Genomic DNA, 288358 nt, shown 5'->3' with positions numbered 1-288358 from the left:
GCGCCCCATCCCACCCCACCACACCCCAGGAAGCTGACGATGACCTGCTGGAGAGACAGGCGCTCTGGGAAAGCTCCAGTCATGCTGTGGAACACAGAGGAGGGAGGAACACAGAGGAGAGAGGACCACAGAGGAGGGAGGACGCTGAGTCCAAGGCTGTGCCGGGAAGGCGAGGTGAGCTCTCCTGCTCACGGTTAGGGGACACCAAAGAGTTGAGTTGTGTGACCCTCAACTTGTAGATTAGAGGGTGTGCGGGACGAGGCCGCAGGTGGGCAGAGCCGCCTTGTGTGCAGCCACAGAACCTGGCTCTGAACTGGGCCTGCAGGCTCCAGAGCTCGTGTTCTTACTGCAGTGTGGGTAGGGCCCCCAGCCTACTCAAATCGCACTTCCCTCTGGCGTGCAACCTCAGGAGGTCAAGGAGAATTTAAAGGCCCATGAAAGTTGATGATGATGAACTTCTAAAAGAGATCGATTCGATCTCAGATTTTTTTCTCAGTATCCTTTTCCAAAATTTACCAATCAAGCTCTTAATTGTATTCACATGAAGGCTATAGAAGTGCTCTGGTGATTTTCCAGAATATTTTCTTAGATAAATGGAATGACAGAGGAAATGCAAACCATTGTTCCTTGACTTTTTAGAGAAAAAGAAAGATCACTCAGCTTCATCATTTAAACGTATTTTTGAATGGGAGGAACTAAATTTATTTTATTGTGTTGCTTAGCTGTGTCTTTAATAAGAACTAGCTTCTTATATCAGTGAGCATAATTTACATGAAGTAGTGGAAAACTAACCTAATTTTATGTATATTTGGACTATGTGACTGTAAAACTTGTTTAAAGTTAACTTAGTCATTAAAAATATCATTGAACAAAATGTGTTTTCTCTCTAAACTCCACTGTGCCAAGATGTTCAGCCAGTGTTGCTGAGTAAACAGAGTTTACTCATGCCACTGGTCACCTCAGAGGCGTGGATTTGCTCTTCACAGATTCCATTTTTCCTTAGAATGCATTGTCCCACGAAGCTTCCCCCTTCAAATCCAGATTTTCTATTTGATCTGTGTAAACATTGTTTGTTGTGTGTAAATGGGCATAAATATTCAGGAAATATATACCCTGAATTAAGTTCCTGAAGAAAAATTGGTTTACAAAGTGTAATTACATTTCCCTGTTGTCTTAAATTCTTTATTCAGAATTAGAAATCAGAAAAGGAAGAATAAATAAATAAATAAATATGAGATGATATTCATCCATTTAGCCATTCAGCCAACAATCAGTATCTAACATTTGAGAGGTTCTGGGGATAGAAAGATAGATACATCATAATTTCTGCCCTCAGAAGGTCTGCAGTCTAAGGAAGTGAGAGTGTAAACAGGCAATTATAAGAGTGTGTGCAATTGCAACAATGGGGGTGATCAATACAGAGTCTGCTCCATGGGAAATGATCATGTCAACAGAGCTTGGAAACAGAAAAGTAGGTAAGGCACTAGGAAAGGCCCCCAAAATGGCACCTTACCAACATGGAGGGATTTGGGAAGTCTGCTTTGGAGAGGTTACGCCAAGCTCAGTTTGTAAGGGTGAATCACAATTAGCCAGGGCAAAAAGGTAAAGAATGAACCACCTACTGGTAGAGAAAAACAGATTAAACAACATTTGGGGGAATTTCAAGCAGCTGGGTATAGAGTTGAAAATAGGCGAAAGGCACCCCCATGGCATAGGCCGCGTGCGATGTTTTCAGCAGAAAGTATGGGAAGGTCCCAGGGTAGTGTGAGGCAGTGAGGAGGACAGACCGAGGGCACCATCTGAACAGTCGGAGTTCATGTTTGCAGCTGTTACTTTGGACTCAGGAGAAGTGACACAAGTGAAAAGAGGCAGCAAACTAGAGATACAAGTGACAGACAGATTGAAGAGCTTTGGAAAGATGTAGAATTTCCTCTAGGTGTGTGTCGAATGTAGACATTAAAGTATTAATGTAGCTTTTCAGACTTCTGGATGCCAAATAATGAATAGACCCATTCTCCTTGCTCCTGCCACCAAGAACAACTGTGAACCCAGCATGGCACTTGAGGTGACTCCAGGAGGACCCTAGGAGGAGGGGAAAGCAAGTGTGTCCAAGACCCAAGAGGAGTAGCACAGTGCCAGGTCTCAGTCCCCACCCAGCAGGGAAGGCCACCAGTCATGGTTTCTACCCCAACCCAGTACCAGCAGCTCCTCAAATGGTCCTCAGATGGCTCATCCTCTAGATGGAGCAGAGTTCCTCCAACAGCACCAGGGGAGCCACTAGCAGGGGCACATCAGAGCCCCACTAGAAATCCATACCCAGGGGTCTACTAACCACTAAGCCCGAGATGCCCTTTCCCTGCTGAGACACACAGGAGTGAGAGGTGGAACCAGAAAAGGGGCCTGCCATAGCAAGCAGCTGCTCAGAGAGACTCTGTTGCCAAGGTCTGGGATTCTCCTGCCCTGACCAGAGACACTTGGGCAGCCCAGGACACAGGCACACGGATCCCACCACATCCTTCTCCCACCAACAGCCTCCTGGCGGCTGGCTTGGGGAAGCCTTTCCCACTTCCCAGGCCACACCAGCAGCCATGAATGAGAGCCCCCAGGGAACCAGAAAAACCAAGCAGACCAAACAACACAACAAAGACTCTAAAAATTAAGCTGCCATTGGAACCACAGTCCACAAAAATATCCAAGACTTGTATACTGAACCTAAACTGGGTGACTTCCTGCTAAAATATAAGATTTAAATAGGGCTCAGCATACAACTGAAAATCACCTGTCATACCAAGAACTAGGAGATTCACAAACTGAATTAAAAAAGCCAGTAAACTGATGTCAGCAGTGATATTAATCCAATGTTGAAATTATCCAACAAGGTTTAAAAGCAGCATTATAAAAATGCTTCAATAGTCACCTACACATCCTCTTGAAACACATGAAAATATATGAGATCTCAGCAAAGAAACAGAAGCTATAAAAATAATCAGATGGAAATTATAAAGTGAAAAATACAATAAAAAATTAAAAGTTGCTAGACAGCTTAAACAACAGAGTAGGAATCATAGAGTACATAATCAATGAACTTAAGGAAATAACAAAGAATTCACCCAATTTGAACAAAAGACCAAATAAAAGAATACAGTCTTTCATATCTGAGTGACAATAAGAAAAATCTGACACTTTATATTACCAGATTATCAGAAAGAGAATAAGAAAACTGTAGCTGAAAGAGTATATGAATAAATAATAGCTGAAAACTTCACAAATGGGTGAAAGACACAAACCTACATATCCAAGAAGCTGAACAAGTCCCAAACAGTATAAACCCAATGAAATGCATACCAAAACACATCATAATTAAACTTTTGGAAACTAAAATCAAAAATCAAATCTTGGAAGAAGCTAGAGAAAAATGACACATTCCTGTAGGAGAACACGAAGTAAAATGACAGCAGATTTCTCTTTGAAACCATGACAGTCAATAGGAGGTGACAGTATTTTTGTGCTCAAGAAAAGAGTTGTTAAATTCTAATTCTATACATGAGAAAACGATCTTTTAGGAATTAAAGGAAAATAAAAGCATTCTCAGATAGATAAAACAAAAATTTGTTGTTACTAGACCTAGCCTTAATGAATGGCTAAAGGAAGCTATTCAAAGACAGAGGAAATGACGACAGAAACAATCTTGGAGAATGAGAAAGGAAGAAGGAACAATGGAAAGATAAAAAATATGGGTACATAACATGAGATATCCTTTTTCTTGTGAGTTTTATAAATCATAAATTATGACTAGAACAAAACGTATAGCAGCATCTGATATTCGAAGCAGTGGTATGTAAAAGTGGGGATGGTAAAGGGTCTAATACGAAAGTGAAGTTTCCACACTTCACTTGGAATAGTAAGATGCTGACACCAGTAAACTGTTATAAGTCACATATGTATATAGTAACCACCACAGAAACCAATATTAAAACCAGAGATGCAGTTTTATAAACAAGCAGTATAAACAAATCAAGATAGACTCCTGGAAAAAATTTAGCTCACAGGAAGGCAATACAAAATAAGCAGGGGAAGAGAAACCAGCAGAAATAAAGAGAAAATAAAAAATGGAATGATGAATTTAACTACCAGCAAATAAATAATTACCTTAAATATAAATGATCTAATATACCAATGAAAAGACAAAGATTATCAGAGTAGATACAAATACAAGTCCCAATTATATACTACTTAAAAGAAAATATAATCCAATAATATACGTAGGTTAAAAGCAAAGGATGGAAAGATATGTGCCATGTAAACATTAACTTTTAAAAATCAGGAGTTACTATATTAATATCTAATAAAGTAGATTTCAGAGCAAAGAAAACTAGAGGCAAAGAGAGACATTCATAAGGATGAAAGGATCAATTCATCAGGAAGACTTAACAATTATAAATATGGACAAACACAAAATAAAAACTTTAAGACTTGTAAAGCAAAAGCTGTGGAGCTGACAGGAGAAATTAATAAATCCACAATTCTAGTTGGAGACTTCAAAACCTCACTTAGCAACTGATAAACTACTAGGTAGAAAGTCAACATAATCCATAACAAAAAAATTTGATAAGTAGGACCACATCAAAATGTAAAGCTTTTGTTTATAGAAATCCTTGTGAAAGGAATAAAATGGTAAGCTACAGACTGGGAGAAAATATTTGCACATAGCCAACAAAGAAAAATTATCTAGAATATGTAACAAATTCTTAAAACTCAATGGTAAAAAGTCAAACAATCCAGTTAGACAATGGGTAAAAGACATGAACACACATATCCCTAAAGCAGATTTATAGGTAGTTAAAAAAAGCATATCTAAAAAGATGTAGCCTCATTAGCTCTCAGGGAAATGAAAATGAAAATCATAGTGATGTGTCACCTATCAGAATGGCTAAAATCTGTAATTATTTCACTAAAGTTTTCAGTTAAAATAAAAACAGTTTCAGTCTATAATACCGAAATGAAATTTATAGTTGAACACCTTGTCAGGGTTATTCCAGAAAGAACCAAGGATAGAAAAATACACAATATACTAAAGGAAGAAGTTGAGGGAGGAGCAGTCATTTTGCCTTTTGGTGGACAGCTCTGGACGGCAGGGTTTAAGTGCTCAGCTGAATGGGACTGTTCTCAGCAATCTCCTTTTTTGGATGAGAACTAGCTAAGGTTCCCAAACAGTATTGAGCCTGGTGAAGAGGTAGAGAGGTCCCTATTTGAGTTGAGTTTATGCCAAGTTATTAAAGGTCATTTTCTGGAAGCCTTCTATGTATTGCTTTTCAGAGAAACAGCCAGAGTCACTCGGGTCTTTGAAACGTTGTCAAGGGTCCTACTTTGGACAACATGAGGTTCTGAGCACCAGGTGAGGATGCTGGTCAGGAGAGAGGCTGCAAAGGCCTATTCTACAAAGAATGAGTAAGAACTGGAACTGGAAGTGGAGTCCCCTTGGAGACTTTTTGGCTTTCCCATTTCTGTAATCTGATGGTTAATAAAACAGGTTGGGGAATAGATAACAAGAAGACAGTGAGCTCACAAGCATTCACACGCTTGCCTTCCTGGAGTGCTTTGGTCTCCAAACCCAGATCCTCATAAGAACCAAAAAAGAAGACCAAGATATAATTAAATTGGACATAGAGATTTTCTAACATCTTATGAAGAATATCGAGGAAATATTTCAAGCACCAAAAAAACTCGCAAGGTAAATAAGAGTATTTCCTTTCAACCCCCATTTTTCTTTTCCTATTATTAGTCACAGTGCACAAAGATACTTCCAAAACTTTATTTGTATAATGTAGTTGGTTTACCCAAATGTGAGGGTGTCTCATTCAGCATATTTTATCAACCAAAATATGTAAAAGTCTACAATATTTGCACAGAACAGAACCACAGTCTGTGGGAGATATTTCTTCAGTTTTGGGCCTGGCTGTTAAATTTTCTCCCCAATTTTTTCTCATCAATTTTCTGTTTATTGTACCAAGCTCTATCAATTAATTTCCCATAGATGTAGGTAATGGAGACATTTGTCATAACTTAGTGTCTTCATTATTAAGGAAAATGACAGTGATTGAATTGAATAGATCTCTCATTCAAATCAGGGGCAATGTCTTCATTTGCAGCAATTCTGATTGCTCTATTCGCCTGTCCCAAAAAGGACAACACATCGGAAGGGAACTTAAAAGCAGCCCCAGGAGCTACCTGTGTCAAGATCTAAAATGATGCCACCTTGCTGTGGGAGCTAAACTCTAAAGCAGCCTTTACTCCAGATGCACCCTGCTTCCAGGCCCAGGACAGGTTTTTAGACAGCTGAACTAGAAAGTAAGCAGCTTGCTCTATAAGACCAGCAGTCCCATTTGCAGCCCTAAGCCTGCCTCCACTTCGCCTCCGACCACACTGAGTGCTGCCTCTCCTCCCAGTGTCTAATCACTGCCTGCATGCAGTCCTGTCTCCTTTGGTTGGAACCCAAATTCCTTTACTGAGAGAAATTACACCATGTTTCACAGTGTCTTCCCAATATCACCCCAAAACTTTTAGCAATGGGAATTTTAAATAAATATCTGCACTCAGAATTTTATATTTTATCCAATTAATTTAGCATGCACTTAACTGAGTCTCTTAGAAAAATATTCCTGTGTTATTGCACTTTAAATCGCAATTCCAATGTTTAAATCAAAGCCCCTTTTAAAGAATTTCCGGTGTGCACGTGTGTGTCAGGAACTCCTTCCCTATGTCTTTGCTGTCCCGTCAGGCTCACAGGTACCAACAAAATCCTAATAATGTGTCAGTGTTCTTCACAGTCAAAGGAAGGAGAAGGACCAGTGTCATTATCATAAGATCCACAGAGTTGCAAGCCTACTCCATTTCGTGTTTAGGGACACCAGATTTTTTCAACTTTGAACAAAAATGGAGCAATGGAAATGGAATCATACAAGAAGTGAATTTTGTTGCAGAATGAGCTAATGACAATGCTTCTCCTTTGTACCTTGAGATACGCATGATTTTTTTCCTTCTAGGGATTTTAAGCAGTTCTGCCTGTTTCTTTTCCTCTGGAGCTTGGTGCTGCTGTCCATGATCACGGTACTTCTGCATACCCTCCCTTCCTGTACAGTCCCTGCCACCTGTGACAAATGCTGTTCAACTTCTTTACAACTGTAAGCTAACAAATAAAAATATTAAGTCACCTCAACTCTTTTTCAAACCAACAAGAACAAAGACACAATGTACTAGAATCTCTGGGACACACTCAAAGCAGTGTGTAGAGGGAAATTTATAGCACTAAATGCCCACAAGAGAAAGCAGGAAAGATCCAAAATTGACACCCTAACATCACAATTAAAAGAACTAGAAAAGCAAGAGCAAACACATTCAAAAGCTAGCAGAAGGCAATAAATAACTAAAATCAGAGCAGAACTGAAGGAAATGGAGACAAAAAAAAAAACCCTTCAAAAAATTAATGAATCCAGGAGCTGGTTTTTTGAAAGGATCAACAAAATTGATAGACCGCTAGCAAGACTAATAAAGAAGAAAAGAGAGAAGAATCAAATAGACGCAATAAAAAATGATAAAAGGGATATCACCACCAATCCCACAGAAATACAGACTACCATCAGAGAATACTACAAACACCTCTACGCAAATAAACTAGAAAATCTAGAAGAAATGGATAAATTCCTCGACATATACACTCTCCCAAGACTAAACCAGGAAGAAGTTGAATCTCTGAATAGACCAATAACAGGAGCTGAAATTGTGGCAATAATCAATAGCTTACCAACCAAAAAGAGTCCAGGACCAGATGGATTCACAGCCGAATTCTACCAGAGGTACAAGGAGGAACTGGTACCATTCCTTCTGAAACTACTCCAATCAATAGAAAAAGAGGGAATCCTCCCTAACTCATTTTATGAGGCTAGCATCATCCTGATACCAAAGCCTGGCAGAGACACAACCAAAAAAGAGAATTTTAGACCAATATCCTTGATGAACATTGATGCAAAAATCCTCAATAAAATACTGGCAAACCAAATCCAGCAGCACATCAAAAAGTTTATCCACCATGATCAAGTGCTTCATCCCTGGGATGCAAGGCTGGTTCAATATACACAAATCAATAAATGTAATCCAGCATATAAACAGAACCAAAGACAAAAACCACATGATTATCTCAATAGATGCAGAAAAGGCCTTTGACAAAATTCAACAACGCTTCATGCTAAAAACTCTCAATAAATTAGATATTGATGGGACATATCTCAAAATAATAAGAGCTATCTATGACAAACCCACAGCCAATATCATACTGAATGGGCAAAAACTGGAAGCATTCCCTTTGAAAACTGGCACAAGACAGGGATGCCCTCTCTCACCACTCCTATTCAACATAGTGTTGGAAGTTCCGGCCAGGGCAATTAGGCAGGAGAAGGAAATAATGGGTATTCGATTAGGAAAAGAGGAAGTCAAATTGTCCCTGTTCGCAGACAACATGATTGCATACCTAGAAAACCCCATTGTCTCAGCCCAAAATCTCCTTAAGCTGATAAGCAACTTCAGCAAAGTCTCAGGATACAAAATCGATGTACAAAAATCACAAGCATTCTTATACACCAACAACACACAAACAGAGAGCCAAATCGTGAGTGAACTCCCATTCACAATTGTTTCAAATAGAATAAAATACCTAGGAATCCAACTTACAAGGGACGTGAAGGACCTCTTCAAGGAGAACTACAAACCACTGCTCAAGGAAATAAAAGAGGATACAAACAAATGGAAGAACATTCCATGCTCATGGGTAGGAAGAATCAACATCGTGAAAATGGCCATACTGCCCAAGGTAATTTACAGATTCAATGCCATCCCCATCAAGCTACCAATGACTTTCTTCACAGAATTGGAAAAAACTACTTTAAAGTTCATATGGAACCAAAAAAGAGCCCGCATCGCCAAGTCAATCCTAAGCCAAAAGAACAAAGCTGGAGGCATCACACTACCTGACTTCAAACTATACTACAAGGCTACAGTAACCAAAAGAGCATGGTACTGGTACCAAAACAGAGATATAGATCAATGGAACAGAATAGAGCCCTCAGAAATGACGCCGCATATCTACAACTATCTGATCTTTGACAAACCTGAGAAAAACAAGCAATGGGGAAAGGATTCCCTATTTAATAAATGGTGCTGGGAAAACTGGCTAGCCATATGGAGAAAGCTGAAACTGGATCCCTTCCTTACACCTTATACAAAAATTAATTCAAGATGGATTAAAGACTTACATGTTAGACCTAAAACCATAAAAACCCTAGAAGAAAAACCCAGGCATTACCATTCAGGACATAGGCATGGGCAAGGACTTCATGTCTAAAACACCAAAAGCAATGGCAACAAAAGCCAAAATTGACAAATGGGATCTAATTAAACTAAAGAGCTTCTGCACAGCAAAAGAGACTACCATCAGAGTGAACAGGCAACCTACAAAATGGGAGAACATTTTTGCAACCTACTCATCTGACAAAGGGTTAATATCCAGAATCTACAATGAACTCAAACAAATTTACAAGAAAAAAACAAACAACCCCATCAAAAAGTGGGTGAAGGATATGAACAGACACTTCTCAAAAGAAGACACTTATGCAGCCAAAAGACACATGAAAAAATGCTCATCATCACTGGCCATCAGAGAAATGCAAATCAAAACCACAATGAGATACCATCTCACACCAGTTAGAATGGCAATCATTAAAAAGTCAGGAAACAACAGGTGCTGGAGAGGATGTGGAGAAACAGGAACACTTTTACATTGCTGATGGGACTGTAAACTAGTTCAACCATTGTGGAAGTCAGTGTGGCGATTCCTCAGGGATCTAGAACTAGAAATACCATTTGACCCAGCCATCCCATTACTGGGTATATACTCAAAGGACTATAAATCATGCCGCTATAGAGACACATGCACATGTATGTTTATTGTGGCACTATTCACAATAGCAAAGACTTGGAACCAACCCAAATGTCCAACAATGATAGACTGGATTAAGAAAATGTGGCACATATACACCATGGAATACTATACAGCTATAAAAAATGATGAGTTCATGTCCTTTGTAGGGACATGGATGAAATTGGAAATCATCATTCTCAGTAAACTATCGCAAGGACAAAAAACCAAACACCGCATGTTCTCACTCATAGATGGGAATTGAACAATGAGAACACATGGACACAGGAAGGGGAACATCACACTCTGGGGACTGTTGTGGGGTGGGGGGAGGGGAGAAGGATAGCATTAGGAGATATACCTAATGCTAAATGGCGAGTTAATGGGTGCAGCACACCAGCATGGCACATGTATACATATGTAACTAACCTGCACATTGTGCACATGTACCCTAAAACTTAAAGTATAATAATAATAATAATAATAATTTTAAAAAAGGAGAGAGAGGTGGGGGAGGAAGAGATCCATAAATCTTGGAACAATCATCTTCCTATTTCTTGGAAATCTGGGATTTGTTCATGAAATACGGAGATCCACGTGAAGTCTCCTGAAGTCTTCCCTGTCACCCACTGTATCCTCTGACATCCTTCTCTTCTGTCTTTGAATTGCATTGACTATGATTCAGACTATACCCACATTTGCAACTGATTTGGAAGTTTTAACTAAACAGAATCTCTGTTCTCAGTTTACAGAAAAATTATTATTGTATGATATCAAGCAGTGTAGTTAGAATTCTTAAGAGAGACAAAAGATTCATAAAATCCTAAAAAATAAAAAAAGAAATAAATGTTAACACCCTTCCACTGCCAAACTGGTATTCATCATTGTGTTAGTCCTACAAACTCAGATTCTCTCAAAATTGAAATAAGTTCCCATCACTTTGTTTCTCTTGATGCTGGAGAGAAATTGTCTAATATTTCTGGACATGGGAGGAGGGAACAGATGTCTGAAGCCCAGAGGGACATGTAATGCTGAGCTTCTCTTTTTAAGTTAACAGGAAAATTACACCACTGGAAAATGACTTCAGCAGCATGCAAGATAGCATCACAGAGATCCAACTTGCTTTAGGAGAAACCAAGGTAAAAACGTTTCCAGAACAGTTTCCTTCATTTTGGATGGGGGTAGGACTGCTATGCCTGCAGTGAAGCAGAAAATAAAGTTAATAATGAGAAAGTTAAAACAAAGATTAAAATGACCCAACAAGGGCATATGGTCCCAAATGTATGTGAATATTTTGCAGATGTGGAGACTCAGATGAGCTGTTCAGGTGACTCAGGCCAATATGGGCTTCCATCCAATGGCATTTGGACATTAACAGTCAGCAGTCACTCTCATGTATCCATGTTGTGCCCACCAATGGGCTAGGCCTTGGATTCCAGTATTGCTCCAGAAATGAAACACTGCAGGCATCATGCCACATAAACCATACTGCAGAAGTGAAAGTGAGTTCAACAGCCTAGCTGCCCATCACATGCCAAACACATTCCTGGGCACCAGGGCACAAAGGTAAACAATGCTGGCTTCCTACTTTAGGAGAACTCACAATAGGATTGAGTCCAAAGTAAGCCTGGAGGGTTATGATTGGGTCCCTAGGAAAGAATCAGTGTGGGGACTTCCACAGATACCCTCAGAGCTGAAGATCACCTTCTTTTTCTTGCACTTTCCAGAGTAGAAACTAAAAGGAACATGAAACTTCAAAACACAGATACACACTTTTTTTCTCTGATAGATCTGAGGGCATCTTTCCACTGCCTTGGAAGTGGACATGGACATAGCATTTGTACAGGGACCAATCTTAGGGCAGAATAAAGAGCAGGCCTGGGAAGCTCAGCCCAGCCAGTCTGGGGACCACTGACACCCAAGTGTTCACAGTACCAGGAAAGCCTGTCAAGAGGTGGGTGCACCTCATCTCTGGTTAGTGGTCAGGCTGTCCGATGCACGGGAGGATGTTTAGCAGCATCCCACAATGTTTTCCATGATCAGTTGTGACAACCCAAATGTCTCCCAGCAAGGCCAAGTGTGCCCAGGGGTCAGACTCATCCCGACTGAGAGCCGGCCTGGAGAGGACACCATGGGGACTCGCCTCTCCCTCCCACCCCACTCTGAAGTGAAGAAAAGACTGTGTCTTGACTGCTGCCAGAAGCCATCTGCCCCTGCAAAATGACCAGCTCCACCTGCCAGGTAGCAACACTGAGGCAGCAGATTGGGCAACAGGAAATGACCTGTGGGCACCCGGGAATGCTGTCCAGTCTCTCCAGTTCCCATTATGTGAGGTGAGGGCATTTCTTGGTCAAGCCAGTTTGTGTAAGCAACTCCTGTCACTTGCTGGTGAAGCCATATTAAATGAAGAGTGGTAAATCCAAGGAGGGCCATGGCACATGGCATGCATGGGTCAGTATCGGCTGGATGGGTCTGCAAAGGCTGGATTCACCCAAGGCCAAGGCTCTCCATCTGTGTGCAGCTTCTGCCAGACTCAATGTTTAGCAGGCAGCGCATCCCAAACCTCCCCCAACCCCCAACCTGAGTGCCTGGCACCCCTTACAAACCTGCTCCGCTTGGTCTTCCCCATCTCTGTAAATGGCAGCTCCATTCTGCTAGGTGCTCAGGCCACACACACACTTAACTCCTCTCTCTCCCCAGTGCTGCTGCCTCATCTTCAAAATGTATCCAGAATCCTTGGCCCAAGCTCCCACTTTGGGCCAAACCAACATTGTCTTTGGTTAAGTCTATTCCTAAAGCCCATAAATGTCTCCCTCCACCCATAGAGCAGCTTCAGTGACCCTGCTGAAAACACATGGCACTGAATACAATGTGATATTTCAAATAGACAAGAGAACAAAAAAGAGACACTAGTGAAATAACTAGTGAAATCTCAATAACATTGTAGTTGAGTCAGTCATAACCAACGTTAATTTCTTAGTTTTGAAAAATGTACTGTGCTTATGTAAAATATGCACATTAGAGGAAGCCAGGTGAAGGGTTTATAGTAACTCTCCATACTTTGTGTTGTAACTTTTCTGTAAATCTGAAATTAATCCAAAAGAAAAATTTTAAAAATTAAAAAGAATGTTACATAACCACACTTCTCTGTAGAGAGTTCTCCAGCGCCACCTCATTCATGCAGAATCAAGACCCAGTCTCTTACAGTCATGTCCAAGGCCTCCTGCAGTGTGGCCTCCATGTCCATTCTGACCATATCACCCACTGAGGCATGCTGCTCCAGGCACAGTGGCCACTCCTGTACTTCAGTAGCCAGGCTTGCACTTGCACGTGATGGTGTCTCTAGCAGCTGCGGGAAAGGAGCTGCAGATGGAGAATAGAGAAGGCAAGAGAAGGGAGAGGATGGCTGAGATGTGCGAGATGTGTGAGTGAAGTTGGCTCCCTGTGGAAGCAGGCCTCCCTGTTACAACTGTATACACTCTGGTAGAGGACGGAATCTGATCTGATTCCACTCCTCCTTTCCCCCTGTTGACAGCAGGAGCTTGCATGCCTGGGTCTTGCATTCAATGACTGTCGAACTGTGTGAACTTTAGCAAACCTCGGCAATTCTAGACCTCCCTTTATTCTCTGTAAATGGTGTGATATCTCATAGGCTGAGGAAGCCAGTGTTGAAAAGTGTGAAGATGTGAAGAATGGTGTTTCCACTGTTCCTGTCTCTTGTCCCTGTCTTTCTCTGTGTGTGTTGTTTTGTCCTCTCTTAGTGGAACGCTCTCTTTCTTTTCCAGTTCCTCCTCTCCCACATGCAGTTAAGCCAAGCATGACTTCTCATGTAATTATGCTTTGCTATTCCTAGATATTAGTGGAAGCAAAAGGACAAGAGGAGGAAGAGATAGCAGAAACAGTATTTAAGAAGTATTGTGTCTCACCTGCATTTAAATTTTGGAAATAAAACCATATTTTAACAAGTTTGTCATTAAGAAATCATGGAACCGGAGACAGAAAGCAACAGTCTGGGCTATGTTAGCATTATGGTGGAATCCACAAAACGAGATCCCATCCTCACCATTTTGACAGTGGCTCTGGTGTTCTGTCTTTTCCTAAAGAGAAAGGAGATTAGGAGATAAGACAAAGACATGTCTGCAGGCCTCAAGGGAACAGAATTAGAACTCAGAGTCTCCAGGTCACACGTCTTAGTGTAACAAGCTCCCATCACTTCTAGCATGTCTTGTTGGAGATGTAGATGCATGACAAGCAACCCTATGATATCCGGGTTCTGTTCAGAGCTGAATCTTTAGTAAAAGTCACCCCTTATATTCTCTTTTCCCAGAATAAGCTTTACCTGGGGCTCCTCTCCAGCCTGCTCATGTGTTTGTCTTGATGCTGTGGGTCACAGTCAACATTTCCCTTCACATTGGTGCATCCTCTTTTGACCCCTAGCTTCCATCTTCTCATCTTCCTCAAGGATTCCCTCACAGCCTTGCAATGCGTGCATGTACCTGCCTGACCCTGGTTCAGCATGCGGCATTGTCTCCTCTTGACTTTGGGTGCCTCGAGCCTCAGATAGACCTGAGATCACTCTAAATAGGAAGCATCTTTCAAAGCAGGGTGTTAGCAACATCTTTGCTTCTATTCCTCACTCATACAAGAGCGCCCGACTCAGCCAGTGGCTCAGAAAGGGGATGTGGAGTCCTGCACCTGAGAAGGTGTCATTCTGCCAGAAGCCACCATGGAAGCACCTCCCAGGATGACTTTTTATTCCCCAGGCAGGTGCCCTGGATTGCCAAGCCACATGTGGGCAGAAGCAGCCTTTTCTCTGAGCTGTGAGGAGAGTCTGTGTGCATCCACTGCAGGAGGAGGACTTCCCTGTCTGGTTCACCAGAGGGTGGGTGAGGCGGATGCAGTGGGACCGCCCGACGTGTCTTGTCTCAGCCTCAGGCAAGAGGATATAGTCACTTTTCGAGACCACAGACATCTCAGTAACAACCCTTTTTCTTTTCTTAAGAATCCTCAAGTAGGCTTGTTTTCCTTTGTCACGATATCTTTCACAGGCATTTTTATACAAAATATACCTAACACTTTCATGTGAAATGATTGAAGAACACCAGCTATATAAGCTTGCTTACTTTCAAGGCTAAATGTGCGCAGCCAATGAAAAAAAAGTCTAGGAGGCACCAAAATCTGTTCTCACTGCTTTTCACTTGTTTTCAAGTCTTATTCTCAAATTACAAGTCTTCCAGGCCTACTTATTTTTAACATTTCTGAAATCAAGATTGACCTGGGAAATCACGTTATCACTGCTCAAGAGAAAATTAGGAGCTGTTTCCCCGGCTCTTCTGTGATGAGTGATGGGCCGAGGGGTTTCTCTGAGGACACGTGTCTTTCACCTGGGCACCATCTCCCCGCTGTGGGATGAGGCTCAGCCTCCTGTGGTGCATCCTCAGGTCCAGCAGCCAGCTCTGGCATCAGGAAGCCTGTCCAGCTTTAGAGCAGGCTGAGAATGCTTAGCCTCCAGCTCCAATCTGAAGTTCAAATCAGAGGCTGCTGGTGATCTTTGGTCTTGACTCCCAGGGTGCTCCGGAAGTGGCAGCCCTGGTCACATCATGCTTACTGGGTGTTGTTCTGTCTTCACATTTTTGTTTCGTTTTTGAAAATGGAGCTTGATCACCTTCTCTGAGCTGCTCTTCAGACTGGCCCCCAGGGCATGTCTGCCTGCAGAATAAACAGCCCAGGCAGCTGCAGTCCTGGACCCACCCTGACAGTTGCCCGTGGGCATCATCTGAGACCACATCACCTTCTAGAATGTGCAGCACCACCTCAAACCCTTCACGCAGGTGACCAGGGGTCCTGGCCTCCTGGGTGCACATTCCTTCATCCATGAAGAAGCAGGTCCAGATTTTCAGGTGGGTCTATCCCTGTTCTCCATGCCCTAGCTTGCTCCTAGCCAAGCATCTAGAGAGCAGCGTCTTTTACAAGCACCTCAGGTCATTGTGGTACCTGGGGATGAGCTCACCTTGGCGTTACAGGTGGGGGCCTCTTCCATCTGGGCCTTCATTTTCTTTAAAAAATATTTTTAATTTTTTTTTCCTTGAAGAGTTAACACTCTTTACAATCAAGCTTCTGAAAAAAATACATAAAACATTAAAAGTAGGATTTTCCCCACAACAATCGTTACTTAATATACCTTTTCAACTTTTAAGATTTACTCTCTTATAATTAAAGATGGACATGGAGATGATGGTAGAAACAAATGAGATGGTTGACTAAGTCTTCCCCCCTCCCCCACCCTTGTGCAAGTTTGAACAGATGGCCTGGAAGGGCTCAAGCGAATCTCTCAGCCCAGACAGCTCCCGTTTGCACCAGGACAAAACCTTAAGACCTTTCCTCCTCTGTCATGCTGCAATTGCCATGATCTCTCATAGGGTAGGTTTCTAGGTGTCCCTTCTAATAATCGCCTCCCATTTTTACTGGCATCTTTTTCTTTGAATTGTCTCTTGAATATTCTGCCACTGTGCTTTGTAAGACCCAGAAAACAAAGATACATTGTTGAGAAATGCAGGGCTCTGAAGACCCAGACGAGGAGACAGGGAGAAGCAGACTTTAGGAAAGGAAATCTACCTGGACCAGAAGCGACAGAAGAGGGTGGGGACCTTCAAAACACAAACTAAGATACATTCCATCAAACCCCCTTCCATGAACTTATTGACAAGGAGTCCTAAGTTGAAAAACTGCTTTTCAAACATTAATGATCATGGTAGAACACATAATAAACAACCAGGTGACTGGCCAGGAGCCACAGGGGAAAAAAGAAACCATTTTCATGACACTTTCAGTGTGGCTCAGTGACAAAAGTGACACCTTGAGGTCCAGACCACAGTGCAGAGTGCAACTCAAGACTCCACATCTATCAGGGAGCAAAGCTTTTCAAAGGCTGCGCTCTCCTCTTCCCGCTGTCTTTCTCTCGCCTTCTTTAATATTCCACAAAACTAATTATAATAATGACTTGGATCAAGTCATGCAAAACTCCGTGATTCAAGTTCTACTTCCTGAATATAAACCCCTGCCTTGTGCAAGAAAAGAAGGAAATGGATACTCCTTCCCTTTGTTTAACTAATTCACCACCAATAAGTCAAGCAAAACAAAAACAGATTCAGTGTACAGAATATACTAAAAGGATACTGCCTCAAAAGTACAATCATCTTTAAGAGTATATTTTGAAGGAGATTGCCTCCGTTTTCATTTAAAATGCAAACTTGAATTTGAGAGAAAGGCCTAAGATAGAGAAGCACTGCCTAGAGTCCTGGAGAAGAGGTCATCCAAGGACTGGCACTAACCCGTTAGTACTCCTCCCTGCCAGGCCCCTGTGCTGCTCTCCACCTTGGCTGAGCCCTGGGGCTGTGTCCTCATGCCACGCCCTGCAGTGCCTGCATGTCCTCTGTGCCTGTGCTCAGAGCTCCCTGGATGTCTCTGGTTGCTAGTTGCTGTTTCTGACATCCCCAACTCCAGCCTCTGCTATTCACCAAGGTCTGAGAGTTCCTCTGAAAACTGCCTACCTTCTGCTCTGGCCTGGAGTTTCCTCCAGTCCTTTCAGCAGCGAGGCCTGATGTTGGAGTCCAGCTCTGCCCAACTGCGTGACAGGCCTCGGTTTCCGCACGTGTGAAACTGGACTAACACAAACTCACTGGACCTTGTGGGATTAAATATGTTGTACAGAAAACACCAAGAACAGAGACTTTTGGTAAATGTTCATTCCCTTTTTTCCTATGCCCCTTTCTGGCCCTTTCTTCTCCCAGAGTCCAGGGCCAGCTTTCCTGCCTTCCTAGCTCCATAGCTCCTCCTTCCAGGGTACAAGGCCCTCCAGTCACAATCAGGCTAGTGGAGGGGCTGAGGAAGCCCCTGAGGGCCAGCGCACTAACGCACAGGTGACAAGTGGGGTCTGGACCAAGAGCCTGGCCTGACCTGGGCCCAGCCTCCCAGCTGCCAGCCTTTGTTGCCTCCCTCTGTGCAGAAGATTCTGCACCTGGAAAGTGCCTCCGCTAACAGCAGTGCCTCCTCTCTCCCGGAGTTAGCATCGAGATGGAAGAAGAATACAAATTGGGACGCACACTGCAGGTAGCAGGCACTGTTCAAATGCAGGAATATTCCTTAGACTGGCTCTTCCCCACACAGTAAGAAAAGTGGCTCTTATGCTGAGGCAGAAAGCACCACTCAGGACTGGGTGGCTCCGGGGCCCGGGCCCAGCCCTCCCCGAGTGAGCAAAGTACATACTGCACCCCTGCAGACATCCCAGCGGCAGGCTGCCTGGACAGATTTGGGAACCAAACAGGGGGTGGTGACTGCCCAGCTCAGCAGCAGGTCCCCAGAGCTTGGATCACCTCCAGGAATCTGGCTCTGACCAGGTGATCTTTCCACCTTATCATAGCGTGTTTAACTCTGCCACTGTAATCTCGTTAAATGCTAAATGAAGCATTTCATTCCACTTAGAACGCCTCAGTAAGGGAAGCTGAACTTCATTGTCTCCCTAACAACTGGGCTGCTATAATTCTTTGGAATAATTTAGTCCTCTTTGGTTCCCTTTGGCACTTTGAGATCACACAAGGAAAGAGTCCAAAGCTGTTCATTTAAAAGTGAATATTGTTCCAGCCATCCCAAGCCATTTCCTTTAAAAACAGATCAATAACCTGAAAGAACAGGTTGCACCTTGGCACCTCTGGCCTCTGTGTGCTCCAAACAGCACGTGCAGCCACAGGGGGTCAGAAGGGCTCCCGCCTGCCCATCCCCCACCCCGTATCCCCTGGCTGGTGTCCTGCCCACCTGCCCCGTGTCCCCTCAACCCTCCACCCCTTTTGGTGCCCTGCTCCCTGCCCCACAGCCACCCACCCCAACCTGCACCCCCCAAACCCAGGTGGGTGCCCCCCACTATCACACGTCCCTTCATCTCCTCCATCTGCCCTGTCACCTGCTGGGTCTGTGACCCCTTCCTGTTGCACAGCCCACCTGTCGGTTCCTGACTGCCCCTTCTGTTCTCTCCTCTCCCACTAGGTCATGGCCGGGATCGCTTTCAGGGCTGACTCATCCGCCTCACTGTCTGGCAGTCTCCCCCTGGCCAGGCTCCACTGGGAAGCAGCTTCCGCCCACACTCTCTGGACGTCCTGGCAGGTCCTGCTCTGTGGCCCACTCCTGAGCTGCCCTGGCTGGGCCGCCTGACAGGGTGATTTGGTGCTGCTAAGAGAATCCGCCACCTGCTTCAGGCTTGAGCTTCTCGGTCAGCTGTTCACTCCATCTGCTTAGAAACCCAGAGTCTGTTCCCCCTACAATTCTCTCCCTTTGTCACAGTGTCTAATCTCCAACGTCAGAGCCATGGCTCAGGCCCAAGTGCAAAACTGCTGGATATTTGATGTCCTGTGAAAATAAGAGTATGTAAATGTTGTAGAGTGTTGGGCACCAACCTGCCTGTGCCCACCGTGGTCCTCAGAGCTCCCAGAGTGGGGTCTAGGCCTTCCTGTGTTCACTGAGAAGCTGCCCACGAGAAACTCAGATGGTGAGGCTGGTGAGGAAGAAGAAGCTGGCTTGATGCTCTACAAAGAAAGAAAAAGAAGGGGGAAAAGAAGAAAGAAGCCCTGCTGGGCAGAGGTGTAAGGAGCAAGGATGAGTGAGGAGAGAGACAGTTAGGAAAAGGATTAAATACAGGGGCTAGGATTATTTTAAAATAAAATACATACATTTCAGGGGATTGCCCCCGTTTCCAATTTAGAGCAAAAAAATGTATGAAAACATTGAATTTACTGACATAATACTAAGCACTATTTCTATACTCTAATTTTTTAAAAACCATGCAATCAGAGGCTATACTCTTTGGCATCTTTGATAAAGAGTAAACACATGGCTTTATCTTTTTTTTTTTTTTTTTTGAGACGGAGTCTCGCTCTGTCACCCAGGCTGGAGTGCAGTGGCTCCAACTCAGCTCAGGCTCACTGCAAGCTCCGCCTCCCGGGTTCACGCCATTCTCCTGCCTCATTCTCCCAAGAAGCTGGGACTACAGGCACCAGCCACCATGCCCGGCTAATTTTTTGTGTTTTTAGTAGAGATGGTGTTTCACCATGTTAGCCAGGATGGTCTCGATCTCCTGACCTCGTGATCCACCTGCCTTGGCCTCCCAAAGTGCTGGGATTATAGGCGTGAGCCTCCATGCCCTGCCCTTTTTTGAGACGGAGTCTCGCTCTGATGCCCAGGCTGGAGTGCAGTGGCATGATCTCGGCTCACTGCAACCTCTGCCTCTCAGGTTCAAGGGATTCTCCTGCCTCAGGCTCCTGAGTAGCTGGGATTACAGGTGCCCACCACCACACCCAGCTCATTTTTGTATTTTTAGTAGAGACAGGGTTTCACCATGTTAGCCAGGCTGGTCTCAAACTCCTAACCTCAGGTGATCCGCCCACCTCGGCCTCCTAAAGTGGTGGGATTACAGCATGAGCCACCACTCCCCGCCATGGCTTTATCTTAAAGGCAAGCTTCCCCATGGCTCACATGCAAGACACAGAAGATTTGCTGTGGTCCCCAAATGTGTGTCTGGGCGCTTCCAGGTGCCCCCAGCAGTAGTGACAGACACAGGGCTGTTACAGTGCAGGCACAGCTGAGGAAAGCATGACTTCTCCCTTACATGCTGAGTGGACAAATGCTTCTCCAGAATCACAGCACCTGCCAACAACAGTGGTCACATTAGCACCAAGACCAGAGTCACCCCTTGACTTACTTTTTATGGGCTTGCAGAAGCCCAGGGTAATCAATCTCAAGAATAGAGAGAACATGACTGGTTTTCCTCACACCCAGGCAGCAGGCCCGACCCTCGCCCGGCGTGTGAATGTGTCACTGTGTGCAGGCCGCACGCCCCAAACAGCCGGCGGTGGTTGTGTTGCTGCTGCTGTGAGTGAGCAGTCGGCTTTCAGCTGGAGGAGAGAAGGCTCTGGAATGTGTGCAATAGCACAACAGCTGGAAAAGTCATTGAAATATAATACCAGTCCCCAAATAGTCATATTTTATTGTTTGAGACTTATAAACAGTTAAAGAAATGAAATCCACCTTTGGGAAATGATGTTTCTTTAGGTCTCATCATATCCCGTTTTCCCCTAAAGGTTAAAACAAATAGTGCTGTGCTGGTAAATCGTGCTAGTCAGGGCTGAGCAGCCCTGAAGCTCTCCTCTCCAGGCTGTCGGAGCCCACAAGCTCTCCCAGCTCTTGGAAGGGCTCTCTGTAACTTGTCTTTGGAAAGGAAGCAACAGCAGAGAAAGGGGAAGCAACGCAGCTCATGAGAACGCAGTGGCCGCCCGTGTTGTGACCATCGCACCTCCTCTCCTGCTGGCCAGAGCCATGCTGTCTGGACACACCTAGGTGGCCGCCTCTTGGGGAGGTCACTGCCCTGTTGGAGAACAGACTGAGAACTCTGAAGCCTTCATGAATCATGGTGGTCTCCCAGCTCTTAGTCTACCCCATAATCCTCCGTCATTGCAGAAGTATATAACTGATCTTATTACAAATAAATTATTCCATTCCTTCTTTTGTGTATTCATTCAACAAATATTTGTCACATTCCTATCACATGCCATGCACTTTGCCAGGTATGCGCACAAACCCAGTGAACAAAAAGACAGGGGCCTGGTCTCTTGTAATCAAGCAGAAGGGAAAACATCACTTTTTTTTTTTTTTTTTTTTTGAGACAAATTCTTGCTCTGACGCCCAGGCTGGAGTGCAGTGGCGCAATCTCGGCTCACTGCAACCTCCACCTCCCGGGTTCAAGCAATTCTCCTGCCTCAGCCTCCTGAGTAGCTGGGATTACAGGCACGTGCCACCACACCCAGCTGATTTTTGTATTTTTAGTAGAGACAGGGTTTCACCATGTTGGTCAGGCTGGTCTCTAACTCCTGACCTCAAGTGATCCATCCACCTCAGCCTCCCAAAGTGCTGGGATTACGGGCATGAGCCACTGTACCCGGCAACATAACTTTTTTAATGACCCAGAGATTTATTTATTTACACCTGTGATGAGTGTTTTGAGGAAAATAAGGATGTCGTGAAAGTGTAAACCACAGGTTCGTCATTTGGCTTGGAGGTCTGGGGATGGCTTCCCTGAACAATCACATTTAAACTGAGACTAGAAGGGGAGGAGGAGGTGTTGACCAGGCCAGGAGTGGGTGGGGTGGGAAGTAAGAAAGCATTCCAGAAAGCATTGTGAAGACTTAGACTCTGTCTTCATGTGAAGACAGAGACAAGCACAAAAAAAGACCAGCATCATTGTCAAGGCCACCAGGCACCACTGGGCAGGGTCCCTGCACAGATCACATCATCTACACTGGGAACAGAGTCCTGCACAGCCTCACCCTGCAGAATGGAGTGCAGGAAGAGTGAAATGAACATGAAGGCAAGGACTACTGTGCAGGGCCTCTGTGCCCATTCAGAGTGTGTTTGGCTGCAAGGCAGAGAATACCAAGGAAGGGTGGCTTAATCCAATATGCATTTCTTTCTCACACAAAATCATCTAGGTTTGGGCTGCTTCAACAATGCCATCAAAATATCACTCTTTCTGTTTTCTCTTCCCTGCTATCACAAATACATTGACCTTTTTTTCTATGGTATGAAGAGGATTTCTGCACCCCCAGGCACTTCCTCATTCCAGCAAGTAAAAGGGCAAAGGGAACTGGGGAGAGGGTTATGGGCCATGCAGCCAAATCTGCTCTTTTTTTCCTCAGGAAACCACAGGTTTTCTGGAAGCAGTATCTAGGGACAGTGTCTAAGGAGAAGGACTTCCAGATGGGCTGAGTTGGCCAATCAACAGTGCCTGCCACAACACCGTTCCATGTTAGAAATCTAGGGTTACAAAATGTGAAGATCTCAAACCATTGCTCACTAATTCAACTCTCAGGCAAATTGTATTAGCATCACATTTCTCATAAATGTATAAGGTTCTTGGAGATGATCAGCATGACTGCAGCCCCTGTATTCTACCTCCACTCTGGTTAGTTGTATTTTCCTTAAGTCACACAAGAAGGGACCAACTTTCCTTCACCTTTGTACCCCCAGCTTCAAACACTCAGTACATAAGCATCATTCACAGAACAAATATGCATCAGCTGCCAATAAGTGCCAGGTTCTAGGTGTAGGGTGTTTACTTTGACTCACTCATTGAGGAACTGTCTCAGGGAGGCACATTACTCTCCATAAACATGTCAAACTTACTCAACTCTTTCAAACTAGCAGCTGACTGGTTGCAATTCCTCTATGGAAATGGTATACTGCATTCTTCATCATTCCCTTAGACTGGGGTTAAAGGAAAAAATAAACCCACATTTCTGCCAAAGCTCACAATCTCATTTTTGTTAGTCTTATGGACTTGTCATAGTTATTTTTCTTTTACACAAATAGCAAAATTGAAATTGGTTCAAGATGGACATGTATCATTAGGCATCATAAGAAACCACATTCCCTAATAAAAACAGGGGATATCAGATCCTCACCTCCCCCACTTGCTCCTGACCCCTTGATGGATCTGATGAATTTCTCCCAAATGCAGACAAATCTCAATTTCCACCTGCAAACATTCACAAAAAGTGATGGACAGCTTGACATGGCTGCAAGCCATAGCCTACACAAGAGTGAGTGAAATTGGCTGTGTGGGAAGCATATTTTCTCTTTTTAGTAATCTATAAAATGGAAGTATTTTATGTCTTGAGAAAATATGAAATTATACCAGAGTAATGCAGTAGGAAGTTAGTCTCTGAACTGTTTGACCAATACACTTTACCATTCCCCAGCTGATTTTTCTGTTTCCAATAAGATAGCAATTAAATACACAGTTACGCTGAAAAGGTCAAGAATATGCAAGCTATACCTAAAATGAAAATTACAAATCTAAAAGCTAGAATAAAATCAGGTAAAAGCACCGATGAATTAGGTCAAAATGCTGAAACATCAAGGTCAGTAATATCAACAAAGGAAACATATGAAATAAGATTTTTTACTGACATTAGTTGCTATGGTACAAATAGGTAAAAAACAAACTGATTTTAAATCTCACAGTGGTAGCAATAGTAATAACAATCATGACTGTTATGTGTCCCCTTCCATCATCATGGCAAGCCTACTACGCATTCCAGCAGCCACTGTTTGAAACTCACAGAGTCAGATGACTTGCATTAAGTTACACAGTTGGTTGATGGGGAGGCAGTTCTTGAAAACGGTTCTTTCCATTACAAAACTCATGCTAGACTACATTTCATAAGAAGAAATATTTTCTTCAACTTTGCTTCTCCTCATATTTCAGTAATTGATAATACAATAATAAATGGAAATATTATAACAAGCCTACAATAATAAAATTTGATTGTTTTTAATGAAAATTAGAATGTCCTTGTCATTGTACAGCACATCATATTTATGAAACCATCCTGATTCAACCTTACCATGAAGAGACAATCTGTTGCAGGAATCCAATCCATTGTAGCTGATACAAATTAATAATTACAAAGTCTAGAAAGATGAGTTATTTGATAAGAAACCTTAAGGAACATAAACATTTGTTAGAAGAACAAATTGTGTGTGTGTGTGTGTGTGTGTGTGTGTGTGTGTGTTGCTAGATGAGTTTGTAGGGGATGAGCTGATTTAACTTCACATAAATATGACCTAAATAGGTCTTTTTCTAGCCAGACTCTGTAAGTACACTAGTTCTGCAATCTCTTTCCATTTACCCCTCACCTAATAATACTATTCCACATGATTTGAGTAAAGGGGAATATCTGTCTTTTGAAGTTCCTCTTTTTAAAAGCCAATCTTTCCACTGTCAGAGCCAGCAGTCCATTTTGCCCAGGTAATACAGACCTGGTGTGGTCTCAACCCTGAATCCTAGTTGCAAACTATGGAACTCAAAGGAGTCTCCACTTGTGTGCATGTGTGTGTATGCAAACACACACACACGATTTCAACAGGACTGAAGTAGAAGTATCTTATGTAAATATTTGGAACTGAAGAAATGCTAGTCTGAAAACACTTTCTAAAGATGTAAAATTAGAGCTAAAAATTATATCTGAAACATACTAAATATATAAAGATAATTGGGAGGCCAGGTGCAGCAGCTCACACCGGTAATCCCAGCACCTCGGGAGGCTGAGATGGACAGATCACTTGAGCCCAAGAGTTCAAGACCAGCCTGGCAAACATGGAGAAACCCTGTCTCTATAGAAAAAAAAAATAGTAAATAAATAAATAAAATCAAAAGAAAATAAATAAAACAAAAATAAAGATAATTGGGACAAATGTCATATCTAATTCTCTAGCCATATATAGAAGAAAATAATGGTTTCAGTTCTCTTCAACAAGAAAAAACACTGTGTAACCTTCAGCAATATAGAGGTGAAATTGAAAACAAATGGCAAAATGTATTTCATTACTTGTATTCAATATTCAACATTGTCTCTATCTAATGATCAGAACAACAATGTAAACTGCTGAACAATTTACAAAGCACGTTCTCATGTACATCCCATTTGATAACATCTGCACAACACAAAGCCTGGGCACAGATGGACAACTGTTGCCATCCCCATTCCACACTGGACAATCTGAGGCTCAGGGAAGTGAAGTGACTCACCCTAAGAACTGCAGAGCTGCATATTCAGTCCCCTTTCTGTTATATCACACAACGTTAAACCAGAAATATACCGTTCTATGAAATTAAAAATCTTCAGCCGTTACATTTCCTGCTTCTCTAACATAGAAAGGAGAATGTATTCCATCTGATACGATCAAAGACAATGGAAGAGTTGAAATAATATGGCCCAATTAAGCTCCAGACATTTGCCTTAAGGAATCATGTTTTGAAAGATTTTACTACTGATGAGAATAAGGAATGTGAAAATGTTTAAAGCAAAGACAGACCCATTCACTAACCAAAAGCTCAAACCAAATTGATTCTATCCAACAGTTCAGCTTCATTATATTCCAACTGACAAATGCCTTTCACTTGCATGATGCTCCATAGCCTGAATTAAAGCTATAATTTTTATTTTAGGTCTCTTCAACTTTAGCTGATGTCTGGATTTTATCCCAAATTGAATGCACTCTCTCTAAGGTTTTAAATACACATTTGCCTCCAATTTCTTTCTCTTTTGCCTCCATTTCTTCCTCCACCTTCTTCTTTTCTCTTCTCTTTTCCACATACCACATTAACTTCAGGCCAGTAAAATGTTTAAAAGTCAGGTTCCCAGGGAATACCTTACGGAGGAATCTACTCCAGCACAGTAACCCAAAAGTGCACCCAGGCATCTCGTTAATCCACAAAGCCCCAAAACACTGGACAGATTCCTCGGGCCATAGCTACACCTAGGATCTGAAACGTTTTCCTTCTACCACCAAACAACATCTATTGGAATCACAGGCTTTCCCATCCTATTAAGGAATGAACTCATGTAGACAGATTCATTAGACTCACTGACAAACACCAGAGTAACTCTTGAGAAATACCAACTAAGTGTATTTAATAAAAAGTAGTTATGATGATAATGATGATGAATTCTCAGCACTGTGGCCAGATACTCTGCCAAGCACTTTTCACGTATTTGTATATTTAATTTTGGCAACAACCTCATGAGATTAGTACTATCATTACCCAGTTTAACAGATGAAAAAAACTGAAGTTCTGAAAAATAAGTGACTTGCCCAAGCTTATCTTCAAAGTAGTAATGCTGGGATTCACATTCAGTAGACAGAAGAATCTTTAGAGAGGCTGGGCGCAGTAGCTCATACCTGTAATCCCAGCACTTTGGGAGGCTGAGGTGGGCAGATCACCTGAGGTCAGGAGTTTGAGACCAGCCTGACCAACATGGTGAAACCCAGTTTCTACTAAAAATAAAAAAATTAGCCAGCCGGGCTTAGTGGTGTGTGCCTGTAATCTCAACTACTCGGGAGGCTGAGAAAGGAGAATCACTTAAACCTGGGAGGCAGAGGTTGCAGTGAGCCGAGATCGCACTATTGCACTCCAGCCTGGGCAACAAGAGTGAAACTCTGTCTCAAAAAATGAAGAAGCAGCAGAAGAAGTAGAAAAAGCAGAAGCAGCAGAAGTGGGAGCGGGAGCGGGAGCAGAAGCGGAAGAAGGAGAAGGAGAAGGAGAAGGAGAAGGAAATGGAAGAGATTTAGAGAAAGGAGAGCAATGAGAAGTGGGAAGAAAAAACAACCCATAGTGGAGGGAAGGTGGTTGCTAGTCATAACAATTCGGAGGTTATAAATTCAAACCCTTATTCTACAAAATATTAGCAAATCCTCTGAGATTCCAATTCTTTATCTTTCAAGTGAACGGAATAATATTATCTCAAGGGTACTGGTCTTTAGTTTTCTTTGTTGGTACCGCCTGTGTCTGTTTTTGGTATTAGGGTCATTTGTACTAGCTTCATAAAGTGAACTTGGAAGTGTTCATTCCTTCTCTAAGGTATTCCCTTGGAACCTGTCATTAATTCTTTTTTTTTTTTTGGTAGAATTTTGGTAGAATTCTCAAGCTATCTAGATGTGCCGGGAGATTTCTTTTTTGAGAGATATTATATCTGCAAATTAAATTTCCTGAATAGTCACAGGACTAGTCAAGTATCTATTTCATGTCTGCTGAGTTGTGGTAGTTCGTGCTCTTCAAGGAATTGTTACATGTTATTGAAATTGTCAAATGTATGTGTATTGAGTTGTTTGGCGTATTCCTTTTTTATCCTTTTGATGACTACAGGGTCTGAAGTAATAGTCTCTATTTTATTCTCAGGAATTTATGTCTTCTTTTTTCTTTGTCAGTCTTGCTAGGGATTTATCAATTTTACTGATATTTTCAAAGAACCAGCTTTTTGTGTACTGGGTTTTTTTGTTTGTTTTTCTGTTTTAATTTTATTAATTTCTGCTGTTATCTCTCTTATATTCCTCCTTCTTGCTTTGAGTTTATTTTGATCTTCTTTTTCTAGGTCATTGAGATGGGCTCTTAGGTTGTTAATTTAACACCTTTCTATATCTAATGTAAGCATCTAGTGGTATGAATTTTCCTCTCACCACTGCTTTAGCTGTGTTCAAAAATGTTTGATACGTTGTACTTTCATTTTTCCTCAGTTCAATGTATTTTTTACTTTCTCTTAGACTTTTTTGGTCTATGAATTATTAAAAAGCATGTTGTTTAGTTTTCTAGTGTCTAGCTATTTTCCATTATCATTCTGTTGTTTGTTTCTATTTTGATTCCATTGTGGTTATAAAATGTTCTGTATCATTTCAGCATTTTTCTAATTATTTAGACTCTTCCTCCTCCACCAAAATATTTTGACAAATGCTCCATGGGTGCTTGAGAAAAAAAAAACAAGTGTTCTGCTGTTGCTCCATAAATGTTGATTAGAGCCTGTTTTTCTTGTTGTTGTTGTTTGTTTGTTTGTTTTTCTGAGATGGAGTTTTGCTCTTGTTGCCCAGAGTGCAATGGCACAATCTCAGCTCACTGCAACCTTTGCCTCCCAGGTTCAAGTGATTTTCCTGCCTTAGCCTCCCCAGTAGCTGGGATTATAGGTGCGTGCCACCAGGACAGGCTAATTATTCTTAGTAGTAGTAGTAGTAGTAGTAGTATTGTATTTTTAATAGAGATGGGGTTTCGCCATGTTGGCCAGGCTGGTCTCGAACTCCTGACCTCAGGTGATCCACGCTGCCTCGGCCTCTCAAAGTGCTAGGATTACAGGCGTGAGCCACCGTGCCCAGCATATGAGAGCCTATTTTGAATTGATCTATATCATTGCTGATTTTCTATCTAGTTGAGAAAGGGACGTTGAAATCTCCAACTGTAACTGTGGATTTGCCTGTTTCTCCCTTTGGTTCTATCAATTTTTACGTCACAGTTTTTATGTCTCTGTTGTTTGGTGCATACACAATTAAGACTGACAGATATTCATGGAAGATTGACAGATATTCATGGCAGATTGACTTTTTGTCATATTATAATAACCTTCTCTGCCTCTGATAATTTTCTTGCTTTGAAGTCTGCTTTATCTAATAATAATATAACTTTTTCATTTCTTTTGATTGATATTTTCATGATGTATCCTTCCTATCATTTTACTTTTAACCTGCCTATATTGTTATATTTGAAGTGAGTTTTTGGTATACAATATATATTTAGGTCACATTTTATAATTTACTGGCCAATTTCTGCTTTTTAATTGATATGTTTAGACCAATTACCTATAACGCAATTATTGTATGTTAAAACCTAAAGCTGACATTTAATTTTTTTTTCTGTGTGTTCTCATCTTTTGCTTGTCTATTTTGTTTTTTCTGCCTTACTGGGGGTGACTTGAACATTTTTTAGAAATCAATTTTGATTTATCTATAGTGGTTTTGAGTATGTCTCTTTACATAGCTTTTTTAGTGGTTCTTTTTTGCATTACATTGTATGATATTACAACTTACTGCTGTCATCATATTACCGGTTTATTGACAAATAGAAACATTATTTCACTGTACTTCTATTTACTGTTCCTTATTACTGCCTTACATATTTCCTCCACATTAATTTAGAATTACATCAGACGATATTACATATTTTGCTTCAAACATCAAACTAATTTAGAAAACTCAAGATAAGAGGAAAGTACATTGTATTTGTTAATGTTTTTCCCCTCACTGCTCTGTCTTCCTTTCTCGTATCCCAAGATTTCTTCTTGTATCATTCCCTTTCTACTTAGACAACTTTCTAGAGCCATTCTTTTAGGATAGGTCTGTTGGTAACATATTCTCCCAGTTTTACTTCCTCTGAATATGTCTTGATTTCCCCATCATTCTTGAAGGAAAGTTTTGGTGGATATAGAATTTGTGGGCAACATTTATTTTTTGTGATGTGCCAAATACAATCACAATCAAACCTCAGTGAGTTATTTTGTGGATATCAACAAACTGATTCTATAGTTTATATGGAGAGGCAAAAGACCCTGAATAGCCAACTCAATGTTGAAGGAGAAGAACAAATTTAGAGGACTACCACAATTCGACTTCAAGACTTCAATCAAGCTACAGTCATCAAGACGGTGTGGTATTAGTGAAGGAATAGACAAATGGATAAATGGAACAGAAGAGAAAGCCCAGAAATAGACTCACATAAATAGTCATCTGATCTTAGGCAAAGGAGCAAAGGCAATACAGTGGAGCAAAGATAGTCCTTTAACAAGTTGTGCTGACTAACTGGACAATCACACACACAAAAAATAATAATAAATCTAGACACAGGCCTTATACTCATCACAAAAATTAGCTCAAAATACAGCATAGGCCCAAATGTAAAACATAAAACTATGAGATTTCTAGAAGATAACAGAAAAAAAGATAGGTAATTTTCACTCTGGCAATGACTTTTTAGATATGACACCAAAGGTATGATCTACAAAAGAGACAATGATAAGCTGTACTTCATTAAATTTAAAACTTCTGCTCTATAAAAGACTGTCAAGAGAATGAGAACACAGTCCACACACTTCGAGAAAATATTTGCAAACACACATCTAATAAAGAACTGTTATCCAAAATATACAAAGAAACTTAAAATTCAACAATAATAAGATGAATAACCTGATTTTTAAATGGGCAAAAGACTGATATGACACCTCACCAAAGAAGATATAGAGATTACAAGTAAGCATATGAAAAGATGTTCAACAGTATATATCATTAGGAAACTGCAATTCAAAACAGTGAGATACTGCTACTCACCTATTAGAATGCCCAAAGTCAGAACACTGGCAGCACCAAACGCTGGTGAGGATGTGGAGCAACACGAACTCTCATTCATTTCTGGCAGGAATTCAAAATGGTATGGCCACTGTGGAAGACAGAGTGGCGGTTTCCGACAAAACTAAACATATTCTTACCACATAAACCAGGAATAGGCCAGGTGTGGTGGCTCATGCCTGTAATCCCAGCATTTTTGGAGGCTGAAGTGGGTGGATCACCTGAGGTTGGGAGTTCGAGATCAGCCTAGCCAACACAGCAAAACCCTGTCTCTACTAAAAATACAAAAATTAGCCAGGCATAGTGGTGGGCGCATGTAATCTCAGCTACTCAGGAGGCTGAGTCAGGAGAATCACTTAAACCTGGGAGGTGGAGGCTGCAGTGAGCCAAGATCATGCCACTGCACTCCAGCCTGGGTGACAGAGTGAGACTCTGTCTCAAAAAAAAAAAAAAACAATAAATGAGGACTAACCCCTTGATATTCACCCAAAGGAGTTAAAAATTATGTTAACACAAAAATCCTCACATGGATGTTTATAACAGTTTATTCATAATTGCCAAACCTGGAAGCAACCAAGATGTCCTTCAGTAGGTGAATGGAGGTATAGGCTGTGGTACAAACAATAAAATACCATTCCATGTTAAAAAGAAATGAGCTATCAAGCCATGAAAAGATGTGGAGGAAACTTAAATGCAGAACACTAAGTGAAATAAGACAATCTTGAAAGGCTACATACTGTATGATTCCAGCTATACGACATTCTGCAAAAGTTAAAACTGGAGCTAGCAAAAAAATCAGCAGTTGCCAGGAGTTAGGGGGAAGGAAGGAATAAACAGGTGAAGCATAGGGGATTTTAAAACAAAACTACTCTATGTGACACTGTAATGACGGATCTATATCATTATACATTTGTCCAATATACAACACCGAGAGGGAACCCTAATGTAAACAATGGACTCCGGGTGACGATGATGTGTCATTGGAGGTCCCTCAATTGTAACAGATGCTCCACTCTGGTGGGTGAGGCTGATAGTGGAGGAGGCTGTGCATGCCAGGAGACAGGGCATATATGGGAACTCTGTGCCTTCATCTCAATTTTCCTGTGAACCTGAAACTGCTGTGAAAAATCAAGACCATTAGAAACTCAGTTCAATGTATTTGTGTGGGTCTGCTGGTGCCTCTTGATTAGGGGAGGCGAGTCTCGGTTTGTGAGACACAGAGCCTGCTGGCTGTGGCCAGGACCCTCGGGTTGGTCATGCCAGCCCACTCCACTGTGCCCTCATGGGGCAGGGAGTCTCAGGCTTGCCGGGATGAAGAGACTTTCCTGGCCCGGGGCTTGTTGTAATGAGATCCTCCTACCAGTATTTCTGGGTGGAGAGGGAATGAAGGAGCTGCACCCCCTGGCCCGACAAGGAAACCCTTGTTAGTGGTGCTGTGAGAGAGCCCTTCCCATTCCAGGGAGGAATGGGCCCATGTGGGCTGCCGTTTGCTGTAAAGCCCAGGGTCTGGGCTGCCTTCTGCTGATAAAGGAGCTGTAGACATCCTGCTGCCACTTTTTTCCCAAGCCGATCCACCTTTCTTTTACTACCTTCCACTGTTTTCCTTTGGTTACTTCCGCAGTTTACAGGTGAACTTAGTGGGGGAGAACAAAGATAAATGTGTTCACTGCATCCTGTCAGGACCGGAAGTGTATTTCTCCAAGCTTTGAGCGCATAGGTGTACTATACACGCAAAAGAAATTTGTTTTGCTGGATGGCTGGTATATTCTTTACAATGTGCTATTTGAAAAATATTCACACTCATTTCCTTCGTTATTGTAGACATGCATTGGGTTCTACGGGATTTTATTCACCTATGAAATTAAGTCCAAAGATGAGAGGAATGGAAAAAAAAGTCACAGGTTTAAAGCAGTGCATTGGATTATTTTTCTTGTCCACAATTGCGTCTGACCCACCACTGCTTTACTAGACTGAGAGGCTGCCTTGTAGGGGAGGGTGGAGGGCTGGAGCTGCCTGAGGTGGAGTGGAGAAGACACACAAGACAGCGGTGGGGGCACAGGAGTTTCCCCAGCATAGCATCTACGAAGCCTCCAGGAATACACCCCAACCTGACCCCGGGGCACACCTGCGTTGAAACCAGACAGGAATTGCCAGCTTGAAGACGGAAGTCACAAGAGAAGCCCTCAGCTTCAATGATAAAGGTTACTTCAAGGCAGAGCAGATACTCATCATTTGTTTGGTCCTTCTTACTTTAAAATAACAGTAAAATCTAATCGAGCTTAATGAGCATATGCTTATTCCTCCCATCTTCACACATTATATATATTTAAATTAGCTTTATGTAACCCTTTCTAAAGCAAATTATTTTGAAGCACAGGACGCATAAACAAACATCCATACAATATGGATAGATGGCATACTGAGTCACCATAACATCATCACAGCATGTTCACTGCCTGGGTCTAACCACTCCCAGGCCCCTGTAACCTGCCAGGCCTCCACCCTCCCTCTCCTCTGAAGGACCTTACTTGTGAGTGGTGAGGGTCACTCACCTGCTGGTATGAATAATTCTCATACATAAGTGTGCATCTAAATATTCCACTTCATTTTGCTTGCTTATGGACATTCTATAAATGAAATCCCACAAATGTGTTATTTTGTATCTGACTTTTTTTTAACTAAACACTATGCTATGTATTCATGTTGTCTTAATTGATCCTTTGCATTTAAGGAAAAGCATGCTCACAAATGGAAAGATGACATGTGAGCAAGGATCCATACAACAGAGTGACAGAGCATGAAATATTCATGTTAAAGATGTGAAAACACCAAGGGAACAAAACTTGGAAACTTAAACAAATACCTGAATAAAAAACAGCTTATGAATTGGCACTTAGAGAGTGCCTATAAGAGACAGAGTTCTAATTTCTTTTAATTTATATAGTGACTTGATGGGATAGCATCATAAGCCACATTTTTTAGGGCAGAAGATAGAAACCTGGAAAAGCCTGGTCCCCCGCTCCAGGGCAGCGGTCGTCTAGTCCAGGTGCACACTTCAAAGCCATGTTCTTACCCACTTAAACTATCATACGCTGTCCTCAAAGAATCAAAGGGAACTGAAAAGATAGATCTCCTGCCAGAGGTCAGTGAGGGAAAGGCTGATGAATGATAAACAGAAACCAAAACTCAATTTTTATGTTAATTCAGTCTTCCCCATCAAACTAAATCATTTTGGACAGAAAGGGCAAAACAAATATTGTTAAGAGGAAATCTAAGCCCAACAAGACCCTAAGAAAAATGTGATTTGCTTCTAACTTTTCTCAATAGTAGTTTGAGCCTCTTGGCCAAAACAAATTATATACCCAAGTAGAGAAACTGTCTACACTTGTTGAACGCATGGGTGGCCAGGACCACTGCTCCACTGTGGGTCATCATGACTGCCTGTAGACAGGGGAAGAGACTAGAAAGCTGACACCAAGAGCAGGAATGTGGGAAGTGAGTGTCCATTTTGACTACAGACATGAAATCCTGCTGCAGAACTTAGGCAAGAGTCCAAGGATGCTGTGCAAGTGCTTAGAAAGAAGACAGTGATCACTCAAGTCAACAGAGGTTTACAAAGAATAAGCAGCTATGCCAACAAGCCTGATTTCCTTTGTTGTCCAGCTGGCAAATCAGGGATACATGGCAAACAGGATTCCAAGAAGGCATCTATCAGGGTCTCCTTCTGTCCTTTGGCATGTGGGTTGAAGAATGCGGGAGACAAAGAGTGATAAATGTGATCAAGGGTACTGTGGAGGGCAGCTTCCAGTGTGAGTTCAGGCCTGTTTTCAGCTCAGGCTTGGCCACTCTTTTCCTTAACCACCTGGAGGAAGGAGTGGAAAGAAAACATATTAAATTGCTCGGTGACCAGAAGCTGGGTAGGGAATGTAGCAGGCTGGATAGCAAGATGAGGACACCAAAACACCCCAAGTGTCTAGACTGGTGGGCTTCATTAAATCATTAAAGCTTAATAGAGATTTAAAATACTTTACATTTGGTTAAAAGTTAAAAGAAAAAACAGAAAACAATGTCACTAATATGTACATAGGGACACAAGACCCAGCTTCAGCTCCTGGTAAAATATGTTAATGGTTGAATGGAAATTAAATATCAATCAATTTAGCCATGTACCTCCTCGTTGGATATTTCCAAGTCATATCCATCCATCAGGATTGATTCAAAAAGCCTTTTACATCATAAAACTTTTTGTGTCTTCCTGGCCAATGTGAGCCTTCTGTCCTTTGTGTTATTAGGACATTTGTTACCATTTTATTCCTAATACATTGTGGAAAACACCTTATGGGATCCCTAAAACCTCTGCCTGATTTGAGGCCTTGACTCCCATTTTGAACATCTCTCAGTAAAGTAGCTGCTCAATAAATAGTTATTAAACGAACGCTATTGTATGAGTGTAACAAAACAGTAGTGTGGTCTGGGGTCAAGTTGATATAAATACAGTGTCTGGATGTGGGCCAAGAGGGTGAATTGGGATTAGGGCACTGGGAAATGGAGGTAATTGGGGTTTGATATCAGATGGGGGGAGAACTTGAAATCACTTCATAAGAGGAACAGTAGAAAGAACCAGAAGATAAGTTTGTTGGTGTTTTGGGTGTTTCATTTTAGCTGGAAAATAGAAGACTTGGAAACAGAGAGAAGTGAGATAGAACATGATCTTTATCTAAGCCATTTAAAGGACTTTTATGGGAAGGAGGGGTATTCTTTGCTCTGTTTTGATTAAGTGGGCAAACCAAAAGGAAACCATATACACATAGAAACTTTCTAAAACTTAAGAATGGGTAAGGATAGAATACGGTGTCTCAGTAAGTCATGAGTCCCATTTACTGGATGTTTTCTGAGTTGAAATACCATCTACAGATGGCATTATCTAGGCAATTGACTAGGATTTATTGTAGAACAAGAGCATATAACAGCCTCTCACACAATCACCATCCTCCAACAGAGTGGCACATTTGTTACAAATCATGAACCTACAATGACACATCAGTATCCCCGAAGTCCATAGTTAGCCTTAAGGTTCACTCTTGAAGTTGCATTCTATAGATGTTGACAGATGTCAAAAAAGTCTGTGTCTGGATTTATTGATTGCTTGATTGCCAGTAAATATCCAATTGTTTCAGCACCGTTTGTTGAAAAGATTATCATTGATTCATTGTGTTGCCTTTGCTCCTGTGTCAAAGATGCGCTGACTATATTTATGTGGGTCTCTTTCTGGGTTTTTCTATTCTGTTTCATTAATTTGTCTATTCTTTCCAATAATACCACGATATCTTGATATCTTGATTACTGAAGCTTTAAAGTAAGTCTCGAGGTCAGGTAGTGCCAGTCTTTCAATTTTGTTCTTCTTCAATATTGTGTTGGCTATTCTGGATCTTTTGCCTCTCCATATCAACTTAGAATCAGTTTGTCAATATCCACAAAATACTGGGATTTTGATTGTAGGATTTGAAAAGAAGTGACATCTTGCCAATATTGAGCCTTCCTATCCATGAACATAAAAGATTTCTCTATTTATTTATTTTTTTATTTCTTTTACCAGATTTTTCTAATTTTCCTCATAAGATGCTGTACATATTTTGTGAGATTTATACATAACTATTTAATTTGTTGAGGTCCTAATATAAATGATATTGAGTTTTTAATTTCAAATTCCAATCATTCATTCCCAGTATATAGAGAAACAATTAACATTTGGATCTTAACCTTGTATCCTGAAAACTTTCTATAATCAACTTATTAGTTCTAAAAGGGTTTTTGGTTGTCGATTCTTTGGGATTTTCTACATAAATGATCATGTCATCTGTAAACAAAGATGGCTTTATTTCTTCTTTCTCCATCTATACATCTTTTATTTCCTTTTCTTGTCTTACTGCACTAGCTAGGACTTCTACTATGATGTTGAAAGGGAGTGGTGCCTGACAAACACTACTTCAACAGGTGGCCAAGGTCAACATCTTTTTTTTTTTTTTTTGAGATGGAGTCTTGCTCTGTTGCCCAAGTTGGAGTGCAGTGGTGTGATCTCAGCTCACTGCAACCTCCGTCTCCCAGGTTCAAGTGATTCTCATGCCTCAGCCACCTGAATAGCTGGGATTACAGGCACAGGCGACCATACCCAGCTAATTTTTTGTATTTTTAGTAGAGACAGGGTTTCACCATGTTGGCCAGGCTGGTCTAGAACTCCTGACCTCAGGTGATCCACCTGCTTCAGCCTCCCAGAGTGCTGGGATTACAGGTGTGAGCCACCGTGCCCAGCTCAAGGCCAACATTTAAAGTGATATATCTTGTTGATAGTATGTACCCTTGATACGATGTGATGAAAATGGCATTTTACCTCTGTGATCTTCGTCCCAAAACCCATAATGTCAGGCTAATCATGAGAAAAACATCAGACAGCATCTGCCAAAACAACTGACCATTATTTCTCAAACCTGTAAATGTCACTAGAGAGAAGGGAGTTTGAGAAACAGTCAATCAAAAGCAGCCCAAGAAGACATGCTCACTAAATGTAGAGTATACCTAGTGTACCCATGTAGACAGGATCCTGGAACAGAAAAGGGGCAGTAGGTAAAAGCCCAAGAAACCTGGATATAGTATGGATTTGTGTTACATAATTTATCAATATTGTGATAAATCATAATTTATCATTAATTTGTGACAAATAAACCATACCTACATAAGATGCTAACAGTAAAAGAAATTCTATATGGGAGTGGGAGAGGCATATGGGAAGTCTCTGTGCCATCTGCTTAATTTCTTCATTAATCCAAAGGTATTGTAAAAAATAAAGTGAATTAATAAGAAAGGTGGGATCCCTGAAGTAATAGAACTGCTCAGTATCTTAACTGTGGTAGTGAAGACACAAACCTATTCATAGAATAGAATTGCCCAGAGCTAAATACTTGCATGCACACACACACAAATAAGAATAAGTAAAACTAGGCAAATCTGAAGAATAGTGGGTTATATTAATGTCAATATCCTGGTTGTAACGCTGCAAGCCTATAGTTTTACAAGATGTTCCAATGAGGAAAACTGGGTAAAGGATACAACTAAATGTGGATCTGTCATCATCTCAACAAAAATTTCAATTAAAAAGTAAACAGTTCCAAAAAGAACAGCTTCAAGGGCAGCAAAGAAGGCAGGAATTTGATCAGCTTTATGCCTCTGAAGTCAGTTTTTATGTGAATAAAGAAATATGCAAAATAGAAAGGATGGAGCAAATTCTAGAGAAAGCAATAACAATAATAGTAATAGTAAGAAGAAAAGGAAGGATACAGGGAAGAAGAAGAAAAAGGAGTTGCAGAAGGAGGCATATTAGTGTCCCCGTGGATAACCAGATGTCAACGTTTGCCATTTGAACACATGGCACACTAACAGAAGATGTCAATAAATAATGTTTGGAAAAACAACAATAATCAGGAAATTTTGGAACTCTGATCTCAAGAACTATTTAGTAAGGTTGACACTGGCCATTTTCAAGGTTCAGTGTACAATGTTAAAACTCTTGTGTGACACAACCTTGGGCTTCCTTAATAAACAAAGTGAAGTTTCCTGTGTCAGTAGGAGAGGTCAGGAGTAAGGAGTTCACCAGCCCTGCCTAACAGAGGCAGTCTCCCCTTAGCACCCTTCCAAGGACACCCAGCAGCACGAAGACAGTCCTATCATCAAGGATGGATGTGGCAGCCACAAATGATGGGAGACTCTTCTGGTCCATCTCACAAAGAGAGGAGTAGAAAGACTGGTATTTGTATAATGGCCTTCAGTTTCCAGATGTCAAAGATTCCCTCAGGCTTCCTCTGCCAGAAAGCTTCAACAAGGTATAGCACAGACAAGATCTATGACACATAGAAGTTTGGATCAATAATGTGGAAAAGTGAGCCTCCCTAGAGGCTCTGGGCTTTCACAGCACTTTGCCTCAGTGTCTGGGCTTTCCTCCTTTTTTTTTTTTCTGCACCTGCACCCGTATTGAGTCAGCATCTGCTCCCATCACATGAGCCAGGTAAAGATGCATTTGGCCGAGCAGATTGCATCTCCTCATCTGGCCTGACATTTGTCTGTCATGCTGTGGCTGGAATGTGATACCTAGTCGACAAAACACAGCCCTCACACATGTCGGGAGGCCCTTTGTTCCACCAGCGAGCCCCTGCTGCTTGGGGTCCTCTGATGGCTCAGGGATTCAGGCCTGTCTCTTCTTGGTTCTTTCAAGACAAATGGCCAGATCACAAGAAAGGAGGTGCTGCTCAGTTCAACATCCGTACCTCCCCATACAAACACACCTCTGCCTGCATGCTTCAGAGTCAATCCTGGAGGCTTCGGAATCCTGTGCACACTCACGTGTGTGCTTGTGTGTGAGAGTGTGCTTAGCTCTGATCTTTTGTTTTTATCTTGAGCCTTGTCCTGAGAGTTCTTGGCATCTTGGATGAGGTGGCAAAATAACAGCAGGGGGCAATGGCTCAAAGGAAGGACTCTGCAAACAGTCACAGATGCAAAGCATCTGCATCTAGGAGAGATAAAACAGGAACTCCATAGTCCAAAAGTGCATCACAACAACCTCCCTGCTCTCTCTGAAGGAATTATAAACAGTGCTCAAGAATCTTAGGACAAGAAGTGTGGAAAATGTCTCATTTAAATTCTCTGAAAACTCCATTCATAGCACATATCCCATGTATATAACAGAGGATGTTATGTTTTTGAAAAAGACATCCTTATCATTATCATTTCCTGATGCACTGGATATATCTGATGGATGCATCCATCTCCTAAGGCCAGCAGACAGAGTTATGATGAGCTGGCTTCCCCCTCTCAGTGAAGTTCTTTCTTCAACCCTCCTCTGAGCGAGAAACCCCTCAGTCAGCTCTGAAATTATCATGAATGAATTACTTACATCCTAAATGTCCTTGCATTTGTACTAACCCCTACTCATGCATGACAGCTTATGCTAAACTCCAGTCAGACTGAAAAGTATTAATCCTAGGCTCCTTACAAGCAGATTGGAAGATCTAACAATATGTGAGATTTTTAAGAGCGATTACAGAAATTTATCACTAAGATGGCTTTTTTTTTTTTTTTGGTCTTTTTTGAGTCTGAATGGAGTGCTGTCAGCATCTCACTCCTTCCTTAAGAGGAGGCGTGCTGACTGGCACAGGGACAGTGGTACAGTGTCTCTACCAAGTTGCTGGACTCTTTTCAAGCCTTTTGTAAGATTTCCTCTATATATGGTCCCTTAACATTCTCTGCAAGGCCCCATGTTTGAGGGCCAGGCTGGTGAGGGGAAAGGGGCCTGATGTGTATGAGCCCTTCCTGGAAGGGGCATGACTCCAAATACCACAGTGCATGCTGCTGAAAGATGCATGGACCCGATGAAGAGACCTTAGTATTGGTTGGGAATTCGAACAAGGTCATCTCCTCAGCACCTTCCAGTTCTAAGATTCTGCCATTCTAAAATTAAGTCAATGCTGGATAAGAGGAATGGTATTCCTGGGCCCAGGCAGGAGGTCTCAAAGCAGGGCTCTCTGCAACATTTGGTTCCCTGAACACAATCTGGATGATGGCTGTGGCTTCTACATTTTCTGCAAAGCAATACAGGGCAGTCCTGATCCCCGAATCCTTCTATTTCTTTGACAGCAGGCCCTCATCAAGCAGGCAGGTGCTGTGCAGCCACACACCACTTCTGAACCTGTTAGTGCCCTGAAGTTCATTTGTGTCTGAGCGGCTCGTTCAACAATTAAAATCTGTCTTTTTTTATAGGCTCAGTTTCTTGTTAAACTGGATCCTGAACCAACAACTCCAACCTAGCCACTGCGTTCAGTGCAACAGAGTGTCCAAAGACAAGCACATCAGGGACCTGGCCATCAAATAACTCTGATGGTGGGCCAGGCAGAAGACGTTATAATCATGACAATACCAGGTGCCAGGGAAGAATAAATAAATGCAAGACTCATATTGTCTTAATGGATTGGGGGCAGTTTTGTGGAGTAGATCAATAGCCTTTGAAAAATGGTTAGAATTTCAACAATTAGAAGGAGGGGGCATGGACATAACTAGAAAGCAAGTTATAGGCTAAGAGAGCAAAGTCAGCAAAGGAAAAGAGACACAGAGGTAGAGCTGTGACGGGCTATGCAGAAGGTAGGCTGGGGCCCAGGCACACGGGGGCCAAGGGAGCAAGAGGAGCAGGCAGATAGATGGGCTCCCTGGACACCAGACTGATGAGTTTGGACGCTGTTTCTCCAGCAGCGGATGATGACTGAAGGAGTCTGAGCAAGGGGTGCTGTGCTCAGGATACTACTGGGTGTGTGACAGTCAGAGCTAGGGTGGGGCTGGGAGGCAAAGGGTCAGGAACTAGGAGTGCTTTGCCCCCGGGAGCTTGTTTCTCCTTGGGGCCTGGCGCCTACCCCTTATTCCGCCATCCACTCTACCCACAGCATCCGTCTTGAAGCAAGGTAGGAATCTTTTTCTAAAGAAACTCGTTTTAAATTGAAGACTCTTGAAAAATACCTGAAAATCCAAAAGGCATGCCTCCGCCGCTGGAAGGGAGCCCTCCAGGAGGGAATGGAAGAGGCCTGGAGGAGAAGGCGAAGGCAAAGCCGCGCACAAAGCCTGCTTCTCAGAGTTGGCGCCTCCCTGGGAATCCCCCAACCCTGGACCTGGCCTGAAAGCAAGGCACCAGCTTTTAGATCCCCTGATGAGTCCTATCTTTTTCTCAGGCTTGAGATTCCATTTTGCTGCTCCGAATAAGGCGTCAGGTCTGGAAGGCCGCCGGGCGGGGTCACAGAGCCCTGACATCACCCCATTCAGAGCACGCAGCCCAGCGCGAGGGAGCAGGGGCCCGGCCACCTCACCTCCGCCACACCCGCGGCTTCTTCCTTCCTGCCAGAGAATCGCAAAGGCTCTTTGTGCCCAGGGTCCGTCACCCACATTCATGTCTTTAATTGCCTTGTATAAGGAGTCATTTAATTTTTGACCTGTTTCTATAGGTTGATAAACGAAACAGAGAACAAAAGAAAGTTGCAAACAACAAAACAACAACTTAAAGCCAAATTCTTGGTAAGTATAGACTTTTCAAAACCATGAGAAAATGGAAAACGTTTTCAAAAATTCCACTGGTCAAATCCAGTGACAGTGATTTAGATACATCTTCCTTTTCTGGTGACAAAGCACAAAGCGACCAGCTAAGGACCCAGGGGGCAGGCACAGAGCTGGTCAAATCTCTCCTCTCACAAAAGCTCCATGGGCAAGCTTATGATTTTTTAAAGTCAAGAGAAAACACACACAGAAAAGGAACTTTCCTACATTTCTCTACTAGCAAACGGCCTGGCCCCGCCTCTCACTTTCCAGGTTCAGGGTTTGCCTCCAGGTAGTAGAAGGCTCTGGGGCTGGCCACCCCGCTCCTGGAGGGGCCACCTTACAAGGGGACCAGGCATTCTCCTGCAGATTCTGCCCAGCAGGGAAAGGGCTGCACTCTCAGGAGCTTCCTTGCTGACCTGCTCTCAGCAGAAGGAAATGGCCTCCCTCCCATCTTGGCAGCAGAGCCGGCAAGCAGAAAGGGCTGAAAAGGAGGGTGGAGCATGATTCATTCTTAGCTGAAAAGTGACTCAAAAAGGAAATTGCCTGGTGTGCCGGATGACACAGTGCATGGTAACCTGCTGTGACCAAGCCTGTCTGTCATGCAACTGTCTACCTTTCCCTTGGAAGCCAGTCAAGTGGACACCGGCACACTCCAACCTCCAGCCAGCACACGGTGACTAACAGGTCTCTCCTTGGCTGAACCTCTCACTCTGACCACTCCCAGCTCTGCACCATGGGCGCCATGCAGTCACATTAAGGCTGGAAGAAAAGTAGAAACCATTTCCACACAAAGGAGGGACGTGCTGGGGTGCCCAGGAGGAGAAAAAGAGAGAGCCACACTTAGAATTCTCAGAAATGATGTTTTAACTTCCCCACCATAAATGTTTCCTGTCTCATGCTCATAACTGTCCCTAAATCACCTGCAAAAAAAGGGGAAAATGGTACTTTTGATTTTACAATTTCTTTATTTTTATTTATTTTCTCTTTCTCTTTATTTCATTTCTCTGTATTTCTTTCTCTTTATTTCTTTCTGGGACGTATGCACCTTAAACTTTAAACACAGCAGGTACTAAAAAATAAAGATTAGATTGAAGTATATGAAATTGATATTTTGGTAAGTCAAAAATGGACAAATATCCTCAATTTATATCGTTCAATCTAACAGACGACATGAAAAGGTAGTCAAAGTTTCTCAAGCTGCTAAATTGTCTTTCCCTGGGCTTCACTGGCACTGGTGAGTCGCTGGCCTAGTTTGCAGCCAGGTGCACACTAACCTCCTTACTTGATCAGTCCCCACCAGCTGCTCCCTGAGGTGCCCAGAAGCTGGCCCATGGTCATCACTGCCTCTCTCCCCACCAAGGAGATGCCAGGCCCTTTCCACAGCTACACATGAAGTCGGTATTGCATTGAATTCTGGGCAAAGTTCACACCAAACCAGCCTCATGGGTTTGCCATAGAGTCTGCCACTGTCACTGTGGTCAGAGGAGCCCTGGAGCTCCTCCCACACCTCATGAGAATGGCCAGTGACATGCCAGAGCTCCTGGTGCTTCAGGTGAAGAAGACCCTCTTGCTAAATCCTTCTCAGTCCACTCCCATGTTCCCTGAACTGGGCTGGGACGGAGCCAGCTCCACCGGGACAGGGACTCCCTGCTGTCCTCCCAGGTCACAGTGATTGTGTGTTGGCAAATACCATCCTCCCAAGATGTCAAAGTGGATGCAGAAGAGGAACATGACACACACACACACAGACACACACAGAGACACACACACACACCCCTTTTTACACCCGGGACAAAACACCACAGCTTTTCTGAAAGTTTTGTTGTCCTCTGGTGAGTACTGTTTTCCTTCCTTCCTTCCTTCCTTCCTTCTTTCCTTCATTGAAGATTTTGTTGCATGTTTACTGTATACCAGGCATTGCACTTTTCCAGCAAAAACAATCAAGACTCAGACGCCTCTCGGAAAGCTTAGGTTCTACAAAGAGGGAATGAGTACACACACAAGCAACCCACTAACGCCTCTGCTGTATGAATATAAAGGGAGGAGCCGTTTATGCTGCCTGAGGAAGTCAGTGGGTATGCATGGTGTGCAGTGATACTGCTCAGCCCACCAGTAGTGAATACATAATACAGACTGATTGATGATTGATTGATTGAAAATGAGGGGCGGAGCTGCTCACCCTCTACGTGCCAGTCATTGTTCCAGGTGCTGGGAGCAAAGTTGTGAGTAAAACGCAAATCTGTTCCTTCAAATGAAGTGGGTTTGACAAACATGATATTTAGAATTGCATTTGGGGGAAAAAAAGAATTTTTAAAAGAGAAAGCAGAATAAGGAATTCTGAGCAGAAGGAACACCGTGAGGTCATGAAAGTTCATGGGATGTACGGAGTCCGGATAGAAAAACTCCAGAGTCAGAAAGGTTCAGAATCTAATGAATTTTAGAGAAAAAAAAAATATGAAAAATTGTAGTGTATCCTGGTCTCTGCTTTTGTCTCTATTAAAATTGTTATCAACATTTCCAGACCTCTCCCTAGTCACCAAAATAGGAAGGAGAAAATAAAGGAAATCAATCTGGCATTTTAATTTGCCTCTATTTCTGGCAATTTACCTCTAACCCAAATAGAATGGACAGTTGAAATGGGTCCTTAGGGGCAGGTGGGAGTGAACTGGGCTAGAAACAGCCTGTCATCAGGAGAGAATCCTTCCTCGTGCCACACCCACTCGGCCCTTGGGGTTTGTTTCCTTGGTCGGTTTCCTGTCCTGAAGCCTAAACCTCTTCGCTCTCTCCAATTCCTAATAAAGTAAACACCAAAGAACAACTCAGCAAACTTAGACTTCTAAGATTGCATTTTTATTGTATTGTGGTGAAATGTACAGACAGGGAAATGCACAGACTATAAGAATACAATCATGTCTCTTTCTAGACAATGCCACCCGTGCAGAGACAACCACCCTTCTCCCTGTTACCATCATAGATTAATTTTGCCTGTTCTCAAACTTAATACAAATGGAATCATGAAGTATATGCTTTTTAGGGTCTGACTTCTCTCCCTCTGTGTAATGTTCTTGAGATTCATGCACAATGTTTTATTTATCAATAGTTTGTTTCCTTTTATTTTTAAGTAGTAGTCCATTTTATGGCTACCAAACTGTTTATCCATTCTCTTTTGATAGACATTTGGTTTTTTCCATGTTTTTGCTTTTATAGACAAAGCTGCTATGAATATTCTTATTTTAGTCTTTTTCTGTTTTTATTTCTCTTGTAAATACCTGGAAATGGAATGGCTGGGCTCTGAAGCAACTGTATGTTTAACTTTATAAGAAGCTGCCAAATTGTTTTCCAAGATGGTTGTACCATTTTACATTCCCACCAGCAGCATTTGAGAGTTTCAGTTACTGGATAGCCTTGCCAGCATTTGGTGCTGTCAGTCTTTCCAATTTTAAGTATGCTAATGGGTATAAAATTGTATGTCGTGGTTTTCATTTGCATTTTTGTAGGATCTTGATCACTTTTTCATGTACTTGTTGACCATTCCTCTCTTCTTTAAAGAAGTGTCTTTTTGCACATTTAAATGAATTATATATGTAATGTATTTATTTTTATAGAAGTCCTTTGTCACAAATATGTATTATAAATATTTTTATTTACATCTGTAGCTTGCATTTTCATTTTCTTAATGGTTTCTTTTGATGAGCAGTTTTAGTTTTGATGAAGTCCAATTTATCAGTCTTTGTTTCCTTTTTGTTTTTAACTTTCTGTGTCCTCCCTCAGAAATCTTTGCCTACTTCAAAGGTTGCAAAGATATTGTTCAGTGTTATCTTACAGAGGCCTTAGACTCTTAGTTTTTGTGGTTAACTTTATGATACATCTTAAATTAATTTTGTGTGTTTGTGAATGATAAAGATCGAGTCATTTTTTCACACTTTTATGTAGCTGAACAGGTGTTTAGCACATTCCGATGACAAGAATGGCCTTGAACGTCTGTCAAAAAAATCACTTGACCATGTATGCGTAGGTCTGTTTCTGAACTCTCCATTCTCTTCCATTGATCTACTTGTCTATTCTTAAAGCAATAACCCACTATTATAATTAATACAGGTCAATAGCAATAGAAAAAAAACTGATGTCAGATAATGAGTCCTCCAATGTGTTTCTCTTTCTCCACACAACCCCCACCACCCAGCATTGTATCGGTTTTCTTAGGTGCTTTGCTTTCCCAAATATCTTTTAGAATCAGCTGGCCTTTTCTTTTACAAAGTGCCATTGAAATTTTGGTTGAGACTGTGTTGAGTCAATAGATCAATTTGAGAAGAAACAACACATGAATGACAGTGTGTCCTCCAGCCATGAGCATGGTTATTACTCTCCATTTATTTAGGCCTTCTGTAATTTCTCTCAGCAGTGCCTTATAGTTTTCAATGTAGTAATCTTGCATGTCTTTTCTTGAACTTACTATTTTATTTTGTATGTGTGCTATTATAGATGGATTATTTTTGTTTAATTTTTCAAGTCTTTGCTGCAAGTATATAGAAATACAATTCATTTTTGTATATAGTTCATGTATTTTACAACTTTGCTGAATTCACTATGGTTTCTAGCAGTTGCTTTGAAGATTCCTTAGATAGCTGTGTAAACCACAATATCATCTGCAAATAAAATAATTTTACTTCTTCTCTCGCAATTATTATGCCCTTTATTTGTATTTCTTACCTTACTACAGTGGCTGGAGCCTTCAGTAATATGTTGAATTCAAGTAATGAGAATGGATACCTTCACTTTGGTCTCAATCTCTGGGGGAAGATGTTCAATATTTCACCATTAAACATGATATCAGCTGTAGGGGTATTTTAGATCAAGATCCTTCATCGATTAAGAAAATGCCTTTTTATTCCTAGTATACTGCAAGTTTTTATCATGAATGAATATTAAACTTTAATGAATGCTTTTTCTGTATCTACAGACATGATCAGATAATTTTTCTCATTTATGCTCTTAACAAAGTAATCTACATTGATTTATATTTAAATATTAAACCAACTTTGCCTTTCTAGTATAAACCCTGCTTGGTCATAATGTACTGTCCTTTTTGTAGATTGCTGGATTCAGTTTTCTAATGTTTTATTTAGGATTCTTGCATTTATGTTCCTTAGAAACATTGGTCTATAATTTTCTTTTTGCAGTCATTAGCAGAAATAGAACTCTTAATTGTAAACTATATTCATGAGATTTCTGATAGCATTTACAAAATTTTAGCAAAAATTACTCTAGTTGAATAACTTGGAAATTCAATGTGTTAACATCTTTTCTTATGCAAGATAAATTTCATATTCCTAAATGCTTAGATTACCAAAAAGTGAGACCATTCGATTACCTTTTATGAAATAAGTCAAGAAACATGCCCATGATTCCAGGTCAAAAGAACAAGTTTCCAAAAGATAGGTTGTGAGTGTTCATTTCTATACAGTCTTTAAAAGTGAAGCAAGTCAGGTCGCTCCGTAAGCCACTGTTTTTCCTCTAGGATAAGTCAACCTTGTAAATAAGTCTAAGTATCCCCTCCTACCCAAATGATGCCTTGCTGACTTCATCCCAACACAGAATGGTGGAGATTGGCTAGGATGGAGAAAAATCTTCCGAAATACTCCCCTTCCAGGGTCCCCAGGGTTTTCCCCTCCAGGCTGTCCTAGTGTGCACTGGTCTGCAGGGTGAGACAGTAGAGCTGCTGGCAGCCACGCTCAGGCAGCAGCTTACACTGGCTAGAGAGGAGGTCCTGAATGTGAAGACCAGACTGTGTTTTCCATGTTTGTATAACGTTGCTCTGGTACTGTGTATATACCTATGCCGTGTATAATCAGTACCATGGCACAAAGAGGCATACAGCCTAACCAAACAAAGAACTCGCAGAACGTAGCTTTTCCCTCATGCAATGAATTATGTTTCCTAGCTTGACTTAGGAAATGAAGAATGTTTAAGGTGGTCATATGAATAAAGTAGAAAAGAAAGCACAGAGCTCAAATAGGATTTGGGGGGATTTGGAGTATAAGCTGCATACATTTTCTCAAGCAGTTAATTAAAGAAAGGAAGACTGATCACTGACCTTGCCATGGAGTGTCAAGAGCCAACTCTGCTCCAAGTGCTTTCCTTTGCAGCAGGCTGAATCCTCACAATAGCTAAGCACAGTGGTGATTAACATTTACCACTTAGTAAGAAACGCAGGCCAATAGGTGCTTAGTAGCACTTACAAGGTGTCAATGCTGCAGGGAGGGAGTCAGGATTCTAGCAGATACAATTCTAACTTTGATGTCTTTCTCCTTCATCACATTTCTTTTTACAATGAGCTCTCAAGACTAAGCCAAAAATACTTAACCATTCACAGACACAGGCACCACATTGATGGCATTCCCCGTACAGTGAATAAGGAGCTCTGCAGAGTTTCCTCAGCCTGGGCTTGGCTTCAGCTGCACTATTCAATAGTCGTTGGAGGATGCAAAAGGAATAGAGTTCACATGAAAAACTGTGGTGGAACTTTTCTACCTTAGTGCTGCCCCAAGTGCTGAAGCTGGGCCCACCCAAGGATTTAGCATATAAATTAGTCACTTATGGGATGGTTTGCAGAGCAGGTCCAAACTGGGGGTGGTCCCTCTGGGGGTGCAGTAACATACTTTGACATCAATATGGGATATTTTGTCATTGTCGAAGAAGGATATTTTGACCATTATTACTTTGTCCTAAGAATGGAGAAATAAAAGGCAATGAGGATTACTGTGGGATTGGGTTGATGTCTCAGCAGTGGAGAAGTTGTTTGCAAGTAGCCTTTGTTCAATGGGCACAAGCAGGTTGTAGGCTGCGTACTGGGTGCAGAGACGGGACCCTTTCGAGTATCTGCAGCCTCAGGAATATCAGTAACGGTCATTACTTGACACCATTCTTGCCTTTTCACCATGAGCACCGCCAGTGGTGAAGGGCTGAGAGAACATCTGCCAAGGGTGACACTTTAACCACAAGGGGAGCATTTCAGACCCACAGAGGCAGTCCTTACAGTGGACAGAACCGGGAGTGGAGCGTTTCAGACCCACAGAGGCAGTCCTTACAGCTGACGGAGCTCTATAAGGGGTCTGTCTGAGTTGGTGACGGTCAGAACCACAGTAATTTGGCCATTACTGTTACAATGATCTTATTCATTCATTTTGAAATCTGTATTTAGCACACTCCACAGGTCTTAGCACTGTTTTAAATGCTAGAGATACAATAGTGACCAAATCTCCACTGCCTTCATGGAACTAACACTCCATTAAAATGGCATTATTCAAATAAAAATCAGTGTATAATTGCAAAATATGACCATTACTATGAGAAACAGCAGTGTGTCTATGAAGGCATAATAGGAGCTCCTGACCAAGGCCAGGTGATCAGAGGAGAGGAAGATGCTGGAGGAATTTAAAAGGCAATGAGGGAGCAGAGGCCTCCATGATGCCTCCTTGGTCTAGGGTGTGCTGCGGATGGACAGCATGCCACCTGTTAAGACGCCATGGCCTGGCATGGCAAGTCACAGAGTTTGCCAACTGCATGGAAGTGCAGCAAGCACTGTGACTGGTCCTTCATTCGTTCCACACACTTAATTCATGCTCAGAAGGCACTAAGCACTTTGCCAGATATGCCTTCAATGTCAGACTTCTTTTTACTCACATTTTGCATTTCTTTTTATGCAAAATCTTTAGATTCCAATAAAAGTAGCCCATTTGTAAAAATTACACCAGGCAGGCAGCTAAATTGCCTCTTTCTAATTTTTTGTCACATGTAGCCAAATCTCAGTGGAAGTGCTCTGAAGTGCATGCACAGAAATAGGCTCTAAAGAAATAGATCCGTTTTTTGTTTGCTTGGTTTTCAGCTTTCTTCTGTTGGAAGGGCTTTGTGCTTTTCATTTTGTTTTGTTTTAACATCAAAAAGAAGCTGTTCAGCAAATGTATAACTTAGAGATTGTGGGGCTTATTCCTTGAGTAATAGATAGTTTCTGTGTTTTTTTTTTTTATCCTGTGAGAGATTCTGTAAAATTCCAGACCTTTGAAAATCATTTTAATAAGTAGAATGTTGTTTTCTTTCTTCAAATATACCCCTTAGATGTTTATTTTAACATGAAGGCTTTTCTAAGTTATCAAGTAAACACCATAGAATAATTTCAATTGAGAACAGAAATGCTTATGCTTAGTCGCATCCCCACTGATTGTATTTATTCGTTCAATAAATACTTTTTAAGTGGCCTTTATACTGTGAGCCAGTCACTCTTAGGTAACTGAGCTAAATGCCGTTGTTTTATGGCCTTCAATTTATAAATGTGATTAGAAAGTTTTTCTTCTTTGTAATTACATATGTACATATAATAATGGTATAATGCATACATATGCATATAAATACACATATAACTGTATAGTTAGGAATGCATCAGCTGTAGATATTAAAAAGTTAACTATCTTACAGCATAGGATTTTCCATGGAAATCTAAATAAGAGATGCAAGAGTTTTAACAAGAAAAAGAATATAATATCTATTTGACTTATTGTATCATAAATTACTTCATGAGACTTTAAACAAGCTTGCCCTGAATTAAAACCACAGTGTTAAAAGAGAAGAAAAACCATTGAGGAAAAAAGTAAAATAAATATCTGACTCCTCTCTTCTCTCAGCCTGGATTCAGTGGCCCTGTGGATGGGAAACTGGCAGGCCCAAAAGTCACCTGGGAGTTCCATCTCTAGTGTGGATAGGGACAAATGCCAGAGGTGGGTCAGCTTCTCAGTCGTCACCACTGGCTTCATTCTGTTTGTGTCTGTTTTGTGACTTCAACCAAATGTCCAGTCCTGCAAAAGCCAATGTAACTGAGCATAGGCAATCAGCTTCCTAGGGTCCTCTGTGCCTTTGTTATGTCCTCTCAAACACTTGCTGGAACCTGTGATACTATCAAACAAACAAAATGGTGCAAGCACATGGGTGATAGGTAGACAAAGTGACCGCACAGGATACATTGGGCTTCTCTGCTAGATTCCACCATGTAACCAGAGCACAAGTAAATCCTTTAGTGGTGCTCTCTAAATCAGAGTCCTGTGCATGAGTTTCACACCATAGCTGTAAGAGATTATTTCTTTCCTGGAGAAGATATGAGGAACTTTGAACAAAGTTTGCCTTGGTGACCTAAAGAAATGGATCTCTCAATAAGGTAAAAAGGGTTTTGAGGGACTCTTCACTGAAGCATTTTTACTGAGCAAACTTACTTAAATGTTTCCTAGCCTATTTTATTCTGATCTATAGATTTTCAGATTTTTCTGTCTGGAGGAGAAACAGAAAATGTTCCAATGGGTAAGAGCTTCATTTTGAGTGGGAACGGCACACAGTAACATCAGATGAGATTCATTTGCATGAATGCTTTTTTCCCGTAAAAGTATTCACCTGTGAAATGCTAGGACTATCAGAGAAACAACAGAGTAGGACTTCAAATAATTCATCAGATTTGAATTAAGGAAAAGATTATAATGCATTGCATTTTAAAATGAGTTTCATTGCACACAGGGCCCCTGAGCTGGGGGCAGACGGCACAGTATGTAGGTCGTACAAACACCAGGGCAGGACTTACTCGGAAGTCACCCTTGAAAGGAACAAAAGCCCCTGGAAGTGAGATGCCACTAAGGAAGAAATATGATTCATTTTTTTTCTCTTACAACACCATAAAGCCAATGAGTGACTGAACTTCTGTGATGTTAGTAGATTACTCTTAATAATTTTATGACAAAAAATCATTTTAGTTTCTCAGGTCATAAAAAGGCCAGAATAACCTTTCAGTTCCATTTATTTTTAGCTTTGTTGATTCTACCAGACCCTAGTTCCAAAAGTCACTTGTTGGCAGTACCTTTCTGTGACAAAGAGGGAAATTTTGCCTCTTTTTTAAAATTCTCCATCAAGAAGAAAACCCATTTGAGTGCATCCACAAATGAGAAAAATACTCTTACATCTATCTCTTGAAAGACAGAATAATATACTGGCAATACTGAACTTGGACATGGTGCCCTTGGTCTATTGGCCCAGAGTCTAAATTCTGTTGGATTTTTAACTGTTAGGCTCAGAATATGCCATTTACATTTTTAATCCAGAGCACACAGTCTTTGACCATGCCACAGTTTCGACACTGGATGCTTTCATCAAAGAAGTATGCTGTTTTACTTAGGCCAGTCCCTGCCAGCTGCGTTCAACTTTGCATATTTTCTTTGCCTTTTAAATTTTCAAGTGCACATTTTCAAGAATGATGTTGCTTTAAAACTAGAAGAGTAATTATGAAACAAGATGGATGTTCAAAAGCGACAGTGACTTGGAAAAGAGCTGTAAAAAGTGACACAGGGTTTATGCAGGCTTAAGACATCAAATTGCTTCCAAGAGAGTAAGCCTTTGAATACTGCTAAGCCCTAAATTTGTTGTCTGTATCTTGTAAATAAGTAAAAACTCATTAATTTCTCTTGCATCTTCCTAAACACCATTGGGATTTGATTAAGGCAGAGAACGTAGTATTTCAGAAAGTACCTGGCTTTTTTAGCAAAAGAAAAGCCTTTTTGTAAGTGGGGGAAGTTTGTCTAATGAGAACTCTGGAGCTCAATGCGTAAGTCTCCATGTAATATCATGTGCAATTTCACTCCAGGCCCTGATATACTAAGAAAATATTACTACAATTACATCATATCTTTGTGAAAGAAATCTACGCACAGTCAAATGAGGAATCATGAGCATGAAGTAAATGTTTCCCCACTCCAGCAGAACTCAATGGGCAAATCTTTAACTGTACATTTCCCATTTAGCTAAACTGTTTCTCCCCCTCATGTGGGCAAATCCTTTAGATTCCAAGTCTCCACAGAGCAGTGATGCATTCTGTTCATGCCACAGGTTCTCTTTGCTATTTAGCCTTTGAAGGACAAACACCATGGCTTAGGAAAGGATTAAGTTCAATTCCATCCACAACAGTAAACGTTTATTGAGCTCTTACCATATCACATGAATTTTATCTGTAGGTGGGTGGAGCCTAGGGTGGTGGATGGACTTGGAGATCAAGCACATACCCTGAGAATTGTCACCACCAAGACCTAGAGGAAAATCCCTCGGCTGTCTATCTTCAGTGGCATCTCACTGGACTTGCTACCCTCTTTCCCCAGGCCTCAGAGAGCTGACACCTTCCTTGCATCGCCAGGCAGTTAGAGTCCAGCCTTTGTGGCCATCAATGCTGGGACTGTCCCTTCCCGAGCTGCCCAGGCACTGCAGCTCCCATATCTCCTCCTCAACCAACCCTTGAAAATCAAAATTCTCTATTGATCTAATCCCAGCAAGAGAGCTGATTACATTATTTGATATTCCAAAGGGGCATTTACCATTTGCTTAAAAAAAAATAAGAGATGCATAGGCCAAGTAACTAACCAATAACTCTGGCTGCTCAGATGGCCTCCAGGATGTCCCCTGCCTCACTGTGTGCTGGACATCATGTCTGCAGCTTCACAAGACAGACCACACTCTAACAAAGTCTTCCACCTCAGATGGCTTGTCCACAGGGCAGTGAGACAGTCCAGCCAGCTGCTTGGTGGAGGGCAGTCACTGGCAGCATGGGCAGCTGAGCTCTGATGAGAGCTGGGGGAGTGAGATGTTCATGTCGGATTTCAGAGGTGGCAGCACCAGACTGACGGTGAACCAGTAACTGTGATGACAGCACATTCACAAACCCCCATGAATTTACTACGGGGTTGAGAAAATGCAAAGAATCCCCCTCCCTAGTGCAGGAGCAACTGTTCTGTGGGTAGCGATGGAGATTGCAGGGAACAGGGCATTCCTACTCCTGCACCAAGTGTCCAGAGCCCTTCCTTGCCCTTGGGGGACAGTTATAGAATAATCACCCACAGTAAGATTGCACGAATGCATGAGTAAATTAAGAAAAGTCTGTGTGACATAGGAGAGCCTTTCAACAAAGCCATGAAACACATCGCCAAACTCTTCCAGTGTATAAAACCACCAGCTGGCTAGTAAACGGCCCCTGAAGTCAAGACTTGGGGTGGTAGTAAATAGTGGTCACATTTTATTAAACAGTTCAAAATTTTTGTTGAACTGATTGCCTTATATAAAAATAAACACATCAAATCTATGATTATGCATTATGGCTTTTATTTTACGTTTCCCTTAAAAGAGACTGAATTCTGGACCCAACAAACAGATCATTTTGAAATAATGTTCCATACCCTTTGTGGTTGAATAAGAGAAACGGTTATACACAATTTCCATTTCATAGTCCCCCCAAAACTAAATGTGCATTTTCCAATATTCCTTCTGCTGCAGAGCAGAAAATGTATATCTGAGTGCACAGGCATTTCAGCAGCACCAAAGTATTCCATGCCTGATGGCAATTACATAACTGTTACCAAAAAAAAATCCCATGGTATTTTAAAGATAAACTATGATGATTTCCTCTAGCAATCTCCCATAATCACATGTGCCACCAAAAGGAACTATATTTTTTAGAAACAATCTATTAATTAAAATTATACTAATTCAACAATATTAAGTGACTATATCAAAAGACAAAGTTTTTTTCTTTTTGAAACAGAGTCTTGCTCTGTCGCCCAGGCTGGAGTGCAGTGGCATGATCTCGGCTCACTGCAACCTCCACCTCCCGGGTTCAAACAATTCTCCTGTCTCAGCCTCACGAGTAGCTGGGATTACAGGCACACACCACCACACCGGGATAATTTTTGTATTTTTAGTAGAGACAGGGTTTCACCATGTTGGCCAGGCTGGTCTCGAACTCCTGACCTCAAGTGATCCACCTGCCTCGGCTTCCCAAAGTGCTGAGATTACAGGCATGAGCCACTGTGCCCAGCCAAGACAAACTTTTGAGATAACAAGAGAATGGGGTAGATTATGTTTTGAGATGCTGGTTTGCTTGTTTGTGTTTAAATAAAAGATAGCAAAATAACTCATCTGGACTCTTTCTGATACTTAGTGTAATCTTGTTACCAAGTCCAGGAAACAAAGGTCAATAGAGAAAGAAGTGTAAGAGGTTCTCAGTAGTGGGAACTTGTTGAATTGGAGAAGAAGGACATAAGATTAAAAGTATCTAACATGGAGCTTGGGAAAAGAGGGAGAATGGAAGAAGCGGAAGGGAACAAAAAGTCTCCCATCAGTGTGGGCCTGGGAGGTCTGAGCGAGGTCTTCTCATGCCAGCATTTTCTGCGCTGATCTATCCACTCATGTCTGTGACCCTGGCTCTGCCCACAGAGGACACAGCTTCCCGAGAAAGAGAAAACACGATAAAACACGATAAAGAAGATGATTTTTAGGATATCTAAAAGAGAGGCCTCATATTTTAGCTGCTGTTTAAAAGCTATTCTCTCAAGTGCTGATGTCTTCTAGAGTGTCAGTTCTTTGAAGAAGTCTCCTTATTGCTCAATCCCCTTTTCACGTTTTAGACTCAAGATTTAAAATGGAAAGGAAATAACCCACAAAATATCAACAACTTAAATGCTGGTTTTAAGACAATGTATCTACAAAAAGCAATTCTGTTTAGAGATTTTACATTATTCATAAAATAAAAAGCTCTGTTTACTAATAATAAACCACTCCAACTTTATGTATTTTTTTAATGGTCAGCCTTTATTTGACATTCTAAACCCTATAAATTTGGGATGGGCTGGTAAATTCAATCCACAAATTTAAAATTGCATTATAATACTATAAGCATTATATCCTACTTAGAAGTGAAGGAGCCAGGATTTGAACCCTTGCTTATCTCAATGGAACCAGGTGCCTATCTCAGTTTATATGTTCTAATAAATTGATCTATTCAAGTAAAGTGATAATTTTCAACCTGCGTATTTTTTTCTCTGGTGGAAAACTGCACAGTACAAAATAGTTCTCTTTAAAACTAGTAGTAAATTTCTGGTTAAAAACAAGATGTTTAATAGAAGCTTTAATAATGAATATAATGCTATCAATTGGCTTTATATGAAATTAACCATATTGCATGAGCTAATTCATCACCTGCTGTCCACTGTGTGACAAGATGCAAATGACACAGTAGATGGTGACCTTCAAACCAAGTCAGTGACAAGAAAGGATGGCAAAATATATCCAACTATGGGATGGAAAACACCCAAGACCTCAAAGCAACCTCTACAATAAACATTTGCAGAATAGTTCTGGGGTCTCTGCTGGGGCATCTTGAAATAAGACATATTGAGGACAAGAAAATATTTTTTAACTTTTTTGTGCACACAAGGAGTGAATGACTTAGTATTATTGAAAATATATGCAAAATTCAAACCTTTTTAAAGTGAGTTGGGAGGTTGTTCAAAGCAATTTGCTGCGTAGCCTTCAAGGAAGAAATGCATCAGTTTATTAAAAAATTATTACAGCCTCTATTTAGACATTGTAATAAGTATGGTAGTTGGTAGAGGGCTATATAGTCATTTTCTGATAATAAAATGAATACTCCAAAAAAATTATAATACCTATTGAGTTAGTTTGATATTTAAGATTATGTGATATCATCAAAGTTCAAAAGAGCACCAATATACAGATCTCTTTTTTCTGACATTTTTAGACAAATGCAGACAAACATGAATATATCCTATTTTGCTAACCTTTTGACATGGATACAACAGAAGAAATAATTTTAAGAATTTATGCTAATTTTTAAAACATAATCAATAAGTTGGCAAAAATGTTATATGCTGATGGTCTGAAAGCTATAGCAGGAAGAAACACAAAGGCTACCGGTCCCATAAAAATCTTCAGAGTAATCGACTTCTCTGTATATAGAAAGATATTTTAAAATACCAACTGTAAAAATGATGGCATCTTTTAAGACACTATTGAATAATACTACACAAATTGTCCTTTTCATCATAGCTGTGGTCTTTGAATGTCATACTTTATATTTTCTAATGATCTTGTTTGTCAGTAATAGATCCTGTTGCTAAGAAGTTTGAAAACATTGAGAATGTAAAGTTTTATGATGTCTATGATGAAACATCACTTACTGAAAGCATTTCTTCAGGAAGACAATCAAATGAGATCACTAGATTAGCTATAATAATAGAGCTAGCGTATATCAGCTATTCACTCTGTGCCAGGCACCATGCTAAATGCTTTAAGCTGGTCATTTCATTGCATAATCACAAAAGTCTAATGAGGTTGGGGGTCATGTATTCCCACTTTACAGATGAGGAAACAGAGGCTTTGATGGCTTCAGTCACCTTCCTGGCCAGCTGAAGCAGGAGGAAGAAGGGAGGGCTCACCTAGGGCTTTTTCTAACCGCCGCCCTCTACCCCTTGAACTCTGCCTTCCCGCAGCTGCAGCGGCTCTGGTTTCGTGTTTGCCACAGTGCAGGCAGAGCAATCAGGGGTCACTACATGTCACCTGTCTGTTAGGTGTGCCAAAAGTTATTTGTTAACTTTGTTAAGTAGTAGAGAATCACCAAGGTCTGTAAATCAGAAAGTATGCAGTTCTCCCTGTGGTAAACTCGCTCTCCTCTCCAGTGTGTTCCCACGCGCTTCTGAGCAGAAGGAGCGGAGCTGCAGCTGGCTGGATCGCACCTGCTGTGCTGCAGGAGTGATCCACACGTATAAATCATACGTCCATGCGTGTCACCACAGAAAACCAGGTCACGCAAACACTGCTGGAAACCAGCAGGCAGGGTCCCAGGACAAACACTTCGGTGCCACAGAGAACATGCAGGTAAGCTCCCCTGGGGTGAGTTGTCAAAGGTCTGTCACCTGGACTTTGACAGGCTCTGAAGCACAGGTCACTCAGGTGTGAAAGTCTACATGGATTCGGGCCGGGCGCGGTGGCTCATGCCTGTAATCCCAGCACTTTGGGAGGCCGAGGCAGGCGGATCATGAGGTCAGGAGATGGAGACTACCCTGGATAACACAGTGAATCCCGTCTCTACTAAAAATACAAAAAAAATTAGCCGGGCGCGGTGGCGGGCGCCTGTAGTCCCAGCTACTTGGGAGGTTGAGGCAAGAGAATGGCGTGAACCCGGGAGGCGGAGCTTGCAGTGAGCCTGAGCCGAGTTGGCGCCACTGCACTCCAGCCTGGGCGACAGACCGAGACTCCATCTCAAAAACAAAAAAATAAAATAAAATAAAAATAAAAAAAGAAAGTCTGCATGGATTCAATATGGGCCTTTTTATTAAATGCCAGTACAGCAGAACAAAATAACAATCTGCTATTGTACACAGCAGGTGGCAAACATAAGGAAATCATGATGCTAGGAGATGGAACCCATGAAGAGGTTCAAAAAGGGTAGGTACACTTCATGTGCGAGTTTATTTAACCTATGTTATAGCACACTTTTCTTATTGTAAAATTGAACTATTATCATTTTTCTTTCTTTTTTTTTTCTTTTCTTTCTTTTTTTTTTTTTTTTTTTTTGAGACAGAGTTTCCCTCTTGTTGCCCAGGCTAGAGTGTAATGGCATGATCTCGGCTCACTGCAACCTCTGCCTCCCGGGTTCAAGTGAGTCTCCTGCCTCTGCCTCCCGAGTAGCTGGGATTACAGACACCTGCCACCACGCCTGGCTAATTTTTTTTTTTTTTTTTTTTTTTTTTCAGTACAGACGGGGTTTCACCATGTTGACCAGGCTGGTGTCGAACTCCTGACCTCAGGTGATCCACCCACCTTGGCCTCCCAAAGTGCTGGGATTACAGGCCTGAGCCACCATGCCCAGCCATCATTTTCTAGATTCACTAAAAGTTATTTTTCAAATCTTTAAAGACATTCACAAATGTAATATATGGATTCTACAAGCATCTTTTAAAATAATGTGTGTGTGTGTGTGTGTGTGTGTGTGTATAAAATAAGGATATGGATTTTCTCATGTCTCCTATGCCTTCAATTCTTTTTCTCTGATATATACATATATATATCTTCTGCCCCCTTCCCCAACTTCTGTCACTCTCCCTGCTGTTCAAATTACTTTCTCTGTTATTTGAATAGAAAGGTTTCTTTGTATAAAATTCTGAAGCATTTATTTTGTCTTTCCTTGTGTATCTATGCCTTAACAATTTTCCTCTAACAAGTCCCTTCCTGATAACACTGCTGAGTATCATTTACATAATTAGGGTATTGATTAGAACTAATAGAGCAAAGGATGAAAGACAGCCATTTGTTACTTAAGGAGGAGGGGTGAAGAGTAAGGAAGATGATAGTATCGATAATGTTGCCCGATTGGTATATTTCAGACAAGAAATAAGTTTTGACAGAAGAGCCATCCAATGAGAGTGAAAATATACTCAATGTCCATCAACTACATATACATTTCACAGAGTTCATAATTTATTGAAAATATTCTCCTACCATAAAATAAACTTCAGAGAAACACAGTGAGCTTTCTTATGAATTAATCCTAATGCCTGAAGTCCTAGGAGCTGTGAAATAAAAAAATAAATAAATAAAATTATGTAAACACATAATATAGCTGAGCAACATGGCTTAGCCCTTAAACAACTTTTTCTTGTTTGAAAGATTTCAAAAAGAAACCACTGTGAAATTTATGTAGGTATTCACCCTATGGGTAGCCCTATGATATTTTAATGAACAGTTACACAGAATGGTGACTGAAGCCAATCACAGACAGTCTTCAGGGCCATCCCTTCCTCCACTTCCTCATGGACAGGAACAGGGACGTGCACACATACACACACACACACACGTGTGTGAATGCTGACTTAGCTAAGGTGGATCCTTGATAAATATTCTATTTATTTTTAAAAATTTAAATGTATTTATGCATTGATGAGAATTTAAAAGTCTCTCTCTTGCTTCTCTTGGTTTGTAAAATCCAGTGCATGTTTTCAATATACAATCGGCACTATTTAGTTTAGATTGGTGGAGATACCCATAGGGACTGGAGGCACTACAAACCTAAGATGGGGAATCATTACAGATAAAATATGACTGGATCCAAACCCCTTCCCTAAAGGATGCTGAAGCCAAACCAAAACTGCTTTGAAGAGCATAATAAGGAAAAACTGGGTTAACTTTGGGTTTTGCTGCTTTTAAATCATCATTAATCTGCAGTATCTGCCCTTCTGAATCCTTATAATAGCTAGGTGCTGTAAGAGAAATGCCAGACCCACCAAAAGTTGACCAGCAAACACTTATTCAGTGCCTACCACACACCATGTACAAACCAACCAACTAGCAACTCCTTGGGGGTCTCTGAAACAGGTAATGCTTGGAATCCTTGTTGCAACAACATGGAATATTCTGCTTAATTACAAATGCTGGTGTCAGGAAACGGTTTTTTCCACTTCTCCTATTCCTACAAGTTTCCTTTTTCTCTTACAGAAAGGAGTCTTGTAGCTTGGCACACTGCTTTGAGAAATCTGTGATCACACTTGTAAATAATTACCTATTTGCCCATCAAGGAACTCTTGTGTAGGAATCCACGGATGGTCAGTTCACCCATCTGTAAACATTAAAGACAGGGATCACCAAAAGACAGAACTGAAAACCACACGTGGCTGGTACCCAGAAGAGAAATAGAAAGTCAGCGTGGCATATGCTCAAATGGGTAACATCAGCCGGGGCGTGATGCTCATTTCAAGACACCCTCTGTGTTTGCATTAATTCTACCTGAACTATTCACAAGTTCATTCACAAAGATGAGCTCAAATGTGAAAGTGGCTGAGCCAGGAGTCACATTGGCTGAAAAGTTTGCTTTTTGTATAAAAATAATTAATAAGCAAACAAGTTAACACAATAAAAAAGGTATCTAGACAGTACAAACCCACAAAATAACCACTGTCGAGAATGAGGGGTTTACTGAGAGTGAAGGCAGTTCTGTTTTCAAAGTCTCCTCCTCTGGCAGCCCTGTCCCCTGGGGTGTAGTGACATGTATGCCTCAACCACCATGAATGACACTCCCCTTTGTGTGCTGGACCCTCCACTACTTAGTGTGTAAAGTTGTTGCAGAACCAAATGTAATGCACCTAACACATAGCTGGTGCACAGCAGGGTACAATGTGCCATGCGGCTACCTTAGCAGGAACACTTCCCCTGTCTTCCTCACAGGACACACTGCAGACATCCACCCATCTAGGCAGAGGTGGTCTAGTCAGGAATGGGCATGTCACCCAATTCTGGGCAATGGGAAGATGAGGCACCCTCTGCTAGGGCCAGCCTCCAGATACAGGAGAGAGACAAGGCAAGATGCATGCTCCCTCACCTGCCTGGGGAGTTGTGCCTGGAGTTGACAACTGGGGATGAATGTTATCACCTGAATACTAAGAATGGCAGTGCAGACAGAAGGAAAGGACCTGCATGTTGATAATGCATCTGCACTGTCTATGTGCCTTACCTCCAAAATTCTTGTTATGTGAGGATTCAAGCAAGGTTTCTACTATCTTTGCCAGAAAAAGCACCTTAAATGATTCAATAAGCACTTAAATGTGAGTGTGGGGAGGAGACGTCAAGGGGAGTGGTCACAACTGTTCCAAGAACTATAAAAACTTCATTCAACAGCATGGAATCTACTCCGAGAGCACCAGACGCACAGTTCATTCAGGTATGTATAGAACTGTTCCTCATTCCCTCGCAACCCCAGGCTCCAAAACTGTCAAAACAAAGAGCCCCCAATTCAGACCTTTTGTTGTTAAAGACATGGAGCACTATTATGAGGTCACAGTCACATCAAGCAGGAGTCTCCATCCCCAGCACCAAGAGACAGCTGTCATCAGTGAAGGACCCCGCAGCACCTGGCATGTGAGTTCCAGGCATTCCCCATAAAGCAGGACTTGAAGGATTTGCACCTGGTCAGAAAATCATTTTTTAAATTAAATGAAGATATTTATTTTGAAGTAAGTGTAAATTCAGATGCGGTTACAAGAAATAATACAGGCAAATCTCACACACACTTGTCCAGTTTCTCCAGCATTCATGTCTTGCAAAGCTATGGTACAATACCACCAGGATGTGGATGTTGATACAGTCAAGATTCTGAGGATTTCCATCACCACAACCATGCCTCCTATTTCATTTTTTAATAGGATCCATGTCCCTCCCCACTGCTCCCATCCTTAACCCCTGGCAAGCACTAAGATGCTCTCCATCAATATAATTTTGTCAGTTCAATAACATTGAATAAATGGAATCACGCAGTGTGTAACCTTTTGGGATTGACTTTTTCTTTGTTTTATGTATTTCTCTGGATATTCATGTAAGTTGTTGCTTGCATGAATAATTCATTCCTTTTTACTGCTGAGTACAATTCCATGGTGTAGATGTACCATGGTTTGTTTAACCATTCACTTACTGAAGAATATTTGGGCTGTTTCCAGTTTGGGGTTATTACAAATAAATCTGCCATGAACATTTGGATACAGGTTTTTGGGTGAAATGAAAATAAATTTTCACTTCTCTGAGATAAATGCCCAGGATTGTAATTTCTTGTTGGTATGATAGTTGAGTGTTTAGTTTTTTAAGAAACTGCCCAGCTATTTGCAAAAGTAGATGTGCCATTTTACATTCCTACCTGTCATATATGCGACCCAGTTTCTCTGCATCCTCATCAGCATTTGATGTTGCTGGTATTTTTTATTTTAACCATTCCTATATACATAGAATGATCTCTCTCCTGTGGTTTTAATTTATGTTCCCTCATTGGCCAATAGTGTTCAGAACAGCTTCTCATGTGCTGATTTGTCATCTACATATTCTATCCAGTGAAATTTCTATTCATGACTTTTGCCATTTCTAATAATTTTGGAGGGTTTTCATTGCTTTTGAGTTTTGAGAGTTATAACATTGTTTCAGCTATTATATTTATTTTATTTCTCTACATACATTTTAGAATAATATTGTCTATATCTACAAAAAATCTTACTAAGATTTTGATAGGAATTGTGTATGTGTATATCAGTTTGGGTAGAGTTGGCACCTTTACTTTGTTGAGTCTTTCAATTCATAAACATGGTATGTCTCTCAACTTATTTAGATCTTTGATTTCTTGCATCAGTGTTTTGTAGGTTTCTCTATACAGTGCATGTTTTGTGTGTATTTTTGTAGTTTTGTATCTTTAATTTTGTAGTCCACGTGGTAGTACAAAGAAATATTAGTATGATGAGATATTATTAGTATAGAGAAATATAATTGAGTTTTGTATGTTGATCTTGCATCCCGTGAACTTGAATTCACTTAGTTCTAAGAGTTTTTTGTAGATTCCTTGATTTTTTTAAGGAGACAATCCTGCCATCTGTAAAGAAGAAGAATTGTGAATTTTTTCCTTTCTGATATACATGCCTTGGATTTTCTTTTCCTGCCTTATTTCAGTGACTATACCTTCCACTGCTATGCAGGATTAGAGCAGTGAGAGCAGACATGCCAGGCTTCTTCCCAGTCCCAAGGGAAAGCAAGCTGTCTTTCACCACTAGTATGTCAACTGTAGCATTTTTGTAGATGATCTTTATGTGAAATTTTAAAAGTGTTCCTGTATTCCTATTTTTCTGAGAGTTTTTATCGTGAATGAGTGTTAAGTTTTATCAAATGTTTTTTCTGAATCTATGCACATGATCATGTGATTTTTCTTCTTAGCCTGTTAATAGGGCATATAACCTTGGTCAGTTTTTGAATATTGAACAGCCTAGCCTCCACACTAGGTTATGGTATATAATTCATTTTATACATTTCTTATTTTGATTTGCTGATATTTTGTTAGGATTTTTGAGTCAATACTTAAGGAGGATAGTGGTCTACAATTGCTGTTGTTTTGTTTCATCTGGTTGTGATTTCAGTATGATGAATTGGGTAGGGTCTTTTCCTCTCCTGTTTTCTGGAATAGGTAGTTTAAAATTTATACTAATTCTTCTTTAAAGGTTGGGTAGCATTCTCCATGGAAACCTTCTGCCTCAAGATTTCTGGAAAGGAGTAGAGGTTTAATTACAAATTAAATTTTCTTAATATTTATAGGGCTATTCCAATTACATATCTTATAATAGGTGAATTGTAGTGATTTTTTTTCCAAGAAACTGGTCCTTTACATCTACGTTGTAAAATGTGTATGTGTGTGTGTGCGTGTGTGTGTGTAAAATTGTTCATTTTATACCTTTATTATCATTTTGATACTGCAGAGTCTATAGTAGGTGTTTTCTAACATGAACCTCAAAACTCTTATAGCTGTTACCCATTACTCAGTTCCAAAACCACCTCCACATTTTTGGGTACTTGTTTTAGCAGCAGCCCACTCCTTGGTACCAAGTTTTGTCTTAGTCCATTCGGACTGCTGTAACAAAAAAACATATAGTGAGTGGCTTATGAACACCAGACTTTTAACTGATCACAGTTCTGGAGGCCGGGGAGTCCAAGATCAAGGCACTGGCCAACTCGGAGTCTGGCGAGGACCTGCTTCCTGGCTCACAGATGGCACCTTCTCACCCCATCCTCACATGATGGAAGGGACTCTCGGGGGCGTCTTTCATAAGGGCACTAATCTTATTTATGAGGACTCCAACTCTCCTGATCTAATCACCTCCCAAAGGCCCCATCTCCTAATACCATCACTTTGGGAGTTAGGTTTCAACACAAGAACTTCGGAAGGACATAGACATTCAGACCACAACATCAAGGAACTTGCCACAGCTCCCACAGGTCCTGAGGCCCCTAGCCCGTCACCTTCTTCTCTCCACCTTTGAGTCTTCTTTTGTTTGTTTGATGTATAATGTCCATTGCATCTAGTTGCTCTTGGTGAGAGGAATAGGGAAAGCACATCTAATTCACCTTCCAGGAAGCACAAGTGCCACTCTAATATCTCAACCTCTCTGCAGCCACATCAGGTCTGAACAAAGAAGATGGCCTCTTTCCAGACACCTCAAGCTAAAGAAGGGTTCTGAAGCCACCTGCACAGCTCACTGCTGTGGCCTCTCTCAACCGTGTCCTCAGTTCTCTAACTGTCTTGATGGGACACCATTTCTGGTTTGATTTTAGATTGATTATTTGGTTTGTTTTGTTGTTTTTTTCAGAGAGGATCATGTCGTTTCTCAGAAGTAAGGATTTAATATTTCCCAAGTCTCAGAATGAATTCCCAGTATTTTTAGTAACACAGAGGCATTAAATAAATAAGTTAATTCAACTAAGCTATCCTAAATAAATAATTAATTAATAACAATTCAGTCTAGTTACCCTAAACAAATAAGTTACCTAATTCATAAATAAAAGGAATGAATAATAAGCACACAAATAAATACTCAGCTAAGCTACCCTAGATCTCAGGCCACCCATGATATTGATCAATGCATATTAGTGAACATTAAAGTGTTAATGTGGCAGCACCAGTCTACCTCTTTTTACTTCTGTGTAAGCATTCCAGGTGCTTGTATAAAGGTATTTTAGTTTCCACTAAAATATCACCAATGAACAGCTTATATGATTGTCCCAATGGAAACGACCTCTCAATAGCATAAAGCTCACCTCCTAAGATGCAGGGTTATCGCTGATGTGCAGGAGAGAGAAATGTTCCAGCATATTTCCAAGTATTTCCTCAGAGAGTCAGTGGCCCCATCCCAAAGTGTATGTGAACAAGCTTAGAAAAAGAATGCAATTTGACAAAGAGGTTTTTGATTCTCAAGGTGTTAGGCTCTACAGAAGAGAATTTTAAAAATAAAACAATTGGTGCATACCTGAGGTTACCAAGATAAAGTCTCCTAGGGACTAACCATTTGCTGAGTGCATTTGAATGTGCCTGGCTCCACTGTGCTGAGGGAAATACAAGTGCATTGCAGAAAAAAGCCTTTCTGCCCATGTTCCATGGCACTCCCAGTCGTTCACCAAAAATAGAAGGAGGTGGTTAGACATAGTGGCTCACACCTGTAATCCCCAGCACTTTGGGAGGCAGAGGCAGGAGGATTGCTTGAGGTCAGGAGCTTGAGAACAGCCTGGGCAACATGGGGAGACCCCATCTCTACAGAAAATATACATATATTTTAATAGCCAGGCATGATGGCATGTGCCTGTAGCATGTGCCCAGTTACTCAGGAGGCTGAGGTGGGAGGATCACTCAAGCCCAGGAGGTTGAGGCTACAGTGAGCCACAATTACTGCACTCCAGCCTGGGCGACAGAGCAAGACCTTGTCTCAAAGAAAAAATAGAAGGAGTCATGGGGACTTGGGCTGGACTCAGAAGGATTCCTCTTCTGAATCATTCCTTCCCAGGCAACTGCTTTTCAGAGAACATTAGAATTCACCAGAATAAATGGTTCCCAAATCTTGCTGAAGTTAGAATCACATCTGGAGCGTTTAAGAAATACACTTTCAGGGGACACTTCCTAAACACGCTTATGAATCACACTGTCCTACACCAGGATTTAGGAGTCTTTATTTCTCAAAAGTGTCCACGGCATTTCTAATGAGCCAGGGAAAGTGTGGAGGCCACAGGCATCACCTGATTCCTTTATCTTTACGATAGTTACCAGCAAAACCCACAAGCAAAAACTGGCTCCAGACTCCAGGGTTACTTTTTCCTTCTCTCACCCCACGACTCAAGACACAGCGACAAGGGTTCACTATCAGAGCCCAGAGAGTTCTCTTGAGAAGAGGGGTGGAGGGGCTCACTGATTGGCCGTGGAGGGTTAAAGAGATAATAATGCAGCTCTGCCCAAAGGCCACTGCTTCATAAAGCAGCGTATACTTTGTGACGCTAGCACACAGCTCTGGAAACAAGAAGTTTCTGGGTGAGTCCATTTAAATCTGACATGAAGCAGTCCTTGGAGACAGAGCCTTGGTCAGCTTCATAGGGCAGAATAACTCACTGGCCACTCAGATAAGACCCTGGGGAAAGGGAAAGGAGAAAGGTGTGGGTGGGAGCAGCACCCCCCGGGGCTATGGACAAGGAGTAGGAATTATGGTTTCCACAGTTGGCTCAGCCTCCAGAAAGCAGGGTCTGGCATGTATGTGGCTTTTTATCTGCATTCTACTGCCCAGTAGAAATGTCCAGGGGAAAGTCTGCTTTACAAAGAGCAAGTTGAATTTTCCAGCCACGGATGTGAGTGAAAGCTTTTCTCTCTTTCTCTCTCTTTTTTTTTCTTTCTGGGTTCCATGGAAGAGTCTCCAGAGCACAGATTCTTATCCAAGCAAGAAAAAGAGAGTGTGTGAGAGGCCTTCACGAGCAAGGCCTGTGGGTTTGGGCCAGGAACAGGAATTCCCCGCACAGACACTGAGTCGGCGGCCTGAGACAGGAGCGGCGGCTCCACAGAAAGCCACTCTGTTCACTGCCACCAAGGACTGCTTGCAGGGCACACACACAGAGCTGCGGAAAGAAGGGATATTTTAAAAGAGTGTTTTTTTTCCCTAGAATACACAGTGCTCTTATTTCCTTAGGGGTGCAGTAAAAACTAGCCATGAATAGATGGCCAAACGCAGCTAAGAGTCAGCAAGGATGTTTATCTCTACAGGCTGGGGCTGCTGGGATGGGTCGCTGGGACAAACTTTGAATACATCAATAAATCATAATGAAAGATTAAAATAAGAAAGAATTTGCTAAACATGTCTGGAAGGAGGCTTTTATGCTGCTATTTTTTCCCTACCAACTGCTGCTCAGAGACTTCACTAGGCTTTTTGAATCCAACAGAAAATGTGTATGTGTTGGAGGTAGGAGGCAAAAAAAGGGGTGGGGAGGCATTTCATACTTGGAGCTTTGGTTTACACGGATTTTTGAGGTCAAAGAAAATCCAATTGCTAAATCTAAGTGCAGATGTTATATTAAAATTAAACAAACAAAAAAACAAGAACCTATCCTCAGACTATGTGAATTCTTAGCAAGAGCATCTATTGCAATACATCATTTGTTTTCTATTTCATTAAAATTTAAGAATCAGTTTTCTTTTAAAAAGCAGAAAAAAAACCATAAATCGTTTCAAAAGTTATGAAATATCCTTATGAGTACAGGAACTGTTGGATAACCGTGGGCTCTAAGAAGCCAGCAGCTATCCCAGTGCACAGGAACACATGCCCCAAGCCCTCTGTCTCCTTTATTGTGAGAGAAAAATACCTTATTTGCTTCAAGCAGGAGGCTGAGCAGAACAAGAGTGAGAGAACTTCTCTCAATTAGGAGCCATCTTTTCCTGAAAGCTGGCCTAATCTCCCTTGAACACCCAGCATAACGTATACCTCAGGCAGCCAGCCTCCATGGGCAAGCTGGGCCTGGCTGACATCTGAATCCAGGGGCAGCAGACAGGTAGGTGTGGTGCTGTGTCCTCCGTTGAAATGGGCTGTCTCAGAATCCTAAGTTATGAGCCGAACCCGAATTGTGTCCCCTAAAAACGCACACGTTGAAGCCCTAACGCCCAGATCCTCATGCTGTGACTGTATTTGGCAGAGCCTTAAAAGAGATAGTTCAGGTAAAATAAGGTCATTAAGGTGGGTCCTAATTCAATATAACTGGTGGGTTTGGTTTTTGTTTTTTGTTTTTTTTGAGACAGAGTCTCACCCCATTGCTCAGGCTGGAGTGCAATCGTGCGATCTCTGCTCACCGCAACCTCCACCTCCCAGGTTCAAGCGATTCTCATGCCTCAGCCTCCCGAGTAGCTGGGATTACAGGCACGCACCACCACACCTGGCTAATTTTTTTTGTATTTTTATTAGAGACAGGGTTTCACCATGTTGGCCAGAGTGGTCTCGAACTCCTGACTTCAGGTGATCCACTCACCTCGGCCTCCCAAAGTGCCGGGATTACAGGCATGAGCCACTGCACCTGGCCAGCTGGTGTTTTTATAAGAAGCGATGAGAAGATAGGTATACACAGAGGGAAGACCACGTGAAGACACAGGATAAGACGGCCGTCTGCAAGCCACAGTGAGAGGCCTCGGGAGAAACCAATCCTGCTGACACCTTACCCTTCAACTTCCGGCCTCCAGAACTGTGAGGAAATGCATTTCTGTTGTTTGAGCCCCTCAGTGTGTGGCACTTTGTTATGGCAGCCCTTGTAAACTAATACAGCTTCTTATGCCTCAATGACACATACATTCACGCCTTGAGCAAAAGAGGAGCTTAAAGCCTGTTTGTTGGTATATCAGTTTCAATTAACCCATGGGAAGCCAGGAAAAAAGACATACCCCCCAAAAAAAATGAAGAACCAGAAAGAAAAATAAAATAGCAGGCTTAAGTTTAACAGTTCAATGATTACATTAAATTTAGTTTAAGTAGTCTAAATATATGATTTAAAAAGACAGGCAGGGCACAGCAGTCACACCTGTAATCCCAGCACTTTGAGAGGCTGAGGCAGAAAGATCACATGAGGCCATGAGTTTGAACCAGCCTGGGCAATATAGCAAGACCCCATATCTATAAAAAATTGTTAAAATTAGCCAGATGTGATGATATGCACCCACTGTTCCAGCTACTGACAAGGTTGAGGCAGGAGGATTGCTTGAGCCCAGGAGTTTGAAACTGTAATGAGCTATAGTCACTGTACTCCAGCCAAGGCTACAGAGGAAGACCCTGTCTGAAAGAGTTAATTAATTAATTAAAATATATTGGCAGTGTGGATTACAAAAACATAACCCAAGTATGTACTGCCTACAAGAAACTCACTTCAAATACGATGGTATAAGTAAATAGAAATAATAGGATGGAAAGGATATGGCACACAATCATTAATTAAAATAAAGGAGGAATAGCTATATTAATGTCAGTTAAAGTTGACTTCAGAGCAAAGAAAATGACCAGTTACAGAGAAGAACATGACATAATGACCGAAGTGTCAAGCTACCAGGAGGCATAAAAGTTCTGAATGTGTGTATCAAACAATAGAGATGCATGTTACATGAAGCAAAATCTGACAGAACCAAAAAAAGAAATGGCAAATCCACAATTGCAGTGGGAGATTTCAACACATACCCTGCCTCAATATTTGATAGAACAACTAGACAGAAAACCACCATGAATATGGAAGAACTCAATACCATCAACCAACAAAATCTAGTCACCACACCAAGTGAGACCATATCTTCCATCAGAAAACAAATTTAAAAGAATTGATATCAGACAGCATGTCACTCACAACACAATCAAAGTAGAAATCAATAATGGAAAATTATCTCCAAACTCTTGAAACTAATGACTACACTTTTAAATAATCCGTGGATCAAAGAGGAAATCTCAGGAAAAGTAAAAAATACATCAAACTAAATGCAAATGAAACAACAACACATCATAGACATAGAGTGTGTATCATGGGTCATTGAAGACTCAGAAGGATGGGTGGGTGCAAGGGGTGACAGGTGAGAAATTACCTCCCGGGTACAATGTACACTATTCAGGTGCTGGTTACACTAAAAGCCCAGACTTCACCACTACAAAATATATTCATGTAACAAAACTGCACTTGTACCTCTTATATTTATACAAATTTTTTAAAAGAAGAAAAAAAGAAAAAAAATGTGAGACATAGCTAAAACAGTGCTGGGAAGGAAATTTATAGCACTAAATGCTTATATTAGAAAAGAGGGAAAATTTCAACTCAATAAGCTCCCCATCTCAAGACCCTAGAAACCTAAACACAGAGAAAGCAGAGGGAAGGAAAATAGTGGAAAGGAACAGAAATCAATGAAATTAAAAACAGAACAAAAACAGAGAAAATCAATAAAACAGAAAAAAGCTTTTCTTTTGAAAATATCAACAAAATGGACAAACCTTTAGCAAGATTTACAGAGAAAAAAAGAAAGGACACAAATTATCAAGTATCAGGAATGAAATAGAGAATATAACTGTAGACCCTGCAGATAATAAAATGATAATACAGGAGTAAAACGAACAACTCTGCACACAAAAATTTGACAACTTATATGAGATGGACAAATTCCTTGGCACAAACTACCACAACTCAACCATATGAAATATCTAATTTGAATAGCCCTACAACTAGTAAAAAAATTCTATTTGTAACCAAAAGTATCCTAAAAAGGTAATCATAGACACAGTTTCCATGGAGAATGCTACCAAACACTCAAGAATCAACAGCAGTTTCATATAATCTCCTCCAGAAAAAAGAAGGTACCAAGTCATTCCCAGGCAGAGAGAACCACTAAGTTTGAGCAAATGCCAGGATCCAAGAAGACACAGGTCCCCTGAGCCTCTCAGTTTCAGAACACACTGAGCTGAGCCACTGCTAACTGAAAGTAATCAGTGTGTGTTCAGAAAGACCAATAATAAATGTATACAATTACTATTTGTCAATTAAAAATAAAATTTTTAAAAAGGCAGATGAAGAACAAAATACAGATCATCTCCAACTCATGATGATTTGATTTTTTGACCTTACAACAGGCTTATTGGGGTGGAGAATGCATTTTGACTTACAATATTTTCAACTAACAATGAGTTTATGAGACATAACCCCATCAAAATTAAAATAGGGCCTGGTAAGCATTTCAAAGTGAGTATATGGATAAAAATAATAAGAAAACAGAGTAGTCAGTGATAGGGTCTAAATAATAAATATTTTGGATTATAATACTTTTTTAAATTTTATTATTATTATACTTAAAGTTTTAGGGTATATGTGCACAATGTGCAGGTTTGTTACATATGTATACATGTGCCATGTCGGTGTGCTGCACCCATTAACTTGTCATTTGGCATTAGGTATATCTCCTAATGCTATCCCTCCCCCCTCCCCCCAACCCCACAACAGTCCCCAGAGCGTGATGTTCCCCTTCCTGTGTCCATGTGTTCTCATTGTTCAATTCCCACCTGAGAAGATGCAGTGTTTGGTTTTTTGTCCTTGGGATAGTTTGCTGAGAATGATGGTTTCCAGTTTCATCCATGTCCCTACAAAGGACATGAACTCATCATTTTTTATGGCTGCATAGTATTCCATGGTGTATATGTGCCACATTTTCTTAATCCAGTCTGTCATTGTTGGACATTTGGGTTGGTTCCAAGTCTTTGCTATTGTGAATAGTGCCGCAATAAACATACGTGTGCATGTGTCTTTATAGCAGCATGATTTTGGATTATAATACATTTTAACCAAATTTTGTGGCAATTCTTTCAAGTAATTGCACATCTAGTAGTTTGAACTGTTAGTTCACAAGAAGCTAAGGAGTAATTAATTCTCCTGTACTTAATGACATTGATTTGAATATAAGGCATATATGGAAGAACACAAAAATGCTATCTTTAATATGCTCTATGTCAGCTTCAAACCCTGCTTGTATTACGAATTCAAAGCAAGTAAGTTTTCAGGTATATTACAAATTTAAATTGTAGCCAAGCTAAGCTATGTGATAAGATGGAGTATAACAATGCATTGCAGCTATAAACACAAATAAAATTTTTATTTGTTTTAAAAAGATAATTCCTTGCTACCAAGGAAGGTCAAGTCTAAACATAATAATAAATGTGATAAAGTATACAAAGGAAACAAATACGCTCATACACCAATATATGGTTATTTTTCAGACACTGGGTTTCTACTGTTCACCTTTAACTTCTCCTTGCAGAAAGAAGCCTGCTTTATAATGCATATAATATAAATTAAATCTGCACCTAAGCTAAAAAAAAAAAGGCAGTCTACAAACCAGACTCAGAGCAGAACCTGGTGCTCAGATCACAGCACATACACATCTGCTAAAGACACCCTGCAGTGGGGCGTGTGGAAACAGAACATACGCTTTCCCCAAAAAACCCTGTCCACATCCATCTTCCCAGGGAAATAGCTTTCCAGGGACTGTGGGCTGATAAGAAATGGCAAGTGATAAATGGAGCACTAGCATCAAAGGACAAATGGCCCCCTGAGGATGGGAAAGCCAGTACAATGTTGATGGAAGTTATGCAGGCAAATGCATGCCTGCCAAAAACATCACACACACACACACACACACACGTGCATACATGAAAGTATACATGTGTACACACATGCATGCACACACACAACATAAAAACCATCATCAGTACATTTGGGCAGGATACCACAGCCCCTCTGAAATTAAAGATAGCCTTTTCTAGCTTGTAACAGTGAGCACCTTACTAATCTCTCTGAGCTTCACTTTCCTCAAATGCAGAACAGAGAAAATAATAGTACCTACTTCTTAGAGTCCTCATGAGGATTAAATGCTTTAGTACATATAAAATGCTGAGAACAGTGTCTAGCATATAGTAAGCACTTGCTAAAAGTTAGCTTGTTCTTAGAACAAACTGTTCATTGTTCCTTGTCACCTTACTGATGTCTACCCTTTACCTCCAACTTTTTACCTGTTAAAACAAGAATCCGTGATTACAAATGCTGCTAAATTCCAATTAGGCAAGCTCAAAGTTTGTTCTTAGGACAAATCCTTAGCCTTAGCCAACTTGTCCAGTTTCTCAGCTGTGTTTTCAGATGCCTGCTCCACACTAACAATTCCAACTTTAGGAAAGGAAGAGGGGAAGCCCCTCCTGCTGGTCTCCAGGTCCCCTTTACCCCGGGCATGACAATCCCGGCCGCAGCAGGAACAAGGAAGCCGGTGCTGGCATTCCCAGCGGCCACCCTCCTCCTGCAGCAGCCCCTGAGTGTTGGCCTGGTGCAGATGCTGACAGCGCCAAGGTTCCTCTGGGAAAAGCCCCAGCTGTTTTCGCAACAAAGTCCTTCCTGGTGGTGAAGGAAGTCCATATTAGTAGAAGCATGGGAGGGCCGCCTCTTGGCTCTTCCTTTAGAATCTCTCCCCGTTATTTTTAGGAGTTCTTCCTCCCCGTGGATAGTATTCCCAGGGTGAGACCTCTGACTTCATGCCTTCTGGACGTTCTGGATCATGTGGGAACTCAATGGCCACAGAGGGTCTCTTGGACTGCTCAAGCTCTCTGGACACATGGGTGGAGTGGAAGTCCCAGCCCTGCCACACAGGCCTTCTTGGAATGCCCCTACGCCCCTCCTTACCTACAGTGCTGCCCAGAATTAAGTGCAGTAATGGGTAGAAGTCTTTCCCAGAGCCGGCAGAGTGAGCCATACAGGTCATCTGTTTAGTAGTAGTATTCTGCCTGCCACTAGTCAGAGTTCCTTGTCACATAGTGTTCATTCAGTCAATCTATTCCCAGTAATTTTTGGGGATTCTGTAAAATAGTTGGCCAAAACCTGAAGAAGGTATCTTGACTAGAATTCACAGAACCACATGGTTGGGTCCTGGTTCATTCTAACCTTGTCAGCCTCCTTTACTCTTGCAGTAGAAAGGCTGTCAAGAGGGCCACAGTGGTTCCCCCAACCCCTCCAAAGTGGCCACTCCTACCAACCAGAGGTGCAACTTCTGTACTCCTTGAGTCTGGGCTGGCCTTGTGACTAGTTTCAACAATTAGAATGTGAGGTCTTCAGAAGCATGCCTTCAAGGGGCCAGTAGAATCCACTCAGGGTCGTTCTGCTGTTGCAATGCCCATGGACAGAAGCCCGAGCTGACTTCCTGGAAGATGAGGGTGATACCTGGTGAGAGAGACCAAGGCCAACCAGCACGTGTCCTGATGGAGCCATCTTGGGCCATCTGGCACCTGTGGAGCCTCTGTTCACTTGAGACCAGGAGAAGGACTGCCTGGATGAGCCGAGCCCAGATTGCCAACCCACAGAGTTGAGAGCTAATAACTGACTGTGGTTTTAAACCACAGTGTAGGTGATTTGTTTTGTAGAAATAGATAACCAATAAAACTGCACCTCAGGCACAAGGAGGCCTTCCCTGACCTCATCTGAAACTGCAATCATTTTCCCTAACATTTTCATTTTCCTTCCTTAAGGCTGCTCCTTGACCCCACAGCCCTCACCACTATCTCACATTGTACATGTTTCAACTCTGGTTGTTTATGTCTGTCTCAGGCAGGAGAATTCCATGAGGGAAGTTTTCATCGGCTAGGTCCTGGAATACTACCCGCACTGTAAACTGTATTCGCTGGGGAGAGATCCACCGACAACTTAGTGGCTTAAAACAGGTAGACAGGGCAACGGTTTGGATACTCAACCCTTCCAAATCTCATTTTGAAATGTAACCCTATTGTGGGGGTGGCGGGAGGTGAGGCCTCATGGGAGGCATTTGGGTTATGGGGCGGACCCCTTGTGCATCCCCTGCATGGTTGAGGCTGAGTGACAGGAGACACCCTCGTCTCAGTTTGTGGGGGAGTGAATCCGCTTCAGTGTTTCACATCACAGGCCCTGGGGTGCACAGATCCATTTGTTCCTATAGCCATCTGTATGCATAATACAGGCTGAGCCAGGGCCTGTCAGGGCATTTGTGTACCCAGCTATAAGCCTATGACTGGTGAGAGAAGAGACTTTGAATATCAGCAACAGACTTGGCCCCAGTTCCATCAGAAATTAATAGCTTTCCCAGGAATTATGCTTGTGGAACTTGCACCAAAATAATTAACATTGAAATTTAAAATTAAAAAAGGAGAAATCGATGATATACATGCACCCCTCTTTCTAGGGCTCCTTAGGTTTAACTAAGAGACATGATGGATTAGCTGGTGGGGTCTACCAACAGCCAGTAGATAGAGGTCTAGCCAAACATCAGAAAAGAGAAAACATGCATCCAATCTCAATTAGACAGGAAAGCAGGAAGAGAGAGACAGCCCTGGGGCTGGGGTGAGCAACAGGGCCCTTCCCGGTTCAAGCCCAACCTTGCCACTGGCTGGCTGGTTTGTGGACTAATCAATTCACCATTCTGATCATTGGCTTCTTTCCCTAGAAAAGCTGGAAGTAGCTTCAGAGGGTATTGTTGAGGATGAAATTAAGTAATGACCAGTGAAAGCAGACTGGAACCCAGAAGGTGGCATAAACATTGGAAAGGACCTGGACCAATGTGGGGAGGCACACAGCAACCAGCTAAGGGCGAATTTGGTCCTGGGGAAATACACATTTCTCTGAATTAGCAAATTTTCCTTAAGATGGCAGTCATCCTTATTACTACTCGGTGATAAGAAGAAAAATAAATGTAGGGCATTTCATGACCGCCATAGAGGTAACACTTGGATGATTTTACAGTTTATTTTCTTTTTAATGCAGCTATAAATGTAAACACAGGTACTACATTTATTTGAAGTACTCACACACACAGACCTGGCATGCTTAAAGGTCCATAAGCCCAAGAGGAAAAAGAAAAGGGAATACCTCCAAATAATTATATCCAAAAGATGGCCCAAGAAATCAAAGGTGGCATGGGAAGGAGGAGTACTGACCATGCCCAACCCATTGTCTACACTGAAGAAACCATACAGCCCTGTTTATGAAAAGGAAATGGTAACAGCCACTACAGAGCCAAATGCAGTGAAGACACTCATCACGGAGACACTGTGGCTTAGTTTAAGTAACAATTGTTCAACAACTGTTAGAAGAATAACCCCCAAAGTGCTGTAAAGTATATTTGTTTACACAAAACTCACAATTCTACTATTAAGGCTGGCATTATTTTGAAAGCAAAGCCTTACAGAATATCTTATGTGAAGACCCAAGCAAGGAAGGGGAGTACATTAACTGTGTTCTGTTGCTCCTGGCATCATAAAGTGCTTTTATAAGTCAGTTACCCTTTGTGCTGTGTTGCTCCATTATCCAGAGCTTTCCTAGTAAAAAGGGAACACTAAAATGAACCAATTTTTAATCTAAATAAGGTATGACTTGATTAACTGTTAACTGGTTATATCGATATATACACAGAGTGGTAAAATAAGTTTAAGTTTTATTATGTGTATTGTAGACATCAACAATTCAAACAAAAGACTGAAACAAAGACTTTTAAAAACTTGAAATCCAGAACAAGAAACACTGTAGGATTCTGTCAACATAAAAGGCTTATACAACACTGGCTCATTTTTGTTTAAATGCATGGCTCTCTTACCACTAAAAGACGACAATATTTAAGTTCATAGATTGAATTTGAAATTGCAGGATTCCTCAATTAGCTTACTGCAGCACAGCCCAATCACAGACAACCTTTTTAATGATGAGCCATTGGTTGCTCCCAACCAGACATTAAATTGAATCACTCTTTATACAGAGATTCACTAGTCTCCCCTAATTTCTCAAGTCCCTGCTAGTCCCATAACGATTCCTAAACTTAACAACACCCACACTTCCCAGTCTGAAACCCAGCTTCTCAAATGCATCATCGCTATCTACAGAAAATCAGCTGATGTCATAGTGACTATAAAACAACACTGCATAGGTAGGGAGTTTGCTTTTCTCCCCGAAATCACCTATAGCAGTTGCCTTGTTAACTATGCCCTCTAAAATCAGAATTAGTCACACGTTGTTTCATAGAACCACGGGTCTAAATTGAATGGCACTGCTTCAGGGGAATTCAAAAGACACATCCATTGTGAGCTTTCATTGACACAGGGTCAGTTGATACACATTTTCCACATGCTGGATACTTTGGGGGAAAGAAGCAGAAACAACATCAGCCTTTGTGCCGTGACCCCTTGCCTACTGTGACTCTTGAACAGTCATGTGTATGCCATCAGGGTTTTAATAAGAGACTCTTAGATTTGCCAAACTAAAAACTTGACCTCAATGAGGAACTGATTTCACCAGGGATAAATGAAGAAAAAGAAAAATGTATTTGATTCCTCCTAAGCTCTCCCTAAACAAATCAAGGTCATTGTGTGGCCCCTATAAAAGTCAATATTTTATTAAAGTAAAGAATCTCTTGGCTCTAAACTCTTCAAGTGTAGCTAAACTGTGTGTATAGCTAAAAGGAAGTGGAAGACAAGAAATTCTATTTCTTTTTTTTTTTTTTTTTTGAGACAGAGTCGCATTCTGTCACTGAGGCTGGAGTTCAGTGGTGCAATCTTGGCTCAATGCAACCTCCACCTCCGGGTTCAAGTGATTCTCGTGCCTCAGCCTCCCAAGTAGCTGAGATTACAGGTGTGCACCACCATGCCCAGCAAATTTTTGCATTTGTAGTAGTGATGGGGTTTCGCCATGTTGGCCAGGCTTGTCTCAAATTTCTGACCTGCCTCAGCCTCCCAAAATGCTGTGATTACAGGCGTGAGCTACAGTGCCAGGACAAGTAACTCTATTTCTATTCATGTTGCATTCAGTGTGGAATGTGAAAGAGAAAGTGAAGGCCTCGCTGATCTTGAGGCTGGCTCAATACTGAGGCTTCAACAGCAGGATGATGTACAACCAAATAATGACAGGAAACTAATTATCTGCAAATTCAAAACCCACTTTGACATGTCAAATGATGTCATTATAACTAAAGCTGTAGTTGGAACTTTTTATTGTTTAATATGATATATCTTTAGTACAGGACATGATATCACCTTACAGAATACAATACGGTTCAAGGTAGGCAGATGCTCAAAAACAATAGAAATAAAAAAATAGAAAACTGATTTTCAAAGCATCGAGGACGTCATTCAAAAGTACACTTGAAAATAAGCTAAAACACTGAAGAGAATTTTATGTGCTTTTTGGAAACATTAAGATTACTCTTTTTGTCAGGGCGATAATACTCTTCCCATGAGTCAGGAAGGAAGGGTAAATGTGATTGCTCAGGGAGGAGGAAAAGAGGGAAGAGTTTCAGGACTCTGTAGGATGACCTCTACTTCCTGTTTGAAGCATGGGGCAAGGCTATGTGCGAAGGATGTGACACCTACGGAGTGCCACGAGGAACGCACAAAATGCAATGACACATCTCACAAACTACTGAGAGGAGAATTTCTCCAACATTGGTTATTAAGTTAGAACGAGCCAAGGTTTTCATTTTGTTTTGTTTTTGAGTTATGGGGTGTATTTGAAGGCAGGCTCTCAAAATAACATGCTCTTATACATATAGAGAATAGTCATACCTGCCCTAAACAGTTAAGGCTGCTATAATGAACTACCATGGACTGGGTGGCTCAAACAACAATGATTTATCATTCACAGTAGGCTGGGGAACCCAAGATCAAGGCTCCTGCAGATTCAGTCTCTGGTGAGGGTCCATTTTCTGCTTCCTAAGGGGCCATCTCACTGTGTCTTCACATGGCAGAGAGGGTGAGTTAGCCCTCTGGAGTCACTTTTATAAGGGCACAAGTCCCATTCATGAAGGCGAAACCATCATGACCTAATCACCTTCTAAAAGCCCCACCTTCTAACAGTGTCACATTTCTGATGAGGATTTCAACAGATGCATTTTAGGGAAGCACATTCAGTCCACAACAGTATCCTTAAGACAAGTATTCTGAGAACATGGAGGAAGTAATGGTGGCATCTTCATTTGTTTATTTGCTTTCGAAATATCATAGGTATTGCCTGGCTAAGTAAATTTATGGATTAAATTACCTGGTTTTAACTAAACTAACCCTGACAAAAAAGGACAAGTTTGTTAAAATCATTTCTTCACAGAAACCCTGAGTTGAGGGTGATACTGACACTCAAAGCACTAGCCAACAACAAGAGTGGCAGAGCCATTCTCTCTCCCTCTCCCAGCACAAGCTCACTGTCACCAACATGAGGTCATATCAGTGATGATCTAGCCAGATCTATAAGATGCTGACCAAAAGAAATACAAATTTATTAGAAAGATCATTTGATTTATGGGATTCAAGTGAATCAATAAAGAGAAACCTGAACTAATTGTGCACTGTGATTTAAAATATAAACTAATGATAGAATGGTTAGTAAGATAATTAAAAATAGCCATCTAGAATATGGAGAAAAATCTTTAAAATTTTTGAAAGATATATAAAGCCAAGAATACTCAATATTGCACTTTACAAATTTTTATTAACTTAATGAGAAATATTTGTAAGTCTTGCTGATGGCATCTCACTAGATAATAAAAGAGGCCAAGAAAAGCCAAATACCTTTGAGAAAACATTTGTTCTTCCTGCACTGAAAAATTATTGAAATAATACATGGAAATGAATATGTCAATGTCAACAATGTTTAAATCATTCATTTGTCTTAGTCTGTTTTGTGTTGCTATAACGGATTACCACAGACAGATAAATTTATAAGGAAAATACATTTATTTGGTTCACAGTTCTGGGGGCTGGAAAGTCCAAGGCATGGTGCCAGCATCTGCTTGGCATCTGGTGAGGGGCTTCTTGCTACATCATCCCATGGCAGAAGGCAGGGTCAAGAGACCACAAGGGAGAGCAAGAGTTTTAACTGGCAGCCTCAAGCCCTTTATAATTGGCATCAATTAATCCATGAAAATGGAGCCCTCATGAACTACATTCCCCCTATTAAGCACAACTTCCCAACACTGTTGCATTGGGGATTAAGTTTCCAACACATGCTTTCTGGGGGACACATCCAAACCATGGAATTCTGTCCTTAGCCCCCAGTTTTTATGTTCTTCTCACATACAAGACTAATTCCATCCATTAGGCCCAAAAGTCTTTGCTCATTCCAGCATCAACTCAAAATTCCAAATTTCAGAGTCTCATCTAAATCAGATATTGATGAGACTCAAGTCAAGATTCATCATAGGACAAACTCCCCTCTATCTTTGAGGCTGTTAAATCTACAAGTTATCTACTTCCAAAATAGAATGGTGGGACAGGCATAGGTCAGACATTCGCATTCTATAAAAAGGAAATTGGAAATAAGAAAGGGTAACTGGTCCTAAGTAAGCCTAAGATCCAACAGGGCAGACACTGAATCTTAAAATTCCGGAATATTCATTCACTGGGGCAGGGTTTGGGCCTCCAAGGTCTCAGAAACCTCCATCCTCATGGCTTTGCTGAGTTCAGTCCATGCTTCAGGTCTCATGAGTTGGAATCTTTTTCCTGCAACTCTCCCAAGCTAAAGTTGAACACCAGTTCTGGGATCTCAGAGGTAGTCTTGCTTCCATGAAACACTAGTCATTGCCCTGGTGGGGACTCAGATCTGCCTCTGCCTGGATCTCCAGACTGTCACCTTCTGAAATCTAGGTGGAATTCACCATGGCCCACAGCTCTTGCATTCTGCATGCCTGCAGAATTAGCACCATGTGGACACCACCAAGGTTTACAGCTTGTACCTTCCAAAGCGGTGGAATGAGCCACATGTGGACCCACTTGAGCCAAGGCTAGGGTGACCGAGGAGCACTGCACCAGAATGCAAGGAACAGAGTTCTGAGGAGACACATGTGAAGGTCCTGTAGGTGCCCCTCTGGCAATCTTGCCCTCAAGATCCTAGCTTGCCTCAAAGATCTCTGATGTGCTTTAAGGGTCATTTCCCATTGTCTTGATGAACAGCATCTGGCTCCCCTCTATCTATACTAATCTCTTCAGCAAAAGATAACTTGGGAAGCCCAGGCCCAATGGCTCATGTCTGTAATCCCGGCACTTTGGGAGGCCAAGGCGGGTGGATCACGGGGTCAAGAGATCAAGACCATCCTGGCCAACATGGTGAAGCCCCATCTCTACTAAAAAAAAAAAAAAATATATATATATATATAAAAATTAGCTGGATGTGGTGGCACATGCCTGTAGTCCCAGCTACTCAGGAGACTAAGGCAGGAGACTCGCTTGAACCCAGGAGGCAGAGGTTTCAGTGAGCTGAGATCATGCCACTGCACTCCAGCCTGGTGACAGAGTAAGACTCCATCTCAAAAAAAAAAAAAAAAGAAAAAGTGACTTGGGCAGACCTTTTGTTTGCTCTCTCAAAGATGCCTTTTCACTCTTTTACATGGCCAGAATTTGGAAAATTCTCCAAATTTTTATGTTATCTTTCTATTTGGATTATAAATTTCATCTTTAAATCATTTCCCTCTTCTCACATCTTATATGTGATTTAAAAGTAGCATGCAACTCTTTTAATATTTTGCTTAGAAATTCAATCTGTCACATATCCTGGTTCATCACTCCTAAATTCTGCCTTCCATAAAGCCCTCAAGCATGGACACAATTAAGCCAAGTTATTTGCTACTGTATAACAAAAATGGCCCTTACTCTAGTTTTCAATACCTTGTTCTTCAGTTCCACCTAAGGCTTCATATAAATGACCCTTGCTGTCCATATTTCTACCAAAATTCTGATTGCAACCACTTAAGTAATCAAAAGTACCAAACTTTTCCAACATTCTTGTCTTCTTCTGATCCCTCACCAGAATTTCCCTTAACATTCTATTTGCAGCAATTTGGCTTTGTCCCCCAAATTCTTCTAGCCTCTACCCATTACCTAGTTCCAACGCTGCTTCTACATTTTCAGGTATTTGTTTTAGCAACAGACCCACTTCTCAGTATTAATTTTCTGTCTTAGCCTGTTTCATGTTACTATAGCAGAATACCACAGACTGGGCAATTTATAAAAGAAGAAGCTTATTTGGCTCACAGTTCTGAAAGTGGGAAAGTCCAAGGGCATAATGTCAGCATCTGCTCGGCATCTGTTGAGGGCCTTCTTGCTGCATCATCCCAGGAAGGAAGACAGAAGAGCAAGAGATCATGAGAGGGAAAAAGAGATTAAACTCATAACCCCAAGCCCTTCCATAATCAGCATTAAATTTATTCATAATGGGGGAGCCCTCATTACCTAAATGCCTCCCAACACTTTTGCACTCAGGATTATGTTTCCAACACATGCTTCTTTTGGGGGACACATTCAAATGTCCCAGCCAATTGGATGGTGCCTGCCACATTGAGGGCAGGGCGGATCTTTACTCACGTGTCAATCTCCTCTGGAAACACCCTCACAGACACACTCAGAAGTCATGCTTTACCAGTCCTGTAAGTATTCCTTAATCTAGTCAAGCTGACACCTAAAATTAAACATCACAATTTGCTTGTAATTACTACTAGAAGATGCATATAAAATATTTATTTAAAGCATTCAAAGAAGGAGTAAATTTTGTTACCTGGTTGGAAGATTAGCTACACTAATTTTATATATATACACACACACACATATGTATATATTATGTATATATGTATATATGTATATATTATGTATGTATGTATATGTATATATGCATGTATATATGTATGTATACTATATATACATATACATATACACATGCATATGTATACATATGTATATGAACTATATATACACAGATGTATTGTGTGTGTGTATATATATGTATGTGTATATATATGTATGTGTATATATATGTATGTATTAGTCAGGATAGGTTATTGTAACACACAACCACCAAATCCCAGTGTTGTAAAGCAATGAAGATATATGAGTATTTCTTACTTATCCAGTGTCCACTGGGGACCCTTGACTGTGAAGCTATCCTGAATGGCTGCCCTCCAAGGGTTAACCAAACGGGCCCAAGCTCCTACTGTCATGTGCCCGCACCATGCAGCATCCTTTGCTTCTGGCAGCACAGAAAGGGGGAGCTAAGCAGAAGATCAAGAGACATTGTGTGGCCAGGCCTAGATGGAACTGCTCTTGTTTCTGCTCATATTCCACTGGCCAGAACCCAGATATGTTGTCTCATCTTGACGCAAAGGGGCTGAGAAGAGTAATCTTCCCATATGACTCAGAGGAAAAATAAAGGTGTGTTTCAAACTGTCCACATATATTTCTAATATGTATAAGCTTATAGTAGGCGATCAATTCATTTCAGGAAGGAAATTTTGTGAGCCTCTAAGGGACAGATATGCTAAAGAAAGCATATCTAACACAAAAGGAAGTAGTCAATAAAAACAATATTTTACCAAAAAATTATGAATTTTTAACCAGAATGAAAACAAAAACAACTAGGTAGGGCTATCAAGTGACTCTATTCCATAAGTCATGGGCAAAGTACTTTAGTAAGGAAATTAAATCCAAAGTGAACAAAGCCAATGATATACTCAATTTTATAAAAACAAGAGCTTTAAAAAAATTGTGAAATCTTGACAATTCATAACAAGAGGGGGAGAGATTATGTGTCTTTTTTGTGCCACAAGCATGTTTGCTGATCATAGTGTGGCACAGTTTCAAAAATCTGTCAAATTTAAGAATAAGTTATGCATCTCTTTTTTACTAGAAGAGAAGAATTTGAGATTTGTTAACGCTTTCTCTAACATATAGCTATCACCTAATAGATACTTGTGCTTCTTCCAGCAAATAGGGGTGAGCAATAAGAAATTCAGTACGCATTGATAAGAACTCCCAGGAAGCTTGGAATAGAACACAAATTTCTCAATCTGCTATAGGACATCCATGAACAATCCTCAGCTAACATATTTAGTGGTGGAGGGAACAAAGCAAGGATGTCTACTTTTACCGCTTATCGACATTGTACTGGATGACCTAACCAGTTCAATAAAGCCAGAAAAAAAATCAAGTTTGGAAAGAAATAAGTAAAATTGTCAACATATATGAACAACATGATTGCTTCTCTAAAAATCCTGAGGAACTTACTAAATAGCTACCAAAACTAATAAGTGAAGGATATTTAGCATGTTTGAAAAATACGAGGTCAACAGAAATCAATTTTCTTCTATATACTAGCAACAAACAATCGGAAACAAACTTTTTGAAAAAAAGAATTACATATATGGCAGCAGCAAAAACATAAACGTTTAGGAATATGCTTTTTAGAACTATCAAATGTTGCTGAGAAAATTAAAGAAGACTAAAATAAAAAGGATATCCCACACATATGCACGGGAAGATTTAATACAGTTATGGTCTCAGTCCTCTGAGAATTAGTCAATAGACTTGACGGTATCCCAATCATAACCCCGGCAGGATTTTTACGTAAAAACAAAATTGATCTTGAAATGCAAAGCACATTTGATCACATTTCTCACTAGGCAATAACTTTTATCAGACAAAAAAAAGATTTTAAAATGTATATGCTTTTATACATTTTATAAATGTATATAGATGTAGATTTTATAGATGTATATGCTTTATAATTCATAAATGCATTAATATAAAATACATGTATATGAATGTACATAATATATAAGTATGTAAAAATATATGTTTGAAAATATGTGCATTTTTTTTCTCAAAAGGATATTGTGAAACCATACAAGTTTAGAGATCTAGAACAGTTTTAAATGCTGGAAAGTATATCAAGGCTGCTTTTCATGAGGTTATTATATATTAAGGGATTACTGGCTGGGTGCGCTGGCTCACGCTTGTAATCCCAGCACTTTGGGAGGCCTAGGCGGGCAGATCATGAGGTCAGGAGATCGAGACCATCCTGGCTAACACGGCAAAACCCGTCTCTACTAAAAAAATACAAAAAAATTAGCCAGGCGCGGTGGCGGGTGCCTGTAGTCCCAGATACTCGGGAGGCTGAGGCAGGAGAATGGCGTGAACCCGGGAGGCGGAGCTTGCAGTGAGCCGAGATCGTGCCACTGCACTCCAGCCTGGACGACAGAGAGAGACTCCGTCTCAAAAAAAAAAAAAGAAAAAGAAAAAGAAAAAAAAATACAGTGGGACTTTCTCTTCTGGCCCAGATAAGGAACAGGGATCCAATTTATTCTCCTAACTTAAACAACTAGAAAAGCAGGCAAAATACATTAAACATGGCTTGAGCTTTGGAGAGAAGGTAGCAGAGGATCATGGCCCCAGGAAAAAGGTAAGCAAAGGGTTGGGAGCCTACAGTGATAACAGCTCACCCCTTGGAGACAGTGCCCAGGCCAAAATGCATGAACAGGCTGAGCTTCTCACTGGGTTGAGACTCAGATGGAAGTTCATGAAGAGTGAGACGGCTGGATGTTGGGAACAGCATCACAGAGGGGTCACCTTGATTTTTGGCTGAGTACTGATCTGTAAAAAATGACAGGAAATTAACCCTGACTGGCCAAACAAATAACCAAATCATCCCTAGAGGTCATACAAAGCTGGGAATAGTCCATAGTCTCACAAGTCTGATTGAAAGAACTTTAACTGGAGCATCAGGTGGAATGCTCAGAGCAGTCTCACCCTTGTAGTAGGACTGTATTAGCACTAGAAAATAACTGCTCTAGAGTCAAAAGCCTCAAAGAATCCCACTGATTCCAAGTAGCATAACTGGGTGGTAGAACAAAATTCAGCTTCACTTAAAGCAACACAGCAAAAGCCAGCAACAAAAAATATAAGATTCACAATGTTCAGTGTCTATTCCAATTTACCAGGAATGAAAATAAAAGCACAACATGTCAGTTTTGAAGGATGCGAATTTAATTTCGTATTTAAACAGAAATGTAGAACATTAGATGCTTCTATATAGTAATATTTAGGTTTCCATCAAGAAAACTAGAATAAGAAGAGAAGAATAGGGCCGGGCACAGTGGCTCATGCCTGTAATCCCAATACATTGGGAAGCCGAGGCGGACAGATCACTTGAAGTCAGGAGCTTGAGACCAGCCTGACCAACACGGTGAAACTTCATCTCTACTAAAAATACAAAAAAAATAATAATAATAATTATCCAGGCATGGCGGTGTGTGCCTTTAAGTTACTCGGGAGGCTGAGGAACAAGAATTGCTTGAACCCGGGAGGCGGAGGTTGCAGTGAGCCGAGATCGCACCATTGCACTCCAGCCTGGGTGACAGAGCAAGACTCCATCTCAAAATAAATAAATAAATAAATAAATAGAAAAGAAAAAGAAGAGAAGAATAAATCTTGATTAAGGAGAAGAAAGAAAATAAAAGATGAGAACAGAAATTAAAAAAACAGAAAATAGAAAGATGATAGAGGACATCAATAAAACCAAAAGCTAGTTCTTTGAAAATGTTAATAAAATTGATTAACTTCTATCCAGACCGACCATGTAAAAAGAAAGAAGATACAGGTTACCAATAATAAAAATTAAAAAGCGGACACCACTATAGATCCTATGTTCATTGAAAGGAAAATAAGGGAATGTTATGAACAACTTTATGCCAATAAACTACATTTTATATAAAATGGACAAATTTCTTAAAAGACTCAAACTATCAAAGCTCACTTAATAAAAATTAGATAACTCAAATTATCCTATATCTATTAGTTAAAATTTAAAATGTTAATTAAAAACCTTCCCTAGAAGAAAACTTCAGGAACATAATTTTACTTACAAATTTTACTAGCCATTTAAGGAAGAAATTACACCAATGCTACACAAACTTGCAATAAATAAAAGAAGAGGCAACACTTCCAAATTTACTTAATGAAGTTACCACTTCCCTGAAACCCAAACCAGCTATATTACAAGGAAACAGAATTACAGACCAATATTCCTGAAGGTCAATGTGACAATCATTACTGGAAATACAGCAAATTGAATCCAAGAATATATAAACAGGATAAGACATCATTACCAAGAGTTTAGGAATGCAAGGTTGGTTTAACATTCCAAACTTAATCAACGTAATATATCACATTAGCAGACTAAAAGAGAAAAACCTATGATACAGAACCTCAATAGATACAGAAAAAGCATTTGAAAAAACTCATCATTCATTCAGGATAGAAAGTATCAACAAAGTAATAATAGATGGACTTTTCTTCACCTTTTGAAGGGCATTGGGAAAAACCTACAGCTAGCATCAAACTTAATGGAAAAAAGCAAATGCTTTCCTTCCCCTGAAGGTGGGAACAAGCCAGGATGACAGTTCTCACCACTGCTATTCAACGTTGTACCACAGGGTCTAGCCAGGCTAATAAAGGAAGATAAATTTTAAAAGACATACGGATGGGAAAGAAAGAAGTAAAACTGCCTTTATTTGTAGGAAATCTTAAGTAATCTACTATAAAAAATCTAATAGAGGTAATGTGTGAGTTTGGCACAGTTCCAACATACATAGCCAATATAAAAATATCAATTATATTTCTATATATTGTCAAAGAACAATAGAGTTATATTAAGCATTGCATTCATATTAGCATCAAAAATGCGATGAATATAAAAGATGTACATAACAAAAGATGTGCAGACCTGTACACTTTAAACCTGAGAATAATGCTAAGAGAAACTAATGAAGACTTAAATAAATGAAGAGATACTCCATGTCCATAGATGAGAAAAGCCAGTGTTTTTAAGATGTAATTTCTACCCAAATTACTATATGGGTATAATGCAATCCAAATAAAAATCTCAGCAGTATTTTTGTAGAAATGAACAAGCAGATTCTAAAATACATATAAAATAAAAGAATATTGACTAGGCAAAACAATTTTGAAAAAGAACTATCTTAAAGAACTTGCACTATCTGATTTAAAAATTAACAGTAAAACTACAAAAATCAACACAGTACAATACTGTAATAAGGACAGACACAGTGATCAATGGAACAGAATAGAAAGTCCAAAATTAAATCCACACTTATTAGGTTATTTGACCAAAAAAAAATGCTAAGGTAATTCAATGGAATATGGATTGTCTTATTTTCTGATTTTCTGATATTGGATAGCCACATGAAAAATAATGAACATCAACACTTACCTCACACATATACAAAAATTAACTGAATGCACCAGGGATCTAAATGTAAGAGATAAAACTACAAACCATGTAGAAAACAAAAAAAAAGAAAATCTTTGTGGTTTTGGGTTAGGGAGAGATTTTTTAGATCAGACACAAAAAGCATGAACCATAAAATTAAAATTCTATAAATTGGACTTCATCAAAATTCAAAACTTTCATTTTTTTTTTCTTTTCTTCTTTTTTGAGAAAAGGTCTCGCTCTGTCATCCAGGCTGGAGTGCAGTGATGTGATCTCAGTTCACTGCAGTCTCTGACTCCCGGGTTCAAGTGATTCTCATGCCTCAGCCTCGCAAGCAGCTAGGATTACCGGTGCCCGCCATGACACCCAGCTAATTTTTGTGTTTTTATTAGGGATAGGGTTTCACCATGTTGGTCAGGCTGGTTTTGAACTCCTGACCTCAAGTGATCAGCCCACCTCGGCCTCCCAAAGTGCTGGAATCACAGGCATGAGCCATCGCACCCAGCCAAAACTTTCACTTCTTAAATGCCACTAACGAGAGAACAAAAGATGTCACAGACTAATATCTGATAAAGATATTTCATCCATAAGAAAACATACAGCCCATTATTAAGAAGAGAAACAGGACAGGTGCAGTGACCTATGCCTGTGATCCCAGCACTTTGGAAGGCTGAGGTGGGCAGATCACCTGAGGTCAAGAGTTCGACACCAGCCTGGCCAACATGGCGAAACCCTGTCTCTACTAAAAATACAAAAATTAGCAGGCGTGGTGGTAGGTGCCTGTAGTCCCAGCTACTCGGGAGGCTGAGGCAGGAGAATTGTTTGAACCTGGGAGGTGGAAGTTGCAGTGAGCCTAGATCATGCCACTGCACTCCAGCCTGGGTGACAAGAGTGAGACTCCATCTCAAAAAAAAAAAAAAAAGAAGATGAACAATCTATTAATCATTAGGGAAATGCAAATTAAAACACAATGAAATGCCACTGCACACCCACCAGAATGACTAAAAGACTGGCAAGTCTAAGTGCTGCTGAGAAATAAAATAGACCATGACACATGCAACAGCATGAGTGAATCTCAAAAGCATGCTAAGTGAAAACAGCCAGGTATGAAACCATAGGATGCTATTAATATGACACAAAAAAAAACCAAAAGGACAACATGTACAGCAGTTGCCAGGGCCCTGCTCCCCCCAGAGATTCCAAAATTTTATCATAATGCACAATCACATCTTATCTCATTATAACATTTAAGTAAGTGAACAAATTGAGCCCTCCCACACTCTAGAGTTTAGAAAGTGTTCCCTGGGCTAGCATGTCCCAAGGACTGAATTCCTTTGTGGAACCATACTGTGCAGAGTTTGATCTTCCCAGCCTCATATATATAGACCACGTTACCCATGTTCCAGCAAAAAGGGTCAGTGCCCAGCAAGTGGAAAGCAGGGGTAATTTGTCAGGCCCTAACATGACACACCTGGCTCAGAGCAGGCACCCAAAACTACTGTGTAGATGGATGTGTGGATTCAGCAGGTGCACCACGTGACACTTGATTCTAGGATTTGGATCATATGAAAAACGGCTACCCTGAAACAGACCGAACACATATTTACAAACATAAAGACAACAATGAGAACCAAATACTTCCTACAATTATGGATGTGAAATCGCTTTTTCTAATTTTCCAGTTTCTAGTACTAAAAAAAAAAAATGCCCCTTTGAATCCCCCTGAATGTAATCTCATGTTAAAGATTACATCAGAGCAGGAAAATGATTTTTTTTAAACAGACTTGCATTTCTTAAGTGCTAGACAAAGTGTGCTCTAAGTGGTTTGGTTGGCAACATTCATTTTAATGAAAGGATATATATATATATATATATATATATATATATATATATATATATATATATGGCACTTGCTCCAGATACAGCCATTTGGTATTCCCCACCAACACAGCAGACAAGCAGAAAAAACAAATCCAAAATTCCTTCCTATAGCACGACATACATCTAGAGTGGAAATCACAGGGAATTTGAATGACTGATAATAACACAGCTACTTTAAATTTGCAGATGAATCTTGGCTTTGCTTAGATCATCTGAAATATTGAGTAAACATAAAAAGATACAGTCATGCATTAGGTTGATATGAAATTGCAGTTTTTTTGTAATCAAAATGGTCAACTGCTGACATTTTCATAAGGTCGACCTCGTGAAAGGACAGTGAGAGTATATGGATATCAACTTTAGTTTTGTTTTCAAGAATCATAAAGCTCAAAGGACTCTTAATAAATGAAGTCCAATGTTCTCATTTTAAGTTTGCATTTGCAGGTTTGGGTGTAAATGAAAGTTTTTGAAAAACCCCAAATATCAGTGGGATAAATGAGACAAGCTAATTTCACATGCCCGTTGAGGAGTGCCCACAGTATGAGAGACACAGCCTCTTCTAGTTAATGCAACACTCTGAGGGACCCCAAGTCCCAGTGAACCTCATAGTCTAACAGGGCTGCTAGGGCTCCAGCCTTTAAAAACAGGGACTGGTCAGAGAAGAGGCATTCAAGCCTGGCAGACGCCACATATTGGACAACCATGGAAACCATGCTACTGGGTCTGGACTCCATCTTGCTGGCACTGGGAAGTCCTTTCAATATTAAGCAGGAGGAAGAAATGGTTGGATCACTTTGGCAACCCAGCAGGCAGTTTTGAGGAGCACAAGATGGAAGACAGCAGGCAAATTCAGGAAACAGGCAGGAGCATAAAGGATGAACAAAGCAAGAGATGCAGCAGTGGAGGGGGGAGCAGCACTTGCACTTTCTAAGAAGTGTAGAGAAGAATGGATAGAGCTCATAAGATCATTGAAAGTTGATGACGGTGCAGATGATTTTGACTTTCTTGTGGCTATAAGTGAGTAGATTTGAGGAAATGGGTAGTTTTTTCTGGAGAATATCTACAGGACAAGCAATATTTTCAGGGGAGTAGCAGGTTTAGAGAAGAAAGGTGGAGAGTTGGCTTTGTGCAAAGATGGATCTGGTAAGGTAAACATTCACAGTTCAAATGAGTTTTGTTGGATATGCGGGAAAGGAGTTAGAGAGTGCAGGCTAATAAACAGAGTCTACTAAAGGGGTAAGATGATTCAGGGTAGGCGATCTTGGGTGCTTCCTTTTCATTTAGGGAGCAAGAACTATGGAGTTGGGGGAAGTGGTTTAAACAATGGTAGCAAGTATTAGAAGTGATACCAGTTATTTTCTGGTTGACATTGGCTAAGAGGACCAGGCATTGCCTGTTGGGGTCTGTGGGTAGGTCAGGTCCTGTTCTGTGCTTAGTGATGCTGATGAATTCCCTGGTTAGGGCTCAAATGTTGCAAGATGCCCTGGGCTCGGTAAGAAAAAGGTGTGGGTATCTTCTGTCTCTGAGGCAGCTTTGCAGGTAGTACAGTTGCCATGACTCTGGCTACAGTGGCTCATGACCCAGTGCTGAGGGGATCAAGCCCAGCACATTCAGCAGGATTTCTTGGTCAGCTCTGCCAGGTCTCAAAGAGCCAGATTCTTTACTGAAAGCTTCAAACCTGCTGACATTATGGCTATCATAATCATTAACTGTCACAGGCCACATTTAATTTACAACTTTGTAAATTACATGTTAAGATACAAGAATTCTATCCTTAATAAACCTTAGGCATTTGTCTTACTGGCTGGTCACTTGATTACAGTAAAAAAAAAAAAAAAAAAGTCTAGAAATACGTCAACACCAGTGAATATCAAGTGTGAATTTTGGAGAAAGGTCAGTTTAAATGAAAGCTCTTCTGTATTGCCCAGCTCCCTTTAAAGGCTCCATTGTGGTTACTGTACCAGGGACTCAGCCTCAGGGTGCTGCAGGGAAACCTGGGGTTCATTCCTGCTGGAGTGTTTCTCTTACCACTTTCCATCAATACAGACCACACAACATGGACCATGTGGTCAAATTTCAGAAGTACAGACAGATGATAAACACACAAATGCGGAGATACAGCAAGTGAAATAGACTTAAATATATGGAGAGAGAGAGAGAGAGAGAGAGATCATGTGATTTAGCCTAGTGGGGAGGAGGGGTTAGAAAAAACAATTGTTTCACACAGTAGCAAGTGCTAAAAAAATAGTACCAAGGAAGAGAATGGCTGGGTGGGGAAGGGTTCACTTCACATAGGGGATCAGAAAGAGCTCTTTGAAGAGCTGCCACTGGGAGTGGTTGGGGTGAAAAATATGCAGAAATAGTGCATGAGACAGTGTTCTGTGGGTCTGAATACTGAGACTCTAGCTTGTCACCACAACCCTACAGCAAAGGGGAGAGTGACAAGCGGTGGAGATTTGGAGATTCGACCACCCAAACAACTGGTCACACATATAACTCTGAATTTTGTATCACTGTCTCCACAAAATAAAATTAGTAAAGTTGAATTTCTATTATGCAGGTAACTAACCTATTTCCCTTTTATTCAAGCAATTTTATAATAGATTTGTGATATACTTGGAGATCAATTCTATGTCATTTCCTCAACAGTTTCCAAAGGCCTTCATCATAAAAGGTCCACATTAAGGAAAACAATTTCATCAAGTCAAGGTCCAAGCTGTTTATCATGGCAACAATCCAGTGAATGCTGAGTCAAAGGGAAGATTGTTTTGCACACAAAACTAAAGGAAACATAGCATTAATAGTCACTTTAATGTACTTCTGTGTTTACAAAGTTATTCATCTTGAGGTTGCTTGGATTTTTGGAAAGTTCTATGATCATTTCATGCACAGTAAAATTTATGTCCAATATGAATTAAACACAATACTTTATTATTCCATTATTGATTGATTTAATATGAAGTAGCCTCTTAGGCTTAATTGCCTTACTCTGAGAAAGCCCTTGGGGGAAAGCAGTCCTGTGTCTACTCAACGTAAGTAACTAAAACTACAAATAGAAACTTCAACTTGCTTTGAAATGTTATTCACTGACTCAATCAGGCCTGCAACTTGTTTCTAAAGTCTAAAAATATTAAGTTCCAAAATTTCACAAGAATGTAATGAAAGCTCTGAAGTTTACCTGTATGTTGACAAAACATACTCCAAATAAACACTGTGCTTTCCCTGAAAAAGATGGTAAGACCTTATTGTAAGGTCAACTCTGCAAACCACTCTCTTAGATAAGTGAGATTCACAAAACAATGCATTTGCATAGATGGATAGATAGATAGATAGATAGATAGATAGATAGATAGATAGATAGACAGATAGATTTTTTGGCTAAAAGAACAGCATGGAAGAAAGAACTGGAGGAGAAAAGAAGTGGAAGAGGAAGAGGTGACTTACAAACTTTGCTCAACAGGTTAAGGAGTTTTGGCCTGGCATATTTTAATTTCAACCATCTGTGATATTGCCCCTACATCTTTTTATTATTTTTTTAACTTTAAGGGAATATGGCTGATGGGCTCTAGGCTTGAAACTCGTGAAGGAATAACTAATTGGCTCACCTATAGCAAGCACCCGGTGTATGCGATCTCCCCAGGCCACCAGAAATAACCACCAATGTGCTCACCACCAGCGCAGGCCTGCTCCCCAACACAGGCCTAGTACATCAGATAGGGAGCCCACAGTGTCTCTTAGTAATTACTGACAACCACTCTTTCGGTTCCTTGTCTCTTGAAGTGAGCAGTGCAGCAATCTCTAGGAATTAAGTATTTGCTACAGCTCTGTGATCTAACAGAAATCAATAAGGTGTCACAGGTAAGTATAATTCAAATATGTCCAGTCTTTCCCTTTTGTTCTCTATGGTCTCAGGAATTTCACTTTTCTAGATAACGGGATATGTAGAAACACTATTTAAAAAGACTGCTGTTACAAACTCATAATCACCATCAATCCGTATCAGGTAACTGTTGTTAGGACATTTGCTTTAGGATAATACAGTCCAGTCCGTGCCTTTACCAAGCACCCTTTGCTCTAGTTTCAAACAGCATCCCAATCCTTCATTCCATAAACAAATGAAACAGTAAAGAAAAACCAGAGGCCTTGACATTGGAATTACTTCATTTGGGATGATTACTCATGGTTAGTAGAATTTTTCTGCCTTCAGTCTAAAAATGCCAGTATGTGTACAATAACATAGTTTGTCATTTTCCCCTCTGAAGTTAAACAAGCAGGCACTCAGGAGAATACTGTAGATTTGGTGATCCTGGCTGAGCCACCCCTTTTTATTGCTGCCTTAGCTGAAAGAGGATATCCCCTCTGTGATCAGGAAAAGCAGAAAGTCCTCCCACCCTGAAGATGTAAGGAATATCCTTTGTCTGCAGGCACAGAACCTGTCTTTCAAATAAATAAAGGACCAAGGTTGCTGAGATATTTTCCTGAAAAGCAAGATTGGGCTGTACCCTACACCCAAGTGGTGTGGTCAGCCCGTTTTCATTGGGGGGAATGCCTATTTAAGCAGTATAAAAATTCCTGGTGGCTTTCCTCAGATTCCACAGACAACCTCCATCTCTTGAGAGTGAGATGAGGGCAGTGGGAAAAGAAAAAAACTACAGTCACAAGCCACATAGTGCCATTTAAGTCAACGTCAGACAACATTAGGACAGTGGTCCCATAAGATGTAACACTGTACTAGAACACTGCACCTTCCCCAGAGTGCTTAGCACTCTGTTCTAGCTGCCTGCAGCATTCCGCGTGGTGACCTGCTGTGCAGGAGTGCAGCCCAGAAGCAATGGGCTGTACCATACAGCCTGGCGTGCAGTAGGCAAGGCCATCTAGGTTTGTGTCGGTGCACCGTGATGTGCACACAGTGATGAAATCTCCTAGTGACCTCGGAACGCATCCCCCTCCTTAGGCAACCCGTGGCTGTATTCCAATTTCCCCTTGCTCTCAGAAACACAACTAAAAGCTTGAAGACCTCAGGTGACAGACTGCCTAAGCAGTGGCTCCGCCCAAAGAGCAAGCTTCTCGCCCTCCGACAGGAGGCCAGGCAAGATCGTCCTCTGGACAGCACCTTGCTATTTTGTGACGCTGCTCCAGCCCCCAAGATGTCCAAGATCTTGGGCCTCCCCTTGAGGCGTGACGCTCACCACCTGAAACACCTCTCATACAGCGTGCACACCACATTTCAGATTTTAATGATTTACACTACAATCAAGCAAAGAGGCTGTGAACTCAAAAGCCAGCAACAACTGAACATTTAAACTCCAACGTCAACAATCAGAATACAGCCCTCAAGGCGGCCAGCTGGGACCCTGCTGGCGGCACCGCGCACCCAGGACCGAGCGCTCGCAGTCGCTGAGCAGATGGGCGGGGCCCAGCTGTTGCCTTGGCCAAGCCGCGGGCAGCCTGGGAGCCAATCCGCGGCAGGCCGAGCTGTTGCCTTGGCTACACCGTCTGTTAGGGAAGCGCACGCGATCAGTAACTGAGACCTCACCGCGTTGCCCCAGCACCAGGACTCGCGGGGTTCCCGCGAGGGTCTCGGCAGCCGCGCGCCCCGAGACCCCCGCCGCGGCCCGATTCTCTGAGCGCCAGGCATGAACCGCAAGAAGCTGCAGAAGCTGACGGACACCTTAACTAAAAATTGCAAGCATTGTAAGTAAGAATGTAGTGCTGGACAGGCCGAGGCTCCTGGACCGAGCCTGGGTCCCACCCGGTGCTAAGGTCCGCTGTTGTGCCTGCTTCCCGCCTCCTGGGCCTCTGTGGGCTACCTACCGCCCCTCCGCCCCGGCCCCTTAAGCAGAAGTCAGAGAGGGAATCCCGGGGTGCTAGCTCCTTGGGTTTGATCTTAGGAACCCAGGTCTCCGCCTTTAGTGCTACCTACACTCCCACACATGCATTTACTTGCTTCTCCAAGCCTCTTCTTTTACCTGATAGAAACAGCTGAAGTTAGCCTCAATGAGGTGTAAAATAAATGCTTTTAAACCCACTGGTCTCAAGAAAAGTAGCACCACCAAGGTAGACCGTGCACTCACCCTGCTTTCTAGCTCGCACATACACCCGCAGGTGCAAGTTCTGGAAGCTTACCAAGAGACCCATAGGAGAAAACGGTGCTCAACTTCTCAACATCTTTAGGAGAGATGAGTTGTGTCATCTCATCTGTGCCTCAGAACAATATTTGTTTGGAAACCAGAGTTCAGCACAACTAAACACGTGGTAAAGAATGGGTTCCCAACTTTAGACTCCCACTTTCCGGTGGCCCCTGGTGTTGAAAGATAAAGGAGACTTTGCAGGTGACAAGATGAGCCCTATTTGAAGGCACCTGCTCTAATCTCGCATTTGAAAGGGTGGTCCTAGAATTTCATAGGAAACTTTGAGTTTATATTCAGACTGAAAAACATAATTGCACTTTAGCAAGGAAGCCGTGGGTATGGTTTAGATGAGGAAGATAATTGCCTGTCGAGCAAATTTAGAAGTTGTGTGTGCTAATTGCAAAACTACTGGCCACTTGAAGAAACAGAAGCAATAATCCCCCAAATAACCGAGTCGCTCAAAAAAGAAGGAATAAACATGTTGATGTAGTTTTAGAGATTATAAGATCTAGTGCATTCTAATTATCATTAGTATCTGATTTAATACCTGGTAAGAAATGCTCTCTTAGTGGATGGTGACATAAATGAATGTTATGGTGTGTGTACGCATCTTAAAATGTTTAGGAAAACCTGTAATTTAAGGTATTATTATGATTACTATACTCTGATGAGAGTTTTGTTCTGTTATTGTTTTTCTTAAAACACTTTCATTTCTGGGAGAATAGGTATTCTTCTAGTAAACATCTAGTAAACATTTTTTATAAGTATTCAAAAACAATGCAATAGCTGCTATACACAATACTGATTTTGTCCGTTTCCGTAAGTTTGAATTTGATTTAGTCTCTGTTCAGTAAGTTTGAATGCATTGCAAACAATCATTCTGTGAACAATCAAAAGGCGAGTGTATATTTTTAAAGGTAAGTAAAAATATGGCAGGAAAAATTCTGCTCTTGATTTTTTTCTTTACTAAAAAATTTTTAATGAGTCTTACAAACTTAGATGATTATTAGTTAAAGTCTATAGAAATAGTTTTAAGTCATGGACATTATAATAATTTTAAATTTTATTTAACGGAAGAACTTTCCCCTAAAGTTAAATTTTGTTTTAGTTGCAAGACAATAAAGCTATCAAGATTCAATGGATAAATTTTGTAGAATCAAAGAAGAGTGAAAGATCTTAAGAGAGCATCTAGTTCATGCACCGTTCTACAGATATGTTCTGCAGGACACATTTACAGCATTCCAAGAAGATGAAAACCTATTCTTGAATTTTCTTCAGTTTAATTTAATATTGTATTCTAGAATTTAAGAAATGTTTAGCAATAAAAGTTTTCTTATGGCTAACCTTTGATCCTTTGGGTAATAAATTAAACTAATGTTTAAAAATTTTTATTTCAGCTGAGATGGAAAAATGGCTAACCAACATCCCCTCTGCTACCATTTTATACACATGAACAGAGTACATCATTCTTCATGCAGGCTTTTCTTCCCCAACCACTAACAGCTCTTGCTTTTTAGGAGGTTTGTGTGTGTGTGTATGTGGTTACATATAACATGAAATTTACTATTTTAACCATTTTAAGTGCTTAATTCCATGGCATTAAGTACATTCACACTGTTCTGCTTCCAACACCACCATCCACCTCCGTAACTTTTTCATTGTCCCCAGTGGAAACTCTACCCGTTAAATGTTAACTCACCATTCCCTCCTCATCCTAGTCCCTGGCAACTACCATTCTACTTTGTCTCTATAAATCTGACTAAGTACCTTATATAAGAGGAATCATACAGTATGTGTCCTTTCGTGTCTAGCTTATTTGACTTAGTGCAATGTCCATAAATGTTCATCTATGTGTCAGAATTTTCTTCCTTTTTAAGGCTGAATGATATTTCATTGTATGAATACACCACATTTTGTCTATCCATTCCTCCATTGATGGACTCTTGCATCTGTCTTTTGACTGTTGTGAATGATGACACTATGAACATTGTTGTACAGGTTCCTGCTTTTAGTTCTTCTGAGTATGTAAATAGAAGTAGAATTCCTGGATCATACAATAATTGTGTTTAATTTTTATGAGGAGCTATCATACTGTTTTCCACAGTGACTAACAGCTGTTTTTGAAATCATAACCATTATATTTTTTCCTACTATTTATTTGCTGAATCTTTTTTCCCAGAGTTTTTAGTGTTTCTCTTTAAATGTGGTTCTCCAAACCAGAAATCCCACAAAAGCCTGTACTGACCTGTAGGATGAGGTGTGATTTTTCCATTCCTAGATGCTGTCTTCTGTTATACACACACAGGTTTTGTCCTTGTTTGTTAAAATGCTCAATCACAGTTTTGACTGGTTTCAAAATAAATTTTCCCCAACTTCCGCCCATATTTGGTATTTGAGCTTTTATATTATCAAGACCAGGCAATAACCCTTCCACCTACATTCTCAAATGAGGATTGGAACACAAATAATTAACTTGGTATTTATAACCATGGTCCTTTATACAATAATGTGTATGAGCAAGTATCTGTGTGTGCATATATCCTTTAAATAAAAATTTCCTTCCTCCAAACTATTACTGAATAGTTGCATGTTAATTTTTACATAATCCTCAAGAAGAGCCATATTGGGTGCTAAAATCTGCTTTAAAGCTTTTTTATTGGAAAACTGGTGTCTCTAGTTTCCAAAATCTGGCTTATGAATTCATGAAGCCTAAAGTGAAATGAAAATTGTTACCTAATTCTCATGAACCTGACATCTATTTCCAGGCAAAAGAAGTTGTAAATCTCGTGAATGCCATAATAAAAATACCGAGAAAAAGTTACCATTCTTTAGCCTTACCATTCTTATTTTGAGTCATATTTCTACCAGCCTTGTAGAGTTTAGAATCTGACACCACCATCATTATTCTAGTAACTTGGCTAATAGTATCGTATTTTTTCCCGAAACATGGGAATTCCTGTTTGGAGGGTATGCTGCTTTTTTTATTTCTGTTAAGTTAAGGGTCATGAATCTCAAAACAGGAGAGTCTTCTATTGACAATTACCTGTTTGATGTATTTGATGTTGTTTGTCTGTAAACTTATTGCAAAATTTAAGTTAGAACTTAAAGATTAAGGGTTCATTTTTGTTATATCTATTTCATTCTTTCAGTTAATAAATTTGAAGTGAACTGTCTTATAAAGCTTTTTTATGACTTGGTGGGAGGAGTAGAGAGGCAAGGTCTGGTTATTGGACTGGATCGTAATGCATTTCGAAACATCCTGCATGTGACATTTGGAATGACAGATGACATGATTATGGACAGAGGTAAGAGACACACAAGATTCAAATTAGCCAAATCCAGCCATAACTGAAAAAAAAAGGGTTTGGTGCTTGGACATCCTCTTGGTAGGAAGATTAGTGTTTTGTATTCCCAGTGTCATTGGAATATACAAATTTAATTTTGAAAAGATCATAGAAAAGGAGGTAATATCGGCTTTATTTTGTGTATTTAAGAAGAAGACAAAGTCATGTTGACTATCGGCTTTATTTTGTGTATTTAAGAAGAAGACAAAGTCATGTTGACTACCTTTCTCTTACCTTATATCACAAAACCTAAAACATTTCAATTTCCACTTAATAAACATAATAAATAGAATAGTTTTAAAAGGACATTTACATTCTTTACATCATAGAAGATATTTCAGTGACAAGATATAATTCTATGCATCAAGCAATGACTTGAACAAAAATATTAAGTATTTTATTTATATTAGTATATTTAACATCTAATTAATATGATCAACATTTTATAGCAACATACTTATTATTAAATAATTATTAATATACTTAGACATTGAGAATTGTATTTGTTCCCACAAAAACATTTTAAAAATTGAATGTTTAATAAAAGAGTTTCATGATATTATGATGTCTTAGTTTCCTCTTTTGTCAAATGAGAATATTGGACTGTACAAGCTGAAGTGTTCCCTTAATTTTAAAAGTGAGTGATGCCAATGTAGATACTTTACTGAGAGTTATCATGCAGGACAGGTGTTCCATTTAACCTCTCTCCCTTTAGTATTCCGAGGTTTTGATAAAGATAATGATGGCTGTGTAAATGTATTGGAGTGGATTCATGGATTATCACTATTTCTTCGAGGATCTTTGGAAGAAAAAATGAAATGTAAGATTGCAGGTTGTCCTATTGGTTCATATATTATGAATAACATATCTAAAGCACTTAAATCAGTGTCCTTCAACCCAGACAGTAAAGTGGGTTTGTTGGTTGGCTGGTTAGTTGGTTTGAATCCCACTAGCCTATTTTATGGAATGAATTCAAGTCAGTAAAATATGAAAGAAAGTTAATAAAAAGAAAACTCAAGTGATTCTGAGGAGTAATTTATGCCCAGGAAGACTCCATAGGCATTACTACACATGCTAATCATGTACATATACATTTATGTATTAAGCATTTGACAGATTTCATTACTTGAATTGTAACCATAAAACTAGAGAATATTGATTCAAGTGTTCTTATGCTTAATTAACTCTCAATTAATTCTGATGAACTCTCCTTATGAGCCATATTTCAATCAGTTTTCCAAGAGTTTCAAGGTGAAGATATTCAAGTTACTGTTCCTTGGTATGCTTTTTCATAATTGAGAGTCAGGAAATATTTTCTAAGGATTATTGTATATATCCTAGTATACATTGACACTTACAATGCAAATCAGGCTGCACTAAGACCTGTGGGTACAGCATCAAGATAGAACTTGGCCCTGAAAAGTTTATCAGAGAAAATATTACCTTACTGATAGCATCAAATTCATAATTTGTTATTTTCTTAAAAAGATTGCTTTGAAGTGTTTGATTTGAATGGTGACGGATTCATTTCAAAGGAGGAAATGTTTCACATGTTGAAGAACAGCCTTCTCAAACAGCCATCTGAGGAAGACCCTGATGAAGGAATTAAAGATTTGGTTGAAATAACACTTAAGAAAATGGTAAATATGGGTATTGTCAAGTTTTTTATTAAAATTTTTGGGCCAGATATGGGCTAGAAATAAGAATTCAAATTATTATAATTTTCAGTTCCCTGCTTGCTTAAGTAAAACACATAAATTATGCTCCTCAGTATAATATTAATAGTTCTTCTCAGTTTCACCACCTAACCTCTTATTTTTCTAGCACTTTTTTTTTTTTTTTTTTTTTTTTGAGACAGGGTCTCTCTCTGTCACCCAGACTAGAGTGCAGTGGCATGATCACAGCTCACTGCATCATCAAACTCTTGGGCTCAAGCAATTCTCCTGCCTCAGCCTCCCAAGTATCTGGGACTACAGGCACACACCACCATGCCCAGCTAATTTTTTTTTAATAGAGATGAGGTCTCACTATGTTGCCCAGGATGGTCTCAAACTTCTGGCCTCAAGGAATCACCCCGCCTTAGCCTCCCAAAGTGCTATGATTACAGGCCTGAGCCACCATCCCCAGCCTAGCACATTTTTTTAAATTAACACTTGACTATGAAAAGAGCATGTATTTGCAGTAATCATTTTACTTGTTGCCTAACATGTTTCTCATTCCCCTAGGATCATGACCATGATGGGAAGCTGTCTTTTGCAGACTATGAACTGGCTGTGAGAGAAGAGACTCTTCTATTGGAGGCCTTTGGGCCATGTCTTCCTGATCCAAAGGTACTGATATGACTTTCCCTGAACGGTAACCAAAGTAGAATGTAGAACAACCCAGGACTTCTTGATTTAATGGGTGGTGGATCAGACAAATCCTGTCCACCCAGAAAGAATACCTTTTAAATACAGAAAGCCCACTGAATAACCTGCTGATTCATTTCATGGTACTATTGTGGCCCGGTGCTGTGTTTCATTCATTAACTTATTCATGTCAGAAACAATTAATGAGGTTTAATGTGTGCCAGAAGCACAGATGAAAGGCTCAGTGATTTTACTCAAGGGCTCATATTTTCCAGTGAAAATAATTACACAAGAGTAGGATACATATTATTATAATGATACTTAATTACTTGTATGTTCTTCATCAATGCCAGGCAACGTTGTAAACACTAAGCCTCATATTGCCTCATTTAATCCCCATAACAACCCTGTGAAGTAGGTAGTAATATTAGCCTCATTTTCCAGATGAGGAAACCAAGGCTTGGAGAGTTTAGGCACCTTGTCCACATTTACTCACTTATTAGTGGAATACCCTGGGTACCCTGTGCCAGAGTCATAGAGATATGTGTAGAGTGTTGTGGAAATTGAGAAGAGGTCATCTAAACAGCTGTATGGGAGGACTGGTAAATGGCTGGTAGGGCAGGAAGCTTATCAGAGTAACTGGTTTTCAAAGGACAAAATAGCCAGGTCAGATGGGGAAAAATAATCTGAGCAATGGGTGATATATGCACAAAAGAGAGACACAGAGAGATAGAGAGAGAGAAAGAAAGAGAGATGGAGCAAGAGATGCAAATGCATCTGCACTGGACGAGGTTTTGGTGTGCTCTGAGGCTGGTGATGAGGCTGCAGAAGCACAGCTTGTGGAGCTTGGAGCTCAGATTTAGTCTTGAAGGTGATGAAGCATCCCTGGAAAATTGAGGCAGGCGGTGTGATGTGATATAGAAACAGTATCACTCTTCCCAGCCCTAGCATGTGTCTCCTGCCGCCTACTCAACATGTCCACTTAGATCTCAACACATTTTTGACTTTTCCCCAAAACTCACCCATCCCCCGTCTTCCCTATCTCAATAAGTGGCAACCACATACGCCCAGTTGTTCAGTCAAAACCTAGGGGCCATCTTTAATTTCTCTCTTTTAACACTGTTAGCTACACCTCCAAAATATGTCCTTGAATATAGCCTCTTCTCCTCACATCTGTTTGCCACCACTCTAAGTTAAGCCACTGTCATATGTTACCTAGCCTAGATTGTTAGCTTTCTGGCTTCCACTGTCATCCCCTACTGACTTTTCTCTACAATATCCAGTATGTTTAAAATGCAAATTCTGTCAGGCCCCTCCCATGCTCAAAACCCCCCAGAGGGTTCTGAAGTGGACCCAGTGGGCCATTTCCCTCTCTCCATCCACATGTCCTATCATCTCCCTTCTCTCTTGCTGCTGGAGCCACAGCCTCTGTCTCATGTGCCTCCTCCATGCCTGTGCGCTTGCTGCTGCCTCTGTCCAGAAGCCCTTTCCCCAGACCCTCCTGGGCCTCATTTTCTCACTTCATCCAGTCTCTGCTGCAATGCCATTTCCTCACAGAGCCCTGTCTTGACCATCTTAACAATCTTCCCTCTTCATCCCCTAGCCCTGCTTTCTTTCTTTTTCTTAGTAGCTCTTTTTATTACCTAGGTATATCTGTCTCACCATGTAGATGTCAGCTCACTGAGGCCAGAAACTTAGTCTTTGTTTCACTGTGTTTCCCCATACCCTGTGTGTAGCACATGGTGTGTGTCTAGTAATGAGAGATGGATGGATGGATGGATGGATGGATGGATGGATGGATGAGTGGATAAATGGATGGGTGAGGTGGATGGGTGGGTGAGTGGATGGATGGATGGATGGATGGATGGATGGATGGATGGGTGATGTGGGTGTGTGGGTGGGTAGGTGGATGGGTGAATGGGTGAATGGATGAATGGATGGTTGAGCTAAGTGGGTAGATGGATGGATGGGTGTGTGGATGGATGGATGGACGGATGGATGGATGGATGAATGGATAGATGAATGGATGGATGAGTGGATGGATGAGGAGGGTGGATAGGTGAAGTGGGTGATTGGTTATATGGATGGTTGGATGGGTGGGTGGGTGAATGGATGGGTGGGTGAGTAAATAGATAGATAGATAGATAGATAGATAGATAGATAGATAGATAGATAGATAGATAAATGCATGGATAGATGGGTGGATGCATGGATGGACGATGGATGGATGGATGGATGGATGGATGATGAACTGGGTTGATGGGTGAGGTGGGTGGGTAAGTGGGTAGATGGATGGGTGGATGGATGGATGGATGCATGGATGGATGAGATGGGTGGATGGGTGAGGTGGGTGGGTGGGTAGATGGATGGGTAGATAAAAAGATGAGTGGGTGGGTGGATGGATGGATGGATGGTGAGGTGAATGTGTGGGTAGGTAGATGGATGGATAGATGGGTGGATGGATGGATTGGATGGATGGATGGATGGATGGATGAATGGATGGATGAGATGGATTGATGGGTGAGGTAGGTGGGTGGGTAGATGGATGAGTGGATGGATGGGTGAGGTGAGCAGATGGATGGGTGAGGTGGGTGAATAGATGGATGGGCAGATGAAATCATGAGTGGGTGGATGGATGGATGGATGAGCTGAATGGCTGTGTAGGTACATGGGTGGATAGATGGGTGGATGGATGGATGGATGGATGGATGGATGGATGGATGGATGAAGTGAATGGGAGGGTAGGTAGATGGATGGATGAGTGGATGGATGGGTGGATGGGGTGGGTGGGTGGATGGATGGATGGATGAATGGATGGATGGATGGAGTGGGTGGGTAGATGGATGGGTGGATGGATGGATGGATGGGTAAGATGGGTGGATGGGCGAGGTAGGTGGGTGGGTAGATGGATGGGTGGATGGATGAATGGATGAGGTGGATGGATGGTGAGGTGGGTGGGTGGGTCTCAGAAGTGCCTGATGGGGAGCTCTGGATCTCTCCATCTCCTCAGGAGCTATTTCATCATTTACCTTTATCTTTATACCACATCTTCAATCTCTTCCCTCTCTAGTGAAACCTTCCCATTAGAATTTTATTATTTATTTATTTATTTATTTATTTATTTATTTATTTATTTATTTTGAGATGGAGTTTCACTCTTGTTGCCCAGGCTGGAGTGCAATGGTGCAATCTCAGCTTACTGCAACCTCCGCCTCCCAGGTTCAAGTGATTCTCCTGCCTCAGCCTCCTGACTAGCTGGGGTTAGAGGCATGCTCCACCATGCCCGGCTGATTTTATATTTTTTAGTAGAGATGGGGTTTCTCCATGTTGGTCAGGCTGGTCTCGAACTCCCGACCTCAAGTGTTCTGCTCGCCTCGGCCTCCCAAAGTGCTGGGATTACAGGCGTGAGCCACCATGCCCGGGTCCCATTAGAATTTTAAAAGATTCAAAACTGTCCCATCTGAAAAGCAAAATGAAAGAACGAGAGAAAGAAGGAAAGAAAAGGAGAGAACTTACCTTAATTTCACACTTATTACTTCTGTTTCTTATATAATGGCTTTCCTTCTCAAAGCCTAGCTTCTTGAAAGAATTGTCCAGATTTAATACCTAACTACTATCACTTCTTCCCATCTACCCCTGAACCTGCTATTGCAAGGTCACCCTCCCACCTTGTGAATAAATCCCTTGAATGCTCTTGGCTTCTTACCTTACTGAACCACATCCCCCTCACCCTTGGCTCTCAGTACAGTCTTCCTGTTCCAGAGAGTGCCTCGTTTCCAACGAAGGCCTGACTGTGCCTTGATTGTTCCTCCTGGACTCCCATACTCCACCACGTGCCTTTCCCTACCACAGCCCATGCAGCCCTGACTGATTCTTGCCAGTTTCTGGCCAGTCTCTGCCACCATGCTGGAGACTTTTGAAGAGTTGGATCAATTGTTCTTGCTCATCTTTGTGGCCACATAACCAAGCACTGTGTTTTGGTCATGAGATCTCTGAGTGAAACACATGAACACCAGTCATGAGATCTGTGAGTGAAACGTATGAACACCAGAAGTTCTCGATGCCCACTCACCCTCAGTTATCCTGACTCTACACTAAGGAGACATACAGAATATTTTGTGGTGTTCTACCTTTTTTGGAAATTTGTACTAAATTGAGTACCTTTTTTTACAGAGCCAGATGGAATTTGAAGCTCAAGTATTCAAAGATCCAAATGAATTCAATGATATGTGAATACCTAAATGTGTATATTGTCTCAAGTGAGTAAAAAAGGAGGCACATACGTATTGCTTATTTTTTCTATTTAGTTCAGAAAAATGATGTTGAATTGTGTGTTTCAGGGTGAAGATGAGGTTCACTTACATATATCATTTAACATCAGTTTAAGATGCAATTAAAATAGATGGAAGACAAGAAGTCCCTTATTAGATGATGGGTTTGGCAACACAGTTAACTTTTCTAGAGATATTTTATCACATAGACTATCTGTCGAAGCACATAACTGGCATAAAACCTTTGGGTTCATTAAATGAATAGAGAGATTATGTAATTATGAATTGTTAATACAAATATTCTGCATGTCAGAAAGAAGCTGGGTGTACACTGAAAAATCGTTGAAACTACTGGATTTCCTTTGAAACAATAAATAATGAAGATGGCATCAAAAGAATAAGAGTATTCTCTTATTGAGCATTGAAACGCCCTTCTGGTAGGCATTGAGGGAGATCTAGAGAGATGAAAGATACATGGAAATCATATTATATTGAAATATAATATGATTTGCATTATTGTTTGAGGCTTTGGCTAAATAACGTTACTGATTGTAAGCACCTGAAGGCAAGGGTTTTATATACCATATCTTTGTCTGCCATAGCATTTAGTCCTCTGCATACGATGGGCTGTCCATAATTACTGTAGATTGGACTGAAAACCAAAAAGTACCACAAGATAAATGCAAACTCTTGGTGAGCAGAGGGAGAACGTGTACTGAGTTTCTTAGGTTTCATGGCTAATGCATTGGCACAGCTTTCAGTGTATCCCTGCAGTCCTTCCAGATAGTCCCTGCCCCATGCATTGCAGATGGTTGCCAAAGCCCCCCTCTGTCCTGGCACCCAGTGTTCCTCCATCCTGACTCCACGTATTGCCCTCTTGCCACTGCCTGAGTGCACGATAGTGTCCCCATCCCCCCACTGCCTGGAGTTCCCCTTGTGTACCCCCTTATCAGGGCACGACCTAACTGTGCCCTGCTGGCTGTGACCTGAAGAAGACCTGGCTTCTCCCTGCATCCGGCTCCCCAGCACGTGCTGTGGGCATCCTGAGAAGCCTGAGAAAGACAGGGCCAGGTTAGGCTTGGGTGAGCTGCTTTCTGCCTTCTTGGTACACACAGTAAGCAGTAGAGAGGCGTGTTACACCGTATCTGTTCTATCCTCATCTAAATACCGAGAGGCTAGTTGGGATAGTAAATCTTTCTTACTACATATGCATTAAGTTAACTAAAAGAGAATATTGTGTGAAAAAATGCACTGTTACTAATAAATGAAATAAACAGATCCATGAAATAAAAGAAAACATATTTTACTGTCCAAGTTTTTTTATATTTTAGATTCTTATATAGATGGACTTTGACACAATTTTTCTATTTGCAGTAAATATAAATAATGCAACACACAATGCTTTTCTATCTTTATTGAGGGATAATTGATAATTTAAAACTGTATATATTTAAGATATACAACTTGATGTTTTTATATTTGTATGCATTGTGAAGTAATCACCACAATCAAGTTAATTAACACATACACCACCTCACACAGTTACCATTTTCTTTTTGTGTGTGTTAGCCACTCTTAGAGCAAATTTCAAATATATAATACTGTTAACTATAGTCACATTTCTGTTTATTACATCTTCAGAACTTATTCATCTTTCATAACTGAAATTTTGTAGCCTTTTACCAACATCCCCCCATTTCGCCCCACCCTACTATCCCCAGCCCTTGGAAACCACCATGCTACTCTTTCCTGCTATGAGTTTTGCCCTTTTTGGTCCCTCTTATAAGTGAGAAAATGCAGTATTTGTTTTTTTCTGTGTCTGGCTTATTTCAATTAGCATAATGTCCTCCAGGTTCATCCATGTTGTTGGAAATGACATAATTTCCTTCTTTTTAAAGGCAGAATGATATTTCATTGTGTGTGTGTGTGTGTGTGTGTGTAATGGGGAGACAGGGACACTATGATGCACTTAGGCAGTGGCATGGGGCGAAATGTGGAGTTAGGGTGGAGGGATACTGGCTGCCAGGACAGAGGGGGGCTTTGGCAACCAACTGCAATGCACAGGGCACTGGTTGCCTGGAAGGACTCTAGGGATACACTGAAAACTGTGCCATGTGTATATACACACACACATATACGTATATGTTATTTGGGTAGTTTCCATATCATGGCTACTGTGACTACACTGAAATAAACATAAGGACACAGATTTCTCTTCATGAGACTGATTTTATTTTCTTTGGTTGTATACCTAGAAGTGGTATTTCTGGATCAAATGGTAGTCCCACTTTTAATTTTGTGAAGAGTCTCTATACTGCTTTCTATACTAGCCGTACCAATTTGCATTCCCACCAGTAATTTACAGGATTCTCCTTTCTCCATATCCTTGTCAGCCCTTGTTATCATTTATCTTAGTGATAATAGCCTCTGTAAGAGGGGATATCTGATTCTGGTTTTGATCTGCATTTACCTGATCACTTTTTCATAGATCTGTTGATCATTGCTATTATCTTTGAAAAATGTGTAGTCAGGTTCTTTGCCCATTTCTAAATCAGGTTTTGGGGGGTTTTATGTTTGTTTGGTTTTTGTTGTTGCTATTGAGTTGTAGGTGTTCCTTATATATTTTAGACATTAACCACTTAGCAAATATATGATTTGCAAATATTTTCTCCAGTGGTTGCCTTTTCACCGTTGATTATTTCCTTTTCTGTGCAGATTTGTTTTTAAGTTTAATTCAATCCCACTTATTTTTGCTGCCTGTGTTTTTGTCATCATATCCAAAAATCATTGCCCAGACTAATGTCATGAAGCTTTTCTTCTGTGTTGTCTTCTAATAGGTTTACAGCTGCAAGTCAACATTTAAGTCTTTTAATCCACTTTGAGTTGATTTTTGTATATGTTATGAGATGGGGTCCAATTTCATTCTTTTGATGTGCAAATCCAATTGTCCCAACACCATTTTGTGAAGAGACTCTCCTTTCCCTGTTGTGTATTCTTGGCACCTTTGTGGAAGATCAGTTTACTGTAGATGCTTGGATTTATTTTAGGCCCGTCTTGTGTTCCATTGGTCTATATGTTTGTTTTTATGCCAGTACCAAGCTGTTTTGATTACTAAAGGACTGTATTTTGAAATCAGGAAGTATGACGTCTTCAGCTTTGCTCCTCTTGCTCAGGATTGCTTTGGCTATTTAGGGTCTTTTCTGGTTCCATATGAATTTTAGGATTGTTTTTTCTATTTCTGTGAAGAATGCCATTGGGATTTTGATAAGGATTGTATTGAGTCTGTACATCACTTTAGGTAGCATGAACATTTTAATAATATAAATTCTTCCAATTCATGAATATGAGATGCCCTTTTATTTGTCTGTATTTTCCTTAATTTCCTTCATCATTGCCTTTATAATTTTCAGTGTATAAGACTTTCACCTCTTTGGTTAAGTTTATTACTATTTTTTATTTTTTGCTGCTATTAGGAATGAGTTTTTTATTAATTTTTTTCAGATAGCTCATTTGTGGGTAGAAACATGACTGATTTTTGTAAGTTGATTTCGTGTCCTGCAGCTTTATGAAATTCACTTATTTGTTCTAATAGTGTGTTGTTGTTGCTGTTGTTGTTGTTGTCATTGTTGTGCTTGTAGGGTTTTCTACATATACGATGATGATGTTTCAGAATGGAGGTAATTTTACTCCTTCCTCTCTAACTTGGATGCTTTATTGGGGGAACCTGCCCCCAGTATTTCAATGTAGGTTCTTTCTATTTTCCATAAGTGTCAGCTGGCTGAGAAATAAAGAGAGACAGTACAAAGAGAGAAATTTTACAGCTGGGCCACCGGGGGTGACATCACATATCAGTAGGACCATGATGCCCACCTGAGTCTCAGACCAGCAAGTTTTATTAAGGGTTTCAAAAAGGGAGGGGCTGTAAGAATAGGGAGTAGGTACAAAATCACATGCTTCAAAGGGCAAAAAGCAGAACTACTAATAAGGGTCTAACAAAGATCACCTGCTTCTGAGGTAATAGGACAAAGGGAAAAAGCAGAACCACTAATAAGGGTCTATGTTCAGCAGTGCACGTATTGTCTTGATAAACATCTTAAACAACAGAAAACGGGGTTCGAGAGCAGAGAACCCATCTGACCACAAATTAACCAGGGCGGAGTTTTTCCCTACCCTAGTAAGCCTGAGGAGTACTGCAGGAGACCAGGGCGTATCTCAGTCCTTATCTCAACTGCACAAGACAGACATTCCCAGAGCGGCCATTTATAGACCTTCCCCCAGGAATGCATTCCTTCCCCAGGGTATTAATATTCCTTGCTAGGAAAAGCACTTAGTGATACCTTCCCTACTTGCATGTCCATTTATAGGCTGTCTGCAAGAAGAAAAATACGGCTCTTTTTGCCTGACCCCGCAGGCAGTCAGACCTTATGGTTGTCTTCCCTTGTTCCCTAAAAATCGCTGTTATTCTGTTCTTTTTCAAGGTGCACTGAAATCATATTGTTCAAATACACGTTTTACAATTAATTTGTACAGTTAACACAACTATCACAGTGGTCCTGAGGTGACGTACATCTTCAGCTTACAAAGATAACAGGATTAAGAGATTAAAGTAAAGACAGGCATAAGAAATTATAAAAGTATTATTTGGGAACTGATAAATGTCCATGAAATCTTCACAATTTATGTTCCTCTGCCGAGGCTTCAGCCGGTCCCTCCATTCGGGATCCCTGACTTCCTGCAACAATGCTTTAACTTCTTTTACTTGTCTAATTGCTTTGGCTAGAACTTCCAGTACTATGTTAAATAGAAATGGCAAGAATGAGCACCATTTCTATCAGATATTTGACAGAAAGTTTCTTTATTTTAACGATGATGTTAGCTGTGGGCTTTTCATACATGGCCTTTCTTGTGTTGAGGTAAGTTCCTAGTGTACCTATTTTATTGAGAGATTTCATCATGAATGGTTGTTGAACTTTGTTAAATGCTTTATTTCTGCATCTGTTGAGATGACAGTGAGGTTGCGTTCCTTTTTGTTATTGTGTTGTATCACATTAATTGATTTGCATATGCTGAAGCATCTTTGCATCCCAGGGATGAATTCCACCTGGTCATGGCATTATGATCTTTTTAATGCACTGTTGAATTAAGTTCACTAGTATTCTATTGAAGATTTTTGTTCCAATGTTCATCAGGGATATTGGCCTGTAGTTTTCTTTTCTTGTGCTATTATTGTCTGATTTGGAATCAAGTTGATACTGGCCTCAAGAAAGGAGTTTTTGAAAGTGTGCCCTTTTTTTCTATTTTTTTAGAGGAGTTTAAAAAATAAAAGAATTGGTATTCATTCTTCTTAGTATGTTGGGTACAATTCACCTAGAAAGCCACCTGGTCTGGACCTTTCTTTGTTAGGAACTTTCTGATTACTGATTCAGTCTCCTTATTTGTTATTGGCCTGTTCAGGCTTTCTGTTTCTTCCTAATTCAGTTTGGTAGGTTATATATTTCTAGGAATTTATCCATTTCTTCTGTTATCCAATTTGGGCATAGTAATTTTTCATTGTCTTTTATGATCATTTTTATTTCTGAAGCATCCATTGTAATGGCTCCTCTTTCATTTATGATTTTGAGTCTTTTTTTTTCTTAGTCTGCCTGGGTGTTTGTCAATTTTGTTTATCTTTTCAAAAAACCAAGTCTTAGTTTTGTTAATTTTTTTCTGTTCCTTATTTGTTTTATTTCTGCTTTTATCTTTACTATTTCTTTCCTTCTGCTAACTTTGGGCTGTTTGTTCTTTTCTTCTGGTTTTTTGAGGTGTATAGTTAGGATTTTTTACCCGAGATCTCTATTCTTTTTTAATGTAGACATTTATCATTGTAAAGTTTCCTCAATACTACTTTTGCTGCATTGTATAAGTTTCGTCTTGTGTTTTTGTTTTTGTTTGTCTTGAGATAATTTTTAAATTCCCTTTGATTTCCTCTTTGAACAACTAGCTGTTCAAAAATGTGTTGTTTAGTTTCTATATATTTGTGAATTTGCCCATTTTCTTACTGTTATTGATTTCTAGTTTCATTCTGTTACTGTTGGAAAAGATACTTGTAATGATTTCAGTCTTCTTAAATTTGTTAAGATTTGTTTTGTTACCTAACATGTGATCTAACCTTACATGTTTGCTTAAGAAGACTGTATTATTTGTTGTTGGATAGAAAGTTCTGTACATGTCTGTTAGGTCTTTTCATCCATAGTGTTGCACAAGTCATCTGTTTACTGATTTTCTGTCTGGATATTTTATCCATTATTGTAAGTGGGATATTAAAGTACCTTACTATTACTGTATTGCTATACATTTATTCCTTGAGATCTGTCAATATTTGCTTTATATACTTTAGGTGCTCTGATATTGGTTGCATATATATTTAAAACTATTATATGTGCCTGTTGAATTGACCATTTCTCAGTCCTTTGTCTTAAGATAATTTTTTACTTAATACTTCATTTATCTGATATAAGCATAATCACCTCTGCTTTCTTTTGGTTACCATTTGCATGGAATATCTTTTTCCATCCTTTAACTTTCCTCCTATATGTGCCTTTAAATTTAAAGCAAGTCTCTTGTAGACAGCATATTGATGGACCTTTTTAAAATCTGTTCAACCACTCTATGTCTTTTGGTTGGGCAGCTTAATCTATAATCATTTAAAGCAACCATTAATAGCTATGTACCTATTATTGCCATTTTGTTTATTGTTTTCTGTTTGGCAGTTGTTTTCTCTTTGATTTGATGATGTTTTGTAATGATTGGTTTTGGGTTTTTTTGTGTATGTATCAATTATAGGGGTTTTGGTAGTTATTTCAAGGCTTGCATAAAATATCTGTCTACTTTAAGCTGATAACAATTTACCTTTGATCACACACAAAAACTATACTTTTAATCCTCCCACACATTTTGTGTTCTTGTAATTAGTTTGCTTCTTTGTACATTGTGAGTCTCTTACTAAATGTTTATCTTTTAACTTTTATGTTAGGGTTAACAGTAATTTACACACTACAGTGTTGCATTATTCTGTATTTGTCTACATATTTATCTTTACCAATGAGATTTATGCTTTCATTTGTTTTCATGTTGCTGCTTACCATGTTTTTATTTCAAATTGAAGAACTCTCTTTACCATTTTTGTAAGTGAGGTTTAGTTGTAACAAACTTCCTCAGTTTTTATTTGGGAAAGACTTTATCTCTCCCTTTTTAAAGTATAATTTTGCAGGTATAGTATTCTTGATTGGCAGGGGTTTTTTATTTTCTTTCAGTGCTTTGAATTTGTTATCTCACTCTTCCCTGGTCTACAGGGTTTTTGCTGAGAAATCCACTGATAGTCTTATCCACATTGCCTTATATATAATGTCACTTTTCTCTTGCTGCTTTCAAGATGCTCTTTGTTCTTGACTTGTGACAGTTTGATTATAATGTATCTCATTGTACCCTTCTTTGGGCTGACCCTATTTTAGGCCCTTTGTGTTTCTTTTTTTTTTTAGACATAGTTTCACTCTTGTTCCCCAGGCTGGAGTGCAATGGTGCAATCTCGGCTCACTGCAACCTCTGCCTCCCGGATTCAAGTGATTCTCCTGCCTCAGCCTCCCAAGTAGCTGGGATTACAGGCACGTGCCACCATGCCTGGCTGATTTTGTATTTTTAGTAGAGATGGGGTTTCTCCATGTTGGTCAGGCTGGTCCTTTGCATTTCTTTAACCTGGGTGTTCATTTCTCCCCCAAGATTTGGGAAGTTTTCAGCCATTAATTATTTAAGTAAAATTCTTGACTCTTTCTCTTCTCCTTCTGATATTTTCACAATGCATATATTGGTTCACTTGATTATGGCCCATAAATCCTGTAGGATTTCGTCATTCTTTTTTATTGTTTTTTTTTTCCTTTTTCTCCCCTGACTGGATAATCTCAAATGACCTGTCTTCAGATTCACAGATTCCTCCTTCTGCTTCATTGAATCTGTTCTTAAGGCTGTCTGTTGCATTTTCTGTTTCATTCATTGTACTTATCAGCTCCAGAAATTCTGGGTTTTTTAATGACTTTTATCTCCTTGTTGAACTTCTAGTTTTGTTCATGTGTTGTTTTCCTGATTGAGTTGTCTGACCATGTTCTCTTGAAAGGTGACAACGTGCTATCAGCCCTCGCTCGGTCTTGGCGCCTCCTTGGCCTCGAAGTCCACTCTGTCCACGCTTGAGGAGCCCTTCGGCCTGCCACTGCACTGTGGGATCCCCTCTCTGGGCAGGCCGAGGCCAGAGCCGGCTCCCTCTGCTTGTGGGGAGGTGTGGAGGAAGAGGCACAGGCTGGAACCGGGGCTGTGCGTGACGCTTATGGGCCAGCACGAGTTCTGGGTGGGCACCGGCTCGGCTGGCCCTGTACTTGGAGCCGCCGGCCAGCCGGCACCAACCCCGGGCAGTGAGGGGCTTAGCACCCGGGCCAACAGCTGCGTAGGGTGCGCCACGTCCCCCAGCACTGCTGGCCTGCCTGAGCAGCACTCGAATTCTTGCCAGGCCTCAGCTGCCTCCCCCCGAGGCAGGGCTCGGGACCTGCAGCCTGCCATGCCCGAGCCCTGCCCGACCTGCCCGGGTGGGCTCCCGCTCCGCTGGAACCTCCCCGACGGGCGCCACCCCCTGCTCCGCAGTACCTGGTCCCATCGACTGCCCAAGGGCTGAGGAGTGCGGGCATGCAGCTTACAGCTTACTAAGCTTCTCTAAACCAATCATTTTGAATTATTTGTCAGGAAATTCAAGGATTTCCATTTCTTTGGGGTTGGTTACTGAAAAATCAGTCATGTTTCATTGGTTTTATATGTTTCTTGTAGCTTTGCATTTATATCTACACACGAAGGAGCAGTCACCTCTTCCACACTTTTATGGGCTGGCTTTGGTGGGGAAAGACCTTCACCTATTGGTGGGTATGAAGGCACCAGCTGGGGTGTGACAGCTCTGGCTCCAGGTGGATAAATCTTGGACTCTGGGCAGCTTAATCAGCTGGGGTCAGCATCAGTGAAGACTGTGGGCACCGTCAGTCATTAAAAACTGTGGGTGTCCATGATGGTGACAAAAGCTGCTGGGGTCCTTGGTGGTGAAGCCTGCTGGACTTCTCTGCTCTCCTTTTTCCCCACAGAGAGAGGTCACAGCCAAAATGATCCCCTTTGTTGCCAAGCTGTGCCAGGGTAGAAGATGAGGTGATGCAGATAAAATGCTTCCAACACTTTTATATACAGCTGTCCTTGGTTTGGAGGTGCTTTAATGGGTTCCTGCAGCTTCTTCACTGTACTCTGGAGTATTCCCAGAGCTATTTTTGTTGGCAAGTAGCTGTTAAATTCTTGCTTTTGTTGGGGAGACAAGAGCTGGGATCTCCTAGTGTATCATCTTGATATTACTTGTCTGCTTTTAATTTTTTAACTAATTTTTCTGATTACAAAGTAATTGAGGTTCTCTGAAGGATATTTCAGATATTTAGGAAATTTTAAAATAAGATGAAAATATTGATTAATATTCTGGTGTAAATCCTTCCAGACTTTTACAATGCATTTATAAGTACACCTACATTTTTGCAAAGAGAATACTGTATTTTTCAGATGATCATATTGAAAATGCACTTTTGTCTTGGTGTACTACTATTTTGTGAACATTTTTTGAGGTCATTATTTGTCTGTAGCTTGCCTTGTAATGGCTGCCTGGTATTCCATCATGACTGACTTTATTAAACCACTTTCCTGCCATTGACATGTCAGATGTTTCCACATTTTTGCTATTATAAATAATTCTAATACTGAACACCCCTGTAGATAAACCTTTTCACATAACACAGTGCTTACTTCCTTGGAGTAAGTTTGTAAAAGTAGAATTGTTGGGTTACAGTCTCTGCATAATTCTAAGATTTCTAGCACATGTTGCCAGATCATTCATCAGGAAAGGCTTCTAACTGAACTGCCATCCCCAATGTATGAGACTCCCTTTCCCTGCAATATACATTCTTTTAATTTCCTTACCAGTATCACGGACCATCATGAGCATGATTTTAACTTATCATTTAAAGTACTAATCTTAGACATCTGTACCTAAACTTTTTACTGTATGTTGAGTATATACTGACCTCCATATGAATAACCCTCTTTTATTACTTGACATTATTTAAACTTAAAAGATGTTAACAACAAAAAAAATCCTAAATAATTTTAATCCAGCTAAAGATGATCATGGCACTTGACTGTAAGAATTCATAAGCTCTGTTCAAGAGCCTCTCAATATATCTAGAACATGTCTCCTCTGCTGTTCATCATAAACTGCCCAAATCACTTCCTTGTGCTGCAATATCTAGATTGATGGATTCTCTTAATTTCACTACCGTACCAACTCAGAAATGATTGTAACACTGAAAATTCACTCACCACATAGTAAGGGTATCTGAGTACCCTTGGGGTAGCTTAAAGGAAGAGCTGTCTCTCCCCTCTTGCCCATTCTATGCCCTCACCTCCCGACTGCTAGGCTTGGCCTGACTTTTCTCCCCGCTAAGTACAGCCAACCTGACTGACCTTGGTCTTTGCCTGGGTTTGCGGGGGGCTGGGTTAAGACAGTGGATGAGCAGTTATAATTTGGAGGATTAGCGATAGCCTTCCTCTAACTGGCTCCTCTCATTGACTTCCCCTTCTCCTCCCAGCACTCTGTGTGGAGTACCAGAAAGCCAGGCTAGGCCTGTTCAGGAGAGGTAGACATCACCTCGCAAGCAGCATGGAGAAATTCTATTTGGGAAACAATTAAGTGTTTTTTTGTTTTTTTTTTTAACTACAGGATTTTAAAACCACCACTGAAAACTGGTAGTCCTGCATTCTTAACCTGCAAATATCTCTGTGTACAAGACTGCACTTGTAAGAAACCAGGCCTGCAATTGCTTGCACCATAAAATCATCCAAAACATTCACTAAGTTCCTACTTTGTGCAACACCATGAGGGTTAATGTATTCTAAGTCGGTTGTCCCTGCCCTAACCCCATTCACCATGTAAAGTGATAATTCCATGTGCCGCTTGTGTCGTCACCTGTCACTGCTTGGATTCATGGTAATAGCGCCTCTCCTGCCTCCCCCCACAAAGTTATATCATTTGTATTAAAGAAGGTTGTTAAAGGGGATTCAAATCAATTACTTTGAAACTATGAAGACAACCATCTGGAGAAAGTTCCTTTGAGCTGCTCTGTAGCTCCTGCGCTTTTCCTGACCCTGTGTCTTATCTCAGGGGGCCGTTTCCTCCCAGAGTCACCTCTGACGCTCACCCAGTCGTTCACAGCTAGTGGTTAGTTCTCACCAAGTGCAACCAAGGGAGGATTGGGAATTGCATTAGACATAGAGAGACTACAAAAGATAAATAATAAAATAGAAATTTAACCCATATATACATTAATTACAATTTAGCAAGTTGTGAGGATGGTTTGGTAATATTTCCAAAAGAGGCAGAAGTAATACATCTGCATTTTCTGATGGAGTGACTGCCCTCTCTGTCAGAGATTGAGGCAAATGGTGTCTTGCAGTGTTTTCCAGTCTAAGTTGCCATTGAGGGACAAGCCCTCCCAAACAGGTAGCAAGTAAATCAAAGCGCACTTCTCACAGATATATCTCAAGTAAACTTGCTCAGTTTTTTTTGGACAGAGGAGTCTCACTCTGTCGCCCAAGCTGGCACAGTCTCAGCTCACTGCAACCTCTGCCTCCCGGGTTCAAGCAATTCTCCTGCCTCAGCCTCCTGAGTAGCTAGGATTACAGACACACACCACCATGCCCGGCTAATTTTTTGTACTTTTACTAGAGGCAGGGTTTCACCATGTTGGTCAGGCTGGTCTCAAACTCCTGACCTTGTGATCTGCCCTCCTCGGCCTCCCAAAGTGCTGGGATTACAGGTGTGAGCCACCATGCCCAGCCAAACTTTCTCAGTTTCGTGGGAAAGTAATAAAGATAGGAAATGTAACGGAGGCATCCTTAATGAGGCTGGGCACACATCTGCATTTGAAGTGCCTTTATCGGCATCACTGCCCGGGCAGCAGCTCACTGACCCAGCTCCACCATTGGTCATTTGTGGCTTTCTGTGGACCTCAAGCCTCCTACCTGACCCTTCAAGAAAATATTCCCCGCCTAAAACACACATCCTCTCATTTATTTTTACTTCCCTCTTTTCCGTTTTGCTCCACACTGCCCCTATTATGTGATCCCAGCTAGGCTCACAGAGGTCTCTGGGGTGAGAGATTGTCAGCGTGGAGGACATTTGGATGCACTGGCTGAAACCCAGGCTGCCCTCTCCTAGCCTGAGTTGCACCTGCCCACCTCCCATCTGCATTTCCAAGGCCTCGTGTGGATGAAGGGGACCTAAGCAGCCTGCTCCCTGAGGGAGGACACCACCACTCGGAGCCACACAGCCTGAAGACAGAGAACAGTGTGGAAGTAAGCAGAAGGATTTAGGAATCCTCTCTGTGAGTGGCATTTAGAGCCTGAGTCACTGCCTCCCAGCAGAAATAATTAGCCCAAAAGCACTGGGAAGTCTGGGAGGTTAATTAAAACCATTTAGTCATGTCTTCCTTCATAAATCCTTCAGAAACATGATAAAGTCAGAAAATGGAATAAATGAAATTTTTAAGATCCCCATAATCTCAATAATACATGATATGAAAATCCAATGAGCGCTTTTGTTCCAGATATTGGGCTAAGCATTTTACATGCATTGTCTCACTAATTTCTCCCAACTATCCTAACAAGTAAACATTACTTACTATTTTCATCCTACAGATTGAGGAAATTGGATTTTGGAAAATCAAGAACCTCCTATGTGTCTCAACTAGAAAAGGGCAAAAGCCAAGATTCAGACCTTATCTAGTTCTAATGCTGAAGACCTTTGTCTAAAGCAAATCTGTTCTTGCAACATATCCTCCACTTACTCCTGTGGAGTGAGTATCTCCAGCTCCAGAATCTCCCAGCAGACCCTCGTGGCTGCAGGCTGGGTTGCTATGTGGTGTACATGTATTGTGAGATCATTGATTCCTCTCCTATCCACTCTTCTCATCTGAACATACCTTGGGATTTGCTTTCTTTAGTGGGAGTTTCTGGCTTGGATGTAATGCCTTTCATATTTGGTGCTAATAAGAATCTGGACATTAGGCTGGGACCTGGCCTTACCAAGAGTTCAGATGTGGTGGAGAACATGGAGTGGTCACTAGGCTGGAAAACTCTGTTGGCACCAAGAAAGGTAGAGTGAGAGGAGCGTCAACAGATTATGCTAAGAGGGAGGAGAGGCAGAGACCAACACCTGTTTGTGAGGAGAATGGTGGAAGCCAGACTCCTCAACTAGGGAGGGACAAGGAATGCTTCTTTGAGCCATCTCAGGTGATGTCAGGGAAAGGCTTCTACCTAGAGAAGAAGAAGATGCCAATGATAAGAGGCCAAGAAATGAAGTGGCAAACATAATAAATTATAATGTGGTGCTTTCCAGGTGCCAGTCACTAGCCCAAGGATAGACAGCTGGGACATGGTAGAGCTGGGATTTGCACCAGATTTGACCTGCAGCCCAGGCTGTTACCCATGTTCTAGCCCTGACTGCCTCTTACTGTCACAAGATACCACCTGGCATGGCACAGGTCACATGAACTTTGAAAGTGTGATATAAGTGAAAAGTGATTATAGGTTGGTAGGAACCATGGCATTTATCATCCCAAATGGGATGCTATCATGAAAGGAGATGCTCATAGTTACATCAGCACAATGTAATCTGGGGTTGTCCCAGGCAAAGCAGGATGTATTGTCACCCTATTTATAGGTTATGAATTATTACTCCACAAATTACATTTATGTAAAATGGGAATAACATCTGCTCTCTCTGCCTCTACCTCGCAGGGTTTCTGTAAGGCAGGATTGAATGAGATAATGTCTGTTACATCATGTTACAAAGAGGGAAGCTGTTTCCCCCTTTGAATAAACTGTAAGTATGGTCTGAATGCATGGATTATGGTAGGTGTGTCAGGACAGTGACATGTGTGCCCATCTTGGAGTGTGCTTAGGTTCTTCATAGGTGCTCATGTGTAATAATTAAGTATGGGCACCAAAAGTCTGGAAATGGGGAACCCTGGTTTCTGGATCCCTCCCTGTAATAAATGCATGGCATTGCTTAAGTCTCTTACTAGTATAAGGAAGTTGAAGGATGTTTCTAAAGTATCTTTAATAATTGAATTTAGAAAAATGAATTTCATGAAAGTCGGGTGAAGTGCTGGTGTAAACATCACTAGAATGCTCCTGAATGCTACCCTCTTGGAGTCAGCATTAATGCAACTACCCTCCCCCCCCCCCACACACAGACACACACATCTCCCTCACGACACACTCAGAACATACAGACATACACACCATAGTGTATCCCATTTACCACATGCAGTAGAGTTATTTGAATCTCTCTCATCCCATCAAGAGTTCACTAATTCTAAAGCAATTGGCATCGCACTGCTCACGTATAGGGTTCTGATTAACCACATTCAAGACTTAATGTGTTTGTTTTGCTGGCTCTAATGTGCTAAAATATCAAAGGGAAATTAATGAGATATGATTTGTATGAAAGGATAAAAGTCTAAAATCCCATTAGATAAACATGAACTTGCATCCAAGTTACGTGAGCTCCAACAAGCCAAATCCATATCGTGGTCCACTTGCTGTGTTCTTATTGGGATAGTGTGAATCTGACTAAGTGCAAGACAAGCTGCTTCCCCTCTTCATATCTCTCATTACTTGGTACTGTAGTTTGATCCATGTAAACACAGAAAAGAGCATAGCATAGCAACCCCAGAAATACAAGTTAGTCGCTAACCAGGAAGTGGGTGCACCCTCCGTATTTCCAGGGACGCTGGCGGTTACGCCGTGGGATGTGTGCGTGATGTGCGCAGCCCCTGCAGCCAGCGCCGGCAGACCCCATCCCAGACAACGGAAGTGCTGGGGAGAAGCGGCCCTGCCCCTACCCGCACCAAGCACTCAGTCTAGAAGAACAGAGTTGCTGTTTGCTGTCTTGGAAACGAAAGAGGAGGAAGAGGAGGAGAAAGAAAAAAAGGAGGAGGAAAACAAAAACACGGAGTGGGGCGAGGGGGAGGTGGAAAAAGAAAAAGATTAACTGAGTGGAGAAAAAAGTTTTCGTGCCATGTATTTTTTAAAAAAGGAAACAGGTAAGCAGAGAGTTAAGGGAGTGGTGTTTTTCTCTTCTTTCATGGCCGCAGGATTCTAGAAAATCAAATAGCAGGTCTGGGAGGGACAGCCTTGCTCCACAGAGTCTAATGAGAGGTGGTGCAGTGGGGAGACAGGACTGCAGCAGGGCAGGATGTGGAGCAGGCCTGGGCCTGCACCAGCGCCCAGGTATGCAGCTGACAGGCAGGGCGCTGGCCCGCGGCAGGTGCAGCACCGCCAGTGCCTGCGGCCCCAGGAAAAGAAAACCTGCAGGTGCCGTCAGGGCATGTCCTGAGCCTCCGAAGCCACGCGCTTTTCTGAATAGCTGTCCTATGCTCATTGTCTGGCTGCAAGATGATGGTGTGCATTGGGAGGGGACGAGAGGGAGGGAGCGGTGTGTGGCGTCTCCTGCTCTGGTGGCTTTGATGACACACAGAGGTGGCTTCAGAGAGAGGGGCAGTGGGAGGAGGTGGGGCAGGCAGTGGAGATCCCAGGGTGCTGGTGTGGGCTGGCTGAGCCTGTGCCAGAGCAGCGGGGGTGGGGACTCCCCTGCCAGTCCCTGGGCAGCTCCTCTTCCCCCAGGAGAGCGCCCTTCCCTGCCCTCTCTCCCAGGCTGCATGGACGCGGGCAGTCTGTTGACTGCGGAGCACCCCTGTGAGTATGATCCACTGTCCCTACATGCCTGGGACTCTCCTCTGTCTACCTTCAGCCATCTGCGGCACATTGGCTCTAAGCATTTCAGCTCAGTGCTCACAATCCCAAGAATTTACAAATGCTGCCTGGGTCCCTGCACATGCCAGGAGCGCACATGGGTTAGCACACACTGTAGGTGCTCCGGGGCTTCTCTGTTGAGTTACCTCTCAGCCCGCTCATGACCTGTCACCAGAGGCAGTTCTAAAAATAAGCAATTATCACGTTCAGCTGGAAGCAGGAGAAAGCAATGGAGCCACTTGTCTTTTGCCAGCTCTGAATACCTGATCAAGGGGATCTCCCACCCTCCTCAGAAAGGGCTGGCATACATTTTGGGGGAGTGGGGAATAGGAGGACATTTTCCCTTTGTAGAAAGTTAACTCCGTGTCGTGGTGGTTGCTGTACTGACTGCAACCAAGGAGCAAGGAGGCAGGAATGAAGGCAGGGCAGTGCTCCCGGCTGGGCCCAGGGAAAGGAGCAATGCTCCCTGGCTAGACCCAGGGAAAGGAGCACTGCTCCCCAGCTAGATCCAGGGAAAGGAGTAGTGCTCCCAGCTAGACCCAGGGACAAGAGTAGTGCTCCCGGCTAGACCTTGGGAAAGGAGCAGTGCTCCCAGCTAGACCCAGGGACAGGAGTAGTGCTGCCGGCTAGACCCAGGGACAGAAGCAGTGCTCCCCAGCTAGACCCAGGGACAGGAGCAATGCTCCCCAGCTAGACCCAGGGACAGGAGTAGTGCTCCCCGGCTAGACTCCGGGACAAGAGTACTGCTCCCCAACTAGAGGTGCACCCAAGCCCTTCCTTCATTCTCCGGCCTCACAGGGCCGCTGCTGCAGCCTCCTGAAAAGGGGCTCTGAGCCCTGCACCCTGCCCTGTGCTCTGAACCCAGCGCTCACAGCTGATCCCCCTGGATGGAGCAAGCACACCTCTGCTTGGGCCACTGAGCAAGAACTCAGCGCCATGCCAGGGCTCCCTCCTCCAGAACCCACCATGCCCCTGCGTGCAACCTACAGGAGAGGCAGCAGCCAGGTGGGACTGCAGCCTGGGTGCCTAGAGCACTCGGCGCCTCACTTTACACCGTCATTGAGGGGTGGGGTTTTCCTCAGAACACCTGCCTGCGGGTGGGGAAGATTTAGGTGAATAGACTGAAAGGACCTAGAGTGGTGCCCAGCACATAGGAGATGTTCAGTACTTGTCAACTCTTGTGATTGTGACGTAATGCAAGAGTCCGTATGCATTGCAGTGTTCTGTTCAGTGTCACGCTCTCGAGAACAGCCATGCCGACCCTGCATGCCACCTGGGTCGCACCTCCCAGCGTTCAGGCAGCGCTCAGTGCATGCTGTTGGCTGCCAGCCCACCTGCAGCTATTCCAGGGCAGGACTGGAATTCCTCCAGGGATCCGCGTCCTAAGTGGGCAGGCCTGGCAGGAGCCAAGGTGCAGTTCAGCTGCCACGAGTAGGTGATTAAGAGATTCCTCATTGTATGATACACAAATACCTTCCCTGCAAAATTGCCAAACTAAGAATGCAGTGTCTACTTCCACAGAATGCTGACTCTTGGTCAAATCCGTATCCCTGTTGGCTGAGCATCCAGGGATGTTCTCTTTAGGAAAACAGTGCCTCAGAAACTCACAGCTTACTGTGAAGAAATCTTTTCCTGTACCTATTACTAACCACCTAGCTGAAACCTATTGCTATGTGAGTTTTAGAGCACTTTGTTATCTGGTCTTAATTTAAGTTCTGGTTGTGTGTGCGTGCATGTGTGGGTGTGCATGTGTGTTGTGTATTCCTCCATGCACACATGCATGCATGCATGAGCTCACACATGCAGTGAGACCTCCTCTCTGGATCTCCCATGTCATCAGCTCCACCTGGCTTTGCATTTACTTGCATGTCTTGCTGAGGAAGCCTCTAGATTAATGCACATGGTTTTCTACTCACCCTGTGACTATTCCAGTCACTTCATGGAGGGTTATGGGAAAATAGAGTTCATGGTAAAGGTGAGCTGGACAGTCCTGGGATCATGAGCAACAGATGTGCCTTCAGGCCTTTGATTACAGCCTCAGGCTGCAGGCTGCGCCTGCCCACTAGCTCCTGAAGGCTGACCTGCAAAAGCAGCCCTGTTCTCAGCTCTGACAGCAGCAGGTGCGGGCGGGCAGGTGCAGGTGAGCAGACCCACGTGGGCAGGCACAGGTGAGGAGACCAACTGGCTGATGCTGATGGCTGAGAGGGTAGAAAAGTAATGCCGTAGTCCCCTAGGCCACACAAACTCTATGTGGCCATACAAAGTTGGTTCCTTATAAACAATCAAGAAAGAGTGCGGATATAAGACCACAGTAGCACTCACTGTACAAGTCCGTCTAGTAGCACCTAGAATTGCCCTTTGATGGACAGCATCAAGCTGGATAAGCATGAGCAGAAAGCAGGGAAAGTAAAGCAAATGGTCTTTTTGGCAGTTAGAAATAATGTGGCCAGCCACAATGAGGAAGAACATTGATGGGCCCTGCCAGCAGTAAGGCAGACCACCTTCCTCAGCATCCCTCTGCGGTGGTCCTGGAGGGCCGAGTGGGCTTGCCAGCTAGGAAGAGAGGAATGATCTACTTTGGAAGGCCTGTCAGTACATCTAATATTAAAAAGAGATTTATCCCCACTGTGCCCATCAAGTGGACGGAGGCCTCCCTCACCGCCTTTCACCCACAAGTACACTGCCACACATGGGTCTCCGACTGGAAAGTTTGGGGACAGCACGGGGAGGGCCCAGGACTTGCCAGACACCCCCCCGTGTGTTCTCACGTCTGCACGCCATCACCCCAGCATGGGTGCTGCACGGCGTGGCCCCTTCCTCTGTAATTTATGGCTTGCTGTGCACCTCATGCTGCCACTTAGTCCCTGAAGAAAACATTCCTCCCCCTAACGCACATCCCCTTGTTTATTTCTGCCTCCCTCCTGCCTGTTTTGCTCCACATTGCCCCTGTTATGGGGCCCCAGCCACTCACACAGAGTTCTGGGCCTGCAGGGTTTGCCGGCTGAGAGGACGTTAGTCTACATGGGTGAAACTCGGGCGCCCTCCCCGCTGAAGTGCACTGTCACCGCCTCCCTCCCTTTGCCAGCAGACATCCACTGACTAGACGATGGTCATTTAACTGCCTGTCATCTGTGCAGTGGACAGAGCATTCTCGTACCCTAGATGAAACGCACAGCCTGTGTGAAGAGGTCCAATAAAGCAGAAAACAAGATTTTTCACTCCTGTCACTGGAGAATACTTGGAGTATTTCAATCACTGCTATGGTCACAAAGTCAGTGGCACCTGCTCCACCACTACTAGCAAAACTTCCTCATTGTTCCAGCACTGAGGAACAAATCACAGGGGCAAAGACTGCAGACCCTGGAGTCCAGCCTTGCCAGCCAGACGCAGCTCCCAGGGCAGAGGACGGGCCTCCCGCACCCACAGGGTTGCCCCTCTTCTGCTCTCAGCCAGGCCCCTGCTCAGAGTTGTTTGCTGCCACTTACTTCTGAGTCAGCCTCTCCCTGGCTCTCTGAACAGGCTCATCTCTGCAGACATCTCTTAGAGCTTGAAAAAATTATATAAATCTTTCAAGATCCAGTAGCACACAACCTTTGGTTTCGTAAAAAGCGTACATGTTGGTTCTGATGAACGCTGGCCTTCTCATGTCAACAAATGCCTGTTTCACCAAACGATGAGTTTCACCTCTCTTCTGAGATATGCACTAGTATAAACACAACATGAGCCCATATATGTGAGATGGGTTTGCTTCTTGAAACACCATAATAAGGAAAGAAATTGACTGACAACAGATTGAAGGAAGGCAAGCAAGGTCTCGCCCTGGCCTGCGGCCGGGAGGGAGAGGCGAAAAGCGTGGTGTTTCTCTCTCCTTTCATGGCCACAGGATTCTAGAAAATCAAATAGCAGGTCTGGGAGGGACAGCCTTGCTCCACAGAGTCTACTGAGAGATGGTGCAGTGGGGAGACAGAATCGCAGCAGGGCAGGATGTGGAGCAGGCCAGGGCCTGCACCAGCGCCCAGGTATGCGGCTGACAGGCAGGGCGCTGGCCCGCGGCAGGTGCAGCACCGCCAGTGCCTGCGGCCCCAGGAAAAGAAAACCTGCAGGTGCCGTCAGGACATGTCCTGAGCCTCCGAAGCCACGTGCTTTTCTGAATAGCTGTCCTATGCTCATTGTCTGGCTGCAAGATGATGGTGTGCATTGGGAGGGGACGAGAGGGAGGGAGTGGTGTGTGGAGTCTCCTGCTCTGGTGGCTTTGATGACACACAGGGGCGGCTCCAGAGTGAGGGAGAATGGGAGGAGGTGGGGCAGGCAGTGGAGATCCCAGGGTGCTGGTGTGGGCTGGCTGAGCTTTTGCCAGAGAAGGCGGAGTAGGGACTCCTCTGCCAGTCCTGGGGCAGCCTCTCTTCCCCCAGGATGGTGCCTCTCTCTCCTGATGTCTGGGAAAGTTAGACAGGGAGCCCTACACACCTTCAGATCCAGCCTTCACTGTCTGCAACAGGCTTCAGTCCTTGGCCAGTATTTAATATTTCCCTCCATTATTTTGTGAAAAAAGGAAGACATGTTAAGCTCGCAACACTTTAGAAGATAAATGTGACATTAACAGTGCCATCACCACAGTTTGCTATGGCAAGCCATGTCAGTGCGGTCGCAGGGAGGACCAGGTCTGACCTGTGCCCACAGAGGGGACTGCACACGGCTGGCCGCAGTCATGCACCCCTGATGTCATGCCCTGCTGCATTTTTTTCTGTTTATGTTTCTCTTTTTTTCCCTTCTATAGAACATAAATCCCTGAAAACATGGCCCTGGTCAGTCCTCTTCTGTACTGTCTTCCCATATGGTAGTGGGCACTCAGTCAATATTTGCTGAATGAGTGAAGGATCAAACCCCACGGCACAGCATTAGTGGAAAACTTATTTTGACCTGAATGTCAACAGAGTGTGTGTGCTCAAGGCAATGTTATTTTTCAAGAAAGCAGATGTGACACCATTGTACACCCAACAAATACAAATTGCAGGGCTTAGTAACTCTCCACGGCCTACAGCTCTGATAGCCTTTGATGTGCTGTGTAAAACCAAGAGCAGAAATGGATGTCTCCATTCTACTTATCTGTGCACGGCTGCAGTAGCAGCCAGTTCATTTTGGTCCTGTTTCATTTGGTATTAAAAATGCCCTTGTAGGCTGGATGTGCTGGCTCGCACCTGTGATGCTAGTACTTTGGGAGGCCGAGGCTGGAGGATTGCTTGAGACTAGGAGTTCGAGACCAGCCTGGGCAACATGGTGAAACCCCATCTCACAAAAAAAATGCAAAAATTAGCCGGGTGCGGTGGCACTCGCCTATAGTCCCAGCTACCCAGGAGGCTGAGGTGGGAGGATCACTGAGCCTAGGAAGTCGTGGCTGCAGTGAGCTGAGGCCGTAACGCTGCACTCTAGGCTGGGTGATAAAGCAAGACCCTTGGAGAACAAAAGGGGGTTAACTGTAGACACTCGCACACCTGGCAAAGTTACTGGAATAAGCATGTCTTTGCCTGGAGAGCAGCAAGGGCTGATTCAATGCCTTTATTTGAACTCTGCATGTGGAATTTTATTACTTGGAATATATCCTCAAAAAAATGGAAGTAACGTAAGCAGACTAAACTGAAGTGTATAATAAGTTTGGTTTGATTTAAATAGATTATTACATTGATAAGGTTAGAACAAGCTATGACAATGCATTAAGAAATAAACATCATTGTGAAACTTAAAAATTAAGCTATGAGATATTCTATGATTCCTAAGATGAGCCCCTGCAGGTATAGGTAACTGAAGGATTTCACTAGGGTGATGATTCTGTTCATCTTCAGCCTCCTGGTAAAGTTACAATGACGAGGGGTTTGAAACCTATAGGTTTTTAGCACTCGGCTAACCACAAAACCATAACTTTCAAAGGAGGTAGATGTGCAGGTCAACAGAATAGGAATTTATATGGTAAACGTTACACTGACTGAGAAACTCTCTCCCTTCCTCAGCAGGCACTGTTATTCTTAGACAAGATAGGTTCTGAGCCAGTCAGGAGGTTAGGAGGGGGTGTTAGGGCAACTTGATGCTTCTGAAAGGCTGTTGAGGTTTTTGGCACACACTACAACTCTCTGAAAGACAATCGATTTCTGGAGATCCTTTGAGTCACCTTTGCCATGATGCTGCAACCCTAGGCCTGTCCACACTCCCGCACCCCCGTGTCTCTTGCAGGAATGGACTTCCTTCCCTTTTTCTCCCTTCTGCCTGGAAAATTTCTGCTCTCCCTCCCCTGTGAAGCCCTTCCAGCTGCTGCCAAGAAGACTGGCCACCCTGAGTGTGTTGTCCAAGCATCTCTTACAGCCTGGGAGAGCATCACACTTATTTTCAACTTTGATGTCATGAGGCCTGGGACTCACATTCTCCACAGTGCTCTTGTCTGGTAAGCCCGCATTAAACTGATGACAAATGAAGAGCATGCTCAGCTCAAACTCGTGATGCTAGCTAGAATCTCAGAAATTTCCCCATACATCCCCCGAATTCAGCTCTTCCTTTGCAAATGACAAATGTCCTGTAGCAAACCATCTGTGGGAGCCTTACAGTGCCAGGGCCTCTCAGCAAGCATGCACCCCATGGACCTGAACGCCTTTGGAACGTGTTCCCTTCCACAATCTCAATCTTCATTATTTTAAACCTTGAACACCATCTCCTCAATTTCTTCCTCTCAAACTGCACTTTGTCTTCCATGTCATAATCGCCCCCACTACCTACCTCAGTCCTGACGTTTTCTCCCAGTTTTCCAGCCTGCACTGGCCTCTTTCCCTCCTCCCTTTTGGGCATTCCTCGAGCCTTTTCTCCACCTGAGTGACTCCTTCTCATGCACCAGACATGTTCCTGGCATTGTCTCTTCCCAGAAACTCTGGTGGCTTTTGGCGAGCTGTGTTCCCTTAGTAGGGTTAGCCCACTCCCCTGTTACCCTATTGTCGTACTTGGCCCTGTAAAACACAATTTCCTGTTAGTGTATCTTTACACTCTACAAATATAAACTCCTCAAGGGACAAAATAGATCTCATTTACTTGCAATTTCCATGTCAATACATGACAGTTAAGCTCCCACCCTGTGTGAAGATTCTACAAGCCACCTGGGGCGGGTCTGTAGAGCAGAGGGCTTTGCAGAGGCTAAAGAGCTGTCTGGATCCTTGGAAAGTTAGAGCACTCCAGGAAGATTGCTAAGTAAAGAAAACCAAACCCATGTGTCCTTCTCTACAGGCTTGAAATTCAAATGGGAGAACCCAACACATCTCCATTCAGAAGTTGGTGTGAAGAATTTACCCACATTTCCCCTTTCGCCCACAATGCAATCACTGCTCCTTAAAGACTGTGTCAGATTAATCTTGGGTTTGCTTACAACTGACAGCCTGCAGGATCCATTGTGAGAGGTGTGCCACCCAGGAAATCAATGGGTGGCTGGGTGTCTTAGGGCAAATTCCAAAATATGATTCCCATCTGAGCTCTCAATCAATGATGTTACAAGTCCATCCTTCCTTTGTCGACTAAGAGTGTATCCCTCTTTGAAGGTGTACATCAACTTCCGCTTCTTCCATGACACATCCCCAACCCTAGATTCATGAATAAAAAAACAGAACTTGAAAATAAGAGAAGGATGAAGGAAGTCCCTTCTCCAAATCCAGAGCCATCTTTGTCTTTATCACCAATTTGGCACAACTTTTTCAGATAAAGGACTTGAGAGATTTGTATTCACCACTGCCCTCACACATGTTCATATTGCAACATTGACTAGCACAGTATCTTGTTTGGTATAGGTGTTCCAAAAATATTGATTAATTGGCTAATGAAAAGAACACACTGATCACTGAGAGAAAGGAAACATCTCCCAGGAAGTTGAAGGCCAGAGTTTCTAGTGAACATTACCATCAGTCTTTAGGGTTATCCTGGCCACCATGAAAATGAAGCCTAGTTTCCAAAAGCTGTCAGTGGAAGGGCCACATGCTGAGTCCCAGGACTGGTGACTGGTTAAATAGTATCCATGCCCTAACCTGAGTAACAGTAAGATTTTTATTATTTGTGTGGCATTTTTATACTTTGCAAATGACTTTTATATCCATGACTTCGTTTGATGTTTACAACCATCCTGGAAGTTGGCGGGGCAGATGTGGTGATTATCAGATGAATAAACTGAGGCACAGAGAGGTCAGGAGACTTCAGCCCCAACATCTGCCTAAGGGAAATGAATGTGGGCAAGATGCAGTGCTGGGCCCAAGAGACAACAGCCTGTGGGACCAAATGGAAGCGTGCGGAAGGCCAAAGCAGAGGTCTGCCACGAGTGCTCAGGAAGCACAGAGGAGACAGAAAGACAGACTGCCCTGATGCCCACACTGCACCCAGGGGGCTGGCTCCATGGGACCTGAGCAAAGACTCAGATCCTCCCGACTGCAGCTTCTGGAGGGATGAAAGGGGTTCTGAATGTGTGAGCTACAGTAATTATGTTTGCTTTAATGGAGCAATGCTGACTTTTGTTGTGCTATGGTGCAAAGGCCTAATTATTCAAACGCAGCCATTAGTTCCCACACAGCAGAGATGACGGCAGATGTTATAAAGATAACATCTCTTGGCCCTTTGCCTGCCAGCCCCAGCCACAGGGACACTTCAGAGGCGACAGTGGCTCCTGCCAGGAGCACCCAGCACATGTCCCAGGACATCAGAGCCCAGAGTTGACCTGAGATATCTGGAGGGAAGAGGGGCCATGTGAGCGCCCCCTCCAGGGCCCCCAGGTGAGGGAGGCGCAGGCGGGCCTGCTAGGAGCAGAGTGACCCCGGCTGCCCGGAGCCCTCTGTGTCCTGCTAGCTGTCTTCACACAGACAAGCAGCTCCCATCGGGGAACAGACATCATGTCAGGAACCCATTTCAAACATACAAGGCTGAAAGGAAATCATTCATTTCACCACAGGACGAGATGTACCCAGAAACCCGTCCAACTTCTTGCCGCCACCACCAGGGAAAAAAAAAGTGGTGAGCCGAATTTGTAGGGTACACGATTGCTCAAACGGGCATTCAGGAGCAGGCACTGGCCTGCCTGCATTTTTCCTATCCCAGCCCTTCTATGAGTAACTATTAGGAAAACACGAAGGGCTTTAAAAAGTTCAAAGAATTTATCTAAAATGTGGCTGCATCATTATCACCAAGAAACTGCTGAATATTTAGACTTCTGTAAACTAAAACCAAAAAGAAAAATTTTTTTTAAGTTGAGAGGAGAGCAGGGGTTATTTTTCCTTTGCACCAGCACAGCAGAGATTTCCTGGAAGTTGGATCCCTCGGGCTTTGTTCTCTTTCCTCTGCATGCACACACACATCTGCCTCTCTCCCATGCAACCTGCCTGGAAACTGGATACCTGGAGAGAAGAGACAGGGCTCTCAGGAAATATTTCACTTGACCAAAACTTCTTCCACCTTGTTCTTTAATCATATTTTCCTCTGGCTGCTTTTCACACATCCACCCAAGGTAGAAGGAATATCTCCCATAAAAATTGTAGTGTGAAGAGTTCTCCATTTTACAAAAGAAAAAAGTGGGAGGAAATCTGCCACAATAATGAGGGAAGCCATACTCTGTTCGTTAGCAGGGACTTTCTTTGAACAATGCCCCAACCTGCTGTCCAAGGAAGACTTGCGTGGGAGCGACAGGAATGGGGAGGTGAAGGCTGCCCAGGTTCTAAGGACTGCCTTCCATGCAGCCTGGCAACAAATCCTCCTGGGCAAGGCATTTCCGGCTCAGTGTGTTGCTTTTTTTCCATGTGGAGTTGTAGAAGAAAACCTGGGAAGGGATTAAGTCAAGCATTTGCTTCCCAGCTGAAGAAGAGGAACACGGACCTCAGAAAGACTGCAGAAGTTGAAAGCTCTGGAAGTGCATCAATTTTTAAAACCATACACACACAGTTTAAAAGGAAATTTTTTTTTAATAACAGTTAAAATATTAACAATGAGAAACAGCAGTGCACACACAGGCATGGCTAGCTTTGTGGCTGAAACAGAGGAAGGTGGGTCATGGGCTGTTATGAAGAATGGAAAGAATTGCACAGGTCTGGAAAAGATCTGGAAATGACACTCCCATCCATATTTTAATGCCAAAGCAAGAGAACATCAAGAAATCACCAAATGCCATCCTGGGAGGTCAGAATCGGGGGAGACAGGGGACATCTCATAAATCAAAGGCTAGTTCTGGAGACAGGAAAACAGGGCCAGCAGCTCCCGGGCCTTGCAGCTCGCTGGTGGGTGCAGGACTGAGAAGAATGTGGATACGGGTTGTGCTAGAATCCTGGTTTTTCAGAGAAGAAAACTGGGGCTGAGGAGCAGGTCTAGAGTCAGCACACAGGCGTTTGGACCCAGGGCTCGCTGCAGTATCTTCACTCAACTTCTGCACAGAACAGCTCCAGGAAGTGGTGTCTACAGGTGCAGGTAAAGATGGAAGATGGACTAATTGAACTGAAGGAGGCTCTGAGCAAAACAGTCACCCCCTCCTCCACCCAACCACTGCCTTTCCTCCCATCCAGCTCACACTCCTACAAAGTCAGTCCGTGCTTGCTTTTCCTGGTGAGTTTCTTCTAAACGAATGTACTTGTCTCTTCTCTTTCTACATGAAAAATACTAAGGCAAAACCAGGCACCTTTGACTTCTCCATGCAGCTCTGTAGCCATGGACCAGATTGAGCCACAGTTTTTTTACAGCCTCCTTGAAGACAGACTGAGGAAGACACTGCCCCACCCAACACAGCCCACCGGGGCTTGGTGTGTAGACCCCATCCTCACTATTCCTGCAGGCTAGAGCGCTCAGCCTCTGAGCGGCATGGCCCCAGGCAGTCATGCAGCCATCTGTTCAGACCCAAGGCCAAACCCACACTCCTGTGAGGGCCAGGGGATTCCCTTGGCAGAAGGAAACATTTTCCATTGTCAGTATTCACAGGGAGAGGCCTGTCTTGGGGTAGGTTGAGGTGGGGGAACATGCCCTCTGCTGTGAGCCTAAGTGCCAGGCCTGAGGTATCCTGGGGTTGGGGGAGGCAGTGGCCTGAAGAGAGGCAGGGATTAGGGTCAATCCTGGGGGCCCTGGCTGCTATCCGATGGCATGTTTGGGGTTCTTGGCCTGTCTTTGTGCGTGAACCATGTTGGCTCCTATGAAACCTACAAACTTCCTTCTCAGGATAATGCCGTAAGTACACAAAACTAAATAGGATTAAATAAAAATATTAAAATAGGCCTTATCCATGTACTCCCTCATTAAGAACTCCCTTGAGAACTCAAGTGACCTAGATTTTGGCATAAACTGTAAATGGGGAGCAGCCACGGTGAGCTCTGGTTCTGCAGTTGCAGGCTGTGCTGGGCCATGCAGGCTGCTGCTGTGATGAAGGATACCTGGCCCCTGCAGAGCACACAGTGCAAACCTCCCAGGGTCTCTTGGCACTGGCTGGAGCCACTTCCATTTTGTTTTATACTCAAATGTCCAAGGATTGGCTAAGAAGTTAATTAAAGTGTCATTTCTAAGTACAAAGACATTTCTGTAGAAGCATATCCTTTATAAATTGTATTGAGTAGATTCACTTATATAGCACATCAACACATTATTTTCTATTTTATACTACTTTTGTTATGAAGTACTCAAACCATAAATAAACCCGAGGATGTTCTCTTAGAGACAGATAAACATAGGGTACCGAGGACTCGGTTTTCATTTTGCTTTCCATCTTCGTAGTGACTTTTCAGTGGCTGAGCTCACTGCAAGCTTTTCACGGAGGCTGAGAGCCATGTGGACTCTGGGCCCTGGTGCTCCGCAGGAGTGACATTTAGCAGGTTGCAGCATCAGCTCACCTGCTGCTGCGGAGCTCTGTGTCTCCAACAGGCACCTGCACACACGGAGGTGTTGTCATTACCCTTAGTGCTATGCACACAGGCAAGTCTGGGCCTGTTGCGAGTCACCTCCGGTAATCACAGACTCAGACACATGGTGCAGTGGAGAAGCTGGGGAGACAAGCAGCACCCACACCCTGTGCCTCCCGACCTCCGTCAGGACACCATGTCCCCATCACTCCCCTCCCCACCCACTCTACCTGGGCCTGAATCATAGCCCAGAGTCCGCATGCCAGGTCCAGCACCTATTCCTCTCAGTCTGTGGATTTCCAGCCACTCTGCCAGCCACACCCTCACACAGACATTCCAAGACAAGGGAAAGGGGCTGTGGGGAAGCCTCTGACCTAACATGAAAGGCCCCCCATGGCTTCCAGCCACAGGGAGGGGAGGGCATGGGGGATGCTGAGATTTCCTCCAATGACCTCTCTGCAGCAGCTCCTTCAAAGGAGCTCTTCTTTTCCAGTTGAAGGCAATGCTTTTTCACTTTTTGTATTCAGGCTGGTTAACAGGCAGCTGTGATCGCTCTTAAGACTGAGGTCCTAGGAGAGTCTGGGAGCGAACTCACTTCCTAGTGGCATTGAGGGAAGACACCCAGTCATCCTGAGCTCTCTACCTGGACCATGCCTTACCCAGGCTGCTGGCCCACACTCTACCACACAATGTCTTATTTTCAGAGCACATTGAAGTTCAACTTCCTCCTCTCCATGACTCCACACAGATTGTGACTTCTGCTTCATGGGGGAGTGCAGCATGAGGATTTCTGCTCCGCCCATGAGTCTGAAAGGTTTCCACACCCAAGCAAGCCCTGGATGGGGTTCATTTCAGTTCCTGGTCAAAATATGGGGGCCGTTATACTCAACTACCCAGGACGAGGTGCTGGAAGAAAAATTCTCCAGATTGTAAAGTTTAGTGTCGAAATATCAAGTAAGGCATTTCTTTTCTTTGCAGTCAGGCAACAGATCCAAAAGCAAGAGAGTAAACTTCTCATTTCTATGCATATCAGTTTTCCAAGGGAAAGAAAAAGAATGACGAATGGAAGGACCCTAAGATCAGGGAAGTTCAGGGAGTTATTTTACCTCCTGCACTTGATCCATCTGCAAAATGAAACATGGCATCCACTTCCTCAGGAGAAGACAAACCTACAGAGAACACTGAAGTCTCACTTTCCTATGACTAATGTTTACGATGCAAGAACATTTGATCAAAGTAGGCCTACCCAAGAGCTGGAGTAGGCGCTTACCCATAGCTCCCAACATGGCCCTACAGAAATCACAGGTGGCTTCAGGTGAGCCCCAGACACCTGGAGCTCCTTATGAGTAGTGTGGCAGGTAAGCCTTTGATAAATCCCAGCTCTAAAACCTTGGCAAGGGCCACTTGGCTTTCCAACATTCTTTTGCGTGTCAAAGCTCCAGCCTGATGCTTCCAAAGGCGCATGCTCCACAGGATTTGTGGCAATTCTCATGGCTGAGCACTTTGCAGCGCATTGGCAAGGAGGCGCTCTTCCCCTCCCAAATATGCAAGCCAGAGCATGTGAGCGACAGCTGCCTGGCCTGCCCTCCTTAGCCTGGCAGAGCGGGAAGCCTTGCTCAGGCAGCTCCCCATGGCTGGAAGGCCTTCCCTCCCTCCCTTCCAGTTCCTCTTCTACACTGGTGAGGTGCATGGGTCTTTACTGCTCTTCTACAAATATAGGGAAACTGAGGCTATCATCTGCTATGTCCCCAACACTCATCTCTCACATCACACTGGAGGGCAGCAACTCAGCCTCTCTGAGATTACAGACTCTGGTCTCCCACTTGGGATGACGATGTTGATTCTAGAGGAGCAAATAAGTAATTTTCCATCAGTACGTTTGGTACTTAGAGCAGTCTCAAGTGTTCAGCTATTCTTTGTATCATGCTTAATATTATTAGTGCAACATATCTTAAAAGCATTTTCTCTGATACTGTTTTGGTTCCCTTTGACACTTACCCCACTTTTAAGCTGTTTTTCATAGAAAGGCTTAGTTAATTCTTATGTTTGGCCAGTTTAAACAATCTAACTTCCTTTTTATCAGATCTCTTTAAAAGCCATAGCGATTTAATGAAATTTGTTGAAATATATCAACCACCCTGTGAAATGGACACTTCAGAGTTGTCATGGCCCCTCATGTGTCCCTGGTGGGGGTGTGGGTATGTATGTGTGATGATTTTGTTTGTTTTCATGGGGTGTTTTGTTTCCAGCTGAGGGGAGGGGCATGAAGGGGTAAACCATCAGGATTGTTTTCCAGCAGTCACTTGTTCTAGAATGGGAACCTGTTCCTGTGAAAGATTCCAAGCTTCACCTCCTATTACCATAAATGGATTATATATTCTCTCTATAGACAGAACAATTAAAGCGAACTACAGGACTCACTGGAGTGGAGGAGATCTGGAAACCCCGCTTATAGCATGGGAACTGAGCAAGCCAGCTTTTCACAGTGATTGATGCTTCAGGTTTAACAGTGCCAAGGAGGGCTGGGCCCAGTCTCCTCCTGAATTCATTAGCTGTGTTTGTTGTACCCATGGACTACCTGTGTCTTTTTGGCAGGGGATCATAAAGCCAAGTGACAGCACCTGCTCTGCCCAGCCGTTGCTTCTGCAGCCAAGGTCAGAGGGGATTCTGCCAGCAGTGTAACCGCTGCAGTCCCAAACCTTCCTAACAGGCCAGCAGCCCAACAAGAACCCACACTGAACACCCAGTGGCACCCATGCCACCACAGACCAGTGCGTCCCACCCCACTGGTGGGACGCACTGGGGAAATCCAATTTTGTAAATACAAGTCGCCCACCAAAAGAAAAAGTTAGGGAGAAAGCTATTTCTCTTTTTTAAAAAAAGAAAAGTGGGTACCTGTTTTGCTTAAATTTGACTGCAGGCCACACCTGCACAGATGAGCCTGGGCAGGCCTGCTGCAGAGCGGTGACGAGGTGGCACAGGCTGGAGGAGGGGCCGCCCCACCCCAGCACATAGGGCTCGCCCCACACACACGCAATCCTGGCCCCAGATTGCATCTGCAATGGGACTGACCAGGTCTTAGGCAAAGTCTCTGCTCCAGAGACAGGGCTCCCCTTTCCGTCTCCTCCAGCAGATCATTATTGGAGTTCATCCACTTTGAACGCTATCTATTCATCACCCTACACTTCCTGCACACCGAGCACCTGGGGCATTTTTACTCCCAACACTCACGACCATCCTAATTCATAATCAAGTAGCAAATGTCTTACAAGGAAGCAGAACAGAAAGAAGTGGGTACTGAAAGAACTACTTTGTGTTAATTTCACTTGACTAATTAGACAACCTCCTAGCAAATCTTAAAGTAGTCTAGAGACTCAAAGATTTAATATATGGTGTATTCTTTTCCTATCTACATTCATTCATTACTCAATAATCACTCTGTGCCAACACTCAGTCAAAATTCTACATTTTTCTCTTTTGAGACAGGATCTCACTCTGTAGTCCAGGCTGGAGTGCATCATAGCTTGATCACAGCTCACTGCAGCCTCAGCCTCCTGGGCTCAAGCCATCCTCCTGTCTCAGCCTCACCAGTAGTTGAGACGACAGGTGCATGCCAGCACACCCAGCTAATTTTTTAATTTTTTTGTAGAGATGGTGTCTCATTATGTTGCCCAGGTGAGATATTTTTTGTATTGGCCTCATGATTAATTTTACCTGTGTTAAGTGGCTTAAATCTGAATTACACATTATCATGATGATAGACGATAATAATTTTAGATACATTACCAAATACATGTACATGATATTTTACAAGAACTTAGAGGAGTCAGTCCTTACACTCATGGATTTTGCAGTCTATGTTTAATGTAATTCTATGTTCACTGAATATAGAATCAATATATAACCCCCAATATGTACTATTGGTAATTGGGTCAATGATTTGTCTCATTATTGCATTATTGTCAATATATAATCCCCAATATTACCATTAGTAATTAGGTCAACGAGTTGTCTCATTATTGCAGTTTTGTCAATATTAATCCCCAATATGAACTATTAGTAATTAGGTCAATGAGTTGTCTCATTATTGCAATATGTATACTTATGTTGATACAGTAAGAGTCACCAGAAGCAATATGAGTTTCTAAAGTAATTCCATGAAAAAATGCACACAACATATCTTGTTGGGAGCCATTGTGAATATTTCAGCAAAAAAAAGTTACAATTTTTTAAAAGTTTTTTCTCATTTTAATTGTTGAGCCATTCAGCAAACTCAGCTCAGTAATCACGGCCTCAGTAGAAAATATATATTTGGCAAAGAACAATAGTATGCTGGAACTAGCTCATAATGGCTTACAAAAAAAAAAACACCTATTAAACCATCAGGAATTATGTGAGCTTTTTGTTAAACTCTGCCATTATTAAATGTCAAATTATATAGACCTATAACTTAATGACTTATATTAAATGCAAAGTTAGTAAGAACTCAAAAATCACTACTTTGTCCATATTTTACTCCACTTTAGCATGTTCTAGGTCTCTGGTATCTGTGTTGTGGAAGCACAGTCTAACAGCAAGCTACCGCACATCTCATTCCAGCTCTGAGCTCGTGGTGTCTCATTCATATCATGAAACCCGCCATGGTGGGAGTATTTACACCACCGGAATCAGCAAATGCCACAGATCAGAGCTTTATGTATAGCTTCATGCATTGCTTAGACCTATGAAAGTGAAGAATAAAATGTGTATAATGCACATTAAACCTAAAAGTGTGTTGTGTAGGTAGCTGTTACGTTGTGAAATAGCACAGCAATTGAGAGAATATTCTTCCTCTGTTCAGAACCCATTATCCAATTCAGCAAATAAATAGCTCACATCATTGAAGAGCAAGTGACGTTCCAACACACATCTTCATTGTTTCCTTTGCACCTTACTTGTTAGTATTATTAGGAAAATATCAACCAACATTCATGTCGAAGTCACATCGGCACATCAGCTGCAACACTAGGTTGGCTACAGAAACAAGATTTCAGCAAAATCAACAAAAGCATTCTGTGAGGATAAAACAGAATTTATGATAAAGCGTATGTTTTATTATCATATATGCTATGATTGTTTGCAACTTGTGCACAGTACATCTTTATACATAGATGATGGTTAATAAAATTATGTGCATATATATGCACACTTTTTTTCCTGAAGATCTGGTTGTTATACATTTACCAGCACACCACTGGCTACCTGTCCTTTTCAGTTTTTCTCTATGTATGAAAATTCTAGCCAATCTAAAAGAGATCTATTTGCCTAAATATTTCTCCTCAGGAAACAGTAAGGGATATTTTGTGTTTGCAGAAAAAACACTGCCAATGAAGAAATAAATTTCTTAGGTGATATTTACCAAAAGATAATTTACCAAAATGCTGGGACTATACTGAAAAATGTTTTAAATCTCACTATTCAGTAGTATTGCTTATCAAAAAATATTGTTCACATATGTCCATTTAAATTATATTCTGGGCCGGGCGTGGTGGCTCATAGCACTTTGGGAGGTTGAGGCAGGCGGATCACCTGAGGTCAGGAGTTCAAGACCAGTCTGGCCAACATGGTGAAACCCTGTCTCTACTAAAAATACAAAAATTAGCCAGGCATGATGGTGCACGCCTGTAATCCCAGCTACTCTGGGGCAGGGCAGTGGGTGCAGCTGAGGCAGGAGAACTGCTTGAACCTGGGTGACGGAAGTTGCAGCGAGCTGAGATCGTGCCACTGCACTCTAGCCTGGGCAACAGAGGGAGACTCCATCTCAAAAATAAATAAATAAAATAAAATAAAATAAAATAAATTATACTCTTGTCTAAACAGTTACTGATCTTACATATCTCATCATTTCAATTGTTTAAATAAGGATTTTTTTATCCTAAAATTTTAGTGTAATTTAAAAAAATTATACATATATGTATAAATACACCTACATATACTGTACTCTTTCAGCAGAGAGAGCGCAGGGATGTTCCAACACACTTAGCGTCTGCTTCTTCCCAGGAACTCAGACCGCAGGGTCAGCCCAGTGGAGCAGGGAAGGGTTCAAGGTCCCACTGCCAGTTCTAGCACAGTCCCAAAGGAGCATTGCCCAAGAAAGCCCAAAGCATGTCCCCAAAACAGAGACAAGGCTGCAGTGAGGGGTCTCATTGAGGACTCATTGAGTTGAAGCCATACCAGTTGAGGAAATATTCAAAAGCCAGAGGATCAACTGAATTGAAATCTTGAGCAAAGAAAGGCTTCTTGGGGCATGCCTCTCGGGACCAATTAGGAGCCTGAAGTTATAGCTTCGGGGTTGTTTCTTTTTCACCTGGGAAAGCACTTGGCCATGGGAGGGCCCAGAATCATTTAGCACATGAATGAATGAATATGTGGAGCCTGCCCCCAGGGTTAGCATAGTTGCTTGAAGGCTTTATGTTTGGAAGACACACAGTATGGAAATTTTCTTACCGCACCAAATTTAAAAGCTCTGTGGCAACCCTTCCAATAGAAGTAGACAGACTCCAGCCTTTGTGCCAACTCAGCCCACCCGTGTTTGTGTAAACTGAGTTTTGCCGGAACATAGCAGGGCTGGTGCATTTATGTATGTAAAGGGTTGCTTTTGCACTGCAACAGCAGCGTTGAGTAGTTCTGACAGAGACTGGATGGCCTACAGAGCCTAAATATTTACTCTCTGGCCCTTTAGAGAAAAAGTTTGTGGATCTCTGCCTTGAAGGAATTAATACAACAGGCAGAAATCTTCTGACGTTTCTCTCTTTCACATGGTTTCACAGGTACAAAGAGTGATTGAAAGATAATTCACCAGTCCAGCTAAGGTTTACTGAATGCCTACTATATATGTCATTGAGAATAAATATCTCCCCTGCCTCCAGCCACCCAGGAGGTCTGGTTGGAGAGACAGAGACATGGATGTCTGCAATAAACAATACTCCACGTCAGATCTGGGAGTAGGCATTAACTAGAAGGATCCACGCACTCCCAGGTGGTGGCCAGTGCAGGGGCTGCCCAGACACGGGGTCTCAGGCTTCACAGGGCAGACAGCTACCCCTCAGGTCTCTGCTTCTTTGATGCCACTGGGGTTCTGCCATCTCAGAACAGAGGGGAGGGACCAACAATGACTCCCACGATCCTCTGCCGCAGGAAGAGGTCAGGCACTAGCACAGACGACCACATGTCTGCTTTCTCATTTTGACCAGTGACCCTCGTTCTTAACCCCTTCCCCCAGGCTGGGAGGAGTGAGTGCTCCCTGCACTGCAGGGTTCACCAGGTACTGTGACAAGCACGCCACCCAGTCTTTGCAGGAACCTCTGCAGCAAGTCCTGCTGTTTTCTCTTGTTGCTGCAAGGAGAGTAGGCACAGAGCTGTAAGGCTAGACAGCATCCCTGGGAACAGGTGGGGGCCAGGACTGAGTCTGTCTGACTCCAGAGCCAAGCTATTGGGAATTCTGCTGGCGTCTGAAGCCCAGGGGAGGAGGGAGTTTCCAGGAGTAGGAGTAGGGAGTGGCAGATGCAGTGAAATGTAGTGAAGTGGAGGAGAGCAGTCAACAGACCGGTGTGGAGCCATGCTGGCCTTGCTGATGACCGCAGGTGTGGGAGAGACCACTCATCTTCTGCCTACCCCACAATGCTGCCTTCAACCAGGTGGTTTTGGACAGGAGGATTTTATGGGCTGTTTGTCTTATTCTTTGTATCAAGGTCAGTCTTAATGGGAAAAGGCATCATAAATGGGCAGCCAGCATGAATGAGGTCTGTATGTTCAGATAATAACTAAGAAAGGAATAGTCACTCAAAGTTATTCAAAGACCATATTTGTAGGGCAACTGAGTGTCTGTGTGCTTATTTAGAACTCCCATTCCTTAATTAGGGAATCAAATGGACGGGGTGCAAGACTCGACTCTATCACTTAATGATTGCTCAACCTTGAACAAGTGTCACCTTCTCTTAGAAGCTCTGTTTCTTAATATACACAGTAGGGATAATGAGGCCTAATTCCCAGGCTGGTCGTGATCATAAAATGAGGTCATGCTTGTAAATTAACTCTGTATGGTGCTTGGTTATCAATAATGCTGTTGTTCCCATCATTAGTTATTAGGACTGATACGATTAGTGTTACTGAGATTATTAGAGGTTTATTATACTAAGAAATCAAGATAGAAAGGTGGCTATGTCCCAGCAGTTGGCAGAGTAGTAGGCAGCAGGAGGGTGTCCTGGCGGCACAGTCTCTCCTGTGTTTCTACTTTACTGATTCTCCCCTCTGGCCACACATGTTTCTGCCTGGCTACAGACCCTGCCACTGGGCCACCATCCACAGCTCCCCATCTAGAAGCCGCCACATGGGATGGTGCTGCATCCCCACCAACTGCCTCTGCATCCCCACCTACTACCCCCACTACACTCACCTCTCCTGTGCATCTATCTGCACAGACGTTCTTATGGGTAGCACTGGCTCAACAGCACACATTTGCTTAACCATGGAGCTGCAGGTGTCTGCATTTCCAGTAAGGTGCTAAGTTCCATGAGGGCACACAGGATAGATATGGTGGCCCCTTCTGTGTAGCCATCTCAAACGGACAGATGAAGCCTGAACTCCGACAGAAAGCCTCAGGCAGTAAAGGGAGAGGGCTGACTTTCATTCCAGCCCAACCAGCTCCCTGCTCCATGAGGACCATCACATCACTTTTCTTTCAGTTCACTAGCCTATGCAATGTGAAAGACGAGACAACTCAGTACATTTGTGTTTCTTCCATTTGTTTATCACGTATCAAAAGGGAAGGATAGTAATACTAATCACAAGAGTATTCACCAGAGTAAATTCCAAGGAGTGCTTGAAGCTGCCCAGGGGAAAAGTGCTCTGTAACTAACACCTATGATGATACTACCTACAGATGAAGATGAATGCTTTGTGCACATCCTACTTGCCCTTTTGTGGAACTTGCAAATACCACCTCCAAGAAAGGCAAATTGTGAATATTAGGATTTTTATTTTATATGCACATACTAAGCCCTTCCTGCAAGAGAATATGGATCATGTATTAGTCCATTTTCACTCTGCTAATAAAGACATACCCAAGACTGGGTAATTTATAAAGAAAAAGAGGTTTAATGGACTCACAGTTCCATGTGGCTGAGGAAGCCTCACAATCATGGAGGAAGATGAAAGGCATGTCTTACATGGTGGCAGACAAGAGAGAATGAGAACCAAGTGAAAGGGGATTCCCCTTATAAAACCATCAGCTCTCGTGAGACTTATTTACTACCATAAGAACATTATGGGGAAACCACTTCCATGATTCAATGATCTCCCACCAGGTTCCTCCCATAACACATGGGAATTAAGGGAGCTACAATTCAAGATAAGATTTGGGTGGGGACACAGTCAAACCATATCAGATCAGTAAAGGTAAATGGATTACTTGCATCCAACCATCGGTAACTGGCAACATTGAATATGCATATTATATAAAAAACTTGAAGCCCAGATTATGTTAACCCACTTCAATTAATATCTTCAAAATATCAAGAAACTGAATCTGGATTCCTACTGGCCATGAGACTTTGTTTAAGCCTTTATCTTCTCTAAGCCTTAATTTGTCTACATGAAAAATGGGTTAATATCTATGCCATAGAAATTTTATAAGAAACAAATTTGGTTTTGTAAATGAGAGGCATTTAGCTTCTTCTCTACTCAGGCATAGTTCACTATTAATTTGCATATATTTGTTTTGTGGTAATATATCCGAAAATGCTGAAATTCCAATGGGTGTCTATGAAATACAGTCATCACATAGCAGTAACTGGACATAGATACACAAAAGCAGGCCAGAATTTTTATTTTCAAATATAAAATTCCTTCTGTGGTTTGAATCTGGGGATTTAGATAACTTTGAAGATCTCTGTGAAATATTCCTCAAAATTGTTTGTGAGTGTAGCAGTTACTCTTGGTTGTCTCCAATTCAATTTCTTCTCAGAAGGCAGAGTGCATATTTAGTTTAAATGTCAACCACTATGGGTAAGCTTACCCTTTCCCCAAGTCTAGGTGTGAGTGGTGATTGGTCTAAGACAGTGATAATGGTAATATTCACCTTGCCAATGGATTCTCTAGGTAAGTTATCCATTTCTGGGCAATATAATGTAAAACGGGACTTTCTGGGGGGCTTCTGAGAAATGTTTCTGTACTCCTAAGGAGACCCTGGGATATATAGCCCATTTTTTGTCTTTGGACATCCTTGGTCTGGATGTGATACCTGAAAGGGCTGCAAACACCTTGTTCTCAGAGGTGAGAATGGGTTGACACAGAAGGCAGAGGAAGGGATGAACTAAACCTGGTTTGTTTGTTTTTTTTTTTTTCCTTTGGGCAATATTTTTATTGTCACCTTTTAAAAAATCTTCTAAACACTGTTAGTTGATTTGAAATTGATTGATCTTTTGAGTTTTCTGGAGACATGATATTGTACAAATGCTTGCTGACATAAGTTTTCATGGGTTCTTCGCAGTCTTTTGTACCTGGACACCACACATTCCTCCCCTCATTTTGTAAGCCATATACATATCTCTCTAATTGGCATAATTTCTCAAAGGACAATGTGAAATTGCAGTGACCATTCTGGGGAAATTTTGACATGAACAAGATTGTTTATTTGACAGAGCCAATAAAACAAAAAGGGAAAAATCCTCATGTTTTTAAGACACCCATGAGTGTTGAATCAACCGACCTGAAACCTGTCTTATTTCTGGACTTCTTTTTCTGAGATGCTAAATGTCTTTATTGTTAGAGTTTTCTCTTATTTTCAACTCAATAAATCTTTACTAATTTTTGTCTGTATGCCAAAGATGTGAAAAGCAGTGGCCCAAGCTACTCTAAAAATGTATGTTGCATCTAGAAAAATTTCCTATAAGACAAAGTGCTATCATCACTTGCAGCCTGAAGGATTAAGTCAGCCTGATCTCTTACACATAGAAAATGATATTATCCACAGCTTGGGGGGCACAGCAGCTGGTGATAGCAAACCAGGGACACGGGAGCATGCCAGGGAGCTGTGCATTCTTTCATATGTGATTGCTGAGAAGTATTCTAGGCAGAATGTGTTTCCATCCACTTCCCTTATCTTTAACTCCATCTGAGTGTACTTCTCTAAATTAACACAGCTCCCAATAAGGAATGGGAAGATGAGGTCAAGCAAATGATCCCGCTAGAAACACTTGCCCAGTGCAGATGTGCAGTAACCCCACCAGGATGACCTCCCCAAGTCAGAATCTGTCAAGAAAAGAACACTGAGGTGCACCATCATGTTTAATGATGACATCTGAGGACGATGACTTCATGTGACTCATAAACTCAGTTAATTATGTTATTCTATTTCAAAAATATAGTGGAGAATTTGTCAGGAAAGCTCTAGTATCATACCAGAGGCTAGAGGTTCAAAAGTTCAGGCAAAATCAAAAAGGTACTTTTCTTTAATAATAAAAAAGATCATGTCAAGACAGATTCAAAAAACATTAAGAAACACGTCTTAATGTCAAGAAACATGTCTTGATGTCAAGAAACATCTATTAATATAAAAGAACTTTGAGGAATAGAAGGAATGTAGTGATGCGGGATAGAAAAAAACATTTGCATGCTCCAGAGATGCAGGAGAAATTGAAGATGCTTCATCCACGTAAAATATGACCCTTTGAGTCCTGCCAAGGTCAATGAGACCCAGAGCAATCGGCTCGATATAAAATTGGATTTCTACGTTTTTCTTACTTGCACTAGTTCCTCCCTTCTTGTATATCTGCCACTTTTTTATTTCTCTACCATCCCTGCAACTTCACCTCCTTAGCCCATATTTTATAACTGTCCCAGAAGATAGATGCCACAAATGTTGCAAAACAGATGAGAGACAGCAGTGGAGTGGCAGTGACCCTTGTTTTCTGGACTAGCTTGTTTTCTGAATCTCAGTTCCTTTAGTTAAAATCTCGTCTTTGTTTCTGTATGGCTTTGCGTTCAGTGGCAGCGGGATGGGGCAAATACACTTTAGTTCAAATCATGAGTCATTTAGTTACGAACAAGTCAAATGCTCCATCGCTTTTCAATATTTCAAAAGCTCCGTACCTGCTTTTCCATATTTCCCCTTCCCTCAGAGTCTTTTGCAAGCTATCATCTTTCCACAGGTAATATGCTTGCACCCAAGAAAGTTCAATGGCAGGTTAGAGAATATATGGTTTTGACTAAAGTTTAAAATTATAGGTTCAGGGTTGAGAAAGTAAAATCTGTCTTTCAGTGAATTAATAGACTTAAAGTTCTACTGGCAAATATTAAGATGGTTTAAGCTCCAAACCATCTCTTGAAACTGTAATTATAATTTCTCCCTAGGTATGCAATTGAAAATACCGTACAACTTTCAGAAATACTGATTTAAAAAAAAAAAAAATCTTATGTTGTCATGGAAACACGAATAATGAGATTTTTTAATCTTTTAATACAAAATAAAGCAGAGTTTCAAGTCAAAAACAAATGAGAAACAAATTTTCATTTCTGATGACCAAAATTACAAAAGATATATCTGTAAAAAAATAAAACCACACTATTATGGTATTAGGAAGAGAATGTTAAAGTTTAAATTTCATAAATATTCTCATCATATTCATATTTATTTACCTTCATTTATAATTTTCTGAAAAACAAAGTATTTTTTCCCAAAAACTTTCCATGCTATGGTTTTTCTCTTTCTCTAGGGGTCACTTATTTACATTGTGGAAAAATCTCAGGAACATCTGTTCAAGGACTTTGGCTTTTAGAGAAGCATGAAATGGAGGAAGCAAAACTAATACACTTGTGCATAAAACCTCTCCACTCATTTTAACTTCAGGTCACTGATTAGCAAAGAAAATAGCTGCATCTATTCACAGACTTCAACGAGAAATAGAATTATGTAAAATAATTGAGCCTAAATGAAAAAAATATTTGTATTAAACAGTGAGCTTTTCTCCACCTCCATTGCACTCTTTATAAATCACTCCCGAGAAACATGGACTGGGTGTCCTACCGTTTTCCCATTTCCTTAGTTAGACAGCATATGAACTCCCTGAGAATAAATACCAAGAGACAGCTGTACAGTCTCAATTTAACTGTAGGCCAAGTAATTACAGTAATACCTTGGATTTTTATATCTTCTAGTCTCCTGAGGACACAAAGCCCATTCACATATATTACCACATCGACTCCCAAGGAGTACCCACGTCCATAACACATCCCACTGTAGTTGGAAAAGTGGCTTCCATATAAGCTTAAGAAACCTGCAGAGCCTCAGAAATGAGACTGGGCTCCACTTAACTCACGTTTTCTTCTAGAACAATCTAGAACCAGAAGATTAAGAGGTGTCTGTGGATGTGACCCACTGACCTTACACAAGGGGTCACCTGCATTTTTATGTCTTAAAATTGGAGAAGGAGGTGGCCTATGACTCTACCTAGTGGCTTTACACCACAGGTCATTGGCAGGCTTCTTAGAACAGTTCCATTCTATTATTCCTTAGAGCATCCATCCCTGAGAACTATGGGTTTGTTTTTCTCAACAATTTTCAACAAATTTGAATATTAATTCTAAATTCTGAGCTATTTATACACTCACGATTGTAATCAGCCACACACTTCCTGTGCAGGAGGCCAATCCCCTGCTGTCAAATGCTTTGTAAACTGCTGGCAGAAGTGCTTCCTGAGAACGCTGGAGGTGCATGAGAAGGCGCCTCGGGCAGAGCGCAGTAGAGCCACTCACCGGGCAGCGGGGCAGCCGCACAGTCTGGGCACGTGCCCTAGGCTACATCCTTGTAGCTGCCATTGCGATTGAGGGATCAACACAAAGCATTAAAGGAGCTCATAAAACGAAGACTGATCCACAATGGAAGGGTCAGGAAAGGCCCAAAGGAAGCAGCGTCCCATTTGCGACGTGGTGAACTAAAGAGCCTGCTAGGAAAAGACCGGAAGGAGCTGTAGAGACGGGAAAGCCTGTCTTAACATAGCGCAAGGCGCCTGACCCCGAGCCCAGCTATGCCTCCCTCAGGCACATGCAAACCGGTACCACCCACAGCCTCTCTTTAATTTGACGCTCCCAGCTCTTCTCTAGGAGGCCTCACCTCCCTCCCTTAATGGAATAGATTTTTCCTTTACACCAAAAAACAATCACCTCCTTGCCTCAAGAACACAGTGTTTACACAACCAGTGTAATTTCTTTTCATTGGTGACTTTTGGCCCTGGGGTTATATTTCTTATACGCACAATGTTTTGAATGTGACATTTTAAACCTAACTTCGCCCTTTTCTTCCAAAGCTACATTAATATAGTAGGAGGCTTAACAGACAATCCAGGCAGAAATGTCTGCAAGTTCACTACCAGTGCCCCAAAAATGTGAATTGTTTTCCTCTGCATATGGGGATTTAATGTTATTGCAGGGTTTCACATTTTTATGAGCACTTAAAATGTTAGATCTGATTGGGATCTAGGCTCACATTAACTCATTTCAAATTATTGAAATACCCATCTTCTAGCTAAAATAAAATGGTTACCAAATCAGAACTATGAAGAGCATGGGCATGATGGACGAGTACGTTTCTGGATATCTTAAGAAATAATCACGAAATTACCACAGAAAACTAAGTAATCAAAATAAACATATTTAAGTGGGCCCAAAATAACCTGGTTGTATAATATCAAGTAACACTAACGAGGTCACATGGTTCAATGGAAGGAAGGGCATCACTTTTTCTGCCACATTTATCCTATTACGTAGAAGAACGAGTGATTTTAGAACCCATAAAGCCCATGCCAGGTGCCTTAGTCATAGAGATTTTGTATTGACCAAGATGAGAGTAACTTTCTGATTCTGTGATATGCTCAGATACATGCATCTTGAAGTCTTGCAAAGAAACTATATTTTTCCCAGGAGGCCTCCTCATTTGGGGGTTCACAATGAAAGTGGTTACATGTGTGTTTCTCTAGCTCTCCCTCTATACCCAACCTCTAGTGTCCACACAGGCCCAGGGCCCAAAGAAACTGAGCCCCTGTGTGTTGGGACATTACGTTATGATCTCTATGTGTTTTTAAAAGTTAGGTGACTTTATACTCAGATTCTCTATAGCATGAAAACATTAATGAAACAAAAAATCTGTTTAGAAAAAATAGAATTTTAATCTTTTTTGGCATCAAGGATACCTACAGTTTTACTGATTAATAAATTATAGATGATAAAATTTTATACAAAGTAAATATGATTTTTTTTAAATCTAGATGTTTATTTTGTTCCTGAAACTTTTCTGATTTTTCTTTTTTTATTTTATTTTATTTATTTATTTATTTTTATTATTATTATACTTTAGGTTTTAGGATACATGTGCGCAATGTGCAGGTTAGTTACATACGTATACATGTGCCATGCTGGTGCGCTGCACCCACCAACTCGTCATCTAGCATTAGGTATATCTCCCAGTGCTATCCCTCCCCTCTCCCCCCACCCCACAACAGTCCCCGAAGTGTGATGTTCCCCTTCCTGTGTCCATGTGTTCCCATTGTTCAATTCCCACCTATGAGTGAGAATATGCGGTGTTTGGTTTTTTGTTCTTGCGATAGTTTACTGAGAATGATGATTTCCAATTTCATCCATGTCCCTACAAAGGACATGAACTCGTCATTTTTTATGGCTGCATAGTATTCCATGGTGTATATGTGCCACATTTTCTTAATCCAGTCTATCATTGTTGGACATTTGGGTTGGTTCCAAGTCTTTGCTATTGTGAATAATGCCGCAATAAATATACGTGTGCATGTGTCTTTATAGCAGCATGATTTATAGTCCTTTGGGTATATACCCAGTAATGGGATGGCTGGGTCAAATGGAATTCTAGTTCTAGATCCCTGAGGTATCGCCACAATGACTTCCACAAGGGTTGAACTAGTTTACAGTCCCACCAAGAGTGTAAAAGTGTTCCTATTTCTCCACATCCTCTCCAGCACCTGTTGTTTCCTGACTTTTTAATGATTGCCATTCTAACTGGTGTGAGATGGTGTCTCATTGTGGTTTTGATTTGCATTTCTCTGATGGCCAGTGATGGTGAGCATTTTTTCATGTGTTTTTTGGCTGCATAAATGTCTTCTTTTGAGAAGTGTCTGTTCATGTCCTTCGCCCACTTTTTGATGGGGTTGTTTGTTTTTTTCTTGTAAATTTGTTTGAGTTCATTGTAGATTCTGGATATTAGCCCTTTGTCAGATGAGCAGGTTGTGAAAATTTTCTCCCATTTTGTAGGTTGCCTGTTCACTCTGATGGTAGTTTCTTTTGCTGTGCAGAAGCTTTTTAGTTTAATTAGATCCTATTTGTCAATTTTCACTTTTGTAGCCATTGCTTTTGGTGTTTTAGACATGAAGTCCTTGCCCATGCCTATGTCCTGAATGGTATTGCCTAGGTTTTCTTCTAGGGTTTTTATGGTTTTAGGTCTAACATTTAAGTCTTTAATCCATCTTGAATTGATTTTTGTATAAGGTGTAAGGAAGGGATCCAGTTTCAGCTTTCTCCATATGGCTAGCCAGTTTTCCCAGCACCATTTATTAAATAGGGAATCCTTTCCCCATTGCTTTTCTCAGGTTTGTGAAAGATCAGATAGTTGTAGATATGCGGTGTTATTTCTGATGGCTCTGTTCTGTTCCATTGATCTATATCTCTGTTTTGGTACCAGTACCATGCTGTTTTGGTTACTGTAGCCTTGTAGTATAGTTTGAAGTCAGGTAGCGTGATGCCTCCAGCTTTGTTCTTTTGGCTTAGGATTGACTTGGTGATGCAAGCTCTTTTTTGGTTCCATATGAACTTGAAAGTAGTTTTTTCCAATTCTGTGAAGAAAGTCATTGGTAGCTTGATGGGGATGGCATTGAATCTGTAAATTACCTTGGGCAGTATGGCCATTTTCACAATATTGATTCTTCCTACCCATGAGCATGGAATGTTCTTCCATTTGTTTGTATCCTCTTTTATTTAGTTGAGCAGTGGTTTGTAGTTCTCCTTGAAGAGGTCCTTCACATCCCTTGTAAGTTGGATTCCTAGGTATTTTATTCTCTTTGAAGCAATTGTGAATGGGAGTTCACTCATGATTTGGCTCTCTGTTTGTCTGTTACTGGTGTATAAGAATGCTTGTGATTTTTGTACATTGATTTTGTATCCTGAGACTTTGCTGAAGTTGCTTATCAGCTTAAGGAGATTTTGGGCTGAGATGATGGGGTTTTCTAGATATACAATCATGTCGTCTGCTAACAGGGACAATTTGACTTCCTCTTTTCCTAATTGAATACCCATTATTTCCTTCTCCTGCCTAATTGCCCTGGCCAGAACTTCCAACACTATGTTGAATAGGAGTGGTGAGAGAGGGCATCCCTGTCTTGTGCCTGTTTTCAAAGGGAATGCTTCCAGTTTGTGCCCATTCAGTATGATATTGGCTGTGGGTTTGTCATAGATAGCTCTTATTATTTAGAGATACATCCCATCAGTACCTAATTTATTGAGAGTTTTTAGCATGAAGGGTTTTTGAATTTTGTCAAAGGCCTTTTCTGCATCTATTGAGATAATCATGTGGTTTTTGTCATTGGTTCTATTTATATACTGGATTACATTTATTGATTTGCGTATATTGAACCATCTTGCATCCCTGGGATGAAGCCCACTTGATTATGGTGGATAAGCTTTTTGATGTGCTGCTGGATTCGGTTTGCCAGTATTTTATTGAGGATTTTTGCATCAATGTTCATCAAGGATATTGGTCTAAAATTCTCTTTTTTGGTCATGTCTCTGCCAGGCTTTGGTACCAGGATGATGCTGGCCTCATAAAATGAGTTAGGGAGGATTCCCTCTTTTTCTATTGATTGGAATAGTTTCAGAAGGAATGGTACCAGTTCCTCCTTGTACCTCTGGTAGAATTCGGCTGTGAATCCATCTGGTCCTGGACTCTTTTTGGTTGGTAAGTTATTGATTATTGCCACAATTTCAGCTCCTGTTATTGGTCTATTCAGAGATTCAACTTCTTCTTGGTTTAGTCTTGGGAGAGTGTATATGTCGAGGAATTTATCCATTTCTCCTAGATTTTCTAGTTTATTTGCGTAGAGGTGTTTGTAGTATTCTCTGATGGTAGTTTGTATTTCTGTGGGATCAGTGGTGATATCCCCTTTATCATTTTTTATTGCATCTATTTGATTCTTCTCTCTTTTTTTCTTTATTAATCTTGCTAGCAGTCTATCAATTTTGTTGATCCTCTCAAAAAACCAGCTCCTGGATTCATTAATTTTTTGAAGGTTTTTTTGTGTCTCTATTTCCTTCAGTTCTGCTCTGATTTTAGTTATTTCTTGCCTTCTGCTAGCTTTTGAATGTATTTGCTCTAGCTTTTCTAGTTGTTTTAATTGTGATGTTAAGTTGTCAATTTTGGATCTTTCCTGCTTTCTCTTGTGGGCATTTAGTGCTATAAATTTCCCTCTACACACTGCTTTGAATGCATCCCAGAGATTCTGGTATGTTGTGTCTTTGTTCTCATTGGTTTCAAAGAACATCTTTATTTCTGCCTTCATTTTGTTATGTACCCAGTAATCATTCAGGAGCAGGTTGTTCAGTTTCCATGTAGTTGAGCAGTTTTGAGTGAGATTCTTAATCCTGAGTTCTAGCTTGATTGCACTGTGATCTGAGAGATAGTTTGTTATAATTTCTGTTCTTTTACATTTACTGAGGAGAGCTTTACTTCCAACTATGTGGTCAATTTTGGAATAGGTGTGGTGTTGTGCTGAAAAGAATGTATATTCTGTTGATTTGGGGTGGAGAGTTCTGTAGATGTCTATTAGGTCCGCTTGGTGCAGAGCTGAGTTCAATTCCTGGGTATCCTTGTGGACTTTCTGCCTCATTGATCTGTCTAATGTTGACAGTGGGGTGTTAAAGTCTCCCATTATTAATGTGTGGGAGTCTAAGTCTCTTTGTAGGTCACTCAGGACTTGCTTTATGAATCTGGGTGCTCCTGTATTGGGTGCATATATATTTAGGATAGTTAGCTCTTCTTGTTGAATTGATCCCTTTACCATTATGTAATGGCCTTGTTTGTCTCTTTTGATCTTTGTTGGTTTAAAGTCTGTTTTATCAGAAACTAGGATTGCAACCCCTGCCTTGTTTTCCATTTGCTTGGTAGATCTTCCTCTATCCTTTTATTTTGAGCCTATGTGTGTCTCTGCACGTGAGATGGGTTTCCTGAATACAGCACACTGATGGGTCTTGACTCTTTATCCAATTTGCCAGTCTGTGTCTTTTAATTGGAGCATTTAGTCCATTTACATTTAAAGTTAATATTGTTATGTGTGAATTTGATCCTGTCATTATGATGTTAGCTGGTTATTTTGCTAGTTAGTTGATGTAGTCTCTTCCTAGTCTTGATGGTCTTTACATTTTGGCATGATTTTGCAGCAGCTGGTACCGGTTGTGCCTTTCCATGTTTAGTGCTTCCTTCAGGAGCTCTTTTAGGGCAGGCCTGGTGGTGACAAAATCTCTCAGCATTTGCTTGTCTGTAAAGGATTTTATTTCTCCTTCACTTATGAAGCTTAGTTTGGCTGGATATGAAATTCTGGGTTGAAAATTTTTTTCTTTAAGAATGTTGAATATTGGCCCCCACTCTCTTCTGGCTTGTAGAGTTTCTGCTGAGAGGTCAGCTGTTAGTCTGATGGGCCTCCCTTTGAGGGTAACCCGACCTTTCTCTCTGGCTGCCCTTAACATTTTTTCCTTCATTACAACTTTGGTGAATCTGACAATTATGTGTCTTGGAGTTGCTCTTCTCGAGGAGTATCTTTGTAGCATTCTCTGTATTTCCTGAATCTGAATGTTGGCCTGCCTTGCTAGATTGGGGAAGTTCTCCTGGATAATATCCTGCAGAGTGTTTTCCAACTTGGTTCCATTCTCCCTGTCACTTTCAGGTACACCAATCAGACATAGATTTGGTCTTTTCACATAGTCCCATATTTCTTGGAGGCTTTGCTCATTTCTTTTTATTCTTTTTTCTCTAAACTTCCCTTCTCTCTTCATTTCATTCATTTCATCTTCCATCACTGATACCCTTTCTTCCATTTGATCGCATTGGCTCCTGAGGCTTCTGCATTCTTCACGTAGTTCTCGAGTCTTGGTTTTCAGTTCCATCAGCTCCTTTAAGCACTTGTCTGTATTGGTTATTCTAGTTATACATTCTTCTAAATTTTTTTCAAAGTTTTCAACTTCTTTGCCTTTGGTTTGAATATCCTCCCGTAGCTCGGAGTAATTTGATTGTCTGAAGCCTTCTTCTCTCAGCTCGTCAAAGTCATTCTCCGTCCAGCTTTGTTCTGTTGCTGGTGAGGAACTGCATTCCTTTGGAGGAGGAGAGGCGCTCTGCTTTTTAGAGTTTCCAGTTTTTCTGCTCTGTTTTTTCCCCGTCTTTGTGGTTTTATCTACTTTTGGTCTTTGATGATGGTGCTGTACAGATGGGTTTTTGGTGTGGATGTCCTTTCTGTTTGTTAGTTTTCCTTCTAACAGACAGGACCCTCAGCTGCAGGTCTGTTGGAGTACCCTGCCATGTGAGGTATCAGTCTGCCTCTGATGGGGGGTGCCTCCCAGTTAGGCTGCTCAGGGGTCAGGGGTTAGGGACCCACTTGAGGAGGCAGTCTGCCCGTTCTCAGATCTCCAGCTGGGTGCTGGGAGAATCACTGCTCTCTTCAAAGCTGTCAGACAGGGACATTTAAGTCTGCAGAGGTTACTGCTGTCTTTTTGTTTGTCTGTGCCCTGCCCCCAGAGGTAGAGCCTACAGAGGCAGGCAGGCCTCCTTGAGCTGTGATGGGCTCCACCCAGTTCGAGCTTCCCAGCTGCTTTGTTTACCTAAGCAAGCCTGGGCAATGGCGGGCGCCCCTCCCCCAGCCTCGCTGCCACCTTGCAGTTTGATCTCAGACTGCTGTGCTAGCAATCAGTGAGACTCCGTGGGCGTAGGACCCTCTGAGCCAGGTGCGGGATATAATTTCCTGGTGCGCCATTCTTTAAGCCTGTCGGAAAAGCGCAGTATTGGGGTTGGAGTGACCCGATTTTCCAGGTGCCGTCTGTCACCCCTTTCTTTGACCAGGAAAGGGAACTCCCTGACCCCTTGCACTTCCCGAGTGAGGCAATGCCTCGCCCTTCTTCGGCTCGCGCAGGGTGCGTGCACCCACTGACCTGCGCCCACTGTCTGGCACTCCCTAGTGAGATGAACCCGGTACCTCAGATGGAAATGCAGAAATCACCCGTCTTCTGCGTCGCTCATGCCTGGAGCTGTAGACCAGAGCTGTTCCTATTTGGCCATCTTGGCTCCTCCCCCCCTTGCAAATATGATTTTTATAAGCACCACCTTGTTTTAACTCTCGGATTTAAGGATTTTTTTTTCTTTTGCTCCATCTACCTCTTGTCCTTCCATTAAGTATCTTGCCTATAGCATGCTTCTTAATCTTCACCTCAGAATTCCTCCAACAGAATCACCAAACCAAACCTCCAAATCATATTTGGATTTATGATTCTCTCCAAATCATATTTGGATTTATGATTCTCTCCAAATCATAAATCCATTTTCATATTCAATCTTTTGTTTGATCTATATTGACATTTGCAAGATAAAATCAAGTCTAACTTGACCATACTTTCTAAACATTCAAGAAGAAAAAAGAAGTACTCCACCTAAAAAAATGGAAACAGGTAACAACCTGTGTCTTCAGTCATCAACATCAGGGAGCCAAGATGCCAGGACTCTGTTGGGTGAGAAAATGGGAATGAACCTAGGATCGGTCTTGAGGCAGAAACTCCCATTCCTTCCAGGCTGAGGGAAACCCTGAAGAGGGAAGGAGGCTTGGTGGGGTTTTCTTCTATGTGGGGACTTAAGACAGTTGAAAGATTTTCTAAAAACTTTGAGGTATAAAGAACATGTGCGTCCATCACCTCTGCCACTTTTAACAATTGTGATAAATAGTTTTTATAGATTTTATACCAGTTTGCCATGAAGCAGGTTAAATTACAAGATTAGATCAATCAGAATTTCAGAGAATAAGCTAAAAGCACAGGCAGTCAGCCAGTAAGAAAGCAAGCTAATTAACTTGTTTCTCGTTTCTTCACTTTTGCTACTCACAGACCTGTAAAACATGTAGGTAGGAGGATCGGCATGGGAAAATATAGTCTATTATTCTAAAAAGATCAAGAAATGCTTACTTTATAAAGTATACTAATATCTAAGATGTTAATTTACTTTCCTCATTGTGCAGATGACAATGGTTAATAATTTGTATTACGCAAAACTTTAGAAGACTAAGTAGATTCCAACATCCGTAAGTAGAAAACATGATGCATTTGAGAAGGCAAAGAGGCTATTGACTCAGAAAAAAAGTAAATTTTACAGAAATGTCCTATCCAGTGAATATTATCCTAAGATGCAACATGTCAGATGGACAAAGACGTGCAAAGCAACTGACAGTATTCAACCTAAGTCCAAAAATGGGAAGCCTCTCAAGAAGGTTTCCTAGCTTGAGTAAGTACATTAGTAATTTAATTGTCATAAACAGCATTGTGAAACAAAGTTGAAGATAGACAAAAGCTTAATGATGAGGATACTATACATTTGTATTAATTTTATACAATTTTAGTGCTGATCCCTCTTACAGGTTCCAACTAGCACAAACCCCAGGATTGCAACCACATAATGAAAAGTTGATGGTGTATCTTTTTCTAAACATTCCATATCCATCACATCTTGAATGGCACTGGCTTATGCAATTTTTTCTCCAACGTTGAGCTGTTTCATTATCTTTTTGTGTTCACAACTTAATATCTTGCATTAAAGAAAGGTTTTAAAAATAAAATATTATGAGATGTTAAAGTTGTGGATTTTTGTTTGTTGTGTTTGTTTTAAGGCAAAGTCTTATTCTGTCACATAGGATGGAGTGCAGTGGCACGATTATAGCTCACTGCAGCCTCAACCTCCTGGGCTCAAGCAATCTTCTAGTCTCAGTCTACTAAGTATCTGGGACTACAAGCACATGCCACCACACACAGCGAATTTTTTTATTTTTTGTAGAGATGAGGGTCTCACTATGTTGCCCACACTGGTCTCAAACTCCTGGCCTCAAGTGATCCTCCTGCCTTAGCCTTGAAAACTGCTGGGATTACAGATGTGAGCCACTGCGCTCATCTGAATTTGTGGAGTTTTAAAAAATATTTTAAGGTGGTTACCTCATCAGTTTTGGTCTCAATTTTTTAAATGTGGGGAAAACAATAATTTATTTTCACAGCATCCCTGAGACAATGTCAAATCATTGGAAAGCCACACATTAGTCATCTGAGTATGTCCATCTTGAACCTGACCAGTGCTGTGGTAGGAAAAGGGCCTTGAAGGGAAATATTTACCACAAGCCATTTCCGATTTAATTGTTAGTTGCCAAGGGCTGCCTCCTGGCCACTGGCCATTTGACGATGAGGAGAAATCAACAAAGGGCACATCATTTTTGTTTCTGTTCTGGGCTAGGAGCGCTTCCAGCCTGACAGTGGAGGAGTGGCACTGTGGGAGGCATTTTACTCTATTTCTGTAGAAAACAACACCAAGGGAAGGAAGCACGCCGGTCAGATCAGCTTCCCTTCCCGGCCAACAGGTACTTGGCAGTTCTCCAAGTTGTAGGATTTTTGTAAGAAATATGTACTTTTTCATTTTTACTAACGTAACAATGATTATGTCTTCAAACTATCAAATAGTTATGATCTCCTGTGTGATCCCAATGTCCGAAAGCAATATTTGTTCTTTTGGAGAAAATATATTTAGCCAAAACTGCCCTAAAATTCTAGTACTGAAAAGGCCTTGGCAGGATCAAACTATTGCAAATCTTGTTTCTGATTTTCAAGTTTAAAGCATGCACAGGACTTGTTACATGATCCATTTCAATCTTTGACTGGTTCTTCTATCTCTTTAATCTGTTTTCTGTAAAATGCTACATTATTTTGTCATCCAAATATTTGAAAACAAATGTAGCCTTTTCTTCTTTAGGTTAAAACAGTCACATTAGCTCAACTTATGTCCAATTCCAATATTCAAATAAATTACCTTACAATTTTCTTTTATCATCTTTTCCAGTTTTTACATATAACTCCTAAAACTTGAAGATTAATACTGGAATCCTGTGGTAGAAAGGGCCTAAAACTGTGACACAGAGGTCTGGTAGTAAAGCACTTACCGGAGGCAAATCCATACATGGCTCTCCATCGCTGGACATACGGCCTTCAAGGGTTGTGAGCACTTTCCCCGGAATCACACTTTACAAAGCTCCCACACTTTGTAGGGAACATACAGACCTTCCATGTAGAGAAATATACGTATTTAGCTATGGTATTACAAAGAGGCAGTCTTCAAAAGAAAACAGGATTTCAGGTCTTATAATATGTCAGAATCAACTAGTGATTACAAATTGCATTCCTTATTTAACAAACCTTATTAAGCTCCCTGCTCTTCTATGGAAGGTGTGCAGGCCCCCATGTTCCAAGGTCAAGGTGGGTCCGTTGTACTTGAAAGCCTGAGGGGTGCCCCCTCCAGCAGCCTAATCCTAACCAGCGCGAGATGATTACTCATAGCCATCCACAGATGTGCAGCTACTAAAACTTTACCCAGTGATGAACTGCCGGCCTATCCCTAACTTGGTTGTTTACCATGAAAAGAAAAAAAAGCAATAAAAAATAGTCTTAAGTGGATCTCCCACACTATTGATGGCCTGAGGCACTGGGGAACTTTAGGATTAAAGGCTCATTCTTCCAGCATGGTAGAAAAAGAAACAAATAGTAGCTAGAGTAAAGTACTGTCGTTTTGATCCGCATCTTCAGTACAAGAAAAATAAATCAGTTCAGGAACTATTTGAAGACGATGTTAATCTTTTGGCTCATGAAAGGAAATATGTGTTCTGTGACTGCTCTGCTGAGAAGGGTGTGTCTGTTACGTTAATATGGTAGAAAAGTATTGCTGCAAAGAGCTAAAATAAATTTGCAAGACTTAAGCTTGAAATACTAGATTTCAAATGTCCCTCAAAGAAAAATTCATTAAGAATGAGAAACAAATTTTTCAAGCCATTATTAATTACAAAACAAATGTAGTAACAGTGCTTTCTGTGTGTGACCCAAATCAACACGGTGTGTGTAGGTTTTGCACACAATTAGATGTCTTTGTGTGCCAGGCCTACAATCCTGTGGGAGAAAACCGCAGGTGAGTTGTGAAGACCCAAGACTCTGAGACCCTGGGCCCAGCCTGGGCCGTGTGCTGCCACCCTCTTGCTTTGTCTGCCTGCTGCGCTCATTTGTAAGTAATCGTCCAAAGGTTTTCATGTATCTTGCTGGCTATAGGTCCTTAAAAATGATGCTGAGAAGTGAAGATGAGAGTGAAGATGGTAAAGGAAGCTTCTGGAAGAGGAGGGGGCAAGCCCAGAGGAAGGGGTGGAAGGGCAGGTATGCCACCTGAAAACCCCACGGATCCTTCACTTGTCTCCAGACAAAACAAAAACGTACAATTCATCAGCAATGCATAGCCACAGAAAGTACTGCGCCTGATCAGATAAGAAGCGTGTTTTGGCTGGGTGCGGTGGCGCAGGCCTGTAATCCCAGCACTTTGGGAGGCTGAGGCAGGTGGATCACCTGAGGTCAGGAGTTCCAGACCAGCCTGGCCAACATAGTGAAACCACGTCTCTACTAAAAATACAAAAATTAGCCAGGTGTGGTGGTGGGCACCTGTAGTCCCAGCTACTTGGGAGGCTGAGACAGGAGAATCACTTGAACCCAGGAGGCGGAGGTTGCAGTGAGCTGAGATCACACAGCTGCCCTCCAGCCAGGGCAACAAGAGTGATACTCCATCACACACACACACACACAAAAACAGAAGCATGTTTCAAGGTATTCAATTTTCTTTAAAAATATTCCAATCTATTATATCCCACCCCAAAAGGGAACTTTGAATTTTACTCCTGATTTATTTTGGATTCAGCATGGTTTCTATGCCCGCCCCAGCCCCAGCCTTCACTATGCCACTGAGGGAAAAGTTTGTCTGTAATGAAAGCAGCGTCTTCAGCCCTCATCCTGTACTTCCTCAGATCTCACCTGAAGCCAAAGCATCCAAGAGCAAGGCTGGAAACCCAAGCTTACTATGTTTAACCCACACAGTTTGGCTTTTGTCTCTTACTTTTTTATACTGTGGACTCAGCTAGGATTGAAGTGTCCATTTTAACAGCAAATATCTTTCTTTCTTAGTGATTTAAATCAGTTGACTATACCTTGCTTAAATCCAGTTTCTCACAAAACAGAATAAACAGCAAATGGTTTTATGATTGTAGCAAATGATTCTTAGAAATTTTCCCTTTGATAAATATTGTTTCTACCCATGTAGACATAATATGCTGATTTGGAGAGTGACATTAGCTTAGGATCAAATAGGATTCCATGACTGAGAACAGAAGGAAGATTCTTTCTTTTCTTTTTCTTTTCTTTTCTTTTCTTTTCTTTTCTTTTCTTTTCTTTTCTTTCATGGAGTTTTACTCTTGTTGCCCAGGTTGGAGTGCAGTGACATGATGTCGACTCACTGCAACCTCCACCTCCAAGGTTCAAGTGATTCTCCTGCCTCAGCCTCCCAAGTAGCTGGGATTTCAGGTGCCCGCCACCATGCCCAGCTATCTTTTTGTATTTTTAGTAAAGACAGGTTTTCACCATATTGGCCAGACTGGTCTCAAACTCCTGACCTCAGGTGATCCGCCTGCCTCAGCCTCCCAAACTGCTGGGATTACAGGCATGAGACACTATGCCCGGACAAAGGAAGACGTTTTCTTAAGTTTCACACTGGCACTTGACCTCTTATGAATTCATGGAGTCTCGGGTCCCAAATAAATTGTTTGGCTCTTTTCCTGGGCTTTGTTAAGCCTTCTGAAGTATTATCTTAAGAATCTTCCATCTCTAAAAAAAATTAAACAAATAAATAAATAAAAATTAGCTAGGAATGGTGATGCATGACTGTGGTCCCAACTACTCAGGTCACTGAGAGAGGAGGATGGCTTGAGCGCAGGAGGTTGAAGCTGCAGTGAGCTATGATCACACCATTGCACTCCAGCCTGAGCAACAGAGCAAGATCATCTTTAAAAAAAAAATTTTTTTTAACTTAACAATTCAGGATATCTCTGGCAACACAGTGCATGTCAGTCTATTACAAGAGGAAAATGTGTAGCTGTTACAGGGATACAACAACAGCGGGGATAATGTAATGATAAAAGGGGGGGTGTTGCTAGCACTAGATAAGATGAGATTGCAGGGGAAAGCTTGCCTCCAGCCTCCACTTCCCGCAAGGTCCAGACAGTTTCTGTATAGTCACAGCCATCCGTGTACCATCTGGAGAACAAGGTGAGCCCTTCTCTCACAGATCACGGGATGTGGCCGCTCCCTGGAGACTGATGCTCGTCACTCTGATTGGTCTTCGGTTTAGGCTAACGCTCATCATAGAAAGAGCATTTGTTGATTTAAATTCCACACATGATGCTATCACAAAATGAGGGGAAATATGTTTCTCTCAAAAGTCGTGTTAGCCAAGATGGTTTGCATATTAATTCTGGAACTCTCTACATCTATTTTAACTGTCTGCAAGTAACCCTGTGCCCAACTTGCTAATCAATTTTTTGGACTGTTAGCTTTATAGACCAAAGATAAAGTACAGTGCCTTTTTTGGAGAGTACAGTCTCCTGGATAGCCTTCGGGGATTTCCCTTAAAATGGCTGGACGACCTTAAGGGAGCCGCACAAGTGAAATGCTTGGCTGTCAGGTATTAGTGTGATTGTCCTTGCATTTTCCTAACCTGACTGCATGTCCAGTGATATCTGGCCCTTGGCGTTGTGGTTCACAGGAGCCACTTGTAACAACTGGAAGGTGTCTTATGCAAACCAAGCTCTAGTTCGAAACAGAGGTCAATGAAATCAGTGGATACCTCTTGTCTGGCTTCTCCTTTCCAATAACCGAGGAGGCCTTACCCTGCCATACAAGCTCGAGAGTCAGCTCTTTCCTCCCCTAGTTGGTGCAAACAGGACCAGAGGCAGAAAGACAGAAGGAGCACAGCATGGGAACACCAGCAGAGACCTGCAGGAGGTCACGGATGCAGGCCTGGTTCCCAGGCAGAGCCTGGGATGCCAAGCTGTAGCCTGGAATTTTTACAGCTGAGTTTTAAACCCCTGACACTGAGAGTTTATAATGGAAATGCTGCCAGACCTTTAACTATAGCGACGCCACTATAATATTTATAAGTACCTCATACTCTTTCCAAACACATGTGCTCATTACTGATGTCTCTGCTTCTGCCTCACTTCTGGGGGAAACTCTCTGTATAAACAAAACAGATTGGCTTGCTTATGCTTTCAAACGCTAATTGCTCTCTGTCTCTATCTGCTAGAAGAAAGCCAGCCCCAGGCCAAGCGATGCAGCCGGTCCTCTGAGCTTTGTGTAGCTGCGGTACCCATAATGCAGACTTCCTTTCTCACTCTCCCCACTGGAGTTAGTCAATCTGCACATCCTTTAGTATTTTCTTCCAATTATTCCCTTCAGTTATGCACCTGAGGGAGGCCTGGCTGGCGGATTGGAGACAACCCGTGAACCCACTACATCTGACAGTTTCTGACCGTTAGGCAGGCTCTAAGTAAACAGGGGACAAGGGGCTGCACATCAGTGAAAGGCCACTTGGAGTGCTGACAGCTTATCTGGTCCAACATAAGTAGGATTCCAGGGAAACTGATTGCTTAATAGTGATGAGGAATGACAAGGATTTCCTAACTCTTCGACGAACCCCACAGCAATTGTATGTCTGGAAACAAAGTCATGCTGAGCCACTGAGCTGTGAGACACACACACGGCCTGCAGGTGAGAAGGAGACAAAGGAGATGCATCCCCCTCTGAACTGATGGTCTGGGAAGCCAGCTCCTCATCGCCACTCAGGTCACCAGACGCCCACCTCTGCAGGGTGGAATGCAGAGCAGCACTGTGGACACTCACGCTGCCACCAGCTTTGGTGCCCAGCCCTCAGAATATTCCTGGAGCTAAATACAGACTCTCCTGTGGTCTAATGCCCTCAGATGTTCAACCACAAGTGAATCAGGAATGGGAAGTAAAGATGTGTAGACAGTAATTTCAGTGCTGAATTCCAAGGTCATGAAAAGAAGCAAGTGAGGAATGTACCTTCAGTCGATTCATCGGGCCCCTAGGCACCCCAGGGATACAGCCAGTGTGTAGCCAAGGCTGGCTATGGGAGCATCATCACACACACCCATGCCAGACCAGGCCACGTGGCAAGATGATGCATTCAGGCTGTGCCAGATAGCAGAACTGCAGCTTACATTCACCAGTTAAGTGCTGTTGGGGTTTCAGATGAGAAACCCAATGTGGATGGTTTCTCTTGACAAGCCACAGACACATGGAACTACAAGAACACACAGGAATTAACTTATTCAGGAGACATCCTTCACAGTAAGCTATCCAAGCAGATGATATGCAGTGAACTGAGGTGAAAGGGCTCCCTAACAGTACCATTGCTATAATACACAGAAGACACCATCCAGCACGTTGACCAGCTGAGCACCTGACAGGAAGTAAGTTAGTGATGGGAGGTAAGAACTTAGGCATCTTGAGTGAAGAGACTGCTGCATGTATGGTGTCTGGGGCATTTTGCCCTTGAAGTAAAGCAGCAGGGCTTTGGGGACCAGCCAACAAAATCTGCAAATAATGCTGGTCACTCAGTGGTAATGTCTGCACACTGACACTGCTGGAGAACTATGTGGCCAGTGGCCCCATTATCAAATGAGAGGAAATTGCCTTGAGGGATGATCAGACCATTAATATCAATATCACATTGGTGTTTTTAGTGTTGAATAAATGGAATTACCTGGGCTGGCATTTCAGTATTAGGCTACAGAGAGAGATAACTATGCAACAGTTTCACCTACTCAAGATTGCTCACAGAACCACATGTATCCATTCTGTATCACTGACCCTTTCTTCCCGGAAATCTCTGGCATTATCAGAACCATGAACTAATTCAGTTACTATTATTTGTTGAGCAATTACTGGGTCTAGTATATAAGAGCACTCTTAATGAGAACAAAATGTGCCCCTGCCACTGAATGGAAAGGCAATAATACAGTAATTTGATACACAGCCTCCTACAGAAAATGTAACATGGAGAGAATACTTATAAATATGTCTGGTCACAAGGAAAGATCATACCTTCCTTGAAGATATGATCCACACAAGAAATGTGTGAAGGAACATCAATTTCTTCTCTTTATTTCTACCTGGAGGCAACAAATGTATAAAAGAACTCAGGCAATCACTCACCTTCCAGGAGAACCACCAAGACCTCCTGAGTGGAGTCTGACCTCTGGATTTCAGAGCCCCAATGACACTAAGCTGAGGAGGGGGTTAGGGGCCTGTGGACACTCACATTAGCCTGGAGCATGTGGGGTGGGGGTATTTGTGGGGGTCAGGCCCTGCCACAAATGTAGTAGCTGTGTTTGCATGCTGGAGCCTCCACACCTGCCCTGGGACAGAGCTGTCCCTACAGTCCCCACAAAGTCTAATTTAAGCTCTGTGTTTTGCAACTAGTCTATATTTGAATAGTTGATTTCAGATAACCCTTGAAAACAGGAAGCAAATGCTATAATTTTAAAGAACTGTTTGGCAATCAACCTATGAAGAATAACAATCCTAGATTTTTAAGTGTGGGAAGAAATATCCTCAGAAATTTAATGTTAAAACTTTTCTATTTCTTCCTGTAGTTTGTCAGCATTTACTGTGGCATACATAGGAGAAAGAGTAAAGATTTAAAGTTGCCTAAGCAAATAAATAATTGAAAGAGTCCATAGTCCCTCTTCTCAAGAAAGGCAACACGATGAGGAATCACTTTATTCCAATCTCAAAACCTTTTCAAATAAGGAAAACAGAAGGGAGCACTTTGCAAAGGCAGAATATAGAGCTAATGTAATCATCATGTTGAATATGAAAGAAAAAACATTAAAATAAAGGAGAACACGTTAGTGTCTTTCCCTTGAAAACACTGCCATCGTGGCAGAGAAGTCATGAAGTGCAGAGGCTGCATTTACAGGGAGCCTGACTTCCAGCAAGGGAGCCTCCTGAGTGAGACAAGACCACCTGCTCCAAGCAGGAGCTCACCCTTCAGGCCACACCTGCCCAGTGGTGACCAACAGCACAGCAGCTCAGGGTGAGGAAAGCCAGACAGGTGAACTCAAGAAATCCCATTCAAGTGTGTAGGTACCAAATTCAAACATGTTACATAAACTCTATTAATATCTGAGCTAAACAAATAATGAGCTGGTGGAAATCTAGCCGACACACTTGTGAACTTCTCCTCCTTCCCATACCACACATGAAATGTGTGTTACCTGCCCCAGCCCAAAGGCCTCGCCTCCAGAAGGAGCTACTGATGTACCTGGGTGGCCTCCCCTGCTGTGCAGTCTTCAGATCTGACACATGACACCTGGCCTCAGTCGTGCGGAGGAACACAGGCGCATGCACAGCCACGTGGGGACGCAGGGGGGCATTTGAGGAGTCACTGCCTGGAGAGACTGCTGCCCTCTCTTTGTTTCTAAAAAGAAACGTGCTATCCTGAAATCTCTCTCTGGGGAATTACATCAAGTCGGCTGAGGAACAGATCTGGGGAATGAGGAGCCCCAGATGCAAAATTTGAATAGAATCCTTTCCTGAACATAGCTGGTGATATGATAAGCATATACTAAAAACATTTCCACTTCACTTCGAACTTCGCTAAGACCTCTTCCCCCACTACTGATCCAATGACACACTTCAATCCAGCAGTCAGACGCCAGCCTTTGCAAGACTTGCTAACATTGAGATAAACCTCACAAAAGATGCATCTCCCTCCCTGTAAAGGTTGAAAGAGGAATTATCCTAGGTGGGTGTGGTGGCCCATGCCTCTAATCCCAAGTACTGGGGAGGATGAGGTGGGAAAATTACTTTACGCCAGGAGTTCAAGGCAGTAGTGAGCTATGATCGCACCACTACATGCCAGCCTGGGCATCTCTTAAAAAAAAAAAAAAAAAAAGATTATGCTAAAGATGGAAAGGAGTTACTCAGAAGACTGAGCCTCTCTCCTGCCTCTCCTTCTCTTCAGCACTCTTAGAAGGACTCTTCCAGCTCACAGCAGAGCCAAGGTTCTTCTAGTGGCCATGTAGCTGCATGAAGAAACAGCCCCAAAGCAACTCTCTTAAACAAATAAACACTCCAGTGCTTGCACTTTATGTTCCCAATCTCTGCCACCATTAATCACATTCAGAGTTTGTCTTTAAGAGCCTGCAGTGAAGGAGTGAGAGGTGGGAGGAAAGGAAGGAAAATAAACTCCTGAGCCCAGTTAGATCCGAGAGGCACAGGGAAGATGGAAACCCGCCTCGCCTGCCAAAAGTGACTTCTGGACACCGGTGAGAGGTGCCCACGATGGAAACGAGGGGATGATTTCAAACAGAAGCCAGCAGCGAGCCCGGAGACAGCACTGTCATTTCAGCGTCACCCGAACGTCAGTAGGAAACCCAGGATGCAGCTGATAGCGCCTCATCCACATATGTATATGGCTACTGTTGAGGAAAAAACTCTGGGAAACTCAAATGTGAATTGGTTAAGGCCGCGTCCAAAGAGACACAAATCTCGACTTCAGGGACTCAAGAATGAGGAGGAGGTCTCATGCTCAGGCCGCCCCAGCCTTACACCGCCTGCTTATCAAGTCTGAATCGGAAGGGGAGAGGAGTCTGCTGTTCCCTCGTCTCCCCCAGCTGGGAGCAGAACAAGGAGTCAACAAAAACCCTTCAGCTTTTTATCTGCTGTTTGTGATCATTTCCTTTCCATTTTTCAAAACTCCAAACTCCCTTCAGACCCTAAATAACTTCATCATCATTTTCACATTTGCAAATGAGACATTCTGTTCCAAAGAAATCTAAGTGAGTGTGAGGTCACTGGGTTGCCCGGGGCCATCTTCCACATTGCAGTGCTGGGAGACCATTCTGCAGGGAGTCAGGCTGGGCACCATTGTGTATTTTTTGTGTATCCTGCTCATGACACTGAAAGTTCCTGATTTATAGCAGTCAGTGAAACAATGGAACATTCTTCTTTTGCCTTTGTTGTTGTTATTGTTCGAAAAACTACTAATTGCTTTTTGGCTGAAAACTGTCTTGCTGGGTGTCAGAGAACACAGTTCAAGTGATGAAAGCTAACTGAGTTGTTGTATGTTTGATGCACCAATAAGATCTGCAAACCAAAGGTTAACATGGGCCAACGGGTTTATCACCAACTTATAGATATTCTCGGCTTAATCAAAGATGCATCTACTAGCTCAAACCCTTCCCAGAATCTCACCCATTGTTAGGCAAGAGAACAAGAAAATAGTCGTTTAAACAAACATCTTCTTGCCTAGACCTTTGATATAGAATTTCAGCCTTACCCCTAATAATAAAATCACCCTTAGAAACTGGCTGTGTGCTTTACTGATTTAGTGATCTCTTCCCCATGAAACCAAAGCGACTGAAATTGATCATCCTGATAGATCTCACTTCAAAGTTCTATCCCTCTGCACACTGAGCCTTGAGTGTGTATCCTCCTGGGAATATTTGTAAGTTGACGCCATAACAGAGAAACAAACCGAAGTGAACTGAACAGTTAATAGAAAAAGGTCTGTTGTTACAATACATCAGAGTTATGGAAACAGCACTTCTGTAGCCTGGAATAAGGTTCACTACATAGGATTTACTGGCTTTAATGGGAGGGGGGCAGTTTACAATGTTCTAATATAGTTTGCAATTATGTTCTATAATGTTCAATTAGAATTTTTCTTGTGTAAACCCACATTGAAATCCTAAATTATCTTTAAACTGGTCAAGGACAGAAGCTCAGGGGTTTCTGGACACATTACACACGCACTAATCAAAAGACAACTATCTGCTCCAGAGAACATTATTATGTTTTCTGATGTGCCTTTGATGTAAATGAAATGTAAGCTCAAGGGGCCTCAGCTATGGAGTATTGTAGACATCCAAAGGGCCAGGGGCTTCATATAATCTTACGTGCGTCTTCAGGCTGTGAATAACATACATTCTCTCTGATGTCATATCCACAGCAGTTAACAGCAACTTCTATGTAGATAATGTTCTGTGAGTACAAACCTGGCCATGAGATGTGCTTTCAGTTCTGCATATGGAAAGACTCAGCTGTCAGACGTGGCTAAGATTTCAAGATCAAAATTAAGCAATGGGCCATGGGATGCAAAGAGGAAAAAAGCTGAGCAAGATATTGGGGGAAGAATGGGAATGGGGTGTATTTTGACTGAATGAGTATGGATTTGCTTTTTGGATCATGCCACACCACTTTCCCTAAGTGTGCATTGAAAAGTTGGCTACAAGTATACGTGAGATGTGAGTATTCTGTAGCTTAAAACAAATCTCCCTGAGACTGTGCTTGTTGAAACTTTCTGGACAATCATTCAAATTTTAAATTTAGGTTTAATTTCAGTAAATTGTATTACAAAAAATAAAGACGTTAGATAACTGGGATTTTTGGTTACCTAGCTAGACTCTAGGTTTTTAGCCATCCATCAAAATGTTATGCACTACATGAGGTAAAGTGCAAGATCTTATGGTGTGGCTTCTAATCATATTGGAAGTAATTTCACTTCACACATTCCTCCTCATTCTTCAATTAAAAAAAAAATACGTGTGAACCTGATAAGAAAGTAACTGCCATACACTAAATCATGGTTTCTGAAAATGGAGGTTAGACAGATTACTGTAAATTTCTGAATCTCTTGTAATTGTATAGGAAACTTTGTGTTTGTGTTGTAATGTGCATATGTGAATTTTCCTAGAGAGAAGGGACTGTTCCTCCCTTAGCTGTCCAAGGGTCACCTTGCCTTAAAAAGAGTAAGAGCCCATTAACCCTTTCCTTTTATTATAACCATTTCAATACATGATGTTTTTATTCTGTCTATTCACTTACTTATTATCCAACTAATATTTATTGATTGTGTGGAGTGAAAAGAGTCACAAAGTCGGTAAATTTAAAAGGAGACCTTTATTTCTAAGGCAGTTACAACATGCAGGCAGGAAGCAAAGTCTCAGGCTAAACTAGAGAACCTTGCTTCAGGCAGAAGGAAGAAGAGACAGGTAAATATGCTAAATGGGGCAGCAGCGTGTACATATTTAACAGGATATGAGAAAAGTTTATGAATATTCATGAAGAAGACCCATGCACGGCTCTGGGCAGCCAGCTGATCTAAGCCAAGGGCTCTTTGAGCCTTTCATTCCCTCAAGCTGGCTTTTGAGAAAATCTAGTCGTGATTAGTAAGGGGAAGGGGGCTGCAAGCAAATGGGATGTGACCAGACTCCCATCCCACCATGGCCAGTGATATGGTTTGGCTCTGTGTCCCCACCCAAATGTCATATGGAACTGTAATTCCCCATGTTAAGGGAGAGACCGGGTGGGAGATGATTGGATCATCGGGGCAGATTTTCCCCTTGCTGTCCTCCTGGTAGTAAGTGAGTTCTCACAAGAGCTGATAGTTTAAAGTGTGTGGCACCTCCCCCTTTGCTCTCTCTCTCCTGCCACAGTGTGAAGATGTGCTTGCTTCCCCGTCACCCTTCTGCCTTGATTGTAAGTTTTCTGAGGCCTCCCAGTCATGCTTCCTGTACAGCCTGTGGAACTGTGAGTCAATTAAACCTCTTTTCTTCATGAATTACCCAGTCTCAGGTAGTTCTTTATAGCAGTGTGAAAATGAACTAATACAGCCCGGAACTTACAATTTGGGGGTCTTTTAGCCAAAGGGGGGCCTGTTAATCTGCAAGAGGGGTTAAGGATTTTCATTTCAGCCTCAAGTGGCTATGTAAGATCCACTGGTAGGTAAGACACATATATCCCCTGTCTTAGGGGTTCTTTGGGCTAATTTGGAAGTGCAGATGGAAAGAAATACTATGGAAGAACTTCCATTTACTAAGCAAACAGATGGGACTTTCTACCTCAGACCAGGGTAGCAGGGAAGGATTCCTGAGCAATATCTGATGGTCTCAAACTATTAAAGCTACTATCCTTAACGATCCACAAATTATCCTATCTTCAACCCCTTCAGGTTGGCTCCTCAGTCCTTTTGACAAAACCCCAGGAGGCTTTGCAAGTATTCTTGATTTCTTGAATTGCAAGATGCTCTGGTCTTATCTTGCACATTTCCTGCCCCAGACCTGGAATTAGCCATCCTCAAAGGGGCACTGGCAATGATATTTATTTACCAGGCTCTGTCACCCAGGCTGGAGTGCAATGGCGTGATCTCGACTCACTGAAACCTCCACCTCCTGGGTTCAAGCCATTCTCCTGCCTCAGTCTCCTAAGTAGCTGGGACTACAGGCATACACCACCATGCCTGGCTAATTTTTGTATTTTTAGTACAGACAGAGTTTCACCATGTTGACCAGGCTGGTCTCAAACTCCTGACCAAAAGTGATCTGCCTGCCTTGGCCTCCCAAAGCGCTGAGATTACAGGCATGAGCCACCGCACACAGCCAGCAATGATATTTAGATACCACAGTCTAGGTGCTAGGGATTCAAAACTCAATATTTTAAAATCACAAGAGGAAACTCAACCTTTGTACATGGGAGGTTTAGTTTCCAAAATCTTAGAGTCAGATAAAGATGGTGTTATAGGATGCAGCATGAAATAACAGGAAGGAAGTGGATGGACATAAATCCACACTTAAAGTCCATCAGCTTCGGATCCCTCAGCCTCTTAGGCTGACTCCACATGTCCAGATGGAGACACCATTACCTCCTTTAGGATCATACTTGGGATTAAATGAGGAGATGTCACTACAGCAGCAGGCACTTCTTATATGACTCAATATACCATATTTCATTGAACTTGAAAGGCCATAGATTATGAAATGCCCTTTGACTTCCATGGCCTGGCATTGCTATTAGAATAAAGGCCTTGCCCTGACCATCCCCCTAGAGCCCTGTGTGGCCACCCAGCACCTTCAGTCTCACATCCCAGAACCCTTCTGATGGTCCGGGGTCCAGCCTCCCTGGCTACTCCCAGCTCCAGGCCTCTGCACAGGCTGTTCTCTCTGCTGGAAGCATTCTTCCTAGGGGTCTCTTCTCTCCTTGTTCAGATTTCACTTAAAATCATTCTATCTAGCACGGAAAAGAAAGTACTTTTTTGTTTTTATCCCCTCTGAATGTGGGCCTCTAAACCCATGATATAAGAGATTGGTTTTTAACCTGGGTTACCAGATAATTTCTTTCCACATTCATCTAAATATAATACTCTGACTGAAGTCTCTGTTTAGAACTTAAAAATTTAAAAAGTCAAACTTTGTATAAGTGCCTGTTAGAAAGTGCCAACTACCTGAGTGTTCTAAAGCTCTTTCTTTAAAGCACTATCAATTACGTCAATGAAATATCATTTTTATCACAGCAGTGGAAATTTCAGAAACCAAGATTATTTATTTTCCCAAATTTTGGTAATAGCATTAGGCCATTTTTTAAACAATGATGAAAGCAATTAAAAATGTTCTTATGGAAGTTAATCTAGAACCATCTCTAAAATGGTCACAAATCTTGCAAGCTCCAGAACTATATGTCACAGGGAGCAAATACTGAATCCCCTCCTTATTAGCTGTGGGTCCAGGGGAAAACTACTTTGCCTATCTGGACATCAGTTTTCTCTGCTGAAAACTGAGTATAACAATAATTCTTATCTTATAAAATTGTCATTAAGGATTAAGTAAAACAATGCAGGCAAGGCAAATAGAACATTGCCCAGGACTTCTGCTTCCAACCAAGAGGGAATAACAGGCTGATTCATCCTCCTGGCTGAAACAGCAAAAATCCACACAAAACATTTGAAAGAAAAATTCTAAGACACTGACATCAGACAACAAAGAACGTTAGCCCCTGAGGGACAGGGAATAAACCAGGGGAGCCCTGATACTGCCCAGCTGACTGCCTTGAGAGAGTTCTGGCCACGACATGCAAAGGGGAAACCCAAGCCGAGAGCCGGTAGACACCTGAGTTGAGAAGAGGAAGCTGAGATTTTTGGGTAGTTTGGCTGTGTTCCCACCCAAATCTCATCTTGAATTGTAGCCCCCATAATTCCCACACACGTTGTGGGAGGGACCCAGTGGGAGATAATTGAATCATGTAAGCAATTTTCCCCATACTGTTCTCATGGTAGTGAATAAGTCTCACGAGATCTGATGGTTTTATAAGAGGAAACCTCTCTCACTTGGCTCTCATTTTTCTCTCACGTCTGTTGCCATGTAAGATGTGCCTTTTGCCTTCCGCCACGATTGTGAGGCCTCTCCAGTTACGTGGAACTGTGGGTCCATTAAACCTCTTTTTCTTTAAAAATTATACAATCTGCTATATGTCTTTATCAGCAGCATGAAAACAGACTAATAAACCTGACATTGTGGAAAAGGCAACCGTATAGATTGGAAAAACAAATTAGTGGTTTCAGGTGGTTTGCAGAGGATTGGGGTGGGTGTTGGAAGGTAAAGTACAGGAATATTTTTAGGTGGAAAGAGTATTCTGTGTGATACTGTAAGTGTTGGCTCAATGGCCCTACTCATTTTTCAAAATCATGGAAGTTTAGAACACAGAGTGAACATTCATGTATGCAATTCTTTTTTTTTTTTTTTTTTTTTTTTGAGTCAGAGTTTCACTCTTTTTGCCCAGGCTGGAGTGTGCAATGGCACAATCTCGGCTCACTGCAACCTCTGCCTCCCAAGTTCAAGTTCAAATGACTCTCCTGCCTCAACCTCCCAAGTAGCTGGGATCACAGGCACCTGCCACCATGCCCGGCTAATTTTTTGTATTTTTAGTAGAGACTGGGTTTCACCATGTTGGCCAGGATGGTCTCTATCTCTTGACTTCATGACCCGCCTGCCTCGGCCTCCCAAAGTGCTGGGATTACAGGAATAAGCCACCGCACCCGGCCGCAATTCTTTAAAAACATATTTAGGAGATCTGAGGCTCCCAGGATGAAATGTAGAATCATGACAGGGTGACTGGAATCTAACTACTTGATACATCTACAAAGCAATTTCATTGAGGTTCATCAGTGAAACGGTTGGAGGAAAAAGTGGTGGTCACCAAAGTTACTTTAGAAATGAATGGGGACTATAAGACTAAAGGTAGAAGAAACTGTCTATAGACTATACTCTAGCTGTTAAGGCTGCCTCCCATGTGAGTAAGGGTTAGCAATTCTAATGTTGCTGTTCATGTACACTGGACAATTAAGTAAATGGATGGCAGACGGTAGGAGTAGGTTCCAAACTGCAGGGTCAAGAGGCTATAGACAAGCAAAGGGGAAGGCAGTATGTTCTACATGGTAATGGTGAGAGTTGGAGACACCAATGTGAACTCATATTTAGCTTAATATAGATGCAGGTTGTTTCATATAGAAATATCTATACATAGGTGTTTAAGTATGTTAGCATATACACCCATATTTCCTTACTCTGTAACTGAGAGAGTTTAGAAGCAATGACATCCCACTAGCATCGTGCACACCTAGCAACCAGACCTTGGTTTTAAATGCTGTTCTCCAATAAAAGAAACCAGAGTTCTTTGGAGAGATGGCTGATTCTAGGTGTGAGATAAGAAATACACAGTATGAGCCAGGAACACCTTGTGTTGCCAGAAGGTCAGGAAGTACAAAAAACAACAACAAAAAACCCACAGTGATGGACTATGACAGGGGGATGCCAGCACTAACAGAAAGAGCTCCCAAACATCAAAGCAATTTGAGCAACAAAATAAATGTCCCCAAATGTAAAGCAAATATCCATGATTCCCTAATGACACAAATCAAGGATTGACTATATAAATCCATGGAAAACAACAGATAGATCTCTAATACAGAAGAATTCTAAGTAATTTATGTAGATACCGACTCCTTACACAGGTGGGCATAACTCCCCACCTGTTAAGTGTGGCTGCACAGAGGGACTTCCCTCCAAAGAGTACAGCATGGAAAAGCTGGGGGAAGTAACTTTGCAGGGGAGAAACCTGGCAAATACTTCCTCAGCCAGGTGATCAAGGTTAACATCAGAAGTGATGTCATGTTGAGAATATGTGCCCTTGATATGATGTGACGAGAATGGTACTTTACCTCCAAGCTCTCTGCACCCAAGATCCATAACACCAGTCTAATCATGAGAAAAACAGTCCTCAAAACTGCCAATGTCATCTAACAAGGGAAGTCTGAGAAACCGTCAGTGAAGAGCAGCCTCAGAGACAAGGCAAGAGAATGCAACATGGGGTCCCAGATGGGATGCCGGGATAGAAAAGAGATGTGAAACTAAGGAGATCTAAACCAAGTATCAATTTTCAGTGAGTAATATGTAGGTGTTGGATTATCCATCGTGACAGATGTGACCAATAGGGGAAGCTGGGTGCAGGGGATGCAGGCATCATCTGTGCTCTCTTGGCAACTTTTCTATAAATTTAAACTCTTCTAAAATAAAAAAGTATATTAAAATAATAATTATCTTTTAAAGATCATGCTGAGCATATTATTTATGTATTGCCACTCTTTTCAAGTGTCTGTTTTACTGTCAGTGAGACTCTCACACTGAAGTCTTGACTCTGTTGAGAAAAGGTTGTACCCTAATGATCAACCCAGTGGCAGACACAGATTCTGAAGGACCCTCAGCTTGTACAGTTTTAGAAACTGCACATTTTTCGAAAATGAAAATATAGTGTTATACACACAAAGTTAAGTTAGGAGCCTTGAGAGAGCCTCACTTTCAGCAGAAGGACCCAGATGCTGTACTTCCTCAGCTTCAGGGTCCTCATCTCTGGATCAGCTTGGGAAAACATTTCTTACCCTCCTTTAGCAGTCAGTTCAGAGGGTTAGGAAATTTACCATTTCTGAGAATTGAGTATAAGTTGCGGGAATTTCGCCCAGGCAGACTTATAGATCCTACAAAAGGGGAATAAGTGGTCAGAAAATACAGCAGGTGAGAACGCAGGCTGAAGACTAGAACAAGAGGCAACACGCTCGTTCAAATCCGTCATCCTGCAAAAATCATCCCCGGAGGTAACCGGAGGACCATCTGACAAAAATGATACCCTTAGGGTTGGCTTGTGTCAGAATTCTGGGACTTAAAAAATCTCTAAAAACATTTCCCATAGCTCTCTAGGAGAAGTGGAATACTTTCATATCCTGATGAAGCATCTCTGGGTGTCAAGCAGGGCTTTGGGAGTTGAGGGAAATGAAGACGAGCCCAGCTCAGTCCCAGGCGCACCCCCGACAGCCTCGCAGGTCTAAACACGCGTGTCGGGCCTGCGCCTCCTGCGCTCGCCCCGCTGAGCCTGCAGAGCTGCTGTGGGCCGCCCGGTCAGAGCGCACGGGTAATTAGCTGCAGCTAAGCCCAGTGCCCAGCATGTTGGAGCAGGTTGGCATCCTATGTTTAAGATGCACCTGTTTACGATTAGCCGCAATGGGTTCCACAGCCCACGCCTCATTTCTTGGAGGGAAGGAAGAACTTGTTTGCAGTAATCACAACCTTTTCTCCCTTCCAGTTCCGTGTGCCGTTTCAAACTCGTTCACCTGGTCTGCTTTTAATGTTCTTTTTCTCCAACTCTGCTGCAAATTGATTTATGTAAACTGCTAGGTAAAGCTCACGAAATAATTCTTCTTTCTTCACTGTGATAGGACGACGCAGCCTCCCAGAATATGCTGATGACAAAACTTCACATGTGTCCTGGACTGTGGACCCCAGAAGTCGTGCAGAGCTGCTGCAGGAGTCTCACAGACCACCCAAGGGGGCACCTCAGCGGTGGCAGACCCACTTTAAGGAGTGAGAGCTAAGCTAGAGACAGAACGTGTCTGCCCTCCAGAATTTCCTCATGGTTCCAGAGAGGGTAAAACGTTCTCAGAACTCCTCCAGTTAAAGACCTGCTCCCATAGCAACCCAACCTAGGGAGATCTCTGTAGATCCATACAAACCTACTGAGATCTCAGGTTCGGTGCTTGTACTGAGCAAGGGCGTCAGGAAACACCTGGCCTGTTTCCTTTCTTTCCCCTCAGCCGTCCTGCCACTGTCCCCGGACAGCCTATCCGTTCCAGGTTCTCTGCCCCACACTGATTAAATTCTAATGTACTCAGATGGGAGTTTGCCATGTTGGCCAATGCTGGGGGATTGTGGGCAGATGAAGGAAAAGATGATGGATCATAAGGTCTTTTTAGATCCCTGAAATTAGTCACCTGATTCAACAATAGCAATGAGTCCTAAAATTTCATAGAGCATCAGAGTCATTTGGAAAACTGTCACAGAAAGGCAGTTGCCCAGAGATTCTGCTTGATTGATGTTGGAGCTGGGCTGTGTGCCTTTACAATTCTATCTATACCTGAATTTGAGCATCACTGATTTACAGGTCAGCCAACCCTATCAGGTTTTCCTATGTACCAAGACCCTATGGCATACGGACTGTACATGGAATTTCTGAGCTTACTTCTCATTCTAGTTACATTGAACTAGGGCCCAACAAACAGTTCATCTACTCAACACATATTTATCGAATGCTTACTGGACTATCAGGGAATATATATATATATATATATGTATGTATATGTGTTTATATATATTTATGTGTATGTATATATATATATATATATATATATATGAACTTGTTTGAGCAGTGATTGCAACCTTTTCTTGCTTCCAGTTCCGTGTGCCATTTCAAACTCATTCACCTGGTCTGCTTTTATCTGCTTTTAATGTTCTTTTTCTCCAAGTCTGCTGTAGATATATATATATATATGTGTACGTATATATACACACACACACACATATATACACACACACATATACATACACACATTATATATGTTATATGTATTATATATAACATATATATTACCTGATGTGTCTCAAAATTTAAGTTGCTTGCTATTATAGGAAAACGGTTTTCAGTTTTCCACATGACTCTGCAATTCCAAAAACTAAAATACCTCCACATACAACTATTTTGAAGAAATTATAAGTCACCCCTAAGATAAGTTTATTGACAAAAGGAAAAAGAGCTTACATCTCAAAATCATATTTATTAAGAATTCAAGGGATACAGAGTACAAAATAATGTACAACTAAATAATATTCATTAAATCCTAGATTTAAGATATTTCCATTTTCTTTTACCAAGGATTTTTTCTTTCCTCATTTTTGTCATTTCTCAGGTGAACTGCAAAGTTTTCTGTTTTTCTTTAACAAGAGGAAGGATCTTGATTAATTATGTAATACTGTATTTCCTGAATATGGGCACTGTCTTTTAAATATCTAAGAAAATAAAGCTAGAGAGAATTCCAATGCAGAGTGTGGGAAGCTCTGCTGAAGTCTGTTCTGAGGTGTCTCTTAGCTGATGAAAGGATTTTCCTCTGTTCTGGCTGAAGGCATGGCATTCTTCTAGACTTGCATATTCATCACGTTCACCCAAGACTTCCTTTGCTGGTGCCGATTGCAGTGTACATGGAAGGCTCCTGTCTTTGGTGAGAGTTTACCCCAGGCTGTCTCGGCTGCCTCCTGCAGACTTTGTCACTGTTCCGAGGGCTTTAGCTCTGGATTTCTGTGACTCTTTCAGACAGATTCTTTTTATCTCCATTTTGCTCCAAGTTTTGAAATGCGTGTGCCACTTGGATTATTTCACAGATGCTCAGTAAATAAGATGGAAAAGGGAATTCAAAAATACAATCTGACCCAAAGTGAAATTGTCAGCTTTTAAAGAAAGAAAGGTGATTTGATGTGCTGTGTGGCATAAACAGAAGTTGAACATGATGTGGGGCATCTTGAATTTGTGGATCTTAAGCACAAACTGTCCCAAACTGACAATGGAGTAAGCATCCAGAGACTGAGGCTGCCCCATGAATGCTCTGTGATGACCAAAGGCTCTGCGTCTGTGCTCTCCAACAGGGAGCCACTCGTCACATCATCTACTGAGCACTTGAGATGTGGTCAGTGTGACTGAGGAACTCAAGTGTCAGTATTATTTGATATGAATTAATTTGACTTTAAATTGCCGTCTGCAGTTAGTGACCATCCTATTGTATGGTGAAGCTCTAGATCTGGTCTAGAAGGAGTCTGAGGTCCTGTGAAACACTTGGCACTACGTCAGAATAAAGCATCCTGTCTAGGATATCCTCAGAGTCGGCACCAGCAGCTCAGTTCCACCCCAGCCACTGTGGAGGTGACACAGTGGTGAGCGGCATGTGACCCCTCTTTTTCCTGAGGACAGGAAAGCCCAGCTGTGTGGCTTCCTTGCCTCACCTGAGCAGAACGTGGAAGGTGGATCCCCCACCATCTCTACTGGGGACCCTCAGCCAGAAAGAGTACCCATGCTGGAGAGAATTGGAGTTAAGTCAATCTGGAAGTTATTTTCTACTTATTTATCTAAGAGATTCAAAAATTAGTGTTTCCTCGAGAATGGTGTCATCAAGCACAAGATAATGAGGAAGATTGCCTAATTCAGGAAAAAATATGGAGAGATAAAACCCCACATTGCAATCACATGTAATTGGGTGAAAGCAAAGGCTCCTATTCCCTGCTGATCCCCCAACAGATCTCTCCTTTAGATGCTCTGCTTACATTATCTCATTTAAAACCCGCTAAAATAAAATAAGGTACCATGTATGTAGTAATCATTTACTAAATGCCAGGTACATTGCTAAATGCTTTCTGTGAATAAACTTACTTTTAATTTTCACAACAAACCTAGAAAGTAGTTAATAACTTGGGTTTTTTGTTTGCTTGTTTACAGATGAGGAAACAAGCTAAAAAGCGTAAGTTGGATTCAAGCCAAACAGGTCTAGTTGCAAAGCCACTAGGAACCCTATCACTTACAGTCTTCTACTTTTATTGTCTTAGCCTTATATTCACAGAATCTTTTGCCTAACTAAATGAATAGTAACCTATATTCTTGCAACAGCTATAGATACGGATAGATGCAGATCTAGATATATAGCATGCTCATGCTTATGAAAATCTGATTTTAAAACAATAAACTTAACAAATGGGGGCAAAGGTTTGGAATGACAATTAATTCCTGACTTCATAAAATGCTTCATCACAGGGTTTCACATAGAGGATGCCCAACATCCTATATTCTCTCTCCTTTGGGAAAATTTTTAAAAACTAAATAAATGCCGGGGCTGGGCACAGTGGCTCCCATCTGTAATCCCAGCACTTTGGGAGGCCGAGGCAGGCGGATCACCTGAGATCAGGAGTTCAAGACCAGCCTGGCTAACATGGTGAAGCCCTGTCTCTACTAAAATACAAAAATTGGCCTGTAATCCCAGCTACCAGGGAAGCTGGGGCAGGAGAATCACTTGAACCCGGGAAGTGGAGGTTGCAGTGAGCCGAGATTGCTCCACCGCATGCCAGCCTAGGCAACAGAGTGAGACTCTGTCTCAAAATAAATAAATAAATAAATAAATAAATAAATAAAATAAGTAAATTTTGGAGAACATACTGATGGAATAGGACGGGTTCTTAATAGATTCTATGGAATTTTGTGGTTATTGCTCCACCATTTTAGAAAAGCTTGTGCCAGTTCTTGATGACAAAGGACACATGCTTACAACCGATTCTGTGTCTGATGCTCCGGCCCAAGCCTTTCAGGTTGCTCATTTGTGTACACACACTTTCAAATTCCTCCTTCATTCTGCTACTAATTGCTACTACTAGAGTCAGCCTGTCTCCCTACTGATATGGGAGGAATTCTAAATTTCTTTTCATTGCCACAGTTTATTACAACACCTGAGATAGAGCAGGCACCGAATAAATGTTTTGTGAATAAACAAATTTATAGACAATAAGTTAATAGATATAAAATACATTTTAAATTATGACTGACCATAAAGCCAAGCCTGGAAGTAGACAGTTCAGGTGAACGTTCCCATCCGCATTTCTTTCCAGTGTCTTTCAGGTTGCGCAGGAGAGTCAGAGTCGGCGTGGAGCACGCATCTCCCGGCGTGTTCAGCTTAGTTCATGGCCTCAGCGTCATTTCCACACTAGCCTTGCCCTTCGAATAATGACCAGCTGAATGCCGGGCCATGTGCAGTTGTTCTTTTCCAGTTCCTTAATTAAGGCTAGGTTAATATTAGATCAGAAAAAAATAGGAGCTGACCTCAACCTTCCTCTAAGCTTCAAATATTATCTAAAGGAAAATTATAGATATTTTAGTAAAGAAATGAGAGTCCTGCAGGACAGGCACTCCCTTTGAGGGTCCTAGAATGGCAGCATGGGTGCGAGACAGCAGAAGGACAGTGCTAACCAGTGTGCTCTTTCCCTGGACACAGCACACAACCTCCTGGCGGCCCGGGCCCCCTTCTCTGAGGTCCCTGGAGTTGACAGTGCATTCTCATAAACATTTATTAAAGGGAAAAACCCCAAGGGTAGAGGGTGAAGAAATGCGTGCCTTAAAACTGGTTTGAAATAAGCAACAAAACTCTACTCTAAGTCATCATGGGAATGCTGCAAGGTTAATGGAAGAGAGGAAGAAGGAAGGAACCGCCTGTGTATGGGAAACTGGGTGCTATATTTAATATATTAGTGATGGGCCTGACTATGCAGTGGCCTGTCTGTGAAGCTGGCTGACCAGCAAAATTGTTTTGGTTAGCAATAATTTCGGGAGATGTGAGACATTCCAGATGGTCTCAACGGCCCAGGGCGCGAGGTGGAGTGTGAGTGTGAGACACACCCTGGGCCTTGCACACTCAAGAGGCAGCAGTGCCCTCTTTCCTATGCAAGCCCCAGGGCCATCCTGCTGCCCCTCACTCTGGAGGCACCCAGAGCCGCCCCACCAATCCTCTGTGGTCTCCTACCCACCAGCTCCCTTCTCCTGACCCACTGGAGAGGCAGAGGGCAGTACTTGGACAATCTGGTGTCTGACTTAGAATTAGCAAGTCCAGAGCAAAGCAACCTCAGACATGAGCACCCTCTGGACACGAGTGAAGGGCAAGGAAATCACCAAATGATGCAATGATGTCTTCATGAGTTCCAGGCACTTCCAGGAAGGGTGCAAGGGAAATGTGACTGGATTCTAAATACACTAAAGAAACACTCAGTAGTTTATGAATGAGAGATTCATTATGGAAGTCTGAGTGTTTCTCTAATGCCATATATGCATAGAAAACACTATGAGTGTTTCTGTAAGGCCATCTTTTCATAGAATATATTGCAACTGTTTCTGTACTCTCATATATAGAGAATATATGTATTTCTTGCATTGCATGCATGTATATAATACATTGTATTTCCATAAAAATAAATTATATATATACAGACACACACACACTTCTCCAGAGTGCATCACATCCAGGTTTTCATTTTACTTTCCATTTGATCATCTGAAACCCACAGAGGCTAACGATTTAGAATAGGTCTCAGTGTTAGACAATAACAAATCTAGGATAGGATTTTACCATCCATTCTTTTCTCAACCACACTACCAAGAGCTTAAGTTACTATATATATTTAGAAAACATCTCCAACCTAAGCTGAGGAGTTTTAGAGTCTAGAAAAAAAATACATAGTAGCATGTACATGTGTTTATTCATGACACCTCCTAAGACTGAAGTGTTCAAACCACATTGTTAAGAGAACATAGATTCCCATCCAACCCAAACCTCTCCAGTTTCCTCCTCCAGTTCAGGTTTCAGCTCCTTGGGGAGCTGGAAGAGAAAGCAAACTGGGGATCTGCTCCTTCCTCTGTGATCAACTGCCAGTCATCCTCTGCCCACATCAGCGGCCACAACTGCAGAACCATGAGGCAATGTCACATTTCCTGAACCAACTCAAGACAGTGCCTCCACTCCAGGCAGCGGCCTGCCTCCACATGGCCTCTCTCCCTCCTCCCTCCCTCTGTTTTTTCCCTAAGCACTGAGAACTTGCCATATACCAGATATGAGATTAGATGCAGAGATACAGCCATGAATAAAGCAATTATAATCCTTGTATTTGAGGAGTTTCAATGCCAGAGGAATCACAGGTAAAAAGATGGTCAGGGCTGGGTACAGTGGCTCATGTCTGTAATATTAGGGCTTTGGGAGGCCAAGGCAGAAGGATGGCTTGAGTCCAGGAGTTTGAGACAAGCCTGGGCATCATAGCAAGACCCCATCACTACAAAAAATAATTTAAAAAAAATTAGTGGGGTGTAGTGACATGAGCCTGTAGTCCCAGCTACTCAGGAGACTGAGGTGGGAAGATCGCTTGAGCCTAGGAGATTGAGGCTGCAGTGAGCTGTGTTTGTCCCACTGCACTCCAGCCTGGGCGACAGAGACTCTGTCTCCAAAAAAAAAAAAAAAAAAAAAAAAAAATTGATCAAGTGAACAATGAATCTAAACTGTCATACATTTCATAAAGAGTATACAGGGCTATGATGGGACTGTGCCCAGGCAGCCTTCCCTGAGGAGGTGATGCAGTGATATGGGAGGGCCTCCCAATGGCCCACAGCCCAGCACCATCCAGCTGACCCCCTGCTCCCTGGGAAACGCCCTCTCTCTGCACCATCCCTGGTGGTGCCCACTGAGCACCCAGAATGGGACCAGTGTGACAGAAGCACTGGAGTCGTATCTTATTTTGGCTGTTGTGGTGGACAAGGTAGGCTTCGGTGCTCTAGCAGAATAGAAAGAACCAGCTGGAAATGAAACCTGGGGGCCGGGGGATGAGAGAAAGGACTAAGGGGATGGCCGAGAGGAAAAAGTGGTGTTGGAGCAGCTGTGGGCATCCCGGTAGAAAGGAGGTCATCATAATTAGGGTGATTTCTGAACAAATTCTTTTCCAAACATTCTAGAAATGAACACTTTTCTGGCACATCTAAAGCCATTTCATTTAAAATGACCTGAGGATTCAACTTGTTCATTGAACAAACTATTGAGTGCTCCTGCGGATCTTGGGCTTGGAGGTGCGAAACCGCCTAAGACAAACACACCCTCTGTTTTCCACACAGACCTTCATATCCATGAAAATACAGGTACACACTTCCCATCACAGCATGGTGAGATAAATATTATGAAAGGGGAAACTCTTCCTGGAAAAGTGGAAAAGTATTTGTTTACGAAAATGGCAAGCTGTTAAGGTAGTCCTAGCACAGTTCTAGACAGCCATCCAGCAATCCACTCCAAGAACCTGTTCTGGAGGGGTGGGGGTTCAATGAAGAAAGCAGAAAGGACCCCAGGCATTATGTGTGGAAATATTCAAGACAGTGCTCTTTATTTGGGTGAGCCATTGTGAACAACAGAAAGGTGGTCTTCAGAATGAGGATGCAGATGATTTGATGCAACGGAGCACTATGCAGCCATTCACCATCCAGAACAGTAGCTCACAGGTGCAAGTGCATGGTATCAGCAAGCCTTTATACCCACTAACAGAGTTCATGGAATAGCAATGATGTAACCACAGTTGGAGGAAGGTCCTATTATTCAGTTGCCATTTGATAGAGGACCCTGAAGCTGGCAGTCGGGAGAGTGGGAGCTCAGGCTGCATGATGAAATCATCATGGAACCAGAGATTTGAACGGTTACCCTGCCTCCTCTCATGATTGTAAAAAGTATCTAACGGCACAAGGAAATGCTTGTACCATGATGTAAATGAAAAAAGTGGGTAGAGAACAACATGATTCCCCTTTTGTAGTTAGACACTTCCTTAACCAGAAGTAAATATTCCAAAATGTTCATCATGGTCTATTATCTTTATGTCATGGGAGCAGTGATTTTGAATTCATGTTTTAATGCTTCTTTTCCTAAATTTTCAACAGTGTTACTTTCACAATCAAAGAAATCAGGAGCACCAAAATTTGTGCAGAAAGGAAGAGAAGTTTATTCACCATTTAATTTTTATTCCTATGCCCAAGACTCTTTGCATGTTAAAGAATTTTTAAACTTTAAAGTAGAATACAAACCTTAGTTATTTTATGACTCACTTTGTGCTTTGATTTCAGTAGGTCTCTTTATCCTTGAGTGTTCTGTAAACCTTTCTCATCCTCTCGTCTTGCTGGAGAAGATTGTTTCCTGTCTTTGAGTACATTCTAGAAATAGATATAAAAACCATAAATTATTTCAAAATAATAAATTCATTGAGATTTCTTTATACTTACTTCTTTCTGGTCAAAAGCAGTTTATAAACTAGTTGCTACAGTATCATTTTCAGAATTGTCTTCCAAAAACCCCTGTGCATTTTCCCCTTGTAAGTGTTTGGCACCAAACCTCAATTCTCCGGAAGTTATTTTGTTCCTTCCAACATATTTTGGAATGTGCAAACTTTAGTCCAGATAATAAAAAATTGTTTAATAACTTGAATCAACTAAAAAAACCCTCAATTCTCACACATGTATACTCCCTATCAGACACTGTCATTGCTCACCCTCCCGGCTGAGTCCTGCTGTGTCATGACCTCGAAGAAGGTTGGTTCTGGATGAAGACCCCTGACGTTCCACCCAAGCAGTAGGTGCCATCCACAGCATTGGTCTGGAGCTGCCTGTCATCTGAGATCCCCTGGCCCTTATTGCAAATGCTCCTGAAACCTCTCTAGAACCAGTGGCCATCGTGCCCCTATTGGTGTCAAACAATACCATGGAGTTCAGCAGGTGACAAGAGCGCCAAAATGCCGACGACAAGAGTGCAGAAGGATGCCAGAGGGTGTAGGCTCTGCTCTCCCCACCCTGCCCCTGGGTGCTCCTTGTCAGGCTGGTGCTGACTTCTGCCTGGGCTTGGGGTTGCTCAAGCTACAGCCCTTGGCAAGCACCCTTTGCAGCCAGTGTAGACACCTGGTCACTGCTTCACCATCTCGTTCCTTTCTTTTTCTTCCCCAATATATACAAATTAAATATTTTTGTAACCCAACTTCCAGAGCTGTTTGAAAGGTGGTAAGTGAGCAGGCGTGCACATGCATATGTACACATGCACACACATGCACATACACACAGACCTCACATATCCTTGGGTTGCAAACTCCAAGTCATATGAACTTGGACTCTGGATCCCTTTTCTCTGCCAAGATTCATATTATTGAGCAAGCGAGAAGAGTTGGGCCAAAACAAATCAAGTGATTCCACAGGCACATTGCGAGGTGCAGAGCTAGCACTTTTGATATTGTGTAATTAAGGCTGTAACAAACATCACACAGGGAATTAGCCTCCAGATTGTGGTAGAAATAAATCTGCTTGGCTTTGAAAAGTTTTCCTTAAAAAGAAATATTTTGTTTCCAGTATCTGTGCAAGAGAGAGCAAGCTTGCTGTCCTTGACACAGGAAGTAGATAACACCTGTCAGTAGAATTCAAACCACCTGTTCGGGGGCCTCAGGGAACTGAGCCCACAGCTGGCCTCCGGCTCTCCCCTTACAGGCCGCACCTCGGGCTACAGAGGAGTTTCAGAGTGGGCAAAATCCTTTACATTAAGCACAGAAGACCCCAGCTATATAAATCATCACAAGCTGTGGAAATTCCCCCAGGGATAAAGAAAGGTTATACTCCCATCTTCAGGATTGCATGCTGCCAAATGCAATTTGGTATTTTACAGGCTTCACAAGTCTACACGGTGTCCTCGTTCCCTGTAAAAAACACAGCAGTAAAACACAAGTCCTAGTACACTGTGTCTGTTCTTCAGAAAGCAAAGCCACTGGAGCCTTTACCCTCAGACTCACGGACAAAAGATTAACCACAAGGCCAGAAGGAACAGCCTCGCCTGGATTTCTCTACGCCGCCATGAGGCTGCTCTGTATTATACTTGGGAAAGCCCTTCCTGGCCTAACAAACATCAGTGCTTAACAGACTTTTGCCATAAGCATTCTTTGTTCTGTTATTTTAGAATATTTAGTGAATCCTGGAGTCTGAAGGAGTCAGCAGGCCTGGCATTGGAATCGTACCCCCCACATGCATTTTTGCCATGGAAACCCTGAGATGCCCTGGGTAATTCACTTCCAAATCTTCTTTCTTTAGAACTTCCGAGATGCAATTTAAATCGGCTATTGACAATCCGAACCCAGCAAGAAAGAAAGTTGGAAACGGAGGTGAATGAACTTAGAGTCAACAGTATATGGACCATCTCACTGGGACAGGGATGGGAGAGGTTGTTCCTCATGATCACTCTTCCCTTGTTTTTCCTCCTTTATTTGTGTCCTAAGAACCACCCATCTCTTTTCATTAATACATAGAAGAAGGATGTATCATTGCAATTGGGACTACTGCAAAAGGATTCTGGAAATGTGAAATCACCTCCTAAATATAAAGATGAGTGCATGAGGATTTTTGCTCACATCATATGAAAAGTGATCCAAGTGTGCAGCCAAGCCTCCTTCTCCCGTCTGTGTATGAATTCTTTGTATATGTGTGCCACATGTCAGGCTGCTTACTGAGAAGCGGGTTTTGCTTTCTGAATCACACATGTGGTAGAGATGCCAACTCTGATGGAAAGAAAACTGGAGAAGCAGCTCGCCCAGCCAATGCCTGTGTTCAGGAACAGGGCCCACAGGCCACCGAGTGTCCCCAGTGCAGAGCCAGGTGTGGCTCAGGAGAGGTCCAAAAACCACCTGATTCACAGCTCTCATGAGTCACAGTCCCTCTGAGGCCCATTACCTGTGCCAAACATGAATGGTCTTCCAAGAGTCTGGGAGGGAAATGGAGAGGAATGTGGCATGGAAGTGAAAGGCCCAAAGGCTTTGCAGACTTTCCTCCTGCCCTCAGCCTCTGACTCATACACACATCCATGCACATATGCACTTGAAGGCACACTTCATTCATACCCAGACGTGGTCCTGGGAGTGCTCAAGGGTCTCTGATCCCAGGATGTGCATGGAAGCTCGCCTTTCTCACGTGCCACAAAGGCTCTGTAGAAGGAGAGTAATGCCGAGCCTGGAGGGGAGGCAAAGGGAACCCCACACACAGCTACACCTTGCCCTTCTCTCTGCTCTCTGCACCCAGCCTGTCCCTCCCACCCACACCCATGCAGGCCTCTCTCCATCCATCATCTCCTTTCCCTGCTAATCTTCAACCTTTCCTTCACCACCAAAGCCTCTCCTCCACGCGGTAAAGTCCATTAACAGTTAAGACCTTGATGGCAACTGTCACTAACTGAACACTTAATGTAGACCAGGTTCTCAAATAAACACTCCACATGCATTTTCCTCACTGAATCCTGAAGTTGGTTCTATTTCAATGACCATTTTAGAAATGTGGAAACCGAGGCTTAGAGTTCTGTAACCTGCACAAAACCAGACACAACTCATTGGTGCTGCACAGACCCCAAGCTGCCTGAGTTCTCAACTCCATGTTCAGCGTTACCCATAAGTATCTCGCATCTCAAAATCAAAAGCAGGCTTCCCAGACCAGGCACATTTGGTTCATAGGGAAGCAGCAATTCTTGGCAGGTCTTCTGGTCTACCTCCCTGGGCTTCAGCCTGCTGTCTCCTTCCTCCAGTGGGCTCCTCTACCCTCCCCCTGCCAGGGAGGTCCTTCCACACTTCCTTGGCTCCATCCTCACACCACCCCTCACTGTGCCCACCCATAGGCTGCAGGAATCTGAGAGCCTCGTTCTGTGCCTGCAGTTCCCATGTTCTTCAGGCTGACGTCCACACCTCATGCCACAGCCACCCCACCGAATGTCCTTCCTTTCTGCCTTCCAGGAGGATTTACTGAACACCTGCCATGGGCCAGGCGCTATGTTGAGTGCTGGGTGTTGAAAGCTGTCCTCACTGAGCTGGGATCTCGTAGGAAGGAAAGGAATGAACAGATGAAGTGACAGACAGCCCTGCCCCAGAGGATCCGAGCCTGGGGCTCAGAAGGCCTGCCCTGCTTCCTCATGGTCTGGAGTGGGAGTGAGGGATGGGGTGGGAGTAAAAGGAAAACCTGTGTGTGTTTCTGCTTCTACTGCATCTCATCATGCAGACCAACTTAAAGATCTGAAATGACATCTGAGCACCTAAATATAAGCTTTCCTGAATTCCCAGTGCTATAATAAACTGCCACATATGCAAGTAACTTGGATTTTAAAATTACATGGAAATTGGAAATTTGATTTTCAAAATCTGCAACTTTTCCTAAAAGCTTTGTTTCCGTTTCCGTGACATATCTGTGAGATTTTCACGGGGATTACAAAAACAAAGCCTGTGTTTTTAAAGACTTTCCCTTCGTCTGGAGTAAAGCATGATAACAGCAGACCTGGCCCTAGCTGCAGCCAGGGCTGCCCAGCAGTGAGCGGGCCTGGGCTGCGTCTCGGGAACAAGCGTCCCTCTCCCTCCGTTTCCTGTAACTCTTCTCTGTGTCAGAAACAGCAAATGCCCACTCCTTGCGAGCAGCTTGTGCAAACTGAAACTACCCATGGGTCTGACTGCAGGGTAAAGACAGATGGGGCTACATAATCCCAGGGAGGTGCTGTTGCCTAGATCCCCTACATCAGGAGTAGAAAATGCAAGACCCTGCAAAGCGCCCAAACAAGCTGGCATGACTCACCGAGAGAAACGTATGTGATCAATACAAGGACTCTAAAGATTGTGTTTTATAAGTTTTGGGTTGTTTTTGGTTTTGCTTGACTTCCTGGCTTTTATGCTTTAAAAAAGAGAAAGGAGAGAGAGGTGGGGGGTAGGGGATGGCATGTATGTTCTTCCCCTCTCTGTTTCTGCCAGCCTCCTCTTTTGATATTAACTGGAATTGACCCCTTTTCAAACCGTAAGACTTGAAGGAAATGTGATCATGAACCCCCTAATGTGAACCTGTCAGCTGTTCCCAGCTATAAAGAAATAAGCACTGGGCCCTCCATCCCACACGAATTTGTAAATCATCTCTGCATAAAGGAGGTGAGGTGGTCTCCCCACCCTGTCCCTCCTCCACACTAGGGCCCAGCCTCAGAGGCAAAGACACTGCAGGTATCATCCGGGGAACCCCTACAGGGGAGGGTGGCAGTGAGCAACACCTGCTGGGTGGGCAGGTGGAGCCCCCATATATCCTGCCCAGACAAGTGATGTCTGGAGTAGACCCCCTGTGGGAGGTCAGGGAGCAAGGGAGGCCCATTCTCGCCCTCGCCCAGCCCAGCACATGCCTGAAAAACAACAGAAGAAGCCACTGTCCTTACAGACTGACAATGGACAACATTCATCAGAAAACCTGCCTTCCAGGCTCCAAACCCTCTGGGTAGGCTGCACACGTTCCTCATGGCAGTGGTATTCAAAGCCCAGCGAGGCATCCCAGGCCCCCTGGGACTGGGAGGAGCAAGAGACAGAGGAAGGAAAGAAGACGAAAACCCCATCCTCCAGGCTTGCGGATCCAGGAGGTGACTGTGGAAATGTGCCTTGTTGGAATGAGCACAGAGTTGCATGGGAGAAACTGGTGCCAGCTTTGCCACTTATGGTTTCACATGATAAGGCTCTGGTAGAGGGTGGTGATGAGGGCAGCAGCCCTTGCTCATGCTCACTGCGTCCAGGAGCTGTGCTCACTACTTGGCATGCATTCACGCATTCTTCACTTCTCTCAGCTGCCTTTGATGACATTAATCTGGTGATGCCAACCTTGCAGATGAGGAAACAGGTTTTGAAAGATGACACCTGCCCAACCCAGACAGTAAAGAGCGGGAATACAGGCCCAAGATTCTGTATCATGGACTCTTAAACACCACATTCTGCCCTTTTCTTTGGGTTTGTCTTTTAATCTGTAAAATAAGATTAGTAATACCTACATTACAGGACTATTGTAAGGATTAAATAAATAATATATGTGAAAGCATGCTATAAAATAAAAATTTTATCTTTGCAAACATTGTTATTATAACTAGAGATCAAGGAAGGATGCAAAAATATTCTGATTTGAAAAGAAGGAAAACCAGAAAGAATACAGTTTAAAAGAGCAACTTTCCTTCACCCCACACCTGAAACCTCCTCTCTCTGGGACTTCATCAAATGGGCCTCACCAAAATCAAGGTTTGTTCATCAGATGTCTGATGCTAAAGTTGCTCATCTTAACTCTAAAGTCCATTATTCGTGGACATCAGGTAGGGCTGTTGATTTTCATTCTTACCAAAGTTGGTTTCTGTCTTCCAAGAGCGCAGCTTCCAGGAGGGTTCCCATTTTCTCCACTGCTCTGTCTTAGGAATTTTAAAATCCTGTAATTTTATTCTCACTTGAGCTCTAGACTTTCATCATGCAGTTCAAACGAACTCAGAGCCTGAGCACATTTAATTTCTCTCCCGATAGGTCTATTCAACAAGCACAATGAAGAGTCTAAAAAAACAATTCATTTTTACCATGGAGTACACAGAAGTAAGATACCCAGTCATGTCTTTTTTTTTTTTTTTTGGATGGAGTCATTTTCACCATGGAGTACACAGAAGTGAGATACCCAGTCATGTGGTTTTTTTTTTGTTTTTTTTGTTTTTGTTTTTGTTTTGGGGGGGATGGAGTCTTGCTCTGTCACCCAGGTTGGAGTATAATGGCGTGATCTCGGCTCACTGCAACCTCTGCCTCCCCTGTTCAAGCCATTCTCCCTGCCTCAGACTCCTGAGTAGCTGGGACTACAGGCATGCACCACCACTCCTGGCTAATTTTTGTATTTTTAGTAGAGACGAGGTTTCACCATGTTGGCCAGGCTGGTCTCGAACTCCTGACCTCAGGTGATCCACCCACCTCAGCCTCCCAAAGTGTTGGGATTATAGGCGTGAGCCATCGTGCCCAGCCCCCAGTCATGTCTTGCATACAGAAATCCACCTAACTCCACATCTGGCAAGTCCAGCTGTGCAACCTGCAGTCAGTGCATGTCTGCACACCATTCCCAATGAAATGATGCATTTCCCAGTTCTAGCACGAGAAGATGCACCAAAGTTTGCATCATTACTGTCAAGAGGAAATAATGGCCTTTCACTTATGTTTACTCTGAAAAATGCATTTTATTCTTTGTCAAAATCTTAGCTCCCTCGTGTGTATTTCCTCTATTTCTCTGTTTCTCTGCCCATCAGGAAATGCTCCTACAAAAACCTTTCAGAGGCAAGCACACTGGTCCTACAGTCGGGGGACCTGGGATCCAGCCTCACTCTGCCATCCACCCACTGCATGTTCAGCACAAGGGAGTGTTTTCAGGCCTCATTTTCTTATCTCCAAATGAGGAGCAGGAGGAGATTCTTTAAGCTTTACCCTAGTTCTGAATATCAGTGACTTCCCAGAGCCACAGAAATGCCATCCCGGCTCCTCAGAGCTCGCGCCTCTTGTCTCCTGGCACTTCTGCCTTGTCGGATTAAGAACAGAGCCGCTTGGGGCTGCAGAGCTGGACATTCCACCAGTGTCCAGCTGGACAGTGAAGGATCCCAGAGCCACAAGAAATCCAGCTGACATTTCCCAGGGAGATAAGCCAGAGGGCGGGGGCCGGGAGCCTTCCAAGTGCAGGACATGCAGACACATTTTCACAACACTCTAGAATGTTCCCAATCATTCAAAAGATAAAAAACATGAAAATCTTGAAGAGTCTGAATTCCTACTTAACGTTATCAAGATGAATCACTTAAATACAAAGGGGTAATTTAGCAACTTTGGAGAGGATTTTGCTCTTTCTTAAGCCCCAGCGGTTTCCAGGGTTTTTTTCTTAGGTTACTGTCTGCAGGAAAGATGTAGCAATTCTCTTTTCAAAAGGTACTTTTGCTACCAATTAGCCCATAATTAAACAGCCCCTTGGCCACAGTTTCTGGACTTCCATTAGAATGAAAAGCACTCTCTTAAGGCAACAGGTATCTAATTATTGATGTTTTAAAATGAAAACTGTTCTTCATTTCTCTATAATTCCCCCAACTCCCTCTATTACTTACAACCAGAGGGATGTTAATCATTTGAAGTATCTATAGGCAGGGAAGAACTGGCTTTCCTTAGAGTAGCATGCTGTCAAAAAGACAGCCTGGGTTTCATGTCCCTATAATCTGTATCATGGTATGAAGATTACTGTGACACAGATACAGATATAGAAACTATATATATATACACACACACACATATACAAACACACATTTCATCATAAAGGCTGAAACCATTGTCACTTGTAAGATATTAATGCAACGTCTTAAGAAGGTGGTTCATTGACAAAAACATTTCTCTGGGCTTGAATTTTGCAGAAAGAATCATTGCAGGAAGTTTTTAAATTGCATTAATTACTCATGAACTTAAGTACCCATGAACTTTCAGATCTCTGTACTCATGGTCAATCTGCTAGTGAGACAGGGCCCAGGTAGGAGGTTTGAGCCAAAACAACAACAAAAGTGCTTGATTCTGGAAGACTCCATCTCCAGCGAACTTACACATTCCATGTTACACAATTATCTTACACATTCAGGTGTCTTCAGAGACCCTAGAAACTGCCAGGAAGAAGTATCAGAATGTCATCCTCATCACCGCTAGCTTCATGGCAGCTAGCATTTATGGAACACTTATAAGCCAAATCCAATAATAAGTGTTGTGTGTGTGTGTGTGTGTGTGTGTGTGTATGTATACATATATACACTCATTTAATCTTTATTTAAAAATCCTGTTGGGCAGGTTCTCTAGTTACTCCCTGTTAAAAGATGAGGAAACCGAGGCTTACCTTGGAGAAAACAGCAAAGTTCACTCAGGTAGGAATGGGTGGAGTCAAGTTGGACCCACACAGACTGGTTTCAGAGCCTGAGAGCTATACTGTTCCGTCTCTACGTGCTACCCTGTCTGTGTCTGCAGTGTGGTGTCAATTCCAGGAAACACAGGGCCCAGGGACTCAGGGCACATAAAGGTTTAAGGACACATGGCTTCAGGTTCACCTGATGATATTCCAGGAGTCTCTGCATGCAGGTGACATAACCCAACTCAAACTAATACACACAAGGGGGGAGGCCAATCAGCTCCCACCGTGGGGTCAAAGTCAGTTCCTAGACACCACAGCCCTTATACTTAGTAATGCCAATGAGAAGAGAGGACCCCCCGCCACTAGCAACTTGAGAAGATTCCTAGCATGTATTGGCCACAAGGAGATTTTATGTGCATCGCCAAACTAAATATTGTGACAAGGTAGATGAACTGTGGTGACGGGGGAGTTCTGAGGTTGTGATCTCCCCAAAGTGAAGTGTCCCCAAAGAAAATGAGGTGGGAAAATGTTGGCTCTCCATAGGAAACTGGGAGGGCTTTCACCCCATGGTGGAGCAGACATAATGTTCACGGGAAAAGAGATGCTTATTACAGTGGACTCAGTAACGGGGAGGTCAACCTTATAGGAGATGCCTAAGAATGCCTGGGAATCTGGGGCTTTTAACAAAAAAAAGTGCTTCCTATTTTTAAATACTTTTCATAGTTTTGGGCCTTTATCGTGTAGAAAATTCCAGAGTATCTTACATAATTTTTAAATAAGCGCAACCAAACTTTATATAATAATGAAATTGAGATTATCTTAAAGAATCATCAGCCCACACAAATGATTTCTGCCCTAAGTGGAAGAACTGTAGAATCAGTGAAACACAACAGTGAGTGCTCTATATACAAGGGGGAGTCTCAATAAATGCTAGTGTCTGATTTATATATTGAATAAATAAGATTTACATCTTGTTTATCCATTCACTATATCATAAATTCTTACCAATTTTTCATGAGCCAGTGAGTGTATATTTACAAGTGAGACATAATATGATTGTAAAGCTCAATTACATCAACACTTAAATTTTATGGACTTCAAAACGATAGCATGCTGTCCCATTCTCATATAAGACTCAGAACTCTGTTCCATAATTCAGTTCTGCAACATTTAATGCAGGCCTATTAGGTGCATGTGACAGGTGTTTGTGACAAAACAAAACAAAACAAAAACAAAAACAAAAACAAATAAACACCATCCCTGTTCCTGTTGGCAGGGAAGACAAATATGTTAACATATCTCCTGTTGTAAGTGCCATGATAAAGGTAAGCAAGTGCACTCTGGAAGCTCACATAGGGGTTACTTGACTCAATTTTAACCAATAAGGAATTTAGGCAGAAAGGGTGGGGAGTGGTTTCAAGAAAGGGAAATACCAAGAGCAAAAGTATGGAAGCATGAGGTGGCACAATGTGTTCAGGGAAACAACAGCAGTTTGCTCGTAGACAGCATACTGTCTGACAGAAATCTAATGTGAGCCACAGATACAAGCTGCTAGTATAACTTAAAACATTTCTAATGGCCACACTAAAATGAAAAATTTCTAGTAGCTGTACTAAAATTGAAAAACAGCTGAAATCAACTTTAAAGTATATAGATAAAAATTACTAAGGAGGCATTTGACAGTCTTTTTTTCAAATAGCAAGTCTTCAAAACCCACTATGTGTTTTAGACAGGTGGCACATCTCAATTTGGACTGGCCCCCATTCCAGTGCTCAGCAGCCACTGTGGCTGATGGCTCCTGTATTGGACAGCACCTTTCTAGAGCAACAAGTATGAGGTGGGGAGTGTCTAAACACAGCTTGGGAGGTAAGCAGGCAGTCAAACAAAATCCTTCAAGTACTTCATTGTGGAGGTCATGGGAAGCAATGAGAGCTGCATCACTTTGAGAACTGAGTGAAGGATGGCTTGCAAGAGAACAAAACTGGGGGGTAGATGGCTACAGGGTCCTGCTAGATTTGAAAAAGGGTGAAATTAGGGCCAATGGTAGTAGAACTGGGAAGACACAAATATTGGGGACAAAATGTCTGCAGGATTTTGGTGAATTCAATGTGAGAAAGAAGGTGTGAGGCATGAGTTGAAGATGTCTTCCTGGTTAAGAGCCAAAAGGTGGGAGCTACAGGAAAACAACTGATTGGCACACTCATATCATTCTCCTTTACATCACATGCAGCTCCCAGTGCATGTAGGTTGGCTCTGGTGTGGGTCTTGACCAAGAGAGGAAGGCCTGGCATGAATGAACACCCAAGGTTATTTCCATGAGTATTGCCAGAGCTTTGGAGGTTCTCAATGCAGCCAAGACCTCCAGTAGACAAGGACTTTTCCCAAATATGGTATTCACATTTGAGAAAAAGTGTAGAATAAGATGTTAAGCTTGGTTGGGAGGTATTGATGCCCCTATCAAAAAAGTGGCATAACCATGACATCCAGAAGCTTCTAGCTCGCCAGGTGGTCACAGTGTCAGTATTAGCAATCCAGCTCCTGGTCTGCAATGAAAGAGAGCACCTACATACACAGCAGTGTTAAAAACAGTCATCCTCTGAAAACCTGCAGCTCTGGGACTTTTCAACATCACCACAAGTTACGTTTCATGGAATAAGCAAAAAGCTGCAGGGTCAATTACACCCCGGCCCCCCAGGTCACAGCAATGCCCAAGGGGAGCTCCATCCAGCTATCCCCAGACAGGGCTATTGCAACATTAAAGGGAGAATTCCCGAGCTATAGAAGCAACTGGTCATATAGGATTTGAAGCAGCATTGAAGAGCAGGCAAGGACTGATAAGTTACATGGGAAACCGATGTTTTAGATAGATAGGAACTTAGAAAATTCTAAAGTAGGGATTGGATGGCATTCTTCATTATTCTTTTGACTGATAGCTCAAATCTTAGGGGAACAGTAAATACTTGGCATTGGGAACTCAGTGAATGTCAATGTAGGCTTGAAGTGAATGCTACTAGACTGATAAGTTGCTCAGCTGCAAGGGTCAAGTGATGTGCACTTGCTGGGTGCAGGCTCAGGATGAGCAGCAACGGGCAAAGCGTAGGGTGAGTTCCTCGCCCTATCCTTAGGTGCTCACTCAAAAAGCACATTAGAAAGTGAAGTAGGAGACCAGAAGGATGGAATATGGCTTGTGTTCAATCTGGGAAATCTACCACCTCACAGGGATAGAAGCATTGCTGGTCAGCTTTCCAACAAGGCACACATATTTGGGCATCAAGGAACAGTAGAGCATTGGCTCCTCTGTGAGGGTTTTAAATAACTCACACCCCCAGATTTTATTTTGAGAAGACTTCATTCATTAAAATAAGAAAAGGGGGAATATTGAAGGAATTTCCTAGAGCAAAACTTTCGAGGGAAGAAACATAAATAATGGTCTAGCACAGGAAGAATCTCTTCATCATTCAGGGCTCCAGAGCACAGGAAGAATCTCATCATCATTCAGGGCTCCAGAGCAATACAATGTATCTATTCTCTTCTGAATCAAGAACCCTTGTCATTTGCTCCTTTACACAAATCCCCAATGTTACAAAGGATACTGGAACTCCATGTGCCTCTCTGCCTGTGTGGACATAAACCACAGAACACAAGGAATCCACCAAGCCTAGCTTTTCCCCTTTCTTTCTTTTTCATCCAAGACACACTTACCTATTGCTGACCTCATAAATGCTAAAAATAGTCACGTAGCTTCTCCCCTCAAACGCTGTTTGATGAAATCCATGAGGAGTTCATGTCAACGTTTCAGACTCTGAAACATATCAGGGTTATTTTAAGTGGCAATGAACAAATCCCAAATTATATCCTAGGATTCAGACACTTATTCATCTTTATCCAAATATTTTGAGCTGAAACTCACATAAAATAAGATTATCCACCAGAAATTCTAATACTTCAGTGAAGGGGTTGGAGGAATAAAGGTGCTGACCTAAGTAACTTTAAAAACAAATGAAGTTTACGAAAAAAGAAAAGTAGGTTTGCAGAGACCAATGAAAAAATAGTAATAAATGAAGTTTGTAAGTGTAAAGGCAAAATAAATTGTCCATAAGCACTTTACTTTGATTAATAACATTGTTCCCATGGGGGCGTGTGCTAACAATTCTGATACTGTATAGAGGTACACAGGAACTGAACAATGAAACAAACGCATGTCAGATGGTGGGAACCTGTTTCGCACTGTTGGAGGGGAGACGTCACAGGTAAGCAAAGGGACAAGGCTAGAATTGTCCACAGGGTAATGGATGAAAGTGGAGACACCTGGATGAAGAAACTCCTGTTTCATTAAATACATATTTATTAGATAGATAGATAGATAATAGACATACAATTATGTATAGATAAGTGTATATACAGGGGCTACTGTACACACACATATCTTCTGGCTCTGTAGGCTGAGAAGACCCAGAAGCAAAGGCACCACAATATCAATAAGCACACCCAGCACCCAGATCTTGGTTTTTAGCACCATTGCCCAAGGAAAGGAATCAGAACTCATTGGAGAAACTGATTCAAAGACTGGAACAGGGAATGTGAAAGGTGCTGCCAGATGTATCCACTAGACAAAGTTGGAATAAAGTTGAGCAACAAAATAAAATAATACTGGATCATGAGAGAGAAGAGACAAATATGTGCAAAATAATTCTAAATAATTTATGCAGTCATTTCACCCTGAAGGAGGTGAGCCTAACTCCCCACTCCTTAAATGTGGGCTGTACACAGTCACCTCATTCCAAAGAGCATGGGAGGGGAGTGGGTAGCTTCACGGAGGAAACACCTGACCAGCACTACCACAGCCAGGTGACCAAGGTCCACATCAGCAGTGATGAATCATGTTCATGGTATGTAACCTTCATATGATGTGATGGAAGTGGCAGTTTATCTGTGCAGAAAACCCATAACACCAATCTAATCATGAGAAAAACATTTCACAAATCCCAACAGCAGGACATTCTACAAAATACCTGACCAGCTTTCTTCAAAGTTGCTAAGCTCATCAAAAACAAGCAAAGTCTGAGGAATTGTCATGGCAAATGGGAGCCTAGGGAGACAAAATGACTAAATGTAACATAGGTCCCAGGACAGAAAAAGCCCATAAGGTAAAAACAAGGAAATCCATATAGACTTTAGTTAATAGGAATGTGTCAATATTGGTTCTTTAATTATACTAAATGTACCACACAAATGTAAGATGTTAATAATATGGGAAATTGGGTATGGAGTATATTGGACTTCTCTGTACTATATTTGCAATTTTCTATACATGTAAAACTATTCTAAAGATAAAAGTTTACTTTTAAAAATAAGAAATGAAACAAGAAAAACGGTGATTTTAAATGAACTTTCTAGGCATGGTTCATATTTTGGGTAAAGCCTTCATCTGCTCTTATGGAACTTATACCAACATGCAACTGGATAAATTATAAAGAAAAGAGGTTTATTTAGCTCATGGTTCTGCAGGCTGGGAAGTCCAAGATTAGGCAGCCAATCTGGTGAGGGCCCTGTGCTACTTCAACTCATGGTGGAAGGCAGAAGAAAAAAGGTGTTTGTGAAAGAGACTAAACAGGAGAGGCAGGCTTGCCTTATAACTCACTCTCTCAGGAACAAATCCACTCCCGAGAGATGGCATCAATCAATTCATAAGGGATCTAGCCCCAGAAACCAAACTCCTCCACTGGGCCCCACCTCTCCACTCCACTGCATTGAGGACCAAACCTCAACATGAGTTTTGGTGGGGACAAACTATATTTAAGCCATAGCAGTACACAAACACATGATCACATGCTAGGAAAGAAGATGCCCATCTCTACTTAGAATTCTCCAAAAAGTGGCAGGACCATGACTGCTATGGGAGACAACAGCAGTGATCAGAGGGTGCAGAGTCCTGTACTCTGAGAGCAAAGGAGAGTGTTCTACGCTAGTTGTGTAGCAATACACATTCCAGCTGTATTTTTGCACATGCCTTCCTTATCACAAACGCAGGGCTAGCTTTTGGTTTCAAAAATATGCATACAAAGCTATAAATATTTATTTGCACTAGGGAGAAAAATTCTGATATCTGTTGTGTACTAATTTAAAAATATGTCCACAAAGCTTTGACACTCCATCCTGCAGGAGGTGAAATCTAATTCTGCTCTTTTTCAGGGTGGGCTAGGCTTAGCGGCTCACTTTGAATGACTTGAATAAAGCAGATGTGACGGTGACTGACATCACAGACTGGGTCATAAAAGGTATGGTGGTCTCTCTCTTCTGGGTCACTCATTCTGGAGGAAGTTAATCTCCCTGTCTAGAGGTCACTGTGAAGCCTGTGGAAAGGAAGAGACCTCCAGCTGTCAGCCGCATGAGTGAGCCTTCTGGGAAGCAGCCCCCAGCCTCAGGGAAGCCTTCAGAAGGTACAAGCCCTGCTGACACCTTGCCTGCAGCCTCATGAGGGGGGTCCTGAGCCAGAGCCTCCTACCCAGGACACTCGTGAATTCCTTACCCTTAGACACTGTGAGATCATCCTTTTTTCTTGTTTTAAGCCAGCACATTTTGGGGCAATTTGTTAGGCAGCAATGGATGACTAATACATGATGCTACATGGATGGAACATGTGAACTTAGAAGAGGATAGATCAGAGATTGCTTGAGTCTGGCTTTTTTCTCCCACCTCTGTAGAAAGCCTGAAGTAATCCCCATTCTGACTAAAGATAATTGGGACAGCAGAGTAGGTGAAGCAGAATTGGTCAGGTACAATGCTTGAAAATTTGGAAGGAAAAATGGTAGCTTGCATAACTCAAACCAAATTAGTATCTACAAAATATATATCAGGATTTTATTGAAGCATATAACAAATATTTAAAAAACAACCCTGTGAGAAAACTGAATAATTGGTAATGGTAGTATATTTGACAATCTTATGAAACGATCTGGATAGATAAGAATAATGTGTAGGAAACGAGAATGTTTAAGTTTAATAAGAACAGATGAGAGTTCTGCATTAGGGTTTTTTAAAAAACCAAGTTTTTTGCTTGTTTGTTTGTTTGTTTTTGTTTGTTTGTTTTTTGAGGCGGAGTCTCGCTCTGTCACCCAGGCTGGAGTGCAGTGGCGCGATCTCGGCTCACTGCAAGCTCCGCCTCCCGGGTTCACGCCATTCTCCTGCCTCAGCCTCCCGAGTAGCTGGGACTACAGGCACCCGCCACCATGCCCGGCTAATTTTTTTTCTATTTTTAGTAGAGACGGGTTTTCTCTGTGTTAGCCAGGATGGTCTCAATCTCCTGACCTCGTGATCCACCCGCCTCGGCCTCCCAGAGTGCTGGGATTACAGGCGTGAGACACCGCACCCGCCCTAAAAAAAACCAACTACTTAAATGCAAGTTTGGGAAACCAGGTTGTTTGCCAGAAGTTCATGAGCAAAAATCCGTCAATATGAGCCACTTGTGATGGAGCTGTCCAGAAAGCTAATGAAACCTTTTGCAGAAACAACAGAAAATGGGGGATGGGGTGAGACCCACTGAACTCTGGGAGGATCAAAACTCAGCCGTAGGACTTGCCCATTTCAAACCCAGTCACTGCCCCAAAGCCCCAAGATGTCAGGCAGGACTGCGAGGCAGGGAACCAGCCCCGAGAGAATCTTGGCCCTGGCGCTGTGAGAAACCGTGAGAGGAACAGAAGAGGTGTCATGTGGAAGCATGTCCCAAGGTGCGGTTGTGAGACGGCCTTCACTGTCTCAATGGAGCAGACAGGTCTGTGCAGCCTTGCTCTTTACAAACGGAACCCGGAGCAACGAATAATACTGGAGTAAAGAGCTTTATTCGAACAGGGAACTATTCAACAGTGAAATCAACTTCCTTGAAAAGTCAGGAGTGGTGAGCAAGGCCTGTGCGACAGGTTGGGGAGCCAGCCAGACTGCACTGCAGCTCATTCGGGCACTGAGCCTGTGAAAAATGGGGATGCAGACCGGGCGCGGTGGCTCACGCCTGTAATCCCAACACTTTGGGAGGCCAAGGTGGGCAGATTACGAGGTCAGGAGTTCAAGACCAGCCTGGCCAACATGGTGAAACCCTGTCTCTACTAAAAATACAAAAATTAGCCGGCGTGGTGATGCCTGCCTATAATCCCAGCTACTCAGGAGGCTGAGGCAGAAGAATTGCTTGAACCCGGGAGGCAGAGGTTGCAGCCAGCCGAGATCCTGCCACTGTACTCTAGCCTGGGAGACAGAGCAAGACTCTGTCTCAAAAAAAAAAAATAAATAAAAAGAAATGGTAACACATTCATCTGTACGATGGGATTCCTACTACAGGTACGACTAACAGTACATCATGATTGTTTGAAGAGAATTAAATGCGACGAGGCACAGAAAGTGCTGCCTAACATGAAATATGCTCCTTTTGTCAACACATCTTAGTGTCCCATTGCTAGAAATCTTCAAGTCAGAGGCTGCCTGATAATACTGAAGAAGAATGCCAACATTCAGCAGGAGTTTGGACTACACCAGTGGTTCATAACCCTGGCTGCACTTTAGAGTCATCCGGCTGCTTTAACATTTTTCTCTACTCAGGCCAGACCTCTGTCTAATCAAATAAGAGTCTCCCAGTGGCAAAGTGAAATCTTGGAACCACGTTGTATGAAATGGTTAAAGGTATGAGGTCACAGCTGGGGTTGGGCAGTGTTCGTATTTTATCCCATCCTTACACAGGATTCCGACATGCAGCCAAATGTACCAACGCTGGACTACAAGAAGTCCAAGGTCCCTCTCAGCTCTGTACTTCTATAATTCTGTATCTGGATTCTCAGCAGCTATTCCATGGAGCCGTTCATTGGTACTCCTGCTTTCTCAGGGGCATCTTATAGAGGCAATGGACGTTATCCAGTTCCCTGGCTTTCCATTTGTGAATTGCAAGTTCAAGGCATCCAGCCTCTCTGCACTGTGTCCCCCACTATAAGACAGGAACAGTAATGCTGACTGCTTACAATAATGATGAGTGAATAGAAGAATTCATGTGAAGGGCTTTGCATATCTTCCACACAGAGGGAGTTAATAAATAGGTGCTACTGTTACTAATGCAGGTATTAAAGGGCAGACTCTATATAAGTGGCCTGTTTAAAGAGCACCTAAACTAGTGCAATCCATAAAGAAATTTAATATAAATATAGTATCATAATAATTCAACAATAATTTTACAATGCACAAACATGTTAGCTTAGTTTTCAAAACTTTTGCAAGAAACAATACATATGGTCATTTTTAAAAGACTGTGGAAGTTTCGTGGTATTTTCTATAATTATTAACCAGGTTCAATTTTGCTGTGTAATTAGAATGACTCTTCTTGGGTTATTTGAAATTCCAAAAGAATATTTTTAAAACTGACAAGGCAACTTTTAAATCTAAGAAACTTCACACATCCAATCCACAAATGTTAAAAGAATGGGCTCAAGATAAGAACTATACCAAAAGCACTGTTAATGAAAGAAAAAATTTAAAATTAAAAACTTTCCACCTATGAAAGACACTAATATAGGGTGAAAAGACAAATCATAGATTGAAAGAAAATGTTTACAGATCATGTATTTTTTTTTTTTTTTTTGATATGGAGTCTTGCTCTGTCATCCAGACTAGATCTCAGCTCACTGCAACCTCCACTTCCCAGGTTCAAGCAATTCTCCTGGCTCAGCCTCCTAAGTAGCTGGGATTACAGGTGTATGCCACCATGCCTGGATAATTTTTGTACTTTTAGTAAAAACGGCATTTCACCATGTTGTCCAGGCTGGTCTTGAACTCCCTACCTCAAGCAATCTGCCTGCCTCAGCCTCCCAAAATGCTGGGATTACAGGCGCAAGTCACCTCACCTGGCCCACAAATCATATATCTGATAAGAAACATATCCAGAGTTTATAAAGAACTCTTAAAACTCAACAATAAAAAATAACACTAAAAAGAAGGGCAAATTTCAACAATGATGTATAGATGGTAAATAATATGTAGACCCCAATTATCATTATAAAAATGCAACTTAATATTTTAATGAGTTACTACTACATACCTATTGAAAGGTGAAGGTCCTAAAACCAGATAATACTAAATGTTATCTAGAAGGCAAGACAAAAATAATTCCTATTCACTGCTGGTGGGAAAGGAAAATGTCTTCCAATCTGGAAGATAGTTTGGCAGTTTCTTACAAAGTTAAACAGACATACCATAAAACCCAGCAATCCACTCGTAAGTGTCTACCCAAGCGTATTAAAGAGGCACGTTCACGAGAAACCCTGTACACAAATGTTTATAGAAGCATTCTTCATAACTGCCAAGGCTAGAAGCAACCAATATTGGATAAACAGCCTTTCTACTTTCATATAATGGAATATTATTCAGCAATACAGAGAAATAAAGCGACAAAAAGACATAGAGAAAATGTAAATGCATACTGCTAAGTAACAGAGGCCAGTCAGAAAAGGCCCCATACCAATAATTGCAATTATAGGACGTTCTGAAAATGGCAAAACTACAGAGACACTAAAAGGATCAAAGGGTGCCAGAAATTTTGGGGAAGTGGGGAGAGTTTAATAGGTGGAGCACAGGGTGTTTTTTAAGAGTTTAAACTAATCCATATGATCCTATAATTGTGGATACAGAGTGCTATTTGTCAAAACACATAGAACTTTATGGCACATAGAATGAATCTTAATGGATGCTAATTTAAAACTAAAATTGTTCAGGAGGTCGAGGTACCCCAGGATGGAATGCAATATGTGCCAAAGGAATCTAGCTATATTAACAAACCTCCCCAAAGGGGTTAGGGTGAAAAAGTGTTGACTTAAGCAACTCTAGGAATGAGCAGGGTCTATAGGACTACAGACAAAAGAAACTGTCCGTAAGCACTCTACTTTAGTTGATAAAGCTGTTTCCCATGGGGGTACTGGTTAACAATTCTGATACTGCTATAGATGAACACTGGAAATGAATAACTAATGGATGGCAGATGGTGGGAGCATGCTTCCTGCTTCTTACTGTTGAAGCGGGAGGTTAGAGATAAGCAAAAGAAAAAAGCTAGAATTACTCATGGGGTAATGGATGAGAGACATCAGTATGAATTTCTGTTTTGCTTAAAATAGACACAGCTAGTTTTATATATAATTATTTATAGATAAGTGTATATACCAGAGTTACAATACACACACATACCTCCACACTATGTAGGCTGAGAGGACCCAGAAACAAAAACACCCCAGGAGCACCAGCATGGTTTTAAATACCGTTCTCCAATGAGAAGAACCAGGGCACACTGGAGAAACGGCTGAGTCTAGGCCTGGGACAGAAAATATGTAATATGAGCCAGGAGCATCTTGTAGTGCCAGAAAGTAAGAAAGTGCTAAAAAAAATTTTTAATTGATGTGGAAGAGACACAGGAGCCAACTGAAATAGCTCCCATTGGACAAAGCTGGAACAATTCAGGCCACAAAATTAAGACATATTGGACCATAACTCAAAGTATAAAATAAACGTCCATTACTCCATACTTATATAACTAAATAAATGCCTTCATAAACAAATAAATACTTGGGAAGAAGAGACAGATCTCCTGTGCAGAAGAATTCCAAATAATTTATGTAGACATTTCACCCTGAAGGGGGTGAGCCTAACTCCCCACTCCTTAAGTGTGGGCTGTGCAGTCACCTCCTTCCAAGGAGCACAGGATGAGAGGGAGTGGCTTCACAGAGGAGACATCTGAGCACCACCACTGCAGCCAGGTGACCAAGGTTCACATCAGCAGTGATGAGTCACGTTCATAGTATGTAACCTTGATATGACATGATGGAAATGGCAGTTTATCTCTGTGCAGAAAACCCACAACACCAGTCTAATCATGAGAAAAACATGTGACAAATCTCAACAGCAGGACATTCTACAAAATACCTGACCAGCATTCCTCAAAGTTGCTAAGCTCATCAAAAACACGCTAAGTCTGAGAAATTGTCACTGTCATGAGGGGCTATGTCAACTAATATAATATGGTATCCTAGATGGGATGCTGGGACAGAAATAACGCAAAAAGGTCAAAACAAGAAAACCTGAAATAGGTATTGGCTTTGTGAATGTTTGTATGCCCCAGAGATTCATATGCTGAAAGCTAATTCCTGATGTGATGATATTAAGAGATAAAGCCTTTGGGAGGTGACCAGCCCATGAAGGTGCAGCCCTTATGAATGGGATGAGGCCCCAGAGAGCTGCCTCACCCCTTTCGCCATGTAAGGACACACAGAGAAGATGCCACCTATAAGCCAGGAAACAAGTCCTCACCAGACGCTGATTATGCTGCAGCTTGCTTGGATTTTCCAGCCTCCAGAACTGTGAGAAATAAATGCCTGCTGTTTTTCCCTTACCTAGTCTATGGTGTTTTGTTATAGCTGTCCAAATGTACTAAGATCACTAATTGTCATATTAATTAATCACAAAGGCACCATACTAATATAAGATGTTAATAACAGGGAAAACTGCATATGGACTATATGATAACTCTCTGTACAATTTCCAGTTTTTCTGTACATATAAAATTCTTATAAAAATTGTTTATTTAAAAGTTAAAATGAAACTGTATATACACTATACTGTAGTTGGTAAAACTGTTTTAACAATTCAGAAAGTACTTATGTCTATACTAGGATTGAACAAATAAATGAATAAATGACAATAGGGGTCTGGTTTCTCATTGTCACAACACAAGTTATTTAAAAAAAAAAAAAGCAAGAGAAGAAGTCTAGAATTAACCCTGGACTACTGGATTAGAGTCAGAGATATCAGTATAAACTTAACACTTAGTTTATCATTATATATAGAGAGATATACATGAATACAGAAGCAATTATAAATACATGTGTACAGCTGGGTTAATAGCCACTCATGTGTTTCCTAGCTCTGTCTGTTGGGGAAGGCCTAGACGGAATGACATCCTAGTAGCAATGAGTACAACTATGGCCAGATCTTGGTTTCTACATAACATCCTCCAATAAAAGAAACAAGGGCTCCTTGGAGAAATGGCTGATCCTAGGCCTAGGGCAGGGGATACACGAGATGACCTTCAGCATCTTATAATGCCAGAAATCAAGGAAGTGCTCACAAAGCAAACAAATGAAGACATGCCAAAGGGACCAGGAACCATCCTGAGAGTGCTGCCCGTGGACAAAGCTGGAAGAATCTGAACATCAAAACACAAAATACAGCATTGGATTATAGCTTAAGGAATAAAATAAATATACATGAGTCTATACTGATTGAAATAAATCATTGAGTAAATAAATAAATGGGGAAGAAGAAACGAATTGTCCTTCCAGAAGCATTTCAAATAATCTGTGCAGATTCCCACCCAGAAGCGGGGCTCAGTTCCCCTCCCTCAGTGTGAGTGGGACCAGGTGACTCACTTCCAAAGAGCAGGGTGTGGGAAGGGAAGGGTGGTGACTTTGCGGTGAGGATTCCTGGCGGCCAGCACCTTAGCCAAGTGATCAAGGTTAACATCAGTGATGTCATATTCACACCATGTACCCCTGATAGGAGCAGGTCACATTCCCTCTGTGGTATTCTTTCCACAAACCTGTAACTTCAGTCTAATCATGAGGAAACATCAGGCAAACCCAAGCTGAGGAACATTCTACAGGTTTATCTGACCACTACCTTTAAAACTGCCAAGGCCATGAAAAACAAAGAAAGCCTGAGTGACTGTCTCAGAGGGGACTCCAGAGACACAACTAACTGTCACGTGGCATCTTCAGTGGGATCCTGGGACAGAAGAAGGCATCCGTGGAAAAGCCTGTGAAATTTGATAAAGTCTGGAGCTTGGTTAACAGTAATTTACCAACGTTAATCTCTTAATTTTGACAAATATGGCACAATTATGTAAGATATTAATACATGAGACAATGGGGTGAAGGGTAGACAGGAACTTCTTGTACTTGTAGCTTATCTATAAAACCCAAGTTAGGTCATGCCTGGAATCCCAGCACTTTGGGAGGCCAAGGTGGGAGGATCACCTGTGGTCAGGAGTTTGAGACTGGCCAACATGGTGAAACCCCATCTGTACTAAAAATACAAAAATTATCCAGTCATGGTGGTGGGCACCTGTAATCCCAGCTACTCTGGAGGCTGAGGCGAGAGAATCACTTGAACCCAGAAGGCGGAGGTTGCAGTGAGCCAATATCACACCATTGCACTCCAGCCTGGGTGACAGAGCGAGACTCCATCTCAAAAACAAACAAAAAAACAAAGTTAGTCCAAAATAAAAACTTCATTAAAAATAAAAATCAAACATTATTTTACTCTCTTCTTTTACAGGGTTACAGTGTATTTGTCAAGGCTGTGAAGCCGCAATGTGATCTTATTTTTATAAGATATAAAAATACACTGTTAATAATTGCCATATGTATCCTAAGTATCTATCGTATCTGACAGGACGCGTTTGTCCGTTAGGAAGTGCTTGGAGGCACAGTGGCCCTCAAGCCTGGAGTCATCCTTGGCCTGCAGTGAGGCTCAGGTCTGTGCGCAGGTACTCACCGAATGAACCAAAAACTGCTCTGGGGGCGTTGGTTTGGGGGCAGCTGAACTGGGAGATCCTTGTGGAATAGAAGTTGCTTCCCAAAGATCCCAGAAAAATAGTACACTGGACCTAGCTCAGAATGATCCAGGGGCTCCTGGAGCCTTCTCCAACATAGCAGACCCTAGAGAGCAGCTGAGGTGTGGAGCAGGAAGCAGGATACCAGGATGACCCTGGGCCCCTCCACCCCAACCCTGCCTGTGCACCCCAGGCCCTGGAAGCCAGGCTGGGCTCCTAAGCTTGGCAGCCCAGGCAGTGGTCAGGCCCCTGGGAACCCCTGGGCTTCCCAAGGCAGGAGAGGACAAACAGGCCACCATCTCTTATAATTTCACCTCTTCACTCCTCAGAAGTTGGAATGTGTCATACCGGATAATATCTTAGAGTCAATGGTATTGCTATAAATTACATTCTGGAAAGATGATTAATAAAGCTGACTAAAGTCTGGCTGGGCGCGGTGGCTCATGCTTGTAATCCCAGCACTTTGGGAGGCCAAGGCGGGCAAATCCCAAGGTCAGCAGATCGAGACCATCCTGGCTAACATGGTGAAACCCCATCTCTACTAAAAAATGCAAAAAATTAGCAGGGCGTGGTGGCGGGCGCCTGTAGTCCCAGCTACTCGGGAGGCTGAGGCAAGAGAATGGCTTGAACCCTGGAGGCGGAGCTTGCAGTGAGCCGAGATCGTGCCCTTGTACTCCTGCCTGGGCGAAAAAGCGAGACTCCGTCTCAAAAAAAAATAATAATAATAAACAAATAAATAAATTAATTAATTAAATTAAATAAAAAAATAAAGTAGACTAAAGTCTGTGGGAAGGGGGAGGGGTAACACACACATCCTAGTGACTCTCCGGGACCGGGAGAAGAGAATCAGCAGTGCCTGCTGTGGGATCCAGAAGCTGGGAATGAGGAGGACGAGAACTCCAGTCGATCAGTGTGCAAGAGGCAGTCGATCAGTGTGCAAGAGGCAAACCGGGCAGCTGCCCTGAGCCTGGGTCTGTGCCGCCCTCTTTGTCTTTCCTGCGCCCCTTATGGTGTCCCAAGTCCTCACACACAGACGACGATGCCCTCTGGACATCACCTGCAATTCCAAAGCCCCCGTGACCCCTCAGCAAGGCCCTTCTTCCTCAGATACCCCACAGCCCAGCTTCTTGTAGCCACTGGCTTTCCTCCTCATCCATCTCTCTCTCTCACACACACCACACACACTCACACTTACACACCTCCCACACATGCTCACACACAAACATCCACTACATACACACCACACTTTGTCACTTGCAGACACACCTCTCATGCTCACACACTCATTTGTACAACCTATCACACACAGATACACTCACACCTATACACATTTACACATATCACACATACTAACACGCTTACTTGCACACTTACACACATCTCGCACTCACATGTTCACACACTTGGACACATCTCAGACACACACTACATACACACACACCACACTCACACAGTCGCTTGAACATGCCCACACACTTGCATACACTACACACATTCTCATACACTCACACAGCCAATTTACACATCACACTCACACATTCACTCTCACATACATAAAAATACACCACACACATACTCATAAACACATCCTTATACACACAGACACATGCATGTCCACCCACACATGCTCACACTCTCACACTCATACAGATGTTCACATGCATAATGCTCACACATGTACATGTTCACACACTCACACATGAATACACACACTCACACACTTACATCCACATACATGAATACCCACACTCACAACTCTCACACATACAGTTGGCGCCCAGCTCCTAGCTCAGGTTGTACGACCGGGGACCAGCACTGGGAGTCCCTGCGGTCCACTGCTGACAAAGCTCTAGAATAAAATCCCTGACCCCGAAAGGCTGCTGGGGACACCAGAGGTTTCCTGGGCTGTTTGAATCAGGTCCTCCCTGCTCCGAGGGGAGGGAGGGAGAGGGTCTGGCTGGAGTGGGGAGGCCAGCACTGCCCAGTCTCCCGCCCTTCCCAGACCCCTGCCAGCACTCCACGGAGGCGCCTTTGGAGAGGTGCACAGAACCATCCCAAGAGCTGGTCCTGGGACGTGCAGGCTGTGGGTCCCTCAGCCAAGGGAAATGGGATCCCCTGAGCTAGTTCTTTGGTAGCCTTGGGGTTCCGAGCTGCGCCGGCCCCCCAGGAGACACCTGCTATGGCCATGCCCCACCCAGCCTGCAGCGAGTCCGCGGGGGCATGGGCCTCAGGGGGGCGTTCACCAAAGCTAAGCTCTCCACAAAGATGCAGTGAGCACTTGCTGCAAGTCAGGTGCCACCTCAGGGCCTGGGTGTGCACTAACTCCCCTCTGCTCATACGCACAGATGCAATTTGGGGAAAAGGACAGGAAGGCATCAAAGACCACCCAGAGCCGTGCCTGACACTGACAGCCACAGAGCAGGGCTGGAAAGCCCAGAGGCCACAGCAGGTGCTGAGTCAGGTTACAGCTCAGACAGCCCTCTGCAGGGGCTGGCTTCAGGGTGCTGAAGGACCCAGGCACGGGGAGCAAGGGCAGGGGCGTCCTGGGCCGGGAAACGGCCAGGCCCGTGGAGGGACCAGCTAGTGCTCCAGGAAGAGGAAGACTAGCTATGGTCAGGCGGGCAGACGCGGGCAGATCAGAGCTTAGTAAGCTAGGACAGGGCAGCAGGACCACGCTGATGTTATCAGGACGCTGGGGGTTCCTGTGCAGCACGGAGGTCATCTGATGACAATTTCAAAAGATCCTCCGGGCAGCTGCGTGGGGACTCTGTAGTGGAAGGCCAGGGGCACAGGGAAGCCACGTGGGGGCCTGTTGCCGGCCTGGGCCGGACAGGATGAGGGGGCTGAGGGCAGCGGGGCTGAGGGGAGGATGCCCGGGTGCACTTGGAGAGAGAGGAAGCGGTGCTCGTCAGCAGGCTGGGTGTGTGGGAGTGGGGACGGAAGGAATCGCGGAAGCCCCATTGTTTTCACTCAAGTGAACTGAGTGGGTGGTGGTCTCATTTCCTGAAATGAGAATTCTGGGGGTGGGGGAAGGAGAGGGGGTGGTGATACAAACCTAACTTGTATCCCTGTTAACTTTGAAATTCCCATTGGATACCCCAGTGGGCATGGCAAGAAGACAGGTGGAATTGTTGTGGGGTTAGGGGGAGTGGGCTCTGAGGCCCGCCAAGGATGGACAAAAGGACTGAAAAGTCCTTGGTATACAAATGGAATTTCAAACCAGGCCCTGGATGAGATCTCCTGGGTGCAAGCTCCACGTGGAGGGTACAGGGGCCCAGGCAGAGCTTGGTGTGCAAGGAGAGGGGACAAAATGAGGCTGGGAGAGAGAGTGGCAAGACGGGGGCAACGCTCTGAGGGCAATGAGGTGAGACGCAAGCGCAGAGGCTTTCCAGAGCCCAGCTCAGCATAGAGCAGGGTGCACCCAGGGCTTCCCACAGCCCAGGCCACCTGCGCCAGAGGACCCTGATCCAAGTCCCTCCAGTCACACTATTCCCTCCCCAGGTTTTTTCATCAAACCAAGAAATCTCTCCACATACAAGGCGACCCTCTTTGGAAACGTCTTTCCTACTGTTGCACTGACTAATGCATCTCGCCGGGCTACAGCTCTGCTTGACTTTCTCGCCAAAATACAGGCTTGAGCTCCAATTGCTCGGGAGGTGTGCCACGGATTCTGACAAAGCCTCCATCTCCCTATCCCCACCCTCTATCCCCTCCGGTGGATCATCACCTTACTGCATTGCCCTCTATGAAGTCTGTGGAAGCCCCCAGGGAAGGACCCTCTCCCCTTCTGAAGGCACATTTGCATCACAGCGAGTCATGAACATTAGCTCATTCAACTCTCCAACTTTAATGAGCTTAACACGCAGCAGGGGTGCAACATTTTTGGAGAGTGAATTGACTTAAATTGTCAGCTTCCAGCCTGCATGACATCACCAGTTCTTAGCAGAGGAGCCCATGGCTCTAAGGCTTCCCCGGATGCTCTTCAGGATGCCTCTGAGGCCCTGAAGCCGGGCAGGACACAGTGAATTGATGCTCATAGATGCATTTTCTGCAAAGAGAGTGCAGAGTTTTATTGGAATTATCAGTGATAGATGAGCTTTTTTTTTCTTCTGTTGCATTGTAGCTATTGGATTCTAATCTTATTCAACTTTGAACAACTCCAGGGAAAGGGCTGTTGCCTTCACCTCCTGTAGCTGATTTCAATAAACACATGGCACATTTCTCCTAAAATCTCGCTCCCCCAAGTCCTTCTTCCTAGTGCTGAGTTCTGGATTCCTGCATGGCTTTGGTCTGGGGTCCCTGTGTCCCTATTCCTCCAGCCCACACTCCAAGTGATGCAAACACTTCACTGGGAACTAGCTCCAAATAGCCAACTCAAGCCTTGCCCTGTCCTGGAGGTTTGGAGCCCAATAAGTCTGCGTCCTAGGTACCAAGGTGGGTCTGCAAAAACAGGAGGCCCCCAAAATGGCATCCCTAACACAACCCTATTTAAAATTGCTGGACCTTTTAAACTGTTTTTTATACAGCCTGGTGGTACCAGTTGCATCCACAAACATTTGTGGAGCGCACCTGCCAGATGCCTGCTCTAGGCTCCACATGCTGTTGTGAACAAAACAGACAAACATCTCCACCCTAATGGAATTTACCTTTTTTTTTTTTTTTTTTTTTGATACCGAGTCTTGCTCTGTTGCCCAGGCTGGAGTGCATTGGAGCGAACTTGACTCACAGCAAGCTCTGCCTCCTGGGTTCAGGCCATTCTCCTGCCTCAGCCTCCCGAGTAGCTGGGACTAGTGGCACCCGCCACCATGCCCAGCTAATATTTTGTATTTTTAGTAGAGATGGGGTTTCACTGTGTTAGCCAGGATGGTCTCGATCTCCTGACCTTGTGATCCCCCCAACTTGGCCTCCCAAAGTGCTGGGATTACAAGCGTGAGCCACCAGGCCCCACCTGGAATTTACCTTCTAATGGAGCAGACGATAAACACAATTAAGTAAGGAAATATCTATAGTATGTTAGCTGGTGATAAGTGCCAAGGAGAAACTGAAATAGAGAATGACCATAGTAATAGAGCATCATCACAAACACTTGAACAGCACATGCCACACACCAGACTAGTCTCAATATTCTCTGTGGCCCAGCACAGTGGCTCATGCTTGTAATCCTAACACTTTGGGAGGCTGAGGCAAGAGGATCACTTGAGCCCAGGAGTGCGAAACCAGCCTGAGCAAGATGGCAAGACCCCATCTCTACTAAAACTTAAAAATTAGCCAGGTGGCCGGGCGCGGTGGCTCACACCTGTAATCCCAGCACTTTGGGAGGCCAAGGCAGGTAGATCATGAGGTCAGGAGATCGACACCATCCTGGCTAACACAGTGAAACCCCATCTCTACTAAAAAATACAAAAAAACTAGCCGGGTGTGGTGGCGGGCACCTGTAGTCCCAGCTACTCAGGAGGCTGAGGCAGGAGAATGGCATGAACCCGGGAGGCAGAGCTTGCAGTGAGCCAAGATCGTGCCACTGCACTCCAGCCTGGGTGACAGACCGAGACGCAAGACTCCGTCTCAAAAAAAAAAAAAAAAAAAATTAGCCAGGCACGGCAGCCCACACCTATAGTCCCAGCTACTCAGGAGACGGACACAGGAGGATCCCTTGAGCCCAGGAGTTCAAGGCAGCCGTGAGCTATGATTGTGTCACTACATTCCAGCCCGGGCAACAGAGCCAAAGATAAATAAATAATAAATGTTCTGTGTGCATTTACTCATTCAAACCCTCAGGACAACTGTCTGAGGCTGGTATTGCTATGATTCCCATTTAAATATGGTAAGGGGAATACCTTGCCCAAGGTCACACAGCCCCAAGTGGTGGCCCAGGGTGAAGGAAAAGGAAAAGGAGGGATGGAGCAAGGAAGGCACTGCAGCCAGGGAAGGCCCTTGGCACGCCGTGTGTTCTGTGGTGTGCTGGCTGAACCTGGTCATTGCCAGGGAGTTTATGGTTAGCTAGAACCTGGTGCCGGAGGAGAAAGCCACTCACGGGAGCCAAAGGTAGTTTCTTTCTACCTATCCACCCATGATTGTTTTCTAAGAAAGAAAGGAGAAATCAAAGAAATCACAGAATTTGAGCGCTGTATAAAACCTAATGTTTGTGGAGCAATTGAAGAAAAATAAACAGTGTGGTGAAGTAAACAGTTAACAAAAGGCTAGCATATGTTTACCTAGAAGATGTGAAGAATTGTTTCCAGATTAAATGGTTTGGAATGAGAACTTCCACACCTTGAATATAAACTAAGATTTGCCAACTGTGAGAAACATTTAAAATGCTAATTACTTGAAAGGATGAGAAACCTGAAAACATGTTTTAGGGAAGAAAAGAACTGGAAGGACAATGGGCACATATAAGCCATGGTATTGCACAGGTTCAGCAGAACAATGGGCAAAAAAAAAAATCAAAAAGATTGGTCTACACGGAGACTTCCAGCAGCCCCCTCTCTGAGGCCGAGGAGTCTTGTTCAAATACTGTCTGATTGAGAGATAATTATGGGGGAAATGCCAATTCCACATTTCATATCTCTGCACTTTAGTACTGTCAGAGCCCCACAGAGACGGGATACGAAAGGAACAGTCTGACAGACGAGGGAGGGGAGCCGTGCAGTCCTGGAACTGCGCCAGGCAATGTGGAAGTCATTGAGATTTACCAGCATCATTTCCATAATCGGTTTTGGATGCACAATAGCTGAAGATTGTGCCTGGATTCCCCTTTGCAAGCATTCTGGAGTCACAACATCGGCATAGAAGGTGGCCAGCCTTTGGCTTTTGCAGCCGTTTGTGGAGTCTTTATGGAAGAGCAGCGTGGTCAAGAGACCACGGCTGCGTAACCCCGTCTGCAGTGTGTGAGGCTGGAGTGCTGACCCTGGACCTGCCCAGTCATGCCTTCTCGGTCAGCTGTTCATCTCATCTGCTACCACGGTAAGAAATGGTTTTCATAAAGCCATTTATGAGTTATGAAAGTCCATTATTTTCCAACTGAGAAGGTAGACATCAAACTGCAGAATCAATGAGGCAGTAACAGTTTTGAAACCTCAGTACAAGCAGTGATGCCTTCTGCTGTGTAAGAACCGATCAACTTGGCCCATTTCCCCTTCTCTAGAACACTGAACTAGTTCTAGATAAGTTAGATAAGTAGATGGTGCCCGTGACCATGGGCCCTTTACCTGCTCCACAGTGAATGAAAGCTCACTCTAGAGCAGGGTTACACCCTGCGGAGGGCTGGGCCAGGTCCACAGTCCTCAGAGATGCCCTGAGTTCATCCAGAAGGGCTCAGCCATTTGCCTACGCCAGGCCAATGCTCGAGTCAGCGTGGAGGGGAGGGTTACGCCGGAACCACTGAGTCAGCACATTGTGGACCAATAATAGCGTAATAACAGCGTCTCTCCAACAGGCAAAAGAAATGCCCAGAAGACTGCTGGCCATGTGTTCAGTGATTCTCACAGAGCACAGAAAATGAAACATCAGAGAAACTGCCCTTAGGCTGGGCTGGCAAATATCTCCCCTACTGGGGGCAGGGCAGACTTCACCTCAAGGTCTTCCTCCACACACATTCCACAGCCCAGCCAGTCCTCCAGGGCGGAACTCAAGATGAATCTATTCACCATCTCTGTTCCCTTGGGAGTGGGGGAGGATACGAAGCTGAGGTCTAGTATCCGGGCCAGGGCTTTCTCGGCCACGGCTCCTGGCCTGGGTGAGGGTGGGAGGGAGCAATGTGATGATCAACACTCCAGTTTCTTGTCCAAGGCTGCCTGTGGCCGATGTGCTGCCTATTTGAGGAGAAAAGGGAAACACGTAGGCTTGTCTCAGGTGTTCCTAGAGAATGTGGGATGGCCACCCATGGCTGAAAACTAACTTGGTTCACTGGAGTGTGTGACATTGGGACCTGAGACCCAACTTACCAAGTGCTATCTATGTGACTTCACCCCTCAGTGTATTCATCTATGAAATGGGGATAATACTAGCATTGGAGGATAAATAAATTGATCAACATGTGTAAAGTGCTCAGAAGGTGCCTGCCGTGCAGGAAGCAAGCACTGGGCACTAGCTATCGCTATCATTTCTGCTGTCCTCAATGAGTGCAACTAGTTGCTGGACTGGGGTAGCTGAAAGTGACTGGTAGTAGAGGGGGTGAGAACAGATAAAAGGCCATGACGCAGAGAAGCCAGAGGCCATGCAGGCTGAACTCCAACAGGAGCAGTGGCTGTAGGGGAGAGGCTCAACCCTGGAGCTGGTCGTGATGTGCAAGTGGGATGGGCTGGGGGCTCCCGTGTGAGAGCACAGGAGGAGAGGGCTGTGTTTCCCAAGCCTGCAAAAGGCTAGAGTAAAAAGAAATCTAGGTATGCCCAACAAGGCCTGGCGACTTGGCGTTCTCCACAGATGCAATTCTTCCTATCAAAGCAGGTTCTCAAACCCTGGTTTCTTCCTGCCTCTCAGCCTAACGTTATCATTGCTCCTTCATCCATCAGAGAGCCCGGAGTCTCATCTTTCAGTGACTTATCAAGGCTAGACTATTCCTCAGAATCTCCACTGTAAATCAGACTACTGTTAAGATAAACACTAATGCTTAAGTCAAAAATCTTGGACTCAAAGAAGGAGTCAACATGGTAAGAGGCCCTTCTGGCGCATCATCCCAGAAACTTCGTCTGACACCCTCCACCACGGGTCCTCCACACGGGAGGGGATGCCTGGACAGTTGTGCACACAGAAACAACATTTGTTCTCACTGGTTTGCTCTGCAGTCCCAGAAGCCCACCAAACGGAATAGAAAAAAAAGACATCTTGGGGCAAAAGACAAAGTGCGATTCGATACACTGATCTCATGTAAGCATAGTTCTAATTAGCTGAATCGTTCCTTCAGCAATAGTAAAGAGAGACTGCAACAGATCTGATACTCCAATAGGCTTTGTCCAATCTGGCAGAGTGGATTCTTTATCTGAAATCATCCACAACAACCACTTTCAGAACGGGGCCAATTTTCAGACCTAAATTACCTCTGGCTCCACAGTAGCATCTGCCCATGAAATCAGTTTCTACCAAAAGCTTAAACTCTCCAGCAGCAATTATCTGGAACAGCCTCAAAACTGCATTTTTGCCATTTGAGACTGTTTTCCACAATTGCCAGCCATCTTGCCTGTTAGCATGCCTGTGGGAAGGACGGGCTGGCAGTTATGGCATTGATTCCCTATTTGAAGTTGTTGTCCTTGAATCCTTTATGACCAGCAGACATAACACCCAGTGAAAATGACGCCATCTGCATTTAGAATTATTCGAAACCTGCCACCTCACAGAGGAAAATTCAGCCCACCCTCAGGGATGCAGGTCTTGACTCTGTTCTGGCTGAACTGTTAACAATTCTCCTTTGCAAACTCCCAGAAGGAGACTTGATGATCTCTCCCACATAGCACTTAATGGGGAAGCAAAAACGATTTTCGACTGAGGGAATGTTTTTGCAAAGTGGAAATCAAATCCATTTGTTAATCTTCAAAAACTCTGGGCTGTGCAGATTCTCAGGAAGACACTAAGCATATGGATCACAACAGCGATGGACCCTCAGCAAATGGACCCTGACAACTCCAGAACCAAGCACTTGCCTGGGGGAACTCCTCCCAGCAAACACTTCTCAAATGGCAAACCTGGGTCTTGTTAGCCATGCTGGCTGTGATCTACTGGTGAATGCCTATCACTAATAGTTATTATAACATCAACCTTCTCTATAGAGTTTCTGAGTGATTTTTTGCACAGAAATAAGGATTACAGTTTACAACACTGCAGTGGTCCTAAGCTCAAAGTCCTCATTCTTCAACCCAAGAGTTCTTTATGTTGGTTACCCCCCCAATTACATGTAACACAGGCTCCATCAAGACAGAGACAGTGTGTGTTCGCTTGATTAAAGTAAGCCCGCGGGCAACAGGATAGATTCCTAACCCCTAACTTTTACTTAAACTAAAATACACTAACAGGAAAATGCAGAAAACAAATCTGCCAAACAATGTTTCAGTTTTCTCATGCCTCAAAATTATCTTCTCAGGCCAGGGCTGTTATTTTCTCTAATGCAAGTCCATGTGAGGGCAAAATCAGTGTTGCCTTTCCCATACGCCCTCATCAGACGGTTTCAGGCAGAGCTTTCCTGCAAACACTGAGCCACACTGGCCTAGAAGGTCGGTCAGTTTTCATTAGCTCAGCCCTGACTATTCACATCGAGTCGTGCTAATTTCCGTTTACCTAAGAAGTAAAAGTTTTCCAAGGCTGGTTCCCAACCCTGCTCATATGCTATGGAACTTAGATAATTCTGTGAAAAACTGAGAAGGCTCCAGATATCTGAGACAGCTGTGGGGCATGTGCTCAGAAAGCCCAGCCTCTGTGGAAAAGCAGAGCTTTCTGTGTTTCAGTGAAAATGCCCATGAGGTTTAAGTTCTCCCTCCTCTGAAATGACAAAAGAGACATCCAGCCACTTCAGGTTTCGACAGAGGAGGGTTAAAAAGTTGGGCAACACCAGCACCAGTAAACCCTCGGGGCCAGGAGAGCAGCAGCCTGGTTTGGTTTTCAGTCACCCACTGTGGTGGGAACAACAATGTGGGATAAGATCAAGTTCAAGAACAGTACACGCAAGCAAAAATCTCATTGTTCCTGTTATTACATTGTGAACATCTCCTCTTTTGTTTTCTTTTAAAGAGCATTGTTCAAAAGGTTAAATTTGTTGGCTAAGACATCCCCTGAAAAGCTTAGTAACTTGGAATTTTGGTGGCCATAGTTTTCTTCCTGTGTGAGCTTCCCTCCAAGGTTAATCTTAAATATAGAATCTCCCTCCTCTTTCCTTCCAAATCCTCTTTTCTTTCCGAGCCCTCCAAGTACATGGTTAGGCTCCATTCCTGTTCTCAGCGGCGTTTACCGTCGTCTCTGCCAGACTTCCTCCAGCTGCCGCCCATGAGTGCATCTGCTGTAGAGTTCCCCACTTGAAAGGTGTCCCAGAAAGCCTGGCCTCATTTTATTCCCAGAGGAATCCCAGAGCCCTGGGAGACAACAGCTAACAGCTGGTCCAGAGATTGTTGTACAAACTTTTGAGGCCACAACTGGCAAATTGTAAGAATACGATGGAGTGCAGGCAGACTGGTTTGCCTGAGCTGATCCGGACAAAAGACAGGGTGGGGAAGAGGACAAGTGGCTGTGGCTGAGGATGGAGCAGGTCTCTACTTCTGTCCTGCACGTCTGTCCATCCTTAGTGCTGGGCATCTGTGATTTGTTTTCAAATTTCAATAGTTTGGGGGGTACAGGTGAATTTTGGTTACGTGGATAAGTTCTTTAGTGGTAGTTTCTGAGATTTTGGTGCACCCATCACCCTGAGAAGTGTACACTGTACCAATATGTAGTCTTTCTTTTATTCCTCACCCACCTCCCACACTTTCCCCTGAGTCCTCAAAGTCCATTCTATCATTCTTTTTTTTTCTTTTTTTGAGACAGAGTCTCGCTCTGTCACCCAGGCTGGAGGACAATGGCTCAATCTCGGCTCACTGCAGCCTCCACCTCCCAGATTCAAGCAATTGTCCCACCTCAGCCTCCCAAGTAGCTGGGATTACAGGCGCCTGCCACCACACCCAGATACTTTTTGTATTTTTGTAGAGACAGGGTTTCACCATGTTGGACAGGCTGGTCTTGAACTCCTGACCTTGTGATCCACCAGCCTCAGCCATCCAAAGTGCTAGGATTATAGGCGTGAGCCACCGCACCTGGCCCATTATATCATCCTTATGCCTTTGCATCCTTATAGCTTAGCTCCAACATATAAGTGAGAACATACGATATTTGGTTTTCCATTCCTGAGTGACTTCACTTCAAATAATGGTCTTCAAATCCATCCAGGTTGCTGCAAAGGCCATTATTTTTTCCATTTTATGGCTGAGTAGTATTCCATGGTATATATGTACCACATTTTCTTTATCCACTTATTGGTTGATGGACATTTAGGTTGGGTCCATATTTTTGCAATTGTGAATTGTGCTGCTATAAACATGCATGTTGGGCACCCATGATATTATAATAGTTTCCATCTTGGTCACTATCTGCCGTATCATAAGCACAAAATTATGACTTCACAAGAGGATGGGCCAAATGAGAAGCAGAACTGTGAGGGAAAGGAATGCTTGTTAAAGTAAAACTGTTCTCAATAATTGAGAGAGGAATTTCAGAAACTAACTCTGGCCAAGACCTTTTTTTTATTTATATGTTCTCAGCATTAGAGCTGTGTCCAAACCATCCCTGCTGACATATCCATGACAGCCTAGGATAAATAAGCATTTGAGAAACTGTCTGAGGAGTGACATGGGAGCTGCCGCCAGGCCTTCCCAGGGAGCTCCTTGACTTCCCGTGCCCACTACCTTCCCACCATAAAGGTGGGCCCATTCGCTTTTGATTTTGAAACTAAAGCAAATTTAGTTTACAGAAGCCATGTCTCAGGGTGGAAAATAGCTCATCTCTACTGGAAAACACTGACAGGCCATTCGATTCATCACTGAGCAAAAATCAGCGTGAGAGTATCCAAAATGAAGCGGCAGAAGGAAGGAATTCACAGGCGCATCAGGAAAGGTCATGTGGCAGCAGCATTTGCTCAGCAGCCTGAGAACTCCCTCCAGACCAGCAAGAAGAAATGAAGGACAGTCAGCCGGCACTGCCACTCAGAGGACTTGGTGCAAGGAGAAGCCGTGGCCAGCACTGGTCCTATTGCCCATGCTCCAGTAGCTTCTGCAAGCTGTGGGATCACTAGTCCCATTGCTAATACGGGTCAGCATAAACATACCTTATCCAAACAGAGAAGAAAAGACACAGAGTATGTATAAATACATATTATAGATTGATGATACATAAAGTGTGTCAATAACCTAAAGATTTCTTTGCCAGGCACGGTGATTCACGCCTGTAATCCCAGCATGTAAGGAGGCCGAGGAGGGTGGATCACCCGAGATCAGGAGTTTGAGACCAACTTGGCCAACATGGTGAAACCCCGTGTCTACTAAAAACACAAAATTAACTGGGCGTGGTGGCTGGCGCCTATAATCCCAGCTACTTGGGAGGCTGAGGCAGGAGTATCGCTTGAGCCTGGGAGGCAGAGGTTGTAGTGAGCCTAAATCAGGCCATTGCACTCCAGCCTGGGCAACAAGAGCGAAACTCTGTCACACAAGCAAAAAATAAATAAAAATAAAAACCAAAAAAAGTAAATAAAAAAGATTTTGTACAAAAATGTGAAATTCAGGTTAGACAGCAAGCAAAGAATGCAATGCACTTGCAACTAACATTTCCCCAATAGTGCATTAAATGCCACCAGGGCTCAACGCCTGATCCCATCATCATAAACAGAACAATGGGGAAAGTAAAGATTTTAGTTTTATACATGCATATTGGACGCAGGCACCAATAGATCTGATAGCACATGCTACCTGTGCCATTGACACACAGGGTCATCCAGACGAGTAAAAGAATCTCACTGAGTTTCCAAAAAGGGCAAAGGGTTCAGGAAACTCCTCTGCCCCAGCTTGTCCCCACCCACTGAAATGGAGCTGTCCCATTTGCACTGAACACCTCTGCAAAAATTTATGATTGGAATCATGTATGTGAAAAGAATGCCACCCTAGGGGACTTAGGAATTGCACTCTGGGTGGAGGATGATGTGGGAAGGAGCCAGGTGGTCTTGTGGGAGATGCTGCAAAAAGTGAGATGTGGTTGCACAGGAAACACTTCCTAAAAGTCAGAAGAAAAAGTGCGTGTTCAGCAGCCGGGGGAGGGTGAGAGGAAATAACTCACAAATCTGAATTGTGTCCTACAATACAATATATTCCATCCTGATCAACCAAATAGCTGGCAGGAAAACTACTTTGACTTTTATATCCTTTTCTCCAGACAAAGAGCTCTGTGTATGGCTGTGTATTTGAATAGGTGCGCTTGCAGGACAGCTGCTGAGACGCAACCCTGTGCTTGCAGCAGAAAGAGCTGATGCTAATCCTGGATCCACACAGAGCTGCCTGCGGGAGCCACACACCGAATGCCAATGTAAAACCCACCTCAATGACAAATCCAAACTCACATTGCGTCACACGTTCTACAGACATCCAACAGGAATGGAAGACTTTTCTAGAATCTCCAAAATACTGCCTGGGTTCAACTCACCTTGACCAATTACTACCTTAGTTACTCTCAGCAACTAACTCAATCTCTCTATGAATCAGTTTTCTTATCTGTAAAATGAAAAAAATAACAGTCCTTACTTCATGGGGTGGTTGTGAAGATTAAGGAGTTAATAAGTGTAAAGCACTTAGGAATGATCTCTTGATAAATGTGCTACTGTTGTTGTGGGACACAGTAGGACTTATTTCAGTAAGTGATGGCTGGTGGTGTTGTTATTGTTACAAGAAAACCCCTCTCCCTCCAGCAACAATGAAAAACAATGAACAACTATTCTTGATCTGAGAACACACACCCACTCAGAGTAAGCAGGCTGTTATATGCTCCAGGCTTCACCGTATCTGTCACTTTCATATTTGTTCTTTAAGAGATGATCCCAAACTTTCCACACTTCCTTTTTTTTTTTTCTTTCCCCAAGATGGAGTCTTGCTCTGTCGCCCAGGCTGGAGGGCAGTGATGCAATCTTGGCTCACTGCAACCTCTGCCTCCCGGGTTGAAGTGATTCTCCTGCTTCAGCCTCCCGAGTAGCTGGTATTACAGGCACCTGCCACCATGCTTGGCTAATTTTCATATTTTTAGTAGAGATGGGGTTTTACCATGTTGGCCAGGCTGGTCTTGAACTCCTGACCTTGTGATCCGCCCACCTCAGCCTCCCAAAGTGCTGGAATTACAGGTGTGAGCCACTGCACCCAGCCTCCACACTTACTTTTATTAACACTTCCCCAATTAACTTGCAAACTCCACAAAGTCAATTTATTTTTATACCTTTCTTGATTTGCCAGAAGTGTGGTCAACAAGCGAGGGGTAAATGAAATATTTGGCTATAGAATCTTCATATCCCTCACCCTGCTACAGAGAGGTAAAGGGACCATGGCAGAACCCTTATGTGAGGAAAGGGAAGGAAGGGTCCTGTGATTGCCAAAAGAAGTCGGATTTGTCTGAAATTGACCAAGAACCTCTTCATGAATCTAACGCTTGGCTTCTTTTATTAATATGTTTTCAATACAATCTACTTTCAGCTTCAGAGGAGAAATTGACAGTGTCCAAATTTCTGCCCAATTTCCTAATCTGTTTATAGAGGTTTATATACTATTCATTTCTGACTAAATTTTTATTGTGAAATTTGTAGATTCACATGCAACTGTAAGAAGCGCAGAAGAGAGATACCGGTTCCCTTTATGCAGATTATCCCAATGTGACACCTTGCAGAACTATAGTACAATAGCACAGCATGATACAGACATGGTACAGTTGAGACACAGACATTTCTGATATTAGGACACCACGTTTTGACATTATGCAGCCACACATCTATTTACCTGTCACACCCACTATCTCCCTAATCCCAGCCAACCACTAATCTAGTTTCTGTTTCTATAATTTTGTCACTTCAAGTGTCAAACAGGTCTCACTTTTGGGATTGCCTTTCTTCACTCAGCATCATTATTCCTGGGAGATTCATCCAGATTGTTGTGTGTGTGAACAGTTAGTTCCTTTTAATTATGACTTGTGTCACATGGTGTGGACTTGCCCCAGTTTGTTAAGTCATTCAGTCCTTGAAAGACATCTGCACTGTTTCAAGTTTGTGACTATTACAAATAAAGCACTATGAACATTCCCATACATGTGTGCATATAGGCCTTCATTTCCTTAGAATCTGTGTCCAGAAGTGTACATTATGAGTTGCAAGCCACCTGCATGTTTAGCTTCTTAAGAATCCACCATGCTGTACAATTTTACATTCTGTCAGGCAAGGTGTAAGTGTTCTGAATTTTTGCCACGATTTCGTGTTGTCACTATGTTTTATTTTAGCTATTCTGATCAATGTGTAACAGTATCTAACTGTGGTTTTAACTACCATTTCCCTAATAGCTAATGATGAACGTCTTTCTATGTGGTCTTTTGACACACATATTTGTACATATCCTCTTCAGTAAATTGTCTTTTCGTCTCTTTTGTCTATGTTTTAGTTGTTCATTTTTCCATTATTCAGGCTTATAGGTGTTATGAATTTCAGATATTGGCCCTTGGCTAGATACACGGCTTGCAGGTATCTTCTTTCAGCCTGTGACTTGTCTTTTCACCCTTTTAACAGGGTCTTTCACAAAGAAAAAAACTTTTTAAGTCCAGTTTACCAATTTTTCTGTTTATGGGTCATGCTTTCTTTGGTGTCAAATCTAAGAACTCTTTGCTTAGCTCTAGATCACAAAGGTTTTCTCCAATTTTTTTCCTAAAAGTTTTAGAGTCTACATCTAAGTCTGTGATATATTTTGAGTAAATTTTTGTACAAGTGTAAGACAGTTATCTTACATTATCTTTTGTACAAAAGAGTACATTATCTTTTGGCCTATAGATACTCAATCAATCCAGCGGTATTTGTTGGAAAGGCTATCTTTCCTCCTTTGGATTGTTTTTGTTGCTTTGTTAAAAATCAGTTGGGCATATCTGTGTGGGTCTATGTTGGGGTTCTCTAGTCTTTTGCCTTGATCAAAATCCCCATCTTTCTACCAATATCCCACAGTCTTGATTACTTAGCTGTGCGGTGCGTTTTGAAAGCAGGTGGACTGATTTCTCCTACGTTATTCTTTTTCAGAACGGTTTTACCTATTCCAGTTTCTTTGCCTTTCCATATAAATCTTAGACTCATCCTGTTGCTATCTAGAAAACATCTTGCTGGGATTTTTATAGGAATTGCATTAAACTTGTGTATCATTTTTAGGAGAACTGATGTTCTTATTACATTGAATTGTCCAATCCATGAACTCAGTCTCTCTATTAAGATCTTCTTTGGTTTCTTTCATCAATATATGTACTTTTTATCATTCAAGTCTTGAATTTTCATTTTTGACTGATTGTGAGTAATATTTTTAAAAATTTTATTGTCCACATGTGCTCTGCTAGTATGTAGAAATACTACTGATTTTTAAGCATACCATATCGCCTATGACCTTACCAAAGTAACTTATTAATTCTAAGAGTTTTACTGTAGGTTCTTGAGCATTTACACACAGACAACCAGCAAATAAGACAATTTCACTTCCATTTCAACCTGTGTGTCTTTTACTTCTTTTTCTTGACTCTTACACAGGTAGAACTTCCAGCACAAGGCTGAGTAAGAGATTTAAGAGCTAACATCCTTGTCTTTACCTCTGATGTAAAGCATTCAGTCTTTCTTTCATCTTCAGATATAATGTTAGCTGAGGGCCTTTTGCACAGGCTCATTCTTGATCAACGTGAGAGAATTTCCCTTTATTCCTATTTTTCTGAGAGTTTTTATTACGAATGGCTGTTGAATTCTTCCAAATGTTTTTCATGATCATATGTATGCTATTGTAAATTTGTTTTGTTGTTGAGGAAGATTACATTGATTTTGAATATTGAACCAGTCTTAAATCCCTGAAATAAAACCCTCTTAGTGACAGTGTACAATTTTTCTGATACATTGCTACATCTTATTTGCTAATGATTTTGTTAAAGAATTTTGTATTCCTTTATCCCTCTGTATGCATGAGGGACAATGGTTTGTAGGTTTTTTTCTTTTTTTGCTCTCTTTTTCTGGTTTTAGTATAAAGGTAATACTAATTTCATGAAATGAATTGAGAAGTGTTCCCTCCTCTTCTATTTTCTGGAAGAGATTCTACAGAATTTATATTAATGCTTCTTTAAACATTTGGTCAACTGAACCAGTGAAATCACCAGGCCTGAGATTTTTTTCATGAATCCAATTATGAATTCAATTTGCTTAATAGTGATAGGATAATTCAAATTATTTCATATTGGATGAGTCGGCAGTTTGTTGTTTTTTGAGGAATGGGTCCATTTTATCTAAGTTGCAAAATCTATGTATGAAGAGTTGTTCATGGTATTCCTTTACTATCCTTTTGATGTCTGTAGAGTCTAAATGATGTCCCTGCTAATCTGTGACAATGACATTTGTGATGTTGGTAACTTGTGTCTTCTTTCCTTTTTCTTCATCAGTGGTGCTTGGTTCGTAAGTTGCACTGATCTTTTCAAAGAACCAGCTCTTTGTTTCATTGATTTTTCTCTGTTATTTTGCTGTTTTCAATTTCAAGTGATTTCTGCTTTTATCTTTAGTATTTCTTTCTTCTGTTGGTTTTGGCTTTCCTTTCTCTTATTCTTTTTGTAGGTTCTTGGAATGAGATATTTCTTTTTTTTTTTTTTTTTTTTTTTTTTGAGACGGAGTCTCGCTCTGTTGCCCCGGCTACAGTGCAGTGGCGCGATCTCGGCTCGCTGCAAGCTCCGCCTCCCGGGTTCACGCCATTCTCCTGCCTCAGCCTCCTGAGTAGCTGGGACTGCAGGCGCCTGCCACCACGCCCGGCTAATTTTTTGTATTTTTAGTAGAGACGGGGTTTCTCCGTGTTAGCTAGGATAGTCTCAATTTCCTGACCTCGTGATCCGCCCACCTCAGCTTTCCATAGTGCTGGGATTACAGGCGTGAGCCACCGCCCTGGCGGGAATGAGATCTTAAGTTACCAATTTAACATTTTCTTCTTTTCTAATGTATGCATGTAGTGCTATACATTTCCATTCCAGCACTGCCTTAACTGAGCCCTAAAAATTTTGATATGTTGTATTTTCATTTTTGTTGAAGTCAGTGTACTTTTTCACTTCACTTTTGACTAATTCTTTGACCTATTTAGAACACGCTGTTTAATTTCCTAGTGTTTGGAGATATTCCTGTTGTATTTTTGTTTTTAATTTCTAGTTGTATCCAGTCATGGCAGGGGAACACTCAGTATCACTTCAGTTCCTGTACCTGTTGAGGTTTGTTTTACAGCCCACGATATGGTTTATGTTGCTGTATAATCTTTGGGCACTTGCAAAGAATATGGATTCTGCTGTTGTTGGGTGGAGTGCCCTACGTATGTCAATTAGATCTTGTTGGTTGGTGGTATTGTTATTTTATTTCTTTATTGATTTTCCCTCTATTAGTTCTATCAAATGTTGAGAGATGGGTATTGAAGGCTTCAACTATAATTAAAGATTTATCTATTTTTCCTTTCAGCTTTATCTGTTTGCTTCACATATTTTTCAACTCTATTTTTGGTATTTGCCTTCTTGGTAGATTGGCCTCTTTTATCTTTATATAATTTCCTTCTCTGTCTTTGCTCTGAGACATACTTGATCTGATATTAATATAGCCACTTCTGTCTTCCATAATTAGTATCTGCATGACATATCTTTTTTCATTATTTTACTTTCAATTCGCCTATATAGTAATGTTTGAAATGCGTATCTTGTAGACAGCATATAGTTGGCCATATTTTTTAATCCACTCTTCCAATTTCTGTTTTTTATTTCAAATATTTAGACCATTTATATTTAATTTAATTACTGATATGTTAGGGTTTAGGTCTGCCATTTAATTTTTTTGTTTTCAGCTTTTTTCTGCTTTTTCTTACTGTTTCCTTTTTCCTGCCTCTGACTTTTATTTAAACACTTTTTATAATTCCATTTTTATTTATCCATGGTATTTATTTCTTTTGGTAAAACTTTTAAAGTGGTTTCTCGGCCAGACACAGTGGCTCACGCCTGTAATCCCAGCACTTTGGGAGGCTGAGGTGGGCGGATCACAAGGTCAGGAGATCAAGACCATCCTTCCTAACACGGTGAAACCCCGTCTCTACTAAAAATACAAAAAATTAGCTAGGTGTGGTGGTGAGTGCCTGTAGTCCCAGCTACTCTGGAGGCTGAAGCAGGAGGATGGCATGAGCCCAGGAGGCAGAGCTTGCAGTGAGCTGAGATCGCGCCACTGCATTCCAGCCTGGGTGACAGAGTGAGACTCTGTCACAAAAAAATAAATACATAAATAAATAAAGTGGTTTCTCTAGGTACTACACTATATACACAAAATTTATCACACTGTTATTGGTGCCATCATTTTACCTGTTCAAGTAAATTACAGAAGTCTTACCTTCCTTTGTGTCTCTTTACCTTCCCCGACTTATAAAATAATTATCATAAATATTTCCTCTTCAGATTTCAAACATAATTTGGAAAACTCAAAGCAATAAAGAAAACCTATTCTATGTATCTATATTTTGGCTTACTATGTTCTTTCTTTTCTCCTGATATTCTGCGTTTCCTTCTCTTATGGCTTCCATTCTGTTTGGAGAACTTATTTTAGCCATTCTTTAGGTAGTTTTGGTGGTGTCAAATTCTCTTGGTTTCCCTTCATTTGAAAATGTTTTGGTTTTTCCCTCATTCCTGAAGAAAATTTTCACTGGGTTGGCAGTTCTTTCCTTTAAAAACTTGAAAAATATTCTGCCACTTCCTTATGGTTTACATGATTTCTGATGAGAAATTCTTCGTCACTAAAGTTGCTTCTCTTCTATGGGTGAGGTGTTGTTTTCCTCTAATTTTTAATATTTTTTCTTTGTCTTTAGTTTTCAGAAGTTTAATTACGATGTGTCTCAGGTGTTTGCTATTTGAAGTTATCTCAGCTTCTTGAATCAGTAGATTTATTTATGTTGCCAAATTTGAGGAGATTTTGGCAATTGTTCCTTCAAGTGCATTTTTCAGCTTCACTCTCTTTCTCCTCTCCTTTTGAACTCTGATAGCATGAATGTTAGATCTTTTGTTATATTACCATGGGTCCATTTTTTTTTTTTTTTTTTTTTTTTTTTTTTTTTGATACAGAGTCTCACTCTCACCCAGGCTGGAGTGCAGTGGCACAATCTCAGCTCACTGCACCCTCCACCTCCCAGGTTCAAGTGATTCTCTTGCCTCAGCCTCCCAAGTAGCTGGGACTACAGGTGTGTGTCACCACACCTGGCTAATTGTTTGTATTTTTAGTAGAGACGAGGTTTCACCGTGTTAGCCAGGATGGTCTCGATCTCCTGACCTCATGATCCACCTGCCTTGGCCTCCCAAAGTGCTGGGATTACAGGCGTGGGCCACCGCACCAGACTGGGTCCATTTTTTCACTCTATTTTCTTTCTGTTGTTCAGATTGGTTAATTTCTCTTATTTTTTCTTCCAATTAATTCACTGATTCTTTTCACCGCTCACTTCCTTCTGCTATTGAGCCCATCCACTTCAGTTTTTTTATTTTTAAGTTCTGACATTTCCATTTGGTTCTTCTCTATATATTTGCTGAGGTTTTTTTTTTTTTCACTTTTTTCAAGTGTGTTCAAATTGTTTATTGAAGCATTTTTGTCATGGCTACTTTAAACTCTTTTCAGACAAATCTGAAATTTTGTCTTTAGGTGTTGGCATCTATTAATTGTCTTTTGTCCTTCAGTTTAGGATCTTCCTTGGTTTTTGAATGGTGGGCAATTTTCAGGTTCAAGTGATATTTCCTGTCTCAGTGGGGATATTTGCGTTTTGAGCCTGGGTGTTCTGATTTAGCTGATTTTTTTTTTTTTTTTTTTTTTTTTTTTTGGTCAGCACTCCCACAGGGGAAGAGGGCAGGATGCAGCCTCATTACTACCAGGTGGAAGTAGAAGTTCCTGTTCTTCACAGCATCTCTGTTGGCACCTGAGGGCAGGGCAGGGGGGTTGTTCCTCATCACTGCCAGGCAGATGTGCGAGTTCCAACTTTACCTATGATCTCCACTGGCACCACGGTGGGGTAGGGGTGGCCTCATTCTCTTTGGGCCACAGTGAAAGTCCTGATGCTCCTCCAGGCTTCTTCTGATACCACCCCAGCTGGCAGAGGGAGGAGTCTCGTTACTGCTGGGTGAGAGTGAAAGTCCAGGCTCCCCACATTGTCCCACTGACACGGGGTGGCAGGGACTCATTACCAGCTGGCAAGAGTGAAAGCTCAGGAATCCTATTTGGTCTGCTCTGACCCCATCCAGGCAGGAATGTGGAGGTGCCTCATTACAGCCTGCCAAGTGCAAGAATTCAGGCTCCCTACTCAGCCCTTGCTGGCATGAGTGGGGTTGGGCCCAGCTTGCTCAGCGGCATTTGGCTACAATAAAGCAGTGTTGTCTTGAAGTTTTCTGCCTTGGTGCCCTTTTCCTGTCTTTGGTTGGAGACAGCATGCTTCTTTTGGGGCTTTTTGGTCTCAGTCTATTACTGTTTCCAGTTTCCTGGCTTCTTCAGCTACAAGTCTAGGATATATGGGGCCAAAAGAAAACCCAGGGAATTCATGACTATGTCTTCTCTCTTGTCCCAAGACCCGTAGTAGGTTTGCCTTCTCTCCATCATTCACAGTCTCCTTATGATTGGCTCATGTATAATGTCCTGCGTTTTTAGTTATGTTTAGATGAAGGAACAGGGAAAACTATGTCCACTGCATCTTCCTGGAAGCAGAAGCCTCAATTCACATATTTTTAATCCATGATTAAGTATTTTTAATATCATGACTTTTAGTAAAACTTAAACTACTAAATGAAATGACATTATATGGCCATGGCAAGATAATTTAAATTTCCTGGGTGCTCCTTGTGTCTTCTCATTCCCTTCTCGCCTTTACCCACTCCACCCACCCCTCAGGCTGCAATAAACTCTGCCATTGACCCTCCCATCTCCACCCTCCACCAACCTCTCCTCCAGACGCTGGGGACTCTCTGCCCTTCACTGGATCATAACTCCTGCAGATGTCTGACTTAGCATGTTTGCAATAACTCACTTCTCTTCTTTTCTGGTGATAATCTGCCACCCTTCCTCCCACCATTTACAGATCAGAAAAAGCTTCAACTGGAGAAATAGAATTAGAGTGGACTTTTGAGGATAGATAGAACTTGACAGGCAGAGATGGAGAGAATAATAACAGCATTTAGGTATATGATTATGATATGTGTTCAAATGCTATGATTATGTTTGACTGAAGCAGAGCGTGTTCATTCACCAAGTCCATAAATGTGTAAATGTCTATTAAGTATCAGACACTATTCTAAGCACTAGTTTAGAATACTGTCTCATATTATTAATAATAATTAATTAATAATAATATTAGAATAGTGTCTAATATTAGTGGTTTCGAAAAGCAGATGGAGGTCCCTGCCCTCACAGAGCAAAGTTTAACAGGAGAGACAGGTATGTTTCAAGTGAACAAACTAAAAATATCTGTAACAGTGATTCTATTAAATAATTGCTCTAAATAAAAACAGATTGTTATGAAAGAGAAAGCTCAAGTGCACAAAGAAGTGTTATTTTGAGTTGGCTATCAGGGAAACATCACTGAGAAAGTTACCTTAAGGATTAGCAGGCACCAGGCAGATAAAAAGTGGAGAATACGGCATTTGGATGGGCTCTGTGTGAGGCAAGATTCCTGTTCTGCACAGGCCAGCACAGTAGTGGAAGCAGGTAGAAGGGAGATTTGCTTAAGATAAGGCGGAGCAGAAGGCAAACCAGATGACCAGGGGGCTACACAGCAGGCAGAGGTTGATTGGACTGCAAGTGCGATGGGAAACCACTGAAGGTTTTAATCAGGGAAGTAACATGATCCGATTTCATTATAAGGGAAATGGTAGACAATAAAACTGGAAACATACTTTGGGAACACATTGTGGAAAGCCTTCAGTGACAGTCCTGGGAGTTTTCACCTAATTCATTAGACAGTGGAGAGTTTTCAAGGACTTTATTTTTTTAAATAAACACTTGGTTCAAGATTTATTACACAACAAATACATATTATAAAACAATCAGAAACAAATAAGCAAAAAGAATATAAACACAACCCATAAGCAAACCAGTCAGATAGAATCCATTTTAGTGTACTTTGGAGTTTTCTCTCAGGCAGCTTTCCATGCATATACTAAATGGTATGATTTAATACATTATCATATGTTTATTAGTATACATAAATACACATTTTACAAAAGGAGAGTCTTGTGGTCTTACTGAATAGAGTGTTTTGTAAACTTCTTTTTCCCTTTTTATGATGTGTTGGGAACATGTGTTTCAATAAAAACACTTAAATGACATCATTTTTAATGGCATCATTTTTAATGGTATGTATATTTCATAACTGATCCAATTAAACTCAAATGTTCAACTTTTAAGTTTCTTCAAGTTTTCTCTGCTGTAATTAGCCTGCACTATAGTTGGTGTCATCACAACAAAGTGTCTGCATAAATCAATAATCAATTTTTAGAATATTTTCCTGTAAGTGTAAGTGCCAGGTAAAATGTTGGTGAACATGTTAAGGCTTTTGATGCATCCTATCACATTATCCTTCACAAAAGCTGTGTGAATTTATAACACCCCTAGTGGTATAGAAATGTGCCACCTTCCCAAAAGCACTGGGTGCCATCAGTTCTTTTTACTTTTGTCATTTGGTAAAGGGAAATGGCATCTCATCACTAGATTTTTTTGTATTTCTTTGATTACTAATGAGATTGAACATTTTCAATTATTAGTTACTGGTCTTTGTTTTTCCTCTTTTATACATTTCTTGGCCGTCTTTTACTAATTTTTATGTTGGTAGATTTATCGTTTCCTTTCTATATATAAATGTATATTTAATAAATATATTTTGATTACACATACTTAATATTTACACCTATCCATATGTGAGATATTTTTTCTTTTCTTTTCTGTTTTTTTTTGGGTTTTTTTTTTTTTTTTTGAGACAGAGTCTTGCTCTGTTTCCCAGGCTGGACAGCAATGGTGCGATCTCAGCTCACTGCAACTTCCACCTCCCTGGTTTAAGTGATTCTCCTGCCTCAGCCTCCTGAGTATCTGGGATTACAGGCATGCACCACCACGCCCAGCTAATTTTTGTATTTTTAGTAGAGACTGGGTTTCACCATGTTGGCCAAGCTGGTCTCAATCTCCTGACCTCAGGAGAGCCACCTGCCTCAGCCTCTCAAAGTGCTGGGATTATAGGCATAAGCCACCGCACCTGGCCATGAGACATTTTTTCTCTGTCTGCATATAAAACCCTTATCTGACATACGATGCAATTTTCACAGTTTGCAATTTGCCTTCTGTGATATTATTTTACCATAGAAAATGTATCCTTTTTTATTATTCATGCATTTCCTTTATGATTTCTCCCTTAGAAATCATACTTAGAAAGCCTTTTGCCCCACAGGCCCGTGTAACCTCACATTGTGATAACTTTATTTCTGCCACATAAGTCTGGAATCCTTCTGCCCTGTGGTATGAAATACACTCCTGTCTTGCTTTTCCCCACGTATTTCCCCACAGACTTGAAAGGCACACTCCTGACCATACAAACTTGGACATGCTCCTCAGCCTGTTTCTCCACTGTCTGTGTTGGGCCATTGATTTTTCTATTTCTCAGCCGCTAATGGATCGCTTGAAAGTTCATAGTTAGTCCACGGTTCATTTCAGTATTCAGTAGGGCAAGTCATCCTTTTCTATGTTTTTTGTCAAAATTGTATTAAAAGTTTTGTGTAGATGAACAACAAGCCTGGAATCATGCATGGGAATGCCAGCCTCACATGACATAGGAGACAGAGAAGGAGGAGGCGGGCACAAGCGGGACCCCACAGCTGGCAGCCCCCTTCAGGTAGGAGGTCTCAAAGGTAATTTGCATTCTGAGCTTAAATCCCCAACTGATGATGGGGCCAAAAATCTCACTGACCTCCTGTGATGATCTAAGGGCTCATTCATAAGTTCCGAGGGTTGTGATTATCGAGCACCTGTGAGGGTTTGCTGAGCTGCCAGCCTGGCAGAGCATGCGGCTGAGCAGTCAACCAGGGCAACATTTTTACTTTGCTGTTAGTCTACAACTACGGGACAGAAGTTATTCAAATTTTTTAAAACTTGTACGGCAAAAACAGAAGAGTAGGGAACTCTGGGGATCTGTCCCTCCCAAAAACACTGAAAAAATATGACAAAAAGGCCAGGCTCGGTGGCTCACACCTGTAATCCCAGCACCTTGGGAGGCCAAGGTGGGTGGATCTTCTGAGGTCAGGAGTGGGAGACCAGCCTGACCAATATGGTGAAACCCTGTCTCTACTAAAAATACAAAAATTAGCCAGACCTCTGCCATGTGCCTGTAACCCCAGCTACTGGGAGGCTGAGGCAGGAGAATCGCTTGAACCCAGGAGGCGGAGGTTGCAGTGAGCCGAGATCGCACCATTGTACCCCAGCCTGGGCGACAGAGCGAGACTCTGTATCAAAAAATAAATAAATAAATAAATAAATATAAATAAAAAAATTGAAATAAATTTTAAAAATTTACAAAAAAAGTCAAATCAACCTTTCAGACCGCTGGGAGATAGCCAATGGTTTACAGCAACCAAGTGAAAGCCCAGCTAGGACAGAGGTGACCAAGACCCTCACTGCACCCTCAACTGCCCTCCTTGGCGAGGTGGCTGCTCCCATGCCTGGGGTGAGTACTGGGCTCCGAGGAAGCAAACCAGACCGGGATCTCAGGGAATTGTGTCTGTTTTGACCCGACGGGGATTTCCCGGGTCACAGGGCTTGTCCTTGCTTTGCCTAACTCGGAGTGCTCAGGGTGGGTGGCTAAGAGGACAGGGCTTCCCAGAACAGCAAAAGTGAGTGAGCAAGCCGCTGCTGCCGGGAGCAAAGAGTAACAGCTGGAGCGGAAAACAGACGCGCCCAAAGCCTGGGAGGAAAAACCAGCCCGGGACATCTCGGGGGAACAGTGGCTCTGAAAAGTTCCTTCTATGCCATTTTAGCAGTTCCTCAACAAGTAGACATGAAATTACCATATGATCTCACAATTCTACATCTAGGTGCACAGCCAGGAGAACTGACAAGAGGTGTTCCAGCCAGAATTTGTGCACCAATGTTCATAGCAGCCCTATCCACAACAGGTGGAAACAACCCACATGTCCATCCACTGATGAGAGGATTTAAAAAATGTAGCATAACCAGAAGATGGGATATTAATCAGTCATACAAAAAGGAAGTAAAGTACTGATACATTCTACAACATGGATGAAATTTGAAAACATCATGCTGACCGAAGAAGCCAGAACCATATTATTGTGTGATTCCATTTATATGAAATGCCCAGAAAAAGAAAATCTATAGAGATAGAAAGCAGATACGTAGTTGCCTAGGGCTGGAGAGAAGCGGCAATGGGAAGAGACTGCCTAATTTATGGGTTTTCTTTGTGGGACAATGAAAAAGGTCTTGAACCAGATAGTGGTGATGGTTGTGCACGTGGCTAGTGTGTACCACCATCAATGCCACTGAATTGTACACTTTAAAATGGTTAAAATGGTTAATTTCATGTTGTACGTATTGTAACACAATTTTTAAAACAGTATAAACAGTATTATATAGATTCATTGAAAATATCACACCTGACAATCAGAATAAAATTCACACAGAACGTATATTTGTATATATATTTCATGTGAATTATACATACCTATTTATACATAATCCATGTGAATATATATCAATACATTTCTTGAAAAGTATGTAATAATTCACTTTTAATAGTCTTCCAATGAAAGAGGCCTTTTAAAATTACTTCATATAACCCAGGAGATATAAAAGAAAAAATTAATAACTTTGTAGCAATTTTAATTATAAAAAGTTCTGTACAAAAAAGAACCACTCTAAGTGAGTACTTAAAAAAGAAGACTAGCGGCCAGGTGCGGTGGCTCACCCCTGTAATCCCAGCTCTTTGGGAGGCTGAGGTGGGTGGGTCACCTGAGGTCAGGAGTTCGAGACCAGCCTGGCCAACATGGTGAAACCCAGTTTCTACTAAAAATACAAAAATTAGCTGGGTGTGGTGGTGCATGCCTGTAGTCCCAGCTACTCAGGAGGCTGAGGCAGGAGAATCGCTTGAACCCGGGAGGCAGAGGTTGCAGTGAGCTGAGATCGCGCCATTGCCCTCTAGCCTGGGCGACAAGAGTGAGACTCTGTCTCGAAAAAAAAAAAAAGACAAGCTAGGTAACATAATTGCATTTCACACACAGAAAAATGCTAGTTTTTCCAATAAATACAATACTCTTATAAACCAACAACCAACAGGTCAAAACAGAGTAGGAAAATATGCGGGGAAAAGAAAGAATATACAAATGCCCTTCAAACATTTGGAAAGAAGGCTTGACCTCTCTTCTAATAAGGTGATGTCAAATAAAATTATATTAAATTGTTTTTCACCTCTCTCATAGAGATAAAAATTTGAATAATGGTCAGAACAAGGAACTTTGAGGAAAAAAAATTGGGTAACATGGTGTGTCAGTGAGAGATTGTGGGGATGTCGTATCTACATTGCTTCTGTGCTGCTGGTGAGGCTGCTAACTGATCATACCTCTATAAAAGCAGTTTGGCAAAATACATGCAAATAACTAATGCATGTATTTTTTGATCTGGCAATTTTATTTCTAGGAATTATCACACAGAAATACTCTAATACATGTGAGATGACACATACACATGCTTGTTATTATAATATTATTAGTAAGATCAAAATGTTGGAGACAGCCATAAATATACATCATTAAAGGACTTTTAAATAATACAGCATATCATACAATAGAATATAATGCAGCTGTAGAAAGGATGCAAGGAATGTTTGTGTGCAAATATGGAATGCACTTGAAAATATATTGCTGTTACAAGGGCAGAAAAGCGTGTACAGTATTTTTACCACTTATATAAAGAAGGAAGAATACAAACATGAATTGACTTACTTTGTAGAGATGTAACCTATTTCTGAAAAATATTTAAAAAATTATAGAACTGCCTGTTTCATAGGAAGGGAATTTGTGTCAAGACGAGTGGAAGAATACATTATTTAAACTTTTGTACATTTTGAATTTGGAACTCTATGACTGTGCTACCTACTCAAAACAATTTTAATGACTATATATATTTTATGGAATCCCCTTACAAATCATGCAAGTATTTAACCAATGCTTGCTATTAATGGTTGCACCATGATAGACTTAATGGTGAAATCATATACAAATTAAGACATTATTGAGTAGCATTAAGTGGACCTCATTCAAAACAACTGCTCCATGTAAAATTTTTTGAATAATTTACCATGCTTTGATATCATTAAATACAAGACTTTTGCCTTTTACTCATCTACGATGTAGAGATCACTCTTCCATGTCAGCTAACGTTGAATCCCAGTTGGTTCTTACTGAGGGACCCCGAGGGCAGGTCTGTAGATGGGTGCGGGTGAAGCGGGTCACAGCACACTACAGCAGCCAGGAGATATGGGCTTCCCAACACCAGGGCCACTGCCGCCTGCCAGATGTGAGCTGGCACTGCTGCCTTCCTCCCCGTGCACTGCATGGCTCTCCTGTCCTCTAACCGCCCAGAGTGCCAGCAGGACTCCAATGGAAGTCAGCAGATCAGGACTGAAACCTGGACTCCTAAGAGCTGCTGAGAACACGTTTTCTTCCAGGCACCTCACTGGACATTTTATATAGTTAGCCATCATTTAATTTACCCAGTGACATCAACATAAGGTACATATCATTTTCGCTGTTTTTCACAGGCAAATACTTGGACTCAAGAGCAAGGAATGTCCTGAAGACTTGCACAGGGAAAAGTATTGGAGCTTGGATTAAATACAGATTAACAACAACAACAACAACAACAAGCCAGGCTCAGAAAGAGAGGGACAAAGAAACAGAAAGGAAGTTAAAAACAAACCACAGGACTGAGTTCCTTCATTTCAGGGTCTAATGAGGGCTGGCGGCCGCAGTCACTCTAGAATTCCCGACACGGAGTTCCAAATTTTCTACAAACAATGGAAGATCTAGCATTTTAAAGCTTTTATCAGCCTATATTACATTTTCAATGATAACTTTTTAAATTCTTTAGTAGCACACCAACTAACACTAAAGTAAGCCACATGGCCAAGCGTGATGGCATGTGCCTGTGGTCCCAGCTACTTGGGAGGCTGAGAGGGGAGCATCCCTTAAGCCCGGGAAGTCGACGCTGCAGTAAGCTGTGATTGTACCACTGCACTGCAGCCTGAGTGACAGAGAGATACCATTTTAAAAATAAAAATAAAAAAATATTAAGCTACTCAATTTGCAGGCGATCATGCAAAGATAGAGCAGGCTGGCCACCGGAGCCAAGGGCAACCTGCAGACAGGTGCACCTGCAGACAGACTCTTGCTGGCATCATCTCCCACTCTTCCTCTGGCTGGTCCTTCCCCCTGATGTTATTTTTAATGGTCCTGTGTATTTTTGTGGAGGTCACCTCACACGTTTTCCTAGTGTAGTGAGAATACTAACCAAAGGCTGAAAAGAAATCAAATGCAATGCCAGTTGAAAGACCTGAGACAGACACACAGGGAATGCCTAGGTGCCTGACAGGGAGAGAAGCTCTCAGTGTGCCATGGGCCACGTGGATGCTTATCGAGGAGACCCGCTAACCCAGCTAAGAGATAGTGGCCCAGCAGATCTCAGAGGAAAGGACCCTTCTGGCCCCAGGTGGCTTGGGGTCCCTCATCAGCACTCCGGTCACACCTCTCAACCACGGCCACCACACCAGGACTTCGTGTGCAGATTGTGTCCTGTGTCTGTCTTGAAGGCATCTGAAGGCACTTGGAACTATACCTTTTGTATCCCCAACACTAACAAAATCTGTGGCATGTTGTAAATACTTGGTGAATGAATTCCTAAAAGTTTGAATCTGGACCTTCAAGGGAAGATAATATATGGCCATGCAGTATTCAGAGGAAAACCAGGCAGGAAGATCATCAAGGTCTAGAAACACACCAAGAAGAGAGACTACGGCATTTCAGGGCAGGCCAGGGGTGGCGCTGGTCAAAGGCACATGTGGAACTGTGTCAGGCTGAATAGATAAGCCGGCACCCAGCCAAGAAGCACCACTTCCACCACACCTCCTCTGGAAATGGCACCCTACTTCATTCAGGTGATAAAATATGGCCCTCACACTCAAATACTGACCGTCACTCAAGGCATCTCTGTCCAGTTCTTCCAAATCCAGAACAGTTTCAGCGATCGCAGACAAATCCACACATAACATGTTATGTTTGATTATTCAGAGATGATCATTTAAACAATGATGTCACTGCTATCAATGTAAGGCATCCCATGGAGATGCCTGTCTTAGACACCCCTAAATTTGACCAACCTCGACTTCCAATTTGCCTGAGGGCATGGAGGACATTTGACACACGATGCCCAAAAAATCAAAGTGAAATGTCCTCCACTATTATTACAGGAACTTCTTTTGAAGCACTACTTGGGAAATGCAGTCTCCCCCAAGGACAGCACTCACACTGGTGTCAGCCACATACTCCAGCTGTACCCAGGTTGAGGACCAGTGCCGATCCTCTCCCCTGCATGCCACGTTCAGAAAGGAGAGGAGGACTTGTGTCAGGTATGACTACAAAATAACACAACTCTCAGTATCACTACAGATACAGCAGCATCCAAAGTCCTCATCCCCCACATTTTAAATTCTCAAAATAACCACCTAAAATTTTGAAATTGGCTGGGCGTGGTGGCTCACGCCTGTCATCCCAGCACTTTGGGAGGCCAAGGCGAGCGGATCATGAGATCAAGAGATTGAGACCATCCTGGCCAACATGGTGAAACCCTGTCTCTACTAAAAATACAAAAATTAGCTGGATGTGGTGGCGCGCCCCTGTAGTCCCAGCTACTCGGAGACTGAGGTAGGAGAATAGCTTGAACTCAGGAGGCAGAGGTTGCAGTGAGCCAAGATCGGACTACTGCACTCCAGTCTGGTGACAGAGCGAGACTCCATCTCAAAAAAAAAAAATGCAATGAACACATGTCATCCTGCCCAAGCCAAAAGAAAGATGGGAACCATTTTCTCGGCTGGTAGCATAATTGTATTATTCGCAGAGGCACACTGAAGACTCAGTGTCAGCTCGGTGCAGTTAGAAAGAACACTGAAGGTGGAAAAGCTAAATGGTCTTTGGCAGGCATTCTCCAGCATTCAAACGGGTAATATTCCATAGCGTCCTTCACTAAGTCAGTTCATGCAGGGAGGCGGAAGCAGGAGGCAGTGCTCTCAAAGTCACAGGCTCCAAGTGAGCCATGCTGAAGTTTAGTTTCATGGTTGAGGTTGCCAACTAGTAACTTTTATTCATACAATTTTCTGGTTAAAATCTTCATTTCCAGCTAGGTGCAGTGGCTCATGCCTGTAATCCCAGCACTTTGGGAGGCCGAGGCAGGCGGATCACGAGGTCAGGAGATCAAGACCATCCCGGCTAACACGGTGAATCCCCATCTCTACTAAAAATACAAAAACAAAAAATTAGCCGGGTGTGGTGGCGGGCACCTGTAGTCCCAGCTATTCGGGAGGCTGAGGAAGGAGAATGGCGTGAACCCAGGAGGCGGAGGTTGCAGTGAGCCGAGATCACGCCACCGCACTCCAGCTTGGGCCACAGAGAGAGACTCCGTCTCAAAAAAAAAAAAAATCCTCACTTCCACATTTTCCCATGGTGCCCTGGGATCTTGGCTATTTGCTCAAGCATTTGAAAACATTTCTTTTTTTATTTCTTGAAAACTTAAGTTCACAAAGAAACTTGTACATGAATGCTCATGGAAGCTTTATTTGTAGTGGTCGAAAATGGGGGACAAGGCAGCCATCCTTCGACGATAACTGGTTAAACAGTAGTGTGTCCACACCAGGAACACGGCTCAGCTGTGGAAAGGAACGGGCTCTGATACACACAGCAACATGAATGGGTCTCAAGGGCATTTTACTGAGTGCAAAAATGCCTTGTGAGGTTAGATACTGTGTGGTTTTGTTTATGTAACAGTCTCAAAGGATAAAATTATAGAGATGGAGAGCAGATTAATGGTTCCAGGAGCAAGGAAGACAGGAACCCTTGTGTGGAGCTGTTCTGCCTCGACTGTCAAGGTGGCCATCCTACTCTACAGCAGTGATACAGTTACGGAAAATAAATGCACACAAATGAACTGAGACTGGAGGAACCCCAGTGACACTGGTGAGTGTATCCATTTATACACTGGTTGAGACACTGTAATATAGTGCTATGTTTGCAAGATGTTATGATGGAGAAAACTGGGTAAAAGGCACAGAAGATCATGCTATATTATATCTGACCACTACATGTGAATCTTCAGTTATCTCAAAATTAAAAGTTTAGCAACAAATTCTTTGGGGAAAGTGTTTGACTTGGAATTCACCCCCACATGTGGCCCTCCTTCCTATGGAGTTGCCATCCTCTCGTTTTTGTTAGAATTGCCTATTAATGTTTAATCAGTCAAGAGTGTCCAACTGCAGGCCGGCCTGACTCCACCACGGGCTTGGCCACTGGTCCTGAGCCAGCACCCTCCCCTCCAAGGCTCCCTCTGCCTGCTGTGAAAGCTGAATGCCCACTTTCTCCACACACAGCCCACTGTGCTGGTGAGCTAGGATACACTGGTCAGCACCCATGAGTGTGCAGATTTTTATTTATGGGTATGGATTTATCTTCATATGTTAATAAAGGCTTTCTATTTTATTCAAATGCTTAAGAGACTTTTTGTTTTCAGATAAATTGATTCTTATTAATAGAAGAATTATATCAATATTACTTATTTACTTCCTCATTTCTCCCAATAGTTTTTACGCCTCCAGAGTACATCGTATACAACAGATGCTCAATGATGGTCCAGTTGAATTCCATTAAATCAAGGATGCAGTGGAGACACCTCAGTAAAAGCAGAGAGATGCTTACCAGAGTGGGGCTGCACACCCTGTGCTTCTTTCTAGCCTGGTCAGTCTGTGCATCACTAAAAATATGTCCTGGTGAAATCTGTATCTGCAGCCCAAACCTCCCCCTGGACACCAGATTCACATGTCCAGCTGGCCACTCAGCGTCTCACGTGGATGTCCACAGACATCTCCAACGCGGCCACTTCAAATGGAGTCCGCATCCCCTGAGCCTGCTCCCCTCCCACCTGACTCAGCAGCACCCCCATCCAAGTTGCTCAAGCCCCGAACCTCAGAGCCATCCTTGATTCCTTTTCTTCTTGTATTCCAGGTCCATTCCATCAGCAAACCCTGTTGATGATTATCTCCAGAAAATATCCGTAATTGCACTGCTTCCCATCATGCCTACCAACAGCCCCGGGGCAGGACCCTAGCACGGCTCCCACATCTCACAGCAAGCCCTGGTGGCTGCTGGGGAGATGGCCCAGCCTGGCCAGGCTTCAGTCATCTTCTCCCACAGGGACAGAGCTGTGACCAGCGGCCAGCATGGAGACTTGGCATCCTAGCCCAAGCGTGGCAACCTTAGGCTTAGGCTTAAGCTCAAGCTTAGCTTGAGGGCCACCTCTTGTCCCACTGGGCACCCTGAGCCACCTATGAAGGGCTGCCTGGACTGCACTTCTGGTGGTGCCAAGCTCTCAGGACAGTCACCCCATCCACCCAGCCAATGGCCAGTCACTCTCCAGGAGCAGAGCCACCCAGCTGGCCAGTCCTCCCTGAGGGGGCAGCTCATCCCAGAGCAGCAGGACTGCCCTACCCCCACCTGCACATGTTGCTGATCCCCAGAATCCAGGGGGAAACAAAGGTGTTGCTGTATGTCACTAAAGTGAGCAGGAACTTAACAGCCTTCCCCTTCCAGGTCTGCCCCGACGGTCCACTCTAGACCCAGCTGACAGGGGACCATCATGGGGTAGGAGAGGTCAGAGGGCCAGGGCTGGTGTGCAGAGGAGGCCACCCTACACTGCAGCTTTCACTCTCAGTGACATCAGCTTCCGTGGGAGGGGGTTCATAAGGGACAGGGCTCACCGAGGTTTTAAAATGATGGCTGTGTTGAGTAGACTGGGCTCGCTAGCTCCTAGCACCCTCTCACCACAGGGCCTTAGCACAGATGGTTTCCTGTCTCCAGAACACTCTGCCTTCAGAGATGTGCACCTCACACCCTCTCCCACCATTTCTTCAATGTCACCCCTACAGAGAGGACTATCCTGGCCACCTTGTTTTAAATGGTGGCCCTTCCGGCTCCTCCCCTACTTCCTCACCCTGTTTCCTAAGCTCTGATGACTTCTAACGTCTTATGAAAATCGCTTATCGATCATGCTGATTGCAGATCTCTCCCTACCTCAAGAATGTGAGGTCCATTCAGGCAAGGGTCGGCCTGCTCGATGACAAATCTTGAGGTCTCGCTCAGATGATAACAGCATGTGAGAGGCTCTCAGAGTCCTGACGCTGCCTGGGTGATAAAATGTATTAGTAAGCAGGCACAAGTTGTTCTTAAGTCTTTAACTGCAACAGAGCTCTCACCGTTGTCATCGTCCTGGTTATGCAATCTTGGCGACCACTGCTGATGAAGCAGGTGGAGCTGGGTGGGAGCCGGAACCCTCCGTGCCCCCCAGATGACCCATGGCCATGCTCCCCAGTCTCCTTCCCTGGACTCTGCCACTTGCAAACCCACCATAGTGTCAGGACACAGGGCAGCCGATGCAGACGGGACCCCTCAGGAAACCACAGCCAGGCGCAGCTGTTGGGGCGGCTCAGCGGGTAGGGCAGGTGCAGGCCATGGACAGTCAGCAAGGGCCTGCAGGGAGCCTGCAGAGCCCGGAAGCACCTCCCAACTCTGCAGAGCAGCAGCTCGCAGCCTCTTCTCAACACCGTGCGCAGTTCTGGGCAGTTCTTGGCCCTTGTCTCATATTATATTGTTGAAAAATAGAAGGAAAAATCTGCAGGGTCTGACGCTGACCCTGAACAGGATGCATGGGGGTAGGTCTTGCACAGCGGACTGTGTGGAAGGGTCGAGTCGTAAGAGGGTCATGCACTCAAAATAACGAGATGGATGTCGCCTGGAGGAGAGTCCCTTCCTGCCTACATTCACAGTGGTCATCCTTGGCTGTCTGTGGTGGGCATATTCAAATCAACATAAAAATAAACGGCAAGGAATATAGGTTTCTCAGCCAAACTGCTCCCTACAAACACAAATATTTTGTGGACATAAGGATGCTTCATTTACTCCCAATGGGATCATTTCACCCTCCATCCTTGCACATTCAAATTCATATGCCCTCACTTCAGGTATAAGAAGTAGTCCTTATAAAGTAAGCTTAAATAGTCAGAGGCTAGGAGAGAGATATCTGGGGAATGGACTCTGAAAGAGAACATGAAAGAGGATTTGTTTTGAAGGCAGGACACAGCACTTGTGGAAAGGAGCCCTGGCCATAGAAAAGACCCCCTGGGATGAATGTGTCATAGAGTGAGCAGAGCTCCTCATGACAGGTACCCTGTAAGGAGAGGAGGGTATGCATTTTGGGGACCAGTCTGAAGCCCACACAGCCTGGGTCCAGCCACTGAAGCCCTCTCCAGCTCAGCTTCCTCACCTGCAGCTGAGACAAACGATAGAAACCCCATGTGGTGCTGGTGGAGGATTCAATGGGCTCACTCAGGTACAGTCCAATCTTAGCTGCTCTCATCATGGTTAGATCTAGTATCTTGCCATGGCTAGATACTAGCACAATGCCTGGACCCATTCCTTGGCTCCTTGAATGCTCCTCCTGGGGTCAGAAGTCAGAGCAGGCAGAGCACATGCCGGACAGGCTCAGACAACACCAGCTTGGCAACCAAAGCAAGAATCACAATAATTCCCCCTTCCATTGTGTTCAATAGTGAATGTGGGCTAAGGTGTCCCTTGGGAATTCTCCATATGACCTCATGGGTACATGCCGTCAACTTCAACATTTGTCATTATGACTCAACAGAGCCTTTCTGTGATTCGTTCCATGTGCTGGAGGCAGGGAGTCAGTGTGGGCTCCTAGGGAAAAACACCTATCCTTGCTTTTGGATACCCCATCAAACCCATGTTGCTGTGTGACCTTGGGCAGCACAGCTAACCTTCCAGTGCTGAGTCATCTCTGTGGTTAAAAGTGGCGCCATAATCAAGAACAGATGCAATCATGGGTCTAAGCCATCCTAAAGGAATAAATCACACACACCATGCTATGCTCTCAGTTCCCTCTACTTCAATAGTGATGTTTTGGGAACTTCTCAACTGGCCACAAGTTTATATAACCTCTCCTCTGCCAATTCTAATAGAGAAAAATGCTTGAGGTTTTACAGAGCAGTTATGTTCACATAAAAACAACATCAAATTCTGCATTGTAATATGTGAAATAAATCCTGGCCAATTTTCATCACTAATGATGATAGAAGGAAACACTATTTGAAAGAAGGCTATTCTGTACCTATAATTGCAAACAGTCTAGTCATTGTTAGGGGGACCAAGTACAGATAATCTCCAAGGAAAGCTAAGCAGCATCATTTTTTCTGGTTGACTTCCTCATTCATTAGCAGTTATTGAACTTTGAGTCCAATTTCTAGACTCCATGCCCTGTTGGTTCCCCAGTCCTACAAAGCCCATTAATTCAGGCACTCACCAAATGGTGATTAGTATGGCTAGGTGACAAGCACTTGTTTATGCATTAGGCACGCAGTCATGAGCCCAGCAGGCTGAAACCACTCAGAGCTTGCACAGTCAGCTGCTGAAAGAGATGGAGAAGTGTTACAACGGCAAGTCCCATGGTGGCGCAAACACGGGATTCCATCAGAACCCATGGGAGCAACCCAATCTCAGGGCCCAGTGTTCTCAGAACAAGCAACACATCAGCCCTGAACAGTTAATAGGGCAAAAAGTAGGAACAGTATTTCAAGCAGAGGGAACAACAAATGTAAACCCACAGAGTAAATGAGAGCATGGAGTGCTTAGGGAAGCACACGGGGTGTGAAGATGTGTGGTGAGAAGGAAGGGCAGAGAGTTCAACCAAACTCAGAATCTTGGGCTTTATCTGCAAGGTAATGGGAGCCATTGATACAGGTGTGGGAAAACCATGACGTGTGGCATCCAGGAAAGCAAGGGAAGAGGAGTTATAAAGGAGGGAGATATCTACTGCCCAAGGCCGCAGGGAAGCCAAGAGGAAGAAGAAGGGTGGTGATGGTAAGTAACTCCGGCTGTGATAATGAACCTTAAAGTACTAGTGACTCGACACAATGAAAACTTGCTTCTCACTTGCACAAAGTCCTCTGTAGACATCCCTGCTGAGTCGCAGTCATCCACATGGTCACTCAGGGACCGTGCATCTTCCATCCAGTGGCTTGGCCTCCCCCAGCTTCTCTCCACTGGGCCAGCAGATGGGGAAGGGATTAAGAGATGGAGGCGTTTATGGACTGGACTTAGACATGGCATGCATCCTTCTACCTATATCCCATTAGCCATAACTCAGTCACATGGCCACAAGCAAGACAGGCAGTATCACCCAGCTGTGTGCCTGTGATGGAAAAGGAAACAGATTTTGGTTAACCTTTACAATTTCTGCCATAAGGACTGATAAGAAAGATCCCTTCCATGTAGCAACAAAAGGTGGTTACTGACTGTATCAGTTAGTGATTGCTGCCCAACAAAACACCCCAAAAATGTTGTGATTTGAAAAATCAATGATGTACTGTTTGTCATGGGCTATGGATTGGCCAGGAAGCTCTGCTGATCTGGAAAGGGCTCAGCTGGTGTCCTCCAGCCTCATTCATGAGTTGGTCCTTTGTGTAGATCAGCTGGGGCTTAACAGTTGAGAGTAGCTGGGCTCCACAAAAACTCATTCTCCAGCGTGTTAGCCCAGACACTTCTCACAGCAGTGGCAGAGTTCCAAAATAAAGACAGGATGCATGCAAGACCTCTTGGGGACTAGCCTTGGAACCAGCACATTCTATCACATTCTATTAGCCAAAGCAAGTCATTAGACTGTGCAGCCCCAGGGACTGGAGAAATAGATCAGCCTCAAATGGGAAAATTGCAAAGTCACATTGCAAATGGTATGGATATCTTTGCAGGGAAGAAGGGAGAATTGGGGTTATTTTTGCTATCCATCTCCCACAGAGACAGTGGCCAGAGTGCTGTGTGTGGAATGAGGTGTGGGCTCTGAGTGGAAGCTCTGAGCTAGGATGGGAACCTGAACAAGCTGCAGTCACTGCTAAGATCACTGCTTGGAGTAACCACCTTGTAGGGAATGGTAGGGGAAGGCAAAATAAAAGAACAGAGGTTGAAAGAGAAAGAAAACGCAAAGTGAGAGCAGTAGAGATGATACACTGGAAAAATTTGCACAGTTTAGAAGCAAAAAAATGGAAAAGTAAAAACAAAAACAGAAGTACCGTTGTGGCCACTACTCCACAGACGTCCAAACAGAAATAAACTATGATTGGCCTGGTAAAAGAGGGATACAGAAGAATAGAATAGAAATACGTATACATGCATACACCCAATAAGTAAGGTTTCTGTGAGCCTCCTGTTCAGTCCAGTATTTCTGTGCAGTTGGGGACAGCCTTAGTAAGAGAACATCTGGACTAGACAGGACGATTCTGATTTCAACAAAGCTGTATTGAGCATCACTACAGGAGTAGTCGATATGACCCTGTTCATTGAGGAGCCCCTGCGTGCCAGGCAGCGTGCTAGATGCTAGAGCACCCGTCCCTGAAGACAGGGACTGTACCCTGCCCTTGGAAGCCCACAATCCTTGTCACTCCCTACCTCTACAAACCAGCAAAGAATGAAAGGTGTGAGCAGCGTTGTGATTGTCCAGTGTCCTCACAGCCCCCACCAGGGTTGTTTCAAACATTCCCCTTTGGATGGCTTGGGTTCACCAGCCTTTCTGGTGTTGCCCATGGGCCAAGGGTATGCACAGGGCCCATGTCCTGGTGGCTATGAATGGGGCTCCCATGAGCCACAGCCCTCATATCCTGAGAGATGGGGATGCCTCCAGCCCTCAAGTTTTCCAGGCTCCCCACGCTAATCTGAATGTTTCTAAAGCAATGTACCTGAGGTAGGCCTTAAGCTCTTAGCAAGAACTGGCATAGGCCGGGTACAGTGGCTCACGTCTGTAATCCCAGCACTTTGGGAGGCCGAGGCAGGCAGATCACCTGAGGTCAGGAGTTCAAAAGCAGCCTGGCCAACATGGTGAAACCCCGTCTCTACCAAAAATACAAAAATTAGCCAGGCGTAGTGGTGCACGTCTGTAATCCCAGCTACTCAGGAGGCTTAGGTAGGAGAATCGCTCGAACCTGGGAGGCGGGGCTTGCAGTGAGCCAAGATCGCACCACTGCACTCCAGCCTGGGTGACAGAGCGAGACTCCGTCTCAGAAAAAAAAAAAAACAACCGAAACAGGCTCTACCTTCTTTCTGTAGACCTCTCTACCAGAAGCACTAGGGCCCTAGGCTCTCTGACCTCTCAGTCAATGCCCTCCTTTTCCTTGGAGCAGCACCACCATGGCGGTATCTTCTTGATGTTGGTGGGTGACACTCTATGCTCTGAATCGCCCATGCTTGATACGCTAAGGAATTTAGAAAATGTGTTTGTGTGTGCGTGTGTGTGTGTGTGTGTGTGTGTTCTCTCTCCTCTCTCTCTGTGCAAAGTTTTGCTTTCCAGCACATTAAGTTGCCAAACCATAAGTGGATTTGAATTTCAAAATGAGAAATCTTTGTTGTTCAGTAGATACCTGCCCTTTTCCGGTAGAACCAAAACTAGAAGCCTGTAGGACACAAGATGAAGATGATATAACAATGTGTCTGCAAGTATCACCCCCATTGCAAAATTCCAGTTCCTATTACCACCACTAGTAGCAGCATAATGCTGCTTCCCAATAATAGTAATAATGACAAATATGTTTACATGGCAAAGCCTCCTTCAAGTGGAATGGTAGGAGACAGAAAGAACATTATTTGATTACTATCCCTCCAGCTTAGACTTGGACTTTCTGCTATTTTTGCTATATTTCCCAATTTCTCGAAGCAAAAAATGTCGCTGGCCATTCATTCGTTCGGCACATTTTTACTGAATGCCTACAATTCACCAGCCAGTATGCTAGGAACCAGGTGTATAGTGGCGAAGGAGGCAGACACGATGCGCGTTATCTAGAAGGGCAGACAGGCAGAGGGACCATCACACAGACAGCCCTCTTGGCATTCCCTACGTAGCTCTTCCACCATGGCACCACAGGTTTATGGAGCATTTCCTACAGAAGCCCTAATGGAGCACACCATGCTCACACAAGCATCGCTAGCACCACATGCAAGTCTTATGTGGGCTTGAGCCCACTCTCATCCATTGCTTATCTGTAGCTGCAGGAGTCTGAACTGCTGTGAACAACTGCAAAGGTCCAGGAACTACTCACTCCTCTGAAAAAGAGGCGAGCAATCATTGGAACTAACCCACAGAGGGCCTAGTCCTACATTTGCCTTAAAAATCATCCTCCGTTAAAGGATCTGGTCATCAAACAGCCAGTAGAGTCCACACAGCAGCACCAGGGGGCTGGAAATGCTCCTGACTCTGCTTCCCTCCAACATCTCCCCAGAAACAAGATTGGAGCAGGGATAAAACGTCCAGCCTTTAGATGGGGGTTCGAGGTCACGAATTTTAGAATTTTAATCCACACTACATAGCTGTACATTTCTGGAAAGAGAGAATACCTCAAAGCTACTTTCCTCTATAGCTCCATTCTCCAGGAGAGAAAACCTAAAAGCTGTGCTCTTCCATTCAGCAAATAGGTCCCCACTAGCTATTGACTACCCAATGAGAAAGTCACAAAGACGATCATTTTGTAAAGTCTTCCTTGGGCCAAACATTGAAGCAAAATGTTATTGTAACAACACTTTATGTAGAAATGAAATTTCAAGAAGTAATCAAATAAAAAATAATTCTCTAGACAATATCTAGGTTTTGTTTTGCTTTGAAGTTTTGGTTTTCAACTTTTAATTTTTGTATATGGAGGGAGAGCAAAGATTTAATCTTACCAATCAAATTAGGAAAAGCCCAAAAGGTAGCAAACAGATAGGAACAGAGGAGGCAGCGGTTAGCAATGAATCTATCCAGAGACGAAAACGTAAGGGCTCCCTAAAGAGAGCCCATGGGGAAGGAGAAGAAAGCAAATCTCTGATAATGGAGATGAATGCTTTGAACTAAGAGCAGGCCATGGTGTTCTTAATCACAAAAGATCATTTTTAAGCACCATGTGAATAGATGTTGTTTTGAGAAGATTCAAGAGAAGGCCAAACTAGACAACACTTCAGCCATTAGCTGAAGGATGAAACTCCAGTCTGTAAGGCGGCTGCCCGGAGATTCAGGGAGCTCCTGGATGCTGATATTTGCATTTACTTCTCTCAGAAGGAGCAAAACACTTTCCAGAAATGCCACTAATGTTCATGAAAAACCCGTGAGGAGCTACAGGCACAGAAGGAAACTGTGTTAACCACTGTGTGGGAGATGTGTCGAGGCCGGGGCCTTACCCAGGCAGCTGTTTCCAGCTCCTGATCATATGCAAACCCAAGTACATTCTGAATATCTGAGAGAATGTACAGAGTCTTCCATAAAGTAAACTAGATCTGGCTTGGTTTTTGTTTTATGGTGATTTTGTTTTATTTTAATAAGTTTGAAATTTAGTAATGGAGTCCTTTAAAGCATAAATCTTTTCTCTCGGGAAGAAGTACAGCCCAGTCCATTCACATCTCTACCAGCTCCAGATCTGAAAATGGACAATACTTAAGATGACACCTTGAAGACAAAACTGACAAGATGTGTTTTCAATTTGTGTCTTTTAATCTAAAGATGATGATTATGTTGCACATTGAGAGGAGCTGTTTCTTTTTTAATTTAGATGGTTTGAAAAACTGAAGTAGACTAAATGGGTCTGAGTGTAATTAAAGTTATAAGCACAGAAAAAAATAAGAAGTTTTATTAACTGTGGAAGGAATGTGGGTCTTTAGCTGCCCAGCCAGTTCACAAAGACAAAGGAGATCCGTTTGCAGGGTTAAATAAACACAATAATTTATATTATAGTTCAAATACATCCATTTGCAACAAGACTCAAAGGAAAAAATTGGTTTACCAGACTCAGCCTCTCCAGGGACAGCAATGAGCCCTGTGCAGAGCTGCAGCCACCGGGCAACAAGCACCACTGAGGCGCAGCTCCCACTGCCATGCCCTGTGGGCTGTGCCCCAAACCTCTGCAGGCCTTGCTGGTTATTTTTTCACCTTGATGCGTATTATACACTTGGCCGTCTTACACGTTGTTGGGTTGGATTTTAGTAACCAGTCTATCAGAAACATGGAGCTGAAAAATGTGTTTAGGCAAAAAGGAAAGCTCACGGCAAGGCAATGTGGAGAACAGCATGTAGGGAAGAGGCCAGTCAGGCGAGTACTGGGCAGGGAAGGGCCGGAGGACGAGTGTCGATTGATGGCACCGCTTTCCACAGATTAATTCTTCTTAAAGTTCTAAGCAGATGCACTCGGGGCCAATGTTCCCGGCTGAGATCAGCAGCTCTGTGCATCTGAAGCACGACAAGAGGCCAGGGAGAGGCCGCTGGGCCTGAGCCCCAGGAGCCAAGAAGACCTGCACAGTCAACTTCCTTCTTCAAGTATCATTTGGCCAACGACGAGCTTGTTAATTGGTGCCAATTATTGGTTTGCCAGCAACTCCCACAGATTAATATTTCAGGAGTTAGAAACCCAGCTGAGCGTGAAAACAGCATCAACTCGGAGCTAGGAATCACATTTCAAAACTGCAGGGAAAAAAGCGAGCGAAAGAGATTGTTTCTTAAGAAAAGAGGAAGAGACTCATTCATCTCACGAATACTCAGGACTCTGGAAGCCTGAATCAGCTCCCCAGACACAAAAACATGGCATGCGTCTACACAGATTAGATTGTACGCTCTGCAAGTATAGGAATGTCCCCCCATGGCCCAAGAATCTCAGCTTTTCTCCAGCAAAACGGGACACGCTTAAACTTCCTTTGGTTAAAAAGTGCTCTTCAAGAATGTGTTTCTGAAACTAATAAAACGACTTGAAACTCTACAATGCATTCCTTACAAGGTGAGAGAGAACTTCATTCACCAGAGTCCACTTGCTCGTTGCTCAAAGCGAAGGCACAGGCAGGAATGACTTTCTTCCCCCTACCCCCCCACCCCGTATGTTTTGTTGCCTGAGGGGGGGTCCCAGGAAGGGCACCCTGTGAGGCTGAGGCCGCAGGGCAGTGTGGAGCCTGGCTGCCATCACACCATCTTCAGCAAACAGCCCAGGTCCCTCTCCTGGTCCTCACACCCCAGGAGGGCTGGCTGTCCCCAGTTCCCAGCAGGGCCCAGACCTCACCAGACTCCTCCCTGACTCTCCCAGACCCACAGGGGCCCCCAAAACCACCGTCCTGGGGATCCCCACCCTTCCCCCTGGCTCACCCCATCCCTGGCTCCCACCCGGACCCCGCCCAGACCCAGATATCCCCAGACTCTTTCCCAGTCCCTCAGCTCCAGCCCAGACCTAGGCTTCCCTCGCCCCCCTACCACCCAGTCCCCATTCACCGCTGCTCCTCCCACATCCATCCCAACTTCCTCCCCCACCGGCCTCCCACCCCTGGCTCCCGCTTGCCCCCCTCTGCGGCGCCCCCTCCCTCCCCTCCCCGGAGCGCTCCCCGCCTGCCTATCATCTTGCTCTAATTGTTTCCAGATTCGTGTGGGAGGTCAGGGCCCGGGAGTGCTGCTTCATGCCAAGTTTATAAACAGAGCAGTGTTTCCAGATGGCCGCTGGCTCCAGCCTGGCGAGCAGGTTGATTGGGACCAGAATAACAACAGGTGGAGAGCAGACAATGAGTTCCTTGACACTTAGTTACTCCCTGGGCTTTTTCTTCCCCTTCCAGCCCTGCCTCCATCTGCCTTAGCCACCACCAGCGGGTTTCCAAAGTGCTCAAATGAGCAGGGGGGCGGTGGAATGCAAGAGAAAGCAAGTCATGTCCCTCGCAAGGGTGGCAAGGAGCGCCTGGCAAGGCTGCATCCCCAGGCTGAGAGGGGGGCCTGGACTGCGGGACCGCCCAGCTGGGAAGGGGCTGTGTTCTGTTAGCAAAAGACCCACGTGGCGCCAAGGGGAAGAGGACACGGAGGGCCCCTCGCCGGGACCTCGAGTCCTGCCGGCAGCCGGCAAGAGCCCCGGCACAGAACGTGGAGCGGTTCCTGGTGAAGCAAAGATTCCAGGAAGTGTCTAATGGTTCTCTGAACTGGCATTGACCAAGAGGCCCAAATCCCATTAAGACAGCCCAGGGGTTGAAGTAGAAGCAAATCCGCTAGAGCATCTGCATCCGTCCAAACAGGCCCACGGAGCCCGCCCTGCAGACCTCGCTCCCACAGCCTCATCCCGGCCAGCGCGGGGCGGGCTGGGCGCCCGAGGAAGAACAGCCGCCGGCCAACCGCTTTATGAAGTGCAACGAAGGGTTTCAGTAAACAGCAGCAGAGGCACCAGATGCCTCTAGTTAAACATGGAATTGTACAGCAAGCCCTGCACTGATTGAGAAACCGCCCCACAGACGCACACAGGCGGGAGTAAATTACAAGTCACCCTGTCCTGTCGGGCGAGCTGTCCCAAGCGCCCGGAGCCCGAGCTGGCGACAGCAGAGCCCCTGGCAGCGCGCCTGTGAGATCATGCACAGCCCGGGCAGGGCAGCCTCCAGGGGGATGATGCAGCCGCCCAGGGCCACGGCGGCCCTGCGCTGGGAAGGATGACCATGGCACCGTCCTTCAAACCCCTGACCTACAAAAAGACTGGCAGAAGAAAGTGCCTATGAAAATAAAGCATATAAATATCAAAAGTATGTATGAAGGGCCTTCCAGTTAAGGCTAGATTATCTCTGTGAGTCCTTTGAATCGGAGTTTCTACTTATAAAATGTAACCAGACACTCTGGCTTTGAAGACGGGATCCGGGACCAGGGCTGTGCGATTTATCTGAACTAACAGAGCCGTTACAGCCTGTGCACTGGACTCCTCCCCCGGCTCGCCCATCCAGGATCCCTGACTCACTGCAATCCACGGCATCCCTGCATTTTAAAACACATTGTGTTTAAAGTGTGTCACTATTGTGTGTGTTTCATAGCAAAATGCAGGCTGTCTAACCTGCTGGCCTAAACGGTTACACTTAGTCGCTGCAGCATCTTTTCATAGAAATAATATAAATTCATATTTTTTTAATTGTCTTCTCTGTGTTTTCTACACAGCATTCAATTATGGAGGTTTGATCTGAGAAGCTCCACCTATTATATAAGGAATTCTTAAGAAAAACAAATCATGCCTTAAAACAAAGAGCAACAAAATGAGTGCTAGGGAATAAATTCGTGACTGGGGCAATGAATGGGGAGCCGGAGGGGAGGGGAGCGGAGGGGAGGGGAGCCTATGCAGAGGACTGAGTGTTCCGCGGAATCAGCTCAGGTTCCTCCCCAGAAAGTCACCTAGTGAAGTCAGCTCCCCTGAGAGGATGTTTACCTCTAGAGAAGCATCTGTGAACAACGCGCTGGAAATTTCCTGGAGAGCTATCATTGCTGATGACAGGTGCCCTGTGTAAACATTGTAGCTCCCACCATACTCAGAAATATAAGAAAGAAATGCATTTGTCATAACGAGTGAGTCCTGGCACAGAATCACTCACCCACTTGGGAACAAGCTCTCCCCAGAAATGAAGTGCCAACAGCTGAAGAGATTCCACCAGCCGCTGCCCTCTCTCATTTAAGTGCCTGGTGACATTACCCTGTGGCTGCAGAAGCCACGGCACAGTCCTCCAGCATGGCCACGCCTGTCATGCAGAAGAACTTTTTTCCACTTGTGACTGACCATGAAATTTTGTTCCCAACCACAAAGCGCTGAGACACACCATTGTGGCATCCACTGAGTCTACCAGAACAGGGACACAAAATTTGTTCCTACAAACTGCAAATGCCAGGTTAAAGGGAAAGCGACTTTTATAGCATAAATGCTTAACGCTCCTCTCTCCACACTTAGTGGAGAGTGGAATTTGTCTTGGCTTTCTGATCTACACAATTACATATACGTAGCCAAAAAACTGATCTAATGCTAACACTTAGAGAGTCAAAATGTTATCAATGGCACAGCATTTCCTGATTTCACTGATAAATGAAAACAGAATTTTAGGATTAGAAGTGTGGAATCATATGGGAGCTCTGGCTTTACCATGTGCCAATTTTTGAATTCCCTTTGAAGGTCAAGATGCAAAACCTAAAACATAGGAAAAGAAACATTTTCATCAGAGAATTTTATTTTTTAATTTGGAATTCATTGCACCTTTGCAAATATAAACCAAAGAATTTCAGCAAACACAATGCATTTGTTATTTTATATATTGGTGCGCTTAGGCAGAAAAATGAGTCAGTAAAGCAGGGATGCTGAGTTCAAGGTGTATGGAGGGCGTTAAATCGTGGGTATTTACTAGCAGTGCTATCCTACAAAGCATGCATAAACGCTTTCTGAAAAGAAACTTGTTTAGAAGCTAGCATACTGCTCTTGATGTTAACCAACCAAGCTATCCTTTATGTAATGCTTAAATCACTTCTAACCAGAATTAAGGGATTTTTCCCCCTTAAACTTGGCAAGCAACTGAAAAGACTAGTGTGGAGGAGATAAGAAATGCCATCTGCCATCCTAAAAGAGCACAAGTAAGCCATCCATGATGACTTCACCCAAATTCTCTCCCAGTGGAGTATTTGTTTGGGCCAACTTTAGATTTTAGGGATACAAAGTCAGAGGTTTCAAAATGTAGATGATAAGTACATGGTTTGTACCACTTTTTTCTCTAAGTTAGCCCCTCCCAGCCATCCCATCCTGTCCTGCTGCTTTGCCAAAAGCCGATCCCCATTCATGCAATGTTCTCACAGACAGCAGTCAGCACTGGCCGCACCCTCCACTGGCCGCTGTAGCTGGCACTGAGTCCACCATCAGCCCTGCCCACGTGGGTGCAGCCAGCGTGTAAAAATAGGAGGCATTACTAGAACCAGGTTTGCAATCTTGTGTGCCTTCTCCCCTAACTCAGAACACAACTACAAGAAGACTAGACAACCTCTCTCCAGACCAGTCTTAATCTAGTTAGGAGCTCCAGTTAACACCAGTTGGTGTTCCCTGCATAAGGAAACAAAGCAATTATGGGCCTCATGCTATGCCTAAGAAAATGGCAAAGCTCATCAAATTGATACTCCCAATACAGCCAAATTGGCAGGTTTACCCAAACAAACTCTACGTGGCAGTTTTGGGGTCACCAGCCAGACTGTTTCAGCATTTCTTCTTTGTAAATGACTTTTACTCTAACTGTAATTTCAGGTATTTTGTTCAGGACCAGAGTTTCTCTTTTATTTTACCCTCCAAATACTCTTGGATGGAAGCATGGGTAAATTTGCAGCATGTTTCAAAGCTTTAATTGGGGCTGTGAAAGTGGAATTGCAACTGAAGAGTGACATTCATTAACATGCAGTACTTTCAACTTGTGCCCGAAAAGGCTGGGGAGCTGAGACAAGGCCTTCAGTAAACACCCATCTGGCAATGACTAGAACAATCACAGAGAGATCCAGATGCACCTGAATGAGCCTCGTAAATTAATAAACAATATTTGCAGGCTTCTGATTCAGCAACCTCGAGCTACATACACCTTTTAATGTTACTCAGTTATGCTGCCTTTGAGGCAACTATGGGATGTTAAAAGCAGCAGAGAAGATGGCTCTGACATCACGCATTTGCTGATAAAACAGATGTGGCTTTCAACAACATACCTTTTGTGTGCTATTCGTTTAACTCAATTTAAAGTTTTGAGGATGACAGTGCATTACAAGGTTAGTGTAGGATCTCTATTTAACATTGTAAACTAAGGATGTGGCCAGACACTAAATCTAATCTACCGGGGAGAGTTAACATCTTTACTCTGCAAGCAAAGCAAACAGGCCCTTGTTCACAAGGGCTCTGACCATACAGAGAAAGAGTGACACCCACCACAGCTGACCTGGGCTTTCTCTGACCCGGAGTTTCTGCCTGTGACTATCAGAGGTTTCGCCATTTACTCAAATTAGTAAGAATGTATTCATGATTATAAAGAACTTGTAAGTTCTGAATAAAAGAATCTACCAACTGTCATTTTGTTTTACTGTGAATTCATTTTACAACAAAAAAAGATTCCCTGAAACCTGAAATGAAGGCTCTTACTCCGTAGAATTGCTGAAGAATGGCCTGCATCAGCAGAGGGCAATGATTACCTGGAGATGAATGAATTTTTAAAAATAAAATTAATTCCATTGCAAAGCAGAGAGAGCTACCCAAGCCAAAATGTTCAGATGATATCATATGAGATATTATTTGGAAGAAAAATAGACTTCCCTTTGCATTTTTTTTTTCTGAGATAGAGTCTCGCTCTGTTGCCCAGGCTGGAGTGTAGTGGCACAATCTCGGTTCACTGAAACCTCCGCCTCCTAGGTTCCAGTGACTCTCATGCCTCAGCCACCCAAGTAGCTGGGATTACAGGCGCACACCACTACGCACGGCTAATTTTTGTATTTTTCGTAGAGACGGGGTTTTGCCATATTGGCCAGATTGGTCTTGAACTCCTGACTTCAAGAGATCTGCCCGCCTCGGCCTCCCAAAGTGCTGGGATTACAGGCATGAACCACCGCACCTGGCCTTCCCTTTGCATTTTTAAAAGAATTCTTATTTCATTCAATGTTTTGTGGCTTCTATAACCTACGATGTTTTCAAAACAAAAAAGATCTTATTTTCCTTGGATGGATGCTGATTTCAGCACTGCTTTTTGACATCACAGGTGATTTACTCTGATGCCACGCAGCCCCTTATCCTTGCATCTAGAGCCCAGCGCTGACTCACTGGCCTTACCCCATCTCCAAATCCCTTCCATGGTGCCCCTCCCAACAGCCCAAGGTGGTCAAAAGGCACCAGTCCCAGCAGAGCTGCACAGGGTGAGAAGCACTCTTTGTCCTGAAATGCTGAAAAGCTGTCCACATCTGATTCAGTTAAACTTTCTCTCAAGACATCATCCCCTCTAAGAGACAAATAAGTGAATTGTAAATAATACAATTAAAATCTGTCATAACACTGAAATAAATTCCTGCTACATTTGAACAAAGTTATTTTATTTGGAAAGGACCAAAAGTTACTGGTGTCCCACTTGCTTCTGATAAAGATTCTTAAATATCCAAAAGTATTAGGAATGTAGTACTTAGTAGTAATAACTTATTCCCAATAAAAATGTTCTTTGGCCAAGGCCCAAGGAAAAGTTATGTAACCTAAATTAAATTCATGACAGTTGAGAAGGGCTTTGCTTTCCCAAAGCTCAGATGTCCTCCAGCACATTTCCTAATAGCTACCTGATGGGACAGTATTTAGGAAAATACAGAGCAAGAGAAGGGAAGGGCAAGAGAGAGAGAGAACAATGTGAGCGCTTTCTTCATTTTAAGAAAAGCTACCCTGAATAAGACTTGAGAGCATTGCAAGGAATCCAGTCATTTAAAGTGTGTGTGTGTTAAAAATCCCAGATCCACCTTATCTGATTTTCTCTCTGGGAATTCATGGTGAGCCAGAAGTTCCCTGGCATGAAGACTTCATGTTTTCCTGAGAGAACCAATTAAGAGAAAGACTGGACTGCCTGTGGGGCAACCTCTAAAAGGACAGCAAGTTCCTTCTGATGTAAGAGAAAGTTGAAGACCTCAAGTGACTTTTTGCCATCTAGGCTGGCACAGAAAAGGACACATGGAGATGCACCCGTGTGGCATGGGTGAATGCCCTCTGCCTCCCCAGGCACCAGATCAGGAACGTAGTAAGAGAGTTACACTAAAGATCACCCTAAGAACCCTTGCAGGGAGCCCATTAAGAATGGCAGGGCACAGACTGGGAGCTTGCAAAATCCCCCGTGGGACTAGAGGGTGATGTCGGCCTGCACTTCCTTGTGGTCTAAGGGCAATAGCAGCAGATGATGAGGACCATTAACTCCACATGCTGGCCTTCCAGGCAAACAAGAAGACAGGGGCAGCACCCAACAGGGGAGCCCTTGAGAAGTCTCTGGGGAAGAGGGAACTTCAGACTGTCTAGTTCAGCTGAGACCTAAGATGCAGGCTGGTTGCCACATTTTTAGGTGGCCCATTACCTTCTTTAGGAGTTGAATGCTCCCAACACACCTTGTGAGTACATCATTGCATCTCCCAAAGAATGTCACAATACCCTCTGACATTCTTGCATGTCTGTGAATGCTTGTGTGTCCCTGGACAGCCCACACTGTGCCCGGCACTTGGGGAAGGACAGGAAGACAAACAAACATGGGTCTGAAATCCTTTAACCTGAGAGCCGGTTTCCTCATCTGCAAAACAAGGTGGGCCCATGGCAGGTCACTGGGAGGGTAAAGATGGTGTGGTGTGTGTGCAGCTCCTAACACAAAGCCTGGCACATGTAGATGCTCATTTCCACCCCAATCATTGCCAGCACCACCTCGACAGATCTACTGTCTTGGGGCAGTACAAGATTGACCAATAAATAGCCAGTCATTAACTTCAAAAAAATCAAATAATTGTGTGTTGAACTTTGAAAAAAACACATTGCATTTATATTAGATGGTGTTCAGGAAGCTGAAATATTTTAAAATACACTTGTCCCTTTGTAACTGCAGGGGATTGCTACTTATTTGAAAGTGACAATAAAATGCTTAGAAATAAACGTAGAAGGTAACTTGATTAAGCCCAAAAAGGTATGCTGGCAAGACAGTACTTTGACAGATTACACAGAAAAAATACTCCTTCATACTTTAGATGACAATAAACAGTAAACCAAAGAAACAAGCTCATCAAAATTAAGCAAATTTCACTTAGATTTCAACATGCCATAGCTTTTCTGATCCACTACTTGCACTTATTTATCTCTGTAAGCCAGAAGAGATCCTTTAACTTTTAGATGAACTTTGCTTTGAAAATTCCCTCTGAGCAGTGTATGAATCAGTTGTTTCACTCTTTATGTATGTTGTGTTTTCTTAGCCAAGACAGGGTGGTTCCCACTCCAGCATCCTTTCTGTTCCAGCATCCATGGGCATCTTTGTCAAGAGACTCCCTCCCCTGAGGCTGAACCACAAAGGGAGGGGCATCTGGTTGTTTATCTATAAAGCCGTGCATTTACTCAGGTTCTACTTTGCTTCAATTCTAAGGTGTTTTCAAAATGCTCAGCAAGGAGTTCTGATGCTGGGTTTATTTCTCATTACAGTTTGCACTTATATATGAATCCCCAATTTCTGGCTTAATAACATTTACAAAAAGCAAGGAGGGAGGGGGGAATCCATCTGACTCAAGGTCCACCCTGGAGGCTGCCTGCCAGTGTCAGAGGCCCCCATCCCCAGTCCTGTCTCTTCCTACAAGACTGGTCAAAGTCCCATCTCTCTTCATAGGAAAGACTTCGGGTATAGTCTTTTACAGATCTTTTCCAACACTGACAGCTTTTCTAAACCCCTCTCGTTTCTATGAAATTCGAGATTTTAAAAATCTTCCTTGGGGCTTCTCATCCTGCTTTTTCCATCCAGTTTTTATCAACTGAGGTCCTCACTAATAATGAATCAACTGATATATCAGAGAGCCCTGGATTATAATTCCTAAAATTAAATCCCTCTGCAAATGTCTCCCTATTCAGCCAGCTTTTGAAAAATTTCACAACGGCTCTCAGCTCAGAGTAAGACCAGGGCTTCTGATCAACAGCGAATGCTCCTGTTCTGAGGTTTGACTGTAAGAGGCAGCTGAGTCCTGGGAGTTTCTGGCTTGTCAGGAGGGAAGGGAGTGGATCAAAGACAGAGACAGGGGCAGAAAAAATGGAGGACGGTGTGGCAAGGAAATAGTAGGCTGTTAGGTTCAAGTTCTAAAAGACACAATTTTAAAATTTTCCAATTTTTTTTTCTTTTGCCTTAGTCATAGAATCTCTTAAGGAAGAGATTCTGGAACCTAAATTTTTTTGATGCTTCCTCATACTAATTAAAAAGTAAAGATTACTGAAGTTTGAAATTTTGCTCCTTTTTTCTTCAAAGACATCTCTCAAACGCTCTTGATCCTATCAAAAGTTTAACAAACATCCTAGTGAAAGCACGCCATTTAGAAAGATAAGCCCACAAACTGGCATTGTAACATAAACACATTATTCATGAAGCAGGAGGCCAGCCTGGGCTTTAGGCTGAGACAAATGCACGAGAGTCTAGGAATGTTCTGTCAAAAACATGCCCCAGACCCCCCAACCTTACGGACGGGCCATCCAGCTACAAACCCCCAACAAGGCTTGTGGCCCCAGAACAACAGAGAGGCCTGAAGAGGCCATATCTCCCAGAACCAGACTCTGCCTCCCACAAAAGGAGGCAAGACTGGGGTAAGTCCTACAGATATGCTGATGGCTGACCTGGGGCAAACTGTCTTCAAAGAATGCTTGTCTCACAGGAAAATGTTGGAACTTCCCAGCTCCTGGGGGTGGCCCAAGGAATAGGTTCCTATCAAGGTCCCTCTTAGTAGGGAACAATAAAAATGACAGAGACAGGCAGAGGCAAACCGGAGGGTGAATAATGAGTCAGATTTCCACCAAGGACAGCATTTCTCAAATCCAATCAGACATCCAATGGAGATCTAAAAAGCACTTCCTACTCCTAGGAGATAAAATGAACTCCTCATCTGAGATCCTGGCATTTGTGAGACTGGCATTCTCCCCAGTGCACCTACTTTCCCCGGATTCGTGATCAGGAGCCCTAGGCCTGGGGAGGGCTCGTCTACCAGCTAAGGGCTGTGGCTGTGGAGTCTCAGTCCCGCCTCCAGAATCATTGCAGCTGGGCTCCCCAAATATTAACAATACCACCTGGGCCAGCGAAGCCGAGCTGTTACTTACTGCAGTAAGGGAGAAGGCCACCTTGCAAGCTTTGTCAGAACTGAGAGATGGGAAGGTGACGTCAGGATTGACTGAAAATTGCAAATTTTGGCTTAAAGCAGGGCATAGTTAGAATCGGGTAAGGATCATGACAAACCTGTCCAAGATACGGAAGGAAACAGCAAGGTGAAGACGTTGAGCTGAGGGACACCTTTGAGTCTTAAGAGCATGAACTGTGGATGTTTTCCACTGAAGCTCTGATGCGTATTTGAGGAAGCTCCTGTAATAAACAACCAAACCATTCTTCCAGGCAGGAGATGGGGTGGAAAAATTAAATCAGGCCTTCATGGCAGAGGACCTGCACAGTGCCATGCTAATGTACAGAGGAGGGTGTGCTTTCAGTTCTCAGGGTCCAAGTGTCACCACAAAGTGTGGGGATAGAGGCTCTCAACTAGAAAGCCATCATAAATAATGATAGAATAAATAATAAAAGTACTGCTATTTAATAGGAATAAAAAATAAAGTCCTAGGAAAATTCATGTCAACACGAGGATTGGCAAAGTAAAATATATATGTAAACGAACTTTGATTTAGTATCTGCTCAGTGCCAGGCAACTTCGCAGATTTTCTCATTTATTCCTTACAACACTTGAGTCATAAGTCTTATTATTCTCATTTATGGCAGTTGGGGCAATGGAGCACCAAAAAGGTTAAATAAATTATCTCAGGCCAGGTGCCGTGGCTCACGCCTGTAATCCCAGCCCTTTGGGAGGCTAAGGCGGGTGGATCACCAGGTCAGGACTTTGAGAACAGCCTGGCCAATATGGTGAAACCCCGTCTCTACTAAAAATAAAAATTAAAAAAAAATTAGCTGGTCGTGGTGGCGCGCACCTGTAATCCCAGCTACTCAGAAGGCTGAGGCAGGAGAATTGCTTGAACCCAGGAGGCGGAGGTTGCAGTGAACTGAGATCACGCCACTGCACTCTGGCCTGGGTGACAGAGCGAGACTCCATCTCAAAATAAATAAATAAATAAATAAATAATCTCAGATCGCTCAGTTAGAGAGAGACAGAACCTTGAGTTAGGCCCAGGACACCAGACTCCAAGCCAGGCCCCACTTCACTGCACCACAGTGGCCTCAAACACAAGGAAATTCCAGAGGAAAGGTCAGCCACACAGGTGGCGAGGTACCCAACCCAAAAGACCATCCCAGCCAGGAAGCTTTTGAAAAATCATCTTCATCACCACAATTTAAGCCCAGGGTGCTCTCTTTTTTTGCTGGCTATATCTCCTTGTTCCCTGAACTGAATGCAGCTTTGCTCAAGTGCTGTATTTCAGGAATCAGTGGCCCAAGTAAAATTGTCCCTGCCAGCACCATGAATGCAGGGCACAGCAGGAGACAGAAGCCCTTCCTGCCCCCAGAGAGCTGTGGCTGGCACTCACCTATCAGGCTGCACCCTCTCACAACAGAAGCTGCACGATCAGAGAGCAGGTTAGGTAACAGCCTGAGTGGGGAAGAGCTTGCTCCTGGGTTTTGACTTTGCTGGAACCATCACAGGCTCAAGGGAAAGAGGGTGGACCATGTGCTGGGTGGCTTTAGGACACCCTGAGGAGATGCTGAGGAAAAACCTCCAATGAGAGCTGCTTTCTCTGTTCTCAGCAGGTACCCGAGCCAGGTCCTAAGGAAGAGAGGATGTGCCCTCTGCCAAGAGGGGCCTCTGCCATAAGTGTTGTGTTGGGCTGACTGTGAAGACACTTGTGTGTACACTCCAGCCTGAGACCTACAGAGGGAATCCAGTTCGACACTGGGCTTGCTGGAGTCGCCGTTTAGTAAGCTCTTATTTTATATGCCCAGAAGCAGCTTGCTCAGAAGACTGTAACAAACATCTATGAGCTACATTTAATCCTCATTGTGATGATACAGAAAGCGAGGCTGAGAGAAGTTAAATAGCTTGCCCTCATATCTCCGACTTCAAGAGATGTTTTTGCCAAGTTTTGTCCAGGAATAGGGCAGGGTGTAGTTTCTTCCTTCTGCACGCAGTCACAGATAGACCTCTGAGCACTGACATGCCTTCCCCAGCCTCTGCTGAGAGCCCCAGGTGCCGGGTGCTCATGGCCCAAGGCCCATTGTTGCCCCGCCTGGGAGCCAAGGGCTAGGGAGGGAGGCAGGTACTGCACCATCCACCACGAGGTCAGAGAGGTAGCACAGGGGAGCAGTCACTGTGCCAGATCTCCATAGAAGACTGGGAATGGAATACAAAGACCAATAGAAGAGGGCAATGGCATGGCTGACTTCCGGCCTGGCAGGAGGTAGCTGAATCACCATGGTGATAGTAGGAACATGATGGTGACAGGACACCATCTCCTACGCATCACGTGCCCAAAGCTTTCAATCTGTTCTTACTAAACTTATTTTGTTCTTACTAAACTCTCACTGGGGGGGGGGCAGAATCATCTCCATTTCAGAAATGATGCATTGATGGTGACCTTAGTGAGATGCCAATTGCCCACACCTGTAGCTTGCTGGGGACAAAGCCAGGATGTGAATCTGCACTCTTCCATGTCCAAAGCCTGTCCTTTCCCCTGTGCCAGGCCACCTCCCATCCCATCCCTGAGCCAGGCAGAGCTGCAGGAGCACCCTCCTTCAGGAAGGCCTCCGTCACAGCTGCGTTCCCTGAGTCACTGGTGAGTGAGAACCAGTCTGCTTTTGCATTGTATACACTATTTTACTTTATTTTCACAACCCTGTAAGGTACTTATCATTATCCCCATTTATTAAATGAGGAAACTAAGATTCAGTAGGTTTCGTAACAAAACAAAGCTCTAAGTGGCTTTCAGCAGTCAGGACACCTAATCAAGCTCCTATCTGAGAAAAGAGGCACCGAGCAGATCTCTCCTCAGACTTAGAGCACCAGACCCATGAGAGACAAAGGTTTGTTTGTTTGTTTTGTTTTTAAAGACAGAGTCTCACTCTGTCACCCAGGCTGGGGTGCAGTAGCGCAATCACAGCTCACTGCAGCCTCAATCGCCCAGGCTCAAGTGATGCTCCTGCCTCAGCCTCCAGAGTAGCTGCGACTACAGATATGTGCCACCACACCCGGCTAATTTTTTTTCTTTTTTTGTGAAGATAGGGTCTCACTATGTTGCCCAGGTCTTAAACTCCTGAGCTCAGTTGATCTGCCTGCCTTAGCCTCCCAAAGTTCTGGGATTACAGATGTGAGATACAGTACCCAGTCAGCTGACAGGGTTTCAAGATCCTTCTTGAGCCCATCAACTAGCTCATCTTGTCTGCTAGAATTTGTTATTATGCACCATTCAAAACTTCCTTAAGCTCTTTTGTACATGCACCTTGTTTTTCTTACCAAGAAGGAAAACTAGTTCCTCAACACTCTCTTCCATTTCTCCCCTTCCCAGAAGCTGACCAAAGGCTAAATTCTTGAGAGAATTTTAAATTGTCTTTACCTGTAAGCTGCCCTCAGAAACCGCCACTGTATGCTGAAGCAGTGGATGAGGAAAAGATTAGAACCTGTGAACTAAAGTCCCCAACTTTTAAATCCCATCCTCCTGGTCTAGAGGAGGTATGTCCAGGTCACAAGCCCAGAGCAGGATGGCACTGGGACATGGACACTGCATGGGTCTCTTTAGAGGATGCACTCAAATTATATGTGAGAAGATATTACAGGGAATGTTTTTCTTATACATAATGTAAAATTGTAACTATTTTATCTAATCTACCACTACATTTATTAAGCTTTGTTACTTCCTGCCTTCTTGTTGTTTCTGATCTTTCTTCAGTAGGGTATTGTTTCAGTAGTTAGCTGGGCTCAAAAGTAATGTAACAGCCTCAATGTATTGTTGGAAGAGTAATAAAACGCTATTACTAATAATGAAAAGGCCATTCCCATTATAACTCAAGTGTGCCTTTCATCAAGTGAATTAGAAACAATGTGTATTCATTTGTTTGGTTTGTTCCCAGTGAGCTGAAGGATTGCGCAAGCATGATTTTTCCCTTGCTCCCTTCCCTGATTTAATTCACTTATGGAGGGGAGGCAAGGAATGAAAATGAACCCATGGATGGAGTAGAAAAAAAAATTTTGTGCTTCAGTGAAGAAATGTTGCATTGTCTATAGCACACTCTTCCAGATGGTCTGATTTTTACCTTGTTCATTGTCACCGAGCTATTTTGCACCTCTTAGTAAACAGCAGGCAAGGGATGGATGTGCAAACTTGTAGTGTTCTGTAGAATTTCAGCTGACTTCACGGTTCCTGTGAAAAATCAGTTCTGCCTCCATTTGCAATTCAGTTCATTTACTCCATATAAATTTGTCCTTTTTTTACTTTCCTTTGGACTGCTTTTAACATCTGCTTCCCTCACTGATTACAAGTAAAATAAAATCTTCACGTGTTTGTTTTTGTATGTATATGAGAATCACACTTTCACTTTCTGAAAATTATCTTTTAACAGAGATGCACCCAGAAAGTGGCCTACTTGATATCCTCACCCTTGACCAGCACCCTGAGTGCAGAGCTGATGTGATGTTAATCCTCTCATGTGGGCTTTCCAAATTCTTCTGAGTGCCCCTTGGTTGGACCTGAGCTGCTCATAACACTTCACTTTCACATCACTTTTTTTTTTATTTTACTTTAAGTTCTGGGATACATGTGCAGAATGTGCAGGTTTGTTGTATAGGTATACATGTGCCATAGTGGTTTGCTGCACCTATCAACTCGTCATCTAGGTTTTAAGTCCTGCATGAATTAGGTATTTGTCCTAATGCTCTCCCTTGCCTTGCCCCCCACCTCCTGACAGGCCCCAGTATATGATGTTTCCCTTCCTGTGTCCATGTGTTCTTCTTGTTCAACTCGCACTTATGAGTGAGAACACACAGTGTTTGGTTTTCTGTTGCTGTATTAGTTTGCTCAGAATGATGCTTTCCAGCTTCATCCATGTCCCTGCAAAGGACATGAACTCATTCTTTTCCATGGCTGCACAGTATTCCATGGTGTATATGTGCTGCATTTTCTTTATCCAGTCTATCATTGTGGGCATTTGGGTTGGTTCCAAGTCTTTGCTCTTGTAAATAGTGCCACAATAAACATACGTGTGCATGTGTCTTTATAGTAGAATGATTTATAATCCTTTGGGTATATACCCAGTAATGGGATTGCTGGGTCAAATGGTATTTCTAGTTCTGGATCCTTGAGGAATCGCCACACTGTCTTCCACAATGGTTGAACTAATTTACACTCCCACCAACAGTGTAAGAGTGTTCCTATTTCCCCACATCCTTGTCAGCATCTGTTGTTTCCTGACTTTTTAATGATTGCCATTCTAACTGGTGTGAGATGGTATCTCATTGTGGTTTTGATTTGCATTTCTCTGTTGACCAGTGATGATGAGCTTTTTTTTCATATGTTTGTTGGCCTCATAAATGTCTTCTTTTGAGAAGTGTCTGTTCATATACTTTGCCCACTTTTTGATGGGGTTGTTTGTTTCTTTTCTTGTAAATTTGTTTAAGTTCCTTGTAGATTCTAGATATTAGCCCTTTGTCAGATGGGTAGATAGCAAAATTTTTCTCCCATTCTGTAGGTTGCCCATTCACTCTGATGATAGTTTCTTTTGTGGTGCAGAAGCTCTTTAGTTTAATTAGATCCCATTTGTCAATTTTGACTTTTGTTGCAATTGCTCTTGGTGTTTTAGTCATGAAGTGTTTGCCCATGCCTATGTCCTGAATGGTATTGCCTAGATTTTCTTCTAGGGTTTTATGGTTTTAGGTTTTACATTTAAGCCTTTAATCAATCTTGAGTTAATTTTTGTATAAGGTGTAAGGAAGGGGTGCAGTTTCTGTTTTTTACATATGGCTAGCCAGTTTTCCCAGCACCATTTTATTAAAAAAATTCTTTCCCCATCACTTATTTTTGTCAGATTTGTCAAAGATCAGATGGTTGTAGATGTGTGGTGTTATTTCTGAGACCTCTGTTCTGTTCCATGGTCTATATATCTGTTTTGGTACCAGTACCATGCTGATTTGGATACTGTAGCCTTATAGTATAGTTTGAAGTCAGGTAGTATGATGCCTCCAGCTCTGTTCTTTTGCCTTAGGATTGTCTTGGCTATACTCTTTTTTGGTTCCATATGAAATTTAAAGTAGTTTTTTCTAATTCTGTGAAGAAAGGCAGTGGTAGCTTGATGGGAATAGCATTGAATCTATAAATTACTTTGGGCAGTATGGTCATTTTCACGATATTGATTCTTCCTATCCATGAGCATGGAATTTTTTTCCATTTGTTTCACTTCCACATCATATGATACCTATTTGTGAATGACTTTTTCTTGAATATCTGTGTACTTCATAAATTAATTGCCATGTGTAAGCACTTGCAGGATGGAATGTGCATGAGCACACTGGCCTGTAGAGTATCCCATCAGGATGACAAAACTATAGAATCAATGGCCTTGGTTTTTCCAGTGGGGGAAAAAAGGCAGGTAAGAAAACATAAAATATGTTTAACAGTGTTTGGAAAGTTGTGCAAACAAGATATAATTCTAGTATTAGGTTTTTGAGAAATGTCTTATTCTGAATGCTCTTTTAATAATAACATAGAAATAACTCCATAGGTGAAAAGGTCTCCAGTGCTTTTTAAAAGAAAACATAGCTATAGAGATAAAGCCGAAAGCCCTTAAGAAATACATTTAGGGCATCATATTATTGAAGGATTTTTAGGTAGATTCAATATCTCACTGGGGTACAAAGAACATTAATTTTAAGCAATTTTAAGTCTGATAGTTCAGAGGAGAACTAATTGGTTTAAATTTTTTTATAGAATAAAAGAAGAATGCTATTGAAGATTAAGAAAGAAATTAGTTGATGGGTCATTGACTCCCACATTGTATAATCATGAATCTCATTTACTCCCTTTAAGACATCTCTATAACTAAAAACTATTATTAAAATAAAAACTGGGGAAGAAAATATTAATTATCTCTTAAAAACTTTATAGCAGATAGCAGTAGGGATAATTCCTAACATAAATGACTAATATTTCTTCAGTTCTTTCCCTGAATGGCAAAAAGGACTTTTATTCGCAACTTTTAAAAAGCAGTTTTCTGTAAATATGAATCTTTTTTGAAAAACAGACTGGTAAGTCTTCTCCAAACATCCATATTGTCAGAAAATCCTTTGGCAAGAAAATACAGGTAAAATCAACACCTTTGCAGAGCTGGCCCCACGCCTGGTGTCCTACGTGTCATTAAACTGACACAAAAATGTAATCAACAAGCAAAGCAAACGACCAAGAAAGTTGTTTCTGTCACTATTAAAAATGCCTGGGTGCTAAATAAGCCATCAGGGGAACAAAGTTCAAACAGATTCTGCCAAGAGGGGACAATCCACAAATCAATTAATCGTGTGAGTTGTTTTTTCACCAGATTGCTTACTCCCAAGGGCAGAGTAATCGCATGCTACTATGTTGCATCATAAAATATGAAATAATCTTAATTAGAGAATATCACAAATTAAACAGCATATTGCATCCTGTATTCTCCTTATGATATTTTATCCTCACTGTGCAAATCCTTCCCTCTCTAAATTAACATGCCAAGCTTTTCCCAAATTTTCCCAACAGCCAGACACCTAAGCTAAGTCCCAGCCTGAGAGCAAAGAGAGTCACTGCTCTCTTCACATCCCAAGAGCCTCTGAGAGCAGGAATAACCCTGGGAACAGTGTTTGTGATATGAAGTTAATGGAGAGGAGCCTCAAAATCAGTGTCCTGAATTACCATGTGGCATTATTCTTCACTGAGCAGTGATGCATTCCTCCTGCGTCTGTGCGGCCACTCACTGCCCTGCTGTGCTCACCTGTGAGCATCAGACTCCAGACACTCACTTCTGCAGCTGGCAGACACAGGGCACCCAGAGGCACACTGGACAACCCACTAGGGTGTGGGAGGAGAGATTAGAACTTGTATTTATATTCATGTTTACTAAAATTAAAAAGTAGAGCTTTATTAATACTTAATAAATGACTGATGTGGGACATGTATATGTATTATATACATATAACACTTTTGATACAAATTCTTATAATAATAACAATAGGTAACAGTTATTGAGCACATTTATTACAAGCACTTCACCTGGGTCACCTTGATGAATTCTCACAGCAGCCATAGGGATGAGATGCCCACGTAACTTACTGTCCAACCCAAAGTCCCAAGGGATTGAGGGGCTCACTATTAATTACTGCACCATGGCAGCAGGAATAAATCTGGACCAGCTCAGGACACTGGCATGAAGGTCATCCTGGTCCTGAACAGAGAATGCACTGGCCAAGGTCACAGTACAAGGCCATGGTACAGACTGAATGGAGCCCAGGAGGTCAGAATTCAGGGCTGGGCTTATAGCCATACTGCTTCATTGCATGATGGAAAACCCAATAAATCACTGGATGACTTTACTGATAAGGGGCTGAGATAGAAGCCATATGGAGGAATAAGATGGGTATCCCCCTTCCCCCGGCTCCTGCTCCCCTGACTAAGCACAACTGCAAACCCATGGATGGCACATGAAGCAACTCCAGGAGGACTCTGGGAGGAGAGGAAGGCAGGTGTGTTCAAGACCCAAGAGGAGCAGCACAGTGCCAGGTCTCAGTCTCCACCCAGCAAGGATAGCCACTAGTCATGGTCTCCACCCCCAACCCAGCACCAGCAGGTCCTCAGATGGCTCATCCTCCAGATGGAGCAGAGCTGTTCCAGTAGCACCAGGGGAACCACTGGCAGGCGCCCATCAGAGCCCCACCAGAAATCAGTGGCTGGAGGGGAGGTCTCCTTACCACTGGGCCTGAGATGCCCTTTTCCTGCTGAGACACACAGGAGTGAGAGGCAGAACCAGAGAAGGGGCCTCCCACAGCAAGCAGCTGCTCAGAGAGACTCTGTTTTCCATGGCCTGGGGCTCTCCTGCCCTGACCAGAGGCGCCTGCGCTGCCCAGGACACAGGCCCATGGGTCCCACCACATCCTTCTTCCACCAAGAGCCTCCTGGCAGCTGGCCCAGGGAAGCCTTTCCCAATCCACAGGCCACACCAGCAGGGACCAGTGGGAGCTCCCAGGGAACCAGAAAAACCAAGCAGACCAAACAACACAGCAAAGACTCTGAAAATTAAGCTGCCATCAGAACCACAGTCCACAAAAACAGTCCAAAACTTGTGTGCTGAACCTAAACTGGGTGACTTGCTGCTAAAATATAAGATTTGGGCCAGGCATGGTGGCTCACGCTTGTAATCCCAGCACTTTGGGAGGCCAAGGCGGGTGGATCACCAGAGGTCAGGAGTTCGAGACCAGCCTGGCCAACATGGTGAAACCCCATCTCTGCTAAAAATACAAAAATTAGCCAGGCATGGTGGTACATGCCTGTAATCCCAGTTACTCAGGAGGCTGAGGCATGTGAATTGCTTGAACCTAGGAGGCAGAGGTTGCAGTGAGCCAACCGAGATTGCGCCACTGCACTCCAGCCTGGGTGACAGAGTGAGACTCTGTCTTAAAAAAATGATAATAATAAAATAAAAAATGAAAATAAAATATGATTTAATTAGGGCTCAGAGACTTCTAACATAATAGACAAAATGTTCAGCATACAACTGAAAATCTCCTGTCATATCAAGAACTAGGAGATTCACAACTTGAATTTAAAAAGCCAATAAACTGATATCAACAGTGATATTAACACAAATTTGGAATTATCTGACAAGAATGTAAAAGCAATAGTCATGGAAATGCTTCAACAATCAATTTAAAATGTTATTGAAACAAATGAAAAAGTAAATCTCAAGAAAGTTATAAAAAGGAACGGAATGGAGACTGGGCACCGTGGCTCACGCCTGTAATCCCAGTGCTTTGGGAGGTCGAGGTGGGCAGGTCACAAGGTCAGGAGTGTGAGACCAGCCTGGCCAATATGGTGAAACCCCATCTCTACTAAAAATACAAAAATTAGCCAGGCGTGGTGGTGGGTGCCTGTAATCCCAGCTACTGGGGAGGCCGAGGCAGAAGAATTGCTTGAACCTGGGAGGTGGAGGTTGCAGTGAGCCAAGATCACTCCACTGCACTCCAGCCTGGGCAACAGAGTGAGACTCCATCTCAAAAAAAAAAAAAAAAAAATTGCCCAACGTCTCAACAGTAGAGCAGAGATGAAGAGCATTCCTTCAGTGAACATTAAGGCAGAACAATAGAATTCACTCCATATGAACAGCAGAGAGAAAGTAGATATTTTTAAAAAATGAAAACATTCTCCCTCGCTGACCTCTGAGACAGAAGAGCCAACATTCAAATCGCTGGAGTCTCAAAATGAAAAGGAAGGGGGTGGGGAATTAAAGAGTGTTTAAAGAAATAATAACTAAAAACTTCACAAATCTGTCAAGAACATATCAATCTATAGATCCAAAAAGCTGAACAAACCCTAAACAATATTTTTTCAGTGCTGAGAGAAAAGAATGGTCAGCCATGGATTCTATATCCAGCTAAGCTAACCTTCAGGAGGAAAGTGGAAATGAAAACATTCTCAGATGCAGAAAACTAAATAATTTGTCATAAGCAGGTCAATCCTTAAATATTATATAAATGAAGTACTTCAAACAGAAAGAAAATGATAAAAAATTTTTGAGAATCAGGAAAGTAAAAGAAACGAGAAAGAGTACACGTGGGTGCATACACTAGACTATCCTTTTCCTGGTGAGTTTTGTAAGTTATATTTTATAATTGAATCAAAAATAATATCTTCTGATTCATAACAAAATGATGTTTAAAGGGGAAAGATAAAAAGACCTAAAGAGAAGTGACATTTCCACACACAACTGAAAATGGTAAAATATTGATACCAATCAACTTTTGTAAGTCATATATGTATATTGTAAAACCCAGATCAACCATGACAAAAACTATACAAAGGGACACATTAAAACACTAAAAATAAATCAAGTTGGAATTTTAAAACAACATTCAAGTAATCCTGAGAAAAGGAAGAAACACAGAAGATCAAGCACCTGAGAAAACAAATAATAAAATACCACTTTTAAGTACTAACATACCAATAATCACCTTAAATGTGCATTGTCTAAATCAAAAGGTAGACATTATCAGAATGCATAAACATGACCCAATTATATGCTGCTTACAAAAAACTCTCTTACACAAGGCAGGTTGAAAGGAAAATGATGAAAATAGATAAGCTATATAAACATAAAAATTTTTGAAGACTAGTAGTAGTTATATTAATATCTCATGAAGTAGACTTCAGAGCAAAGAAAATTCCTAGAAACAAGGAAGGAGAGTCTATATGGATATAAAGATAATTCACCAGAAAGAAATATTTATCTTAATTGTGTATGCAATAAACAACATAACCTCAAAATACATGAAGTACCAACAGATGAAACTGAAAGATGAAATATACAAATAGAAAATTATAGTTGATTGTTTTGACAGCCCCTCCTCAACAATGGATAGTGCTACAAGACAGAAATTCATCAAAGATATATAGGACTGAACAATAACGTCAACGAGTAGGATCTAACCGACATACATAGAACAAGCTACATAACGACAATACAATACAAATGTTTCTCAAGTGTACATGATACATTTACCAAGACAGTTCATATGCTTGGGCAATAAAACAAACATCAACAAATATAAAAGAATTAAAGTCATACAGAATATCTTTTCTGACCACAATGGAATCAAACTAGAAACCAGTAACAAAGAGACAACAGGAAAACCTCCAAACAAATTTCTAAATAATGTATGGGCTATAAAGGAAGCCTTAAAGGGATATTTTTTGAAAAGCATAGAACAGAATGAAAACAAAAAACTTAATATATCAAAAGATGTTGGATGTAATTAAAGCAGTAATAAGGAAATTTATAACACTAAATGTTTACATTAGAAATAAGAAAGGTTTCTATTCTTTCCTGAAGAAACTAGAGAATAAAGAGTGAAAAACAATCTAGAGCAGCCAGAAAGAAGAAAATAACAGAGAGCAGAAATCAGTAAAACTGAAAATAGGAAAACAATGGGTAAAATCAATGCAACAAAAAACCAGTTATATGAAAAAAGTTAATAAAATTGATAAGCTCATAGTAAGACTGACAAAAATAAAGAGTGAAAACAAAAATCACGACTATTAAGAATGAAATGAAAGTCTGGGCATGGTGGCTTACACCTTTAATCCTAGCACTTTGGGAGGCCGAGGGAGGCAGATTGCTTGAGCCTGGGATTTCAAGGCCAGCCTGGGCAACATGGCAAATCCCCATCTCTAGATAAACTACAAAAAATAGCCAGGCATGGTGGCTTGAGCCTGTAGTCTCAGCAGCTCAGGAGGCTGAGGTGGCAGGATTGCTTGAGCCCAGGAGGTCGAGGCTGCAGTGAGCTGAGATGGCACCACTACACTCCAGCCTGGGTGACAGAGTAAGACCCTGTCCCCTCTCCCTCCAAAAAAATAAATAATAATAATAATAATAAGATAAAAGATACCACTTCAGAACTTCAGATTCTGCAGTCATTAAAAAGATAACAAGGGAATACTGTGAACAAATTTATACTTATAAATTCTCCAACTTAAAAGAAATGAACCAATTCCTTGAAAGCCACAAAGTACCAAAACTCAACCAGGACAAAATAGACAATCCGAGTAGTCCTATAACCAATAAAGATATCGGTCAAAATTTAGCTTATAATTAAAAAGCTGCCCAAAACAGCAATCTCCAGGACAGATGGTTTTACTAGATGAAAGAATTCTACCAAACATTTAAAGAAAAATTGAAACGAATCTTACACAATTTCTTCCAGATAATGAAAGAAGAGGGAACACTGCCAATTTATTTATTAATGCTAGTATTATTCTGAAACCAAAACCACACAAAGAGAATGCAAATAAAATGAAAACTGTGGATAAATATATGTAATAAACTTAAACGCAAAAATCCTTAACAAAATATTAGCAAATCAAATCCAAACAACATATCAAAAGAATTAGATACCATGACCAAGTATAATTAGTCCAGGTATGCAAACTTTTTAAGCACTTGGAAATTGGTCAATATATTCCACCATAACAACAAGCAAATAAGAAAAATCATATTAATTGATGTAAGAAAAGCATTTGACAAAATCCCACACTTACGAATGATAAAAATAGACATTAGAAACAGAAGAAAATTACCCCAACTTGATAAAAAAGTGTCTAGCATCTCCAAAAAAAAAAACAAACAAACAAAAAAAAACACCCACAGCTAACATTATACTTAATGGTAAAAGACTGAATGCTTTCCCCCTAAGATCAGGAACAAGGCAAGGCTCTACCAGTGTTATTTAACATAGTACTAGAAGTTCTAGCCACTGAAAAAGCAGCAAAAGAAATAAAAGGCAGGCATACTGGAAAAGAAGAAATAAAAACTGCATTTGCAGACATTATGATTGCCTAAGGGTAATATCCCCAAAAAATTTACAAAGAAAATATCTAGAGTAAGAAGTGAGTTCAGCAAGGTCACAGGATACAAGATCAGCCCTGAAAAATCAATTGCATTTCTGTGTACTAACAATGAACAAGTGGTGATTGGAATTAAAAACATTTTACCACTTATAAGCACACGAAAGAAAATGAAATACTTAGATATACACTTAGCGAAGCTTGAACAGAAGCTCTGTACTGTATATTACACAGGCTGATGAAAGAAATAAAAGAAGACATAAATAAATGCTGAGACATACCATGTTCATGAATTGAAAAAAAATCAACATTAGTAATGATGTCGAGTCTCCCCAAATGGGTCTATAGGTTAAATACAATTTCTATCAAAACCCAGCAAATACTTTTTTGTAGATACAGACAAGCTTATTCTAAAATTTGTGTAGAAAGACAAAGGTAAAATAATCTTGAAAAAGAATAAAGAGAAAGCAATCTACCTAATATCAAGTCTTATAGCTACAATAATCAAGACAGTATGGTACTGCTGAAAGGACAGACACATAGACTAATGGAACATAATAGAGAACTGAGAAATAAAATCAGACAAATGCTCTGTACTGATTTTTTTACAAAGGTGTGAAAGCAATTTAATGAAGAAAGGCTAGTCTTTTCACAAAATAGTACTGATACAACTGGACATGTAGAGACAAAAAAAGAAAGAAAGAAAAATAACCTAAACCTAAGCCTCTTATACAAAAATTAATTCAAACTAAATCATAGGCACACGTGTAAAACGTACAACTATGAACTTTTAGAAAAAGAATTATGAGAAAATCTTCAGGATCTCAAGTTGGACAAAGAGTTCTTAGACTTGAAATCAAAAGCACATCAATAAAAGGAATATTGATAACTTGGATCTCATTAAAATTAAAAAGCTTTTTTGCTCTGTAAGAGCCCATGTGAAGAGTATAAAAAGACAAGCTGTAGACGGGAGAAAATATTGACAAACCAATCTGACAAAGGACTAGTACCTAGAGCATATAAAGAACTTTCAAAACTCAACATTTAAAACATTCATTTAGAAAATAAGTAAAAGACATAAAGAGGTATTTTACTGAAGAGGATATACACATGGCAAATAAGCATCTGAGAAAATGTTCACATCATTAATCATTAGGGAAATAAAAAATTAAAACCACAATGATATTGCTATACACTTACCAGAATGGCTAAAATGATAAAAAGAGACAATACCAACGCTGGCAAGGATACAGAGAAACTGGGTCACTTATACATTGCTGGTGGGAATATAAAGTAGAACAGCCACTCTGGAAAACAGTTTGGTAGTTTCCAATAAAGTTAAACATTAAGCTACCATATAACCCACCAATAGTACTTTTAGACATTTATCTCAGAGGAATGAAAATGATATTCACACAACAATCTACACACAAAATTTGTGGCAGCTTCATTTGTAATAGCAACAAGTGGGGATCTGCCTATATGTCCTTCCACTGGTGAATGGCTAAACAAACTGTGATTGAGACAAACACTGAGTAGTACTGGGACGCTACTCAGCAACAGAAAGAAGAAACCATTGTTGCATGCAACAACTTGGATGGATCTCCAGGAAATCATGCTGAGCAAAAAAAAAAAAAAAAAAAAAAAAGACAATCCCAAAAGGTTACACTGTGGGATTCTCTCTATATAACATTTTTGGTATGGTTAAATTTTAGAAATAGAGAACAAATTCATGGTGGCAAGGATTAGAAAAGGAGGGGTAGGGAAGGCACAGGCAGGGTGGAAGTGGATGTGGCCTTTTATAAAATGGTTACGGGGAGATACCTGTGGAGATGGAACTATTTTCCTGACTGCGGTGGTGTGTGTAGGAAGTTACACATGTGATAAAATTATACAGAACAAATAATCACACACATAAATGAGTGCAAGTAAAACTGAATAAGGTAAGTGGATTGTGTCAATATCAATATCCTAGTTGTGACATTAGTATATCAGCACGTGAAGGGAGCTCAGAGCCAATCCTATATTTGCCTTTGCAGGCAGTGGGGGAATTGCTCTAAACAAACCTCGTCTTAACTGGTTTTGGCCCCATCTCCTTATCAAACCACCACGCAGATCTGCTAACAGCCAATTTGCCAAGTCGGACCCTGGTTCTTTCCAGCAGTTCTGGCCCACCTTCTGGCAAATTCATCAAAATACAGTGTGTGGGATGAAAAAGTGTTCTCTATTAACCAATTCATTCGTGATTAATCCCCCAACGCAAATAAGAGTTGGCTTTGACTGACCCCTTCGTTAACACAGAAGTGACTGTGAAGTTCGGTGATGTACCCCAATTCTTCCAACAGAAAAGTGCTCCTGAAGTCCAGCCATTTTCTGTGGCAGAAGACTGAAAACATTGTGACAAATCTCTCCACGAAGTTGCACTACTGAAATCTTATACCAGCAGCCCAGAGCTTCTCCCAAGCCTGTTCATATCCTGCATATTGGCCACATTCTACCCTCAGATATGCACACATGGCCTCCTGATTTCCATTTAAAGACTTTTGCAAACCTCGTCCCTACTTGAGGGTTAGGGAAGCTCTGCCAGTATCTGAGGATGATGCCGCCAGTTGAAATTTTCTAGACGCGACGGTTTAAATGGCTTGTGACTGAACTGGAAACACATCTACATTTCATTTTAATTATTGGTGATGACAACACAAACTCTGCCATCATTTTGTATTTTCCCTCTCTACCATCTATTTCAAAATGACTTTATCATGCTTTATCATCGGCTGACTTCTACTTTAATGAACCTTCAGAACCACAAATCCTTAAGATCCCATTCCCTGTCATAGAAAGAGGAAAGCCCACCCGCACAGCTAAATGGAGAAAGGGACCAGCCTGCCGCCAGACACAGCAGAGGAGCTGTTCCCATTCTTTTAAAAATAGGAGAGGAAACACATCACACCGTCTGGGATAGGAAACCTGTCCCTTCGCCCCCAAGAGCAGAGCCTTTCTGGAAACCTAGGATGGAAGCACATTCCTGGCTGGTACTCAATGACAGAAAGCGATGCCTCTTTCTGCCACCAGCGGGGCAGTCGCTTCCCCCTGGGAAAGTCACTGTCCGAACACTTTGCACCAGGGCGAGGGCCTCCCAGGCACTGGTGGGGCCTCTGGAACTTTCGACCTACTGCACAGAAACTCACACACGCCTTTAGCACCATTCACAGAAACAGCATCTTGTTTCCAATTTGGCTGTAGATAATGAAATTTGCCCCCAAATTACCATAGAGTGGAACAAGTAAACACGAAAGCAGGAGCTAGGTTTCCAGGCCTCTCCCTCCCCCCATAGGGAACAGGACCCTCTGGCTTCTTCGCTGTTTAAATTCAAAGCAAGACTGCTGTTTTTCTAAGTCGCTATTCTGACCCCAAGCAGATAAAGAACACTAAATGACACATTCAGGAGAGCAGCTCTGTTCTCGCAGAGCCACTGTGTTTACATCAGGAAATCCTGCCCGGGTGGGGACAGGGGGTCGGCCGCGGAGGCGGCCCGGGCGCCGGCCTCCCTAGCGCTCGCCGCCGCGCTCCGCTGGCTAGGCCGCGCTGGCCCCTGGCGCTCGGCAGCTGACTCCATCCAGATGTGCCGCGGCTCCAGAGTGGCTGCCGCGCGCAGTAAATGGGCATCGGAGGCTCGTCAATCCGGGCCAGAGCAATTGCGGTCTCGGGGCCGCCCCACTGGCACTAGGAAAGGTGCGCGCAGGAGGGGACCGCGGAGGCGCCGGGCGGGGGCACCCTGGGCGTGGGGAGGGCGCGCGCTAATGACCGACCGGGGAAATGTTCCTAATACAGTTGTACATTTCCTTGTAAATGTTTTACACTTTGAAAGAAAGGGGAATGCTGTATATCATTTGGAAATGTTGGCTGTCTATAGGTCCCTGTGGGTATTACTGCGTTAGTACGACTTGTAACCAGAGCAAGAGAAACATAAAAAAGCTGGGAAACACTGCCAATTAGTCATTACAGGGGACTGTAAAAACAAAAGAAACAGAAAGAGGAGGGAGGAGAAGGAATCAAAGAAGAATAAAATGACCCAGGGAAAAAAAAAAAAGCAAAAGAAAAGGGATGCGTTTCTATGGTGTTCCGGGAATAGCGCGGGAAGCAGGACAGCTGGCGGCTTTCTGATCAGCAGAGTCCTGCAAAGCAGCAAGCTCCCAGGCGCAGCCCGGGAGCGGCCCTGTCAGTTCCCAAACGACACCTAGTTGCTGTCCCTGTAAAAACTCGAGCTGGGTCAGCAGGCAGGCAGTGTGCTTTGAAGCGAGACCCAACTGTGCAAAATCCAAGTCAGACATTTATTTCTGATCGCCCGCCGCCTACACAGTCGTTGCTAGCTGAGTTGTAATAAAAAGGAGAAGACAGGAACTATTTTTTTTTTACAATCCCAAGTTCCTACCAGTCACCGGCTTCAAGCGGCCTGTGGCCATGGTTGCCGAAAACAGCTTTTAATTTTACAGTAATTCTGATGATCGAAATCTTTTTTTGTTTGTTTCTGCTTTTTGCCAGAGTCAAGAGTCCAAGAACTTGTAACATCACAATCTGAAATGGATCTGGCTGAGCCTCCCAGTCCTTCTTGAGTAACTTTATTGACCCCTTTCAGGACTTAAGTGAAGAGATAACGGTGTACGCAATGTGTTAGTTGCAGGCCAAAACCCGAGCTGGGCCAGGCTTCTCCCAGGGAAGGGCTGTGATAGCTCAGGGCCTCCAGGGAGTAGGAGAGTTGGGGGGTGGGGGGGAGGGGGGTGAGGAGAGGAAGCTGGGGCCCACTCCCCAGGGACAGGGAGGCATATGTTGCTGGCTGGGAGAGAACTGCTTATCTCAGCAGCATGCAGGCCGGCTTCCAGCCAGGCCTCTTCAGCCCACAGTGATTTCAGTCCCCACCTCCTCTGAGTCATGAGGATGGCCACATGTGCCTTAGATCCAATTCCTGGCAAGGGCACAACTTTGCTAATCAGCTGGGGTCCTTCTTAGCGTCTGCCCATAGCTCAGCAGATGCACAGCTCAGCTTCACCAGGACAAAATGTCTTACATTAGATCTGTTTCAAAAACAATTATATGAGCAAATTATCCTGGCTTCTAACAACAGATTTTTAAAATCTAGTAGCAAGATCTCAAAAAATGATGAAACCACAAACACTATTTTAAAATAACATTAAACCAGACAAGAGATGAAGATTCTCACAGAACCAACATGAGCACAGTCTCTCCCGGAGCCCAACTCCCCGTGCCTGTGTCTGTATCTCCAAAGTCCAGAGAGGGACTTATACTTATATCTGGGCCCTCTTCTGAGATAGAAATGAGAACAGCAAGAATTCCTTATCTGCCAATGACTTTTACCTTCATAACATACAGCTTTGAAGTCTGTTAGTGGAAAAGCTGTCATCAGAGACTAACTGGAAAATCCTCATGAACTGGGTCCCTGACCTACCGATTTGCATTGCCCACAGGCTGGGCACGTTTTACCAGTGGCAGGTCTACAGCAGGTTAGTTGTGTCTCTTCAGAACTAGTCAAAAATAGTGTCATGCTTTTGCTGGCAAGCCTGTTCCGGCTCCTCTCAGTGCTTGGTTGCTTCTCTGTGGGAGCGCACCATCTCGCCTCCCACCTGACTGTGGGCGAACCCTGCAGCTGAGACCTTGCCCTTTGCAGTTGTCTCTGCAGATTGTATTCTTCAGCAATTGTCTTTACACTAATAGGACTGACTTTGAAATTTGAAGCTACAGCCTTGACATTTTTCTCAAGTTGTAGGTGCATTCTTCCAGCTGTAACTAGACATCTCCCCTTGAATTTCACATCATCATTTCAAATTTGGTGCATTGACAAGGAAATGCATGATCTTCCTTCCTTATCCCAAGGGCCAGAGGGCCACACCTTCCCTTAACTCAGCCCCCTTGACTCTCCAATTTCTACCAAAGATAGCATCACTCTCTCATTACAGAGGCCCATAGGCTCATTCCTTAACTCATTCCTTTCTTGCATGGTTTGTATTCTAATTTCTGCAACAGAGCTCTGGGTGTTGTCCCCCTGCTCTGCAGACAAACAGTGAACCAGACAGCCAGAAGCCCATCCCCACCCAGTCAGCAGACAATCACAGTGCCCATCAAACACCCTCACAGTATAGTGTAAGTTTTCTGTTCAAAACCTTGCTGTCCCTGTGGTCCCTCACTTTTGCCTTGTGTGAAAAAGTTCACGTGCATTAACGTTGGAAACCTCCATAACTGGTGCTAACCTCCTCTTCCACCATGACCTCCGTCCTCAGCCACCTTCATCCTCAGGAGCCTCCCTGGCCCCTGCCTGCTGTGGACTCTCCCAAACCCAGCCTGGGGAGCCAGTCCTACAGATCTTGGCTGCTAAAGAAGGTTTAAACTCTTTCCTGCTCTCTACCAGGGTAAATTCTAACCAAACCTCAAACTCAAAATCAAATCTATAGTCCTCTGCAGAGGACAAGCTTCCGCAGGGATGCCGCTTGAACCCAGTGAGACCCCGTCCACCCCCATTGAGGTCAATGACTGGCTGATCCCCAGCACTGGGTCCATTCCACAGTTTTGGTGCCTATCAGATGTCCCACCACACTTCCAATTCAGAAGTGCTAAAACCAAACTCCCTGTCTTTCCCCTGGAACTCTCTTCATTCTTTCTTATCCTCCATTTGTTAACTTTAGGGTAAAGTTCTATTTATCTGGTTTTATTTAAATCAAAACTCAGAAACCCCTGGCTTCTTCTCCTTTCTCCACTCTGAAGTCCAAGCAGCAACTGAGACCTGGCACTCTGCTTCTTAGAGAGGACTCTACTTGCCACCTGCCACCTGCCACCTTCCTCCACCTTCCAGGGCTCCGTGGGCAGGACCGTCTTGGCAAGTGTGTGTTTTCAGGCCAGTCACCACTGCCACCTTTACCAAAGGGCCCCTCAGGTTCAGCCCTCAGCCTTGCCCACTCTGCCTGGTGCTCTGGGGCCACCCCCCACTCCCCTTGGCTGCCCCCTGTCCTCCAGCTTCCCATGGGCAGTGCAGCTCGGGCGGGAACCTGCACCTCCCACCATGCACCCCAGGTCCTGCACTATTTCTTCTGTTCTTCCTAAGCCTGCTCACAGCTCGGTAAATATTCCCTTCATTATGCTCTCTTCACACCACCCAGGTTGAGAGCATTTTCTGCCAAGAAAACTCATGTCCTGACTGACATACGGGACCCTGAGTGAGAGAGTGAGTACTCACTTGATATTTAAGTCATCGGTGTACCTTTTGTAAAAATTCAATTGTATAAGTTTTGGAGGGATGTGACCCACAGAGTATCTAACAGTGTGTCCTACATGTGATTGGTGCCTAATAGCCTTCTTTTTTTTTTTTTTTTTTTTTTGAGACAGAGTCTCGCTCTGTCACCCAGGCAGGAGAGCAGTGGTATGATCTTGGTTCACTACAGCCTTGACCTCCTGGGCTCAAGTGATCCTCCCACCTCAGCCTCCGGAGTAGCTGGGACCACAGGAATGCAATACCACGTCTGGCTAATTTTTGTACTTTTGGTAGAGGCGGGGTCTTGCTACCTTACCAGGGCTGGTCTCAAACTCCTGGGCTCAAGTGATCCTCCTTGCCTTGGCCTCCCAAAGTACTGAGATTACAGGCATGAGCCGCTGCACAGAGCCCCAGTAACTATTTATTGAATAAATCTGAGTTCCTGAAAGATTGAATACAATCTGTTTAGAGGAAGAAGCTGTATAACAGTAATAAGATGAAAGAAGAAGAAAGGAAGAAAAGGAGGAGTGAAAGGAGGAGGGGAAGAAACTGACTAATGCAGGTTAAATAATATCATAATTATTCCACTGTAATTTTTTTGCACTTTAAAGTACTCACCTGTCTATTCTGTACTGGAGTTCTGACCTTGTTTCTGGTCTACCACACCACTGTATTTTCAAACCAAGAATTCACTGAGAGCGAATAGGAAAGTTCGTGCACCAGAGAGACTATTCTCATTTATTTATTAATTATTGATCAACAAAACTTCATTGGCACACTTATTGAGACAGTTTCAAATCAGCATGCTGGGCACTGGGAAGCACGCTGGACGCTGAGAAACGGGAAGCCACAGCTTCTCTGGAGAAGCTCGCGTTCTGAAAGGAAGTGTTGGGAGAGGACATGGATGAAAACATACAAGACAAAATAAAAAAGCATTGTGATAAGAGATAACACAGTGTCACAGCAGCAAGAAGAAGGAATTCATGACTCTCTAGAGGTCGAGATCATCCTTGAACCACCACTGACCTCAAGGCAAGGCACAAGGCGAAGAGCCCCCGAGTGGCACAGGGAGATTGAGGGTCTCGTCCCCACTCATAGGAATTCAGCCCATCAGTGGTCTAGACTGAGACAAGAAATTAAGTAAATTTGACTCCTGTGCCACTTCTATATTTTTCTATTCATTCATTTGTGGGAATACTGAGATTCCACTCCCTGTGCCTGACAGTTTGAACTAACACTCTTACACATTGATATCACTCAAGAATCACACTGGGAGAAGGTGGGTTTAAGTTTCTCTAGCTAGAAAAAGACTCACCACAGGGAATTGAATGTAATCCTAGTTCTAATCCAATCCAGACCAAAAGGGTCCAGTTACTGTCCACAGAGGGCTGCGTCCAGGGAGGCCATACTGGTGTGCTCCCAGCCACAGCCCCAGCATGGCTGACACACAGGAATGAAAGGTCATGCCAGCTCCCGCTCCTTCCTTATCCTAAGAGCCAGAGGCCCACACCTTCCCTTAAACAGACCCGGGGCACAGCCCTTCTTTAAGTCATCCCATAACGGTGCTGGACTACCAAAGTCCAAGCCACCACACAGGGATGACATGAGTGAGGTTTCCATCTGCCAAGAGGCCAGAGGAATGCAAGTGTCACGTCATAGGGAAGGAAGGCCCAGTAGTGAGAGCCACCTCCGAGGGGCCTTTCTTGTGGATTGAGGATGTCTTCTCCATGCAGTTAGCTTAATAACAATAAACAGGTGGACTAGGTTCATGATTGATGAACTCCTTCTCTACCCAACCCTCCCCCTGCCCTAGACAATGTTGGTATCTGTACAATTAGAAGGATCTACTCTCTTTTTAATGTGGAAGCAAAGCAGAGTGATAGGAGCTTAGAGAAATCACAGCACAGATGTCAGGCCATAGGCCCAAGGGCTGTTAAAAAAAGAAAACTCTGTAAATGGAAGTGAGGCTTAGTAAGGCACAACCCTTAAGTCTTGGCTCACAATGCAAAGGAAAAAAAGAAAAAAGAAAAAAGACTGGTTGGGGGGGGAGTTTCCTGAAGCCATGAGTAAAATCTGGCAGAAAGCATTCTATACAGCCTTTTTTGGTTTCAATCCGCATGACATCACAATCTGTGAATTTTGCTGTGATTGAATTTGAATGAACTTGTAGATTCAAAACAAAACCCATTTGAAACAAGCTCCACAAAGCAACTCTATCTTCCCCGCAGCAGTTAAGTGCATTTCCTAACTGCCTTCTTCTTTCCTGGATGGCAAGGCCCTCCTGGGACTAACACGCCAAGTCCAAACCACATAGACACATGCATGCACACGCATGCAGACACATACAAGCACACACAGATATAGGTGCACACACACATGCAGACATACATGTGCACATACACTCATTCACAGAAACATATACACACACACACACCCAGTGGGAGCAGCAGGGCCAAGAGAAGTGGCAGGAGCACTGGACTGGACTGTCGATTCTGCCTGGGAGAACCTGCCCATCCTTTTGTTCTGCTTCCCCCTTTTATTCCTATTATCTTAGTTCTGCCCAGTAAAGGCAAGAAGGAAGACCTAGACCAGCCCTGCAAACACATTCTGAGCTTAGAGAAACCAGGGCAGAAGAAAAGAAAACCACACAACAGTCCTGGTGTGGCGGTTAAAGTATTCCACTATTCCAGGCTTCTCCTCCTCTTTTGTTGAATTTGTTTCTACAGAACTGGGGATGACATGGGTAAGCATCAGATGTATTTACACATAACAGGTTTTTGTAAATAGTGAGAAACATAGCCCAACATACCTCCAGGTGTACAAGATCATTCAAAAACCAAAACTGAATAAACCATTTCATTTTTCTGTAATGACAGCTATGCCACAAATTGAAGAACTATGCTGCTAACATAGCCAACACAGGTAATCAGGATGTGTTTTAATATGCAAATAACCCTATCAAGGAATGCCTCCCAAACTACTCCACGTCTACCTAGCCTGGGACCCTAAAATCCTCCATGTCTCTGATCACCCTGGAAAAGCCTAATACTCCAGGCTTTTAACACAGTAGTGCTCAGTTGTGAGTGATTTTCCCCCCAGGAGACATTTAGCAATGTCTGGAGACGTTTTTGGTTGTCACAACTGTGGGGTGTGGGTGCTACTGGCATCCAGTGAGTAAAGGCCAGGGATGCTACTCAACATCCTGCGGTAAACAGGTAGCCCTTACCCCACAACTCAGAAGGATCTGGTCCCAAAAGTCAGCAGTGCCAAGGTTGAGAACCCCTAATTTAACACATAAGCCCCCCTCCTTCCCCTCCCAAAAGAGTGTGTCAATACAACTGTCCCATGGTGTTCTCTCACTTCATAGCTACCAAGGCAGAAGCCAACATGGAGCTGCCACAACAGCTTGGCAGAAGAACCTGCAATCGAGTCGGCTCACCAGAACTAGAAGTCAGCATACACTGCTCAAAGCAAGAGTGATGGCCCAAACCCCTACAAAAATCGGTTGAAATAAAAATCAATGTCACCCTCAGACCACGGTCACCTTCTGCCAAGTAGTTAGTGAGAATTACAGGCATATGATTTCAAGAAAAATATTTTATCTTGGTGAGTTTTAGAAAGGAAAAAAGGAAAGTCTTTGCCCTGTTATGCAGTAGCACTATTCATTTGTGGTCTGTATCTGATTTCCTTGAGTAAGATGTGAAGACTTCAGAATGGATGTCAGAATAAATGATAGCTCCTGCAAATGGCAATCCTCAGGGTTTTGCTCATATGATCCCAGCATTTCACTGGCCTTCATCTTGGAGAAGCCTAAAGGGGTAGTCCTACCCCAAAAGAGGACAAAACTCTGTCCTCAGCAGAGAACAGCAGGCTTTCTGAGGTTTCCTCCTGCGTTACAGCCTTGGTTGTGAGGTTTAAACCAGTATCATGCTTAAGAGAGAAACCTGTAAACTAGCTGCATTAGACTGAATCTGGAGCAAGTCATTTTACTTCCTGAGCCTCAATTTCCTAACCTGTAAGATAAGCTTTAATACTAACAGAACAATTAGCAGTGTTTTATTTGCTATGTGCCAAGCATGGTCTGGGTGGCTTGCATATGTCATCTAACTTAAATCTCCCTAGAGCCCTATGAGTAGAAATGAGGAAACTGAGTCACAGACTGGTTATATAACTGCCTGGGGTCACACAGATGGAGGAAGCTAAGGTTTCAGCACAGGCTGCCTGTTTCTCCATCATGATGCTCCCCTCTTCACTGTGCCTCCTGGCTGGAGTAAATGAGCGATGCTCACATTGTCCTTCAGAGTAGTCATTAAGACAATGAGCCACCTTGGCTGCTTCTGTTCTTCAAAGGAACAGTTATGGAGCTGCACTTTAATCTTAACCTATAGCCCCTGTTATTTTGAGTAATAGAAGAAGGATTCAAACAGGAGCTGAGAGAGGGCAGTTCCACATTCAGCTTCCCACTAAGTTGACCTTGGAAGTTAGTCCTCATTGGTGAAACATGGGCACCTCATTGGTTGTTGTGACCACTGAGTCAGAGGAAAGAGCATGCTCTGAGAAAAAGTTCAAAGCCCCAAATATGAATAACCTCATATGGGTGGCACCCAGAGTTCCACAGTCCTTCTACCTGACATCTCGTGTGACTGTAATATGTGAGTCACAGGGTGCATTGCTTTTCCCAATTCACAGACATGGAAACCAACCCCCCCAAAAAAGTGAGCTAACTCCCCCAGGTGACACAATTAGAACCCAACTTCCATAAATGGAATCTTCTGTACTGAGTTGGTGTCATCATTCCAGTCTAAGAAGACACACAATTACCTCTGACATCTCTAATATCACTTGTGGAGTTTTCAACTTTGCTCTTATTACCATTGCCTGTGGTGCACATTTCTGAGGCTCTCAACACCTGCAGATGAATCTCTTGAAATCTGCAGTCATGGGATTAGGTAATGCAGTAGAAGTGGATGTCCAAAACATCCTGCTCTTTACGTAATATTTCTCTTTGTATTCTCACACAAAAGCAGTTAAAAATAAGAGCAGCCATGCCTGTGCCAGGCACACAGAGCCTTGTTTACAGGACGGGAGTGTGTGGGTCTTTTTTGGTAAGACAGCTGTGTTTCTAATGTCATTGTCTTTAGACAAGAAGTCATCTACAGGATCTATCTCCAGGAATTTCTTCAAAATATGTGTATCACAAAAACTGTAACATAAAAAGAAAAATAGATTCATGTGGGACTTTGGAAGCAACATCGTTTTTTTACTTTTCCTGACAAAATGAACACCCACTGAACAATGAAGAAACAGCTAAATGAGCACCGGATGAATGAAGCTTGCCCTTCCAAGTGCCTGCACCTGTCCAGAAACAGTGTGTACTTCTGCAGGCCTTACCCATATGCACAGATGAGCTACCTGTGACCCCTCCTTCAGCATGGCAGGGTTCCCAACCAATTCTGGGGGCCCCCATTGCAGCAGGAGCTCCAGCCTGGCATCCATGTTCACAGAACCCTAGCTACTTCTGAGTTTTCTGAACCGCACTCTGTCAGAAAGCTGTTGCATCTGGATCTACCCTCAGCACTATTCATGTTCACTCCTTCTAATGCAGTGTGGACTTGAAAACAAGGTAACCTGGCTTAAGACTTCTTTTGTGTGTAAGGAGTTTTCTTCTTGAGACTTCCAACGTTGAAGACTTTTCCAGAAAGTTCAAGTTGCCAAATTTCTGACTCCTAGAAAATGAGCATATTGCTCTGTGTTATACTTACTTATTCAATGATCATCATAAACCACCCAACAAATTCAGGAAATAGTCATTGAGTGCATACTTTGGATGAGGTACTGTTCTGAGCACTGGGGAAACAGTCATTGAGTGCACACTTTGGATGAGGTACTGTTCTAAAGCACTGGGGAAAAGCAACTAACAAGATGGAAAATGTCTCTTACACTACAGGGCACAACTTGCATTCTAGTGGGAAGGGGGAGATAGACAAGTGAACTCTTTCATGAGCAGATCATATGAGGGTAGGATGCGTCCTGAGAAGGACATCAATAGGAAATTATGATGGAGTCCTTGACATGGCAGAGGTGGGGTGTGTGCCCTTTGGGCTGAGACCTGAATAATGTGGAAGGGGCACAGTGCTGAAATGGAGTCTTGCAGCTCCGTGGGGCACGCTCCAGCCTTTGGCTCTGCTAATGTTTTGTAAACATCAACTGTGTACCAGACCCTGTGCTGAATGCTAGGGCTGCAAAATTAAATACAGGTGTCAGTCTTTCCATCCAAGGTGGAATGGGATGGGGGGTAGCCAGCCTCTGCTCTTCTTGTGGATGTGAGATTTTCATGCCAGTGTGATGACGCCCTGGGAATGGGCCAACAACCTGAGGAAGGAGGCTGCACCAGGGCAAACTCTGGTCACTGTGAACCCTCCCTGCAGCTGAGATACAATCTTTATGCGGTGTGATGGCATCTATGACCTCTTTATAAATTGAAAAGGACATTACTGAGACCATCTTGAAACAAACTGCATGTGCCACATTTAAAAGGGAGGCATGCTTCCAGGGTGTGTCTGCACCAGAGATGTTATCCACCACAAGGTAAGAGAACCAAAATCTGCCCCTGACATTTAAGTCTCAAGGTTATGAGACTT

The 288358-nt window shown here is 42.7% G+C and overlaps 1 protein-coding gene and 2 long non-coding RNA genes across 8 annotated transcripts; 2 read left to right on the top strand and 1 right to left on the bottom strand.

Moving 5' to 3' along the window:
- Positions 1 to 95514: 95514 nt before the first annotated feature.
- On the top strand, positions 95515 to 117155 carry CLXN (calaxin). Of its 6 annotated transcripts, none has more exons than XM_054499527.1 (7): positions 95533 to 95707; positions 99294 to 99449; positions 100204 to 100308; positions 100977 to 101128; positions 101714 to 101818; positions 106010 to 106095; positions 116927 to 117155. In XM_054499527.1, the coding sequence occupies exons 1-6, from the start codon at positions 95650 to 95652 to the stop codon at positions 106067 to 106069; spliced, it is 636 nt and encodes a 211-aa protein (XP_054355502.1). In that variant the 5' UTR covers positions 95533 to 95649; the 3' UTR covers positions 106070 to 106095; positions 116927 to 117155. The 6 variants fall into 6 exon arrangements, with proteins under 6 accessions (XP_063524836.1, XP_054355503.1, XP_054355502.1 ...); XM_054499526.2 differs by lacking the exon at positions 116927 to 117155 and adding an exon at positions 106177 to 106515; XM_054499528.2 differs by lacking the exon at positions 116927 to 117155 and having other exon boundaries at positions 95521 to 95707; positions 106010 to 106118.
- Positions 117156 to 131968: 14813 nt separating this feature from the next.
- Positions 131969 to 282842, bottom strand: LOC129042644 (uncharacterized). The gene is made up of 4 exons (XR_008504164.1): positions 282744 to 282842; positions 282336 to 282592; positions 135002 to 135064; positions 131969 to 133921 (listed from the first exon to the last, which is right to left on the bottom strand). It is a non-coding gene; the product is annotated as an uncharacterized LOC129042644 (long non-coding RNA).
- Positions 213991 to 237256, top strand: LOC134740107 (uncharacterized). Its single transcript, XR_010127342.1, has 4 exons — positions 213991 to 214194; positions 232771 to 232892; positions 233596 to 233720; positions 236826 to 237256. It is a non-coding gene; the product is annotated as an uncharacterized LOC134740107 (long non-coding RNA).
- Positions 282843 to 288358: the final 5516 nt, after the last annotated feature.

Source organism: Pongo pygmaeus, chromosome 7 (genome assembly GCF_028885625.2).
Source record: "Pongo pygmaeus isolate AG05252 chromosome 7, NHGRI_mPonPyg2-v2.0_pri, whole genome shotgun sequence".
NCBI lineage: Eukaryota > Metazoa > Chordata > Mammalia > Primates > Hominidae > Pongo > Pongo pygmaeus.
This window is presented reverse-complemented; position numbering and strand designations above follow the sequence as displayed.

What these genes read in the sequence shown, in the direction of transcription:
- CLXN (XM_054499527.1), top strand. Translation starts at nt 95,650, where the DNA reads ATGAACCGCAAGAAGCTGCAGAAGCTGACGGACACCTTAACTAAAAAT. An exon ending in AACTAAAAATTGCAAGCATT is followed by an intron (nt 95,708 to 99,293) that starts GTAAGTAAGAAT and finishes TCATTCTTTCAG; the next exon opens with TTAATAAATTTGAAGTGAAC. An exon ending in TGACATGATTATGGACAGAG is followed by an intron (nt 99,450 to 100,203) that starts GTAAGAGACACA and finishes CTCTCCCTTTAG; the next exon opens with TATTCCGAGGTTTTGATAAA.